The sequence below is a fragment of the Carassius gibelio genome, chromosome B11, assembly GCF_023724105.1.
Source record: "Carassius gibelio isolate Cgi1373 ecotype wild population from Czech Republic chromosome B11, carGib1.2-hapl.c, whole genome shotgun sequence".
NCBI lineage: Eukaryota > Metazoa > Chordata > Actinopteri > Cypriniformes > Cyprinidae > Carassius > Carassius gibelio.
In genome coordinates, this window is record NC_068406.1 from 1824993 (window position 1) to 2106863 (window position 281871).

The 281871-nt window shown below is 37.9% G+C and overlaps 1 protein-coding gene and 4 long non-coding RNA genes across 6 annotated transcripts in view; 2 read left to right on the top strand and 3 right to left on the bottom strand.

The window, feature by feature from the left end:
* Positions 1 to 85002: 85002 nt before the first annotated feature.
* On the bottom strand, positions 85003 to 199745 carry LOC127968395 (uncharacterized). The gene is made up of 3 exons (XR_008155968.1): positions 199544 to 199745; positions 94518 to 96563; positions 85003 to 85126 (listed from the first exon to the last, which is right to left on the bottom strand). It is a non-coding gene; the product is annotated as an uncharacterized LOC127968395 (long non-coding RNA).
* Positions 166271 to 188788, bottom strand: LOC127968393 (uncharacterized). The gene is made up of 3 exons (XR_008155965.1): positions 188517 to 188788; positions 170656 to 173809; positions 166271 to 166397 (listed from the first exon to the last, which is right to left on the bottom strand). It is a non-coding gene; the product is annotated as an uncharacterized LOC127968393 (long non-coding RNA).
* A 69558-nt stretch (positions 199746 to 269303) lies between the features above and the next one.
* Positions 269304 to 270027, top strand: LOC127967880 (uncharacterized). The gene is made up of 4 exons (XR_008155849.1): positions 269304 to 269395; positions 269501 to 269658; positions 269784 to 269852; positions 269954 to 270027. It is a non-coding gene; the product is annotated as an uncharacterized LOC127967880 (long non-coding RNA).
* A 2060-nt stretch (positions 270028 to 272087) lies between these two features.
* The window catches only part of LOC127968106 (uncharacterized), a 75211-nt gene continuing 65427 nt past the window's right edge, over positions 272088 to 281871 (top strand). Inside the window, exon 1 of the long non-coding RNA XR_008155895.1 lies at positions 272088 to 272232. This is a non-coding gene — a long non-coding RNA (uncharacterized LOC127968106). The remainder of the gene's footprint in view (positions 272233 to 281871) is intronic.
* The window catches only part of LOC127968099 (GTP-binding protein Di-Ras1-like), an 8179-nt gene continuing 3231 nt past the window's right edge, over positions 276924 to 281871 (bottom strand). For both annotated transcript variants that reach the window (XM_052568996.1, XM_052568995.1), the window contains exon 2: positions 276924 to 279191. In XM_052568996.1, the coding sequence (XP_052424956.1) occupies positions 278549 to 279136 (588 nt within the window). In that variant the 5' untranslated portion in view covers positions 279137 to 279191 and the 3' untranslated portion in view covers positions 276924 to 278548. The remainder of the gene's footprint in view (positions 279192 to 281871) is intronic.

The window sequence follows — 281871 nt, forward strand, 5'->3', positions numbered from 1 at the left end:
TCGGCCATTTTGGGCGTCGGCCATTTTGGATTTAGTTGTAAATTGCTGTATCTTAAGAATGAAGTTCCGTATCGTTTCGCAAATAATTACAAAAATGTCCGGCTCCATGCCCTGAATGTACACAAAAAAATTGGGGGCAGCGCCACCTTGTGGTCAATAGTTATAACGATTTTTTCGAAAAATGCTAACAACTTTTGCATACATTAGCCTATTGTAACAAAGCTGATGTTGATAGATTCCTTGGGTCATGCCGAGAACACCGATACCCCATTTGTCAATTTTGGCAAAATTTCCTGTCCGCCATTTTGATTCATGTTGAAAACCTACTTTTTCGAACTCCTCCTAGACCGTTGCTCAGATTTTCACCAAATTTGATTTGGATCATCTTCAGACCATGCTGGCAAAAAGTTATGGAATTTGTGTCGATACACGTAACCGTTTTCAATTAGCGTACCAGCGAATTTGCTGGAAAGATGCCAAACTGCATCTGAGGCTGTATCTCTGCAAAGGTTGGAGATATTTACACAAAACTTAATATGTGACATTGTCACATCACATTGACCACGCCACATCATTTTGGTCACAGCGCCACCTATTGGTCAAGAGTAATAAACCAATCAATAACCGCTAATTATTACATTTCCAATAATGCTAATAACTTTTGATTGCATTAGCCTATTATCATGAAACATGTCTCAAAATGTTCCTTGGGAAATGCCGACAACATACATACCAATTATGTCATATTAAGCAAAACTTCCTGTCCGCCATTTTGATTCATGTTGAAAACCTTTTTTTTTAAACTCATCCTCAACCGTTTGTCTGATTTTCACCAAAATTGAATCAGATCATCTTCAGACCGTGCTGACAAAAAATTATGGATTTCGTGTCAATAGACGAAACCGTTTTTGTACAGCGCTGCTTCAGATGTCAGGCATCTTCACAAAATGAGTCTGAGGCTATATCTCTGCAAAGCTTTGTTGTAATTAAGCCAAACTTGTGTGTGCCATTGTCTAACATGGAGAATAGGCTCACAGACACTCACACACAGAAATGAAATGGTTCAACTATTATATGAATAATCAATAAGCACGATTACACACACACACACACACACACACACACACACACACACACAGAGAAGTACATGCCCACACATTTTGTTGTATGTAGATATTTGAAATAAATTATAGGTGACACACAACTCACAGAAAGACTTCTTTTCTTACATTTCTATTTCAGGTTTCATTGCATTCATATTCTGACATAATAGTAAACATTTGATATACATGTATGAATAAATTGTTGAACTTTCACTCAATGTGATCTTAAATGCTTGAACAGTAATATTAAATAATAGTAATATATATTTTTCTAGATGAATCAATCATCGAGACAATGAACTGTAATGTTTTAGTCTTTAGTGAGCCCATTAGTGGTCTTCCAGTGACATCTAGTGGTCGTAAATGCAATTTATCATACAAAACTGTCTCTTTAACCTTTATAACTGTTATATGTTGTCTTAATTTCATTCCAAAGAAGCATACGCAATTTATGTATAATTTCACAGTCTAGATAATAGTACTGCACTGATTTTAAATAACCTAGATATGGCTGACAGTAAAAGAATAGAACAGAATTACAGACACACACAAACATGAAATGTTTAAACTAGTATATTAATACTCAATAAGCATGCTTAAACCCACACACAGATGCACACATTTTGTTATATATATAGATAATTAAAATAAATGATGGGTGATAAAACCTATTGCAAGTCTTCTGTTTTTATGGGCTTCTATGTCATTTTTCAGGTTTCATTGCAATCATAATCTGGCATAATTATAAACATTAGATATATCTGTATGAATAAATTGGTAAACTTTGACTCAATGTGATCTGAAATGCTTGAACAGTAATATTAAATAATAGTAATATACATTTTTTCTAGATGAATCCCTCAACAAGCCCATAAACTGTAATGTTTTAGTCTTTAGTGAGCTCATTAGTGGTCTTCCGGTGACATCTAGTGGTTATAATTGCAATTTTTTATTCAACACTGGGTTTTGAAGCTTTATAAATATTACAGTGTTCTTTTTTACCTAATCTATGTTAAATTTTGCATGATTGTTTAGAAAAAATACAGATCTAATGCATGTGTGATTATATTACCCCTTTTTTTTTGCAGTTTAATGCCATTCACGACAGAAATCTTTTGTTTTTTAGGCCATTTTAACTGTTATAGCACCAGCTATTTTCTGATCTTAATGAAACTTTGCATCTTTCACATGTTATAACCAAGTTTCATAAAGTTTTGAGTTTTTGTTTCAGTTTTATAGGCTTTAGGTTACATGTGGCCACGGCCCTTTCCTAAATGACCTCTTATAGCTAACCAAAGGACAAAATGCAACATATTTTTGAAAATTATTGATCTAGAGAGTCCAGAGAATATTATTGCAGTGGTTTGATCAAGACTGAACAAAAAACCAGGTGACCCAAAACATTCAAATTCGTGGACCAATTTTACGAAAAAGGCTATAACTCGGGAACAAAATGAGATATCTTAACCAAACTCAGAACTCATATGCATGAACAAAAACTTTAGTCAAATTATTATTTTTTTTCCATATCTGCCACTTGGTGGCGTTACAGGATGAAAAAAAATCAAATGGCTATAACTAAGCAACCGTTGATCCAATCAACTTGAAAATTGATATGGCCCAATGTGGCACAAGTGCTCTATGAGGAATTTCACTTATCTTAAAAAACATGGCCGCCATTGGCCAAACAACTTTAAGCACCTATTTGACAAGGTTAATGGAAGTCGATCGGAACGAAACTCGGTGGGCATGTTCGACTCATTGCCCTAAAGGTCTGTAAGTATTTTGAAAGAAATTGCCCACAACATTGTCACCTCCCACAGAACACAACAAAGCGATTTGATTACAGCGCCAACTATTTTCCAAAAATGATAATGCATCATTTTACTGGAGTTTTACTGGCCGTTTCAATTACACTCTTCCAATAATTGCTTTTCTTACTCGTTGCATTTGGTCTGATGCTCCATGCCATGCTTAGCTCCTCGCTGTGGAACTTTTATTAACGATTTTCAGCCATTTCAATTACAGTCATGCAATTATTAATTTCATTATTCATTGTTGCATTTGGTCTGATGCTACATATGCTTAGCTCCTGATGTTGCCGCTGGAATGCTTGGCCCCGTGATTGCTGCTTGCAGCTATATTTAGGGGCCAAGCACCGAAGGTGCGAAGGCACCTATTGTGTTTGTTGGCGTTATTATTAGGGGCCAAGCACCGAAGGTGCGAAGGCACCTATTGTGTTTGTTGGCGTTATTATTCTTCTTCTTCTTCCACCCCAAGTCTATGGTAGCCCATAGAACCGATTGCGGGAAAGTTGTATAATTTGGCACACTAATAGAGGACTGTCTGAACATTAACCGTAGCAAATTTGAAGTCTCTAACTCAAACTCTCTAGCGCCACCAATTGTCTAAACTTTCAAAAACTTGATGCTAATAACTCTTGAACCGTAAGCCACAAATTTAAAATTCTTTTTTCCTGTGATTCCTTGGCTCATGCCGAGTCGAATGGACACCGAAATTCAAAAATCGCAAGGCTTAGTTTTTTCGCTAACGTCAATTGTTCGTAAAACCTACTTTTTCGAACTCGTCCTAGGCCGTTGCACCGATTGTCACGAAAATTGAATCAGATAATCTTCAGACCATGCTGGCAAAAAGTTATGGAATTCAAGTTGATTTCTCAAACCGTTTCCGAATAGCTCATGAACGAATTCTTCGAAAAGCACGCAAACGTGAACGTGAGGCTATATCTCCGCAACGGTTTGGCCTATTGAGACCAATCTTGGTGGGTCTTATAACAACCATTCCCTGGGACTACCTGCAGTGTTTCGACGCTGTGCCCCCTAGTGGTCAGGAGATATGAAAAATGCATGTTTTTGCTCATAACTTCTGAACGGTTTTGCCAAAAATCACAAAACTGGTGTCTTTAGATTCAGTGCATCATTCCGAGTCGAATGATACCGAATTTTCCCAATTCGGCCATTTTGGGCGTCGGCCATTTTGAATTTAGTTGTAAATTGCTGTATCTTAAGAATGAAGTTCCGTATCGTTTCGCAAATAATTACAAAAATGTCCGGCTCCATGCCCTGAATGTACACAAAAAAACTGGGGGCAGCGCCACCTTGTGGTCAATAGTTATAACGATTTTTCGAAAAATGCTAATAACTTTTGCATACATTAGCCTATTGTAACAAAACTGATGTTGATAGATTCCTTGGGTCATGCCGAGAAGACCGATACCCCATTTGTCAATTTTGGCAAAATTTCCTGTCCGCCATTTTGATTCATGTTGAAAACCTACTTTTTCGAACTCCTCCTAGACCGTTGCTCAGATTTTCACCAAATTTGATTTGGATCATCTTCAGACCATGCTGGCAAAAAGTTATGGAATTTGTGTCGATACACGTAACCGTTTTCAATTAGCGTACCAACGAATTTGCTGGAAAGATGCCAAACTGCATCTGAGGCTGTATCTCTGCAAAGGTTGGAGATATTTACACAAAACTTAATATGTGACATTGTCACATCACATTGACCACGCCACATCATTTTGGTCACAGCGCCACCTATTGGTCAAGAGTAATAAACCAATCAATAACCGCTAATTATTACATTTCCAATAATGCTAATAACTTTTGATTGCATTAGCCTATTATCATGAAACATGTCTCAAAATGTTCCTTGGCACATGCCGACAACATACATACCAATTATGTCATATTAAGCAAAACTTCCTGTCCGCCATTTTGATTCATGTTGAAAACCTTTTTTTTTAAACTCATCCTCAACCGTTTGTCTGATTTTCACCAAAATTGAATCAGATCATCTTCAGACCGTGCTGACAAAAATTTATGGATTTCGTGTCAATAGACGAAACCGTTTTTGTACAGCGCTGCTTCAGATGTCAGGCATCTTCACAAAATGAGTCTGAGGCTATATCTCTGCAAAGCTTTGTTGTAATTAAGCCAAACTTGTGTGTGCCATTGTCTAACATGGAGAATAGGCTCACAGACACTCACACACAGAAATGAAATGGTTCAACTATTATATGAATAATCAATAAGCATGATTACACACACACACACACAGAGAAGTACATGCCCACACATGTTGTTGTATGTAGATATTTGAAATAAATTATAGGTGACACACAACTCACAGAAAGACTTCTTTTCTTACATTTCTATGTCAGGTTTCATTGCATTCATATTCTGACATAATAGTAAACATTTGATATACATGTATGAATAAATTGTTGAACTTTCACTCAATGTGATCTTAAATGCTTGAACAGTAATATTAATAATTAATAATTAATTTATATTTTTCTAGATGAATCAATCATCGAGACAATGAACTGTAATGTTTTAGTCTTTAGTGAGCCCATTAGTGGTCTTCCAGTGACATCTAGTGGTCGTAAATGCAATTTATCATACAACACTGTCTCTTTAACCTTTATAACTGTTATATGTTGTCTTAATTTCATTCCAAAGAAGCATACGCAATTTATGTATAATTTCACAGTCTAGATAATAGTACTGCACTGATTTTAAATAACCTAGATATGGCTGACAGTAAAAGAATAGAACAGAATTACAGACACACACAAACATGAAATGTTTAAACTAGTATATTAATACTCAATAAGCATGCTTAAACCCACACACAGATGCACACATTTTGTTATATATATAGATAATTAAAATAAATGATGGGTGATAAAACCTATTGCAAGTCTTCTGTTTTTATGTGCTTCTATGTCATTTTTCAGGTTTCATTGCAATCATAATATGGCATAATTATAAACATTAGATATATCTGTATGAATAAATTGGTAAACTTTGACTCAATGTGATCTGAAATGCTTGAACAGTAATATTAAATAATAGTAATATACATTTTTTCTAGATGAATCCCTCAACAAGCCCATAAACTGTAATGTTTTAGTCTTTAGTGAGCTCATTAGTGGTCTTCCGGTGACATCTAGTGGTTATAATTGCAATTTTTTATTCAACACTGGGTTTTGAAGCTTTATAAATATTACAGTGTTCTTTTTTACCTAATCTCTGTTAAATTTTGCATGATTGTTTAGAAAAAATACAGATCTAATGCATGTGTGATTATATTACCCCTTTTTTTTGCAGTTTAATGCCATTCACAACAGAAATCTTTTGTTTTTTAGGCCATTTTAACTGTTATAGCACCAGCTATTTTCTGATCTTAATGAAACTTTGCATGCTTGGTGGGTCATCTTTCACATGTTATAACCAAGTTTCATAAAGTTTTGAGTTTTTGTTTCAGTTTTATAGGCTTTAGGTTACATGTGGCCACGGCCCTTTCCTAAATGACCTCTAATAGCTAAGCAAAGGACAAAATGCAACATATTTTTGAAAATTATTGATCTAGAGAGTCCAGAGAATATTATTGCAGTGGTTTGATCAAGACTGAACAAAAAACCAGGTGACCCAAAACATTCAAATTCGTGGACCAATTTTACGAAAAAGGCTATAACTCGGGAACAAAATGAGATATCTTCACCAAACTCAGAACAAAATATGCATGAACAAAAACTTTAGTCAAATTATTATTTTTTTTCCATATCTGCCACTTGGTGGCGCTACAGGATGAACAAAAAAATCAAATGGCTATAACTAAGCAACCGTTGATCCAATCAACTTGAAAATTGATACGGCCCAATGTGGCACAAGTGCTCTATGAGGAATTTCACTTATCTTAAAAAACATGGCCGCCATTGGCCAAACAACTTTAAGCACCTATTTGACAAGGTTAATGGAAGTCGATCGGAACGAAACTCGGTGGGCATGTTCGACTCATTGCCCTAAAGGTCTGTAAGTATTTTGAAAGAAATTGCCCACAACATTGTCACCTCCCACAGAACACAACAAAGCGATTTGATTACAGCGCCACCTATTTTCCAAAAATGATAATGCATCATTTTACTGGAGTTTTACTGGCTGTTTCAATTACACTCTTCCAATAATTGCTTTTCTTACTCGTTGCATTTGGTCTGATGCTCCATGCCATGCTTAGCTCCTCGCTGTGGAACTTTTATTAACGATTTTCAGCCATTTCAATTACAATCATGCAATTATTAATTTCATTATTCATTGTTGCATTTGGTCTGATGCTACATATGCTTAGCTCCTGATGTTGCCGCTGGAATGCTTGGCCCCGTGATTGCTGCTTGCAGCTATATTTAGGGGCCAAGCACCGAAGGTGCGTAGGACCCTCTTGTTTTTGTTGGCGTTCTTATTATTATTAGGGGCCAAGCACCGAAGGTGCGTAGGCACCTATTGTTTCCGTTGGCGTTATTATTAGGGGCCAAGCACCGAAGGTGCGAAGGCACCTATTGTGTTCGTTGGCGTTATTATTATTAGGGGCCAAGCACCGAAGGTGCGAAGGCACCTATTGTGTTTGTTGGCGTTATTAGGGGCCAAGCACCGAAGGTGCGTAGGCACCTATTGTTTTCGTTGGCGTTATTATTATTCTTCTTCTTCTTCTTCTTCTTCTTCTTCTTCTTCTTCCGCCGCAAGTCTATGGCAGCCCATAGAACCGTTTGCGGGAAAGTTGTATAATTTGGCACACTGATAGAGGACAGTCCCAACATTAACTATAGCAAATTTGAAGCCTCTAACTCCTACTCTCTAGCGCCACCACTTGTCCAAACTTTCAATGTTTGTATGCTAATAACTTTTGAACCGTAAGCCAGAAAATGGAAATTCTTTTTTCCTCTGAATCCTTGGCTCAGGCCAAGTCGAATGAACCCTAAAATTCAAAAATCGCAAGGTTTAGTTTTTTCGCTATTTTCAATTATTCGAAAAACCTACTTTTTCGAACTCGTCCTAGACGGTTAGTCCGATTGCCACGAAAATTGGCTCAGATCATCTTCAGACCATGCTGGCAAAAAGTTATGGAATTCAAGTTGATTCGTCCAACTGTTGTCGAATGACACGTAAACAAATTTGACGAAAAGCACGCAAACATGCACGTGAGGCTATATCCCGGCAACGGTTTGTCATATTGAGACCAAACTTGGCGTGTGTTATAACAAGCATGAACTGAGACTACCTGCTGTGTTTCGACACAGCGCCACCTAGTGGTCAGGAGATATGAAAAATGCATGTTTTGGCTTATAACTACTGAATGGTTTGGCCAAAAATCACACAACTGGTCTCTTTAGATTCAGTGAGTCATGTCGAGTCGAATGATATCCAATTTTCCTGTGTCGGCCATTTTAGGCGTCGGCCATTTTGAATTATGTTTCAAAATGCTGTATTTTTTGAACGCAGCATCGTATCGTTTCGCAAATAATTACAAAAATATTCGGCTCCATGCCCTGAAGGTACTCAAAAAGTTTGGTGGCAGCGCCACCTTGTGGCCAGTAGTTATAATGAAATATCACATAAACGCTAATAACTTTTGAATAAATTAGTCTATTAAAATTAAAATGGTCTCGCTATATTCTGTGGGTCATGCCGAGAGTATTGATACCAATAATGTGAAAATTGGCCTTACTTCCTGTCCGCCATTTTGCTTAATGTTGAAAACCTACTTTTTCGAACTCCTCCTAGACCGTTAGCCCAATTTTCACCAAATTTGACGTGCATCATCTTCAGACCATGCTGGCAAAAAGTTATGGATTTTGTGTCGATATACGTAACGGTTCTCATTTAGCTCATCAACGAATTTGCTGGAAGGGTGCCAAAATGCATTTGAGGCTGTATCTCTGCAACACTTTGACATATTTGCACCAAACTTTGTATGTGTCATCGCCACCTCACACTGACCATGCCACATAAATTTGGTAACAGCGCCACCTATTGGTCAAGAGTAATAAACCATTCATTAACCATGAGTAATTACACTTTTTAAAATGCTAATAACTTTTTAATGCATTAGCCTATTTGAAGGAAACTGGGCTCAAAATATTCCCTGGCTTATGCCGATAACATAGATACCAAATATACCACGGTAAGCTGAACTTCCGGTCCGCCATTTTGATTTATGTTGAAAACATACTTTTTCGAACTCCTGATCAACCTTATGTCCGATTTTCACCAAATTCGAATCAAATGATCTTCAGGCTATACTGATTCAAAGTTATGGATTTTGAGTCGATAGACAAAACCGTTTTCGCATACCACATCGACGAATTTGAGGCACAATGAGAAAATGACACTTGAGGCTGTATCCCTGGAATGCTTTGGCATATTGACACCAAACTTTGTGTGTGTCATTGAAAAGACACACAGAGTACACCAAATTGATTTTATAACAGTGTCACCTATTGGTCAAGCTTGATAAACCAAGTAATCATGCTACTAGAGGTGGTATTGGTGTTTTTTTTTTTTTGCCATTTCAAATACAATAATTCCAAAATTGCTGTTATTGCTCATTAATGTATTTGGTGTGATGCTTTATGCGATGCTTAGCTACTACATTTGCCGTTGGAGTGCTTGGCCCCGTGATTGCTGCTTGCAGCTATATTTATTATTCTTCTTCTTCCGCCGCAAGTCTATGGCAGCCCATAGAACCGATTGCGGGAAAGTTGTATAATTTGGCACACTGATAGAGGACAGTCCCAACATTAACTATAGCAAATTTGAAGTCTCTATCTCCTACTCTCTAGCGCCACCACTTGTCCAAACTTTCAATGTTTGTATGCTAATAACTTTTGAACCGTAAGCCAGAAAATGGAAATTCTTTTTTCCTCTGAATCCTTGGCTCATGCCAAGTCGAATGAACCCCAAAATTCAAAAATCGCAAGGTTTAGTTTTTTCGCTATTTTCAATTATTCGAAAAACCTACTTTTTCGAACTCGTCCTAGACGGTTAGTCCGATTGCCACGAAAATTGGCTCAGATCATCTTCAGACCATGCTGGCAAAAAGTTATGGAATTCAAGTTAATTCGTCCAACTGTTGTCGAATGACACGTAAACAAATTTGACGAAAAGCACGCAAACATGCACGTGAGGCTATATCCCGGCAACGGTTTGTCATATTGAGACCAAACTTGGCGTGTGTTATAACAAGCATGAACTGAGACTACCTGCTGTGTTTCGACACAGCGCCACCTAGTGGTCAGGAGATATGAAAAATGCATATTTTGGCTTATAACTACTGAATGGTTTGGCCAAAAATCACACAACTGGTCTCTTTAGATTCAGTGAGTCATGTCGAGTCGAATGATATCCAATTTTCCTGTGTCAGCCATTTTAGGCGTCGGCCATTTTGAATTATGTTTCAAAATGCTGTATTTTTTGAACGCAGCATCGTATCGTTTCGCAAATAATTACAAAAATATTCGGCTCCATGCCCTGAAGGTACTCAAAAAGTTTGGTGGCAGCGCCACCTTGTGGCCAATAGTTATAATGAAATATCACATAAATGCTAATAACTTTTGAATAAATTAGTCTATTAAAATTAAAATGGTCTCGCTATATTCTGTGGGTCATGCCGAGAGTATTGATACCAATAATGTGAAAATTGGCCTTACTTCTTGTCCGCCATTTTGCTTAATGTTGAAAACCTACTTTTTCGAACTCCTCCTAGACCGTTAGCCCAATTTTCACCAAATTTGACATGAATCATCTTCAGACCATGCTGGCAAAAAGTTATGGATTTTGTGTCGATATACGTAACGGTTCTCATTTAGCGCATCAACGAATTTGCTGGAAGGGTGCCAAAATGCATTTGAGGCTGTATCTCTGCAACACTTTGACATATTTGCACCAAACTTTGTATGTGTCATCGCCACCTCACACTGACCATGCCACATAAATTTGGTAACAGCGCCACCTATTGGTCAAGAGTAATAAACCATTCATTAACCATGAGTAATTACACTTTTTAAAATGCTAATAACTTTTTATTGCATTAGCCTATTTGAAGGAAACTGGGCTCAAAATATTCCCTGGCTTATGCCGATAACATAGATACCAAATATACCACAGTAAGCTGAACTTCCGGTCCGCCATTTTGATTTATGTTGAAAACATACTTTTTCGAACTCCTGATCAACCGTATGTCCGATTTTCACCAAATTCGAATCAAATGATCTTCAGACTATACTGATTCAAAGTTATGGATTTTGAGTGGCACCTATTGTGTTTGTTGGCGTTATTATTATTCTTCTTCTTCCACCCCAAGTCTATGGTAGCCCATAGAACCGATTGCGGGAAAGTTGTATAATTTGGCACACTAATAGAGGACTGTCTGAACATTAACCGTAGCAAATTTGAAGTCTCTAACTCAAACTCTCTAGCGCCACCAATTGTCTAAACTTTCAAAAACTTGATGCTAATAACTCTTGAACCGTAAGCCACAAAATGAAAATTCTTTTTTCCTGTGATTCCTTGGCTCATGCCGAGTCGAATGGACACCGAAATTCAAAAATCGCAAGGTTTAGTTTTTTCGCTATCGTCAATTGTTCGTAAAACCTACTTTTTCGAACTCGTCCTAGGCCGTTGCACCGATTGTCACGAAAATTGAATCAGATAATCTTCAGACCATGCTGGCAAAAAGTTATGGAATTCAAGTTGATTTCTCAAACCGTTTCCGAATAGCTCATGAACGAATTCTTCGAAAAGCACGCAAACGTGAACGTGAGGCTATATCTCCGCAACGGTTTGGCCTATTGAGACCAATCTTGGTGGGTCTTATAACAACCATTCCCTGGGACTACCTGCAGTGTTTCGGCGCTGTGCCCCCTAGTGGTCAGGAGATATGAAAAATGCATGTTTTTGCTCATAACTTCTGAACGGTTTTGCCAAAAATCACAAAAGTGGTGTTTTTAGATTCAGTGCATCATTCCGAGTCGAATGATACCGAATTTTCCCAATTCGGCCATTTTGGGCGTCGGCCATTTTGAATTAAGTTGTAAATTGCTGTATCTTAAGAATGAAGTTCCGTATCGTTTCGCAAATAATTACAAAAATGTCCGGCTCCATGCCCGGAATGTACACAAAAAAATTGGGGGCAGCGCCACCTTGTGGTCAATAGTTATAACGATTTTTCGAAAAATGCTAATAACTTTTGCATACATTAGCCTATTGTAACAAATCTGATGTTGATAGATTCCTTGGGTCATGCCGAGAACACAGATACCCCATTTGTCAATTTTGGCAAAATTTCCTGTCCGCCATTTTGATTCATGTTGAAAACCTACTTTTTCGAACTCCTCCTAGACCGTTGCTCAGATTTTCACCAAATTTGATTTGGATCATCTTCAGACCATCTTCAGACCACACGTGATAAGCCAATAAATCCTATTACTAGTTGTTGTGTTTATTGTTTTCAAGCCATTTTGCCTAAAATAATCTTAAAACTGTCTTAATTACTCATTCCTGCCGTTCGTCTGAAGCTTGCTTCTGTAGTGCTTGGCCCCGTTATTGCTGCTTGCAGCTATATTTATTATTAGGGGCCAAGCACCGAAGGTGCGAGGCACCTATTGTTTTTGTTCCGGTTCTTATTATTATTATTAGGGGCCAAGCACCGAAGGTGCGTAGGCACCTATTGTAATCGTTGGCGTTATTAGGGGCCAAGCACCGAAGGTGCGTAGGCACCTATTGTAATCGTTGGCGTTATTATTATTCTGCTTCTTCTTCTTCTTCTTCTTCTTCTTCCGCCGCAAGTCTATGGCAGCCCATAGAACCGATTGCGGGAAAGTTGTATAATTTGGCACACTGATAGAGGACAGTCCCAACATTAACTATAGCTAATTTGAAGTCTCTAACTCCTACTCTCTAGCGCCACCACTTGTCCAAACTTTCAATGTTTGTATGCTAATAACTTTTGAACCGTAAGCCACAAAATGAAAATTATTTTTTCCTGTGATTCCTTGGCTCATGCCGAGTCGAATGGACACCGGAATTCAAAAATCGCAAGGCTTAGTTTTTTCGCTATCGTCAATTGTTCGTAAAACCTACTTTTTCGAACTCGTCCTAGGCCGTTGCACCGATTGTCACGAAAATTGAATCAGATAATCTTCAGACCATGCTGGCAAAAAGTTATGGAATTCAAGTTGATTTCTCAAACCGTTTCCGAATAGCTCATGAACGAATTCTTCGAAAAGCACGCAAACGTGAACGTGAGGCTATATCTCCGCAACGGTTTGGCCTATTGAGACCAATCTTGGTGGGTCTTATAACAACCATTTCCTGGGACTACCTGCAGTGTTTCGGCGCTGTGCCCCCTAGTGGTCAGGAGATATGAAAAATGCATGTTTTTGCTCATAACTTCTGAACGGTTTTGCCAAAAATCACAAAAGTGGTGTCTTTAGATTCAGTGCATCATTTCGAGTCGAATGATACCGAATTTTCCCAATTCGGCCATTTTGGGCGTCGGCCATTTTGGATTTAGTTGTAAATTGCTGTATCTTAAGAATGAAGTTCCGTATCGTTTCGCAAATAATTACAAAAATGTCCGGCTCCATGCCCTGAATGTACACAAAAAAATTGGGGGCAGCGCCACCTTGTGGTCAATAGTTATAACGATTTTTTCGAAAAATGCTAACAACTTTTGCATACATTAGCCTATTGTAACAAAGCTGATGTTGATAGATTCCTTGGGTCATGCCGAGAACACCGATACCCCATTTGTCAATTTTGGCAAAATTTCCTGTCCGCCATTTTGATTCATGTTGAAAACCTACTTTTTCGAACTCCTCCTAGACCGTTGCTCAGATTTTCACCAAATTTGATTTGGATCATCTTCAGACCATGCTGGCAAAAAGTTATGGAATTTGTGTCGATACACGTAACCGTTTTCAATTAGCGTACCAGCGAATTTGCTGGAAAGATGCCAAACTGCATCTGAGGCTGTATCTCTGCAAAGGTTGGAGATATTTACACAAAACTTAATATGTGACATTGTCACATCACATTGACCACGCCACATCATTTTGGTCACAGCGCCACCTATTGGTCAAGAGTAATAAACCAATCAATAACCGCTAATTATTACATTTCCAATAATGCTAATAACTTTTGATTGCATTAGCCTATTATCATGAAACATGTCTCAAAATGTTCCTTGGGAAATGCCGACAACATACATACCAATTATGTCATATTAAGCAAAACTTCCTGTCCGCCATTTTGATTCATGTTGAAAACCTTTTTTTTTAAACTCATCCTCAACCGTTTGTCTGATTTTCACCAAAATTGAATCAGATCATCTTCAGACCGTGCTGACAAAAAATTATGGATTTCGTGTCAATAGACGAAACCGTTTTTGTACAGCGCTGCTTCAGATGTCAGGCATCTTCACAAAATGAGTCTGAGGCTATATCTCTGCAAAGCTTTGTTGTAATTAAGCCAAACTTGTGTGTGCCATTGTCTAACATGGAGAATAGGCTCACAGACACTCACACACAGAAATGAAATGGTTCAACTATTATATGAATAATCAATAAGCACGATTACACACACACACACACACACACACACACACACACACACACAGAGAAGTACATGCCCACACATTTTGTTGTATGTAGATATTTGAAATAAATTATAGGTGACACACAACTCACAGAAAGACTTCTTTTCTTACATTTCTATTTCAGGTTTCATTGCATTCATATTCTGACATAATAGTAAACATTTGATATACATGTATGAATAAATTGTTGAACTTTCACTCAATGTGATCTTAAATGCTTGAACAGTAATATTAAATAATAGTAATATATATTTTTCTAGATGAATCAATCATCGAGACAATGAACTGTAATGTTTTAGTCTTTAGTGAGCCCATTAGTGGTCTTCCAGTGACATCTAGTGGTCGTAAATGCAATTTATCATACAAAACTGTCTCTTTAACCTTTATAACTGTTATATGTTGTCTTAATTTCATTCCAAAGAAGCATACGCAATTTATGTATAATTTCACAGTCTAGATAATAGTACTGCACTGATTTTAAATAACCTAGATATGGCTGACAGTAAAAGAATAGAACAGAATTACAGACACACACAAACATGAAATGTTTAAACTAGTATATTAATACTCAATAAGCATGCTTAAACCCACACACAGATGCACACATTTTGTTATATATATAGATAATTAAAATAAATGATGGGTGATAAAACCTATTGCAAGTCTTCTGTTTTTATGGGCTTCTATGTCATTTTTCAGGTTTCATTGCAATCATAATCTGGCATAATTATAAACATTAGATATATCTGTATGAATAAATTGGTAAACTTTGACTCAATGTGATCTGAAATGCTTGAACAGTAATATTAAATAATAGTAATATACATTTTTTCTAGATGAATCCCTCAACAAGCCCATAAACTGTAATGTTTTAGTCTTTAGTGAGCTCATTAGTGGTCTTCCGGTGACATCTAGTGGTTATAATTGCAATTTTTTATTCAACACTGGGTTTTGAAGCTTTATAAATATTACAGTGTTCTTTTTTACCTAATCTATGTTAAATTTTGCATGATTGTTTAGAAAAAATACAGATCTAATGCATGTGTGATTATATTACCCCTTTTTTTTTGCAGTTTAATGCCATTCACGACAGAAATCTTTTGTTTTTTAGGCCATTTTAACTGTTATAGCACCAGCTATTTTCTGATCTTAATGAAACTTTGCATCTTTCACATGTTATAACCAAGTTTCATAAAGTTTTGAGTTTTTGTTTCAGTTTTATAGGCTTTAGGTTACATGTGGCCACGGCCCTTTCCTAAATGACCTCTTATAGCTAACCAAAGGACAAAATGCAACATATTTTTGAAAATTATTGATCTAGAGAGTCCAGAGAATATTATTGCAGTGGTTTGATCAAGACTGAACAAAAAACCAGGTGACCCAAAACATTCAAATTCGTGGACCAATTTTACGAAAAAGGCTATAACTCGGGAACAAAATGAGATATCTTAACCAAACTCAGAACTCATATGCATGAACAAAAACTTTAGTCAAATTATTATTTTTTTTCCATATCTGCCACTTGGTGGCGTTACAGGATGAAAAAAAATCAAATGGCTATAACTAAGCAACCGTTGATCCAATCAACTTGAAAATTGATATGGCCCAATGTGGCACAAGTGCTCTATGAGGAATTTCACTTATCTTAAAAAACATGGCCGCCATTGGCCAAACAACTTTAAGCACCTATTTGACAAGGTTAATGGAAGTCGATCGGAACGAAACTCGGTGGGCATGTTCGACTCATTGCCCTAAAGGTCTGTAAGTATTTTGAAAGAAATTGCCCACAACATTGTCACCTCCCACAGAACACAACAAAGCGATTTGATTACAGCGCCAACTATTTTCCAAAAATGATAATGCATCATTTTACTGGAGTTTTACTGGCCGTTTCAATTACACTCTTCCAATAATTGCTTTTCTTACTCGTTGCATTTGGTCTGATGCTCCATGCCATGCTTAGCTCCTCGCTGTGGAACTTTTATTAACGATTTTCAGCCATTTCAATTACAGTCATGCAATTATTAATTTCATTATTCATTGTTGCATTTGGTCTGATGCTACATATGCTTAGCTCCTGATGTTGCCGCTGGAATGCTTGGCCCCGTGATTGCTGCTTGCAGCTATATTTAGGGGCCAAGCACCGAAGGTGCGAAGGCACCTATTGTGTTTGTTGGCGTTATTATTAGGGGCCAAGCACCGAAGGTGCGAAGGCACCTATTGTGTTTGTTGGCGTTATTATTCTTCTTCTTCTTCCACCCCAAGTCTATGGTAGCCCATAGAACCGATTGCGGGAAAGTTGTATAATTTGGCACACTAATAGAGGACTGTCTGAACATTAACCGTAGCAAATTTGAAGTCTCTAACTCAAACTCTCTAGCGCCACCAATTGTCTAAACTTTCAAAAACTTGATGCTAATAACTCTTGAACCGTAAGCCACAAATTTAAAATTCTTTTTTCCTGTGATTCCTTGGCTCATGCCGAGTCGAATGGACACCGAAATTCAAAAATCGCAAGGCTTAGTTTTTTCGCTAACGTCAATTGTTCGTAAAACCTACTTTTTCGAACTCGTCCTAGGCCGTTGCACCGATTGTCACGAAAATTGAATCAGATAATCTTCAGACCATGCTGGCAAAAAGTTATGGAATTCAAGTTGATTTCTCAAACCGTTTCCGAATAGCTCATGAACGAATTCTTCGAAAAGCACGCAAACGTGAACGTGAGGCTATATCTCCGCAACGGTTTGGCCTATTGAGACCAATCTTGGTGGGTCTTATAACAACCATTCCCTGGGACTACCTGCAGTGTTTCGACGCTGTGCCCCCTAGTGGTCAGGAGATATGAAAAATGCATGTTTTTGCTCATAACTTCTGAACGGTTTTGCCAAAAATCACAAAACTGGTGTCTTTAGATTCAGTGCATCATTCCGAGTCGAATGATACCGAATTTTCCCAATTCGGCCATTTTGGGCGTCGGCCATTTTGAATTTAGTTGTAAATTGCTGTATCTTAAGAATGAAGTTCCGTATCGTTTCGCAAATAATTACAAAAATGTCCGGCTCCATGCCCTGAATGTACACAAAAAAACTGGGGGCAGCGCCACCTTGTGGTCAATAGTTATAACGATTTTTCGAAAAATGCTAATAACTTTTGCATACATTAGCCTATTGTAACAAAACTGATGTTGATAGATTCCTTGGGTCATGCCGAGAAGACCGATACCCCATTTGTCAATTTTGGCAAAATTTCCTGTCCGCCATTTTGATTCATGTTGAAAACCTACTTTTTCGAACTCCTCCTAGACCGTTGCTCAGATTTTCACCAAATTTGATTTGGATCATCTTCAGACCATGCTGGCAAAAAGTTATGGAATTTGTGTCGATACACGTAACCGTTTTCAATTAGCGTACCAACGAATTTGCTGGAAAGATGCCAAACTGCATCTGAGGCTGTATCTCTGCAAAGGTTGGAGATATTTACACAAAACTTAATATGTGACATTGTCACATCACATTGACCACGCCACATCATTTTGGTCACAGCGCCACCTATTGGTCAAGAGTAATAAACCAATCAATAACCGCTAATTATTACATTTCCAATAATGCTAATAACTTTTGATTGCATTAGCCTATTATCATGAAACATGTCTCAAAATGTTCCTTGGCACATGCCGACAACATACATACCAATTATGTCATATTAAGCAAAACTTCCTGTCCGCCATTTTGATTCATGTTGAAAACCTTTTTTTTTAAACTCATCCTCAACCGTTTGTCTGATTTTCACCAAAATTGAATCAGATCATCTTCAGACCGTGCTGACAAAAATTTATGGATTTCGTGTCAATAGACGAAACCGTTTTTGTACAGCGCTGCTTCAGATGTCAGGCATCTTCACAAAATGAGTCTGAGGCTATATCTCTGCAAAGCTTTGTTGTAATTAAGCCAAACTTGTGTGTGCCATTGTCTAACATGGAGAATAGGCTCACAGACACTCACACACAGAAATGAAATGGTTCAACTATTATATGAATAATCAATAAGCATGATTACACACACACACACACAGAGAAGTACATGCCCACACATGTTGTTGTATGTAGATATTTGAAATAAATTATAGGTGACACACAACTCACAGAAAGACTTCTTTTCTTACATTTCTATGTCAGGTTTCATTGCATTCATATTCTGACATAATAGTAAACATTTGATATACATGTATGAATAAATTGTTGAACTTTCACTCAATGTGATCTTAAATGCTTGAACAGTAATATTAATAATTAATAATTAATTTATATTTTTCTAGATGAATCAATCATCGAGACAATGAACTGTAATGTTTTAGTCTTTAGTGAGCCCATTAGTGGTCTTCCAGTGACATCTAGTGGTCGTAAATGCAATTTATCATACAACACTGTCTCTTTAACCTTTATAACTGTTATATGTTGTCTTAATTTCATTCCAAAGAAGCATACGCAATTTATGTATAATTTCACAGTCTAGATAATAGTACTGCACTGATTTTAAATAACCTAGATATGGCTGACAGTAAAAGAATAGAACAGAATTACAGACACACACAAACATGAAATGTTTAAACTAGTATATTAATACTCAATAAGCATGCTTAAACCCACACACAGATGCACACATTTTGTTATATATATAGATAATTAAAATAAATGATGGGTGATAAAACCTATTGCAAGTCTTCTGTTTTTATGTGCTTCTATGTCATTTTTCAGGTTTCATTGCAATCATAATATGGCATAATTATAAACATTAGATATATCTGTATGAATAAATTGGTAAACTTTGACTCAATGTGATCTGAAATGCTTGAACAGTAATATTAAATAATAGTAATATACATTTTTTCTAGATGAATCCCTCAACAAGCCCATAAACTGTAATGTTTTAGTCTTTAGTGAGCTCATTAGTGGTCTTCCGGTGACATCTAGTGGTTATAATTGCAATTTTTTATTCAACACTGGGTTTTGAAGCTTTATAAATATTACAGTGTTCTTTTTTACCTAATCTCTGTTAAATTTTGCATGATTGTTTAGAAAAAATACAGATCTAATGCATGTGTGATTATATTACCCCTTTTTTTTGCAGTTTAATGCCATTCACAACAGAAATCTTTTGTTTTTTAGGCCATTTTAACTGTTATAGCACCAGCTATTTTCTGATCTTAATGAAACTTTGCATGCTTGGTGGGTCATCTTTCACATGTTATAACCAAGTTTCATAAAGTTTTGAGTTTTTGTTTCAGTTTTATAGGCTTTAGGTTACATGTGGCCACGGCCCTTTCCTAAATGACCTCTAATAGCTAAGCAAAGGACAAAATGCAACATATTTTTGAAAATTATTGATCTAGAGAGTCCAGAGAATATTATTGCAGTGGTTTGATCAAGACTGAACAAAAAACCAGGTGACCCAAAACATTCAAATTCGTGGACCAATTTTACGAAAAAGGCTATAACTCGGGAACAAAATGAGATATCTTCACCAAACTCAGAACAAAATATGCATGAACAAAAACTTTAGTCAAATTATTATTTTTTTTCCATATCTGCCACTTGGTGGCGCTACAGGATGAACAAAAAAATCAAATGGCTATAACTAAGCAACCGTTGATCCAATCAACTTGAAAATTGATACGGCCCAATGTGGCACAAGTGCTCTATGAGGAATTTCACTTATCTTAAAAAACATGGCCGCCATTGGCCAAACAACTTTAAGCACCTATTTGACAAGGTTAATGGAAGTCGATCGGAACGATGCATCATTTTACTGGAGTTTTACTGGCTGTTTCAATTACACTCTTCCAATAATTGCTTTTCTTACTCGTTGCATTTGGTCTGATGCTCCATGCCATGCTTAGCTCCTCGCTGTGGAACTTTTATTAACGATTTTCAGCCATTTCAATTACAATCATGCAATTATTAATTTCATTATTCATTGTTGCATTTGGTCTGATGCTACATATGCTTAGCTCCTGATGTTGCCGCTGGAATGCTTGGCCCCGTGATTGCTGCTTGCAGCTATATTTAGGGGCCAAGCACCGAAGGTGCGTAGGACCCTCTTGTTTTTGTTGGCGTTCTTATTATTATTAGGGGCCAAGCACCGAAGGTGCGTAGGCACCTATTGTTTCCGTTGGCGTTATTATTAGGGGCCAAGCACCGAAGGTGCGAAGGCACCTATTGTGTTCGTTGGCGTTATTATTATTAGGGGCCAAGCACCGAAGGTGCGAAGGCACCTATTGTGTTTGTTGGCGTTATTAGGGGCCAAGCACCGAAGGTGCGTAGGCACCTATTGTTTTCGTTGGCGTTATTATTATTCTTCTTCTTCTTCTTCTTCTTCTTCTTCTTCTTCTTCCGCCGCAAGTCTATGGCAGCCCATAGAACCGTTTGCGGGAAAGTTGTATAATTTGGCACACTGATAGAGGACAGTCCCAACATTAACTATAGCAAATTTGAAGCCTCTAACTCCTACTCTCTAGCGCCACCACTTGTCCAAACTTTCAATGTTTGTATGCTAATAACTTTTGAACCGTAAGCCAGAAAATGGAAATTCTTTTTTCCTCTGAATCCTTGGCTCAGGCCAAGTCGAATGAACCCTAAAATTCAAAAATCGCAAGGTTTAGTTTTTTCGCTATTTTCAATTATTCGAAAAACCTACTTTTTCGAACTCGTCCTAGACGGTTAGTCCGATTGCCACGAAAATTGGCTCAGATCATCTTCAGACCATGCTGGCAAAAAGTTATGGAATTCAAGTTGATTCGTCCAACTGTTGTCGAATGACACGTAAACAAATTTGACGAAAAGCACGCAAACATGCACGTGAGGCTATATCCCGGCAACGGTTTGTCATATTGAGACCAAACTTGGCGTGTGTTATAACAAGCATGAACTGAGACTACCTGCTGTGTTTCGACACAGCGCCACCTAGTGGTCAGGAGATATGAAAAATGCATGTTTTGGCTTATAACTACTGAATGGTTTGGCCAAAAATCACACAACTGGTCTCTTTAGATTCAGTGAGTCATGTCGAGTCGAATGATATCCAATTTTCCTGTGTCGGCCATTTTAGGCGTCGGCCATTTTGAATTATGTTTCAAAATGCTGTATTTTTTGAACGCAGCATCGTATCGTTTCGCAAATAATTACAAAAATATTCGGCTCCATGCCCTGAAGGTACTCAAAAAGTTTGGTGGCAGCGCCACCTTGTGGCCAGTAGTTATAATGAAATATCACATAAACGCTAATAACTTTTGAATAAATTAGTCTATTAAAATTAAAATGGTCTCGCTATATTCTGTGGGTCATGCCGAGAGTATTGATACCAATAATGTGAAAATTGGCCTTACTTCCTGTCCGCCATTTTGCTTAATGTTGAAAACCTACTTTTTCGAACTCCTCCTAGACCGTTAGCCCAATTTTCACCAAATTTGACGTGCATCATCTTCAGACCATGCTGGCAAAAAGTTATGGATTTTGTGTCGATATACGTAACGGTTCTCATTTAGCTCATCAACGAATTTGCTGGAAGGGTGCCAAAATGCATTTGAGGCTGTATCTCTGCAACACTTTGACATATTTGCACCAAACTTTGTATGTGTCATCGCCACCTCACACTGACCATGCCACATAAATTTGGTAACAGCGCCACCTATTGGTCAAGAGTAATAAACCATTCATTAACCATGAGTAATTACACTTTTTAAAATGCTAATAACTTTTTAATGCATTAGCCTATTTGAAGGAAACTGGGCTCAAAATATTCCCTGGCTTATGCCGATAACATAGATACCAAATATACCACGGTAAGCTGAACTTCCGGTCCGCCATTTTGATTTATGTTGAAAACATACTTTTTCGAACTCCTGATCAACCTTATGTCCGATTTTCACCAAATTCGAATCAAATGATCTTCAGGCTATACTGATTCAAAGTTATGGATTTTGAGTCGATAGACAAAACCGTTTTCGCATACCACATCGACGAATTTGAGGCACAATGAGAAAATGACACTTGAGGCTGTATCCCTGGAATGCTTTGGCATATTGACACCAAACTTTGTGTGTGTCATTGAAAAGACACACAGAGTACACCAAATTGATTTTATAACAGTGTCACCTATTGGTCAAGCTTGATAAACCAAGTAATCATGCTACTAGAGGTGGTATTGGTGTTTTTTTTTTTTTGCCATTTCAAATACAATAATTCCAAAATTGCTGTTATTGCTCATTAATGTATTTGGTGTGATGCTTTATGCGATGCTTAGCTACTACATTTGCCGTTGGAGTGCTTGGCCCCGTGATTGCTGCTTGCAGCTATATTTATTATTCTTCTTCTTCCGCCGCAAGTCTATGGCAGCCCATAGAACCGATTGCGGGAAAGTTGTATAATTTGGCACACTGATAGAGGACAGTCCCAACATTAACTATAGCAAATTTGAAGTCTCTATCTCCTACTCTCTAGCGCCACCACTTGTCCAAACTTTCAATGTTTGTATGCTAATAACTTTTGAACCGTAAGCCAGAAAATGGAAATTCTTTTTTCCTCTGAATCCTTGGCTCATGCCAAGTCGAATGAACCCCAAAATTCAAAAATCGCAAGGTTTAGTTTTTTCGCTATTTTCAATTATTCGAAAAACCTACTTTTTCGAACTCGTCCTAGACGGTTAGTCCGATTGCCACGAAAATTGGCTCAGATCATCTTCAGACCATGCTGGCAAAAAGTTATGGAATTCAAGTTAATTCGTCCAACTGTTGTCGAATGACACGTAAACAAATTTGACGAAAAGCACGCAAACATGCACGTGAGGCTATATCCCGGCAACGGTTTGTCATATTGAGACCAAACTTGGCGTGTGTTATAACAAGCATGAACTGAGACTACCTGCTGTGTTTCGACACAGCGCCACCTAGTGGTCAGGAGATATGAAAAATGCATATTTTGGCTTATAACTACTGAATGGTTTGGCCAAAAATCACACAACTGGTCTCTTTAGATTCAGTGAGTCATGTCGAGTCGAATGATATCCAATTTTCCTGTGTCAGCCATTTTAGGCGTCGGCCATTTTGAATTATGTTTCAAAATGCTGTATTTTTTGAACGCAGCATCGTATCGTTTCGCAAATAATTACAAAAATATTCGGCTCCATGCCCTGAAGGTACTCAAAAAGTTTGGTGGCAGCGCCACCTTGTGGCCAATAGTTATAATGAAATATCACATAAATGCTAATAACTTTTGAATAAATTAGTCTATTAAAATTAAAATGGTCTCGCTATATTCTGTGGGTCATGCCGAGAGTATTGATACCAATAATGTGAAAATTGGCCTTACTTCTTGTCCGCCATTTTGCTTAATGTTGAAAACCTACTTTTTCGAACTCCTCCTAGACCGTTAGCCCAATTTTCACCAAATTTGACATGAATCATCTTCAGACCATGCTGGCAAAAAGTTATGGATTTTGTGTCGATATACGTAACGGTTCTCATTTAGCGCATCAACGAATTTGCTGGAAGGGTGCCAAAATGCATTTGAGGCTGTATCTCTGCAACACTTTGACATATTTGCACCAAACTTTGTATGTGTCATCGCCACCTCACACTGACCATGCCACATAAATTTGGTAACAGCGCCACCTATTGGTCAAGAGTAATAAACCATTCATTAACCATGAGTAATTACACTTTTTAAAATGCTAATAACTTTTTATTGCATTAGCCTATTTGAAGGAAACTGGGCTCAAAATATTCCCTGGCTTATGCCGATAACATAGATACCAAATATACCACAGTAAGCTGAACTTCCGGTCCGCCATTTTGATTTATGTTGAAAACATACTTTTTCGAACTCCTGATCAACCGTATGTCCGATTTTCACCAAATTCGAATCAAATGATCTTCAGACTATACTGATTCAAAGTTATGGATTTTGAGTGGCACCTATTGTGTTTGTTGGCGTTATTATTATTCTTCTTCTTCCACCCCAAGTCTATGGTAGCCCATAGAACCGATTGCGGGAAAGTTGTATAATTTGGCACACTAATAGAGGACTGTCTGAACATTAACCGTAGCAAATTTGAAGTCTCTAACTCAAACTCTCTAGCGCCACCAATTGTCTAAACTTTCAAAAACTTGATGCTAATAACTCTTGAACCGTAAGCCACAAAATGAAAATTCTTTTTTCCTGTGATTCCTTGGCTCATGCCGAGTCGAATGGACACCGAAATTCAAAAATCGCAAGGTTTAGTTTTTTCGCTATCGTCAATTGTTCGTAAAACCTACTTTTTCGAACTCGTCCTAGGCCGTTGCACCGATTGTCACGAAAATTGAATCAGATAATCTTCAGACCATGCTGGCAAAAAGTTATGGAATTCAAGTTGATTTCTCAAACCGTTTCCGAATAGCTCATGAACGAATTCTTCGAAAAGCACGCAAACGTGAACGTGAGGCTATATCTCCGCAACGGTTTGGCCTATTGAGACCAATCTTGGTGGGTCTTATAACAACCATTCCCTGGGACTACCTGCAGTGTTTCGGCGCTGTGCCCCCTAGTGGTCAGGAGATATGAAAAATGCATGTTTTTGCTCATAACTTCTGAACGGTTTTGCCAAAAATCACAAAAGTGGTGTTTTTAGATTCAGTGCATCATTCCGAGTCGAATGATACCGAATTTTCCCAATTCGGCCATTTTGGGCGTCGGCCATTTTGAATTAAGTTGTAAATTGCTGTATCTTAAGAATGAAGTTCCGTATCGTTTCGCAAATAATTACAAAAATGTCCGGCTCCATGCCCGGAATGTACACAAAAAAATTGGGGGCAGCGCCACCTTGTGGTCAATAGTTATAACGATTTTTCGAAAAATGCTAATAACTTTTGCATACATTAGCCTATTGTAACAAATCTGATGTTGATAGATTCCTTGGGTCATGCCGAGAACACAGATACCCCATTTGTCAATTTTGGCAAAATTTCCTGTCCGCCATTTTGATTCATGTTGAAAACCTACTTTTTCGAACTCCTCCTAGACCGTTGCTCAGATTTTCACCAAATTTGATTTGGATCATCTTCAGACCATCTTCAGACCACACGTGATAAGCCAATAAATCCTATTACTAGTTGTTGTGTTTATTGTTTTCAAGCCATTTTGCCTAAAATAATCTTAAAACTGTCTTAATTACTCATTCCTGCCGTTCGTCTGAAGCTTGCTTCTGTAGTGCTTGGCCCCGTTATTGCTGCTTGCAGCTATATTTATTATTAGGGGCCAAGCACCGAAGGTGCGAGGCACCTATTGTTTTTGTTCCGGTTCTTATTATTATTATTAGGGGCCAAGCACCGAAGGTGCGTAGGCACCTATTGTAATCGTTGGCGTTATTAGGGGCCAAGCACCGAAGGTGCGTAGGCACCTATTGTAATCGTTGGCGTTATTATTATTCTGCTTCTTCTTCTTCTTCTTCTTCTTCTTCCGCCGCAAGTCTATGGCAGCCCATAGAACCGATTGCGGGAAAGTTGTATAATTTGGCACACTGATAGAGGACAGTCCCAACATTAACTATAGCTAATTTGAAGTCTCTAACTCCTACTCTCTAGCGCCACCACTTGTCCAAACTTTCAATGTTTGTATGCTAATAACTTTTGAACCGTAAGCCAGAAAATGGAAATTCTTTTTTCCTCTGAATCCTTGGCTCATGCCAAGTCGAATGAACCCCAAAATTCAAAAATCGCAAGGTTTAGTTTTTTCGCTATTTTCAATTTTTCGAAAAACCTACTTTTTCGAACTCGTGCTAGACGGTTAGTCCGATTGCCAGGAAAATTGGCTCAGATCATCTTCAGACCATGCTGGCAAAAAGTTATGGAATTCAAGTTGATTCGTCCAACCATTGTCGAATGACACGTAAACAAATTTGACGAAAAGCACGCAAAAATGCACTTGAGGCTATATCTCAGCAACGGTTTGGCATATTGAGACCAAACTTGGTGTGTGTTATAATAAGCATGACCTGAGACTACCTGCAGTGTTTCGACACAGCGCCACCTAGTGGTCAGGAGATATGAAAAATGCATATTTTGGCTTATATCTTCTGAATGGTTTGGCCAAAAATCACACAACTGGTCTCTTTAGATTCAGTGAGTCATGTCGAGTCGTATGATATGCAAATTTCCCGTGTCAGCCATTTTAGGCGTCGGCCATTTTGAATTATGTTTTAAAATGCTGTATTTTTTCAACGCAGCATCGTATCGTTTCGCAAATAATTACAAAAATATTCGGCTCCATGCCCTGAATGTACTCAAAAAGCTTGGTGGCAGCGCCACCTTGTGGTCAAGAGTTATAATGAATTATCACAAAAATGCTAATAACTTTTGAGTAAATTAGACAATTGAAATGCAAATGGTCTCCCCGTATTCTTTGGGTCATGCCGAGAACATATATACCAATTATGCCAAAATTGGCCATACTTCCTGTCCGCCATTTTGATTAATGTTGAAAACCTACTTTTTCGAACTCCTCCTAGACCGTTAGTCCGATTTTCACCAAATTTGACGTGAATCATCTTCAGACCATGCTGGCAAAAAGTTATGGATTTCGTGTCGATATACAAAACGGTTCTGATTTAGCGCATCAACGAATTTGCTGGAAGGGTGCCAAAATGCATTTGAGGCTGTATCTCTGCAACGCTTTGACATTTTTGCACCAAACTTTGTATGTGTCATCGCCACCTGACACTGACCATGCCACATAAATTTGGTAACAGCGCCACCTATTGGTCAAGAGTAATGAACCATTCATTAACTATGAATAATTACACTTATAAAAATGCTAGTAACTTTTTAATGCATTAGCCTATTGTAATGAAACTGGCCTCAAAATATTCCCTGGCTTATGCCGACAACATAGATACCATATATGCCAGAGTAAGCCGAACTTCCTGTCCGCCATTTTGATTTATGTTGAAAACCTACTTTTTCGAACTCCTCATCAAACGTTAGTCCGATTTTCACCAAAATTGACTCAGATGATCTGTAGACTGTACTGACAAAATGTTATGGATTTTGTATCGATAGACAAAACCGTTTTCGCATACCACAGCGACGAATTTGAGGCACAATGCCAAAATGACACTTGAGGCTGTATCTCTGCAATGCTTTGGCATATTGACACCAAACTTTGTTTGTGTCATTGAAAAGTCACACAGAGTACACCAAATTGACTCGATAACAGCACCACCTATTGGTCAATTTTGATAAGCCAGTAAATCATGCTACTAGAGGTTGTATTTATGATTTTTTAGCCATTTCAATTACAATCATCCTAAAATTGCTGTTATTGCTCATTAATGCATTTGGTGTGATGCTCCATGCCATGCTTAGCTCCTACATTTGCCGTTGGAGTGCTTGGCCCCGTAATTGCTGCTTGCAGCTATATTTAGGGGCCAAGCACCGAAGGTGCGTAGGCACCTATTGTAATCGTTGGCGTTATTATTATTCTGCTTCTTCTTCTTCTTCTTCTTCTTCCGCCGCAAGTCTATGGCAGCCCATAGAACCGATTGCGGGAAAGTTGTATAATTTGGCACACTGATAGAGGACAGTCCCACCATTAACTATAGCAAATTTGAAGTCTCTAACTCCAACTCTCTAGCGCCACCACTTGTCCAAACTTTCAATGTTTATATGCTAATAACTTTTGAACCGTAAGCCAGAAAATGGAAATTCTTTTTTCCTCTGAATCCTTGGCTCAAGCCAAGTCGAATGAATCCCGAAATTCAAAAATCGCAAGGTTCAGTTTTTTCGCTATTTTCAATTTTTCGAAAAACCTACTTTTTCGAACTCGTCCTAGACGGTTAGTCCGATTTTCACGAAAATTGGCTCCGATCATCTTCAGACCATACTGGCAAAAAGTTATGGAATTCAAGTTGATTCGTCCAACCGTTGTCGAATGACACGTGTACAAATTTTACGAAAAGCACGCAAAAATGCATGTAAGGCTATATCTCGGCAACGGTTTGGCATATTGAGACCAAACTTGGTGTGTGTTATAACAAGCATGAACTGAGACTACCTGCAGTGTTTCGACACAGCGCCACCTAGTGGTCAGGAGATATGAAAAATGCACATTTTGGCTTATAACCTCTGAATGGTTTGGCCAAAAATCACACAATTGGTCTCTTTAGATTCAGTGAGTCATGTCGAGTCGAATGATATCAAATTTTCCCGTGTCGGCCATTTTAGGCGTCGGACATTTTGAATTATGATTCAAAATGCTGTATTTTTTGAACGCAGCATCGTATCGTTTCGCAAATAATTACAAAAATATTCGGCTCCATGCCCTGAAGGTACTCAAAAAGTTTGGTGGCAGCGCCACCTTGTGGCCAATAGTTATAATGAAATATCACATAAACGCTAATAACCTTTGAATAAATTAGACAATTAAAATTTAAATGATCTCACTATATTCTGTGGGTCATGCCGAGAGCATTGATACCAATTATGTGAAAATTGGCCTTACTTCCTGTCCGCCATTTTGCTTAATGTTGAAAACCTACTTTTTCGAACTCCTCCTAGACCGTTAGTCCAATTTTCACAAAATTTGAGGTGAATCATTTTCAGACCATGCTGGCAAAAAGTTATGGATTTCGTGTCGATATACGAAACGGTTCTCATTTAGCGCATCAACGAATTTGCTGGAAGGGTGCCAAAATGCATTTGAGGCTGTATCTCTGCAACACTTTGACATATTTGCACCAAACTTTGTATGTGTCATCATCACCTCACACTGACCATGCCACATAAATTTGGTAACAGCGCCACCTATTGGTCAAGAGTAATAAACCATTCATTAACCATGAGTAATTACACTTTTTAAAAAGCTAATAACTTTTTATTGCATTAGCCTATTTGAATGAAACTGGGCTCAAAATATTCCCTGGCTTATGCCGATAACATAGATACCAAATACGCCATAGTAAGCTGAACTTCCGGTCCACCATTTTGATTTATGTTGAAAACATACTTTTTCGAACTCCTCATCAACCGTATGTCCGATTTTCACCAAATTCGAATCAAATGATCTTCAGTCTATGCTGACTCAAAGTTATGGATTTTGAGTCGATAGACAAAACCGTTTTTGCATACCACATCGATGAATTTGAGGCACAATGAGAAAATGACACTTGATGCTGTATCCCTGGAATGCTGTGGCATATTGACACCAAACTTTGTGTGTGTCATTGAAAAGTCACACAGAGTACACCAAATTGATTTTAAGTGCCACCTATTGGTCAAGCTTTATAAGCCAAGTAATCATGCTACTAGAGGTGTTATTATGATTTTTTTTAGCCATTTCAATTACAATAATTCCAAATTTGCTGTTATTGCTCATTAATGTATTTGGTGTGATGCTTCATGCGATGCTTAGCTCCTTCATTTGCCGTTGGAGTGCTTGGCCCCGTAATTGCTGCTTGCAGCTATATTTATTATTATTCTGCTTCTTCTTCTTCTTCTTCTTCCGCCGCAAGTCTATGGCAGCCCATAGAACCGATTGCGGGAAAGTTGTATAATTTGGCACACTGATATAGGACAGTCCCAGCATTAACTATAGCAAATTTGAAGTCTCTAACTCCAACTCTCTAGCGCCACCACTTGTCCAAACTTTCAATGTTTCTATGCTAATAACTTTTGAACCGTAAGCCAGAAAATGAAAATTCTTTTTTCTTCTGAATCCTTGGCTCATGCCAAGTCAAATGAACCCCAAAATTCAAAAATCGCAAGGTTTAGTTTTTTCGCTATTTTCAATTATTCGACAAACCTACTTTTTCAAACTCGTCCTAGACGGTTAGTCTGATTGCCACGAAAATTGTCTCAGATCATCTTCAGACCAGGCCGGCAAAAAGTTATGGAATTCAAGTTGATTCGTCCAACCGTTGTCGAATGACACGTAAACTAATTTGACGAAATGCACGCAAAAATGCACGTGAGGCTATATCTCGGCAACAGTTTGTCATATTGAGACCAAACTTGGTGTGTGTTTTAACAAGCATGAACTGAGACTACCTGCAGTGTTTCGACACAGCGCCACCTAGTGGTCAGGAGATATGAAAAATGCATATTTTGGCTTATAACTTCTGAATGGTTTGGCCAAAAATCACACAACTGGTCTCTTTAGATTCAGTGAGTCATCTCGAGTCGAACGATATCCAATTTTCCCGTGTCGGCCATTTTAGGCGTCGGCCATTTTGAATTATGTGTTAAAATGCTGTATTTTTTGAACGCAGCATCGTATCGTTTCGCAAATAATTACAAAAATATTCGGCTCCATGCCCTGAAGGTACTCAAAAAGTTTGGTGGCAGCGCCACCTTGTGGCCAATAGTTATAATGAAATATCACATAAATGCTAATAACTTTTGAATAATTTAGACTATTAAAATTAAAATGGTCTCGCTATATTCTGTGGGTTATGCCGAGAGCATTGATACCAATTATGTGAAAATTGGCCATACTTCCTGTCCGCCATTTTGCTTAATGTTGAAAACCTACTTTTTCGAACTCCTCCTAGACCGTTAGTCCAATTTTCACCAAATTTGACGTGAATCATCTTCAGACCATGCTGGCAAAAAGTTATGGATTTCATGTCGATATACGAAACAGTTCTCATTTAGCGCATCAACGAATTTGCTGGAAGGGTGCCAAAATGCATTTGAGGCTGTATCTCTGCAACGCTTTGACATATTTGCACCAAATTTTGTATGTGTCATCGACACCTCACACTGACCATGCCACAGAAATTTGGTGACAGCGCCACCTATTGGTCAAGAGTAATAAACCATTCATTAACCATGAATAATTACACTTGTAAAAATGCTAATAACTTTTTATTGCATTAGCCCATTCGAATGGAACTGGGCTCAAAATATTCCCTGGTTTATGCCGATAACATAGATACCAAATATACCATAGTAAGCTGAACTTCCGGTCCGCCATTTTGATTTATGTTGAAAACCTACTTTGTCGAACTCCTCATCAACCGTATGTCCGATTTTCACCAAATTCGAATCAAATGATCTTCAGACTATGCTGACTCAAAGTTATGGCTTTTGAGTCGATAGACAAAACCATTTTCGCATACCACATCGACGAATTTGAGGCACAATGAGAAAATGACACTTGAGGCTGTATCCCTGGAATGCTTTGGCATATTGACACCAAACTTTGTGTGTGTCATTGAAAAGTCACACAGAGTACACCAAATTGATTTCATAACAGTGCCACCTATTGGTCAAGCTTGATAAGCCAAGTAATCATGCTACTAGAGGTGGTATTATGATTTTTTTTTGCCATTTCAATTACAATAATTCCAAAATTGCTGTTATTGCTCATTAATGAATTTGGTGTGATGCTTCATGCGATGCTTAGCTCCTACATTTGCCGTTGGAGTGCTTGGCCCCGTAATTGCTGCTTGCAGCTATATTTAGGGGCCAAGCACCGAAGGTGCGTAGGCACCTATTGTTTTCGTTGGCGTTATTATTATTATTCTTCTTCTTCTTCTTCTTCTTCTTCCGCCGCAAGTCTATGGCAGCCCATAGAACCGTTTGCGGGAAAGTTGTATAATTTGGCACACTGATAGAGGACAGTCCCACCATTAACTATAGCAAATTTGAAGCCTCTAACTCCTACTCTCTAGCGCCACCACTTGTCCAAACTTTCAATGTTTGTATGCTAATAACTTTTGAACCGTAAGCCAGAAAATGGAAATTCTTTTTTCCTCTGAATCCTTGGCTCAATCCAAGTCGAATGAACCCTAAAATTCAAAAATCGCAAGGTTTAGTTTTTTCGCTATTTTCAACTTTTCGAAAAACTTACTTTTTCGAACTCGTCCTAGACGGTTTGTCCGATTTTCACGAAAATTGGCTCAGATCATCAACAGACCATGCTGGCAAAAAGTTATGGAATTCAAGTTGATTCGTCCAACCGTTCTCGAATGACACGTGAAAAAATATGACGAAAAGCACGCAAAAATACACGTGAGGCTATATCTCCACAACAGTTTGGCGTATTGAGACCAAACTTGGTGTGTGTTATAATAAGCATGACCTGAGACAACCTGCAGTGTTTCGACACAGCGCCACCTAGTGGTCAGGAGATATGAAAAATGCATATTTTGGCTTATAACTTCTGAATGGTTTGGCCAAAAATTACAAAACTGGTCTCTGTAGATTCAGTGCGTCATGTCGAGTCGATTGATATCCAATTTTCCCGTGTCGGCCATTTTAGGCGTCGGCCATTTTGAATTATGTTTCAAAATGCTGTATTTTTTGAACGCATCATCGTATCGTTTCGCAAATAATTACAAAAATATTTGGCTCCATGCCCTGAAGATACTCAAAAAGTTTGGTGGCAGCGCCACCTTGTGGCCAATAGTTATAATGAAATATCCCATAAATGCTAATAACTTTTGAATAAATTAGACTATTAAAATTAAAATGGCCTCCCTATATTCTGTGGGTAAAGCCGAGAGCATTGATACCAATTATGCGAATATTGGCCATACTTCCTGTCCGCCATTTTGATTAATGTTGAAAACCTACTTTTTCGAACTCCTCCTAGACCGTTAGTCCGATTTTCACCAAATTTGACGTGTATCATCTTCAGACCATGCTGGCAAAAAGTTATGGATTTCGTGTCGATATATGAAACGGTTCTCATTAAGCGCATCAACGAATTTGTTGGAAGGGTGCCAAAATGCATTTGAGGCTGTATCTCTGCAACGCTTTGACATATTTACACCAAACTTTGTACGTGTCATCGCTACCTCACACTGACCATGCCACATAAATTTGGTAACAGCGCCACCTATTGGTCAAGAGTAATAAACCATTCATTACCCATGAATAATTACACTTATAAAAATGCTAATAACTTTTTAATGCATTAGCCTATTGCAACGAAACTGGTCTCAAAATATTCCCTGGTTTATGCCGAAAACATAGATACCAAATATGCCAGATTAAGCTGAACTTCCGGTCCGCCATTTTGATTTATGTTGAAAACCTACTTTTTGAACTCCTCATCAGCCGTTAGTCCAATTTTCACCAAAATTTAATCAGATGATCTTCAGACTGTGCTGACAAAAAGTTATGAATTTTGTGTCGATAGACAAAACCGTTTTTGCATACCACAGCGACGAACTTGAGGCACAATGACAAAATGACACTTGAGGCTGTATCTCTGCAATGCTTTGGCATATTGACACCAAACTTTGTTTGTGTCATTGAAAAGTCACACAGAGTACACCAAATTGACTTGATAACAGCACCACCTATTGGTCAATTTTGATAAGCCAGTAAATCATGCTACTAGAGGTTGTATTTATGATTTTTTTAGCCATTTCAATTACAATAATCCTAAAATTGCTGTTATTGCTCATTAATGCATTTGGTGTGATGCTCCATGCCATGCTTAGCTCCTACATTTGCCGTTGGAGTGCTTGGCCCCGTAATTGCTGCTTGCAGCTATATTTAGGGGCCAAGCACCGAAGGTGCGAGGCACCTATTGTTTCCGTTGGCGTTATTATTATTCTGCTTCTTCTTCTTCTTCTTCTTCTTCCGCCGCAAGTCTATGGCAGCCCATAGAACCGATTGCGGGAAAGTTGTATAATTTGGCACACTGATAGAGGACAGTCCCAACATTAACTATAGCAAATTTGAAGTCTCTATCTCCTACTCTCTAGCGCCACCACTTGTCCAAACTTTCAATGTTTGTATGCTAATAACTTTTGAACCGTAAGCCAGAAAATGGAAATTCTTTTTTCCTCTGAATCCTTGGCTCATGCCAAGTCGAATGAACCCCAAAATTCAAAAATCGCAAGGTTTAGTTTTTTCGCTATTTTCAATTATTCGAAAAACCTACTTTTTCGAACTCGTCCTAGACGGTTAGTCCGATTGCCACGAAAATTGGCTCAGATCATCTTCAGACCATGCTGGCAAAAAGTTATGGAATTCAAGTTGATTCGTCCAACTGTTGTCGAATGACACGTAAACAAATTTGACGAAAAGCACGCAAACATGCACGTGAGGCTATATCCCGGCAACGGTTTGTCATATTGAGACCAAACATGGCGTGTGTTATAACAAGCATGAACTGAGACTACCTGTAGTGTTTCGACACAGTGCCACCTAGTGGTCAGGAGATATGAAAAATGCATATTTTGGCTTATAACTACTGAATGGTTTGGCCAAAAATCACACAACTGGTCTCTTTAGATTCAGTGAGTCATGTCGAGTCAAATGATATCCAATTTTCCTGTGTCGGCCATTTTAGGCGTCGGCCATTTTGAATTATGATTCAAAATGCTGTATTTTTTGAACGCAGCATCGTATCGTTTCGCAAATAATTACAAAAATATTCGGCTCCATGCCCTGAAGGTACTCAAAAAGTTTGGTGGCAGCGCCACCTTGTGGCCAATAGTTATAATGAAATATCACATAAATGCTAATAACTTTTGAATAAATTAGTCTATTAAAATTAAAATGGTCTCGCTATATTCTGTGGGTCATGCCGAGAGTATTGATACCAATAATGTGAAAATTGGCCTTACTTCCTGTCCGCCATTTTGCTTAATGTTGAAAACCTACTTTTTCGAACTCCTCCTAGACCGTTAGCCCAATTTTCACCAAATTTGACGTGAATCATCTTCAGACCATGCTGGCAAAAAGTTATGGATTTTGTGTCGATATACGTAACGGTTCTCATTTAGCGCATCAACGAATTTGCTGGAAGGGTGCCAAAATGCATTTGAGGCTGTATCTCTGCAACACTTTGACATATTTGCACCAAACTTTGTATGTGTCATCGCCACCTCACACTGACCATGCCACATAAATTTGGTAACAGCGCCACCTATTGGTCAAGAGTAATAAACCATTCATTAACCATGAGTAATTACACTTTTTAAAATGCTAATAACTTTTTAATGCATTAGCCTATTTGAAGGAAACTGGGCTCAAAATATTCCCTGGCTTATGCCGATAACATAGATACCAAATATACCACGGTAAGCTGAACTTCCGGTCCGCCATTTTGATTTATGTTGAAAACATAATTTTTCGAACTCCTGATCAACCGTATGTCCGATTTTCACCAAATTCGAATCAAATGATCTTCAGGCTATACTGATTCAAAGTTATGGATTTTGAGTCGATAGACAAAACCGTTTTCGCATACCACATCGACGAATTTGAGGCACAATGAGAAAATGCCACTTGAGGCTGTATCCCTGGAATGCTTTGGCATATTGACACCAAACTTTGTGTGTGTCATTGAAAAGTCACACAGAGTACACCAAATTGATTTTATAACAGTGTCACCTATTGGTCAAGCTTGATAAACCAAGTAATCATGCTACTAGAGGTGGTATTGGTGTTTGTTTTTTTTTGCCATTTCAAATACAATAATTCCAAAATTGCTGTTATTGCTCATTAATGTATTTGGTGTGATGCTTTATGCGATGCTTAGCTACTACATTTGCCGTTGGAGTGCTTGGCCCCGTAATTGCTGCTTGCAGCTATATTTATTATTATTCTGCTTCTTCTTCTTCTTCTTCTTCCGCCGCAAGTCTATGGCAGCCCATAGAACCGATTGCGGGAAAGTTGTATAATTTGGCACACTGATAGAGGACAGTCCCTGCATTAACTATAGCAAATTTGAAGTCTCTAACTCCAACTCTCTAGCGCCACCACTTGTCCAAACTTTCAATGTTTCTATGCTAATAACTTTTGAACCGTAAGCCAGAAAATGAAAATTCTTTTTTCTTCTGAATCCTTGGCTCATGCCAAGTCGAATGAACCCCAAAATTCAAAAATCGCAAGGTTTAGTTTTTTCGCTATTTTCAATTATTCGAAAAACCTACTTTTTCGAACTCGTCCTAGACGGTTAGTCCGATTGCCACGAAAATTGGCTCAGATCATCTTCAGACCATGCTGGCAAAAAGTTATGGAATTCAAGTTGATTCGTCCAACTGTTGTCGAATGACACGTAAACAAATTTGACGAAAAGCACGCAAACATGCACGTGAGGCTATATCCCGGCAACGGTTTGTCATATTGAGACCAAACTTGCCGTGTGTTATAACAAGCATGAACTGAGACTACCTGCAGTGTTTCGAAACAGCGCCACCTAGTGGTCAGGAGATATGAAAAATGCATATTTTGGCTTATAACTACTGAATGGTTTGGCCAAAAATCACACAACTGGTCTCTTTAGATTCAGTGAGTCATGTCGAGTCAAATGATATCCAATTTTCCCGTGTCGGCCATTTTAGGCGTCGGCCATTTTGAATTATGATTTAAAATGCTGTATTTTTTGAACGCAGCATCGTATCGTTTCGCAAATAATTACAAAAATATTCGGCTCCATGCCCTGAAGGTACTCAAAAAGTTTGGTGGCAGCGCCACCTTGTGGCCAATAGTTATAATGAAATATCACATAAACGCTAATAACTTTTGAATAAATTAGACTATTAAAATTAAAATGGCCTCCCTATATTCTGTGGGTAAAGCCGAGAGCATTGATACCAATTATGCGAATATTGGCCATACTTCCTGTCCGCCATTTTGCTTAATGTTGAAAACCTACTTTTTCGAACTCCTCCTAGACCGTTAGCCCAATTCTCACCAAATTTGACGTGAATCATCTTCAGACCATGCTGGCAAAAAGTTATGGATTTCGTGTCGATATACGTAACGGTTCTCATTTAGCGCATCAACGAATTTGCTGGAAGGGTGCCAAAATGCATTTGAGGCTGTATCTCTGCAACACTTTGACATATTTGCACCAAACTTTGTATGTGTCATCGCCACCTCACACTGACCATGCCACATAAATTTGGTAACTGCGCCACCTATTGGTCGAGATTAATAAACCATTCATTAACCATGAGTAATTACACTTTTTAAAATGCTAATAACTTTTTAATGCATTAGCCTATTTGAAGGAAACTGGGCTCAAAATATTCCCTGGCTTATGCCGATAACAAAGATACCAAATATACCACGGTAAGCTGAACTTCCGGTCCGCCATTTTGATTTATGTTGAAAACATACTTTTTCGAACTCCTGATCAACCGTTTGTCCGATTTTCACCAAATTCGAATCAAATGATCTTCAGGCTATACTGATTCAAAATTATGGATTTTGAGTCGATAGACAAAACCGTTTTCGCATACCACATCGACGAATTTGAGGCACAATGAGAAAATGACACTTGAGGCTGTATCCCTGGAATGCTTTGGCATATTGACACCAAACTTTGTGTGTGTCATTGAAAAGTCACACAGAGTACACCAAATTGATTTTATAACAGTGTCACCTATTGGTCAAGCTTGATAAACCAAGTAATCATGCTACTAGAGGTGGTATTGGTGTTTTTTTTTTTTTTTTGCCATTTCAAATACAATAATTCCAAAATTGCTGTTATTGCTCATTAATGTATTTGGTGTGATGCTTTATGCGATGCTTAGCTACTACATTTGCCGTTGGAGTGCTTGGCCCCGTAATTGCTGCTTGCAGCTATATTTATTATTATTATTATTCTTCTTCTTCCACCCCAAGTCTATGGTAGCCCATAGAACCGATTGCGGGAAAGTTGTATAATTTGGCACACTAATAGAGGACTGTCTGAACATTAACCGTAGCAAATTTGAAGTCTCTAACTCAAACTCTCTAGCGCCACCAATTGTCTAAACTTTCAAAAACTTGATGCTAATAACTCTTGAACCGTAAGCCACAAAATGAAAATTCTTTTTTCCTGTGATTCCTTGGCTCATGCCGAGTCGAATGGACACCGAAATTCAAAAATCGCAAGGCTTAGTTTTTTCGCTATTGTCAATTGTTCGTAAAACCTACTTTTTCGAACTCGTCCTAGGCCGTTGCACCGATTGTCACGAAAATTGAATCAGATAATCTTCAGACCATGCTGGCAAAAAGTTATGGAATTCAAGTTGATTTCTCAAACCGTTTCCGAATAGCTCATGAACGAATTCTTCGAAAAGCACGCAAACGTGAACGTGAGGCTATATCTCCGCAACGGTTTGGCCTATTGAGACCAATCTTGGTGGGTCTTATAACAACCATTCCCTGGGACTACCTGCAGTGTTTCGGCGCTGTGCCCCCTAGTGGTCAGGAGATATGAAAAATGCATGTTTTTGCTCATAACTTCTGAACGATTTTGCCAAAAATCACAAAAGTGGTGTCTTTAGATTCAGTGCATCATTCTGAGTCGAATGATACCGAATTTTCCCAACTCGGCCATTTTGGGCGTCGGCCATTTTGAATTTAGTTGTAAATTGCTGTATCTTAAGAATGAAGTTCCGTATCGTTTCGCAAATAATTACAAAAATGTCCGGCTCCATGCCCTGAATGTACACAAAAAAATTGGGGGCAGCGCCACCTTGTGGTCAATAGTTATAACGATTTTTTCGAAAAATGCTAATAACTTTTGCATACATTAGCCTATTGTAACAAAGCTGATGTTGATAGATTCCTTGGGTCATGCCGAGAACACCGATACCCCATTTGTCAATTTTGGCAAAATTTCCTGTCCGCCATTTTGATTCATGTTGAAAACCTACTTTTTCGAACTCCTCCTAGACCGTTGCTCAGATTGTCACCAAATTTGATTTGGATCATCTTCAGACCATGCTGGCAAAAAGTTATGGAATTTGTGTCGATACACATAACCGTTTTCAATTAGCGTACCAACGAATTTGCTGGAAAGATGCCAAACTGCATCTGAGGCTGTATCTCTGCAAAGGTCGGAGATATTTACACAAAACTTAATATGTGACATTGTCACATCACATTGACCACGCCACATCATTTTGGTCACAGCGCCACCTATTGGTCAAGAGTAATAAACCAATCAATAACCGCTAATTATTACATTTCCAATAATGCTAATAACTTTTGATTGCATTAGCCTATTATCATGAAACATGTCTCAAAATGTTCCTTGGGACATGCCGACAACATACATACCAATTATGTCATATTAAGCAAAACTTCCTGTCCGCCATTTTGATTCATGTTGAAAACCTTTTTTTTTAAACTCATCCTCAACCGTTTGTCTGATTTTCACCAAAATTGAATCAGATCATCTTCAGACCGTGCTGACAAAAAGTTATGGATTTCGTGTCAATAGACGAAACCGTTTTTGTACAGCGCTGCTTCAGATGTCAGGCATCTTCACAAAATGAGTCTGAGGCTATATCTCTGCAAAGCTTTGTTGTAATTAAGCCAAACTTGTGTGTGCCATTGTCTAACATGGAGAATAGGCTCACAGACACTCACACACAGAAATGCAATGGTTCAACTATTATATGAATAATCAATAAGCATGATTACACACACACACACACACACACAGAGAGAAGTACATGCCCACACATTTTGTTGTATGTAGATATTTGAAATAAATTATAGGTGACACACAACTCACAGAAAGACTTCTTTTCTTACATTTCTATGTCAGGTTTCATTGCATTCATATTCTGACATAATAGTAAACATTTGATATACATGTATGAATAAATTGTTGAACTTTCACTCAATGTGATCTTAAATGCTTGAACAGTAATATTAAATAATAGTAATATATATTTTTCTAGATGAATCAATCATCCATACAATGAACTGTAATGTTTTAGTCTTTAGTGAGCCCATTAGTGGTCTTCCAGTGACATCTAGTGGTCGTAAATGCAATTTATCATACAACACTGTCTCTTTAACCTTTATAACTGTTATATGTTGTCTTAATTTCATTCCAAAGAAGCATACGCAATTTATGTATAATTTCTCAGTCTAGATAATAGTACTGCACTGATTTTAAATAACCTAGATATGGCTGACAGTAAAAGAATAGAACAGAATTACAGACACACACAAACATGAAATGTTTAAACTACTATATTAATACTCAATAAGCATGCTTAAACCCACACACAGATGCACACATTTTGTTATATATATAGATAATTAAAATAAATGATGGGTGATAAAACCTATTGCAAGTCTTCTGTTTTTATGGGCTTCTATGTCATTTTTCAGGTTTCATTGCAATCATAATCTGGCATAATTATAAACATTAGATATATCTGTATGAATAAATTGGTAAACTTTGACTCAATGTGATCTGAAATGCTTGAACAGTAATATTAAATAATAGTAATATACATTTTTTCTAGATGAATCCCTCAACAAGCCCATAAACTGTAATGTTTTAGTCTTTAGTGAGCTCATTAGTGGTCTTCCGGTGACATCTAGTGGTTATAATTGCAATTTTTTATTCAACACTGGGTTTTGAAGCTTTATAAATATTACAGTGTTCTTTTTTACCTAATCTCTGTTAAATTTTGCATGATTGTTTAGAAAAAATACAGATCTAATGCATGTGTGATTATATTACCCCTTCTTTTTTTTGCAGTTTAATGCCATTCACAACAGAAATCTTTTGTTTTTTAGGCCATTTTAACTGTTATAGCACCAGCTATTTTCTGATCTTAGTGAAACTTTGCATGCTTGGTGGGTCATCTTTCACATGTTATAACCAAGTTTCATAAAGTTTTGAGTTTTTGTTTCAGTTTTATAGGCTTTAGGTTACATGTGGCCACGGCCCTTTCCTAAATGACCTCTTATAGCTAACCAAAGGACAAAATGCAACATATTTTTGAAAGTTATTGATCTAGAGAGTCCAGAGAATATTATTGCAGTGGTTTGATCAAGACTGAACAAAAAACCAGGTGACCCAAAACATTCAAATTCGTGGACCAATTTTACGAAAAAGGCTATAACTCGGGAACAAAATGAGATATCTTCACCAAACTCAGAACTCATATGCATGAACAAAAACTTTAGTCAAATTATTATTTTTTTTCCATATCTGCCTCTTGGTGGCGCTACAGGATGAAAAAAAAATCAAAAGGCTATAACTAAGCAACCGTTGATCCAATCAACTTGAAAATTGATATGGCCCAATGTGGCACAAGTGCTCTATGAGGAATTTCACTTATCTTAAAAAACATGGCCGCCATTGGCCAAACAACTTTAAGCACCTATTTGACAAGGTTAATGGAAGTCGATCGGAACGAAACTCGGTGGGCATGTTCGACTCATTGCCCTAAAGGTCTGTAAGTATTTTGAAAGAAATTGCCGACAACATTGTCACCTCCCACAGAACACAACAAAGCGATTTGATTACAGCGCCACCTATTTTCCAAAAATGATAATGCATCATTTTACTGGAGTTTTACTGGCTGTTTCAATTACACTCTTCCAATAATTGCTTTTCTTACTCGTTGCATTTGGTCTGATGCTCCATGCCATGCTTAGCTCCTCGCTGTGGAACTTTTATTAACGATTTTCAGCCATTTCAATTACAATCATGCAATTATTAATTTCATTATTCATTGTTGCATTTGGTCTGATGCTACATATGCTTAGCTCCTGATGTTGCCGCTGGAATGCTTGGCCCCGTGATTGCTGCTTGCAGCTATATTTATTATTATTATTCTTCTTCTTCCACCCCAAGTCTATGGTAGCCCATAGAACCGATTGCGGGAAAGTTGTATAATTTGGCACACTAATAGAGGACTGTCTGACCATTAACCGTAGCAAATTTGAAGTCTCTAACTCAAACTCTCTAGCGCCACCAATTGTCTAAACTTTCAAAAACTTGATGCTAATAACTCTTGAACCGTAAGCCACAAAATGAAAATTCTTTTTTCCTGTGATTCCTTGGCTCATGCCGAGTCGAATGGACACCGAAATTCAAAAATCGCAAGGCTTAGTTTTTTCGCTATCGTCAATTGTTCGTAAAACCTACTTTTTCGAACTCGTCCTAGGCCGTTGCACCGATTGTCACGAAAATTGAATCAGATAATCTTCAGACCATGCTGGCAAAAAGTTATGGAACTCAAGTTGATTTCTCAAACCGTTTCCGAATAGCTCATGAACGAATTCTTCGAAAAGCACGCAAACGTGAACGTGAGGCTATATCTCCGCAACGGTTTGGCCTATTGAGACCAATCTTGGTGGGTCTTATAACAACCATTCCCTGGGACTACCTGCAGTGTTTCGGCGCTGTGCCCCCTAGTGGTCAGGAGATACGAAAAATGCATGTTTTTGCTCATAACTTCTGAACGGTTTTGCCAAAAATCACAAAAGTGGTGTCTTTAGATTCAGTGCATCATTCCGAGTCGAATGATACCGAATTTTCCCAATTCGGCCATTTTGGGCGTCGGCCATTTTGGATTTAGTTGTAAATTGCTGTATCTTAAGAATGAAGTTCCGTATCATTTCGCAAATAATTACAAAAATGTCCGGCTCCATGCCCTGAATGTACACAAAAAAATTGGGGGCAGCGCCACCTTGTGGTCAATAGTTATAACGATTTTTTCGAAAAATGCTAATAACTTTTGCATACATTAGCCTATTGTAACAAAGCTGATGTTGATAGATTCCTTGGGTCATGCCGAGAACACCGATACCCCATTTGTCAATTTTGGCAAAATTTCCTGTCCGCCATTTTGATTCATGTTGAAAACCTACTTTTTCGAACTCCTCCTAGACCGTTGCTCAGATTTTCACCAAATTTGATTTGGATCATCTTCAGACCATGCTGGCAAAAAGTTATGGAATTTGTGTCGATACACATAACCGTTTTCAATTAGCGTACCAACTAATTTGCTGGAAAGATGCCAAACTGCATCTGAGGCTGTATCTCTACAAAGGTTGGAGATATTTACACAAAACTTAATATGTGACATTGTCACATCACATTGACCACGCCACATCATTTTGGTCACAGCGCCACCTATTGGTCAAGAGTAATAAACCAATCAATAACCGCTAATTATTACATTTCCAATAATGCTAATAACTTTTGATTGCATTAGCCTATTATCATGAAACATGTCTCAAAATGTTCCTTGGGACATGCCGACAACATGCATACCAATTATGTCATATTAAGCAAAACTTCCTATCCGCCATTTTGATTCATGTTGAAAACCTTTTTTTTTAAACTCATCCTCAACCGTTTGTCCGATTTTCACCAAAATTGAATCAGATCATCTTCAGACCGTGCTGACAAAAAGTTGTGGATTTCGTGTCAATAGACGAAACCGTTTTTGTACAGCGCTGCTTCAGATGTCAGGCATCTTCACAAAATGAGTCTGAGGCTATATCTCTGCAAAGCCCATTAGTGGTCTTCCAGTGACATCTAGTGGTCGTAAATGCAATTTATCATACAAGACTGTCTCTTTAACCTTTATAACTGTTATATGTTGTCTTAATTTCATTCCAAAGAAGCATACGCAATTTATGTATAATTTCACAGTCTAGATAATAGTACTGCACTGATTTTAAATAACCTAGATATGGCTGACAGTAAAAGAATAGAACAGAATTACAGACACACACAAACATGAAATGTTTAAACTACTATATTAATACTCAATAAGCATGCTTAAACCCACACACAGATGCACACATTTTGTTATATATATAGATAATTAAAATAAATGATGGGTGATAAAACCTATTGCAAGTCTTCTGTTTTTATGGGCTTCTATGTCATTTTTCAGGTTTCATTGCAATCATAATCTGGCATAATTATAAACATTAGATATATCTGTATGAATAAATTGGTAAACTTTGACTCAATGTGATCTGAAATGCTTGAACAGTAATATTAAATAATAGTAATATACATTTTTCTAGATGAATCCCTCAACAAGCCCATAAACTGTAATGTTTTAGTCTTTAGTGAGCTCATTAGTGGTCTTCCGGTGACATCTAGTGGTTATAATTGCAATTTTTTATTCAACACTGGGTTTTGAAGCTTTATAAATATTACAGTGTTCTTTTTTACCTAATCTCTGTTAAATTTTGCATGATTGTTTAGAAAAAATACAGATCTAATGCATGTGTGATTATATTACCCCCTTTTTTTTTTGCAGTTTAATGCCATTCACAACAGAAATCTTTTGTTTTTTAGGCCTGTTTAAATGTTATCTAACCAAAGGACAAAATACAACATATTTTTTCAAAGTTATTGATCTAGAGAGTCCTGAGAATATTACTGCAGTGGTTTGATCAACACTGAACAAAAAACCAGGTGACCCAAAACATTCAAATTCGCGGACCAATTTTATGAAAAAGGCTATAACTCGGGAACAAAATGATATATCTTCACCAAACTCAGAACTCATATGCATGAACAAAAACTTTAGTAAAATTATTATTTTTTCCATATCTGCCACTTGGTGGCGCTACAGGATGAAAAAAAACTAAAATGGCTATAACTAAGCAACCGCTGATCCAATCAACTTGAAAATTGGTATGGCCCAATGTGGCATAAGTGCTCTATGAGGAATTTCACTTATCTTAAAAAACATGGCCGCCATTGGCCAAACAACTTTAAGCATCTATTTGACAAGGTTAATGGAAGTCGATCGGAACGAAACTCGGTGGGCATGTTCGACTCATTGCCCTAAAGGTCTGTAAGTATTTTGAAAGAAATTGCCCACAACATTGTCACCTCCCACAGAACACAACAAAGCGATTTGATTACAGCGCCAACTATTTTCCAAAAATGATAATGCATCATTTTACTGGAGTTTTACTGGCTGTTTCAATTACACTCTTCCAATAATTGCTTTTCTTACTCGTTGCATTTGGTCTGATGCTCCATGCCATGCTTAGCTCCTCGCTGTGGAACTTTTATTAACGATTTTCAGCCATTTCAATTACAATCATGCAATTATTAATTTCATTATTCATTGTTGCATTTGGTCTGATGCTACATATGCTTAGCTCCTGATGTTGCCGCTGGAATGCTTGGCCCCGTGATTGCTGCTTGCAGCTATATTTAGGGGCCAAGCACCGAAGGTGCGTAGGCACCTATTGTTTTCGTTGGCGTTATTATTATTCTTCTTCTTCTTCCGCCGCAAGTCTATGGCAGCCCATAGAACCGTTTGCGGGAAAGTTGTATAATTTGGCACACTGATAGAGGACAGTCCCAACATTAACTATAGCAAATTTGAAGCCTCTAACTCCTACTCTCTAGCGCCACCACTTGTCCAAACTTTCAATGTTTGTATGCTAATAACTTTTGAACCGTAAGCCAGAAAATGGAAATTCTTTTTTCCTCTGAATCCTTGGCTCAAGCCAAGTCGAATGAACCCCAAAATTCAAAAATCGCAAGGTTTAGTTTTTTCGCTATTTTCAACTTTTCGAAAAACTTACTTTTTCGAACTCGTCCTAGACGGTTTGTCCGATTTTCACGAAAATTGGCTCAGATCATCAACAGACCATGCTGGCAAAAAGTTATGGAATTCAAGTTGATTCGTCCAACCGTTCTCGAATGACACGTGAAAAAATATAACGAAAAGCACGCAAAAATACACGTGAGGCTATATCTCCGCAACGGTTTGGCGTATTGAGACCAAACTTGGTGTGTGTTATAATAAGCATGACCTGAGACTACCTGCAGTGTTTTGACACAGCGCCACCTAGTGGTCAGGAGATATGGAAAATGCATATTTTGGCTTATAACTTCTGAATGGTTTGGCCAAAAATTACAAAACTGGTCTCTGTAGATTCAGTGCGTCATGTCGAGTCGATTGATATCCAATTTTCCCGTGTCGGCCATTTTAGGCGTCGGCCATTTTGAATTATGTTTCAAAATGCTGTATTTTTTGAACGCATCATCGTATCGTTTCGCAAATAATTACAAAAATATTCGGCTCCATGCCCTGAAGATACTCAAAAAGTTTGGTGGCAGCGCCACCTTGTGGCCAATAGTTATAATGAAATATCACATAAATGCTAATAACTTTTGAATAAATTAGACTATTAAAATTAAAATGGCCTCCCTATATTCTGTGGGTAAAGCCGAGAGCATTGATACCAATTATGCGAATATTGGCCATACTTCCTGTCCGCCATTTTGATTAATGTTGAAAACCTACTTTTTCGAACTCCTCCTAGACCGTTAGTCCGATTTTCACCAAATTTGACGTGTATCATCTTCAGACCATGCTGGCAAAAAGTTATGGATTTCGTGTCGATATATGAAACGGTTCTCATTAAGCGCATCAACGAATTTGTTGGAAGGGTGCCAAAATGCATTTGAGGCTGTATCTCTGCAACGCTTTGACATATTTACACCAAACTTTGTATGTGTCATCGCCACCTCAGACTGACAATGCCACATAAATTTGGTAACAGCGCCACCTATTGGTCAAGAGTAATAAACCATTCATTAACAATGAATATTTACACTTTTAAAAATGCTAATAACTTTTTAGTCCATTAGCCTATTGCAACGATTCTGGGCTCAAAATATTCCCTGGCTTATGCCGATAACATAGATACCAAATATGCCAGTGTTTACTGAAGTTCCGGTCCACCATTTTGATTTATGTGGAAAACCTACTTTTTCGAACTCCTCATGAACCGTAGGTCCAATTTTCACCAAATTCGAATCAGATGATCTTCAGACTATATTGACACAAAGTTATGGATTTTGTGTCGATAGACAAAACCGTTTTCGCATACCAAAGCGACGAAGTTGAAACACAATGACAAAATGACACTTGAGGCTGCATCTCTGGAATGCTGTGGCATATTAACACCAAACTTTGTGTGTGTCATTGAAAAGTCAAACAGAGTACACCAAATTGATTTCATAACAGTGCCACCTATTGGTCAAACTTTATAAGCCAAGTAATCATGCTACTAGAGGTGGTATTATGATTTTTTTTTTGCCATTTCAATTACAATAATTCCAAAATTACTGTTATTGCTCATTAATGTATTTGGTGTGATGCTTCATGCCATGCTTAGCTCCTACATTTGCCGTTGGAGTGCTTGGCCCCGTAATTGCTGCTTGCAGCTATATTTATTATTCTGCTTCTTCTTCTTCTTCCGCCGCAAGTCTATGGCAGCCCATAGAACCGATTGCGGGAAAGTTGTATAATTTGGCACACTGATAGAGGACAGTCCCAGCATTAACTATAGCAAATTTCAAGTCTCTAACTCCTACTCTCTAGCGCCACCACTTGTCCAAACTTTCAATGTTTGTATGCTAATAACTTTTGAACCGTAAGCCAGAAAATGGAAATTCTTTTTTCCTCTGAATCCTTGGCTCATGCCAAGTCGAATGAACCCCAAAATTCAAAAATCGCAAGGTTTAGTTTTTTCGCTATTTTCAATTATTCGAAAAACCTACTTTTTCGAACTCGTCCTAGACGGTTAGTCTGATTGCCACGAAAATTGTCTCAGATCATCTTCAGACCAGGCCGGCAAAAAGTTATGGAATTCAAGTTGATTCGTCCAACCGTTGTCGAATGACACGTAAACTAATTTGACGAAATGCACGCAAAAATGCACGTGAGGCTATATCTCGGTAACAGTTTGTCATATTGAGACCAAACTTGGTGGGTGTTTTAACAAGCATGAACTGAGACTACCTGCAGTGTTTCGACACAGCGCCACCTAGTGGTCAGGAGATATGAAAAATGCATATTTTGGCTTATAACTTCTGAATGGTTTGGCCAAAAATCACACAACTGGTCTCTTTAGATTCAGTGAGTCATCTCGAGTCGAATGATATCCAATTTTCCCGTGTCGGCCATTTTAGGCGTCGGCCATTTTGAATTATGTGTTAAAATGCTGTATTTTTTGAACGCAGCATCGTATCGTTTCGCAAATAATTACAAAAATATTCGGCTCCATGCCCTGAAGGTACTCAAAAAGTTTGGTGGCAGCGCCACCTTGTGGCCAATAGTTATAATGAAATATCACATAAATGCTAATAAGTTTTGAATAATTTAGACTATTAAAATTAAAATGGTCTCGCTATATTCTGTGGGTCATGCCGAGAGCATTGATACCAATTATGTGAAAATTGGCCATACTTCCTGTCCGCCATTTTGCTTAATGTTGAAAACCTACTTTTTCGAACTCCTCCTAGACCGTTAGTCCAATTTTCACCAAATTTGACGTGAATCATCTTCAGACCATGCTGGCAAAAAGTTATGGATTTCGTGTCGATATACGAAACAGTTCTCATTTAGCGCATCAACGAATTTGCTGGAAGGGTGCCAAAATGCATTTGAGGCTGTATCTCTGCAACGCTTTGACATATTTGCACCAAATTTTGTATGTGTCATCGCCACCTCACACTGACCATGCCACAGAAATTTGGTGACAGCGCCACCTATTGGTCAAGAGTAATAAACCATTCATTAACCATGAATAATTACACTTGTAAAAATGCTAATAACTTTTTATTGCATTAGCCCATTCGAATGGAACTGGGCTCAAAATATTACCTGGTTTATGCCGATAACATAGATACCAAATATACCATAGTAAGCTGAACTTCCGGTCCGCCATTTTGATTTATGTTGAAAACCTACTTTGTCGAACTCCTCATCAACCGTAGGTCCGATTTTCACCAAATTCGAATCAAATGATCTTCAGACTATGCTGACTCAAAGTTATGGCTTTTGAGTCGATAGACAAAACCGTTTTCGCATACCACATCGACGAATTTGAGGCACAATGAGAAAATGACACTTGAGGCTGTATCCCTGGAATGCTTTGGCATATTGACACCAAACTTTGTGTGTGTCATTGAAAAGTCACACAGAGTACACCAAATTGATTTTATAACAGTGCCACCTATTGGTCAAGCTTGATAAGCCAAGTAATCATGCTACTAGAGGTGGTATTATGATTTTTTTTTGCCATTTCAATTACAATAATTCCAAAATTGCTGTTATTGCTCATTAATGAATTTGGTGTGATGCTTCATGCGATGCTTAGCTCCTACATTTGCCGTTGGAGTGCTTGGCCCCGTAATTGCTGCTTGCAGCTATATTTAGGGGCCAAGCACCGAAGGTGCGAGGCACCTATTGTTTTTGTTCCGGTTCTTATTATTATTATTATTAGGGGCCAAGCACCGAAGGTGCGAAGGCACCTATTGTGTTTGTTGGCGTTATTATTAGGGGCCAAGCACCGAAGGTGCGTAGGCACCTATTGTTTCCGTTGGCGTTATTATTATTATTCTGCTTCTTCTTCTTCTTCTTCTTCCGCCGCAAGTCTATGGCAGCCCATAGAACCAATTGCGGGAAAGTTGTATAATTTGGCACACTGATAGAGGACAGTCCCAGCATTAACTATAGCAAATTTGAAGTCTCTAACTCCAACTCTCTAGCGCCACCACTTGTCCAAACTTTCAATGTTTCTATGCTAATAACTTTTGAACCGTAAGCCAGAAAATGAAAATTCTTTTTTCTTCTGAATCCTTGGCTCATGCCAAGTCGAATGAACCCCAAAATTCAAAAATCGCAAGGTTTAGTTTTTTCGCTATTTTCAATTATTCGACAAACCTACTTTTTCGAACTCGTCTTAGACGGTTAGTCTGATTGCCACGAAAATTGTCTCAGATCATCTTCAGACCAGGCCGGCAAAAAGTTATGGAATTCAAGTTGATTCGTCCAACCGTTGTCGAATGACACGTAAACTAATTTGACGAAATGCACGCAAAAATGCACGTGAGGCTATATCTCGGCAACAGTTTGTCATATTGAGACCAAACTTGGTGTGTGTTTTAACAAGCATGAACTGAGACTACCTGCAGTGTTTCGACACAGCGCCACCTAGTGGTCAGGAGATATGAAAAATGCATATTGTGGCTTATAACTTCTGAATGGTTTGGCCAAAAATCACACAACTGGTCTCTTTAGATTCAGTGAGTCATCTCGAGTCGAATGATATCCAATTTTCCCGTGTCGGCCATTTTAGGCGTCGGCCATTTTGAATTATGTGTTAAAATGCTGTATTTTTTGAACGCAGCATCGTATCGTTTCGCAAATAATTACAAAAATATTCGGCTCCATGCCCTGAAGGTACTCAAAAAGTTTGGTGGCAGCGCCACCTTGTGGCCAATAGTTATAATGAAATATCACATAAATGCTAATAACTTTTGAATAATTTAGACTATTAAAATTAAAATGGTCTCGCTATATTCTGTGGGTCATGCCGAGAGCATTGATACCAATTATGTGAAAATTGGCCATACTTCCTGTCCGCCATTTTGCTTAATGTTGAAAACCTACTTTTTCGAACTCCTCCTAGACCGTTAGTCCAATTTTCACCAAATTTGACGTGAATCATCTTCAGACCATGCTGGCAAAAAGTTATGGATTTCGTGTCGATATACGAAACAGTTCTCATTTAGCGCATCAACGAATTTGCTGGAAGGGTGCCAAAATGCATTTGAGGCTGTATCTCTGCAACGCTTTGACATATTTGCACCAAATTTTGTATGTGTCATCGCCACCTCACACTGACCATGCCACAGAAATTTGGTGACAGCGCCACCTATTGGTCAAGAGTAATAAACCATTCATTAACCATGAATAATTACACTTGTAAAAATGCTAATAACTTTTTATTGCATTAGCCCATTCGAATGGAACTGGGCTCAAAATATTCCCTGGTTTATGCCGATAACATAGATACCAAATATACCATAGTAAGCTGAACTTCCGGTCCGCCATTTTGATTTATGTTGAAAACCTACTTTGTCGAACTCCTCATCAACCGTAGGTCCGATTTTCACCAAATTCGAATCAAATGATCTTCAGACTATGCTGACTCAAAGTTATGGCTTTTGAGTCGATAGACAAAACCGTTTTCGCATACCACATCGACGAATTTGAGGCACAATGAGAAAATGACACTTGAGGCTGTATCCCTGGAATGCTTTGGCATATTGACACCAAACTTTGTGTGTGTCATTGAAAAGTCACACAGAGTACACCAAATTGATTTTATAACAGTGCCACCTATTGGTCAAGCTTGATAAGCCAAGTAATCATGCTACTAGAGGTGGTATTATGATTTTTTTTTTGCCATTTCAATTACAATAATTCCAAAATTGCTGTTATTGCTCATTAATGAATTTGGTGTGATGCTTCATGCGATGCTTAGCTCCTACATTTGCCGTTGGAGTGCTTGGCCCCGTAATTGCTGCTTGCAGCTATATTTAGGGGCCAAGCACCGAAGGTGCGTAGGCACCTATTGTTTCCGTTGGCGTTATTATTATTATTCTGCTTCTTCTTCTTCTTCTTCTTCCGCCGCAAGTCTATGGCAGCCCATAGAACCGATTGCGGGAAAGTTGTATAATTTGGCACACTGATAGAGGACAGTCCCAGCATTAACTATAGCAAATTTGAAGTCTCTAACTCCAACTCTCTAGCGCCACCACTTGTCCAAACTTTCAATGTTTCTATGCTAATAACTTTTGAACCGTAAGCCAGAAAATGAAAATTCTTTTTTCTTCTGAATCCTTGGCTCATGCCAAGTCGAATGAACCCCAAAATTCAAAAATCGCAAGGTTTAGTTTTTTCGCTATTTTCAATTATTCGAAAAACCTACTTTTTCGAACTCGTCCTAGACGGTTAGTCCGATTGCCACGAAAATTGGCTCAGATCATCTTCAGACCATGCTGGCAAAAAGTTATGGAATTCAAGTTGATTCGTCCAACTGTTGTCGAATGACACGTAAACAAATTTGACGAAAAGCACGCAAACATGCACGTGAGGCTATATCCCGGCAACGGTTTGTCATATTGAGACCAAACTTGCCGTGTATTATAACAAGCATGAACTGAGACTACCTGCAGTGTTTCGAAACAGCGCCACCTAGTGGTCAGGAGATATGAAAAATGCATATTTTGACTTATAACTACTGAATGGTTTGGCCAAAAATCACACAACTGGTCTCTTTAGATTCAGTGAGTCATGTCGAGTCAAATGATATCCAATTTTCCTGTGTCGGCCATTTTAGGCGTCGGCCATTTTGAATTATGATTTAAAATGCTGTATTTTTTGAACGCAGCATCGTATCGTTTCGCAAATAATTACAAAAATATTCAGCTCCATGCCCTGAAGGTACTCAAAAAGTTTGGTGGCAGCGCCACCTTGTGGCCAATAGTTATAATGAAATATCACATAAATGCTAATAACTTTTGAATAAATTAGTCTATTAAAATTAAAATGGTCTCGCTATATTCTGTGGGTCATGCCGAGAGTATTGATACCAATAATGTGAAAATTGGCCTTACTTCCTGTCCGCCATTTTGCTTAATGTTGAAAACCTACTTTTTCGAACTCCTCCTAGACCGTTAGCCCAATTTTCACCAAATTTGACGTGAATCATCTTCAGACCATGCTGGCAAAAAGTTATGGATTTTGTGTCGATATACGTAACGGTTCTCATTTAGCGCATCAACGAATTTGCTGGAAGGGTGCCAAAATGCATTTGAGGCTGTATCTCTGCAACACTTTGACATATTTGCACCAAACTTTGTATGTGTCATCGCCACCTCACACTGACCATGCCACATAAATTTGGTAACAGCGCCACCTATTGGTCAAGAGTAATAAACCATTCATTAACCATGAGTAATTACACTTTTTAAAATGCTAATAACTTTTTAATGCATTAGCCTATTTGAAGGAAACTGGGCTCAAAATATTCCCTGGCTTATGCCGATAACATAGATACCAAATATACCACGGTAAGCTGAACTTCCGGTCCGCCATTTTGATTTATGTTGAAAACATACTTTTTCGAACTCCTCATCAACCGTATGTCCGATTTTCACCAAATTCGAATCAAATGATCTTCAGGCTATACTGATTCAAAGTTATGGATTTTGAGTCGATAGACAAAACCGTTTTCGCATACCACATCGACGAATTTGAGGCACAATGAGAAAATGACACTTGAGGCTGTATCCCTGGAATGCTTTGGCATATTGACACCAAACTTTGTGTGTGTCATTGAAAAGTCACACAGAGTACACCAAATTGATTTTATAACAGTGTCACCTATTGGTCAAGCTTGATAAACCAAGTAATCATGCTACTAGAGGTGGTATTGGTGGGTTTTTTTTTTTGCCATTTCAAATACAATAATTCCAAAATTGCTGTTATTGCTCATTAATGTATTTGGTGTGATGCTTTATGCGATGCTTAGCTACTACATTTGCCGTTGGAGTGCTTGGCCCCGTAATTGCTGCTTGCAGCTATATTTAGGGGCCAAGCACCGAAGGTGCGTAGGCACCTATTGTTTTCGTTGGCGTTATTATTATTCTTCTTCTTCTTCTTCCGCCGCAAGTCTATGGCAGCCCATAGAACCGTTTGCGGGAAAGTTGTATAATTTGGCACACTGATAGAGGACAGTCCCAACATTAACTATAGCAAATTTGAAGCCTCTAACTCCTACTCTCTAGCGCCACCACTTGTCCAAACTTTCAATGTTTGTATGCTAATAACTTTTGAACCGTAAGCCAGAAAATGGAAATTCTTTTTTCCTCTGAATCCTTGGCTCAGGCCAAGTCGAATGAACCCTAAAATTCAAAAATCGCAAGGTTTAGTTTTTTCGCTATTTTCAATTATTCGAAAAACCTACTTTTTCGAACTCGTCCTAGACGGTTAGTCCGATTGCCACGAAAATTGGCTCAGATCATCTTCAGACCATGCTGGCAAAAAGTTATGGAATTCAAGTTGATTCGTCCAACTGTTGTCGAATGACACGTAAACAAATTTGACGAAAAGCACGCAAACATGCACGTGAGGCTATATCCCGGCAACGGTTTGTCATATTGAGACCAAACTTGGCGTGTGTTATAACAAGCATGAACTGAGACTACCTGCTGTGTTTCGACACAGCGCCACCTAGTGGTCAGGAGATATGAAAAATGCATATTTTGGCTTATAACTACTGAATGGTTTGGCCAAAAATCACACAACTGGTCTCTTTAGATTCAGTGAGTCATGTCGAGTCGAATGATATCCAATTTTCCTGTGTCGGCCATTTTAGGCGTCGGCCATTTTGAATTATGTTTCAAAATGCTGTATTTTTTGAACGCAGCATCTTATCGTTTCGCAAGTAATTACAAAAATATTCGGCTCCATGCCCTGAAGGTACTCAAAAAGTTTGGTGGCAGCGCCACCTTGTGGCCAATAGTTATAATGAAATATCACATAAACGCTAATAACTTTTGAATAAATTAGTCTATTAAAATTAAAATGGTCTCGCTATATTCTGTGGGTCATGCCGAGAGTATTGATACCAATAATGTGAAAATTGGCCTTACTTCCTGTCCGCCATTTTGCTTAATGTTGAAAACCTACTTTTTCGAACTCCTCCTAGACCGTTAGCCCAATTTTCACCAAATTTGACGTGAATCATCTTCAGACCATGCTGGCAAAAAGTTATGGATTTTGTGTCGATATACGTAACGGTTCTCATTTAGCGCATCAACGAATTTGCTGGAAGGGTGCCAAAATGCATTTGAGGCTGTATCTCTGCAACACTTTGACATATTTGCACCAAACTTTGTATGTGTCATCGCCACCTCACACTGACCATGCCACATAAATTTGGTAACAGCGCCACCTATTGGTCAAGAGTAATAAACCATTCATTAACCATGAGTAATTACACTTTTTAAAATGATAATAACTTTTTATTGCATTAGCCTATTTGAAGGAAACTGGGCTCAAAATATTCCCTGGCTAATGCCGATAACATAGATACCAAATATACCACAGTAAGCTAAACTTCCGGTCCGCCATTTTGATTTATGTTGAAAACATACTTTTTCGAACTCCTCATCAACCGTGTGTCCGATTTTCACCAAATTCGAATCAAATGATCTTCAGACTATACTGATTCAAAGTTATGGATTTTGAGTCGATAGACAAAACCGTTTTCGCATACCACATCGACGAAATTGAGGCACAATGAGAAAATGACACTTGAGGCTGTATCCCTGGAATGCTTTGGCATATTGACACCAAACTTTGTGTGTGTCATTGAAAAGTCACATAGAGTACACCAAATTGATTTTATAACAGTGCCACCTATTGGTCAAGCTTGATAAGCCAAGTAATCATGCTACTAGAGGTGGTATTGTTTTTTTTTTTTTTTTTTTTGCCATTTCAAATACAATAATTCCAAAATTGCAGTTATTGCTCATTAATGTATTTGGTGTGATGCTTCATGCGATGCTTAGGTCCTACATTTGCCGTTGGAGTGCTTGGCCCCGTAATTGCTGCTTGCAGCTATATTTAGGGGCCAAGCACCGAAGGTGCGTAGGCACCTATTGTTTTCGTTGGCGTTATTATTATTATTCTTCTTCTTCTTCTTCTTCTTCTTCCGCCGCAAGTCTATGGCAGCCCATAGAACCGATTGCGGGAAAGTTGTATAATTTGGCACACTGATAGAGGACAGTCCCAACATTAACTATAGCAAATTTGAAGTCTCTATCTCCTACTCTCTAGCGCCACCACTTGTCCAAACTTTCAATGTTTGTATGCTAATAACTTTTGAACCGTAAGCCAGAAAATGGAAATTCTTTTTTCCTCTGAATCCTTGGCTCATGGCGAGTCGAATGGACACCAAAATTCAAAAATCGCAAGGTTTAGTTTTTTCGCTATTTTCAATTATTCGAAAAACCTACTTTTTCGAACTCGTCCTAGACGGTTAGTCCGATTGCCACGAAAATTGGCTCAGATCATCTTTAGACCATGCTGGCAAAAAGTTATGGAATTCAAGTTGATTCGTCCAACTGTTGTCGAATGACACGTAAACAAATTTGACGAAAAGCACGCAAACATGCACGTGAGGCTATATCCCGGCAACGGTTTGTCATATTGAGACCAAACTTGGCGTGTGTTATAACAAGCATGAACTGAGACTACCTGCAGTGTTTCGACACAGCGCCACCTAGTGGTCAGGAGATATGAAAAATGCATATTTTGGCTTATAACTACTGAATGGTTTGGCCAAAAATCACACAACTGGTCTCTTTAGATTCAGTGAGTCATGTCGAGTCAAATGATATCCAATTTTCCTGTGTCGGCCATTTTAGGCGTCGTCCATTTTGAATTATGATTTAAAATGCTGTATTTTTTGAACGCAGCATCGTATCGTTTCGCAAATAATTACAAAAATATTCGGCTCCATGCCCTGAAGGTACTCAAAAAGTTTGGTGGCAGCGCCACCTTGTGGCCAATAGTTATAATGAAATATCACATAAATGCTAATAACTTTTGAATAAATTAGTCTATTAAAATTAAAATGGTCTCGCTATATTCTGTGGGTCATGCCGAGAGTATTGATACCAATAATGTGAAAATTGGCCTTACTTCCTGTCCGCCATTTTGCTTAATGTTGAAAACCTACTTTTTTTAACTCCTCCTAGACCGTTAGCCCAATTTTCACCAAATTTGACGTGCATCATCTTCAGACCATGCTGGCAAAAAGTTATGGATTTTGTGTCGATATACGCAACGGTTCTCATTTAGCGCATCAACGAATTTGCTGGAAGGGTGCCAAAATGCATTTGAGGCTGTATCTCTGCAACACTTTGACATATTTGCACCAAACTTTGTATGTGTCATCGCCACCTCACACTGACCATGCCACATACATTTGGTAACAGCGCCACCTATTGGTCAAGAGTAATAAACCATTCATTAACCATGAGTAATTACACTTTTTAAAATGCTAATAACTTTTTAATGCATTAGCCTATTTGAAGGAAACTGGGCTCAAAATATTCCCTGGCTTATGCCGATAACATAGATACCAAATATACCACGGTAAGCTGAACTTCCGGTCCGCCATTTTGATTTATGTTGAAAACATACTTTTTCGAACTCCTCATCAACCGTATGTCCGATTTTCACCAAATTCGAATCAAATGATCTTCAGGCTATACTGATTCAAAGTTATGGATTTTGAGTCGATAGACAAAACCGTTTTCGCATACCACATCGACGAATTTGAGGCACAATGAGAAAATTACACTTGAGGCTGTATCCCTGGAATGCTTTGGCATATTGACACCAAACTTTGTGTGTGTCATTGAAAAGTCACACAGAGTACACCAAATTGATTTTATAACAGTGTCACCTATTGGTCAAGCTTGATAAACCAAGTAATCATGCTACTAGAGGTGGTATTGGTGTTTTTTTGCCATTTCAAATACAATAATTCCAAAATTGCTGTTATTGCTCATTAATGTATTTGGTGTGATGCTTTATGCGATGCTTAGCTACTACATTTGCCGTTGGAGTGCTTGGCCCCGTAATTGCTGCTTGCAGCTATATTTAGGGGCCAAGCACCGAAGGTGCGAAGGCACCTATTGTGTTTGTTGGCGTTATTATTAGGGGCCAAGCACCGAAGGTGCGTAGGCACCTATTGTAATCGTTGGCGTTATTATTATTCTTCTTCTTCCGCCGCAAGTCTATGGCAGCCCATAGAACCGATTGCGGGAAAGTTGTATAATTTGGCACACTGATAGAGGACAGTCCCAACATTAACTATAGCAAATTTGAAGTCTCTATCTTCTACTCTCTAGCGCCACCACTTGTCCAAACTTTCAATGTTTGTATGCTAATAACTTTTGAACCGTAAGCCAGAAAATGGAAATTCTTTTTTCCTCTGAATTCTTGGCTCATGCCAAGTCGAATGAACCCCAAAATTCAAAAATCGCAAGGTTTAGTTTTTTCGCTATTTTCAATTATTCGAAAAACCTACTTTTTCGAACTCGTCCTAGACGGTTAGTCCGATTGCCACGAAAATTGGCTCAGATCATCTTCAGACCATGCTGGCAAAAAGTTATGGAATTCAAGTTGATTCGTCCAACTGTTGTCGAATGACACGTAAACAAATTTGACGAAAAGCACGCAAACATGCACGTGAGGCTATATCCCGGCAACGGTTTGTCATATTGAGACCAAACTTGGCGTGTGTTATAACAAGCATGAACTGAGACTACCTGCAGTGTTTCGACACAGCGCCACCTAGTGGTCAGGAGATATGAAAAATGCATATTTTGGCTTATAACTACTGAATGGTTTGGCCAAAAATCACACAACTGGTCTCTTTAGATTCAGTGAGTCATGTCGAGTCAAATGATATCCAATTTTCCTGTGTCGGCCATTTTAGGCGTCGGCCATTTTGAATTATGATTTAAAATGCTGTATTTTTTGAACGCAGCATCGTATCGTTTCGCAAATAATTACAAAAATATTCGGCTCCATGCCCTGAAGGTACTCAAAAAGTTTGGTGGCAGCGCCACCTTGTGGCCAATAGTTATAATGAAATATCACATAAATGCTAATAACTTTTGAATAAATTAGTCTATTAAAATTAAAATGGTCTCGCTATATTCTGTGGGTCATGCCGAGAGTATTGATACCAATAATGTGAAAATTGGCCTTACTTCCTGTCCGCCATTTTGCTTAATGTTGAAAACCTACTTTTTCGAACTCCTCCTAGACCGTTAGCCCAATTTTCACCAAATTTGACGTGAATCATCTTCAGACCATGCTGGCAAAAAGTTATGGATTTTGTGTCGATATACGTAACGGTTCTCATTTAGCGCATCAACGAATTTGCTGGAAGGGTGCCTTCCAGGCGTGTAATAAACCATTCATTAACCATGAGTAATTACACTTTTTAAAATGCTAATAACTTTTTAATGCATTAGCCAATTTGAAGGAAACTGGGCTCAAAATATTCCCTGGCTTATGCCGATAACATAGATACCAAATATACCACGGTAAGCTGAACTTCCGGTCCGCCATTTTGATTTATGTTGAAAACATACTTTTTCGAACTCCTGATCAACCGTATGTCCGATTTTCACCAAATTCGAATCAAATGATCTTCAGACTATACTGATTCAAAGTTATGGATTTTGAGTCGATAGACAAAACCGTTTTCACATACCACATCGACGAATTTGAGGCACAATGAGAAAATGACACTTGAGGCTGTATCCCTGGAATGCTTTGGCATATTGACACCAAACTTTGTGTGTGTCATTGAAATGTCACACAGAGTACACCAAATTGATTTTATAACAGTGTCACCTATTGGTCAAGCTTGATAAACCAAGTAATCATGCTACTAGAGGTGGTATTGGTGTTTTTTTTTTTTTTTGCCATTTCAAATACAATAATTCCAAAATTGCTGTTATTGCTCATTAATGTATTTGGTGTGATGCTTTATGCGATGCTTAGCTACTACATTTGCCGTTGGAGTGCTTGGCCCCGTGATTGCTGCTTGCAGCTATATTTATTATTATTATTCTTCTTCTTCCACCCCAAGTCTATGGTAGCCCATAGAACCGATTCCGGGAAAGTTGTATAATTTGGCACACTAATAGAGGACTGTCTGAACATTAACCGTAGCAAATTTGAAGTCTCTAACTCAAACTCTCTAGCGCCACCAATTGTCTAAACTTTCAAAAACTTGATGCTAATAACTCTTGAACCGTAAGCCACAAAATGAAAATTCTTTTTTCCTGTGATTCCATGGCTCATGCCGAGTCGAATGGACACCGAAATTCAAAAATCGCAAGGCTTAGTTTTTTCGCTATCGTCAATTGTTCGTAAAACCTACTTTTTCGAACTCGTCCTAGGCCATTGCACCGATTGTCACGAAAATTGAATCAGATAATCTTCAGACCATGCTGGCAAAAAGTTATGGAATTCAAGTTGATTTCTCAAACCATTTCCGAATAGCTCATGAACGAATTCTTCAAAAAGCACGCAAACGTGAACGTGAGGCTATATCTCCGCAACGGTTTGGCCTATTGAGACCAATCTTGGTGGGTCTTATAACAACCATTCCCTGGGACTACCTGCAGTGTTTCGGCGCTGTGCCCCCTAGTGGTCAGGAGATATGAAAAATGCATGTTTTTGCTCATAACTTCTGAACGGTTTTGCCAAAAAACACAAAAGTGGTGTCTTTAGATTCAGTGCATCATTCCGAGTCGAATGATACCGAATTTTCCCAATTCGGCCATTTTGGGCGTCGGCCATTTTGGATTTAGTTGTAAATTGCTGTATCTTAAGAATGAAGTTCCGTATCGTTTCGCAAATAATTACAAAAATGTCCGGCTCCATGCCCTGAATGTACACAAAAAAATTGGGGGCAGCGCCACCTTGTGGTCAATAGTTATAACGATTTTTTCGAAAAAAGCTAATAACTTTTGCATACATTAGCCTATTGTAACAAAGCTGATGTTGATAGATTCCTTGGGTCATGCCGAGAACACCGATACCCCATTTGTCAATTTTGGCAAAATTTCCTGTCCGCCATTTTGATTCATGTTGAAAACCTACTTTTTCGAACTCCTCCTAGACCGTTGCTCAGATTTTCACCAAATTTGATTTGGATCATCTTCAGACCATGCTGGCAAAAAGTTATGGAATTTGTGTCGATACACGTAACCGTTTTCAATTAGCGTACCAACAAATTTGCTGGAAAGATGCCAAACTGCATCTGAGGCTGTATCTCTGCAAAGGTTGGAGATATTTACACAAAACTTAATATGTGACATTGTCACATCACATTGACCACGCCACATCATTTTGGTCACAGCGCCACCTATTGGTCAAGAGTAATAAACCAATCAATAACCGCTAATTATTACATTTCCAATAATGCTAATAACTTTTGATTGCATTAGCCTATTATCATGAAACATGTCTCAAAATGTTCCTTGGGACATGCCGACAACATACATACCAATTATGTCATATTAAGCAAAACTTCCTGTCCGCCATTTTGATTCATGTTGAAAACCTTTTTTTTTAAACTCATCCTCAACCGTTTGTCTGATTTTCACCAAAATTGAATCAGATCATCTTCAGACCGTGCTGACAAAAAGTTATGGATTTCGTGTCAATAGACGAAACCGTTTTTGTACAGCGCTGCTTCAGATGTCAGGCATCTTCACAAAATGAGTCTGAGGCTCTATCTCTGCATATACACACACACACACACAGAGAGAGAAGTACATGCCCACACATTTTGTTGTATGTAGATATTTGAAATAAATTATAGGTGACACACAACTCACAGAAAGACTTCTTTTCTTACATTTCTATGTCAGGTTTCATTGCATTCATATTCTGACATAATAGTAAACATTTGATATACATGTATGAATAAATTGTTGAACTTTCACTCAATGTTATCTTAAATGCTTGAACAGTAATATTAAATAATAGTAATATATATTTTTCTAGATTAATCAATCATCGAGACAATGAACTGTAATGTTTTAGTCTTTAGTGAGCCCATTAGTGGTCTTCCAGTGACATCTAGTGGTCGTAAATGCAATTTATCATACAACACTGTCTCTTTAACCTTTATAACTGTTATATGTTGTCTTAATTTCATTCCAAAGAAGCATACGCAATTTATGTATAATTTCACAGTCTAGATAATAGTACTGTACTGATTTTAAATAACCTAGATATGGCTGACAGTAAAAGAATAGAACAGAATTACAGACACACACAAACATGAAATGTTTAAACTACTATATTAATACTCAATAAGCATGCTTAAACCCACACACAGATGCACACATTTTGTTATATATATAGATAATTAAAATAAATGATGGGTGATAAAACCTATTGCAAGTCTTCTGTTTTTATGGGCTTCTATGTCATTTTTCAGGTTTCATTGCAATCATAATCTGGCATAATTATAAACATTAGATATATCTGTATGAATAAATTGGTAAACTTTGACTCAATGTGATCTGAAATGCTTGAACAGTAATATTAAATAATAGTAATATACATTTTTTCTAGATGAATCCCTCAACAAGCCCATAAACTGTTATGTTTTAGTCTTTAGTGAGCTCATTAGTGGTCTTCCGGTGACATCTAGTGGTTATAATTGCAATTTCTTATTTAACACTGGGTTTTGAAGCTTTATAAATATTACAGTGTTCTTTTTTACCTAATCTCTGTTAAATTTTGCATGATTGTTTAGAAAAAATACAGATCTAATGCATGTGTGATTATATTACCCCTTTTTTGTGCAGTTTAATGCCATTCACAACAGAAATCTTTTGTTTTTTAGGCCTGTTTAACTGTTATAGCACCAGCTATTTTTGATCTTAATGAAACTTTGCATGCTTGGTGGGTCATCTTTCACATGTTATAACCAAGTTTCATAAAGTTTTGAGTTTTTGTTTCAGTTTTATAGGCTTTAGGTTACATGTGGCCACGGCCCTTTCCTAAATGACCTCTTATAGCTAACCAAAGGACAAAATGCAACATATTTTTGAAAATTATTGATCTAGAGAGTCCAGAGAATATTATTGCAGTGGTTTGATCAAGACTGAACAAAAAACCAGGTGACCCAAAACATTCAAATTCGTGGACCAATTTTACGAAAAAGGCTATAACTCGGGAACAAAATGAGATATCTTCACCAAACTCAGAACTCATATGCATGAACAAAAACTTTAGTCAAATTATTATTATTTTTTTCCATATCTGCCACTTGGTGGCGCTACAGGATGAAAAAAAATCTAATGGCTATAACTAAGCAACCGTTGATCCAATCAACTTGAAAATTGATATGGCCCAATGTGGCACAAGTGCTCTATGAGGAATTTCACTTATCTTAAAAAACATGGCCGCCATTGGCCAAACAACTTTAAGCACCTATTTGACAAGGTTAATGGAAGTCGATCGGAACGAAACTCGGTGGGCATGTTCGACTCATTGCCCTAAAGGTCTGTAAGTATTTTGAAAGAAATTGCCCACAACATTGTCACCTCCCACAGAACACAACAAAGCGATTTGATTACAGCGCCACCTATTTTCCAAAAATGATAATGCATCATTTTACTGGAGTTTTACTGGCTGTTTCAATTACACTCTTCCAATAATTGCTTTTCTTACTCGTTGCATTTGGTCTGATGCTCCATGCCATGCTTAGCTCCTCGCTGTGGAACGATTTTCAGCCATTTCAATTACAATCATGCAATTATTAATTTCATTATTCATTGTTGCATTTGGTCTGTTTAGCTCCTGATGTTGCCGCTGGAATGCTTGGCCCCGTGATTGCTGCTTGCAGCTATATTTATTATTATTATTCTTCCGACTGGGAGTCTATGGCAGCCCATAGAACCGAATGCGGGAAAGTTGTTTTGGTTTGACATTCTGATAGAGGACAGTGCCAACATTTAGTACACCAATTTTGGTGTGTCTAAGACATTCCCTCTAGCGCCACCAACTGTCCGAAATTTCACTTTAATTTTGTTAATAACTTTTTAACCGTAAGTCCAATCAACAAAATTCTTTTTTCCTCTGATTTCTGAGCTCATGCCGATTCGATTGCACCATATGCCGTCATTTTCCGTCATAGAAATTTGGCCGCCATTTTGAATTCTTTGAAAAACCTACTTTTTCGAACTCGTCCTAGACGGTTTGTCCGATTCACACGAAAATTGAACCAGATCATCTTCAGGCAGTGCTGACTAAAAGTTATGCAAATCAAATTGATTCGTCAAACCGTTTTCGAAAAACGCTCAAACAAATTTTACGAAACGCTTAGAAAAACAGTCGTAAGGCTGTATCTCTGCAACGATTTATCGTATTCAGACCAAACCTGGTACATGTCATAACAAGCATGACCTGAGGCTACTTGCTGCGTTTCGGCGCAGCGCCACCTACTGGTCCGGAGATATGAAAAATTGCTATTTTTGCTTATAACTTCTAAACAGTTTGTCCAAAAATCATAACATTGGTCTTGTTAGATTCAGGGCAACATGCCGAGTCGACTGATATCAAATTTTACCATTTTGGCCATTTTGTCTGTCGGCCATTTTGAATTTTGTGCTAAAATGCTGTATTTTCAGAACGCATCAACGGATTGTTACGAAACATGGTATGGGTCATCAGCACAATGTCCTGAAGGAGTGTGAGAAGTTTCGAAACAGCGCCACCTAATGGTGATCATCCTTTTTTAAATGCTTATAACCTTGGGTGTGGTCGACTTATTTTCTCGAGACTCACCAAATTAGACTCCTGAAACCTTACAGAGTCCTACGATACCAAACATGCTAGGTTTCGCCTTACGGTTTGTGTAGCGTTGTGATTTAGCGCTTAAAAAACATCTGGCTATATCTTCGAAACCACTTGTCTGATCGAGACGAAACCACCGTCAGAAGTTCGGAAACATAGGTCGATAGCTATACGCCAATGCCCAAATGCCAAAATATTGATGGTAAGGTGTAGTAATATTCAATCAAAGTCAAGAGTCAGTCATTTTTTACGTGCTTTTTCATATAAATGTCTATAACTCTGAAGTGAATTGAGATATTTTCACCAAAATTGACACACATATGTATGGGCTCACTCTGAGCACACATAAAAAGAAATGGTGGGACTGAGCCTCTTGGTGGCGCTATAATAGAACAAAATATGAAATTATCATTGACTTCAATACAGTTTTGTGAAATAAAATGCAATACTAAACAAATGCATTGATGTAATATTACGAAACTCAGAATGTGCCAACAACACCATCCCCTGAAGGTACTCAAAATATTTTGAAACACCGCCACCTAGTGGTCAACAGTTATAACTCAATTTAAATAAAGGCTAATAACTTTTGAATAAATCTGGCTATTGACATGACGCTGGTCTTTTTAGATTCCTTGGGTCAAGTCGAGAACATAGATACAAAGTTTTCCTTATTTGGCTGAACTTCCTGTCCGCCATTTTGATTAATGTTGAAAACTTACTTTTTCGAACTCCTCCTAGACCGTTAGTCAGATTTTCACCAAATTTGACGTGGATCATCTTCAGACCATGCTGGCAAAATGTTATGGATTTCGTTTCGATATACGAAACTGTTCTCATTTAGCGCATCAACGAAGCTGCTGGAAGGGTTCCAAAATGCATTTGAGGGTGTATCTCAGCAAAGCTTTGACATATTTGCACCAAACTTTGTATGTGTCATCGTCACCTCACACTGACCATTCCAAACTAATTTGGTAACAGCGCCACCTATTGGTTACACGTGATAAGCAAATAAATCCTATTACTAGTTGTTGTGTTTATTGTTTTCAAGCCATTTTGCCTAAAATAATCTTAAAACTTTCTTAATTACTCATTCCTGCCGTTCGTCTGAAGCTTGCTTCTGTAGTGCTTGGCCCCGTTATTGCTGCTTGCAGCTATATTTATTATTATTATTCTTCCGACTGGGGGTCTATGGCAGCCCATAGAACCGAATGCGGGAAAGTTGTAATGGTTTGACATTCTTATAGAGGACAGTGCCAACATTAAGTACACCAATTTTGGTGTGTCTAAGACATTCCCTCTAGCGCCACCAACTGTCCAAAATTTCACTTTAATTTTGTTAATAACTTTTTGACCGTAAGGCCAATCATCAAAATTCTTTTTTCATCTGATTTCTGAGCTCATGCCGATTCGATTGCACCATAGCAAATCATTTTCCGTCATAGAAATGTGGCCGCCATTTTGAATTTTTTTAAAAACCTACTTTTTCGAACTCGTCCTAGACGGTTTGTCCGATTCACACGAAAATTGAACCAGATCATCTTCAGTCAGTGCTGACCAAAAGTTATGCAAATCAAATTGATTCGTCAAACCGTTTTCGATAAACGCTCAAACAAATTTTACGTAACGCTTGCAAAAACAGTCGTAAGGCTGTATCTATGCAACGGTTTATTCTATTCTGACCAAACTTGGTACATGTCATAACAAGCATGACCTGAGGCTACATGCTGTGTTTCGGCGCAGCGCCACCTACTGGTCCAGAGATATGAAAAATTGCTATTTTTGCTTATAACTTTTGAACAGTTTGTCCAAAAATCATAACATTTGTCTTGTTAGATTCAGGGCTACATGCCAAGTCGACTGATATCCAATTTTACCATTTTGGCCATTTTGACTGTCGGCCATTTTGAATTTTGTGCTAAAATGCTGTATTTTAAGAACACATCAACGGATTGTTACGAAACTTGGTATGGGTCATCAGCACAATGTCCTGAAGGAGCATGAGAAGTTTCGAAACAGCGCCACCTAGTGGTGATCTTCTTTTTTTAAATGCTTATAACTTTGGGTGTGGTCGACTTATTTTCACCAGACTCATTAAATTGGACTCCTGAAACCTTACCGAGTCCTACGATACCAAACATGCTAGGTTTCGCCTTACGGTTTGTGTAGCGTTGTGATTTAGCGCTTAAAAAACATTTGGCTATATCTTTGAAACCGCTTGTCTGATCGAGACGAAACCACCATCAGACGTTCGGAAACATAGGTCGATAGCTATACGCCAATGCCCAAATGCCAAAATATTGATAGTAAGGGGTAGTAATATTCAATCAAAGTCAAGAGTCAGTCATTTTTTACATGCTTTTTCATGTAAATGTCTATAACTCTGAAGTGAATTGAGATATTTTCACCAAAATTGAAACACATATGTATGGGCTCACTCTGAGGACACATAAAACAAATGGTTGGACTGAGCCTCTTGGTGGCGCTATAATAGAACAAAACATGAAATTCCCATTGACTTCAATACAGTTTTGTGAAATAAAATGCTATACTAAACAAATGCATTTGTGTAATATTACGAAACTCAGAATGTGCCAACAACAACATCCCCTGAAGGTACTCAAAATATTTTGAAACACCTAGTGGTCAAGTTATAACTCAATTTACATAAAGGCTAATAACTTTTGAAAAGATCTGGCTATTGACATGACGCTGATCTTAATAGATTCCTTGGGTCAGGCCGAGAACATAGATACCAAGTTTTCCTTATTTGGCTGAACTTCCTGTCCGCCATTTTGATTAATGTTGAAAACCTACTTTTTCGAACTCCTCCTAGACCGTTAGTCCGATTTTCACCAAATTTGACATGGATCATCTTCAGACCATTCTGGCAAAATGTTATGGATTTCGTGTCAATATACGAAACGGTTCTCATTTAGCGCATCAACGAATCAGCTGGAAGGGTTCCAAAATGCATTTGAGGCTGTATCTCTGCAAAGCTTTGACATATTTGCAAAAAACTTTGTATGTGTCATCGTCACCTCACACTGACCATTTCAAACTAATTTGGTAACAGCGCCACCTATTGGTTACACGTGATAAGCCAATAAATCCTATTACTAGTTGTTGTGTTTATTGTTTTCAAGCCATTTTGCCTAAAATAATCTTAAAACTGTCTTAATTACTCATTCCTGCCGTTCGTCTGAAGCTTGCTTCTGTAGTGCTTGGCCCCGTTATTGCTGCTTGCAGCTATATTTAGGGGCCAAGCACCGAAGGTGCGAAGGCACCTATTGTGTTTGTTGGCGTTATTATTCTTCCTCTTCTTCTTCCACCCCAAGTCTATGGTAGCCCATAGAACCGATTGCGGGAAAGTTGTATAATTTGGCACACTAATAGAGGACTGTCTGAACATTCACCGTAGCAAATTTGAAGTCTCTAACTCAAACTCTCTAGCGCCACCAATTGTCTAAACTTTCAAAAACTTGATGCTAATAACTCTTGAACCGTAAGCCACAAAATGAAAATTCTTTTTTCCTGTGATTCCTTGGCTCATGCCCAGTCGAATGGACACTAAAATTCAAAAATCGCAAGGTTTAGTTTTTTCGCTATCGTCAATTGTTCGTAAAACCTACTTTTTCGAACTCGTCCTAGGCCGTAGCACCGATTGTCACGAAAATTGAATCAGATAATCTTCAGACGATGCTGGCAAAAAGTTATGGAATTCAAGTTGATTTCTCAAACCGTTTCCGAATAGCTCATGAACGAATTCTTTGAAAAGCACGCAAACGTGAACGTGAGGCTATATCTCCGCAACGGTTTGGCCTATTGAGACCAATCTTGGTGGGTCTTATAACAACCATTCCCTGGGACTACCTGCAGTGTTTCGGCACTGTGCCCCCTAGTGGTCAGGAGATATGAAAAATGCATGTTTTTGCTCATAACTTCTGAACGGTTTTGCCAAAAATCACAAAAGTGGTGTCTTTAGATTCAGTGCATCATTCCGAGTCGAATGATACCGAATTTTCCCAATTCGGCCATTTTGGGCGTCGGCCATTTTGAATTTAGTTGTAAATTGCTGTATCTTAAGAATGAAGTTCCGTATCGTTTCGCAAATAATTACAAAAATGTCTGGCTCCATGCCCTGAATGTACACAAAAAAATTGGGGGCAGCGCCACCTTGTGGTCAATAGTTATAACGATTTTTCGAAAAATGCTAATAACTTTTGCATACATTAGCCCATTGTAACAAAACTGATGTTGATAGATTCCTTGGGTCATGCCGAGAACACCGATACCCCATTTGTCAATTTTGGCAAAATTTCCTGTCCGCCATTTTGATTCATGTTGAAAACCTACTTTTTCGAACTCCTCCTAGACCGTTGCTCAGATTGTCACCAAATTTGATTTGGATCATCTTCAGACCATGCTGGCAAAAAGTTATGGAATTTGTGTCGATACACATAACCGTTTTCAATTAGCGTACCAACGAATTTGCTGGAAAGATGCCAAACTGCATCTGAGGCTGTATCTCTGCAAAGGTCGGAGATATTTACACAAAACTTAATATGTGACATTGTCACATCACATTGACCACGCCACATCATTTTGGTCACAGCGCCACCTATTGGTCAAGAGTAATAAACCAATCAATAACCGCTAATTATTACATTTCCAATAATGCTAATAACTTTTGATTGCATTAGCCTATTATCATGAAACATGTCTCAAAATGTTCCTTGGGACATGCCGACAACATACATACCAATTATGTCATATTAAGCAAAACTTCCTGTCCGCCATTTTGATTCATGTTGAAAACCTTTTTTTTTAAACTCATCCTCAACCGTTTGTCTGATTTTCACCAAAATTGAATCAGATCATCTTCAGACCGTGCTGACAAAAAGTTATGGATTTCGTGTCAATAGACGAAACCGTTTTTGTACAGCGCTGCTTCAGATGTCAGGCATCTTCACAAAATGAGTCTGAGGCTATATCTCTGCAAAGCTTTGTTGTAATTAAGCCAAACTTGTGTGTGCCATTGTCTAACATGGAGAATAGGCTCACAGACACTCACACACAGAAATGCAATGGTTCAACTATTATATGAATAATCAATAAGCATGATTACACACACACACACACACACACAGAGAGAAGTACATGCCCACACATTTTGTTGTATGTAGATATTTGAAATAAATTATAGGTGACACACAACTCACAGAAAGACTTCTTTTCTTACATTTCTATGTCAGGTTTCATTGCATTCATATTCTGACATAATAGTAAACATTTGATATACATGTATGAATAAATTGTTGAACTTTCACTCAATGTGATCTTAAATGCTTGAACAGTAATATTAAATAATAGTAATATATATTTTTCTAGATGAATCAATCATCCATACAATGAACTGTAATGTTTTAGTCTTTAGTGAGCCCATTAGTGGTCTTCCAGTGACATCTAGTGGTCGTAAATGCAATTTATCATACAACACTGTCTCTTTAACCTTTATAACTGTTATATGTTGTCTTAATTTCATTCCAAAGAAGCATACGCAATTTATGTATAATTTCTCAGTCTAGATAATAGTACTGCACTGATTTTAAATAACCTAGATATGGCTGACAGTAAAAGAATAGAACAGAATTACAGACACACACAAACATGAAATGTTTAAACTACTATATTAATACTCAATAAGCATGCTTAAACCCACACACAGATGCACACATTTTGTTATATATATAGATAATTAAAATAAATGATGGGTGATAAAACCTATTGCAAGTCTTCTGTTTTTATGGGCTTCTATGTCATTTTTCAGGTTTCATTGCAATCATAATCTGGCATAATTATAAACATTAGATATATCTGTATGAATAAATTGGTAAACTTTGACTCAATGTGATCTGAAATGCTTGAACAGTAATATTAAATAATAGTAATATACATTTTTTCTAGATGAATCCCTCAACAAGCCCATAAACTGTAATGTTTTAGTCTTTAGTGAGCTCATTAGTGGTCTTCCGGTGACATCTAGTGGTTATAATTGCAATTTTTTATTCAACACTGGGTTTTGAAGCTTTATAAATATTACAGTGTTCTTTTTTACCTAATCTCTGTTAAATTTTGCATGATTGTTTAGAAAAAATACAGATCTAATGCATGTGTGATTATATTACCCCTTCTTTTTTTTGCAGTTTAATGCCATTCACAACAGAAATCTTTTGTTTTTTAGGCCATTTTAACTGTTATAGCACCAGCTATTTTCTGATCTTAGTGAAACTTTGCATGCTTGGTGGGTCATCTTTCACATGTTATAACCAAGTTTCATAAAGTTTTGAGTTTTTGTTTCAGTTTTATAGGCTTTAGGTTACATGTGGCCACGGCCCTTTCCTAAATGACCTCTTATAGCTAACCAAAGGACAAAATGCAACATATTTTTGAAAGTTATTGATCTAGAGAGTCCAGAGAATATTATTGCAGTGGTTTGATCAAGACTGAACAAAAAACCAGGTGACCCAAAACATTCAAATTCGTGGACCAATTTTACGAAAAAGGCTATAACTCGGGAACAAAATGAGATATCTTCACCAAACTCAGAACTCATATGCATGAACAAAAACTTTAGTCAAATTATTATTTTTTTTCCATATCTGCCTCTTGGTGGCGCTACAGGATGAAAAAAAAATCAAAAGGCTATAACTAAGCAACCGTTGATCCAATCAACTTGAAAATTGATATGGCCCAATGTGGCACAAGTGCTCTATGAGGAATTTCACTTATCTTAAAAAACATGGCCGCCATTGGCCAAACAACTTTAAGCACCTATTTGACAAGGTTAATGGAAGTCGATCGGAACGAAACTCGGTGGGCATGTTCGACTCATTGCCCTAAAGGTCTGTAAGTATTTTGAAAGAAATTGCCGACAACATTGTCACCTCCCACAGAACACAACAAAGCGATTTGATTACAGCGCCACCTATTTTCCAAAAATGATAATGCATCATTTTACTGGAGTTTTACTGGCTGTTTCAATTACACTCTTCCAATAATTGCTTTTCTTACTCGTTGCATTTGGTCTGATGCTCCATGCCATGCTTAGCTCCTCGCTGTGGAACTTTTATTAACGATTTTCAGCCATTTCAATTACAATCATGCAATTATTAATTTCATTATTCATTGTTGCATTTGGTCTGATGCTACATATGCTTAGCTCCTGATGTTGCCGCTGGAATGCTTGGCCCCGTGATTGCTGCTTGCAGCTATATTTATTATTCTTCTTCTTCCGCCGCAAGTCTATGGCAGCCCATAGAACCGATTGCGGGAAAGTTGTATAATTTGGCACACTGATAGAGGACAGTACCACCATTAACTATAGCTAATTTGAAGTCTCTAACTCCTACTCTCTAGCGCCACCACTTGTCCAAACTTTCAATGTTTGTATGCTAATAACTTTTGAACCGTAAGCCAGAAAATGGAAATTCTTTTTTCCTCTGAATCCTTGGCTCATGCCAAGTCGAATGAACCCCAAAATCCAAAAATCGCAAGGTTTAGTTTTTTCGCTATTTTAAATTTTTCGAAAAACCTACTTTTTCGAACTCGTCCTAGACGGTTAGTCCGATTGCCACGAAAATTGGCTCAGATCATCTTCAGACCATGCTGGCAAAAAGTTATGGAATTCAAGTTGATTCGTCCAACCGTTGTCGAATGACACGTAAACAAATTTGACGAAAAGCACGCAAAAATGCACTTGAGGCTATATCTCAGCAACGGTTTGGCATATTGAGACCAAACTTGGTGTGTGTTATAATAAGCATGACCTGAGACTATGTGCAGTGTTTCGACACAGCGCCACCTAGTGGTCAGGAGATATGAAAAATGCATATTTTGGCTTATATCTTCTGAATGGTTTGGCCAAAAATCACACAACTGGTCTCTTTAGATTCAGTGAGTCATGTCGAGTCGTATGATATGCAAATTTCCCGTGTCAGCCATTTTAGGCGTCGGCCATTTTGAATTACGTTTTAAAATGCTGTATTTTTTCAACGCAGCATCGTATCGTTTCGCAAATAATTACAAAAATATTCGGCTCCATGCCCTGAAGGTACTCAAAAAGTTTGGTGGCAGCGCCACCTTGTGGTCAAGAGTTATAATGAGTTATCACAAAAATGCTAATAACTTTTGAGTAAATTAGACAATTGTAATGCAAATGGTCTCCCCGTATTCTATGGGTCATGTCGAGAACATAGATACCGATTATGCCAAAATTGGCCATACTTCCTGTCCGCCATATTGATTAATGATGAAAACCTACTTTTTCGAACTCCTCCTAGACCGTTAGTCCGATTTTCACCAAATTTGACGTGAATCATCTTCAGACCATGCTGGCAAAAAGTTATGGATTTCGTGTCGATATACAAAACGGTTCTGATTTAGCGCATCAACGAATTTGCTGGAAGGGTGCCAAAATGCATTTAAGGCTGTATCTCTGCAACGCTTTGACATTTTTGCACCAAACTTTGAATGTGTCATCGCCACCTCACACTGACCATGCCACATAAATTTGGTAACAGCGCCACCTATTGGTCAAGAGTAATGAACCATTCATTAACTATGAATAATTACACTTTTAAAAAGGCTAGTAACTTTTTAATGCATTAGCCTATTGTAATGAAACTGGCCTCAATATATTCCCTGGCTTATGCCGACAACATAGATACCATATATGCCAGAGTAAGCCAAACTTCCTGTCCGCCATTTTGATTTATGTTGAAAACCTACTTTTTCGAACTCCTCATCAACCGTTAGTCCGATTTTCACCAAACTTGACTCAGATGATCTGTAGACTGTGCTGACAAAATGTTATGGATTTTGTATCGATAGACAAAACCGTTTTTGCATACCACAGCGACGAATTTGAGGCACAATGCCAAAATGACACTTGAGGCTGTATCTCTGCAATGCTTTGGCATATTGACACCAAACTTTGTTTGTGTCATTGAAAAGTCACACAGAGTACACCAAATTGACTTGATAACAGCACCACCTATTGGTCAATTTTGATAAGCCAGTAGATCATGCTACTAGAGGTTGTATTTATGATTTTTTTAGCCATTTCAATTACAATAATCCTAAAATTGCTGTTATTGCTCATTAATGCATTTGGTGTGATGCTCCATGCCATGCTTAGCTCCTACATTTGCCGTTGGAGTGCTTGGCCCCGTAATTGCTGCTTGCAGCTATATTTATTAGGGGCCAAGCACCGAAGGTGCGAAGGCACCTATTGTGTTTGTTGGCGTTATTAGGGGCCAAGCACCGAAGGTGCGTAGGACCCTCTTGTTTTTGTTGGCGTTCTTATTATTAGGGGCCAAGCACCGAAGGTGCGTAGGCACCTATTGTAATCGTTGGCGTTATTATTATTCTGCTTCTTCTTCTTCTTCTTCTTCTTCCGCCGCAAGTCTATGGCAGCCCATAGAACCGATTGCGGGAAAGTTGTATAATTTGGCACACTGATAGAGGACAGTCCCAACATTAACTATAGCAAATTTTAAGTCTCTAACTCCAACTCTCTAGCGCCACCACTTGTCCAAACTTTCAATGTTTGTATGCTAATAACTTTTGAACCGTAAGCCAGAAAATGGAAATTCTTTTTTCCTTTGAATCCTTGGCTCAAGCCAAGTCGAATGAATCCCGAAATTCAAAAATCGCAAGGTTTAGTTTTTTCGCTATTTTCAATTTTTCGAAAAACCTACTTTTTCGAACTCGTCCTAGACGGTTTGTCCGATTTTCACGAAAATTGGCTCAGATCATCGTCAGACCATGCTGGCTAAAAGTTATGGAATTCAAGTTGATTCGTCCAACCGTTGTCGAATGACATGTGAACAAATTTGACGAAAAGCACGCAAAAATGCATGTGAGGCTATATCTCGGCAACGGTTTGGCATATTGAGACCAAACTTGGTGTGTGTTATAATAACCATGACCTGAGACGACCTGCAGTGTTTCGACACAGCGCCACCTAGTGGTCAGGAGATATGAAAAATGCATATTTTGGCTTATAACTTCTGAATGGTTTGGCCAAAAATCACACAACTGGTCTCTTTAGATTCAGTGCGTCATGTCGAGTCTAATGATATCCAATTTTCCTGTGTCGGCCATTTTAGGCGTCGGCCATTTTGAATTATATTTTAAAATGCTGTATTTTTTGAACGCAGCATCGTATCGTTTCGCAAATAATTACAAAAATATTCGGCTCCATGCCCTGAAGGTACTCAAAAAGTTTGGTGGCAGCGCCACCTTGTGGCCAATAGTTATAATGAAATATCACATAAATGCTAATAACTTTTGAATAAATTAGTCTATTAAAATTAAAATGGTCTCACTATATTCTGTGGGTCATGCCGAGAGTATTGATACCAATAATGTGAAAATTGGCCATACTTCCTGTCCGCCATTTTGCTTAATGTTGAAAACCTACTTTTTCGAACTCCTCCTAGACCGTTAGCCCAATTTTCACCAAATTTGACGTGAATCATCTTCAAACCATGCTGGCAAAAAGTTATGGATTTCGTGTCGATATACGTAACAGTTCTCATTTAGCGCATCAACGAATTTGCTGGAAGGGTGCCAAAATGCATTTGAGGCTGTATCTCTGCAACACTTTGACATATTTGCACCAAACTTTGTATGTGTCATCGCCACCTCACACTGACCATGCCACATAAATTTGGTAACAGCGCCACCTATTGGTCAAGAGTAATAAACCATTCATTAACCATGAGTAATTACACTTTTTAAAATGCTAATAACTTTTTATTGCATTAGCCTATTTGAAGGAAACTGGGCTCAAAATATTCCCTGGCTTATGCCGATAACATAGATACCAAATATACCACAGTAAGCTGAACTTCCGGTCCGCCATTTTGATTTATGTTTAAAACATACTTTTTCGAACTCCTCATCAACCGTATGTCCGATTTTCACCAAATTCGAATCAAATGATCTTCAGACTATACTGATTCAAAGTTATGGATTTTGAGTCGATAGACAAAACCGTTTTCGCATACCACATCGACGAATTTGAGGCACAATGAGAAAATGACACTTGAGGCTGTATCCCTGGAATGCTTTGGCATATTGACACCAAACTTTGTGTGTGTCATTGAAAAGTCACACAGAGTACACCAAATTGATTTTATAACAGTGCCACCTATTGGTCAAGCTTGATAAGCCAAGTAATCATGCTACTAGAGGTGGTATTGTTTTTTTTTTTTTTTTTGCCATTTCAAATACAAAAATTCCAAAATTGCAGTTATTGCTCATTAATGTATTTGGTGTGATGCTTCATGCGATGCTTAGCTCCTACATTTGCCGTTGGAGTGCTTGGCCCCGTAATTGCTGCTTGCAGCTATATTTAGGGGCCAAGCACCGAAGGTGCGTAGGACCCTCTTGTTTTTGTTGGCGTTCTTATTATTATTAGGGGCCAAGCACCGAAGGTGCGTAGGCACCTATTGTAATCGTTGGCGTTATTATTATTCTGCTTCTTCTTCTTCTTCTTCTTCTTCTTCCGCCGCAAGTCTATGGCAGCCCATAGAACCGATTGCGGGAAAGTTGTATAATTTGGCACACTGATAGAGGACAGTCCCAACATTAACTATAGCTAATTTGAAGTCTCTAACTCCTACTCTCTAGCGCCACCACTTGTCCAAACTTTCAATGTTTGTATGCTAATAACTTTTGAACCGTAAGCCAGAAAATGGAAATTCTTTTTTCCTCTGAATCCTTGGCTCATGCCAAGTCGAATGAACCCCAAAATTCAAAAATCGCAAGGTTTAGTTTTTTCGCTATTTTCAATTTTTCGAAAAACCTACTTTTTCGAACTCGTGCTAGACGGTTAGTCCGATTGCCACGAAAATTGGCTCAGATCATCTTCAGACCATGCTGGCAAAAAGTTATGGAATTCAAGTTGATTCGTCCAACCATTGTCGAATGACACGTAAACAAATTTGACGAAAAGCACGCAAAAATGCACTTGAGGCTATATCTCAGCAACGGTTTGGCATATTGAGACCAATCTTGGTGTGTGTTATAATAAGCATGACCTGAGACTACCTGCAGTGTTTCGACACAGCGCCACCTAGTGGTCAGGAGATATGAAAAATGCATATTTTGGCTTATATCTTCTGAATGGTTTGGCCAAAAATCACACAACTGGTCTCTTTAGATTCAGTGAGTCATGTCGAGTCGTATGATATGCAAATTTCCTGTGTCAGCCATTTTAGGCGTCGGCCATTTTGAATTATGTTTTAAAATGCTGTATTTTTTCAACGCAGCATCGTATCGTTTCGCAAATAATTACAAAAATATTCGGCTCCATGCCCTGAATGTACTCAAAAAGCTTGGTGGCAGCGCCACCTTGTGGTCAAGAGTTATAATGAATTATCACAAAAATGCTAATAACTTTTGAGTAAATTAGACAATTGAAATGCAAATGGTCTCCCCGTATTCTTTGGTTCATGCCGAGAACATAGATACCAATTATGCCAAAATTGGCCATACTTCCTGTCCGCCATTTTGCTTAATGTTGAAAACCTACTTTTTCGAACTCCTCCTAGACCGTTAGTCCGATTTTCACCAAATTTGACGTGAATCATCTTCAGACCATGCTGGCAAAAAGTTATGGATTTCGTGTCGATATACAAAACGGTTCTGATTTAGCGCATCAACGAATTTGCTGGAAGGGTGCCAAAATGCATTTGAGGCTGTATCTCTGCAACGCTTTGACATTTTTGCACCAAACTTTGTATGTGTCATCGCCACCTGACACTGACCATGCCACATAAATTTGGTAACAGCGCCACCTATTGGTCAAGAGTAATGAACCATTCATTAACTATGAATAATTACACTTATAAAAATGCTAGTAACTTTTTAATGCATTAGCCTATTGTAATGAAACTGGCCTCAAAATATTCCCTGGCTTATGCCGACAACATAGATACCATATATGCCAGAGTAAGCCGAACTTCCTGTCCGCCATTTTGATTTATGTTGAAAACCTACTTTTTCGAACTCCTCATCAACCGTTAGTCCGATTTTCACCAAAATTGACTCAGATGATCTGTAGACTGTCCTGACAAAATGTTATGGATTTTGTATCGATAGACAAAACCGTTTTCGCATACCACAGCGACGAATTTGAGGCACAATGCCAAAATGACACTTGAGGCTGTATCTCTGCAATGCTTTGGCATATTGACACCAAACTTTGTTTGTGTCATTGAAAAGTCACACAGAGTACACCAAATTGACTTGATAACAGCACCACCTATTGGTCAATTTTGATAAGCCAGTAAATCATGCTACTAGAGGTTGTATTTATGATTTTTTTTAGCCATTTCAATTACAATCATCCTAAAATTGCTGTTATTGCTCATTAATGCATTTGGTGTGATGCTCCATGCCATGCTTAGCTCCTACATTTGCCGTTGGAGTGCTTGGCCCCGTAATTGCTGCTTGCAGCTATATTTAGGGGCCAAGCACCGAAGGTGCGTAGGCACCTATTGTTTCCGTTGGCGTTATTAGGGGCCAAGCACCGAAGGTGCGTAGGCACCTATTGTTTTCGTTGGCGTTATTATTATTCTTCTTCTTCTTCCGCCGCAAGTCTATGGCAGCCCATAGAACCGATTGCGGGAAAGTTGTATAATTTGGCACACTGATAGAGGACAGTCCCACCATTAACTATAGCTAATTTGACGTCTCTAACTCCTACTCTCTAGCGCCACCACTTGTCCAAACTTTCAATGTTTGTATGCTAATAACTTTTGAACCGTAAGCCAGAAAATGGAAATTCTTTTTTGCTCTGAATCCTTGGCTCATGCCAAGTCGAATGAACCCCAAAATTCAAAAATCGCAAGGTTTAGTTTTTTCGCTATTTTCAATTTTTCCAAAAACCTACTTTTTCGAACTCGTCCTAGACGGTTAGTCCAATTGCCACAAAAATTGGCTCAGATCATCTTCAGACCATGTTGGCAAAAAGTTATGGAATTTAAGTTGATTCGTCCAACCGTTGTCGAATGACACGTAAACAAATTTGACGAAAAGCACGCAAAAATGCACTTGAGGCTATATCTCAGCAACGGTTTGGCATATTGAGACCAAACTTGGTGTGTGTTATAATAAGCATGACCTGAGACTACCTGCAGTGTTTCGACACAGCGCCACCTAGTGGTCAGGAGATATGAAAAATGCATATTTTGGCTTATATCTTCTGAATGGTTTGGCCAAAAATCACACAACTGGTCTCTTTAGATTCAGTGAGTCATTTCGAGTCGTATGATATGCAAATTTCCCGTGTCAGCCATTTTAGGCGTCGGTCATTTTGAATTATGTTTTAAAATGCTGTATTTTTTCAACGCAGCATCGTATCGTTTCGCAAATAATTACAAAAATATTCGGCTCCATGCCCTGAAGGTACTCAAAAAGTTTGGTTGCAGCGCCACCTTGTGGTCAAGAGTTATAATGAATTATCACAAAAATGCTAATAACTTTTGAGTAAATTAGACAATTGAAATGCAAATGGTCTCGCTGTATTCTATGGGTCATGCCGAGAACATAGATACCTATTATGCCAAAATTGGCCTTACTTCCTGTCCGCCATTTTGATTAATGATGAAAACCTACTTTTTCGAACTCCTCCTAGACCGTTTGTCCGATTTTCACCAAATTTGACGTGAATCATCTTCAGACCATGCTGGCAAAAAGTTATGGATTTTGTGTCGATATACGTAACGGTTCTCATTTAGCGCATCAACGAATTTGCTGGAAGGGTGCCAAAATGCATTTGAGGCTGTATCTCTGCAACACTTTGACATTTTTGCACCAAACTTTGTATGTGTCATCACCACCTCACACTGACCATGCCACATAAATTTGGTAAGAGCGCCACCTATTGGTCAAGAGTAATAAACCATTCATTAACCATGAGTAATTACACTTTTTAAAATGCTAATAACTTTTTAATGCATTAGCCTATTTGAAGGAAACTGGGCTCAAAATATTCCCTGGCTTATGCCGATAACATAGATACCAAATATACCACGGTAAGCTGAACTTCCGGTCCGCCATTTTGATTTATGTTGAAAACATACTTTTTCGAACTCCTGATCAACCGTATGTCCGATTTTCACCAAATTCGAATCAAATGATCTTCAGGCTATACTGATTCAAAGTTATGGATTTTGAGTCGATAGACAAAACCGTTTTCGCATACCACATCGACGAATTTGAGGCACAATGAGAAAATGACACTTGAGGCTGTATCCCTGGAATGCTTTGGCATATTGACACCAAACTTTGTGTGTGTCATTGAAAAGACACACAGAGTACACCAAATTGATTTTATAACAGTGTCACCTATTGGTCAAGCTTGATAAACCAAGTAATCATGCTACTAGAGGTGGTATTGGTGTTTTTTTTTTTGCCATTTCAAATACAATAATTCCAAAATTGCTGTTATTGCTCATTAATGTATTTGGTGTGATGCTTTATGCGATGCTTAGCTACTACATTTGCCGTTGGAGTGCTTGGCCCCGTAATTGCTGCTTGCAGCTATATTTATTATTATTCTGCTTCTTCTTCTTCTTCTTCTTCCGCCGCAAGTCTATGGCAGCCCATAGAACCGATTGCGGGAAAGTTGTATAATTTGGCACACTGATAGAGGACAGTCCCAGCATTAACTATAGCAAATTTGAAGTCTCTAACTCCAACTCTCTAGCGCCACCACTTGTCCAAACTTTCAATGTTTCTATGCTAATAACTTTTGAACCGTAAGCCAGAAAATGAAAATTCTTTTTTCTTCTGAATCCTTGGCTCATGCCAAGTCGAATGAACCCCAAAATTCAAAAATCGCAAGGTTTAGTTTTTTCGCTATTTTCAATTATTCGACAAACCTACTTTTTCGAACTCGTCCTAGACGGTTAGTCTGATTGCCACGAAAATTGTCTCAGATCATCTTCAGAACAGGCCGGCAAAAAGTTATGGAATTCAAGTTGATTCGTCCAACCGTTGTCGAATGACACGTAAACTAATTTGACGAAATGCACGCAAAAATGCACGTGAGGCTATATCTCGGCAACAGTTTGTCATATTGAGACCAAACTTGGTGTGTGTTTAAACAAGCATGAACTGAGACTACCTGCAGTGTTTCGACACAGCGCCACCTAGTGGTCAGGAGATATGAAAAATGCATATTTTGGCTTATAACTTCTGAATGGTTTGGCCAAAAATCACACAACTGGTCTCTTTAGATTCAGTGAGTCATCTCGAGTCGAATGATATCCAATTTTCCCGTGTCAGCCATTTTAGGCGTCGGCCATTTTGAATTATGTGTTAAAATGCTGTATTTTTTGAACGCAGCATCGTATCGTTTCGCAAATAATTACAAAAATATTCGGCTCCATGCCCTGAAGGTACTCAAAAAGTTTGGTGGCAGCGCCACCTTGTGGCCAATAGTTATAATGAAATATCACATAAATGCTAATAACTTTTGAATAATTTAGACTATTAAAATTAAAATGGTCTCGCTATATTCTGTGGGTCATGCCGAGAGCATTGATACCAATTATGTGAAAATTGGCCATACTTCCTGTCCGCCATTTTGCTTAATGTTGAAAACCTACTTTTTCGAACTCCTCCTAGACCGTTAGTCCAATTTTCACCAAATTTGACGTGAATCATCTTCAGACCATGCTGGCAAAAAGTTATGGATTTCGTGTCGATATACGAAACAGTTCTCATTTAGCGCATCAACGAATTTGCTGGAAGGGTGCCAAAATGCATTTGAGGCTGTATCTCTGCAACGCTTTGACATATTTGCACCAAATTTTGTATGTGTCATCGCCACCTCACACTGACCATGCCACAGAAATTTGGTGACAGCGCCACCTATTGGTCAAGAGTAATAAACCATTCATTAACCATGAATAATTACACTTGTAAAAATGCTAATAACTTTTTATTGCATTAGCCCATTCGAATGGAACTGGGCTCAAAATATTCCCTGGTTTATGCCGATAACATAGATACCAAATATACCATAGTAAGCTGAACTTCCGGTCCGCCATTTTGATTTATGTTGAAAACCTACTTTGTCGAACTCCTCATCAACCGTAGGTCCGATTTTCACCAAATTCGAATCAAATGATCTTCAGACTATGCTGACTCAAAGTTATGGCTTTTGAGTCGATAGACAAAACCATTTTCGCATACCACATCGACGAATTTGAGGCACAATGAGAAAATGACACTTGAGGCTGTATCCCTGGAATGCTTTGGCATATTGACACCAAACTTTGTGTGTGCCATTGAAAAGTCACACAGAGTACACCAAATTGATTTTATAACAGTGCCACCTATTGGTCAAGCTTGATAAGCCAAGTAATCATGCTACTAGAGGTGGTATTATGATTTTTTTTTTGCCATTTCAATTACAATAATTCCAAAATTGCTGTTATTGCTCATTAATGAATTTGGTGTGATGCTTCATGCGATGCTTAGCTCCTACATTTGCCGTTGGAGTGCTTGGCCCCGTAATTGCTGCTTGCAGCTATATTTATTCTTCTTCTTCTTCCACCCCAAGTCTATGGTAGCCCATAGAACCGATTGCGGGAAAGTTGTATAATTTGGCACACTAATAGAGGACTGTCTGAACATTAACCATAGCAAATTTGAAGTCTCTAACTCAAACTCTCTAGCGCCACCAATTGTCTAAACTTTCAAAAACTTGATGCTAATAACTCTTGAACCGTAAGCCACAAAATGAAAATTCTTTTTTCCTGTGATTCCTTGGCTCATGCCGAGTCGAATGGACACCGAAATTCAAAAATCGCAAGGCTTAGTTTTTTCGCTATCGTCAATTGTTCGTAAAACCTACTTTTTCGAACTCGTCCTAGGCCGTTGCACCGATTGTCACGAAAATTGAATCAGATAATCTTGAGACCATGCTGGCAAAAAGTTATGGAATTCAAGTTGATTTCTCAAACCGTTTCCGAATAGCTCATGAACGAATTCTTCGAAAAGCACGCAAACGTGAACGTGAGGCTATATCTCCGCAACGGTTTGGCCTATTGAGACCAATCTTGGTGGGTCTTATAACAACCATTCCCTGGGACTACCTGCAGTGTTTCGGCGCTGTGCCCCCTAGTGGTCAGGAGATATGAAAAATGCATGTTTTTGCTCATAACTTCTGAACGGTTTTGCCAAAAATCACAAAAGTGGTGTCTTTAGATTCAGTGCATCATTCCGAGTCGAATGATACCAAATTTTCCCAATTCGGCCATTTTGGGCGTCGGCCATTTTGGATTTAGTTGTAAATTGCTGTATCTTAAGAATGAAGTTCCGTATCGTTTCGCAAATAATTACAAAAATGTCCGGCTCCATGCCCTGAATGTACACAAAAAAATTGGGGGCAGCGCCACCTTGTGGTCAATAGTTATAACGATTTTTTCGAAAAATGCTAATAACTTTTGCATACATTAGCCTATTGTAACAAAGCTGATGTTGATAGATTCCTTGGGTCATGCCGAGAACACCGATACCCCATTTGTCAATTTTGGCAAAATTTCCTGTCCGCCATTTTGATTCATGTTGAAAACCTACTTTTTCGAACTCCTCCTAGACCGTTGCTCAGATTTTCACCAAATTTGATTTGGATCATCTTCAGACCATGCTGGCAAAAAGTTATGGAATTTGTGTCGATACACGTAACCGTTTTCAATTAGCGTACCAACGAATTTGCTGGAAAGATGCCAAACTGCATCTGAGGCTGTATCTCTGCAAAGGTTGGAGATATTTACACAAAACTTAATATGTGACATTGTCACATCACATTGACCACGCCACATCATTTTGGTCACAGCGCCACCTATTGGTCAAGAGTAATAAACCAATCAATAACCGCTAATTATTACATTTCCAATAATGCTAATAACTTTTGATTGCATTAGCCTATTATCATGAAACATGTCTCAAAATGTTCCTTGGGACATGCCGACAACATACATACCAATTATGTCATATTAAGCAAAACTTCCTGTCCGCCATTTTGATTCATGTTGAAAACCTTTTTTTTTAAACTCATCCTCAACCGTTTGTCTGATTTTCACCAAAATTGAATCAGATCATCTTCAGACCGTGCTGACAAAAAGTTATGGATTTCGTGTCAATAGACGAAACCGTTTTTGTACAGCGCTGCTTCAGATGTCAGGCATCTTCACAAAATGAGTCTGAGGCTATATCTCTGCAAAGCCCATTAGTGGTCTTCCAGTGACATCTAGTGGTCGTAAATGCAATTTATCATACAACACTGTCTCTTTAACCTTTATAACTGTTATATGTTGTCTTAATTTCATTCCAAAGAAGCATACGCAATTTATGTATAATTTCACAGTCTAGATAATAGTACTGCACTGATTTTAAATAACCTAGATATGGCTGACAGTAAAAGAATAGAACAGAATTACAGACACACACTAACATGAAATGTTTAAACTACTATATTAATACTCAATAAGCATGCTTAAACCCACACTCAGATGCACACATTTTGTTATATATATAGATAATTAAAATAAATGATGGGTGATAAAACCTATTGCAAGTCTTCTGTTTTTATGGGCTTCTATGTCATTTTTCAGGTTTCATTGCAATCATAATCTGGCATAATTATAAACATTAGATATATCTGTATGAATAAATTGGTAAACTTTGACTCAATGTGATCTGAAATGCTTGAACAGTAATATTAAATAATAGTAATATACATTTTTTCTAGATGAATCCCTCAACAAGCCCATAAACTGTAATGTTTTAGTCTTTAGTGAGCTCATTAGTGGTCTTCCGGTGACATCTAGTGGTTATAATTGCAATTTTTTATTCAACACTGGGTTTTGAAGCTTTATAAATATTACAGTGTTCTTTTTTACCTAATCTCTGTTAAATTTTGCACGATTGTTTAGAAAAAATACAGATCTAATGCATGTGTGATTATATTACCCCTTTTTTTTTTGCAGTTTAATGCCATTCACAACAGAAATCTTTTGTTTTTTAGGCCTGTTTAAATGTTATCTAACCAAAGGACAAAATACAACATATTTTTTCAAAGTTATTGATCTAGAGAGTCCTGAGAATATTACTGAAGTGGTTTGATCAAGACTGAACAAAAAACCAGGTGACCCAAAACATTCAAATTCGTGGACCAATTTTATGAAAAAGGCTATAACTCGGGAACAAATTGAGATATCTTCACCAAACTCAGAACTCATATGCATGAACAAAAACTTTAGTCAAATTATTTTTTTTTTCCATATCTGCCACTTGGTGGCGCTACAGGATGAAAAAAAAAAACTAAAATTGCTATAACTAAGCAACCGCTGATCCAATCAACTTGAAAATTGGTATGGCCCAATGTGGCATAAGTGCTCTATGAGGAATTTCACTTATCTTAAAAAACATGGCCGCCATTGGCCAAACAACTTTAAGCACCTATTTGACAAGGTTAATGGAAGTCGATCGGATCGAAACTCGGTGGGCATGTTCGACTCATTGCCCTAAAGGTCTGTAAGTATTTTGAAAGAAATTGCCCACAACATTGTCACCTCCCACAGAACACAACAAAGCGATTTGATTACAGCGCCAACTATTTTCCAAAAATGATAATGCATCATTTTACTGGAGTTTTACTGGCTGTTTCAATTACACTCTTCCAATAATTGCTTTTCTTACTCGTTGCATTTGGTCTGATGCTACATATGCTTAGCTCCTGATGTTGCCGCTGGAATGCTTGGCCCCGTGATTGCTGCTTGCAGCTATATTTCTTCTTCTTCTTCTTCTTCTTCTTCCGCCGCAAGTCTATGGCAGCCCATAGAACCGATTGCGGGAAAGTTGTATAATTTGGCACACTGATAGAGGACAGTCCCAACATTAACTATAGCAAATTTGAAGCCTCTAACTCCTACTCTCTAGCGCCACCACTTGTCCAAACTTTCAATGTTTGTATGCTAATAACTTTTGAACCGTAAGCCAGAAAATGGAAATTCTTTTTTCCTCTGAATCCTTGGCTCAGGCCAAGTCGAATGAACCCTAAAATTCAAAAATCGCAAGGTTTAGTTTTTTCGCTATTTTCAATTATTCGAAAAACCTACTTTTTCGAACTCGTCCTAGACGGTTAGTCCGATTGCCACGAAAATTGGCTCAGATCATCTTCAGACCATGCTGGCAAAAAGTTATGGAATTCAAGTTGATTCGTCTAACTGTTGTCGAATGACACGTAAACAAATTTGACGAAAAGCACGCAAACATGCACGTGAGGCTATATCCCGGCAACGGTTTGTCATATTGAGACCAAACTTGGCGTGTGTTATAACAAGCATGAACTGAGACTACCTGCTGTGTTTCGACACAGCGCCACCTAGTGGTCAGGAGATATGAAAAATGCATATTTTGGCTTATAACTACTGAATGGTTTGGCCAAAAATCACACAACTGGTCTCTTTAGATTCAGTGAGTCATGTCGAGTCAAATGATATCCAATTTTCCTGTGTCGGCCATTTTAGGCGTCGGCCATTTTGAATTATGTTTCAAAATGCTGTATTTTTTGAACGCAGCATCGTATCGTTTCGCAAATAATTACAAAAATATTCGGCTCCATGCCCTGAAGGTACTCAAAAAGTTTGGTGGCAGCGCCACCTTGTGGCCAATAGTTATAATGAAATATCACATAAACGCTAATAACTTTTGAATAAATTAGTCTATTAAAATTAAAATGGTCTCGCTATATTCTGTGGGTCATGCCGAGAGTATTGATACCAATAATGTGAAAATTGGCCTTACTTCCTGTCCGCCATTTTGCTTAATGTTGAAAACCTACTTTTTCGAACTCCTCCTAGACCGTTGCTCAGATTTTCACCAAATTTGACGTGAATCATCTTCAGACCATGCTGGCAAAAAGTTATGGATTTTGTGTCGATATACGTAACGGTTCTCATTTAGCGCATCAACGAATTTGCTGGAAGGGTGCCAAAATGCATTTGAGGCTGTATCTCTGCAACACTTTGACATATTTGCACCAAACTTTGTATGTGTCATCGCCACCTCACACTGACCATGCCACATAAATTTGGTAACAGCGCCACCTATTGGTCAAGAGTAATAAACCATTCATTATCCATGAGTAATTACACTTTTTAAAATGCTAATAACTTTTTAGTCCATTAGCCTATTGCAACGAAACTGGGCTCAAAATATTCCCTGGCTTATGCCGATAACATAGATACCAAATATGCCAGTGTTTACTGAAGTTCCGGTCCACCATTTTGATTTATGTGGAAAACCTACTTTTTCGAACTCCTCATGAACCGTATGTCCAATTTTCACCAAATTCGAATCAGATGATCTTCAGACTATGTTGACACAAAGTTATGGATTTTGTATCGATAGACAAAACCGTTTTTGCATACCACAGCGACGAATTTGAGGCACAATGCCAAAATGACACTTGAGGCTGTATCTCTGCAATGCTTTGGCATATTGACACCAAACTTTGTTTGTGTCATTGAAAAGTCACACAGAGTACACCAAATTGACTTGATAACAGCACCACCTATTGGTCAATTTTGATAAGCCAGTAGATCATGCTACTAGAGGTTGTATTTATGATTTTTTTAGCCATTTCAATTACAATAATCCTAAAATTGCTGTTATTGCTCATTAATGCATTTGGTGTGATGCTCCATGCCATGCTTAGCTCCTACATTTGCCGTTGGAGTGCTTGGCCCCGTAATTGCTGCTTGCAGCTATATTTATTAGGGGCCAAGCACCGAAGGTGCGAAGGCACCTATTGTGTTTGTTGGCGTTATTATTCTTCTTCTTCTTCCACCCCAAGTCTATGGTAGCCCATAGAACCGATTGCGGGAAAGTTGTATAATTTGGCACACTAATAGAGGACTGTCTGAACATTAACCGTAGCAAATTTGAAGTCTCTAACTCAAACTCTCTAGCGCCACCAATTGTCTAAACTTTCGAAAACTTGATGCTAATAACTCTTGAACCGTAAGCCACAAAATGAAAATTCTTTTTTCCTGTGATTCCTTGGCTCATGCCGAGTCGAATGGACACCGAAATTCAAAAATCGCAAGGCTTAGTTTTTTCGCTATCGTCAATTGTTCGTAAAACCTACTTTTTCGAACTCGTCCTAGGCCGTTGCACCGATTGTCACGAAAATTGAATCAGATAATCTTCAGACCATGCTGGCAAAAAGTTATGGAATTCAAGTTGATTTCTCAAACCGTTTCCGAATAGCTCATGAACGAATTCTTCGAAAAGCACGCAAACGTGAACGTGAGGCTATATCTCCGCAACGGTTTGGCCTATTGAGACCAATCTTGGTGGGTCTTATATCAACCATTCCCTGGGACTACCTGCAGTGTTTCGGCGCTGTGCCCCCTAGTGGTCAGGAGATATGAAAAATGCATGTTTTTGCTCATAACTTCTGAACGGTTTTGCCAAAAATCACAAAAGTGGTGTCTTTAGATTCAGTGCATCATTCCGAGTCGAATGATACCGGATTTTCCCAATTCGGCCATTTTGGGCGTCGGCCATTTTGAATTTAGTTGTAAATTGCTGTATCTTAAGAATGAAGTTCCGTATCGTTTCGCAAATAATTACAAAAATGTCCGGCTCCATGCCCTGAATGTACACAAAAAAATTGGGGGCAGCGCCACCTTGTGGTCAATAGTTATAACGATTTTTTCGAAAAATGCTAATAACTTTTGCATACATTAGCCTATTGTAACAAAACTGATGTTGATAGATTCCTTGGGTCATGCCGAGAACACCGATACCCCATTTGTCAATTTTGGCAAAATTTCCTGTCCGCCATTTTGATTCATGTTGAAAACCTACTTTTTCGAACTCCTCCTAGACCGTTGCTCAGATTTTCACCAAATTTGATTTGGATCATCTTCAGACCATGCTGGCAAAAAGTTATGGAATTTGTGTCGATACACGTAACCGTTTTCAATTAGCGTACCAACGAATTTGCTGGAAAGATGCCAAACTGCATCTGAGGCTGTATCTCTGCAAAGGTTGGAGATATTTACACAAAACTTAATATGTGACATTGTCACATCACATAGACCACGCCACATCATTTTGGTCACCGCGCCACCTATTGGACAAGAGTAATAAACCAATCAATAACCGCTAATTATTACATTTCCAATAATGCTAATAACTTTTGATTGCATTAGCCTATTATCATGAAACATGTCTCAAAATGTTCCTTGGGACATGCCGACAACATACATACCAATTATGTCATATTAAGCAAAACTTCCTGTCCGCCATTTTGATTCATGTTGAAAACCTTTTTTTTTAAACTCATCCTCAACCGTTTGTCTGATTTTCACCAAAATTGAATCAGATCATCTTCAGACCGTGCTGACAAAAATTTATGGATTTCGTGTCAATAGACGAAACCGTTTTTGTACAGCGCTGCTTCAGATGTCAGGCATCTTCACAAAATGAGTCTGAGGCTATATCTCTGCAAAGCTTTGTTGTAATTAAACTATTATATGAATAATCAATAAGCATGATCACACACACACACACAGAGAGAAGTACATGCCCACACATTTTGTTGTATGTAGATATTTGAAATAAATTATAGGTGACACACAACTCACAGAAAGACTTATTTTCTTACATTTCTATGTCAGGTTTCATTGCATTCATATTCTGACATAATAGTAAACATTTGATATACATGTATGAATAAATTGTTGAACTTTCACTCAATGTGATCTTAAATGCTTGAACAGTAATATTAAATAATAGTAATATATATTTTTCTAGATGAATCAATCATCGAGACAATGAACTGTAATGTTTTAGTCTTTAGTGAGCCCATTAGTGGTCTTCCAGTGACATCTAGTGGTCGTAAATGCAATTTATCATACAACACTGTCTCTTTAACCTTTATAACTGTTATGTGTTGTCTTAATTTCATTCCAAAGAAGCATACGCAATTTATGTATAATTTCACAGTCTAGATAATAGTACTGCACTGATTTTAAATAACCTAGATATGGCTGACAGTAAAAGAATAGAACAGAATTACAGACACACACAAACATGAAATGTTTAAACTACTATATTAATACTCAATAAGCATGCTTAAACCCACACACAGATGCACACATTTTGTTATATATATAGATAATTAAAATAAATGATGGGTGATAAAACCTATTGCAAGTCTTCTGTTTTTATGGGCTTTTATGTCATTTTTCAGGTTTCATTGCAATCATAATCTGGCATAATTATAAATATTAGATATATCTGTATGAATAAATTGGTAAACTTTGACTCAATGTGATCTGAAATGCTTGAACAGTAATATTAAATAATATTAATATACATTTTTTCTAGATGAATCCCTCAACAAGCCCATAAACTGTAATGTTTTAGTCTTTAGTGAGCTCATTAGTGGTCTTCCGGTGACATCTAGTGGTTATAATTGCAATTTTTTATTCAACACTGGGTTTTGAAGCTTTATAAATATTACAGTGTTCTTTTTTTTACCTAATCTCTGTTAAATTTTGCATGATTGTTTAGAAAAAATACAGATCTAATGCATGTGTGGTTATGTTACCCCTTTTTTTTTGCAGTTTAATGCCATTCACAACAGAAATCTTTTGTTTTTTAGGCCTGTTTAACTGTTATAGCACCAGCTATTTGCTGATCTTAATGAAACTTTGCATGCTTGGTGGGTCATCTTTCACATGTTATAACCAAGTTTCATAAAGTTTTGAGTTTTTGTTTCAGTTTTATAGGCTTTAGGTTAAATGTGGCCACGGCCCTTTCCTAAATGACCTCTTATAGCTAACCAAAGGACAAAATGCAACATATTTTTGAAAATTATTGATCTAGAGAGTCCAGAGAATATTATTGCAGTGGTTTGATCAAGACTGAACAAAAAACCAGGTGACCCAAAACATTCAAATTCGTGGACCAATTTTATGAAAAAGGCTATAACTCGGGAACAAAATGAGATATCTTCACCAAACTCAGAACTCATATGCATGAACAAAAACTTTAGTCAAATTATTTTTTTTTCCATATCTGCCACTTGGTGGCGCTACAGGATGAAAAAAAAAACTAAAATGGCTATAACTAAGCAACCGCTGATCCAATCAACTTGAAAATTGATATGGCCCAATGTGGCACAAGTGCTCTATGAGGAATTTCACTTATCTTAAAAAACATGGCCGCCATTGGCCAAACAACTTTAAGCACCTATTTGACAAGGTTAATAGAAGTCGATCGGAACGAAACTCGGTGGGCATGTTCGACTCATTGCCCTAAAGGTCTGTAAGTATTTTGAAAGAAATTGCCCACAACATTGTCACCTCCCACAGAACACAACAAAGCAATTTGATTACAGCGCCAACTATTTTCCAAAAATGATAATGCATCATTTTACTGGAGTTTTACTGGCTGTTTCAATTACACTCTTCCAATAATTGCTTTTCTTACTCGTTGCATTTGGTCTGATGCTCCATGCCATGCTTAGCTCCTCGCTGTGGAACTTTTATTAACGATTTTCAGCCATTTCAATTACAATCATGCAATTATTAATTTCATTATTCATTGTTGCATTTGGTCTGATGCTACATATGCTTAGCTCCTGATGTTGCCGCTGGAATGCTTGGCCCCGTGATTGCTGCTTGCAGCTATATTTAGGGGCCAAGCACCGAAGGTGCGAAGGCACCTATTGTGTTTGTTGGCGTTATTATTATTCTTCTTCTTCCACCCCAAGTCTATGGTAGCCCATAGAACCGATTGCGGGAAAGTTGTATAATTTGGCACACTAATAGAGGACTGTCTGAACATTAACCGTAGCAAATTTGAAGTCTCTAACTCAAACTCTCTAGCGCCACCAATTGTCTAAACTTTCAAAAACTTGATGCTAATAACTCTTGAACCGTAAGCCACAAAATGAAAATTCTTTTTTCCTGTGATTCCTTGGCTCATGCCGAGTCGAATGGACACCGAAATTCAAAAATCGCAAGGCTTAGTTTTTTCGCTATCGTCAATTGTTCGTAAAACCTACTTTTTCGAACTCGTCCTAGGCCGTTGCACCGATTGTCACGAAAATTGAATCAGATAATCTTCAGACCATGCTGGCAAAAAGTTATGGAATTCAAGTTGATTTCTCAAACCGTTTCCGAATAGCTCATGAACGAATTCTTCGAAAAGCACGCAAACGTGAACGTGAGGCTATATCTCCGCAACGGTTTGGCCTATTGAGACCAATCTTGGTGGGTCTTATAACAACCATTCCCTGGGACTACCTGCAGTGTTTCGGCGCTGTGCCCCCTAGTGGTCAGGAGATATGAAAAATGCATGTTTTTGCTCATAACTTCTGAACGGTTTTGCCAAAAATCACAAAAGTGGTGTCTTTAGATTCAGTGCATCATTCCGAGTCGAATGATACCGAATTTTCCCAATTCGGCCATTTTGGGCGTCGGCCATTTTGGATTAAGTTGTAAATTGCTGTATCTTAAGAATGGAGTTCCGTATCGTTTCGCAAATAATTACAAAAATGTCCGGCTCCATGCCCTGAATGTACACAAAAAAATTGGGGGCAGCGCCACCTTGTGGTCAATAGTTATAACGATTTTTTCGAAAAATGCTAATAACTTTTGCATACATTAGCCTATTGTAACAAAGCTGATGTTGATAGATTCCTTGGGTCATGCCGAGAACACCGATACCCCATTTGTCAATTTTGGCAAAATTTCCTGTCCGCCATTTTGATTCATGTTGAAAACATACTTTTTCGAACTCCTCCTAGACCGTTGCTCAGATTTTCACCAAATTTGATTTGGATCATCTTCAGACCATGCTGGCAAAAAGTTATGGAATTTGTGTCGATACACGTAACCATTTTCAATTAGCGTACCAACGAATTTGCTGGAAAGATGCCAAACTGCATCTGAGGCTGTATCTCTTCAAAGGTTGGAGATATTTACACAAAACTTAATATGTGACATTGTCACATCACATTGACCACGCCACATCATTTTGGTCACAGCGCCACCTATTGGTCAAGAGTAATAAACCAATCAATAACCGCTAATTATTACATTTCCAATAATGCTAATAACTTTTGATTGCATTAGCCTATTATCATGAAACATGTCTCAAAATGTTCCTTGGGATATGCCGACAACATACATACCAATTATGTCATATTAAGCAAAACTTCCTGTCCGCCATTTTGATTCATGTTGAAAACCTTTTTTTTTAAACTCATCCTCAACCGTTTGTCTGATTTTCACCAAAATTGAATCAGATCATCTTCAGACCGTGCTGACAAAAAGTTATGGATTTCGTGTCAATAGACGAAACCGTTTTTGTACAGCGCTGCTTCAGATGTCAGGCATCTTCACAAAATGAGTCTGAGGCTATATCTCTGCAAAGCCCATTAGTGGTCTTCCAGTGACATCTAGTGGTCGTAAATGCAATTTATCATACAACACTGTCTCTTTAACCTTTATAACTGTTATATGTTGTCTTAATTTCATTCCAAAGAAGCATACGCAATTTATGTATAATTTCACAGTCTAGATAATAGTACTGCACTGATTTTAAATAACCTAGATATGGCTGACAGTAAAAGAATAGAACAGAATTACAGACACACACAAACATGAAATGTTTAAACTAGTATATTAATACTCAATAAGCATGCTTAAACCCACACACAGATGCACACATTTTGTTATATATATAGATAATTAAAATAAATGATGGGTGATAAAACCTATTGCAAGCCTTCTGTTTTTATGGGCTTCTATGTTATTTTTCAGGTTTCATTGCAATCATAATCTGGCATAATTATAAACATTAGATATATCTGTATGAATAAATTGGTAAACTTTGACTCAATGTGATCTGAAATGCTTGAACAGTAATATTAAATAATAGTAATATACATTTTTTCTAGATGAATCCCTCAACAAGCCCATAAACTGTAATGTTTTAGTCTTTAGTGAGCTCATTAGTGGTCTTCCGGTGACATCTAGTGGTTATAATTGCAATTTTTTATTCAACACTGGGTTTTGAAGCTTTATAAATATTACAGTGTTCTTTTGTACCTAATCTCTGTTAAATTTTGCATGATTGTTTAGAAAAAAATACAGATCTAATGCATGTGTGATTATATTACCCTTTTTTTTTGCAGTTTAATGCCATTCACAACAGAAATCTTTTGTTTTTTAGGCCATTTTAACTGTTATAGCACCAGCTATTTTCTGATCTTAATGAAACTTTGCATGCTTGGTGGGTCATCTTTCACATGTTATAACCAAGTTTCATAAAGTTTTGAGTTTTTGTTTCAGTTTTATAGGCTTTAGGTTACATGTGGCCACGGCCCTTTCCTAAATGACCTCTTATAGCTAACCAAAGGACAAAATGCAACATATTTTTGAAAATTATTGATCTAGAGAGTCCAGAGAATATTATTGCAGTGGTTTGATCAAGACTGAGCAAAAAACCAGGTGACCCAAAACATTCAAATTCGTGGACCAATTTTATGAAAAAGGCTATAACTCGGGAACAAAATGAGATATCTTCACCAAACTCAGAACTCATATGCATGAACGAAAACTTTAGTCAAATTATTATTTTTTTTCCATATCTGCCACTTGGTGGCGCTACAGGATGAAAAAAAATCAAATGGCTATAACTAAGCAACCGTTGATCCAATCAACTTGAAAATTGATATGGCCCAATGTGGCACAAGTGCTCTATGAGGAATTTCACTTATCTTAAAAAACATGGCCGCCATTGGCCAAACAACTTTAAGCACCTATTTGACAAGGTTAATGGAAGTCGATCGGAACGAAACTCGGTGGGCATGTTCGACTCATTGCCCTAAAGGTCTGTAAGTATTTTGAAAGAAATTGCCCACAACATTGTCACCTCCCACAGAACACAACAAAGCGATTTGATTACAGCGCCACCTATTTTCCAAAAATGATAATGCATCATTTTACTGGAGTTTTACTGGCTGTTTCAATTACACTCTTCCAATAATTGCTTTTCTTACTCGTTGCATTTGGTCTGATGCACCATGCCATGCTTAGCTCCTCGCTGTGGAACTTTTATTAACGATTTTCAGCCATTTCAATTACAATCATGCAATTATTAATTTCATTATTCATTGTTGCATTTGGTCTGATGCTACATATGCTTAGCTCCTGATGTTGCCGCTGGAATGCTTGGCCCCGTGATTGCTGCTTGCAGCTATATTTAGGGGCCAAGCACCGAAGGTGCGTAGGCACCTATTGTTTCCGTTGGCGTTATTAGGGGCCAAGCACCGAAGGTGCGTAGGACCCTCTTGTTTTTGTTGGCGTTCTTATTATTATTATTATTATTATTATTCTTCCGACTGGGGGTCTATGGCAGCCCATAGAACCGAATGCGGGAAAGTTGTAATGGTTTGACATTCTTATAGAGGACAGTGCCAACATTAAGTACACCAATTTTGGTGTGTCTAAGACATTCCCTCTAGCGCCACCAACTGTCCAAAATTTCACTTTAATTTTGTTAATAACTTTTTGACCGTAAGGCCAATCATCAAAATTCTTTTTTCATCTGATTTCTGAGCTCATGCCGATTCGATTGCACCATAGCAAATCATTTTCCGTCATAGAAATGTGGCCGCCATTTTGAATTTCTTTAAAAACCTACTTTTTCGAACTCGTCCTAGACGGTTTGTCCGATTCACACGAAAATTGAACCAGATCATCTTCAGTCAGTGCTGACCAAAAGTTATGCAAATCAAATTGATTTGTCAAACCGTTTTCGATAAACGCTCAAACAAATTTTACGTAACGCTTGCAAAAACAGTCGTAAGGCTGTATCTATGCAACGATTTATTCTATTCTGACCAAACTTGGTACATGTCATAACAAGCATGACCTGAGGCTACATGCTGTGTTTCGGCGCAGCGCCACCTACTGGTCCAGAGATATGAAAAATTGCTATTTTTGCTTATAACTTTTGAACAGTTTGTCCAAAAATCATAACATTTGTCTTGTTAGATTCAGGGCTACATGCCAAGTCGACTGATATCCAATATTACCATTTTGGCCATTTTGACTGTCGGCCATTTTGAATTTTGTGCTAAAATGCTGTATTTTAAGAACACATCAACGGATTGTTACGAAACTTGGTATGGGTCATCAGCACAATGTCCTGAAGGAGCGTGAGAAGTTTCGAAACAGCGCCACCTAGTGGTGATCTTCTTTTTTAAAATGCTTATAACTTTGGGTGTGGTCGACTTATTTTCACCAGACTCATTAAATTGGACTCCTGAAACCTTTCCGAGTCCTACGATACCAAACATGCTAGGTTTCGCCTTACGGTTTGTGTAGCGTTATGATTTAGCGCTTAAAAAACATTTGGCTATATCTTCGAAACCGCTTGTCTGATCGAGACGAAACCACCATCAGAAGTTCGGAAACATAGGTCGATAGCTATAAGCCAATGCCCAAATGCCAAAATATTGATAGTAAGGGGTAGTAATATTCAATCAAAGTCAAGAGTCAGTCATTTTTTACGTGCTTTTTCATATAAATGTCTATAACTCTGAAGTGAATTGAGATATTTTCACCAAAATTGACACACATATGTATGGGCTCACTCTGAGCAAACATAAAAAAAATGGTGGGACTGAGCCTCTTGGTGGCGCTATAATAGAACAAAACATGAAATTCTCATTGACTTCAATATAGTTTTGTGAAATAAAATGCTATACTAAACAAATGCATTGGTGTAATGTTACGAAACTCAGAATGTGCCAACAACACCATCCCCTGAAGGTACTCAAAATATTTTGAAACAGCGCCACCTAGTGGACAAAAGTTATAACTTAATTTACATAAAGGCTAATAACTTTTGAATAAATCTGGCTATTGACATCATGCTGGTCTTCATAGATTCCTTGGGTCACGCCGAGAACATAGATATAAAGTTTTTCTTATTTGGCTGAACTTCCTGTCCGCCATTTTGATGAATGTTGAAAACCTACTTTTTCGAACTCCTCCTAGACCGTTTGTCTGATTTTCACCAAATTTGACGTGGATCATTTTCAGACCATCCTGGCAAAATGTTATGGATATCGTATCGATATACGAAGCGGTTCTCATTTAGCGCATCAACGAATTTGCTGGAAGGGTGCCAAAATGCATTTGAGGCTGTATCGCTGCAAAGCTTTGACATATTTGCACCAAACTTTGTATTTGTCATCGTCACCTCACACTGACCTTTCCAAACTAATTTGGTAACAGCGCCACCTATTGATTACACGTGATAAGCAAATAAATCCTATTACTAGTTGTTGTGTTTATTGTTTTCAAGCCATTTTGCCTAAAATAATCTTAAAACTGTCTTAATTACTCATTCCTGCCATTCGTCTGAAGCTTTCTTCTGTAGTGCTTGGCCCCGTTATTGCTGCTTGCAGCTATATTTATTATTATTATTCTTCCGACTGGGGGTCTATGGCAGCCCATAGAACCGAATGCGGGAAAGTTGTAATGGTTTGACATTCTGATAGAGGACAGTGCCAACATTAAGTACACCAATTTTGGTGTGTCTAAGTCAATCCCTCTAGCGCCACCAACTGTCCAAAATTTCACTTTTATTTTGTTAATAACTTTTTAACCGTAAGGCCAATCAACAAAATTATTTTTTCCTCTGATTTCTGAGCTCATGCCAATTCGATTGCACCCTATCCAGTCATTTTTCGTCATAGAAATATGGCCGCCATTTTGAATTTTTTAAAAACCTACTTTTTCGAACTCGTCCTAGACGGTTTGTCCGATTCACACGAAAATTGAACCATATCATCCTCAGGCAGTGCTGACCAAAAGTTATGCAAATCAAATTGATTCGTCAAACCGTTTTCGATAAACGCTCTAACAAATTTTACATAGTGCTTACAAAAACAGTCGTAAGGCTGTATCTCGGCAACGACTTATCCTATTCAGACCAAACTTGGTACATGTCATAACAAGCATGACCTGAGGCAACATGCTGTGTTTGGACACAGCGCCACCTACTGGTCCGGAGATATGAAAAACTGCTCTTTTTGCTTATAACTTCTGAACAGTTTGTCCAAAAATCATAACATTGGTCTTGTTAGATTCAGGGCAACATGCCGAGTCGACTGATATCCAATTTTACCAATTCGGCCATTTTGACTGTCGGCCATTTTGAATTTTGTGCTAAAATGCTGTATTTTCAGAACGCATCAACGGATTGTTACAACACTTGGTATGGGTCATCAACACAATGTCCTGAAGGAGCGTGAGAAGTTTCGAAACAGCGCCACCTAGTGGTGATCTTCTTTTTTTAAATGCTTATAACTTTGGGTGTGGTCGATTTATTTTTACCAGACTCATCAAATAGGACTCCTGAAACCTTACCGAGTCCTACGATACCAAACATGCTAGGTTTCGCCTTACGGTTTGTGTAGCGTTGTGATTTAGCGCTTAAAAAACATTTGGCTATATCTTCGAAACCGCTTGTCTGATCGAGACGAAACCACCGTCAGAAGTTCGGAAACATAGGTCGATAGCTATACGACAATGCCCAAATGCCAAAATATTGATAGTAAGGGGTAGTAATATTCAATCAAAGTCAAGAGTCAGTCATTTTTTACATGCTTTTTCATATAAATGTCTATAACTCTGAAGTGAATTGAGATATTTTCACCAAAATTGACACACATATGTATGGGCTCACTCTGAGGACACATACAAAAAATGGTGGGACTGAGCCTCTTGGTGGCGCTATAATAGAACAAAACATGAAATTCCCATTGACTTCAATACAGTTTTTTGAAATAAAATGCTATACTAAACAAATGCATTGGTGTAATATTACGAAACTCAGAATGTGCCAACAACACCATCCCCTGAAGGTACTCAAAATATTTTGAAACAGTGCCACCTAGTGGTCAAAAGTTATAAATCAATTTACATAAAGGCTAATAACTTTTGAAAAGATCTGGCTATTGACATGACGCTGATCTTAATAGATTCCTTGGGACAGGCCGAGAACATAGATACCAAGTTTTCCTTATTTGGCTGAACTTCCTGTCCGCCATTTTGATTAATGTTGAAAACCTACTTTTTCGAACTCCTCCTAGACCGTTAGTCAGACTTTCACCAAATTTGACGTGGATCATCTTCAGATCAAGCTGGCAAAATGTTATGGATTTCGTGTCGATATACGAAACGGTTCTCATTTAGCGCATCAACGAATCTGCTGGAAGGGTTCCAAAATGCATTTGAGGCTGTATCTCTGCAAAGCTTTGACATATTTGCACCAAACTTTGTATGTGTCATCGTCACCTCACACTGACCATTCCAAACTAATTTGGTAACAGCGCCACCTATTGGTTACAACGTGATAAGCCAATAAATCCTATTACTAGTTGTTGTGTTTATTGTTTTCAAGCCATTTTGCCTAAAATAATCTTAAAACTGTCTTGATTACTCATTCCTGCCGTTCGTCTGAAGCTTGCTTCTGTAGTGCTTGGCCCCGTTATTGCTGCTTGCAGCTATATTTATTCTTCTTCTTCTTCCACCCCAAGTCTATGGTAGCCCATAGAACCGATTGCGGGAAAGTTGTATAATTTGGCACACTAATAGAGGACTGTCTGAACATTAACCGTAGCAAATTTGAAGTCTCTAACTCAAACTCTCTAGCGCCACCAATTGTCTAAACTTTCGAAAACTTGATGCTAATAACTCTTGAACCGTAAGCCACAAAATGAAAATTCTTTTTTCCTGTGATTCCTTGGCTCATGCCGAGTCGAATGGACACCGAAATTCAAAAATCGCAAGGCTTAGTTTTTTCGCTATCGTCAATTGTTCGTAAAACCTACTTTTTCGAACTCGTCCTAGGCCGTTGCACCGATTGTCACGAAAATTGAATCAGATAATCTTCAGACCATGCTGGCAAAAAGTTATGGAATTCAAGTTGATTTCTCAAACCGTTTCCGAATAGCTCATGAACGAATTCTTCGAAAAGCACGCAAACGTGAACGTGAGGCTATATCTCCGCAACGGTTTGGCCTATTGAGACCAATCTTGGTGGGTCTTATATCAACCATTCCCTGGGACTACCTGCAGTGTTTCGGCGCTGTGCCCCCTAGTGGTCAGGAGATATGAAAAATGCATGTTTTTGCTCATAACTTCTGAACGGTTTTGCCAAAAATCACAAAAGTGGTGTCTTTAGATTCAGTGCATCATTCCGAGTCGAATGATACCGGATTTTCCCAATTCGGCCATTTTGGGCGTCGGCCATTTTGAATTTAGTTGTAAATTGCTGTATCTTAAGAATGAAGTTCCGTATCGTTTCGCAAATAATTACAAAAATGTCCGGCTCCATGCCCTGAATGTACACAAAAAAATTGGGGGCAGCGCCACCTTGTGGTCAATAGTTATAACGATTTTTTCGAAAAATGCTAATAACTTTTGCATACATTAGCCTATTGTAACAAAACTGATGTTGATAGATTCCTTGGGTCATGCCGAGAACACCGATACCCCATTTGTCAATTTTGGCAAAATTTCCTGTCCGCCATTTTGATTCATGTTGAAAACCTACTTTTTCGAACTCCTCCTAGACCGTTGCTCAGATTTTCACCAAATTTGATTTGGATCATCTTCAGACCATGCTGGCAAAAAGTTATGGAATTTGTGTCGATACACGTAACCGTTTTCAATTAGCGTACCAACGAATTTGCTGGAAAGATGCCAAACTGCATCTGAGGCTGTATCTCTGCAAAGGTTGGAGATATTTACACAAAACTTAATATGTGACATTGTCACATCACATAGACCACGCCACATCATTTTGGTCACCGCGCCACCTATTGGACAAGAGTAATAAACCAATCAATAACCGCTAATTATTACATTTCCAATAATGCTAATAACTTTTGATTGCATTAGCCTATTATAATGAAACATGTCTCAAAATGTTCCTTGGGACATGCCGACAACATACATACCAATTATGTCATATTAAGCAAAACTTCCTGTCCGCCATTTTGATTCATGTTGAAAACCTTTTTTTTTAAACTCATCCTCAACCGTTTGTCTGATTTTCACCAAAATTGAATCAGATCATCTTCAGACCGTGCTGACAAAAATTTATGGATTTCGTGTCAATAGACGAAACCGTTTTTGTACAGCGCTGCTTCAGATGTCAGGCATCTTCACAAAATGAGTCTGAGGCTATATCTCTGCAAAGCTTTGTTGTAATTAAACTATTATATGAATAATCAATAAGCATGATCACACACACACACACAGAGAGAAGTACATGCCCACACATTTTGTTGTATGTAGATATTTGAAATAAATTATAGGTGACACACAACTCACAGAAAGACTTATTTTCTTACATTTCTATGTCAGGTTTCATTGCATTCATATTCTGACATAATAGTAAACATTTGATATACATGTATGAATAAATTGTTGAACTTTCACTCAATGTGATCTTAAATGCTTGAACAGTAATATTAAATAATAGTAATATATATTTTTCTAGATGAATCAATCATCGAGACAATGAACTGTAATGTTTTAGTCTTTAGTGAGCCCATTAGTGGTCTTCCAGTGACATCTAGTGGTCGTAAATGCAATTTATCATACAACACTGTCTCTTTAACCTTTATAACTGTTATGTGTTGTCTTAATTTCATTCCAAAGAAGCATACGCAATTTATGTATAATTTCACAGTCTAGATAATAGTACTGCACTGATTTTAAATAACCTAGATATGGCTGACAGTAAAAGAATAGAACAGAATTACAGACACACACAAACATGAAATGTTTAAACTACTATATTAATACTCAATAAGCATGCTTAAACCCACACACAGATGCACACATTTTGTTATATATATAGATAATTAAAATAAATGATGGGTGATAAAACCTATTGCAAGTCTTCTGTTTTTATGGGCTTTTATGTCATTTTTCAGGTTTCATTGCAATCATAATCTGGCATAATTATAAATATTAGATATATCTGTATGAATAAATTGGTAAACTTTGACTCAATGTGATCTGAAATGCTTGAACAGTAATATTAAATAATATTAATATACATTTTTTCTAGATGAATCCCTCAACAAGCCCATAAACTGTAATGTTTTAGTCTTTAGTGAGCTCATTAGTGGTCTTCCGGTGACATCTAGTGGTTATAATTGCAATTTTTTATTCAACACTGGGTTTTGAAGCTTTATAAATATTACAGTGTTCTTTTTTTTACCTAATCTCTGTTAAATTTTGCATGATTGTTTAGAAAAAATACAGATCTAATGCATGTGTGGTTATGTTACCCCTTTTTTTTTGCAGTTTAATGCCATTCACAACAGAAATCTTTTGTTTTTTAGGCCTGTTTAACTGTTATAGCACCAGCTATTTGCTGATCTTAACCTCTTGAGACCCTGTGGCCTCATATGAGGACATTATATTTTTGTGAATTTCTCTGAGTCTGTTCATGCTACAGTTTTAGATCTGGATGTCCTGTACAGAGCACATTCAGGGCTTTTCAGAGATACCAAATGATTGGATGTTTCACATGACCACTCCCTCTCCTTGGTCATCAAAATGTCTGAAATTAATTTAGTGACACTCTTATAGAAATATGATAATATTTCTATAATATATTGTAGTTATCATTTAAATCTGTCTAATTTTTAAATTCTGTGTCATAAATCAACATCTCAGAAATATGTTATGGGGTTTCAAATCAAAATACGACTTTCCGTTACTAAACAGGACATTGATTTCATACATGTCCTCAGATGAGGACACCGGGACTAAACGCATGCTTATGACGCATTTTTGGAGACATAACAAATGAATAGAGAAAGAAATTATATTTCAATATTCTATGAAATATTATATATTATTATGAAAATCTTGACAATTATTACTCACATTATTACACTTCTTTTTTCATTACATGTTGCCCCAAAAACACATTTATATGCAAATTAGATTTAGTTTATAGATACATTGTATATAATTAGAAAACCCATTAATGGTAATTTTACACACATTTTGCAGAAAGAAAAATGTTATACTGAATTATTCTGTTATACCATAGTTGAGAATCATCTTTATACAAAGTTTGGTAAAAAAAAAAAAAAAAAATCTTGAACATTAAAAATTTATTGGTGATTTAAAAAAATCTATTGTTTTTGCCTATGCATTTTCATTCATGTCTTTTCATTTTTTTTTTAGAAATTGAGTCCCGATGTCCTCTGCCGAGGACATAACATAACTTTATAAATGAAATGCATGAATGCAGAGCACAAGGCTGCACTGGGAAATCCTGTGTGCGATGCATGACATGCAATGTGCATCTGTGCTTGCAAAGTGAATGAAACTGCTTTGCAGCATTTCACATCATGATAGACCCACTGTCCTCACATGAGGACATCTTTTTTCTGGGAAAACTACTTCCTGTACAAAAACAAATTTTAGGTATTATACTTATTAGGTCCCACATATCCCAAATAGCAAGAAAAATTATAAAATGCACAACAGGCAATCTCTCGGGTTTCAGGAGGTTAATGAAACTTTGCATGCTTGGTGGGTCATCTTTCACATGTTATAACCAAGTTTCATAAAGTTTTGAGTTTTTGTTTCAGTTTTATAGGCTTTAGGTTAAATGTGGCCACGGCCCTTTCCTAAATGACCTCTTATAGCTAACCAAAGGACAAAATGCAACATATTTTTGAAAATTATTGATCTAGAGAGTCCAGAGAATATTATTGCAGTGGTTTGATCAAGACTGAACAAAAAACCAGGTGACCCAAAACATTCAAATTCGTGGACCAATTTTATGAAAAAGGCTATAACTCGGGAACAAAATGAGATATCTTCACCAAACTCAGAACTCATATGCATGAACAAAAACTTTAGTCAAATTATTTTTTTTTCCATATCTGCCACTTGGTGGCGCTACAGGATGAAAAAAAAAACTAAAATGGCTATAACTAAGCAACCGCTGATCCAATCAACTTGAAAATTGATATGGCCCAATGTGGCACAAGTGCTCTATGAGGAATTTCACTTATCTTAAAAAACATGGCCGCCATTGGCCAAACAACTTTAAGCACCTATTTGACAAGGTTAATAGAAGTCGATCGGAACGAAACTCGGTGGGCATGTTCGACTCATTGCCCTAAAGGTCTGTAAGTATTTTGAAAGAAATTGCCCACAACATTGTCACCTCCCACAGAACACAACAAAGCAATTTGATTACAGCGCCAACTATTTTCCAAAAATGATAATGCATCATTTTACTGGAGTTTTACTGGCTGTTTCAATTACACTCTTCCAATAATTGCTTTTCTTACTCGTTGCATTTGGTCTGATGCTCCATGCCATGCTTAGCTCCTCGCTGTGGAACTTTTATTAACGATTTTCAGCCATTTCAATTACAATCATGCAATTATTAATTTCATTATTCATTGTTGCATTTGGTCTGATGCTACATATGCTTAGCTCCTGATGTTGCCGCTGGAATGCTTGGCCCCGTGATTGCTGCTTGCAGCTATATTTAGGGGCCAAGCACCGAAGGTGCGAAGGCACCTATTGTGTTCGTTGGCGTTATTATTATTAGGGGCCAAGCACCGAAGGTGCGTAGGCACCTATTGTTTTCGTTGGCGTTATTATTATTCTTCTTCTTCTTCCGCCGCAAGTCTATGGCAGCCCATAGAACCGTTTGCGGGAAAGTTGTATAATTTGGCACACTGATAGAGGACAGTCCCAACATTAACTATAGCAAATTTGAAGCCTCTAACTCCTACTCTCTAGCGCCACCACTTGTCCAAACTTTCAATGTTTGTATGCTAATAACTTTTGAACCGTAAGCCAGAAAATGGAAATTCTTTTTTCCTCTGAATCCTTGGCTCAGGCCAAGTCGACTGAACCCTAAAATTCAAAAATCGCAAGGTTTAGTTTTTTCGCTATTTTCAATTATTCGAAAAACCTACTTTTTCGAACTCGTCCTAGACGGTTAGTCCGATTGCCACGAAAATTGGCTCATATCATCTTCAGACCATGCTGGCAAAAAGTTATGGAACTCAAGTTGATTCGTCCAACTGTTGTCGAATGACACGTAAACAAATTTGACGAAAAGCACGCAAACATGCACGTGAGGCTATATCCCGGCAACGGTTTGTCATATTGAGACCAAACCTGGCGTGTGTTATAACAAGCATGAACTGAGACTACCTGCTGTGTTTCGACACAGCGCCACCTAGTGGTCAGGAGATATGAAAAATGCATATTTTGGCTTATAACTACTGAATGGTTTGGCCAAAAATCACACAACTGGTCTCTTTAGATTCAGTGAGTCATGTCGAGTCGAATGATATCCAATTTTCCTGTGTCGGCCATTTTAGGCGTCGGCCATTTTGAATTATGTTTCAAAATGCTGTATTTTTTGAACGCAGCATCGTATCGTTTCGCAAATAATTACAAAAATATTCGGCTCCATGCCCTGAAGGTACTCAAAAAGTTTGGTGGCAGCGCCACCTTGTGGCCAATAGTTATAATGAAATATCACATAAACGCTAATAACTTTTGAATAAATTAGTCTATTAAAATTAAAATGGTCTCGCTATATTCTGTGGGTCATGCCGAGAGTATTGATACCAATAATGTGAAAATTGGCCTTACTTCCTGTCCGCCATTTTGCTTAATGTTGAAAACCTACTTTTTCGAACTCCTCCTAGACCGTTAGCCCAATTTTCACCAAATTTGACGTGCATCATCTTCAGACCATGCTGGCAAAAAGTTATGGATTTTGTGTCGATATACGTAACGGTTCTCATTTAGCGCATCAACGAATTTGCTGGAAGGGTGCCAAAATGCATTTGAGGCTGTATCTCTGCAACACTTTGACATATTTGCACCAAACTTTGTATGTGTCATCGCCACCTCACACTGACCATGCCACATAAATTTGGTAACAGCGCCACCTATTGGTCAAGAGTAATAAACCATTAATTAACCATGAGTAATTACACTTTTTAAAATGCTAATAACTTTTTAATGCATTAGCCTATTTGAAGGAAACTGGGCTCAAAATATTCCCTGGCTTATGCCGATAACATAGATACCAAATATACCACGGTAAGCTGAACTTCCGGTCCGCCATTTTGATTTATGTTGAAAACATACTTTTTCGAACTCCTGATCAACCGTATGTCCGATTTTCACCAAATTCGAATCAAATGATCTTCAGGCTATACTGATTCAAAGTTATGGATTTTGAGTCGATAGACAAAACAGTTTTCGCATACCACATCGAAGAATTTGAGGCACAATGAGAAAATGACACTTGAGGCTGTATCCCTGGAATGCTTTGGCATATTGACACCAAACTTTGTGTGTGTCATTGAAAAGACACACAGAGTACACCAAATTGATTTTATAACAGTGTCACCTATTGGTCAAGCTTGATAAACCAAGTAATCATGCTACTAGAGGTGGTATTGGTGTTTTTTTTTTTTTTTGCCATTTCAAATACAATAATTCCAAAATTGCTGTTATTGCTCATTAATGTATTTGGTGTGATGCTTTATGCGATGCTTAGCTACTACATTTGCCGTTGGAGTGCTTGGCCCCGTAATTGCTGCTTGCAGCTATATTTATTATTATTATTATTCTTCTTCCACCCCAAGTCTATGGTAGCCCATAGAACCGATTGCGGGAAAGTTGTATAATTTGGCACACTAATAGAGGACTGTCTGACCATTAACCGTAGCAAATTTGAAGTCTCTAACTCAAACTCTCTAGCGCCACCAATTGTCTAAACTTTCAAAAACTTGATGCTAATAACTCTTGAACCGTAAGCCACAAAATGAAAATTCTTTTTTCCTGTGATTCCTTGGCTCATGCCGAGTCGAATGGACACCGAAATTCAAAAATCGCAAGGCTTAGTTTTTTCGCTATCGTCAATTGTTCGTAAAACCTACTTTTTCGAACTCGTCCTAGGCCGTTGCACCGATTGTCACGAAAATTGAATCAGATAATCTTCAGACCATGCTGGCAAAAAGTTATGGAACTCAAGTTGATTTCTCAAACCGTTTCCGAATAGCTCATGAACGAATTCTTCGAAAAGCACGCAAACGTGAACGTGAGGCTATATCTCCGCAACGGTTTGGCCTATTGAGACCAATCTTGGTGGGTCTTATAACAACCATTCCCTGGGACTACCTGCAGTGTTTCGGCGCTGTGCCCCCTAGTGGTCAGGAGATACGAAAAATGCATGTTTTTGCTCATAACTTCTGAACGGTTTTGCCAAAAATCACAAAAGTGGTGTCTTTAGATTCAGTGCATCATTCCGAGTCGAATGATACCGAATTTTCCCAATTCGGCCATTTTGGGCGTCGGCCATTTTGGATTTAGTTGTAAATTGCTGTATCTTAAGAATGAAGTTCCGTATCATTTCGCAAATAATTACAAAAATGTCCGGCTCCATGCCCTGAATGTACACAAAAAAATTGGGGGCAGCGCCACCTTGTGGTCAATAGTTATAACGATTTTTTCGAAAAATGCTAATAACTTTTGCATACATTAGCCTATTGTAACAAAGCTGATGTTGATAGATTCCTTGGGTCATGCCGAGAACACCGATACCCCATTTGTCAATTTTGGCAAAATTTCCTGTCCGCCATTTTGATTCATGTTGAAAACCTACTTTTTCGAACTCCTCCTAGACCGTTGCTCAGATTTTCACCAAATTTGATTTGGATCATCTTCAGACCATGCTGGCAAAAAGTTATGGAATTTGTGTCGATACACATAACCGTTTTCAATTAGCGTACCAACTAATTTGCTGGAAAGATGCCAAACTGCATCTGAGGCTGTATCTCTACAAAGGTTGGAGATATTTACACAAAACTTAATATGTGACATTGTCACATCACATTGACCACGCCACATCATTTTGGTCACAGCGCCACCTATTGGTCAAGAGTAATAAACCAATCAATAACCGCTAATTATTACATTTCCAATAATGCTAATAACTTTTGATTGCATTAGCCTATTATCATGAAACATGTCTCAAAATGTTCCTTGGGACATGCCGACAACATGCATACCAATTATGTCATATTAAGCAAAACTTCCTATCCGCCATTTTGATTCATGTTGAAAACCTTTTTTTTTTAACTCATCCTCAACCGTTTGTCCGATTTTCACCAAAATTGAATCAGATCATCTTCAGACCGTGCTGACAAAAAGTTGTGGATTTCGTGTCAATAGACGAAACCGTTTTTGTACAGCGCTGCTTCAGATGTCAGGCATCTTCACAAAATGAGTCTGAGGCTATATCTCTGCAAAGCCCATTAGTGGTCTTCCAGTGACATCTAGTGGTCGTAAATGCAATTTATCATACAAGACTGTCTCTTTAACCTTTATAACTGTTATATGTTGTCTTAATTTCATTCCAAAGAAGCATACGCAATTTATGTATAATTTCACAGTCTAGATAATAGTACTGCACTGATTTTAAATAACCTAGATATGGCTGACAGTAAAAGAATAGAACAGAATTACAGACACACACAAACATGAAATGTTTAAACTACTATATTAATACTCAATAAGCATGCTTAAACCCACACACAGATGCACACATTTTGTTATATATATAGATAATTAAAATAAATGATGGGTGATAAAACCTATTGCAAGTCTTCTGTTTTTATGGGCTTCTATGTCATTTTTCAGGTTTCATTGCAATCATAATCTGGCATAATTATAAACATTAGATATATCTGTATGAATAAATTGGTAAACTTTGACTCAATGTGATCTGAAATGCTTGAACAGTAATATTAAATAATAGTAATATACATTTTTCTAGATGAATCCCTCAACAAGCCCATAAACTGTAATGTTTTAGTCTTTAGTGAGCTCATTAGTGGTCTTCCGGTGACATCTAGTGGTTATAATTGCAATTTTTTATTCAACACTGGGTTTTGAAGCTTTATAAATATTACAGTGTTCTTTTTTACCTAATCTCTGTTAAATTTTGCATGATTGTTTAGAAAAAATACAGATCTAATGCATGTGTGATTATATTACCCCCTTTTTTTTTTGCAGTTTAATGCCATTCACAACAGAAATCTTTTGTTTTTTAGGCCTGTTTAAATGTTATCTAACCAAAGGACAAAATACAACATATTTTTTCAAAGTTATTGATCTAGAGAGTCCTGAGAATATTACTGCAGTGGTTTGATCAACACTGAACAAAAAACCAGGTGACCCAAAACATTCAAATTCGCGGACCAATTTTATGAAAAAGGCTATAACTCGGGAACAAAATGATATATCTTCACCAAACTCAGAACTCATATGCATGAACAAAAACTTTAGTAAAATTATTATTTTTTCCATATCTGCCACTTGGTGGCGCTACAGGATGAAAAAAAACTAAAATGGCTATAACTAAGCAACCGCTGATCCAATCAACTTGAAAATTGGTATGGCCCAATGTGGCATAAGTGCTCTATGAGGAATTTCACTTATCTTAAAAAACATGGCCGCCATTGGCCAAACAACTTTAAGCATCTATTTGACAAGGTTAATGGAAGTCGATCGGAACGAAACTCGGTGGGCATGTTCGACTCATTGCCCTAAAGGTCTGTAAGTATTTTGAAAGAAATTGCCCACAACATTGTCACCTCCCACAGAACACAACAAAGCGATTTGATTACAGCGCCAACTATTTTCCAAAAATGATAATGCATCATTTTACTGGAGTTTTACTGGCTGTTTCAATTACACTCTTCCAATAATTGCTTTTCTTACTCGTTGCATTTGGTCTGATGCTCCATGCCATGCTTAGCTCCTCGCTGTGGAACTTTTATTAACGATTTTCAGCCATTTCAATTACAATCATGCAATTATTAATTTCATTATTCATTGTTGCATTTGGTCTGATGCTACATATGCTTAGCTCCTGATGTTGCCGCTGGAATGCTTGGCCCCGTGATTGCTGCTTGCAGCTATATTTAGGGGCCAAGCACCGAAGGTGCGAAGGCACCTATTGTGTTTGTTGGCGTTATTATTCTTCTTCTTCTTCCACCCCAAGTCTATGGTAGCCCATAGAACCGATTGCGGGAAAGTTGTATAATTTGGCACACTAATAGAGGACTGTCTGAACATTAACCATAGCAAATTTGAAGTCTCTAACTCAAACTCTCTAGCGCCACCAATTGTCTAAACTTTCAAAAACTTGATGCTAATAACTCTTGAACCGTAAGCCACAAAATGAAAATTCTTTTTTCCTGTGATTCCTTGGCTCATGCCGAGTCGAATGGACACCGAAATTCAAAAATCGCAAGGCTTAGTTTTTTCGCTATCGTCAATTGTTCGTAAAACCTACTTTTTCGAACTCGTCCTAGGCCGTTGCACCGATTGTCACGAAAATTGAATCAGATAATCTTGAGACCATGCTGGCAAAAAGTTGTGGAATTCAAGTTGATTTCTCAAACCGTTTCCGAATAGCTCATGAACGAATTCTTCGAAAAGCACGCAAACGTGAATGTGAGGCTATATCTCCGCAACGGTTTGGCCTATTGAGACCAATCTTGGTGGGTCTTATAACAACCATTCCCTGGGACTACCTGCAGTGTTTCGGCGCTGTGCCCCCTAGTGGTCAGGAGATATGAAAAATGCATGTTTTTGCTCATAACTTCTGAACGGTTTTGCCAAAAATCACAAAAGTGGTGTCTTTAGATTCAGTGCATCATTCCGAGTCGAATGATACCAAATTTTCCCAATTCGGCCATTTTGGGCGTCGGCCATTTTGGATTTAGTTGTAAATTGCTGTATCTTAAGAATGAAGTTCCGTATCGTTTCGCAAATAATTACAAAAATGTCCGGCTCCATGCCCTGAATGTACACAAAAAAATTGGGGGCAGCGCCACCTTGTGGTCAATAGTTATAACGATTTTTTCGAAAAATGCTAATAACTTTTGCATACATTAGCCTATTGTAACAAAGCTGATGTTGATAGATTCCTTGGGTCATGCCGAGAACACCGATACCCCATTTGTCAATTTTGGCAAAATTTCCTGTCCGCCATTTTGATTCATGTTGAAAACCTACTTTTTCGAACTCCTCCTAGACCGTTGCTCAGATTTTCACCAAATTTGATTTGGATCATCTTCAGACCATGCTGGCAAAAAGTTATGGAATTTGTGTCGATACACGTAACCGTTTTCAATTAGCGTACCAACGAATTTGCTGGAAAGATGCCAAACTGCATCTGAGGCTGTATCTCTGCAAAGGTTGGAGATATTTACACAAAACTTAATATGTGACATTGTCACATCACATTGACCACGCCACATCATTTTGGTCACAGCGCCACCTATTGGTCAAGAGTAATAAACCAATCAATAACCGCTAATTATTACATTTCCAATAATGCTAATAACTTTTGATTGCATTAGCCTATTATCATGAAACATGTCTCAAAATGTTCCTTGGGACATGCCGACAACATACATACCAATTATGTCATATTAAGCAAAACTTCCTGTCCGCCATTTTGATTCATGTTGAAAACCTTTTTTTTTAAACTCATCCTCAACCGTTTGTCTGATTTTCACCAAAATTGAATCAGATCATCTTCAGACCGTGCTGACAAAAAGTTATGGATTTCGTGTCAATAGACGAAACCGTTTTTGTACAGCGCTGCTTCAGATGTCAGGCATCTTCACAAAATGAGTCTGAGGCTATATCTCTGCAAAGCCCATTAGTGGTCTTCCAGTGACATCTAGTGGTCGTAAATGCAATTTATCATACAACACTGTCTCTTTAACCTTTATAACTGTTATATGTTGTCTTAATTTCATTCCAAAGAAGCATACGCAATTTATGTATAATTTCACAGTCTAGATAATAGTACTGCACTGATTTTAAATAACCTAGATATGGCTGACAGTAAAAGAATAGAACAGAATTACAGACACACACTAACATGAAATGTTTAAACTACTATATTAATACTCAATAAGCATGCTTAAACCCACACTCAGATGCACACATTTTGTTATATATATAGATAATTAAAATAAATGATGGGTGATAAAACCTATTGCAAGTCTTCTGTTTTTATGGGCTTCTATGTCATTTTTCAGGTTTCATTGCAATCATAATCTGGCATAATTATAAACATTAGATATATCTGTATGAATAAATTGGTAAACTTTGACTCAATGTGATCTGAAATGCTTGAACAGTAATATTAAATAATAGTAATATACATTTTTTCTAGATGAATCCCTCAACAAGCCCATAAACTGTAATGTTTTAGTCTTTAGTGAGCTCATTAGTGGTCTTCCGGTGACATCTAGTGGTTATAATTGCAATTTTTTATTCAACACTGGGTTTTGAAGCTTTATAAATATTACAGTGTTCTTTTTTACCTAATCTCTGTTAAATTTTGCACGATTGTTTAGAAAAAATACAGATCTAATGCATGTGTGATTATATTACCCCTTTTTTTTTTGCAGTTTAATGCCATTCACAACAGAAATCTTTTGTTTTTTAGGCCTGTTTAAATGTTATCTAACCAAAGGACAAAATACAACATATTTTTTCAAAGTTATTGATCTAGAGAGTCCTGAGAATATTACTGAAGTGGTTTGATCAAGACTGAACAAAAAACCAGGTGACCCAAAACATTCAAATTCGTGGACCAATTTTATGAAAAAGGCTATAACTCGGGAACAAATTGAGATATCTTCACCAAACTCAGAACTCATATGCATGAACAAAAACTTTAGTCAAATTATTTTTTTTTTCCATATCTGCCACTTGGTGGCGCTACAGGATGAAAAAAAAAAAACTAAAATGGCTATAACTAAGCAACCGCTGATCCAATCAACTTGAAAATTGGTATGGCCCAATGTGGCATAAGTGCTCTATGAGGAATTTCACTTATCTTAAAAAACATGGCCGCCATTGGCCAAACAACTTTAAGCACCTATTTGACAAGGTTAATGGAAGTCGATCGGATCGAAACTCGGTGGGCATGTTCGACTCATTGCCCTAAAGGTCTGTAAGTATTTTGAAAGAAATTGCCCACAACATTGTCACCTCCCACAGAACACAACAAAGCGATTTGATTACAGCGCCAACTATTTTCCAAAAATGATAATGCATCATTTTACTGGAGTTTTACTGGCTGTTTCAATTACACTCTTCCAATAATTGCTTTTCTTACTCGTTGCATTTGGTCTGATGCTACATATGCTTAGCTCCTGATGTTGCCGCTGGAATGCTTGGCCCCGTGATTGCTGCTTGCAGCTATATTTCTTCTTCTTCTTCTTCTTCTTCTTCCGCCGCAAGTCTATGGCAGCCCATAGAACCGATTGCGGGAAAGTTGTATAATTTGGCACACTGATAGAGGACAGTCCCAACATTAACTATAGCAAATTTGAAGCCTCTAACTCCTACTCTCTAGCGCCACCACTTGTCCAAACTTTCAATGTTTGTATGCTAATAACTTTTGAACCGTAAGCCAGAAAATGGAAATTCTTTTTTCCTCTGAATCCTTGGCTCAGGCCAAGTCGAATGAACCCTAAAATTCAAAAATCGCAAGGTTTAGTTTTTTCGCTATTTTCAATTATTCGAAAAACCTACTTTTTCGAACTCGTCCTAGACGGTTAGTCCGATTGCCACGAAAATTGGCTCAGATCATCTTCAGACCATGCTGGCAAAAAGTTATGGAATTCAAGTTGATTCGTCTAACTGTTGTCGAATGACACGTAAACAAATTTGACGAAAAGCACGCAAACATGCACGTGAGGCTATATCCCGGCAACGGTTTGTCATATTGAGACCAAACTTGGCGTGTGTTATAACAAGCATGAACTGAGACTACCTGCTGTGTTTCGACACAGCGCCACCTAGTGGTCAGGAGATATGAAAAATGCATATTTTGGCTTATAACTACTGAATGGTTTGGCCAAAAATCACACAACTGGTCTCTTTAGATTCAGTGAGTCATGTCGAGTCAAATGATATCCAATTTTCCTGTGTCGGCCATTTTAGGCGTCGGCCATTTTGAATTATGTTTCAAAATGCTGTATTTTTTGAACGCAGCATCGTATCGTTTCGCAAATAATTACAAAAATATTCGGCTCCATGCCCTGAAGGTACTCAAAAAGTTTGGTGGCAGCGCCACCTTGTGGCCAATAGTTATAATGAAATATCACATAAACGCTAATAACTTTTGAATAAATTAGTCTATTAAAATTAAAATGGTCTCGCTATATTCTGTGGGTCATGCCGAGAGTATTGATACCAATAATGTGAAAATTGGCCTTACTTCCTGTCCGCCATTTTGCTTAATGTTGAAAACCTACTTTTTCGAACTCCTCCTAGACCGTTGCTCAGATTTTCACCAAATTTGACGTGAATCATCTTCAGACCATGCTGGCAAAAAGTTATGGATTTTGTGTCGATATACGTAACGGTTCTCATTTAGCGCATCAACGAATTTGCTGGAAGGGTGCCAAAATGCATTTGAGGCTGTATCTCTGCAACACTTTGACATATTTGCACCAAACTTTGTATGTGTCATCGCCACCTCACACTGACCATGCCACATAAATTTGGTAACAGCGCCACCTATTGGTCAAGAGTAATAAACCATTCATTATCCATGAGTAATTACACTTTTTAAAATGCTAATAACTTTTTAGTCCATTAGCCTATTGCAACGAAACTGGGCTCAAAATATTCCCTGGCTTATGCCGATAACATAGATACCAAATATGCCAGTGTTTACTGAAGTTCCGGTCCACCATTTTGATTTATGTGGAAAACCTACTTTTTCGAACTCCTCATGAACCGTATGTCCAATTTTCACCAAATTCGAATCAGATGATCTTCAGACTATGTTGACACAAAGTTATGGATTTTGTATCGATAGACAAAACCGTTTTTGCATACCACAGCGACGAATTTGAGGCACAATGCCAAAATGACACTTGAGGCTGTATCTCTGCAATGCTTTGGCATATTGACACCAAACTTTGTTTGTGTCATTGAAAAGTCACACAGAGTACACCAAATTGACTTGATAACAGCACCACCTATTGGTCAATTTTGATAAGCCAGTAGATCATGCTACTAGAGGTTGTATTTATGATTTTTTTAGCCATTTCAATTACAATAATCCTAAAATTGCTGTTATTGCTCATTAATGCATTTGGTGTGATGCTCCATGCCATGCTTAGCTCCTACATTTGCCGTTGGAGTGCTTGGCCCCGTAATTGCTGCTTGCAGCTATATTTATTAGGGGCCAAGCACCGAAGGTGCGAAGGCACCTATTGTGTTTGTTGGCGTTATTAGGGGCCAAGCACCGAAGGTGCGTAGGCACCTATTGTTTCCGTTGGCGTTATTATTATTATTCTGCTTCTTCTTCTTCTTCTTCTTCTTCTTCCGCCGCAAGTCTATGGCAGCCCATAGAACCGATTGCGGGAAAGTTGTATAATTTGGCACACTGATAGAGGACAGTCCCAACATTAACTCTAGCAAATTTGAAGTCTCTATCTCCTACTCTCTAGCGCCACCACTTGTCCAAACTTTCAATGTTTGTATGCTAATAACTTTTGAACCCTAAGCCAGAAAATGGAAATTCTTTTTTCCTCTGAATGCTTGGCTCATGCCAAGTCGAACGAACCCCAAAATTCAAAAATCGCAAGGTTTAGTTTTTTCGCTATTTTCAATTATTCGAAAAACCTACTTTTTCGAACTCGTCCTAGACGGTTAGTCCGATTGCCACGAAAATTGGCTCAGATCATCTTCAGAGCATGCTGGCAAAAAGTTATGGAATTCAAGTTGATTCGTCCAACTGTTGTCGAATGACACGTAAACAAATTTGACGAAAAGCACGCAAACATGCACGTGAGGCTATATCCCGGCAACGGTTTGTCATATTGAGACCAAACTTGGCGTGTGTTATAACAAGCATGAACTGAGACTACCTGCTGTGTTTCGACACAGCGCCACCTAGTGGTCAGGAGATATGAAAAATGCATATTTTGGCTTATAACTCCTGAATGGTTTGGCCAAAAATCACACAACTGGTCTCTTTAGATTCAGTGAGTCATGGCGAGTCGAATGATATCCAATTTTCCTGTGTCGGCCATTTTAGGCGTCGGCCATTTTGAATTATGTTTCAAAATGCTGTATTTTTTGAACGCAGCATCGTATCGTTTCGCAAATAATTACAAAAATATTCGGCTCCATGCCCTGAAGGTACTCAAAAAGTTTGGTGGCAGCGCCACCTTGTGGCCAATAGTTATAATGAAATATCACACAAATGCTAATAACTTTTGAATAAATTAGTCTATTAAAATTAAAATGGTCTCGCTATATTCTGTGGGTCATGCCGAGAGTATTGATACCAATAATGTGAAAATTAGCCTTACTTCCTGTCCGCCATTGTGCTTAATGTTGAAAACCTACTTTTTCGAACTCCTCCTAGACCGTTTGCCCAATTTTCACCAAATTTGACGTGAATCATCTTCAGACCATGCTGGCAAAAAGTTATGGATTTTGTGTCGATATACGTAACGGTTCTCATTTAGCGCACCAACGAATTTGCTGGAAGGGTGCCAAAATGCATTTGAGGCTGTATCTCTGCAACACTTTGACATATTTGCACCAAACTTTGTATGTGTCATCGCCACCTCACACTGACCATGCCACATAAATTTGGTAACAGCGCCACCTATTGGTCAAGAGTAATAAACCAGTCATTAACCATGAGTAAATACACTTTTTTAAATGCTAATAACTTTTTAGTCCATTAGCCTATTGCAACGAAACTGGGCTCAAAATATTCCCTGGCTTATGCCGATAACATAGATACCAAATATGCCAGTGTTTACTGAAGTTCCGGTCCACCATTTTGATTTATGTGGAAAACCTACTTTTTCGAACTCCTCATGAACCGTATGTCCAATTTTCACCAAATTCGAATCAGATGATCTTCAGAATATGTTGACACAAAGTTATGGATTTTGTGTCGATAGACAAAACCGTTTTCGCATACCAAAGCGACGAATTTGAAACACAATGACAAAATGACACTTGAGGCTGCATCTCTGGAATGCTGTGGCATATTAACACCAAACTTTGTGTGTGTCATTGAAAAGTCAAACAGAGTACACCAAATTGATTTCATAACAGTTCCACCTATTGGTCAAACTTTATAAGCCAAGTAATCATGCTACTAGAGGTGGTATTATGATTTTTTTTTTTGCCATTTCAATTACAATAATTCCAAAATTACTGTTATTGCTCATTAATGTATTTGGTGTGATGCTTCATGCCATGCTTAGCTCCTACATTTGCCGTTGGAGTGCTTGGCCCCGTAATTGCTGCTTGCAGCTATATTTATTCTTCTTCTTCTTCCACCCCAAGTCTATGGTAGCCCATAGAACCGATTGCGGGAAAGTTGTATAATTTGGCACACTAATAGAGGACTGTCTGAACATTAACCGTAGCAAATTTGAAGTCTCTAACTCAAACTCTCTAGCGCCACCAATTGTCTAAACTTTCGAAAACTTGATGCTAATAACTCTTGAACCGTAAGCCACAAAATGAAAATTCTTTTTTCCTGTGATTCCTTGGCTCATGCCGAGTCGAATGGACACCGAAATTCAAAAATCGCAAGGCTTAGTTTTTTCGCTATCGTCAATTGTTCGTAAAACCTACTTTTTCGAACTCGTCCTAGGCCGTTGCACCGATTGTCACGAAAATTGAATCAGATAATCTTCAGACCATGCTGGCAAAAAGTTATGGAATTCAAGTTGATTTCTCAAACCGTTTCCGAATAGCTCATGAACGAATTCTTCGAAAAGCACGCAAACGTGAACGTGAGGCTATATCTCCGCAACGGTTTGGCCTATTGAGACCAATCTTGGTGGGTCTTATATCAACCATTCCCTGGGACTACCTGCAGTGTTTCGGCGCTGTGCCCCCTAGTGGTCAGGAGATATGAAAAATGCATGTTTTTGCTCATAACTTCTGAACGGTTTTGCCAAAAATCACAAAAGTGGTGTCTTTAGATTCAGTGCATCATTCCGAGTCGAATGATACCGGATTTTCCCAATTCGGCCATTTTGGGCGTCGGCCATTTTGAATTTAGTTGTAAATTGCTGTATCTTAAGAATGAAGTTCCGTATCGTTTCGCAAATAATTACAAAAATGTCCGGCTCCATGCCCTGAATGTACACAAAAAAATTGGGGGCAGCGCCACCTTGTGGTCAATAGTTATAACGATTTTTTCGAAAAATGCTAATAACTTTTGCATACATTAGCCTATTGTAACAAAACTGATGTTGATAGATTCCTTGGGTCATGCCGAGAACACCGATACCCCATTTGTCAATTTTGGCAAAATTTCCTGTCCGCCATTTTGATTCATGTTGAAAACCTACTTTTTCGAACTCCTCCTAGACCGTTGCTCAGATTTTCACCAAATTTGATTTGGATCATCTTCAGACCATGCTGGCAAAAAGTTATGGAATTTGTGTCGATACACGTAACCGTTTTCAATTAGCGTACCAACGAATTTGCTGGAAAGATGCCAAACTGCATCTGAGGCTGTATCTCTGCAAAGGTTGGAGATATTTACACAAAACTTAATATGTGACATTGTCACATCACATAGACCACGCCACATCATTTTGGTCACCGCGCCACCTATTGGACAAGAGTAATAAACCAATCAATAACCGCTAATTATTACATTTCCAATAATGCTAATAACTTTTGATTGCATTAGCCTATTATCATGAAACATGTCTCAAAATGTTCCTTGGGACATGCCGACAACATACATACCAATTATGTCATATTAAGCAAAACTTCCTGTCCGCCATTTTGATTCATGTTGAAAACCTTTTTTTTTAAACTCATCCTCAACCGTTTGTCTGATTTTCACCAAAATTGAATCAGATCATCTTCAGACCGTGCTGACAAAAATTTATGGATTTCGTGTCAATAGACGAAACCGTTTTTGTACAGCGCTGCTTCAGATGTCAGGCATCTTCACAAAATGAGTCTGAGGCTATATCTCTGCAAAGCTTTGTTGTAATTAAACTATTATATGAATAATCAATAAGCATGATCACACACACACACACAGAGAGAAGTACATGCCCACACATTTTGTTGTATGTAGATATTTGAAATAAATTATAGGTGACACACAACTCACAGAAAGACTTATTTTCTTACATTTCTATGTCAGGTTTCATTGCATTCATATTCTGACATAATAGTAAACATTTGATATACATGTATGAATAAATTGTTGAACTTTCACTCAATGTGATCTTAAATGCTTGAACAGTAATATTAAATAATAGTAATATATATTTTTCTAGATGAATCAATCATCGAGACAATGAACTGTAATGTTTTAGTCTTTAGTGAGCCCATTAGTGGTCTTCCAGTGACATCTAGTGGTCGTAAATGCAATTTATCATACAACACTGTCTCTTTAACCTTTATAACTGTTATGTGTTGTCTTAATTTCATTCCAAAGAAGCATACGCAATTTATGTATAATTTCACAGTCTAGATAATAGTACTGCACTGATTTTAAATAACCTAGATATGGCTGACAGTAAAAGAATAGAACAGAATTACAGACACACACAAACATGAAATGTTTAAACTACTATATTAATACTCAATAAGCATGCTTAAACCCACACACAGATGCACACATTTTGTTATATATATAGATAATTAAAATAAATGATGGGTGATAAAACCTATTGCAAGTCTTCTGTTTTTATGGGCTTTTATGTCATTTTTCAGGTTTCATTGCAATCATAATCTGGCATAATTATAAATATTAGATATATCTGTATGAATAAATTGGTAAACTTTGACTCAATGTGATCTGAAATGCTTGAACAGTAATATTAAATAATATTAATATACATTTTTTCTAGATGAATCCCTCAACAAGCCCATAAACTGTAATGTTTTAGTCTTTAGTGAGCTCATTAGTGGTCTTCCGGTGACATCTAGTGGTTATAATTGCAATTTTTTATTCAACACTGGGTTTTGAAGCTTTATAAATATTACAGTGTTCTTTTTTTTACCTAATCTCTGTTAAATTTTGCATGATTGTTTAGAAAAAATACAGATCTAATGCATGTGTGGTTATGTTACCCCTTTTTTTTTGCAGTTTAATGCCATTCACAACAGAAATCTTTTGTTTTTTAGGCCTGTTTAACTGTTATAGCACCAGCTATTTGCTGATCTTAATGAAACTTTGCATGCTTGGTGGGTCATCTTTCACATGTTATAACCAAGTTTCATAAAGTTTTGAGTTTTTGTTTCAGTTTTATAGGCTTTAGGTTAAATGTGGCCACGGCCCTTTCCTAAATGACCTCTTATAGCTAACCAAAGGACAAAATGCAACATATTTTTGAAAATTATTGATCTAGAGAGTCCAGAGAATATTATTGCAGTGGTTTGATCAAGACTGAACAAAAAACCAGGTGACCCAAAACATTCAAATTCGTGGACCAATTTTATGAAAAAGGCTATAACTCGGGAACAAAATGAGATATCTTCACCAAACTCAGAACTCATATGCATGAACAAAAACTTTAGTCAAATTATTTTTTTTTCCATATCTGCCACTTGGTGGCGCTACAGGATGAAAAAAAAAACTAAAATGGCTATAACTAAGCAACCGCTGATCCAATCAACTTGAAAATTGATATGGCCCAATGTGGCACAAGTGCTCTATGAGGAATTTCACTTATCTTAAAAAACATGGCCGCCATTGGCCAAACAACTTTAAGCACCTATTTGACAAGGTTAATAGAAGTCGATCGGAACGAAACTCGGTGGGCATGTTCGACTCATTGCCCTAAAGGTCTGTAAGTATTTTGAAAGAAATTGCCCACAACATTGTCACCTCCCACAGAACACAACAAAGCAATTTGATTACAGCGCCAACTATTTTCCAAAAATGATAATGCATCATTTTACTGGAGTTTTACTGGCTGTTTCAATTACACTCTTCCAATAATTGCTTTTCTTACTCGTTGCATTTGGTCTGATGCTCCATGCCATGCTTAGCTCCTCGCTGTGGAACTTTTATTAACGATTTTCAGCCATTTCAATTACAATCATGCAATTATTAATTTCATTATTCATTGTTGCATTTGGTCTGATGCTACATATGCTTAGCTCCTGATGTTGCCGCTGGAATGCTTGGCCCCGTGATTGCTGCTTGCAGCTATATTTAGGGGCCAAGCACCGAAGGTGCGAAGGCACCTATTGTGTTCGTTGGCGTTATTAGGGGCCAAGCACCGAAGGTGCGAGGCACCTATTGTTTTTGTTCCGGTTCTTATTATTAGGGGCCAAGCACCGAAGGTGCGTAGGCACCTATTGTTTTCGTTGGCGTTATTATTATTCTTCTTCTTCTTCTTCTTCTTCTTCTTCCGCCGCAAGTCTATGGCAGCCCATAGAACCGATTGCGGGAAAGTTGTATAATTTGGCACACTGATAGAGGACAGTCCCAACATTAACTATAGCAAATTTGAATTCTCTATCTCCTACTCTCTAGCGCCACCACTTGTCCAAACTTTCAATGTTTGTATGCTAATAACTTTTGAACCGTAAGCCAGAAAATGGAAATTCTTTTTTACTCTGAATCCTTGGCTCATGCCAAGTCGAATGAACCCCAAAATTCAAAAATCGCAAGGTTTAGTTTTTTCGCTATTTTCAATTATTCGAAAAACCTACTTTTTCGAACTCGTCCTAGACGGTTAGTCCGATTGCCACGAAAATTGGCTCAGATCATCTTCAGACCATGCTGGCAAAAAGTTATGGAATTCAAGTTGATTCGTCCAACTGTTGTCGAATGACACGTAAACAAATTTGACGAAAAGCACGCAAACATGCACATGAGGCTATATCCCGGCAACGGTTTGTCATATTGAGACCAAACTTGGCGTGTGTTATAACAAGCATGAACTGAGACTACCTGCAGTGTTTCGACACAGCGCCACCTAGTGGTCAGGAGATATGAAAAATGCATATTTTGGCTTATAACTACTGAATGGTTTGGCCAAAAATCACACAACTGGTCTCTTTAGATTCAGTGAGTCATGTCGAGTCAAATGATATCCAATTTTCCTGTGTCGGCCATTTTAGGCGTCGGCCATTTTGAATTATGATTTAAAATGCTGTATTTTTTGAACGCAGCATCGTATCGTTTCGCAAATAATTACAAAAATATTCGGCTCCATGCCCTGAATGTACTCAAAAAGTTTGGTGGCAGCGCCACCTTGTGGCCAATAGTTATAATGAAATATCACATAAATGCTAATAACTTTTGAATAAATTAGTCTATTAAAATTAAAATGGTCTCGCTATATTCTGTGGGTCATGCCGAGAGTATTGATACCAATAATGTGAAAATTGGCCTTACTTCCTGTCCGCCATTTTGCTTAATGTTGAAAACCTACTTTTTCGAACTCCTCCTAGACCGTTAGCCCAATTTTCACCAAATTTGACATGAATCATCTTCAGACCATGCTGGCAAAAAGTTATGGATTTTGTGTCGATATACGTAACGGTTCTCATTTAGCGCATCAACGAATTTGCTGGAAGGGTGCCAAAATGCATTTGAGACTGTATCTCTGCAACACTTTGACATATTTGCACCAAACTTTGTATGTGTCATCGCCACCTCACACTGACCATGCCACATAAATTTGGTAACAGCGCCACCTATTGGTCAAGAGTAATAAACCATTCATTAACCATGAGTAATTACACTTTTTAAAATGCTAATAACTTTTTAATGCATTAGCCTATTTGAAGGAAACTGGGCTCAAAATATTCCCTGGCTTATGCCGATAACATAGATACCAAATATACCACGGTAAGCTGAACTTCCGGTCCGCCATTTTGATTTATGTTGAAAACATACTTTTTCGAACTCCTGATCAACCGTATGTCCGATTTTCACCAAATTCGAATCAAATGATCTTCAGGCTATACTGATTCAAAGTTATGGATTTTGAGTCGATAGACAAAACCGTTTTCGCATACCACATCGACGAATTTGAGGCACAATGAGAAAATGACACTTGAGGCTGTATCCCTGGAATGCTTTGACATATTGACACCAAACTTTGTGTGTGTCATTGAAAAGTCACACAGAGTACACCAAATTGATTTTATAACAGTGTCACCTATTGGTCAAGCTTGATAAACCAAGTAATCATGCTACTAGAGGTGGTATTGGTATTGCCATTTCAAATACAATAATTCCAAAATTGCTGTTATTGCTCATTAATGTATTTGGTGTGATGCTTTATGCGATGCTTAGCTACTACATTTGCCGTTGGAGTGCTTGGCCCCGTAATTGCTGCTTGCAGCTATATTTAGGGGCCAAGCACCGAAGGTGCGTAGGCACCTATTGTTTCCGTTGGCGTTATTATTATTCTTCTTCTTCTTCTTCCGCCGCAAGTCTATGGCAGCCCATAGAACCGATTGCGGGAAAGTTGTATAATTTGGCACACTGATAGAGGACAGTCCCAGCATTAACTATAGCAAATTTGAAGTCTCTAACTCCAACTCTCTAGCGCCACCACTTGTCCAAACTTTCAATGTTTCTATGCTAATAACTTTTGAACCGTAAGCCAGAAAATGAAAATTCTTTTTTCTTCTGAATCCTTGGCTCATGCCAAGTCGAATGAACCCCAAAATTCAAAAATCGCAAGGTTTAGTTTTTTCGCTATTTTCAATTATTCGACAAACCTACTTTTTCGAACTCGTCCTAGACGGTTAGTCTGATTGCCACGAAAATTGTCTCAGATCATCTTCAGACCAGGCCGGCAAAAAGTTATGGAATTCAAGTTGATTCGTCCAACCGTTGTCGAATGACACGTAAACTAATTTGACGAAATGCACGCAAAAATGCACGTGAGGCTATATCTCGGCAACAGTTTGTCATATTGAGACCAAACTTGGTGTGTGTTTTAACAAGCATGAACTGAGACTACCTGCAGTGTTTCGACACAGCGCCACCTAGTGGTCAGGAGATATGAAAAATGCATATTTTGGCTTATAACTTCTGAATGGTTTGGCCAAAAATCACACAACTGGTCTCTTTAGATTCAGTGAGTCATCTCGAGTCGAATGATATCCAATTTTCCTGTGTCGGCCATTTTAGGCGTCGGCCATTTTGAATTATGTGTTAAAATGCTGTATTTTTTGAACGCAGCATCGTATCGTTTCGCAAATAATTACAAAAATATTCGGCTCCATGCCCTGAAGGTACTCAAAAAGTTTGGTGGCAGCGCCACCTTGTGGCCAATAGTTATAATGAAATATCACATAAATGCTAATAACTTTTGAATAATTTAGACTATTAAAATTAAAATGGTCTCGCTATATTCTGTGGGTCATGCCGAGAGCATTGATACCAATTATGTGAAAATTGGCCATACTTCCTGTCCGCCATTTTGCTTAATGTTGAAAACCTACTTTTTCAAACTCCTCCTAGACCGTTAGTCCAATTTTCACCAAATTTGACGTGAATCATCTTCAGACCATGCTGGCAAAAAGTTATGGATTTCGTGTCGATATACGAAACAGTTCTCATTTAGCGCATCAACGAATTTGCTGGAAGGGTGCCAAAATGCATTTGAGGCTGTATCTCTGCAACGCTTTGACATATTTGCACCACATTTTGTATGTGTCATCGCCACCTCACACTGACCATGCCACAGAAATTTGGTGACAGCGCCACCTATTGGTCAAGAGTAATAAACCATTCATTAACCATGAATAATTACACTTGTAAAAATGCTAATAACTTTTTATTGCATTAGCCCATTCGAATGGAACTGGGCTCAAAATATTCCCTGGTTTATGCCGATAACATAGATACCAAATATACCATAGTAAGCTGAACTTCCGGTCCGCCATTTTGATTTATGTTGAAAACCTACTTTGTCGAACTCCTCATCAACCGTAGGTCCGATTTTCACCAAATTCGAATCAAATGATCTTCAGACTATGCTGACTCAAAGTTATGGCTTTTGAGTCGATAGACAAAACCGTTTTCGCATACCACATCGACGAATTTGAGGCACAATGAGAAAATGACACTTGAGGCTGCATCTCTGGAATGCTGTGGCATATTAACACCAAACTTTGTGTGTGTCATTGAAAAGTCAAACAGAGTACACCAAATTGATTTCATAACAGTGCCACCTATTGGTCAAACTTTATAAGCCAAGTAATCATGCTACTAGAGGTGGTATTATGATTTTTTTTTTTGCCATTTCAATTACAATAATTCCAAAATTACTGTTATTGCTCATTAATGTATTTGGTGTGATGCTTCATGCCATGCTTAGCTCCTACATTTGCCGTTGGAGTGCTTGGCCCCGTAATTGCTGCTTGCAGCTATATTTATTATTATTATTCTTCTTCTTCCACCCCAAGTCTATGGTAGCCCATAGAACCGATTGCGGGAAAGTTGTATAATTTGGCACACTAATAGAGGACTGTCTGAACATTAACCGTAGCAAATTTGAAGTCTCTAACTCAAACTCTCTAGCGCCACCAATTGTCTAAACTTTCAAAAACTTGATGCTAATAACTCTTGAACCGTAAGCCACAAAATGAAAATTCTTTTTTCCTGTGATTCCTTGGCTCATGCCGAGTCGAATGGACACCGAAATTCAAAAATCGCAAGGCTTAGTTTTTTCGCTATCGTCAATTGTTCGTAAAACCTACTTTTTCGAACTCGTCCTAGGCCGTTGCACCGATTGTCACGAAAATTGAATCAGATAATCTTCAGACCATGCTGGCAAAAAGTTATGGAATTCAAGTTGATTTCTCAAACCGTTTCCGAATAGCTCATGAACGAATTCTTCGAAAAGCACGCAAACGTGAACGTGAGGCTATATCTCCGCAACGGTTTGGCCTATTGAGACCAATCTTGGTGGGTCTTATAACAACCATTCCCTGGGACTACCTGCAGTGTTTCGGCGCTGTGCCCCCTAGTGGTCAGGAGATATGAAAAATGCATGTTTTTGCTCATAACTTCTGAACGGTTTTGCCAAAAATCACAAAAGTGGTGTCTTTAGATTCAGTGCATCATTCCGAGTCGAATGATACCGAATTTTCCCAATTCGGCCATTTTGGGCGTCGGCCATTTTGAATTTAGTTGTAAATTGCTGTATCTTAAGAATGAAGTTCCGTATCGTTTCGCAAATAATTACAAAAATGTCCGGCTCCATGCCCTGAATGTACACAAAAAAATTGGGGGCAGCGCCACCTTGTGGTCAATAGTTATAACGATTTTTCGAAAAATGCTAATAACTTTTGCATACATTAGCCTATTGTAACGAAACTGATGTTGATAGATTCCTTGGGTCATGCCGAGAACACCGATACCCCATTTGTCAATTTTGGCAAAATTTCCTGTCCGCCATTTTGATTCATGTTGAAAACCTACTTTTTCGAACTCCTCCTAGACCGTTGCTCAGATTTTCACCAAATTTGATTTGGATCATCTTCAGACCATGCTGGCAAAAAGTTATGGAATTTGTGTCGATACACGTAACCGTTTTCAATTAGCGTACCAACGAATTTGCTGGAAAGATGCCAAACTGCATCTGAGGCTGTATCTCTGCAAAGGTTGGAGATATTTACACAAAACTTAATATGTGACATTGTCACATCACATTGACCACGCCACATCATTTTGGTCACAGCGCCACCTATTGGTCAAGAGTAATAAACCAATCAATAACCGCTAATTATTACATTTCCAATAATGCTAATAACTTTTGATTGCATTAGCCTATTATCATGAAACATGTCTCAAAATGTTCCTTGGGACATGCCGACAACATGCATACCAATTATGTCATATTAAGCAAAACTTCCTGTCCGCCATTTTGATTCATGTTGAAAACCTTTTTTTTTTAACTCATCCTCAACCGTTTGTCTGATTTTCACCAAAATTGAATCAGATCATCTTCAGACCGTGCTGACAAAAAGTTATGGATTTCGTGTCAATAGACGAAACTGTTTTTGTACAGCGCTGCTTCAGATGTCAGGCATCTTCACAAAATGAGTCTGAGGCTATATCTCTGCAAAGCCCATTAGTGGTCTTCCAGTGACATCTAGTGGTCGTAAATGCAATTTATCATACAACACTGTCTCTTTAACCTTTATAACTGTTATATGTTGTCTTAATTTCATTCCAAAGAAGCATACGCAATTTATGTATAATTTCACAGTCTAGATAATAGTACTGCACTGATTTTAAATAACCTAGATATGGCTGACAGTAAAAGAATAGAACATAATTACAGACACACACAAACATGAAATGTTTAAACTAGTATATTAATACTCAATAAGCATGCTTAAACCCACACACAGATGCACACATTTTGTTATATATATAGATAATTAAAAAAAATTATGGGTGATAAAACCTATTGCAAGTCTTCTGTTTTTATGGGCTTCTATGTCATTTTTCAGGTTTCATTGCAATCATAATCTGGCATAATTATAAACATTAGATATATCTGTATGAATAAATTGGTAAACTTTGACTCAAATGTGATCTGAAATGCTTGAACAGTAATATTAAATAATAGTAATATACATTTTTTCTAGATGAATCCCTCAACAAGCCCATAAACTGTAATGTTTTAGTCTTTAGTGAGCTCATTAGTGGTCTTCCGGTGACATCTAGTGGTTATAATTGCAATTATTTATTCAACACTGGGTTTTGAAGCTTTATAAATATTACAGTGTTCTTTTTTACCTAATCTCTGTTAAATTTTGCATGATTGTTTAGAAAAAATACAGATCTAATGCATGTGTGATTATATTACCCCTTTTTTTTGCAGTTTAATGCCATTCACAACAGAAATCTTTTGTTTTTTAGGCCATTTTAACTGTTATCTAACCAAAGGACAAAATACAACATATTTTTTCAAAGTTATTGATCTAGAGAGTCCTGAGAATATTACTGCAGTGGTTTGATCAAGACTGAACAAAAAACCAGGTGACCCAAAACATTCAAATTCGTGGACCAATTTTATGAAAAAGGCTATAACTCGGGAACAAAATGAGATATCTTCACCAAACTCAGAACTCATATGCATGAACAAAAACTTTAGTCAAATTATTTTTTTTTCCATGTTCTGCCACTTGGTGGCGCTACAGGATGAAAAAAAAAACTAAAATGGCTATAACTAAGCAACCGCTGATCCAATCAACTTGAAAATTGGTATGGCCCAATGTGGCATAAGTGTCTATGAGGAATTTCACTTATCTTAAAAACCATGGCCGCCATTGGCCAAACAACTTTAAGCACCTATTTGACAAGGTTAATGGAAGTTGATCGGAACGAAACTCGGTGGGCATGTTCGACTCATTGCCCTAAAGGTCTGTAAGTATTTTGAAAGAAATTGCCCACAACATGGTCACCTCCCACAGAACACAACAAAGCGATTTGATTACAGCGCCACCTATTTTCCAAAAATGATAATGCATAATTTTACTGGAGTTTTACTGGCTGTTTCAATTACACTCTTCCAATAATTGCTTTTCTTACTCGTTGCATTTGGTCTGATGCTCCATGCCATGCTTAGCTCCTCGCTGTGGAACTTTTATTAACGATTTTCAGCCATTTCAATTACAATCATGCAATTATTAATTTCATTATTCATTGTTGCATTTGGTCTGCTTAGCTCCTGATGTTGCCGCTGGAATGCTTGGCCCCGTGATTGCTGCTTGCAGCTATATTTATTATTATTATTATTCTTCCGACTGGGAGTCTATGGCAGCCCATAGAACCGAATGCGGGAAAGTTGTTTTGGTTTGACATTCTGATAGAGGACAGTGCCAACATTAAGTACACCAATTTTGGTGTGTCTAAGACATTCCCTCTAGCGCCACCAACTGTCCGAAATTTCACTTTAATTTTGTTAATAACTTTTTAACCGTAAGGCCAATCAACAAAATTCTTTTTTCCTCTGATTTCTGAGCTCAAGCCAATTCGATTGCACCCTATACCGTCATTTGCCGTCATAGAAATATGGCCACCATTTAGAATTTTTTTAAAAACATACTTTTTCGAACTCGTCCTAGACGGTTTGTCCGATTCACACGAAAATTGAACCAGATCATCTTCAAGCAGTGCTGACCAAAAGTTATGCAAATCAAATTGATTCGTCAAACCATTTTTGATAAACGCTCGAACAAGTTTTACGTAACGCTTACAAAAAGAGTCGTAAGGCTGTATCTCTGCAACGATTTATCGTATTCAGACCAAACCTGGTACATGTCATAACAAGCATGACTTTAGGCTACTTGCTGCGTTTCGGCGCAGCGCCACCTACTGGTCCGGAGATATGGAAAACTGCTATTTTTGCTTATAACTTCTAAACAGTTTGTCCAAAAATCATAACATTGGTCTTGTTAGATTCAGGGCAACATGCCGAGTCGACTGATATCCAATTTTACCATCTCGGCCATTTTGACTGTCGGCCATTTTGAATTTTGTGCTAAAATGCTGTATTTTCAGAACGCATCAATGGATTGTTACGAAACATGGTATGGGTCATCAGTACAATGTCCTGAAGGAGCGTGAGAAGTTTCGAAACAGCGCCACCTAGTGGTGATCATCCTTATTTAAATGCTTATAACCTTGGGTGTGGTCGACTTATTTTCTCGAGGCTCACCAAATTGGACTCCTGAAACCTTACCGAGTCCAACGATACCAAACATTCTAGGTTTCGCCTTACGGTTTGTGTAGCATTGTGATTTAGCGCTTAAAAAACATCTGGCTATATCTTTGAAACCGCTTGTCTGATCGAGACGAAACCACCGTCAGAAGTTCGGAAACATAGGTCGATAGCTATACGCCAATGCCCAAATGCCAAAATATTGATAGTAAGGGGTAGTAATATTCAATCAAAGTCAAGAGTCAGTCAATTTTTACATGCTTTTTCATATAAATGCCCATAACTCTGAAGTGAATTGAGATATTTTCACCAAAATTGACACACATATGTATGGGCTCACTCTGAGCAAACATAAAAAAAATGGTGGGACTGAGCCTCTTGGTGGCGCTATAATAGAACAAAACATGAAATTCTCATTGACTTCAATACAGTTTTGTGAAATAAAATGCTATACTAAACAAATGCATTGGTGTAATATTACGAAACTCAGAATGTGTCAACAACACCATCCCCTGAAGGTACTCAAAATATTTTGAAACAGCGCCACCTAGTGGTCAAAAGTTATAACTCAATTTACATAAAGGCTAATAACTTTTGAATAAATCTGGGTATTGACATGATGCTGGTCTTCATAGACTCCTTGGGTCACGCCGAGAAAATAGATGTAAAGTTTTTTTTATTTGGCTGAACTTCCTGTCCGCCATTTTGATTAATGTTGAAAACCTACCTTTTCGAACTCCTCCTAGACCGTTTGTCTGATTTTCACCAAATTTGACGTGGATCATCTTCAGACCATCCTGGCAAAATGTTATAGATTTCGTATCGATATACGAAGCGGTTCTCATTTAGCGCATCAACGAAACTGCTGGAAGGGTGCCAAAATGCATTTGAGGCTGTATCTCTGCAAAGCTTTGACATATTTGCACCAAACTTTGTATGTGTCATCGTCACCTCACACTGACCTTTCCAAACTAATTTGGTAACAGCGCCACCTATTGGTTACACGTGATAAGCAAATAAATCCTATTACTAGTTGTTGTGTTTATTGTTTTCAAGCCATTTTGCCTAAAATAATCTTAAAACTGTCTTAATTACTCATTCCTGCCGTTCGTCTGAAGCTTGCTTCTGTAGTGCTTGGCCCCGTTATTGCTGCTTGCAGCTATATTTATTATTATTAGGGGCCAAGCACCGAAGGTGCGTAGGCACCTATTGTTTCCGTTGGCGTTATTATTATTCTGCTTCTTCTTCTTCTTCTTCTTCTTCCGCCGCAAGTCTAGGGCAGCCCATAGAACCGATTGCGGGAAAGTTGTATAATTTGGCACACTGATAGAGGACAGTCCCACCATTAACTATAGCAAATTTGAAGTCTCTGACTCCTACTCTCTAGCGCCACCACTTGTTCAAACTTTCAATGTTTATATGCTAATAACTTTTGAACCGTAAGCCAGAAAATGGAAATTCTTTTTTCCTCTGAATCCTTGGCTCATGCCAAGTCGAATGAACCCCAAAATTCAAAAATCGCAAGGTTTAGTTTTTTCGCTATTTTCAATTATTCGAAAAACCTACTTTTTCGAACTCGTCCTAGACGGTTAGTCCGATTGCCACGAAAATTGGCTCAGATCATCTTCAGACCATGCTGGCAAAAAGTTATGGAATTCAAGTTGATTCGTCCAACTGTTGTCGAATGACACGTAAACAAATTTGACGAAAAGCACGCAAACATGCACGTGAGGCTATATCCCGGCAACGGTTTGTCATATTGAGACCAAACTTGGCGTGTGCTATAACAAGCATGAACTGAGACTACCTGCAGTGTTTCGACACAGCGCCACCTAGTGGTCCGGAGATATGAAAAATGCATATTTTGGCTTATAACTACTGAATGGTTTGGCCAAAAATCACACAACTGGTCTCTTTAGATTCAGTGAGTCATGTCGAGTCAAATGATATCCAATTTTCCTGTGTCGGCCATTTTAGGCGTCGGCCATTTTGAATTATATTTTAAAATGCTGTATTTTTTGAACGCAGCATCGTATCGTTTCGCAAATAATTACAAAAATATTCGGCTCCATGCCCTGAAGGTACTCAAAAAGTTTGGTGGCAGCGCCACCTTGTGGCCAATAGTTATAATGAAATATCACATAAATGCTAATAACTTTTGAATAAATTAGTCTATTAAAATTAAAATGGTCTCACTATATTCTGTGGGTCATGCCGAGAGTATTGATACCAATAATGTGAAAATTGGCCATACTTCCTGTCCGCCATTTTGCTTAATGTTGAAAACCTACTTTTTCGAACTCCTCCTAGACCGTTCGCCCAATTTTCACCAAATTTGACGTGAATCATCTTCAAACCATGCTGGCAAAAAGTTATGGATTTCGTGTCGATATACGTAACGGTTCTCATTTAGCGCATCAACGAATTTGCTGGAAGGGTGCCAAAATGCATTTGAGGCTGTATCTCTGCAACACTTTGACATATTTGCACCAAACTTTGTATGTGTCATCGCCACCTCACACTGACCATGCCACATAAATTTGGTAACAGCGCCACCTATTGGTCAAGAGTAATAAACCATTCATTAACCATGAGTAATTACACTTTTTAAAATGCTAATAACTTTTTATTGCATTAGCCTATTTGAAGGAAACTGGGCTCAAAATATTCCCTGGCTAATGCCGATAACATAGATACCAAATATACCACAGTAAGCTGAACTTCCGGTCCGCCATTTTGATTTATGTTGAAAACATACTTTTTCGAACTCCTCATCAACCGTATGTCCGATTTTCACCAAATTCGAATCAAATGATCTTCAGACTATACTGATTCAAAGTTATGGATTTTGAGTCGATAGACAAAACCGTTTTCGCATACCACATCGACGAATTTGAGGCACAATGAGAAAATGACACTTGAGGCTGTATCCCTGGAATGCTTTGGCATATTGACACCAAACTTTGTGTGTGTCATTGAAAAGTCACACAGAGTACACCAAATTGATTTTATAACAGTAACACCTATTGGTCAAGCTTGATAAGCCAAGTAATCATGCTACTAGAGGTGGTATTGTTTTTTTTTTTTTTTTTTGCCATTTCAAATACAATAATTCCAAAATTGCAGTTATTGCTCATTAATGTATTTGGTGTGATGCTTCATGCGATGCTTAGCTCCTACATTTGCCGTTGGAGTGCTTGGCCCCGTAATTGCTGCTTGCAGCTATATTTATTATTATTATTCTTCTTCCACCCCAAGTCTATGGTAGCCCATAGAACCGATTGCGGGAAAGTTGTATAATTTGGCACACTAATAGAGGACTGTCTGACCATTAACCGTAGCAAATTTGAAGTCTCTAACTCAAACTCTCTAGCGCCACCAATTGTCTAAACTTTCAAAAACTTGATGCTAATAACTCTTGAACCGTAAGCCACAAAATGAAAATTCTTTTTTCCTGTGATTCCTTGGCTCATGCCGAGTCGAATGGACACCGAAATTCAAAAATCGCAAGGCTTAGTTTTTTCGCTATCGTCAATTGTTCGTAAAACCTACTTTTTCGAACTCGTCCTAGGCCGTTGCACCGATTGTCACGAAAATTGAATCAGATAATCTTCAGACCATGCTGGCAAAAAGTTATGGAACTCAAGTTGATTTCTCAAACCGTTTCCGAATAGCTCATGAACGAATTCTTCGAAAAGCACGCAAACGTGAACGTGAGGCTATATCTCCGCAACGGTTTGGCCTATTGAGACCAATCTTGGTGGGTCTTATAACAACCATTCCCTGGGACTACCTGCAGTGTTTCGGCGCTGTGCCCCCTAGTGGTCAGGAGATACGAAAAATGCATGTTTTTGCTCATAACTTCTGAACGGTTTTGCCAAAAATCACAAAAGTGGTGTCTTTAGATTCAGTGCATCATTCCGAGTCGAATGATACCGAATTTTCCCAATTCGGCCATTTTGGGCGTCGGCCATTTTGGATTTAGTTGTAAATTGCTGTATCTTAAGAATGAAGTTCCGTATCATTTCGCAAATAATTACAAAAATGTCCGGCTCCATGCCCTGAATGTACACAAAAAAATTGGGGGCAGCGCCACCTTGTGGTCAATAGTTATAACGATTTTTTCGAAAAATGCTAATAACTTTTGCATACATTAGCCTATTGTAACAAAGCTGATGTTGATAGATTCCTTGGGTCATGCCGAGAACACCGATACCCCATTTGTCAATTTTGGCAAAATTTCCTGTCCGCCATTTTGATTCATGTTGAAAACCTACTTTTTCGAACTCCTCCTAGACCGTTGCTCAGATTTTCACCAAATTTGATTTGGATCATCTTCAGACCATGCTGGCAAAAAGTTATGGAATTTGTGTCGATACACATAACCGTTTTCAATTAGCGTACCAACTAATTTGCTGGAAAGATGCCAAACTGCATCTGAGGCTGTATCTCTACAAAGGTTGGAGATATTTACACAAAACTTAATATGTGACATTGTCACATCACATTGACCACGCCACATCATTTTGGTCACAGCGCCACCTATTGGTCAAGAGTAATAAACCAATCAATAACCGCTAATTATTACATTTCCAATAATGCTAATAACTTTTGATTGCATTAGCCTATTATCATGAAACATGTCTCAAAATGTTCCTTGGGACATGCCGACAACATGCATACCAATTATGTCATATTAAGCAAAACTTCCTATCCGCCATTTTGATTCATGTTGAAAACCTTTTTTTTTAAACTCATCCTCAACCGTTTGTCCGATTTTCACCAAAATTGAATCAGATCATCTTCAGACCGTGCTGACAAAAAGTTGTGGATTTCGTGTCAATAGACGAAACCGTTTTTGTACAGCGCTGCTTCAGATGTCAGGCATCTTCACAAAATGAGTCTGAGGCTATATCTCTGCAAAGCCCATTAGTGGTCTTCCAGTGACATCTAGTGGTCGTAAATGCAATTTATCATACAAGACTGTCTCTTTAACCTTTATAACTGTTATATGTTGTCTTAATTTCATTCCAAAGAAGCATACGCAATTTATGTATAATTTCACAGTCTAGATAATAGTACTGCACTGATTTTAAATAACCTAGATATGGCTGACAGTAAAAGAATAGAACAGAATTACAGACACACACAAACATGAAATGTTTAAACTACTATATTAATACTCAATAAGCATGCTTAAACCCACACACAGATGCACACATTTTGTTATATATATAGATAATTAAAATAAATGATGGGTGATAAAACCTATTGCAAGTCTTCTGTTTTTATGGGCTTCTATGTCATTTTTCAGGTTTCATTGCAATCATAATCTGGCATAATTATAAACATTAGATATATCTGTATGAATAAATTGGTAAACTTTGACTCAATGTGATCTGAAATGCTTGAACAGTAATATTAAATAATAGTAATATACATTTTTCTAGATGAATCCCTCAACAAGCCCATAAACTGTAATGTTTTAGTCTTTAGTGAGCTCATTAGTGGTCTTCCGGTGACATCTAGTGGTTATAATTGCAATTTTTTATTCAACACTGGGTTTTGAAGCTTTATAAATATTACAGTGTTCTTTTTTACCTAATCTCTGTTAAATTTTGCATGATTGTTTAGAAAAAATACAGATCTAATGCATGTGTGATTATATTACCCCCTTTTTTTTTTGCAGTTTAATGCCATTCACAACAGAAATCTTTTGTTTTTTAGGCCTGTTTAAATGTTATCTAACCAAAGGACAAAATACAACATATTTTTTCAAAGTTATTGATCTAGAGAGTCCTGAGAATATTACTGCAGTGGTTTGATCAACACTGAACAAAAAACCAGGTGACCCAAAACATTCAAATTCGCGGACCAATTTTATGAAAAAGGCTATAACTCGGGAACAAAATGATATATCTTCACCAAACTCAGAACTCATATGCATGAACAAAAACTTTAGTAAAATTATTATTTTTTCCATATCTGCCACTTGGTGGCGCTACAGGATGAAAAAAAACTAAAATGGCTATAACTAAGCAACCGCTGATCCAATCAACTTGAAAATTGGTATGGCCCAATGTGGCATAAGTGCTCTATGAGGAATTTCACTTATCTTAAAAAACATGGCCGCCATTGGCCAAACAACTTTAAGCATCTATTTGACAAGGTTAATGGAAGTCGATCGGAACGAAACTCGGTGGGCATGTTCGACTCATTGCCCTAAAGGTCTGTAAGTATTTTGAAAGAAATTGCCCACAACATTGTCACCTCCCACAGAACACAACAAAGCGATTTGATTACAGCGCCAACTATTTTCCAAAAATGATAATGCATCATTTTACTGGAGTTTTACTGGCTGTTTCAATTACACTCTTCCAATAATTGCTTTTCTTACTCGTTGCATTTGGTCTGATGCTCCATGCCATGCTTAGCTCCTCGCTGTGGAACTTTTATTAACGATTTTCAGCCATTTCAATTACAATCATGCAATTATTAATTTCATTATTCATTGTTGCATTTGGTCTGATGCTACATATGCTTAGCTCCTGATGTTGCCGCTGGAATGCTTGGCCCCGTGATTGCTGCTTGCAGCTATATTTAGGGGCCAAGCACCGAAGGTGCGAAGGCACCTATTGTGTTTGTTGGCGTTATTATTCTTCTTCTTCTTCCACCCCAAGTCTATGGTAGCCCATAGAACCGATTGCGGGAAAGTTGTATAATTTGGCACACTAATAGAGGACTGTCTGAACATTAACCATAGCAAATTTGAAGTCTCTAACTCAAACTCTCTAGCGCCACCAATTGTCTAAACTTTCAAAAACTTGATGCTAATAACTCTTGAACCGTAAGCCACAAAATGAAAATTCTTTTTTCCTGTGATTCCTTGGCTCATGCCGAGTCGAATGGACACCGAAATTCAAAAATCGCAAGGCTTAGTTTTTTCGCTATCGTCAATTGTTCGTAAAACCTACTTTTTCGAACTCGTCCTAGGCCGTTGCACCGATTGTCACGAAAATTGAATCAGATAATCTTGAGACCATGCTGGCAAAAAGTTATGGAATTCAAGTTGATTTCTCAAACCGTTTCCGAATAGCTCATGAACGAATTCTTCGAAAAGCACGCAAACGTGAACGTGAGGCTATATCTCCGCAACGGTTTGGCCTATTGAGACCAATCTTGGTGGGTCTTATAACAACCATTCCCTGGGACTACCTGCAGTGTTTCGGCGCTGTGCCCCCTAGTGGTCAGGAGATATGAAAAATGCATGTTTTTGCTCATAACTTCTGAACGGTTTTGCCAAAAATCACAAAAGTGGTGTCTTTAGATTCAGTGCATCATTCCGAGTCGAATGATACCAAATTTTCCCAATTCGGCCATTTTGGGCGTCGGCCATTTTGGATTTAGTTGTAAATTGCTGTATCTTAAGAATGAAGTTCCGTATCGTTTTGCAAATAATTACAAAAATGTCCGGCTCCATGCCCTGAATGTACACAAAAAAATTGGGGGCAGCGCCACCTTGTGGTCAATAGTTATAACGATTTTTTCGAAAAATGCTAATAACTTTTGCATACATTAGCCTATTGTAACAAAGCTGATGTTGATAGATTCCTTGGGTCATGCCGAGAACACCGATACCCCATTTGTCAATTTTGGCAAAATTTCCTGTCCGCCATTTTGATTCATGTTGAAAACCTACTTTTTCGAACTCCTCCTAGACCGTTGCTCAGATTTTCACCAAATTTGATTTGGATCATCTTCAGACCATGCTGGCAAAAAGTTATGGAATTTGTGTCGATACACGTAACCGTTTTCAATTAGCGTACCAACGAATTTGCTGGAAAGATGCCAAACTGCATCTGAGGCTGTATCTCTGCAAAGGTTGGAGATATTTACACAAAACTTAATATGTGACATTGTCACATCACATTGACCACGCCACATCATTTTGGTCACAGCGCCACCTATTGGTCAAGAGTAATAAACCAATCAATAACCGCTAATTATTACATTTCCAATAATGCTAATAACTTTTGATTGCATTAGCCTATTATCATGAAACATGTCTCAAAATGTTCCTTGGGACATGCCGACAACATACATACCAATTATGTCATATTAAGCAAAACTTCCTGTCCGCCATTTTGATTCATGTTGAAAACCTTTTTTTTTAAACTCATCCTCAACCGTTTGTCTGATTTTCACCAAAATTGAATCAGATCATCTTCAGACCGTGCTGACAAAAAGTTATGGATTTCGTGTCAATAGACGAAACCGTTTTTGTACAGCGCTGCTTCAGATGTCAGGCATCTTCACAAAATGAGTCTGAGGCTATATCTCTGCAAAGCCCATTAGTGGTCTTTCAGTGACATCTAGTGGTCGTAAATGCAATTTATCATACAACACTGTCTCTTTAACCTTTATAACTGTTATATGTTGTCTTAATTTCATTCCAAAGAAGCATACGCAATTTATGTATAATTTCACAGTCTAGATAATAGTACTGCACTGATTTTAAATAACCTAGATATGGCTGACAGTAAAAGAATAGAACAGAATTACAGACACACACTAACATGAAATGTTTAAACTACTATATTAATACTCAATAAGCATGCTTAAACCCACACTCAGATGCACACATTTTGTTATATATATAGATAATTAAAATAAATGATGGGTGATAAAACCTATTGCAAGTCTTCTGTTTTTATGGGCTTCTATGTCATTTTTCAGGTTTCATTGCAATCATAATCTGGCATAATTATAAACATTAGATATATCTGTATGAATAAATTGGTAAACTTTGACTCAATGTGATCTGAAATGCTTGAACAGTAATATTAAATAATAGTAATATACATTTTTTCTAGATGAATCCCTCAACAAGCCCATAAACTGTAATGTTTTAGTCTTTAGTGAGCTCATTAGTGGTCTTCCGGTGACATCTAGTGGTTATAATTGCAATTTTTTATTCAACACTGGGTTTTGAAGCTTTATAAATATTACAGTGTTCTTTTTTACCTAATCTCTGTTAAATTTTGCACGATTGTTTAGAAAAAATACAGATCTAATGCATGTGTGATTATATTACCCCTTTTTTTTTGCAGTTTAATGCCATTCACAACAGAAATCTTTTGTTTTTTAGGCCTGTTTAAATGTTATCTAACCAAAGGACAAAATACAACATATTTTTTCAAAGTTATTGATCTAGAGAGTCCTGAGAATATTACTGAAGTGGTTTGATCAAGACTGAACAAAAAACCAGGTGACCCAAAACATTCAAATTCGTGGACCAATTTTATGAAAAAGGCTATAACTCGGGAACAAATTGAGATATCTTCACCAAACTCAGAACTCATATGCATGAACAAAAACTTTAGTCAAATTATTTTTTTTTTCCATATCTGCCACTTGGTGGCGCTACAGGATGAAAAAAAAAAACTAAAATGGCTATAACTAAGCAACCGCTGATCCAATCAACTTGAAAATTGGTATGGCCCAATGTGGCATAAGTGCTCTATGAGGAATTTCACTTATCTTAAAAAACATGGCCGCCATTGGCCAAACAACTTTAAGCACCTATTTGACAAGGTTAATGGAAGTCGATCGGATCGAAACTCGGTGGGCATGTTCGACTCATTGCCCTAAAGGTCTGTAAGTATTTTGAAAGAAATTGCCCACAACATTGTCACCTCCCACAGAACACAACAAAGCGATTTGATTACAGCGCCAACTATTTTCCAAAAATGATAATGCATCATTTTACTGGAGTTTTACTGGCTGTTTCAATTACACTCTTCCAATAATTGCTTTTCTTACTCGTTGCATTTGGTCTGATGCTACATATGCTTAGCTCCTGATGTTGCCGCTGGAATGCTTGGCCCCGTGATTGCTGCTTGCAGCTATATTTCTTCTTCTTCTTCTTCTTCTTCTTCCGCCGCAAGTCTATGGCAGCCCATAGAACCGATTGCGGGAAAGTTGTATAATTTGGCACACTGATAGAGGACAGTCCCAACATTAACTATAGCAAATTTGAAGCCTCTAACTCCTACTCTCTAGCGCCACCACTTGTCCAAACTTTCAATGTTTGTATGCTAATAACTTTTGAACCGTAAGCCAGAAAATGGAAATTCTTTTTTCCTCTGAATCCTTGGCTCAGGCCAAGTCGAATGAACCCTAAAATTCAAAAATCGCAAGGTTTAGTTTTTTCGCTATTTTCAATTATTCGAAAAACCTACTTTTTCGAACTCGTCCTAGACGGTTAGTCCGATTGCCACGAAAATTGGCTCAGATCATCTTCAGACCATGCTGGCAAAAAGTTATGGAATTCAAGTTGATTCGTCTAACTGTTGTCGAATGACACGTAAACAAATTTGACGAAAAGCACGCAAACATGCACGTGAGGCTATATCCCGGCAACGGTTTGTCATATTGAGACCAAACTTGGCGTGTGTTATAACAAGCATGAACTGAGACTACCTGCTGTGTTTCGACACAGCGCCACCTAGTGGTCAGGAGATATGAAAAATGCATATTTTGGCTTATAACTACTGAATGGTTTGGCCAAAAATCACACAACTGGTCTCTTTAGATTCAGTGAGTCATGTCGAGTCAAATGATATCCAATTTTCCTGTGTCGGCCATTTTAGGCGTCGGCCATTTTGAATTATGTTTCAAAATGCTGTATTTTTTGAACGCAGCATCGTATCGTTTCGCAAATAATTACAAAAATATTCGGCTCCATGCCCTGAAGGTACTCAAAAAGTTTGGTGGCAGCGCCACCTTGTGGCCAATAGTTATAATGAAATATCACATAAACGCTAATAACTTTTGAATAAATTAGTCTATTAAAATTAAAATGGTCTCGCTATATTCTGTGGGTCATGCCGAGAGTATTGATACCAATAATGTGAAAATTGGCCTTACTTCCTGTCCGCCATTTTGCTTAATGTTGAAAACCTACTTTTTCGAACTCCTCCTAGACCGTTGCTCAGATTTTCACCAAATTTGACGTGAATCATCTTCAGACCATGCTGGCAAAAAGTTATGGATTTTGTGTCGATATACGTAACGGTTCTCATTTAGCGCATCAACGAATTTGCTGGAAGGGTGCCAAAATGCATTTGAGGCTGTATCTCTGCAACACTTTGACATATTTGCACCAAACTTTGTATGTGTCATCGCCACCTCACACTGACCATGCCACATAAATTTGGTAACAGCGCCACCTATTGGTCAAGAGTAATAAACCATTCATTATCCATGAGTAATTACACTTTTTAAAATGCTAATAACTTTTTAGTCCATTAGCCTATTGCAACGAAACTGGGCTCAAAATATTCCCTGGCTTATGCCGATAACATAGATACCAAATATGCCAGTGTTTACTGAAGTTCCGGTCCACCATTTTGATTTATGTGGAAAACCTACTTTTTCGAACTCCTCATGAACCGTATGTCCAATTTTCACCAAATTCGAATCAGATGATCTTCAGACTATGTTGACACAAAGTTATGGATTTTGTATCGATAGACAAAACCGTTTTTGCATACCACAGCGACGAATTTGAGGCACAATGCCAAAATGACACTTGAGGCTGTATCTCTGCAATGCTTTGGCATATTGACACCAAACTTTGTTTGTGTCATTGAAAAGTCACACAGAGTACACCAAATTGACTTGATAACAGCACCACCTATTGGTCAATTTTGATAAGCCAGTAGATCATGCTACTAGAGGTTGTATTTATGATTTTTTTAGCCATTTCAATTACAATAATCCTAAAATTGCTGTTATTGCTCATTAATGCATTTGGTGTGATGCTCCATGCCATGCTTAGCTCCTACATTTGCCGTTGGAGTGCTTGGCCCCGTAATTGCTGCTTGCAGCTATATTTATTAGGGGCCAAGCACCGAAGGTGCGAAGGCACCTATTGTGTTTGTTGGCGTTATTATTCTTCTTCTTCTTCCACCCCAAGTCTATGGTAGCCCATAGAACCGATTGCGGGAAAGTTGTATAATTTGGCACACTAATAGAGGACTGTCTGAACATTAACCGTAGCAAATTTGAAGTCTCTAACTCAAACTCTCTAGCGCCACCAATTGTCTAAACTTTCGAAAACTTGATGCTAATAACTCTTGAACCGTAAGCCACAAAATGAAAATTCTTTTTTCCTGTGATTCCTTGGCTCATGCCGAGTCGAATGGACACCGAAATTCAAAAATCGCAAGGCTTAGTTTTTTCGCTATCGTCAATTGTTCGTAAAACCTACTTTTTCGAACTCGTCCTAGGCCGTTGCACCGATTGTCACGAAAATTGAATCAGATAATCTTCAGACCATGCTGGCAAAAAGTTATGGAATTCAAGTTGATTTCTCAAACCGTTTCCGAATAGCTCATGAACGAATTCTTCGAAAAGCACGCAAACGTGAACGTGAGGCTATATCTCCGCAACGGTTTGGCCTATTGAGACCAATCTTGGTGGGTCTTATATCAACCATTCCCTGGGACTACCTGCAGTGTTTCGGCGCTGTGCCCCCTAGTGGTCAGGAGATATGAAAAATGCATGTTTTTGCTCATAACTTCTGAACGGTTTTGCCAAAAATCACAAAAGTGGTGTCTTTAGATTCAGTGCATCATTCCGAGTCGAATGATACCGGATTTTCCCAATTCGGCCATTTTGGGCGTCGGCCATTTTGAATTTAGTTGTAAATTGCTGTATCTTAAGAATGAAGTTCCGTATCGTTTCGCAAATAATTACAAAAATGTCCGGCTCCATGCCCTGAATGTACACAAAAAAATTGGGGGCAGCGCCACCTTGTGGTCAATAGTTATAACGATTTTTTCGAAAAATGCTAATAACTTTTGCATACATTAGCCTATTGTAACAAAACTGATGTTGATAGATTCCTTGGGTCATGCCGAGAACACCGATACCCCATTTGTCAATTTTGGCAAAATTTCCTGTCCGCCATTTTGATTCATGTTGAAAACCTACTTTTTCGAACTCCTCCTAGACCGTTGCTCAGATTTTCACCAAATTTGATTTGGATCATCTTCAGACCATGCTGGCAAAAAGTTATGGAATTTGTGTCGATACACGTAACCGTTTTCAATTAGCGTACCAACGAATTTGCTGGAAAGATGCCAAACTGCATCTGAGGCTGTATCTCTGCAAAGGTTGGAGATATTTACACAAAACTTAATATGTGACATTGTCACATCACATAGACCACGCCACATCATTTTGGTCACCGCGCCACCTATTGGACAAGAGTAATAAACCAATCAATAACCGCTAATTATTACATTTCCAATAATGCTAATAACTTTTGATTGCATTAGCCTATTATCATGAAACATGTCTCAAAATGTTCCTTGGGACATGCCGACAACATACATACCAATTATGTCATATTAAGCAAAACTTCCTGTCCGCCATTTTGATTCATGTTGAAAACCTTTTTTTTTAAACTCATCCTCAACCGTTTGTCTGATTTTCACCAAAATTGAATCAGATCATCTTCAGACCGTGCTGACAAAAATTTATGGATTTCGTGTCAATAGACGAAACCGTTTTTGTACAGCGCTGCTTCAGATGTCAGGCATCTTCACAAAATGAGTCTGAGGCTATATCTCTGCAAAGCTTTGTTGTAATTAAACTATTATATGAATAATCAATAAGCATGATCACACACACACACACAGAGAGAAGTACATGCCCACACATTTTGTTGTATGTAGATATTTGAAATAAATTATAGGTGACACACAACTCACAGAAAGACTTATTTTCTTACATTTCTATGTCAGGTTTCATTGCATTCATATTCTGACATAATAGTAAACATTTGATATACATGTATGAATAAATTGTTGAACTTTCACTCAATGTGATCTTAAATGCTTGAACAGTAATATTAAATAATAGTAATATATATTTTTCTAGATGAATCAATCATCGAGACAATGAACTGTAATGTTTTAGTCTTTAGTGAGCCCATTAGTGGTCTTCCAGTGACATCTAGTGGTCGTAAATGCAATTTATCATACAACACTGTCTCTTTAACCTTTATAACTGTTATGTGTTGTCTTAATTTCATTCCAAAGAAGCATACGCAATTTATGTATAATTTCACAGTCTAGATAATAGTACTGCACTGATTTTAAATAACCTAGATATGGCTGACAGTAAAAGAATAGAACAGAATTACAGACACACACAAACATGAAATGTTTAAACTACTATATTAATACTCAATAAGCATGCTTAAACCCACACACAGATGCACACATTTTGTTATATATATAGATAATTAAAATAAATGATGGGTGATAAAACCTATTGCAAGTCTTCTGTTTTTATGGGCTTTTATGTCATTTTTCAGGTTTCATTGCAATCATAATCTGGCATAATTATAAATATTAGATATATCTGTATGAATAAATTGGTAAACTTTGACTCAATGTGATCTGAAATGCTTGAACAGTAATATTAAATAATATTAATATACATTTTTTCTAGATGAATCCCTCAACAAGCCCATAAACTGTAATGTTTTAGTCTTTAGTGAGCTCATTAGTGGTCTTCCGGTGACATCTAGTGGTTATAATTGCAATTTTTTATTCAACACTGGGTTTTGAAGCTTTATAAATATTACAGTGTTCTTTTTTTTACCTAATCTCTGTTAAATTTTGCATGATTGTTTAGAAAAAATACAGATCTAATGCATGTGTGGTTATGTTACCCCTTTTTTTTTGCAGTTTAATGCCATTCACAACAGAAATCTTTTGTTTTTTAGGCCTGTTTAACTGTTATAGCACCAGCTATTTGCTAATCTTAATGAAACTTTGCATGCTTGGTGGGTCATCTTTCACATGTTATAACCAAGTTTCATAAAGTTTTGAGTTTTTGTTTCAGTTTTATAGGCTTTAGGTTAAATGTGGCCACGGCCCTTTCCTAAATGACCTCTTATAGCTAACCAAAGGACAAAATGCAACATATTTTTGAAAATTATTGATCTAGAGAGTCCAGAGAATATTATTGCAGTGGTTTGATCAAGACTGAACAAAAAACCAGGTGACCCAAAACATTCAAATTCGTGGACCAATTTTATGAAAAAGGCTATAACTCGGGAACAAAATGAGATATCTTCACCAAACTCAGAACTCATATGCATGAACAAAAACTTTAGTCAAATTATTTTTTTTTCCATATCTGCCACTTGGTGGCGCTACAGGATTAAAAAAAAAACTAAAATGGCTATAACTAAGCAACCGCTGATCCAATCAACTTGAAAATTGATATGGCCCAATGTGGCACAAGTGCTCTATGAGGAATTTCACTTATCTTAAAAAACATGGCCGCCATTGGCCAAACAACTTTAAGCACCTATTTGACAAGGTTAATAGAAGTCGATCGGAACGAAACTCGGTGGGCATGTTCGACTCATTGCCCTAAAGGTCTGTAAGTATTTTGAAAGAAATTGCCCACAACATTGTCACCTCCCACAGAACACAACAAAGCAATTTGATTACAGCGCCAACTATTTTCCAAAAATGATAATGCATCATTTTACTGGAGTTTTACTGGCTGTTTCAATTACACTCTTCCAATAATTGCTTTTCTTACTCGTTGCATTTGGTCTGATGCTCCATGCCATGCTTAGCTCCTCGCTGTGGAACTTTTATTAACGATTTTCAGCCATTTCAATTACAATCATGCAATTATTAATTTCATTATTCATTGTTGCATTTGGTCTGATGCTACATATGCTTAGCTCCTGATGTTGCCGCTGGAATGCTTGGCCCCGTGATTGCTGCTTGCAGCTATATTTAGGGGCCAAGCACCGAAGGTGCGAAGGCACCTATTGTGTTCGTTGGCGTTATTATTATTATTAGGGGCCAAGCACCGAAGGTGCGTAGGCACCTATTGTTTTCGTTGGCGTTATTAGGGGCCAAGCACCGAAGGTGCGTAGGACCCTCTTGTTTTTGTTGGCGTTCTTATTATTATTATTATTATTATTATTCTTCCGACTGGGCGTCTATGGCAGCCCATAGAACCGAATGCGGGAAAGTTGTAATGGTTTGACATTCTGATAGAGGACAGTGTCAACATTAAGTACACCAATTTTGGTGTGTCTAAGTCAATCCCTGTAGCGCCACCAACTGTCCAAAATTTCACTTTAATTTTGTTAATAACTTTTTAACCCTAAGGCCAATCAACGAAATTCTTTTTTCCTCTGATTTCTGAGCTCATGCCGATTCGATTGCACCCTACGAAGTCATTTCCGTCATAGAAATATGACCGCCATTTTGAATTTCTTTAAAAACCTACTTTTTCGAACTCGTCCTAGACGGTTTGTCCGATTCACACGAAAATTAAACCATATCATCCTCAGGCAGTGCTGACCAAAAGTTATGCAAATCAAATTGATTCGTCAAACCGTTTTCGATAAACGCTCTAACAAATTTTATGTAGTGCTTACAAAAACAGTCGTAAGGCTGTATCTCGGCAACGACTTATCCTATTCAGACCAAACTTGGTACATGTCATAACAAGCATGACCTGAGGCAACATGCTGTGATTGGGCGCAGCGCCACCTACTGATCCGGAGATATGAAAAACTGCTATTTTTGCTTATAACTTCTGAACAGTTTGTCCAAAAATCATAACATTGGTCTTGTTAGATTCAGGGCAACATGCCGAGTCGACTGATATCCAATTTGACCATTTCGGCCATTTTGACTGTCGGCCATTTTGAATTTTGTGCTAAAATGCTGTATTTTCTGAACACATCAACGGATTGTTACGAAACATGGTATGGGTCATCAGCACAATGTCCTGAAGGAGTATGAGAAGTTTCGAAACATCGCCACCTAGTGGTGATCTTCTATTTTTAAATGCTTATAACTTTGGGTGTGGTCGACGTATTTTCACCAGACTCATCAAATTGGACTCCTGAAACCTTACAGAGTCCTACAATACCAAACATGCTAGGTTTTGCCTTACGGTTTGTGTAGCGTTGTGATTTAGCGCTTAAAAAACATTTGGCTATATCTTCGAAACCGCTTGTCTGATCGAGACGAAACCACCGTCAGAAGTTCGGAAACATAGGTCGATAGCTATACGCCAATGCCCAAATGCAAAAATATTGATAGTAAGGGGTAGTGATATTCAATCAAAGTCAAGAGTCAGTCAATTTTTACGTGTTTTTTCATGTAAATGTCTATAACTCTGAAGTGAATTGAGATATTTTCACCAAAATTGACACGTATATGTATGGGCTCACTCTGATGACACATAAAAGAAATGGTGGGACTGAGCCTCTTGGTGGCGCTATAATAGAACAAAACATGAAATTCCCATTGACTTCAATACAGTTTTGTGAAATAAAAGGCTATACTAAACAAATGCATTGGTGTTATATTCCACAACTCAGAATGTGCCAACAACATCATCCCCTGAAGGTACTCAAAATATTTTGAAACAGAGCCACCTAGTGGTCAAAAGTTATAACTCAATTTACATAAAGGCTAATAACTTTTAAAAAGATCTGGCTATTGACATGACGCTGATCTTAATAGATTCCTTGGGTCAAGCCGAGAACATAGATATCAAGTTTTCCTTATTTGGCTGAACTTCCTGTCCGCCATTTTGATTAATGTTGAAAACCTACTTTTTCGAACTCCTCCTAGACCGTTAATCAGATTTTCACCAAATTGGACGTGGATCATCTTCAGACCATGCTGGCAAAATGTTATGGATTTCATGTCGATATACGAAACGGTTCTCATTTAGCGCATCAACGAATTTGCTGGAATGATGCCAACATTCATTTGAGGCTGTATCTCTGCAAAGCTTTGACATATTTGCACCAAACTTTGTATGTGTCATCGTCACCTCACACTGACCATTCCAAACTAATTTGGTAACAGCGCCACCTATTGGTTACATGTGATAAGCCAATAAATCCTATTACTAGTTGTTGTGTTCATTGTTTTTAAGCCATTTTGCCTAAAATAATCTTAAAACTGTCTTAATTACTCATTCCTGCCATTCGTCTGAAGCTTGCTTCTGTAGTGCTTGGCCCCGTTATTGCTGCTTGCAGCTATATTTATTATTATTCTTCTTCTTCTTCCGCCGCAAGTCTATGGCAGCCCATAGAACCGTTTGCGGGAAAGTTGTATAATTTGGCACACTGATAGAGGACAGTCCCAACATTAACTATAGCAAATTTGAAGCCTCTAACTCCTACTCTCTAGCGCCACCACTTGTCCAAACTTTCAATGTTTGTATGCTAATAACTTTTGAACCGTAAGCCAGAAAATGGAAATTCTTTTTTCCTCTGAATCCTTGGCTCAGGCCAAGTCGAATGAACCCTAAAATTCAAAAATCGCAAGGTTTAGTTTTTTCGCTATTTTCAATTATTCGAAAAACCTACTTTTTCGAACTCGTCCTAGACGGTTAGTCCGATTGCCACGAAAATTGGCTCAGATCATCTTCAGACCATGCTGGCAAAAAGTTATGGAATTCAAGTTGATTCGTCCAACTGTTGTCGAATGACACGTAAACAAATTTGACGAAAAGCACGCAAACATGCACGTGAGGCTATATCCCGGCAACGGTTTGTCATATTGAGACCAAACTTGGCGTGTGTTATAACAAGCATGAACTGAGACTACCTGCTGTGTTTCGACACAGCGCCACCTAGTGGTCAGGAGATATGAAAAATGCATATTTTGGCTTATAACTACTGAATGGTTTGGCCAAAAATCACACAACTGGTCTCTTTAGATTCAGTGAGTCATGTCGAGTCGAATGATATCCAATTTTCCTGTGTCGGCCATTTTAGGCGTCGGCCATTTTGAATTATGTTTCAAAATGCTGTATTTTTTGAACGCAGCATCGTATCGTTTCGCAAATAATTACAAAAATATTCGGCTCCATGCCCTGAAGGTACTCAAAAAGTTTGGTGGCAGCGCCACCTTGTGGCCAATAGTTATAATGAAATATCACATCAACGCTAATAACTTTTGAATAAATTAGTCTATTAAAATTAAAATGGTCTCGCTATATTCTGTGGGTCATGCCGAGAGTATTGATACCAATAATGTGAAAATTGGCCTTACTTCCTGTCCGCCATTTTGCTTAATGTTGAAAACCTACTTTTTCGAACTCCTCCTAGACCGTTAGCCCAATTTTCACCAAATTTGACGTGAATCATCTTCAGACCATGCTGGCAAAAAGTTATGGATTTTGTGTCGATATACGTAACGGTTCTCATTTAGCGCATCAACGAATTTGCTGGAAGGGTGCCAAAATGCATTTGAGGCTGTATCTCTGCAACACTTTGACATATTTGCACCAAACTTTGTATGTGTCATCGCCACCTCACACTGACCATGCCACATAAATTTGGTAACAGCGCCACCTATTGGTCAAGAGTAATAAACCATTCATTAACCATGAGTAATTACACTTTTTAAAATGCTAATAACTTTTTAGTCCATTAGCCTATTGCAACGAAACTGGGCTCAAAATATTCCCTGGCTTATGCCGATAACATAGATACCAAATATGCCAGTGTTTACTGAAGTTCCGGTCCACCATTTTGATTTATGTGGAAAACCTACTTTTTCGAACTCCTCATGAACCGTATGTCCAATTTTCACCAAATTCGAATCAGATGATCTTCAGACTATGTTGACACAAAGTTATGGATTTTGTGTCGATAGACAAAACCGTTTTCGCATACCAAAGCGACGAAGTTGAAACACAATGACAAAATGACACTTGAGGCTGCATCTCTGGAATGCTGTGGCATATTAACACCAAACTTTGTGTGTGTCATTGAAAAGTCAAACAGAGTACACCAAATTGATTTCATAACAGTGCCACCTATTGGTCAAACTTTATAAGCCAAGTAATCATGCTACTAGAGGTGGCATTATGATTTTTTTTTTTGCCATTTCAATTACAATAATTCCAAAATTACTGTTATTGCTCATTAATGTATTTGGTGTGATGCTTCATGCCATGCTTAGCTCCTACATTTGCCGTTGGAGTGCTTGGCCCCGTAATTGCTGCTTGCAGCTATATTTATTATTCTTCTTCTTCCACCCCAAGTCTATGGTAGCCCATAGAACCGATTGCGGGAAAGTTGTATAATTTGGCACACTAATAGAGGACTGTCTCAACATTAACCGTAGCAAATTTGAAGTCTCTAACTCAAACTCTCTAGCGCCACCAATTGTCTAAACTTTCAAAAACTTGATGCTAATAACTCTTGAACCGTAAGCCACAAAATGAAAATTCTTTTTTCCTGTGATTCCTTGGCTCATGCCGAGTCGAATGGACACCGAAATTCAAAAATCGCAAGGTTTAGTTTTTTCGCTATCGTCAATTGTTCGTAAAACCTACTTTTTCGAACTCGTCCTAGGCCGTTGCACCGATTGTCACGAAAATTGAATCAGATAATCTTCAGACCATGCTGGCAAAAAGTTATGGAATTCAAGTTGATTTCTCAAACCGTTTCCGAATAGCTCATGAACGAATTCTTCGAAAATAATTCGTGAACGTGAACGTGAACGTGAGGCTATATCTCCGCAACGGTTTGGCCTATTGAGACCAATCTTGGTGGGTCTTATAACAACCATTCCCTGGGACTACCTGCAGTGTTTCGGCGCTGTGCCCCCTAGTGGTCAGGAGATATGAAAAATGCATGTTTTTGCTCATAACTTCTGAACGGTTTTGCCAAAAATCACAAAAGTGGTGTTTTTAGATTCAGTGCATCATTCCGAGTCGAATGATACCGAATTTTCCCAATTCGGCCATTTTGGGCGTCGGCCATTTTGAATTAAGTTGTAAATTGCTGTATCTTAAGAATGAAGTTCCGTATCGTTTCGCAAATAATTACAAAAATGTCCGGCTCCATGCCCGGAATGTACACAAAAAAATTGGGGGCAGCGCCACCTTGTGGTCAATAGTTATAACGATTTTTCGAAAAATGCTAATAACTTTTGCATACATTAGCCTATTGTAACAAATCTGATGTTGATAGATTCCTTGGGTCATGCCGAGAACACCGATACCCCATTTGTCAATTTTGGCAAAATTTCCTGTCCGCCATTTTGATTCATGTTGAAAACCTACTTTTTCGAACTCCTCCTAGACCGTTGCTCAGATTTTCACCAAATTTGATTTGGATCATCTTCAGACCATGCTGGCTAAAAGTTATGGAATTTGTGTCGATACACGTAACCGTTTTCAATTAGCGTACCAACGAATTTGCTGGAAAGATGCCAAACTGCATCTGAGGCTGTATCTCTGCAAAGGTTGGAAATATTTACACAAAACTTAATATGTGACATTGTCACATCACGTTGACCACGCCACATCATTTTGGTCACAGCGCCACCTATTGGTCAAGAGTAATAAACCAATCAATAACCGCTAATTATTACATTTCCAATAATGCTAATAACTTTTGATTGCATTCGCCTATTATCATGAAACATGTCTCAAAATGTTCCTTGGGACATGCCGACTACATACATACCAATTATGTCATATTAAGCAAAACTTCCTGTCCGCCATTTTGATTCATGTTGAAAACCTTTTTTTTTAAACTCATCCTCAACCGTTTGTCTGATTTTCACCAAAATTGAATCAGATCATCTTCAGGCCGTGCTGACAAAAAGTTATGGATTTCGTGTCAATAGACGAAACCGTTTTTGTACAGCGCTGCTTCAGATGTCAGGCATCTTCACAAAATGAGTCTGAGGCTATATCTCTGCAAAGCTTTGTTGTAATTAAGCCAAACTTGTGTGTGCCATTGTCTAACATGGAGAATAGGCTCACAGACACTCACACACAGAAATGAAATGGTTCAACTATTATATGAATAATCAATAAGCATGATTACACACACACACACACACACACACACACACAGAGAGAAGTACATGCCCACACATTTTGTTGTATGTAGATATTTGAAATAAATTATAGGTGACACACAACTCACAGAAAGACTTCTTTTCTTACATTTCTATGTCAGGTTTCATTGCATTCATATTCTGACATAATAGTAAACATTTGATATACATGTATGAATAAATGGTTGAACTTTCACTCCATGTGATCTTAAATGCTTGAACAGTAATATTAAATAATAGTAATATATATTTTTCTAGATGAATCAATCATCGAGACAATGAACTGTAATGTTTTAGTCTTTAGTGAGCCCATTAGTGGTCTTCCAGTGACATCTAGTGGTCGTAAATGCAATTTATCATACAACACTGTCTCTTTAACCTTTATAACTGTTATATGTTGTCTTAATTTCATTCCAAAGAAGCATACGCAATTTATGTATAATTTCACAGTCTAGATAATAGTACTGCACTGATTTTAAATAACCTAGATATGGCTGACAGTAAAAGAATAGAACAGAATTACAGACACACACAAACATGAAATGTTTAAACTACTATATTAATACTCAATAAGCATGCTTAAACCCACACACAGATGCACACATTTTGTTATATATATAGATAATTAAAATAAATGATGGGTGATAAAACCTATTGCAAGTCTTCTGTTTTTATGGGCTTCTATGTCATTTTTCAGGTTTCATTGCAATCATAATCTGGCATAATTATAAACATTAGATATATCTGTATGAATAAATTGGTAAACTTTGACTCAATGTGATCTGAAATGCTTGAACAGTAATATTAAATAATAGTAATATACATTTTTTCTAGATGAATCCCTCAACAAACCCATAAACTGTAATGTTTTAGTCTTTAGTGAGCTCATTAGTGGCCTTCCGGTGACATCTAGTGGTTATAATTGCAATTTTTTATTCAACACTGGGTTTTGAAGCTTTATAAATATTACAGTGTTCTTTTTTACCTAATCTCTGTTAAATTTTGCATGATTGTTTAGAAAAAATACAGATCTAATGCATGTGTGATTATATTACCCCTTTTTTTTTTTGCAGTTTAATGCCATTCACAACAGAAATCTTTTGTTTTTTAGGCCATTTTAACTGTTATAGCACCAGCTATTTTCTGATCTTAATGAAACTTTGCATGCTTGGTGGGTCATCTTTCACATGTTATAACCAAGTTTCATAAAGTTTTGAGTTTTTGTTTCAGTTTTATAGGCTTTAGGTTACATGTGGCCACGGCCCTTTCCTAAATGACCTCTTATGGCTAACCAAAGGACAAAATGCAACATATTTTTGAAAATTATTGATCTAGAGAGTCCAGAGAATATTATTGCAGTGGTTTGATCAAGACTGAACAAAAAACCAGGTGACCCAAAACATTCAAATTCGTGGACCAATTTTACGAAAAAGGCTATAACTCGGGAACAAAATGAGATATCTTCACCAAACTCAGAACTCATATGCATGAACAAAAACTTTAGTCAAATTATTATTTTTTTTCCATATCTGCCACTTGGTGGCGCTACAGGATGAAAAAAAAATCAAATGGCTATAACTAAGCAACCGTTGATCCAATCAACTTGAAAATTGGTATGGCCCAATGTGGCACAAGTGCTCTATGAGGAATTTCACTTATCTTAAAAAACATGGCCGCCATTGGCCAAACAACTTTAAGCACCTATTTGACAAGGTTAATGGAAGTCGATCGGAACGAAACTCGGTGGGCATGTTCGACTCATTGCCCTAAAGGTCTGTAAGTATTTTGAAAGAAATTGCCCACAACATTGTCACCTCCCACAGAACACAACAAAGCGATTTGATTACAGCGCCAACTATTTTCCAAAAATGATAATGCATCATTTTACTGGAGTTTTACTGGCTGTTTCAATTACACTCTTCCAATAATTGCTTTTCTTACTCGTTGCATTTGGTCTGATGCTCCATGCCATGCTTAGCTCCTCGCTGTGGAACTTTTATTAACGATTTTCAGCCATTTCAATTACAATCATGCAATTATTAATTTCATTATTCATTGTTGCATTTGGTCTGATGCTACATATGCTTAGCTCCTGATGTTGCCGCTGGAATGCTTGGCCCCGTGATTGCTGCTTGCAGCTATATTTATTATTCTTCTTCTTCCACCCCAAGTCTATGGTAGCCCATAGAACCGATTGCGGGAAAGTTGTATAATTTGGCACACTAATAGAGGACTGTCTGAACATTAACCGTAGCAAATTTGAAGTCTCTAACTCAAACTCTCTAGCGCCACCAATTGTCTAAACTTTCAAAAACTTGATGCTAATAACTCTTGAACCGTAAGCCACAAAATGAAAATTCTTTTTTCCTGTGATTCCTTGGCTCATGCTGAGTCGAATGGACACCGAAATTCAAAAATCGCAAGGCTTAGTTTTTTCGCTATCGTCAATTGTTCGTAAAACCTACTTTTTCGAACTCTTCCTAGGCCGTTGCACCGATTGTCACGAAAATTGAATCAGATAATCTTCAGACCATGCTGACAAAAAGTTATGGAATTCAAGTTGATTTCTCAAACCGTTTCCGAATAGCTCATGAACGAATTCTTCGAAAAGCACGCAAACGTGAACGTGAGGCTATATCTCCGCAACGGTTTGGCCTATTGAGACCAATCTTGGTGGGTCTTATAACAACCATTCCCTGGGACTACCTGCAGTGTTTCGGCGCTGTGCCCCCTAGTGGTCAGGAGATATGAAAAATGCATGTTTTTGCTCATAACTTCTGAACGGTTTTGCCAAAAATCACAAAAGTGGTGTCTTTAGATTCAGTGCATCATTTCGAGTCGAATGATACCGAATTTTCCCAATTCGGCCATTTTGGGCGTCGGCCATTTTGAATTTAGTTGTAAATTGCTGTATCTTAAGAATGAAGTTCCGTATCGTTTCGCAAATAATTACAAAAATGTCCGGCTCCATGCCCTGAATGTACACAAAAAAATTGGGGGCAGCGCCACCTTGTGGTCAATAGTTATAACGATTTTTCGAAAAATGCTAATAACTTTTGCATACATTAGCCTATTGTAACAAAACTGATGTTGATAGATTCCTTGGGTCATGCCGAGAACACCGATACCCCATTTGTCAATTTTGGCAAAATTTCCTGTCCGCCATTTTGATTCATGTTGAAAACCTACTTTTTCGAACTCCTCCTAGACCGTTGCTCAGATTTTCACCAAATTTGATTTGGATCATCTTCAGACCATGCTGGCAAAAAGTTATGGAATTTGTGTCGATACACGTAACCGTTTTCAATTAGCGTACCAACGAATTTGCTGGAAAGATGCCAAACTGCATCTGAGGCTGTATCTCTGCAAAGGTTGGAGATATTTACACAAAACTTAATATGTGACATCGTCACATCACATTGACCACGCCACATCATTTTGGTCACAGCGCCACCTATTGGTCAAGAGTAATAAACCAATCAATAACCGCTAATTATTACATTTCCAATAATGCTAATAACTTTTGATTGCATTAGCCTATTATCATGAAACATGTCTCAAAATGTTCCTTGGGACATGCCGACAACATACATACCAATTATGTCATATTAAGCAAAACTTCCTGTCCGCCATTTTGATTCATGTTGAAAACCTTTTTTTTTAAACTCATCCTCAACCGTTTGTCTGATTTTCACCAAAATTGAATCAGATCATCTTCAGACCGTGCTGACAAAAAGTTATGGATTTCGTGTCAATAGACGAAACCGTTTTTGTACAGCGCTGCTTCAGATGTCAGGCATCTTCACAAAATGAGTCTGAGGCTATATCTCTGCAAAGCCCATTAGTGGTCTTCCAGTGACATCTAGTGGTCGTAAATGCAATTTATCATACAACACTGTCTCTTTAACCTTCATAACTGTTATATGTTGTCTTAATTTCATTCCAAAGAAGCATACGCAATTTATGTATAATTTCACAGTCTAGATAATAGTACTGCACTGATTTTAAATAACATAGGTATGGCTGACAGTAAAAGAATAGAACAGAATTACAGACACACACAAACATGAAATGTTTAAACTAGTATATTAATACTCAATAAGCATGCTTAAACCCACACACAGATGCACACATTTTGTTATATATATAGATAATTAAAATAAATGATGGGTGATAAAACCTATTGCAAGTCTTCTGTTTTTATGGGCTTCTATGTCATTTTTCAGGTTTCATTGCAATCATAATCTGGCATAATTATAAACATTAGATATATCTGTATGAATAAATTGGTAAACTTTGGCTCAATGTGATCTGAAATGCTTGAACAGTAATATTAAATAATAGTAATATACATTTTTTCTAGATGAATCCCTCAACAAGCCCATAAACTGTAATGTTTTAGTCTTTACTGAGCTCATTAGTGGTCTTCCGGTGACATCTAGTGGTTATAATTGCAATTTTTTATTCAACACTGGGTTTTGAAGCTTTATAAATATTACAGTGTTCTTTTTTACCTAATATCTGTTAAATTTTGCATGATTGTTTAGAAAAAATACAGATCTAATGCATGTGTGATTATATTACCCCTTTTTTTTTTGCAGTTTAATGCCATTCACAACAGAAATCTTTTGTTTTTTAGGCTTGTTTAAATGTTATCTAACCAAAGGACAAAATACAACATTTTTTCAAAGTTATTGATCTAGAGAGTCCTGAGAATATTACTGCAGTGGTTTGATCAAGACTGAACAAAAAACCAGGTGACCCAAAACATTCAAATTCATGGACCAATTTTATGAAAAAGGCTATAACTCGGGAACAAAATGAGATATCTTCACCAAACTCAGAACTCATATGCATGAACAAAAACTTTAGTCAAATTATTATTATTTTTCCATATCTGCCACTTGGTGGCGCTACAGGATGAAAAAAAATCAAATAGCTATAACTAAGCAACAGTTGATCCAATCAACTTGAAAATTGATATGGCCCAATGTGGCACAAGTGCTCTATGAGGAATTTCACTTATCTTAAAAAACATGGCCGCCATTGGCCAAACAACTTTAAGAACCTATTTGACAAGGTTAATAGAAGTCGATCGGAACGAAACTCGGTGGGCATGTTCGACTCATTGCCCTAAAGGTCTGTAAGTATTTTGAAAGAAATTGCCCACAACATTGTCACCTCCCACAGAACACAACAAAGCGATTTGATTACAGCGCCACCTATTTTCCAAAAATGATAATGCATCATTTTACTGGAGTTTTACTGGCTGTTTCAATTACACTCTTCCAATAATTGCTTTTCTTACTCGTTGCATTTGGTCTGATGCTCCATGCCATGCTTAGCTCCTCGCTGTGGAACTTTTATTAACGATTTTCAGCCATTTCAATTACAATCATGCAATTATTAATTTCATTATTCATTGTTGCATTTGGTCTGATGCTACATATGCTTAGCTCCTGATGTGGCCGCTGGAATGCTTGGCCCCGTGATTGCTGCTTGCAGCTATATTTAGGGGCCAAGCACCGAAGGTGCGAGGCACCTATTGTTTTTGTTGGCGTTCTTATTATTATTAGGGGCCAAGCACCGAAGGTGCGTAGGCACCTATTGTTTCCGTTGGCGTTATTATTATTATTCTGCTTCTTCTTCTTCTTCTTCTTCCGCCGCAAGTCTATGGCAGCCCATAGAACCGATTGCGGGAAAGTTGTATAATTTGGCACACTGATAGAGGACAGTCCCAGCATTAACTATAGCAAATTTGAAGTCTCTAACTCCAACTCTCTAGCGCCACCACTTGTCCAAACTTTCAATGTTTCTATGCTAATAACTTTTGAACCGTAAGCCAGAAAATGAAAATTCTTTTTTCTTCTGAATCCTTGGCTCATGCCAAGTCGAATGAACCCCAAAATTCAAAAATCGCAAGGTTTAGTTTTTTCGCTATTTTCAATTATTCGAAAAACCTACTTTTTCGAACTCGTCCTAGACGGTTAGTCCGATTGCCACGAAAATTGGCTCAGATCATCTTCAGACCATGCTGGCAAAAAGTTATGGAATTCAAGTTGATTCGTCCAACTGTTGTCGAATGACACGTAAACAAATTTGACGAAAAGCACGCAAACATGCACGTGAGGCTATATCCCGGCAACGGTTTGTCATATTGAGACCAAACTTGCCGTGTATTATAACAAGCATGAACTGAGACTACCTGCAGTGTTTCGAAACAGCGCCACCTAGTGGTCAGGAGATATGAAAAATGCATATTTTGACTTATAACTACTGAATGGTTTGGCCAAAAATCACACAACTGGTCTCTTTAGATTCAGTGAGTCATGTCGAGTCAAATGATATCCAATTTTCCTGTGTCGGCCATTTTAGGCGTCGGCCATTTTGAATTATGATTTAAAATGCTGTATTTTTTGAACGCAGCATCGTATCGTTTCGCAAATAATTACAAAAATATTCAGCTCCATGCCCTGAAGGTACTCAAAAAGTTTGGTGGCAGCGCCACCTTGTGGCCAATAGTTATAATGAAATATCACATAAATGCTAATAACTTTTGAATAAATTAGTCTATTAAAATTAAAATGGTCTCGCTATATTCTGTGGGTCATGCCGAGAGTATTGATACCAATAATGTGAAAATTGGCCTTACTTCCTGTCCGCCATTTTGCTTAATGTTGAAAACCTACTTTTTCGAACTCCTCCTAGACCGTTAGCCCAATTTTCACCAAATTTGACGTGAATCATCTTCAGACCATGCTGGCAAAAAGTTATGGATTTTGTGTCGATATACGTAACGGTTCTCATTTAGCGCATCAACGAATTTGCTGGAAGGGTGCCAAAATGCATTTGAGGCTGTATCTCTGCAACACTTTGACATATTTGCACCAAACTTTGTATGTGTCATCGCCACCTCACACTGACCATGCCACATAAATTTGGTAACAGCGCCACCTATTGGTCAAGAGTAATAAACCATTCATTAACCATGAGTAATTACACTTTTTAAAATGCTAATAACTTTTTAATGCATTAGCCTATTTGAAGGAAACTGGGCTCAAAATATTCCCTGGCTTATGCCGATAACATAGATACCAAATATACCACGGTAAGCTGAACTTCCGGTCCGCCATTTTGATTTATGTTGAAAACATACTTTTTCGAACTCCTCATCAACCGTATGTCCGATTTTCACCAAATTCGAATCAAATGATCTTCAGGCTATACTGATTCAAAGTTATGGATTTTGAGTCGATAGACAAAACCGTTTTCGCATACCACATCGACGAATTTGAGGCACAATGAGAAAATGACACTTGAGGCTGTATCCCTGGAATGCTTTGGCATATTGACACCAAACTTTGTGTGTGTCATTGAAAAGTCACACAGAGTACACCAAATTGATTTTATAACAGTGTCACCTATTGGTCAAGCTTGATAAACCAAGTAATCATGCTACTAGAGGTGGTATTGGTGGGTTTTTTTTTTTGCCATTTCAAATACAATAATTCCAAAATTGCTGTTATTGCTCATTAATGTATTTGGTGTGATGCTTTATGCGATGCTTAGCTACTACATTTGCCGTTGGAGTGCTTGGCCCCGTAATTGCTGCTTGCAGCTATATTTATTATTATTATTCTTCTTCTTCCACCCCAAGTCTATGGTAGCCCATAGAACCGATTCCGGGAAAGTTGTATAATTTGGCACACTAATAGAGGACTGTCTGAACATTAACCGTAGCAAATTTGAAGTCTCTAACTCAAACTCTCTAGCGCCACCAATTGTCTAAACTTTCAAAAACTTGATGCTAATAACTCTTGAACCGTAAGCCACAAAATGAAAATTCTTTTTTCCTGTGATTCCATGGCTCATGCCGAGTCGAATGGACACCGAAATTCAAAAATCGCAAGGCTTAGTTTTTTCGCTATCGTCAATTGTTCGTAAAACCTACTTTTTCGAACTCGTCCTAGGCCATTGCACCGATTGTCACGAAAATTGAATCAGATAATCTTCAGACCATGCTGGCAAAAAGTTATGGAATTCAAGTTGATTTCTCAAACCATTTCCGAATAGCTCATGAACGAATTCTTCAAAAAGCACGCAAACGTGAACGTGAGGCTATATCTCCGCAACGGTTTGGCCTATTGAGACCAATCTTGGTGGGTCTTATAACAACCATTCCCTGGGACTACCTGCAGTGTTTCGGCGCTGTGCCCCCTAGTGGTCAGGAGATATGAAAAATGCATGTTTTTGCTCATAACTTCTGAACGGTTTTGCCAAAAAACACAAAAGTGGTGTCTTTAGATTCAGTGCATCATTCCGAGTCGAATGATACCGAATTTTCCCAATTCGGCCATTTTGGGCGTCGGCCATTTTGGATTTAGTTGTAAATTGCTGTATCTTAAGAATGAAGTTCCGTATCGTTTCGCAAATAATTACAAAAATGTCCGGCTCCATGCCCTGAATGTACACAAAAAAATTGGGGGCAGCGCCACCTTGTGGTCAATAGTTATAACGATTTTTTCGAAAAAAGCTAATAACTTTTGCATACATTAGCCTATTGTAACAAAGCTGATGTTGATAGATTCCTTGGGTCATGCCGAGAACACCGATACCCCATTTGTCAATTTTGGCAAAATTTCCTGTCCGCCATTTTGATTCATGTTGAAAACCTACTTTTTCGAACTCCTCCTAGACCGTTGCTCAGATTTTCACCAAATTTGATTTGGATCATCTTCAGACCATGCTGGCAAAAAGTTATGGAATTTGTGTCGATACACGTAACCGTTTTCAATTAGCGTACCAACAAATTTGCTGGAAAGATGCCAAACTGCATCTGAGGCTGTATCTCTGCAAAGGTTGGAGATATTTACACAAAACTTAATATGTGACATTGTCACATCACATTGACCACGCCACATCATTTTGGTCACAGCGCCACCTATTGGTCAAGAGTAATAAACCAATCAATAACCGCTAATTATTACATTTCCAATAATGCTAATAACTTTTGATTGCATTAGCCTATTATCATGAAACATGTCTCAAAATGTTCCTTGGGACATGCCGACAACATACATACCAATTATGTCATATTAAGCAAAACTTCCTGTCCGCCATTTTGATTCATGTTGAAAACCTTTTTTTTTAAACTCATCCTCAACCGTTTGTCTGATTTTCACCAAAATTGAATCAGATCATCTTCAGACCGTGCTGACAAAAAGTTATGGATTTCGTGTCAATAGACGAAACCGTTTTTGTACAGCGCTGCTTCAGATGTCAGGCATCTTCACAAAATGAGTCTGAGGCTCTATCTCTGCATATACACACACACACACACAGAGAGAGAAGTACATGCCCACACATTTTGTTGTATGTAGATATTTGAAATAAATTATAGGTGACACACAACTCACAGAAAGACTTCTTTTCTTACATTTCTATGTCAGGTTTCATTGCATTCATATTCTGACATAATAGTAAACATTTGATATACATGTATGAATAAATTGTTGAACTTTCACTCAATGTTATCTTAAATGCTTGAACAGTAATATTAAATAATAGTAATATATATTTTTCTAGATTAATCAATCATCGAGACAATGAACTGTAATGTTTTAGTCTTTAGTGAGCCCATTAGTGGTCTTCCAGTGACATCTAGTGGTCGTAAATGCAATTTATCATACAACACTGTCTCTTTAACCTTTATAACTGTTATATGTTGTCTTAATTTCATTCCAAAGAAGCATACGCAATTTATGTATAATTTCACAGTCTAGATAATAGTACTGTACTGATTTTAAATAACCTAGATATGGCTGACAGTAAAAGAATAGAACAGAATTACAGACACACACAAACATGAAATGTTTAAACTACTATATTAATACTCAATAAGCATGCTTAAACCCACACACAGATGCACACATTTTGTTATATATATAGATAATTAAAATAAATGATGGGTGATAAAACCTATTGCAAGTCTTCTGTTTTTATGGGCTTCTATGTCATTTTTCAGGTTTCATTGCAATCATAATCTGGCATAATTATAAACATTAGATATATCTGTATGAATAAATTGGTAAACTTTGACTCAATGTGATCTGAAATGCTTGAACAGTAATATTAAATAATAGTAATATACATTTTTTCTAGATGAATCCCTCAACAAGCCCATAAACTGTTATGTTTTAGTCTTTAGTGAGCTCATTAGTGGTCTTCCGGTGACATCTAGTGGTTATAATTGCAATTTCTTATTTAACACTGGGTTTTGAAGCTTTATAAATATTACAGTGTTCTTTTTTACCTAATCTCTGTTAAATTTTGCATGATTGTTTAGAAAAAATACAGATCTAATGCATGTGTGATTATATTACCCCTTTTTTGTGCAGTTTAATGCCATTCACAACAGAAATCTTTTGTTTTTTAGGCCTGTTTAACTGTTATAGCACCAGCTATTTTTGATCTTAATGAAACTTTGCATGCTTGGTGGGTCATCTTTCACATGTTATAACCAAGTTTCATAAAGTTTTGAGTTTTTGTTTCAGTTTTATAGGCTTTAGGTTACATGTGGCCACGGCCCTTTCCTAAATGACCTCTTATAGCTAACCAAAGGACAAAATGCAACATATTTTTGAAAATTATTGATCTAGAGAGTCCAGAGAATATTATTGCAGTGGTTTGATCAAGACTGAACAAAAAACCAGGTGACCCAAAACATTCAAATTCGTGGACCAATTTTACGAAAAAGGCTATAACTCGGGAACAAAATGAGATATCTTCACCAAACTCAGAACTCATATGCATGAACAAAAACTTTAGTCAAATTATTATTATTTTTTTCCATATCTGCCACTTGGTGGCGCTACAGGATGAAAAAAAATCTAATGGCTATAACTAAGCAACCGTTGATCCAATCAACTTGAAAATTGATATGGCCCAATGTGGCACAAGTGCTCTATGAGGAATTTCACTTATCTTAAAAAACATGGCCGCCATTGGCCAAACAACTTTAAGCACCTATTTGACAAGGTTAATGGAAGTCGATCGGAACGAAACTCGGTGGGCATGTTCGACTCATTGCCCTAAAGGTCTGTAAGTATTTTGAAAGAAATTGCCCACAACATTGTCACCTCCCACAGAACACAACAAAGCGATTTGATTACAGCGCCACCTATTTTCCAAAAATGATAATGCATCATTTTACTGGAGTTTTACTGGCTGTTTCAATTACACTCTTCCAATAATTGCTTTTCTTACTCGTTGCATTTGGTCTGATGCTCCATGCCATGCTTAGCTCCTCGCTGTGGAACGATTTTCAGCCATTTCAATTACAATCATGCAATTATTAATTTCATTATTCATTGTTGCATTTGGTCTGTTTAGCTCCTGATGTTGCCGCTGGAATGCTTGGCCCCGTGATTGCTGCTTGCAGCTATATTTATTATTATTATTCTTCCGACTGGGAGTCTATGGCAGCCCATAGAACCGAATGCGGGAAAGTTGTTTTGGTTTGACATTCTGATAGAGGACAGTGCCAACATTAAGTACACCAATTTTGGTGTGTCTAAGACATTCCCTCTAGCGCCACCAACTGTCCGAAATTTCACTTTAATATTGTTAATAACTTTTTAACCGTAAGCCCAATCAACAAAATAATTTTTTCCTCTGATTTCTGAGCTCATGCCAATTCGATTGCACCCTATGAAGTCATTTTCTGTCATAGAAATATGGCCGCCATTTAGATTTTTTTCAAAAACCTACTTTTTCGAACTCGTCCTAGACGGTTTGTCCGATTCACACAAAAATTGAACCAGATCATCTTCAGGCAGTGTTGACCAAAAGTTATGCAAATCAAATTGATTCGTCAAACCGTTTTCGATAAACGCTCGAACAAATTTTACGTAACGCTTACAAAAAGAGTCGTGAGGCTGTATCTCTGCAACGATTTATCGTATTGAGACCAAACCTGGTACATGTCATAACAAGCATGACTTGAGGCTACTTGCTGCGTTTCGGCGCAGCGCCACCTACTGGTCCGGAGATATGAAAAATTGCTATTTTTGCTTATAACTTCTAAACAGTTTGTCCAAAAATCATAACATTGGTCTTGTTAGATTCAGGGCAACATGCCGAGTCGACTGATATCCAATTTTACCATCTCGGCCATTTTGACTGTCGGCCATTTTGAATTTTGTGCTAAAATGCTGTATTTTCAGAACGCATCAACGGATTGTTACGAAACATGGTATGGGTCATCAGTACAATGTCCTGAAGGAGCGTGAGAAGTTTCGAAACAGCGCCACCTAGTGGTGATCATCCTTATTTAAATGCTTATAACCTTGGGTGTGGTCGACTTATTTTCTCGAGACTCACCAAATTGGACTCCTGAAACCTTACCGAGTCCAACGATACCAAACATTCTAGGTTTCGCCTTACGGTTTGTGTAGCGTTGTGATTTAGCGCTTAAAAAACATCTGGCTATATCTTTGAAACCGCTTGTCTGATCGAGACGAAACCACCGTCAGAAGTTCGGAAACATAGGTCGATAGCTATACGCCAATGCCCAAATGCCAAAATATTGATAGTAAGGGGTAGTAATATTCAATCAAAGTCAAGAGTCAGTCAATTTTTACATGCTTTTTCATATAAATGCCCATAACTCTGAAGTGAATTGAGATATTTTCACCAAAATTGACACACATATGTATGGGCTCACTCTGAGCAAACATAAAAAAAATGGTGGGACTGAGCCTCTTGGTGGCGCTATAATAGAACAAAACATGAAATTCTTATTGACTTCAATACAGTTTTGTGAAATAAAATGCTATACTAAACAAATGCATTGGTGTAATATTACGAAACTCAGAATGTGTCAACAACACCATCCCCTGAAGGTACTCAAAATATTTTGAAACAGCGCCACCTAGTGGTCAAAAGTTATAACTCAATTTACATAAAGGCTAATAACTTTTGAATAAATCTGGGTATTGACATGATGCTGGTCTTCATAGACTCCTTGGGTCACGACGGGAAAATAGATATAAAGTTTTTTTTATTTGGCTGAACTTCCTGTCCGCCATTTTGATGAATGTTGAAAACCTACTTTTTCGAACTCCTCCTAGACCGTTTGTCTGATTTTCACCAAATTTGACGTGGATCATCGTCAGACCATTTTGGCAAAATGTTATAGATTTCGTATCGATATACGAAGCGGTTCTCATTTAGCGCATCAACGAAACTGCTGGAAGGGTGCCAAAATGCATTTGAGGCTGTATCTCTGCACAGCTTTGACATATTTGCACCAAACTTTGTATGTGTCATCGTCACCTCACACTGACCTTTCCAAACTAATTTGGTAAAAGCGCCACCTATTGGTTACACGTGATAAGCAAATAAATCCTATTACTAGTTGTTGTGTTTATTGTTTTCAAGCCATTTTGCCTAAAATAATCTTAAAACTGTCTTAAATACTCATTCCTGCCATTCGTCTGAAGCTTGCTTCTGTAGTGCTTGGCCCCGTTATTGCTGCTTGCAGCTATATTTAGGGGCCAAGCACCGAAGGTGCGTAGGCACCTATTGTTTTCGTTGGCGTTATTATTATTATTCTTCTTCTTCTTCTTCCGCCGCAAGTCTATGGCAGCCCATAGAACCGATTGCGGGAAAGTTGTATAATTTGGCACACTGATAGAGGACAGTCCCAACATTAACTATAGCTAATTTGAAGTCTCTAACTCCTACTCTCTAGCGCCACCACTTGTCCAAACTTTCAATGTTTGTATGCTAATAACTTTTGAACCGTAAGCCAGAAAATGGAAATTCTTTTTTCCTCTGAATCCTTGGCTCATGCCAAGTCGAATGAACCCCAAAATTAAAAAATCGCAAGGTTTAGTTTTTTCGCTATTTTCAATTTTTCGAAAAACCTACTTTTTCGAACTCGTGCTAGACGGTTAGTCCGATTGCCACGAAAATTGGCTCAGATCATCTTCAGACCATGCTGGCAAAAAGTTATGGAATTCAAGTTGATTCGTCCAACCATTGTCGAATGACACGTAAACAAATTTGACGAAAAGCACGCAAAAATGCACTTGAGGCTATATCTCAGCAACGGTTTGGCATATTGAGACCAAACTTGGTGAGTGTGTTAATAAGCATGACCTGAGACTACCTGCAGTGTTTCGACACAGCGCCACCTAGTGGTCAGGAGATATGAAAAATGCATATTTTGGCTTATATCTTCTGAATGGTTTGGCCAAAAATCACACAACTGGTCTCTTTAGATTCAGTGAGTCATGTCGAGTCGTATGATATGCAAATTTCCCGTGTCAGCCATTTTAGGCGTCGGCCATTTTGAATTATGTTTTAAAATGCTGTATTTTTTCAACGCAGCATCGTATCGTTTCGCAAATAATTACAAAAATATTCGGCTCCATGCCCTGAATGTACTCAAAAAGCTTGGTGGCAGCGCCACCTTGTGGTCAAGAGTTATAATGAATTATCACAAAAATGCTAATAACTTTTGAGTAAATTAGACAATTGAAATGCAAATGGTCTCCCCGTATTCTTTGGGTCATGCCGAGAACATAGATACCAATTATGCCAAAATTGGCCATACTTCCTGTCCGCCATTTTGATTAATGTTGAAAACCTACTTTTTCGAACTCCTCCTAGACCGTTAGTCCGATTTTCACCAAATTTGACGTGAATCATCTTCAGACCATGCTGGCAAAAAGTTATGGATTTCGTGTCGATATACAAAACGGTTCTGATTTAGCGCATCAACGAATTTGCTGGAAGGGTGCCAAAATGCATTTGAGGCTGTATCTCTGCAACGCTTTGACATTTTTGCACCAAACTTTGTATGTGTCATCGCCACCTGACACTGACCATGCCACATAAATTTGGTAACAGCGCCACCTATTGGTCAAGAGTAATGAACCATTCATTAACTATGAATAATTACACTTATAAAAATGCTAGTAACTTTTTAATGCATTAGCCTATTGTAATGAAACTGGCCTCAAAATATTCCCTGGCTTATGCCGACAACATAGATACCATATATGCCAGAGTAAGCCGAACTTCCTGTCCGCCATTTTGATTTATGTTGAAAACCTACTTTTTCGAACTCCTCATCAACCGTTAGTCCGATTTTCACCAAAATTGACTCAGATGATCTGTAGACTGTACTGACAAAATGTTATGGATTTTGTATCGATAGACAAAACCGTTTTCGCATACCACAGCGACGAATTTGAGGCACAATGCCAAAATGACACTTGAGGCTGTATCTCTGCAATGCTTTGGCATATTGACACCAAACTTTGTTTGTGTCATTGAAAAGTCACACAGAGTACACCAAATTGACTTGATAACAGCACCACCTATTGGTCAATTTTGATAAGCCAGTAAATCATGCTACTAGAGGTTGTATTTATGATTTTTTTTAGCCATTTCAATTACAATCATCCTAAAATTGCTGTTATTGCTCATTAATGCATTTGGTGTGATGCTCCATGCCATGCTTAGCTCCTACATTTGCCGTTGGAGTGCTTGGCCCCGTAATTGCTGCTTGCAGCTATATTTATTATTATTATTATTATTATTCTTCCGACTGGGAGTCTATGGCAGCCCATAGAACCGAATGCGGGAAAGTTGTTTTGGTTTGACATTCTGATAGAGGACAGTGCCAACATTTAGTACACCAATTTTGGTGTGTCTAAGACATTCCCTCTAGCGCCACCAACTGTCCGAAATTTCACTTTAATTTTGTTAATAACTTTTTAACCGTAAGTCCAATCAACAAAATTCTTTTTTCCTCTGATTTCTGAGCTCATGCCGATTCGATTGCACCATATGCCGTCATTTTCCGTCATAGAAATTTGGCCGCCATTTTGAATTCTTTGAAAAACCTACTTTTTCGAACTCGTCCTAGACGGTTTGTCCGATTCACACGAAAATTGAACCAGATCATCTTCAGGCAGTGCTGACCAAAAGTTATGCAAATCAAATTGATTCGTCAAACCGTTTTCGAAAAACGCTCAAACAAATTTTACGAAACGCTTAGAAAAACAGTCGTAAGGCTGTATCTCTGCAACGATTTATCGTATTCAGACCAAACCTGGTACATGTCATAACAAGCATGACCAGAGGCTACTTGCTGCGTTTCGGCGCAGCGCCACCTACTGGTCCGGAGATATGAAAAATTGCTATTTTTGCTTATAACTTCTAAACAGTTTGTCCAAAAATCATAACATTGGTCTTGTAAGATTCAGGGCAACATGCCGAGTCGACTGATATCAAATTTTACCATTTCGGCCATTTTGTCTGTCGGCCATTTTGAATTTTGTGCTAAAATGCTGTATTTTCAGAACGCATCAACGGATTGTTACGAAACATGGTATGGGTCATCAGCACAATGTCCTGAAGGAGTGTGAGAAGTTTCGAAACAGCGCCACCTAGTGGTGATCATCCTTTTTTAAATGCTTATAACCTTGGGTGTGGTCGACTTATTTTCTCGAGACTCACCAAATTAGACTCCTGAAACCTTACAGAGTCCTACGATACCAAACATGCTAGGTTTCGCCTTACGGTTTGTGTAGCGTTGTGATTTAGCGCTTAAAAAACATCTGGCTATATCTTCGAAACCACTTGTCTGATCGAGACGAAACCACCGTCAGAAGTTCGGAAACATAGGTCGATAGCTACACGCCAATGCCCAAATGCCAAAATATTGATGGTAAGGTGTAGTAATATTCAATCAAAGTCAAGAGTCAGTCATTTTTTACGTGCTTTTTCATATAAATGTTTATAACTCTGAAGTAAATTGAGATATTTTCACCAAAATTGACACACATATGTATGGGCTCACTCTGAGCACACATAAAAAGAAATGGTGGGACTGAGCCTCTTGGTGGCGCTATAATAGAACAAAATATGAAATTATCATTGACTTCAATACAGTTTTGTGAAATAAAATGCAATACTAAACAAATGCATTGATGTAATATTACGAAACTCAGAATGTGCCAACAACACCATCCCCTGAAGGTACTCAAAATATTTTGAAACACCGCCACCTAGTGGTCAACAGTTATAACTCAATTTACATAAAGGCTAATAACTTTTGAATAAATCTGGCTATTGACATGACGCTGGCCTTTTTAGATTCCTTGGGTCAAGTCGAGAACATAGATACAAAGTTTTCCTTATTTGGCTGAACTTCCTGTCCGCCATTTTGATTAATGTTGAAAACTTACTTTTTCGAACTCCTCCTAGACCGTTAGTCAGATTTTCACCAAATTTGACGTGGATCATCTTCAGACCATGCTGGCAAAATGTTATGGATTTCGTTTCGATATACGAAACTGTTCTCATTTAGCGCATCAACGAAGCTGCTGGAAGGGTTCCAAAATGCATTTGAGGGTGTATCTCAGCAAAGCTTTGACATATTTGCACCAAACTTTGTATGTGTCATCGTCACCTCACACTGACCATTCCAAACTAATTTGGTAACAGCGCCACCTATTGGTTACACGTGATAAGCAAATAAATCCTATTACTAGTTGTTGTGTTTATTGTTTTCAAGCCATTTTGCCTAAAATAATCTTAAAACTTTCTTAATTACTCATTCCTGCCGTTCGTCTGAAGCTTGCTTCTGTAGTGCTTGGCCCCGTTATTGCTGCTTGCAGCTATATTTAGGGGCCAAGCACCGAAGGTGCGAAGGCACCTTTTGTGTTCGTTGGCGTTATTAGGGGCCAAGCACCGAAGGTGCGAGGCACCTATTGTTTTTGTTCCGGTTCTTATTAGGGGCCAAGCACCGAAGGTGCGTAGGCACCTATTGTTTTCGTTGGCGTTATTATTATTATTCTTCTTCTTCTTCCGCCGCAAGTCTATGGCAGCCCATAGAACCGTTTGCGGGAAAGTTGTATAATTTGGCACACTGATAGAGGACAGTCCCAACATTAACTATAGCAAATTTGAAGCCTCTAACTCCTACTCTCTAGCGCCACCACTTGTCCAAACTTTCAATATTTGTATGCTAATAACTTTTGAACCGTAAGCCAGAAAATGGAAATTCTTTTTTCCTCTGAATCCTTGGCTCAGGCCAAGTCGAATGAACCCTAAAATTCAAAAATCGCAAGGTTTAGTTTTTTCGCTATTTTCAATTATTCGAAAAACCTACTTTTTCGAACTCGTCCTAGACGGTTAGTCCGATTGCCACGAAAATTGGCTCAGATCATCTTCAGACCATGCTGGCAAAAAGTTATGGAATTCAAGTTGATTCGTCCAACTGTTGTCGAATGACACGTAAACAAATTTGACGAAAAGCACGCAAACATGCACGTGAGGCTATATCCCGGCAACGGTTTGTCATATTGAGACCAAACTTGGCGTGTGTTATAACAAGCATGAACTGAGACTACCTGCTGTGTTTCGACACAGCGCCACCTAGTGGTCAGGAGATATGAAAAATGCATATTTTGGCTTATAACTACTGAATGGTTTGGCCAAAAATCACACAACTGGTCTCTTTAGATTCAGTGAGTCATGTCGAGTCGAATGATATCCAATTTTCCTGTGTCGGCCATTTTAGGCGTCGGCCATTTTGAATTATGATTTAAAATGCTGTATTTTTTGAACGCAGCATCGTATCGTTTCGCAAATAATTACAAAAATATTCGGCTCCATGCCCTGAAGGTACTCAAAAAGTTTGGTGGCAGCGCCACCTTGTGGCCAATAGTTATAATGAAATATCACATAAACGCTAATAACTTTTGAATAAATTAGTCTATTAAAATTAAAATGGTCTCGCTATATTCTGTGGGTCATGCCGAGAGTATTGATACCAATAATGTGAAAATTGGCCTTACTTCCTGTCCGCCATTTTGCTTAATGTTGAAAACCTACTTTTTCGAACTCCTCCTAGACCGTTAGCCCAATTTTCACCAAATTTGACGTGAATCATCTTCAGACCATGCTGGCAAAAAGTTATGGATTTTGTGTCGATATACGTAACGGTTCTCATTTAGCGCATCAACGAATTTGCTGGAAGGGTGCCAAAATGCATTTGAGGCTGTATCTCTGCAACACTTTGACATATTTGCACCAAACTTTGTATGTGTCATCGCCACCTCACACTGACCATGCCACATAAATTTGGTAACAGCGCCACCTATTGGTCAAGAGTAATAAACCATTCATTAACCATGAGTAATTACACTTTTTAAAATGCTAATAACTTTTTAGTCCATTAGCCTATTGCAACGAAACTGGGCTCAAAATATTCCCTGGCTTATGCCGATAACATAGATACCAAATATGCCAGTGTTTACTGAAGTTCCGGTCCACCATTTTGATTTATGTGGAAAACCTACTTTTTCGAACTCCTCATGAACCGTATGTCCAATTTTCACCAAATTCGAATCAGATGATCTTCAGACTATGTTGACACAAAGTTATGGATTTTGTGTCGATAGACAAAACCGTTTTCGCATACCAAAGCGACGAAGTTGAAACACAATGACAAAATGACACTTGAGGCTGCATCTCTGGAATGCTGTGGCATATTAACACCAAACTTTGTGTGTGTCATTGAAAAGTCAAACAGAGTACACCAAATTGATTTCATAACAGTGCCACCTATTGGTCAAACTTTATAAGCCAAGTAATCATGCTACTAGAGGTGGTATTATGATTTTTTTTTTGCCATTTCAATTACAATAATTCCAAAATTACTGTTATTGCTCATTAATGTATTTGGTGTGATGCTTCATGCCATGCTTAGCTCCTACATTTGCCGTTGGAGTGCTTGGCCCCGTAATTGCTGCTTGCAGCTATATTTATTATTATTATTCTTCTTCCACCCCAAGTCTATGGTAGCCCATAGAACCGATTGCGGGAAAGTTGTATAATTTGGCACACTAATAGAGGACTGTCTGACCATTAACCGTAGCAAATTTGAAGTCTCTAACTCAAACTCTCTAGCGCCACCAATTGTCTAAACTTTCAAAAACTTGATGCTAATAACTCTTGAACCGTAAGCCACAAAATGAAAATTCTTTTTTCCTGTGATTCCTTGGCTCATGCCGAGTCGAATGGACACCGAAATTCAAAAATCGCAAGGCTTAGTTTTTTCGCTATCGTCAATTGTTCGTAAAACCTACTTTTTCGAACTCGTCCTAGGCCGTTGCACCGATTGTCACGAAAATTGAATCAGATAATCTTCAGACCATGCTGGCAAAAAGTTATGGAACTCAAGTTGATTTCTCAAACCGTTTCCGAATAGCTCATGAACGAATTCTTCGAAAAGCACGCAAACGTGAACGTGAGGCTATATCTCCGCAACGGTTTGGCCTATTGAGACCAATCTTGGTGGGTCTTATAACAACCATTCCCTGGGACTACCTGCAGTGTTTCGGCGCTGTGCCCCCTAGTGGTCAGGAGATACGAAAAATGCATGTTTTTGCTCATAACTTCTGAACGGTTTTGCCAAAAATCACAAAAGTGGTGTCTTTAGATTCAGTGCATCATTCCGAGTCGAATGATACCGAATTTTCCCAATTCGGCCATTTTGGGCGTCGGCCATTTTGGATTTAGTTGTAAATTGCTGTATCTTAAGAATGAAGTTCCGTATCATTTCGCAAATAATTACAAAAATGTCCGGCTCCATGCCCTGAATGTACACAAAAAAATTGGGGGCAGCGCCACCTTGTGGTCAATAGTTATAACGATTTTTTCGAAAAATGCTAATAACTTTTGCATACATTAGCCTATTGTAACAAAGCTGATGTTGATAGATTCCTTGGGTCATGCCGAGAACACCGATACCCCATTTGTCAATTTTGGCAAAATTTCCTGTCCGCCATTTTGATTCATGTTGAAAACCTACTTTTTCGAACTCCTCCTAGACCGTTGCTCAGATTTTCACCAAATTTGATTTGGATCATCTTCAGACCATGCTGGCAAAAAGTTATGGAATTTGTGTCGATACACATAACCGTTTTCAATTAGCGTACCAACTAATTTGCTGGAAAGATGCCAAACTGCATCTGAGGCTGTATCTCTACAAAGGTTGGAGATATTTACACAAAACTTAATATGTGACATTGTCACATCACATTGACCACGCCACATCATTTTGGTCACAGCGCCACCTATTGGTCAAGAGTAATAAACCAATCAATAACCGCTAATTATTACATTTCCAATAATGCTAATAACTTTTGATTGCATTAGCCTATTATCATGAAACATGTCTCAAAATGTTCCTTGGGACATGCCGACAACATGCATACCAATTATGTCATATTAAGCAAAACTTCCTATCCGCCATTTTGATTCATGTTGAAAACCTTTTTTTTTAAACTCATCCTCAACCGTTTGTCCGATTTTCACCAAAATTGAATCAGATCATCTTCAGACCGTGCTGACAAAAAGTTGTGGATTTCGTGTCAATAGACGAAACCGTTTTTGTACAGCGCTGCTTCAGATGTCAGGCATCTTCACAAAATGAGTCTGAGGCTATATCTCTGCAAAGCCCATTAGTGGTCTTCCAGTGACATCTAGTGGTCGTAAATGCAATTTATCATACAAGACTGTCTCTTTAACCTTTATAACTGTTATATGTTGTCTTAATTTCATTCCAAAGAAGCATACGCAATTTATGTATAATTTCACAGTCTAGATAATAGTACTGCACTGATTTTAAATAACCTAGATATGGCTGACAGTAAAAGAATAGAACAGAATTACAGACACACACAAACATGAAATGTTTAAACTACTATATTAATACTCAATAAGCATGCTTAAACCCACACACAGATGCACACATTTTGTTATATATATAGATAATTAAAATAAATGATGGGTGATAAAACCTATTGCAAGTCTTCTGTTTTTATGGGCTTCTATGTCATTTTTCAGGTTTCATTGCAATCATAATCTGGCATAATTATAAACATTAGATATATCTGTATGAATAAATTGGTAAACTTTGACTCAATGTGATCTGAAATGCTTGAACAGTAATATTAAATAATAGTAATATACATTTTTCTAGATGAATCCCTCAACAAGCCCATAAACTGTAATGTTTTAGTCTTTAGTGAGCTCATTAGTGGTCTTCCGGTGACATCTAGTGGTTATAATTGCAATTTTTTATTCAACACTGGGTTTTGAAGCTTTATAAATATTACAGTGTTCTTTTTTACCTAATCTCTGTTAAATTTTGCATGATTGTTTAGAAAAAATACAGATCTAATGCATGTGTGATTATATTACCCCCTTTTTTTTTTGCAGTTTAATGCCATTCACAACAGAAATCTTTTGTTTTTTAGGCCTGTTTAAATGTTATCTAACCAAAGGACAAAATACAACATATTTTTTCAAAGTTATTGATCTAGAGAGTCCTGAGAATATTACTGCAGTGGTTTGATCAACACTGAACAAAAAACCAGGTGACCCAAAACATTCAAATTCGCGGACCAATTTTATGAAAAAGGCTATAACTCGGGAACAAAATGATATATCTTCACCAAACTCAGAACTCATATGCATGAACAAAAACTTTAGTAAAATTATTATTTTTTCCATATCTGCCACTTGGTGGCGCTACAGGATGAAAAAAAACTAAAATGGCTATAACTAAGCAACCGCTGATCCAATCAACTTGAAAATTGGTATGGCCCAATGTGGCATAAGTGCTCTATGAGGAATTTCACTTATCTTAAAAAACATGGCCGCCATTGGCCAAACAACTTTAAGCATCTATTTGACAAGGTTAATGGAAGTCGATCGGAACGAAACTCGGTGGGCATGTTCGACTCATTGCCCTAAAGGTCTGTAAGTATTTTGAAAGAAATTGCCCACAACATTGTCACCTCCCACAGAACACAACAAAGCGATTTGATTACAGCGCCAACTATTTTCCAAAAATGATAATGCATCATTTTACTGGAGTTTTACTGGCTGTTTCAATTACACTCTTCCAATAATTGCTTTTCTTACTCGTTGCATTTGGTCTGATGCTCCATGCCATGCTTAGCTCCTCGCTGTGGAACTTTTATTAACGATTTTCAGCCATTTCAATTACAATCATGCAATTATTAATTTCATTATTCATTGTTGCATTTGGTCTGATGCTACATATGCTTAGCTCCTGATGTTGCCGCTGGAATGCTTGGCCCCGTGATTGCTGCTTGCAGCTATATTTAGGGGCCAAGCACCGAAGGTGCGAAGGCACCTATTGTGTTTGTTGGCGTTATTAGGGGCCAAGCACCGAAGGTGCGTAGGCACCTATTGTTTCCGTTGGCGTTATTATTATTATTCTGCTTCTTCTTCTTCTTCTTCTTCCGCCGCAAGTCTATGGCAGCCCATAGAACCGATTGCGGGAAAGTTGTATAATTTGGCACACTGATAGAGGACAGTCCCAGCATTAACTATAGCAAATTTGAAGTCTCTAACTCCAACTCTCTAGCGCCACCACTTGTCCAAACTTTCAATGTTTCTATGCTAATAACTTTTGAACCGTAAGCCAGAAAATGAAAATTCTTTTTTCTTCTGAATCCTTGGCTCATGCCAAGTCGAATGAACCCCAAAATTCAAAAATCGCAAGGTTTAGTTTTTTCGCTATTTTCAATTATTCGACAAACCTACTTTTTCGAACTCGTCCTAGACGGTTAGTCTGATTGCCACGAAAATTGTCTCAGATCATCTTCAGAACAGGCCGGCAAAAAGTTATGGAATTCAAGTTGATTCGTCCAACCGTTGTCGAATGACACGTAAACTAATTTGACGAAATGCACGCAAAAATGCACGTGAGGCTATATCTCGGCAACAGTTTGTCATATTGAGACCAAACTTGGTGTGTGTTTAAACAAGCATGAACTGAGACTACCTGCAGTGTTTCGACACAGCGCCACCTAGTGGTCAGGAGATATGAAAAATGCATATTTTGGCTTATAACTTCTGAATGGTTTGGCCAAAAATCACACAACTGGTCTCTTTAGATTCAGTGAGTCATCTCGAGTCGAATGATATCCAATTTTCCCGTGTCAGCCATTTTAGGCGTCGGCCATTTTGAATTATGTGTTAAAATGCTGTATTTTTTGAACGCAGCATCGTATCGTTTCGCAAATAATTACAAAAATATTCGGCTCCATGCCCTGAAGGTACTCAAAAAGTTTGGTGGCAGCGCCACCTTGTGGCCAATAGTTATAATGAAATATCACATAAATGCTAATAACTTTTGAATAATTTAGACTATTAAAATTAAAATGGTCTCGCTATATTCTGTGGGTCATGCCGAGAGCATTGATACCAATTATGTGAAAATTGGCCATACTTCCTGTCCGCCATTTTGCTTAATGTTGAAAACCTACTTTTTCGAACTCCTCCTAGACCGTTAGTCCAATTTTCACCAAATTTGACGTGAATCATCTTCAGACCATGCTGGCAAAAAGTTATGGATTTCGTGTCGATATACGAAACAGTTCTCATTTAGCGCATCAACGAATTTGCTGGAAGGGTGCCAAAATGCATTTGAGGCTGTATCTCTGCAACGCTTTGACATATTTGCACCAAATTTTGTATGTGTCATCGCCACCTCACACTGACCATGCCACAGAAATTTGGTGACAGCGCCACCTATTGGTCAAGAGTAATAAACCATTCATTAACCATGAATAATTACACTTGTAAAAATGCTAATAACTTTTTATTGCATTAGCCCATTCGAATGGAACTGGGCTCAAAATATTCCCTGGTTTATGCCGATAACATAGATACCAAATATACCATAGTAAGCTGAACTTCCGGTCCGCCATTTTGATTTATGTTGAAAACCTACTTTGTCGAACTCCTCATCAACCGTAGGTCCGATTTTCACCAAATTCGAATCAAATGATCTTCAGACTATGCTGACTCAAAGTTATGGCTTTTGAGTCGATAGACAAAACCATTTTCGCATACCACATCGACGAATTTGAGGCACAATGAGAAAATGACACTTGAGGCTGTATCCCTGGAATGCTTTGGCATATTGACACCAAACTTTGTGTGTGCCATTGAAAAGTCACACAGAGTACACCAAATTGATTTTATAACAGTGCCACCTATTGGTCAAGCTTGATAAGCCAAGTAATCATGCTACTAGAGGTGGTATTATGATTTTTTTTTTGCCATTTCAATTACAATAATTCCAAAATTGCTGTTATTGCTCATTAATGAATTTGGTGTGATGCTTCATGCGATGCTTAGCTCCTACATTTGCCGTTGGAGTGCTTGGCCCCGTAATTGCTGCTTGCAGCTATATTTATTCTTCTTCTTCTTCCACCCCAAGTCTATGGTAGCCCATAGAACCGATTGCGGGAAAGTTGTATAATTTGGCACACTAATAGAGGACTGTCTGAACATTAACCATAGCAAATTTGAAGTCTCTAACTCAAACTCTCTAGCGCCACCAATTGTCTAAACTTTCAAAAACTTGATGCTAATAACTCTTGAACCGTAAGCCACAAAATGAAAATTCTTTTTTCCTGTGATTCCTTGGCTCATGCCGAGTCGAATGGACACCGAAATTCAAAAATCGCAAGGCTTAGTTTTTTCGCTATCGTCAATTGTTCGTAAAACCTACTTTTTCGAACTCGTCCTAGGCCGTTGCACCGATTGTCACGAAAATTGAATCAGATAATCTTGAGACCATGCTGGCAAAAAGTTATGGAATTCAAGTTGATTTCTCAAACCGTTTCCGAATAGCTCATGAACGAATTCTTCGAAAAGCACGCAAACGTGAACGTGAGGCTATATCTCCGCAACGGTTTGGCCTATTGAGACCAATCTTGGTGGGTCTTATAACAACCATTCCCTGGGACTACCTGCAGTGTTTCGGCGCTGTGCCCCCTAGTGGTCAGGAGATATGAAAAATGCATGTTTTTGCTCATAACTTCTGAACGGTTTTGCCAAAAATCACAAAAGTGGTGTCTTTAGATTCAGTGCATCATTCCGAGTCGAATGATACCAAATTTTCCCAATTCGGCCATTTTGGGCGTCGGCCATTTTGGATTTAGTTGTAAATTGCTGTATCTTAAGAATGAAGTTCCGTATCGTTTCGCAAATAATTACAAAAATGTCCGGCTCCATGCCCTGAATGTACACAAAAAAATTGGGGGCAGCGCCACCTTGTGGTCAATAGTTATAACGATTTTTTCGAAAAATGCTAATAACTTTTGCATACATTAGCCTATTGTAACAAAGCTGATGTTGATAGATTCCTTGGGTCATGCCGAGAACACCGATACCCCATTTGTCAATTTTGGCAAAATTTCCTGTCCGCCATTTTGATTCATGTTGAAAACCTACTTTTTCGAACTCCTCCTAGACCGTTGCTCAGATTTTCACCAAATTTGATTTGGATCATCTTCAGACCATGCTGGCAAAAAGTTATGGAATTTGTGTCGATACACGTAACCGTTTTCAATTAGCGTACCAACGAATTTGCTGGAAAGATGCCAAACTGCATCTGAGGCTGTATCTCTGCAAAGGTTGGAGATATTTACACAAAACTTAATATGTGACATTGTCACATCACATTGACCACGCCACATCATTTTGGTCACAGCGCCACCTATTGGTCAAGAGTAATAAACCAATCAATAACCGCTAATTATTACATTTCCAATAATGCTAATAACTTTTGATTGCATTAGCCTATTATCATGAAACATGTCTCAAAATGTTCCTTGGGACATGCCGACAACATACATACCAATTATGTCATATTAAGCAAAACTTCCTGTCCGCCATTTTGATTCATGTTGAAAACCTTTTTTTTTAAACTCATCCTCAACCGTTTGTCTGATTTTCACCAAAATTGAATCAGATCATCTTCAGACCGTGCTGACAAAAAGTTATGGATTTCGTGTCAATAGACGAAACCGTTTTTGTACAGCGCTGCTTCAGATGTCAGGCATCTTCACAAAATGAGTCTGAGGCTATATCTCTGCAAAGCCCATTAGTGGTCTTCCAGTGACATCTAGTGGTCGTAAATGCAATTTATCATACAACACTGTCTCTTTAACCTTTATAACTGTTATATGTTGTCTTAATTTCATTCCAAAGAAGCATACGCAATTTATGTATAATTTCACAGTCTAGATAATAGTACTGCACTGATTTTAAATAACCTAGATATGGCTGACAGTAAAAGAATAGAACAGAATTACAGACACACACTAACATGAAATGTTTAAACTACTATATTAATACTCAATAAGCATGCTTAAACCCACACTCAGATGCACACATTTTGTTATATATATAGATAATTAAAATAAATGATGGGTGATAAAACCTATTGCAAGTCTTCTGTTTTTATGGGCTTCTATGTCATTTTTCAGGTTTCATTGCAATCATAATCTGGCATAATTATAAACATTAGATATATCTGTATGAATAAATTGGTAAACTTTGACTCAATGTGATCTGAAATGCTTGAACAGTAATATTAAATAATAGTAATATACATTTTTTCTAGATGAATCCCTCAACAAGCCCATAAACTGTAATGTTTTAGTCTTTAGTGAGCTCATTAGTGGTCTTCCGGTGACATCTAGTGGTTATAATTGCAATTTTTTATTCAACACTGGGTTTTGAAGCTTTATAAATATTACAGTGTTCTTTTTTACCTAATCTCTGTTAAATTTTGCACGATTGTTTAGAAAAAATACAGATCTAATGCATGTGTGATTATATTACCCCTTTTTTTTTTGCAGTTTAATGCCATTCACAACAGAAATCTTTTGTTTTTTAGGCCTGTTTAAATGTTATCTAACCAAAGGACAAAATACAACATATTTTTTCAAAGTTATTGATCTAGAGAGTCCTGAGAATATTACTGAAGTGGTTTGATCAAGACTGAACAAAAAACCAGGTGACCCAAAACATTCAAATTCGTGGACCAATTTTATGAAAAAGGCTATAACTCGGGAACAAATTGAGATATCTTCACCAAACTCAGAACTCATATGCATGAACAAAAACTTTAGTCAAATTATTTTTTTTTTCCATATCTGCCACTTGGTGGCGCTACAGGATGAAAAAAAAAAACTAAAATTGCTATAACTAAGCAACCGCTGATCCAATCAACTTGAAAATTGGTATGGCCCAATGTGGCATAAGTGCTCTATGAGGAATTTCACTTATCTTAAAAAACATGGCCGCCATTGGCCAAACAACTTTAAGCACCTATTTGACAAGGTTAATGGAAGTCGATCGGATCGAAACTCGGTGGGCATGTTCGACTCATTGCCCTAAAGGTCTGTAAGTATTTTGAAAGAAATTGCCCACAACATTGTCACCTCCCACAGAACACAACAAAGCGATTTGATTACAGCGCCAACTATTTTCCAAAAATGATAATGCATCATTTTACTGGAGTTTTACTGGCTGTTTCAATTACACTCTTCCAATAATTGCTTTTCTTACTCGTTGCATTTGGTCTGATGCTACATATGCTTAGCTCCTGATGTTGCCGCTGGAATGCTTGGCCCCGTGATTGCTGCTTGCAGCTATATTTCTTCTTCTTCTTCTTCTTCTTCTTCCGCCGCAAGTCTATGGCAGCCCATAGAACCGATTGCGGGAAAGTTGTATAATTTGGCACACTGATAGAGGACAGTCCCAACATTAACTATAGCAAATTTGAAGCCTCTAACTCCTACTCTCTAGCGCCACCACTTGTCCAAACTTTCAATGTTTGTATGCTAATAACTTTTGAACCGTAAGCCAGAAAATGGAAATTCTTTTTTCCTCTGAATCCTTGGCTCAGGCCAAGTCGAATGAACCCTAAAATTCAAAAATCGCAAGGTTTAGTTTTTTCGCTATTTTCAATTATTCGAAAAACCTACTTTTTCGAACTCGTCCTAGACGGTTAGTCCGATTGCCACGAAAATTGGCTCAGATCATCTTCAGACCATGCTGGCAAAAAGTTATGGAATTCAAGTTGATTCGTCTAACTGTTGTCGAATGACACGTAAACAAATTTGACGAAAAGCACGCAAACATGCACGTGAGGCTATATCCCGGCAACGGTTTGTCATATTGAGACCAAACTTGGCGTGTGTTATAACAAGCATGAACTGAGACTACCTGCTGTGTTTCGACACAGCGCCACCTAGTGGTCAGGAGATATGAAAAATGCATATTTTGGCTTATAACTACTGAATGGTTTGGCCAAAAATCACACAACTGGTCTCTTTAGATTCAGTGAGTCATGTCGAGTCAAATGATATCCAATTTTCCTGTGTCGGCCATTTTAGGCGTCGGCCATTTTGAATTATGTTTCAAAATGCTGTATTTTTTGAACGCAGCATCGTATCGTTTCGCAAATAATTACAAAAATATTCGGCTCCATGCCCTGAAGGTACTCAAAAAGTTTGGTGGCAGCGCCACCTTGTGGCCAATAGTTATAATGAAATATCACATAAACGCTAATAACTTTTGAATAAATTAGTCTATTAAAATTAAAATGGTCTCGCTATATTCTGTGGGTCATGCCGAGAGTATTGATACCAATAATGTGAAAATTGGCCTTACTTCCTGTCCGCCATTTTGCTTAATGTTGAAAACCTACTTTTTCGAACTCCTCCTAGACCGTTGCTCAGATTTTCACCAAATTTGACGTGAATCATCTTCAGACCATGCTGGCAAAAAGTTATGGATTTTGTGTCGATATACGTAACGGTTCTCATTTAGCGCATCAACGAATTTGCTGGAAGGGTGCCAAAATGCATTTGAGGCTGTATCTCTGCAACACTTTGACATATTTGCACCAAACTTTGTATGTGTCATCGCCACCTCACACTGACCATGCCACATAAATTTGGTAACAGCGCCACCTATTGGTCAAGAGTAATAAACCATTCATTATCCATGAGTAATTACACTTTTTAAAATGCTAATAACTTTTTAGTCCATTAGCCTATTGCAACGAAACTGGGCTCAAAATATTCCCTGGCTTATGCCGATAACATAGATACCAAATATGCCAGTGTTTACTGAAGTTCCGGTCCACCATTTTGATTTATGTGGAAAACCTACTTTTTCGAACTCCTCATGAACCGTATGTCCAATTTTCACCAAATTCGAATCAGATGATCTTCAGACTATGTTGACACAAAGTTATGGATTTTGTATCGATAGACAAAACCGTTTTTGCATACCACAGCGACGAATTTGAGGCACAATGCCAAAATGACACTTGAGGCTGTATCTCTGCAATGCTTTGGCATATTGACACCAAACTTTGTTTGTGTCATTGAAAAGTCACACAGAGTACACCAAATTGACTTGATAACAGCACCACCTATTGGTCAATTTTGATAAGCCAGTAGATCATGCTACTAGAGGTTGTATTTATGATTTTTTTAGCCATTTCAATTACAATAATCCTAAAATTGCTGTTATTGCTCATTAATGCATTTGGTGTGATGCTCCATGCCATGCTTAGCTCCTACATTTGCCGTTGGAGTGCTTGGCCCCGTAATTGCTGCTTGCAGCTATATTTATTAGGGGCCAAGCACCGAAGGTGCGAAGGCACCTATTGTGTTTGTTGGCGTTATTATTCTTCTTCTTCTTCCACCCCAAGTCTATGGTAGCCCATAGAACCGATTGCGGGAAAGTTGTATAATTTGGCACACTAATAGAGGACTGTCTGAACATTAACCGTAGCAAATTTGAAGTCTCTAACTCAAACTCTCTAGCGCCACCAATTGTCTAAACTTTCGAAAACTTGATGCTAATAACTCTTGAACCGTAAGCCACAAAATGAAAATTCTTTTTTCCTGTGATTCCTTGGCTCATGCCGAGTCGAATGGACACCGAAATTCAAAAATCGCAAGGCTTAGTTTTTTCGCTATCGTCAATTGTTCGTAAAACCTACTTTTTCGAACTCGTCCTAGGCCGTTGCACCGATTGTCACGAAAATTGAATCAGATAATCTTCAGACCATGCTGGCAAAAAGTTATGGAATTCAAGTTGATTTCTCAAACCGTTTCCGAATAGCTCATGAACGAATTCTTCGAAAAGCACGCAAACGTGAACGTGAGGCTATATCTCCGCAACGGTTTGGCCTATTGAGACCAATCTTGGTGGGTCTTATATCAACCATTCCCTGGGACTACCTGCAGTGTTTCGGCGCTGTGCCCCCTAGTGGTCAGGAGATATGAAAAATGCATGTTTTTGCTCATAACTTCTGAACGGTTTTGCCAAAAATCACAAAAGTGGTGTCTTTAGATTCAGTGCATCATTCCGAGTCGAATGATACCGGATTTTCCCAATTCGGCCATTTTGGGCGTCGGCCATTTTGAATTTAGTTGTAAATTGCTGTATCTTAAGAATGAAGTTCCGTATCGTTTCGCAAATAATTACAAAAATGTCCGGCTCCATGCCCTGAATGTACACAAAAAAATTGGGGGCAGCGCCACCTTGTGGTCAATAGTTATAACGATTTTTTCGAAAAATGCTAATAACTTTTGCATACATTAGCCTATTGTAACAAAACTGATGTTGATAGATTCCTTGGGTCATGCCGAGAACACCGATACCCCATTTGTCAATTTTGGCAAAATTTCCTGTCCGCCATTTTGATTCATGTTGAAAACCTACTTTTTCGAACTCCTCCTAGACCGTTGCTCAGATTTTCACCAAATTTGATTTGGATCATCTTCAGACCATGCTGGCAAAAAGTTATGGAATTTGTGTCGATACACGTAACCGTTTTCAATTAGCGTACCAACGAATTTGCTGGAAAGATGCCAAACTGCATCTGAGGCTGTATCTCTGCAAAGGTTGGAGATATTTACACAAAACTTAATATGTGACATTGTCACATCACATAGACCACGCCACATCATTTTGGTCACCGCGCCACCTATTGGACAAGAGTAATAAACCAATCAATAACCGCTAATTATTACATTTCCAATAATGCTAATAACTTTTGATTGCATTAGCCTATTATCATGAAACATGTCTCAAAATGTTCCTTGGGACATGCCGACAACATACATACCAATTATGTCATATTAAGCAAAACTTCCTGTCCGCCATTTTGATTCATGTTGAAAACCTTTTTTTTTAAACTCATCCTCAACCGTTTGTCTGATTTTCACCAAAATTGAATCAGATCATCTTCAGACCGTGCTGACAAAAATTTATGGATTTCGTGTCAATAGACGAAACCGTTTTTGTACAGCGCTGCTTCAGATGTCAGGCATCTTCACAAAATGAGTCTGAGGCTATATCTCTGCAAAGCTTTGTTGTAATTAAACTATTATATGAATAATCAATAAGCATGATCACACACACACACACAGAGAGAAGTACATGCCCACACATTTTGTTGTATGTAGATATTTGAAATAAATTATAGGTGACACACAACTCACAGAAAGACTTATTTTCTTACATTTCTATGTCAGGTTTCATTGCATTCATATTCTGACATAATAGTAAACATTTGATATACATGTATGAATAAATTGTTGAACTTTCACTCAATGTGATCTTAAATGCTTGAACAGTAATATTAAATAATAGTAATATATATTTTTCTAGATGAATCAATCATCGAGACAATGAACTGTAATGTTTTAGTCTTTAGTGAGCCCATTAGTGGTCTTCCAGTGACATCTAGTGGTCGTAAATGCAATTTATCATACAACACTGTCTCTTTAACCTTTATAACTGTTATGTGTTGTCTTAATTTCATTCCAAAGAAGCATACGCAATTTATGTATAATTTCACAGTCTAGATAATAGTACTGCACTGATTTTAAATAACCTAGATATGGCTGACAGTAAAAGAATAGAACAGAATTACAGACACACACAAACATGAAATGTTTAAACTACTATATTAATACTCAATAAGCATGCTTAAACCCACACACAGATGCACACATTTTGTTATATATATAGATAATTAAAATAAATGATGGGTGATAAAACCTATTGCAAGTCTTCTGTTTTTATGGGCTTTTATGTCATTTTTCAGGTTTCATTGCAATCATAATCTGGCATAATTATAAATATTAGATATATCTGTATGAATAAATTGGTAAACTTTGACTCAATGTGATCTGAAATGCTTGAACAGTAATATTAAATAATATTAATATACATTTTTTCTAGATGAATCCCTCAACAAGCCCATAAACTGTAATGTTTTAGTCTTTAGTGAGCTCATTAGTGGTCTTCCGGTGACATCTAGTGGTTATAATTGCAATTTTTTATTCAACACTGGGTTTTGAAGCTTTATAAATATTACAGTGTTCTTTTTTTTACCTAATCTCTGTTAAATTTTGCATGATTGTTTAGAAAAAATACAGATCTAATGCATGTGTGGTTATGTTACCCCTTTTTTTTTGCAGTTTAATGCCATTCACAACAGAAATCTTTTGTTTTTTAGGCCTGTTTAACTGTTATAGCACCAGCTATTTGCTGATCTTAATGAAACTTTGCATGCTTGGTGGGTCATCTTTCACATGTTATAACCAAGTTTCATAAAGTTTTGAGTTTTTGTTTCAGTTTTATAGGCTTTAGGTTAAATGTGGCCACGGCCCTTTCCTAAATGACCTCTTATAGCTAACCAAAGGACAAAATGCAACATATTTTTGAAAATTATTGATCTAGAGAGTCCAGAGAATATTATTGCAGTGGTTTGATCAAGACTGAACAAAAAACCAGGTGACCCAAAACATTCAAATTCGTGGACCAATTTTATGAAAAAGGCTATAACTCGGGAACAAAATGAGATATCTTCACCAAACTCAGAACTCATATGCATGAACAAAAACTTTAGTCAAATTATTTTTTTTTCCATATCTGCCACTTGGTGGCGCTACAGGATGAAAAAAAAAACTAAAATGGCTATAACTAAGCAACCGCTGATCCAATCAACTTGAAAATTGATATGGCCCAATGTGGCACAAGTGCTCTATGAGGAATTTCACTTATCTTAAAAAACATGGCCGCCATTGGCCAAACAACTTTAAGCACCTATTTGACAAGGTTAATAGAAGTCGATCGGAACGAAACTCGGTGGGCATGTTCGACTCATTGCCCTAAAGGTCTGTAAGTATTTTGAAAGAAATTGCCCACAACATTGTCACCTCCCACAGAACACAACAAAGCAATTTGATTACAGCGCCAACTATTTTCCAAAAATGATAATGCATCATTTTACTGGAGTTTTACTGGCTGTTTCAATTACACTCTTCCAATAATTGCTTTTCTTACTCGTTGCATTTGGTCTGATGCTCCATGCCATGCTTAGCTCCTCGCTGTGGAACTTTTATTAACGATTTTCAGCCATTTCAATTACAATCATGCAATTATTAATTTCATTATTCATTGTTGCATTTGGTCTGATGCTACATATGCTTAGCTCCTGATGTTGCCGCTGGAATGCTTGGCCCCGTGATTGCTGCTTGCAGCTATATTTAGGGGCCAAGCACCGAAGGTGCGAAGGCACCTATTGTGTTTGTTGGCGTTATTATTATTCTTCTTCTTCCACCCCAAGTCTATGGTAGCCCATAGAACCGATTGCGGGAAAGTTGTATAATTTGGCACACTAATAGAGGACTGTCTGAACATTAACCGTAGCAAATTTGAAGTCTCTAACTCAAACTCTCTAGCGCCACCAATTGTCTAAACTTTCAAAAACTTGATGCTAATAACTCTTGAACCGTAAGCCACAAAATGAAAATTCTTTTTTCCTGTGATTCCTTGGCTCATGCCGAGTCGAATGGACACCGAAATTCAAAAATCGCAAGGCTTAGTTTTTTCGCTATCGTCAATTGTTCGTAAAACCTACTTTTTCGAACTCGTCCTAGGCCGTTGCACCGATTGTCACGAAAATTGAATCAGATAATCTTCAGACCATGCTGGCAAAAAGTTATGGAATTCAAGTTGATTTCTCAAACCGTTTCCGAATAGCTCATGAACGAATTCTTCGAAAAGCACGCAAACGTGAACGTGAGGCTATATCTCCGCAACGGTTTGGCCTATTGAGACCAATCTTGGTGGGTCTTATAACAACCATTCCCTGGGACTACCTGCAGTGTTTCGGCGCTGTGCCCCCTAGTGGTCAGGAGATATGAAAAATGCATGTTTTTGCTCATAACTTCTGAACGGTTTTGCCAAAAATCACAAAAGTGGTGTCTTTAGATTCAGTGCATCATTCCGAGTCGAATGATACCGAATTTTCCCAATTCGGCCATTTTGGGCGTCGGCCATTTTGGATTAAGTTGTAAATTGCTGTATCTTAAGAATGGAGTTCCGTATCGTTTCGCAAATAATTACAAAAATGTCCGGCTCCATGCCCTGAATGTACACAAAAAAATTGGGGGCAGCGCCACCTTGTGGTCAATAGTTATAACGATTTTTTCGAAAAATGCTAATAACTTTTGCATACATTAGCCTATTGTAACAAAGCTGATGTTGATAGATTCCTTGGGTCATGCCGAGAACACCGATACCCCATTTGTCAATTTTGGCAAAATTTCCTGTCCGCCATTTTGATTCATGTTGAAAACATACTTTTTCGAACTCCTCCTAGACCGTTGCTCAGATTTTCACCAAATTTGATTTGGATCATCTTCAGACCATGCTGGCAAAAAGTTATGGAATTTGTGTCGATACACGTAACCATTTTCAATTAGCGTACCAACGAATTTGCTGGAAAGATGCCAAACTGCATCTGAGGCTGTATCTCTTCAAAGGTTGGAGATATTTACACAAAACTTAATATGTGACATTGTCACATCACATTGACCACGCCACATCATTTTGGTCACAGCGCCACCTATTGGTCAAGAGTAATAAACCAATCAATAACCGCTAATTATTACATTTCCAATAATGCTAATAACTTTTGATTGCATTAGCCTATTATCATGAAACATGTCTCAAAATGTTCCTTGGGATATGCCGACAACATACATACCAATTATGTCATATTAAGCAAAACTTCCTGTCCGCCATTTTGATTCATGTTGAAAACCTTTTTTTTTAAACTCATCCTCAACCGTTTGTCTGATTTTCACCAAAATTGAATCAGATCATCTTCAGACCGTGCTGACAAAAAGTTATGGATTTCGTGTCAATAGACGAAACCGTTTTTGTACAGCGCTGCTTCAGATGTCAGGCATCTTCACAAAATGAGTCTGAGGCTATATCTCTGCAAAGCCCATTAGTGGTCTTCCAGTGACATCTAGTGGTCGTAAATGCAATTTATCATACAACACTGTCTCTTTAACCTTTATAACTGTTATATGTTGTCTTAATTTCATTCCAAAGAAGCATACGCAATTTATGTATAATTTCACAGTCTAGATAATAGTACTGCACTGATTTTAAATAACCTAGATATGGCTGACAGTAAAAGAATAGAACAGAATTACAGACACACACAAACATGAAATGTTTAAACTAGTATATTAATACTCAATAAGCATGCTTAAACCCACACACAGATGCACACATTTTGTTATATATATAGATAATTAAAATAAATGATGGGTGATAAAACCTATTGCAAGCCTTCTGTTTTTATGGGCTTCTATGTTATTTTTCAGGTTTCATTGCAATCATAATCTGGCATAATTATAAACATTAGATATATCTGTATGAATAAATTGGTAAACTTTGACTCAATGTGATCTGAAATGCTTGAACAGTAATATTAAATAATAGTAATATACATTTTTTCTAGATGAATCCCTCAACAAGCCCATTAACTGTAATGTTTTAGTCTTTAGTGAGCTCATTAGTGGTCTTCCGGTGACATCTAGTGGTTATAATTGCAATTTTTTATTCAACACTGGGTTTTGAAGCTTTATAAATATTACAGTGTTCTTTTGTACCTAATCTCTGTTAAATTTTGCATGATTGTTTAGAAAAAAATACAGATCTAATGCATGTGTGATTATATTACCCTTTTTTTTTGCAGTTTAATGCCATTCACAACAGAAATCTTTTGTTTTTTAGGCCATTTTAACTGTTATAGCACCAGCTATTTTCTGATCTTAATGAAACTTTGCATGCTTGGTGGGTCATCTTTCACATGTTATAACCAAGTTTCATAAAGTTTTGAGTTTTTGTTTCAGTTTTATAGGCTTTAGGTTACATGTGGCCACGGCCCTTTCCTAAATGACCTCTTATAGCTAACCAAAGGACAAAATGCAACATATTTTTGAAAATTATTGATCTAGAGAGTCCAGAGAATATTATTGCAGTGGTTTGATCAAGACTGAGCAAAAAACCAGGTGACCCAAAACATTCAAATTCGTGGACCAATTTTATGAAAAAGGCTATAACTCGGGAACAAAATGAGATATCTTCACCAAACTCAGAACTCATATGCATGAACGAAAACTTTAGTCAAATTATTATTTTTTTTCCATATCTGCCACTTGGTGGCGCTACAGGATGAAAAAAAATCAAATGGCTATAACTAAGCAACCGTTGATCCAATCAACTTGAAAATTGATATGGCCCAATGTGGCACAAGTGCTCTATGAGGAATTTCACTTATCTTAAAAAACATGGCCGCCATTGGCCAAACAACTTTAAGCACCTATTTGACAAGGTTAATGGAAGTCGATCGGAACGAAACTCGGTGGGCATGTTCGACTCATTGCCCTAAAGGTCTGTAAGTATTTTGAAAGAAATTGCCCACAACATTGTCACCTCCCACAGAACACAACAAAGCGATTTGATTACAGCGCCACCTATTTTCCAAAAATGATAATGCATCATTTTACTGGAGTTTTACTGGCTGTTTCAATTACACTCTTCCAATAATTGCTTTTCTTACTCGTTGCATTTGGTCTGATGCACCATGCCATGCTTAGCTCCTCGCTGTGGAACTTTTATTAACGATTTTCAGCCATTTCAATTACAATCATGCAATTATTAATTTCATTATTCATTGTTGCATTTGGTCTGATGCTACATATGCTTAGCTCCTGATGTTGCCGCTGGAATGCTTGGCCCCGTGATTGCTGCTTGCAGCTATATTTAGGGGCCAAGCACCGAAGGTGCGTAGGCACCTATTGTTTCCGTTGGCGTTATTAGGGGCCAAGCACCGAAGGTGCGTAGGACCCTCTTGTTTTTGTTGGCGTTCTTATTATTATTATTATTATTATTATTCTTCCGACTGGGGGTCTATGGCAGCCCATAGAACCGAATGCGGGAAAGTTGTAATGGTTTGACATTCTTATAGAGGACAGTGCCAACATTAAGTACACCAATTTTGGTGTGTCTAAGACATTCCCTCTAGCGCCACCAACTGTCCAAAATTTCACTTTAATTTTGTTAATAACTTTTTGACCGTAAGGCCAATCATCAAAATTCTTTTTTCATCTGATTTCTGAGCTCATGCCGATTCGATTGCACCATAGCAAATCATTTTCCGTCATAGAAATGTGGCCGCCATTTTGAATTTCTTTAAAAACCTACTTTTTCGAACTCGTCCTAGACGGTTTGTCCGATTCACACGAAAATTGAACCAGATCATCTTCAGTCAGTGCTGACCAAAAGTTATGCAAATCAAATTGATTCGTCAAACCGTTTTCGATAAACGCTCAAACAAATTTTACGTAACGCTTGCAAAAACAGTCGTAAGGCTGTATCTATGCAACGATTTATTCTATTCTGACCAAACTTGGTACATGTCATAACAAGCATGACCTGAGGCTACATGCTGTGTTTCGGCGCAGCGCCACCTACTGGTCCAGAGATATGAAAAATTGCTATTTTTGCTTATAACTTTTGAACAGTTTGTCCAAAAATCATAACATTTGTCTTGTTAGATTCAGGGCTACATGCCAAGTCGACTGATATCCAATATTACCATTTTGGCCATTTTGACTGTCGGCCATTTTGAATTTTGTGCTAAAATGCTGTATTTTAAGAACACATCAACGGATTGTTACGAAACTTGGTATGGGTCATCAGCACAATGTCCTGAAGGAGCGTGAGAAGTTTCGAAACAGCGCCACCTAGTGGTGATCTTCTTTTTTAAAATGCTTATAACTTTGGGTGTGGTCGACTTATTTTCACCAGACTCATTAAATTGGACTCCTGAAACCTTTCCGAGTCCTACGATACCAAACATGCTAGGTTTCGCCTTACGGTTTGTGTAGCGTTATGATTTAGCGCTTAAAAAACATTTGGCTATATCTTCGAAACCGCTTGTCTGATCGAGACGAAACCACCATCAGAAGTTCGGAAACATAGGTCGATAGCTATAAGCCAATGCCCAAATGCCAAAATATTGATAGTAAGGGGTAGTAATATTCAATCAAAGTCAAGAGTCAGTCATTTTTTACGTGCTTTTTCATATAAATGTCTATAACTCTGAAGTGAATTGAGATATTTTCACCAAAATTGACACACATATGTATGGGCTCACTCTGAGCAAACATAAAAAAAATGGTGGGACTGAGCCTCTTGGTGGCGCTATAATAGAACAAAACATGAAATTCTCATTGACTTCAATATAGTTTTGTGAAATAAAATGCTATACTAAACAAATGCATTGGTGTAATGTTACGAAACTCAGAATGTGCCAACAACACCATCCCCTGAAGGTACTCAAAATATTTTGAAACAGCGCCACCTAGTGGACAAAAGTTATAACTTAATTTACATAAAGGCTAATAACTTTTGAATAAATCTGGCTATTGACATCATGCTGGTCTTCATAGATTCCTTGGGTCACGCCGAGAACATAGATATAAAGTTTTTCTTATTTGGCTGAACTTCCTGTCCGCCATTTTGATGAATGTTGAAAACCTACTTTTTCGAACTCCTCCTAGACCGTTTGTCTGATTTTCACCAAATTTGACGTGGATCATTTTCAGACCATCCTGGCAAAATGTTATGGATATCGTATCGATATACGAAGCGGTTCTCATTTAGCGCATCAACGAATTTGCTGGAAGGGTGCCAAAATGCATTTGAGGCTGTATCGCTGCAAAGCTTTGACATATTTGCACCAAACTTTGTATTTGTCATCGTCACCTCACACTGACCTTTCCAAACTAATTTGGTAACAGCGCCACCTATTGATTACACGTGATAAGCAAATAAATCCTATTACTAGTTGTTGTGTTTATTGTTTTCAAGCCATTTTGCCTAAAATAATCTTAAAACTGTCTTAATTACTCATTCCTGCCATTCGTCTGAAGCTTTCTTCTGTAGTGCTTGGCCCCGTTATTGCTGCTTGCAGCTATATTTATTATTCTTCTTCTTCTTCTTCTTCTTCCGCCGCAAGTCTATGGCAGCCCATAGAACCGATTGCGGGAAAGTTGTATAATTTGGCACACTGATAGAGGACAGTCCCAGCATTAACTATAGCAAATTTGAAGTCTCTAACTCCAACTCTCTAGCGCCACCACTTGTCCAAACTTTCAATGTTTCTATGCTAATAACTTTTGAACCGTAAGCCAGAAAATGAAAATTATTTTTTCTTCTGAATCCTTGGCTCATGCCAAGTCGAATGAACCCCAAAATTCAAAAATCGCAAGGTTTAGTTTTTTGGCTATTTTCAATTATTCGACAAACCTACTTTTTCGAACTCGTCCTAGACGGTTAGTCTGATTGCCACGAAAATTGTCTCAGATCATCTTCAGACCAGGCCGGCAAAAAGTTATGGAATTCAAGTTGATTCGTCCAACCGTTGTCGAATGACACGTAAACTAATTTGACGAAATGCACGCAAAAATGCACGTGAGGCTATATCTCGGCAACAGTTTGTCATATTGAGACCAAACTTGGTGTGTGTTTTAACAAGCATGAACTGAGACTACCTGCAGTGTTTCGACACAGCGCCACCTAGTGGTCAGGAGATATGAAAAATGCATATTTTGGCTTATAACTTCTGAATGGTTTGGCCAAAAATCACACAACTGGTCTCTTTAGATTCAGTGAGTCATCTCGAGTCGAATGATATCCAATTTTCCCGTGTCGGCCATTTTAGGCGTCGGCCATTTTGAATTATGTGTTAAAATGCTGTATTTTTTGAACGCAGCATCGTATCGTTTCGCAAATAATTACAAAAATATTCGGCTCCATGCCCTGAAGGTACTCAAAAAGTTTGGTGGCAGCGCCACCTTGTGGCCAATAGTTATAATGAAATATCACATAAATGCTAATAACTTTTGAATAATTTAGACTATTAAAATTAAAATGGTCTCGCTATATTCTGTGGGTCATGCCGAGAGCATTGATACCAATTATGTGAAAATTGGCCATACTTCCTGTCCGCCATTTTGCTTAATGTTGAAAACCTACTTTTTCGAACTCCTCCTAGACCGTTAGTCCAATTTTCACCAAATTTGACGTGAATCATCTTCAGACCATGCTGGCAAAAAGTTATGGATTTCGTGTCGATATACGAAACAGTTCTCATTTAGCGCATCAACGAATTTGCTGGAAGGGTGCCAAAATGCATTTGAGGCTGTATCTCTGCAACGCTTTGACATATTTGCACCAAATTTTGTATGTGTCATCGCCACCTCACACTGACCATGCCACAGAAATTTGGTGACAGCGCCACCTATTGGTCAAGAGTAATAAACCATTCATTAACCATGAATAATTACACTTGTAAAAATGCTAATAACTTTTTATTGCATTAGCCCATTCGAATGGAACTGGGCTCAAAATATTCCCTGGTTTATGCCGATAACATAGATACCAAATATACCATAGTAAGCTGAACTTCCGGTCCGCCATTTTGATTTATGTTGAAAACCTACTTTGTCGAACTCCTCATCAACCGTAGGTCCGATTTTCACCAAATTCGAATCAAATGATCTTCAGACTATGCTGACTCAAAGTTATGGCTTTTGAGTCGATAGACAAAACCGTTTTCGCATACCACATCGACGAATTTGAGGCACAATGAGAAAATGACACTTGAGGCTGTATCCCTGGAATGCTTTGGCATATTGACACCAAACTTTGTGTGTGTCATTGAAAAGTCACACAGAGTACACCAAATTGATTTAATAACAGTGCCACCTATTGGTCAAGCTTGATAAGCCAAGTAATCATGCTACTAGAGGTGGTATTATAATTTTTTTTTGCCATTTCAATTACAATAATTCCAAAATTGCTGTTATTGCTCATTAATGAATTTGGTGTGATGCTTCATGCGATGCTTAGCTCCTACATTTGCCGTTGGAGTGCTTGGCCCCGTAATTGCTGCTTGCAGCTATATTTAGGGGCCAAGCACCGAAGGTGCGAAGGCACCTATTGTGTTTGTTGGCGTTATTATTATTCTTCCTCTTCTTCTTCCACCCCAAGTCTATGGTAGCCCATAGAACCGATTGCGGGAAAGTTGTATAATTTGGCACACTAATAGAGGACTGTCTGAACATTAACCGTAGCAAATTTGAAGTCTCTAACTCAAACTCTCTAGCGCCACCAATTGTCTAAACTTTCAAAAACTTGATGCTAATAACTCTTGAACCGTAAGCCACAAAATGAAAATTCTTTTTTCCTGTGATTCCTTGGCTCATGCCGAGTCGAATGGACACCGAAATTCAAAAATCGCAAGGTTTAGTTTTTTCGCTATCGTCAATTGTTCGTAAAACCTACTTTTTCGAACTCGTCCTAGGCCGTTGCACCGATTGTCACGAAAATTGAATCAGATAATCTTCAGACCATGCTGGCAAAAAGTTATGGAATTCAAGTTGATTTCTCAAACCGTTTCCGAATAGCTCATGAACGAATTCTTCGAAAAGCACGCAAACGTGAACGTGAGGCTATATCTCCGCAACGGTTTGGCCTATTGAGACCAATCTTGGTGGGTCTTATAACAACCATTCCCTGGGACTACCTGCAGTGTTTCGGCGCTGTGCCCCCTAGTGGTCAGGAGATATGAAAAATGCATGTTTTTGATCATAACTTCTGAACGGTTTTGCCAAAAATCACAAAAGTGGTGTCTTTAGATTCAGTGCATCATTCCGAGTCGAATGATACCGAATTTTCCCAATTCGGCCATTTTGGGCGTCGGCCATTTTGGATTTAGTTGTAAATTGCTGTATCTTAAGAATGAAGTTCCGTATCGTTTCGCAAATAATTACAAAAATGTCCGGCTCCATGCCCTGAATGTACACAAAAAAATTGGGGGCAGCGCCACCTTGTGGTCAATAGTTATAACGATTTTTTCGAAAAATGCTAATAACTTTTGCATACATTAGCCTATTGTAACAAAGCTGATGTTGATAGATTCCTTGGGTCATGCCGAGAACACCGATACCCCATTTGTCAATTTTGGCAAAATTTCCTGTCCGCCATTTTGATTCATGTTGAAAACCTACTTTTTCGAACTCCTCCTAGACCGTTGCTCAGATTTTCACCAAATTTGATTTGGATCATCTTCAGACCATGCTGGCAAAAAGTTATGGAATTTGTGTCGATACACGTAACCGTTTTCAATTAGCGTACCAACGAATTTGCTGGAAAGATGCCAAACTGCATCTGAGGCTGTATCTCTGCAAAGGTTGGAGATATTTACACAAAACTTAATATGTGACATTGTCACATCACATTGACCACGCCACATCATTTTGGTCACAGCGCCACCTATTGGTCAAGAGTAATAAACCAATCAATAACCGCTAATTATTACATTTCCAATAATGCTAATAACTTTTGATTGCATTAGCCTATTATCATGAAACATGTCTCAAAATGTTCCTTGGGACATGCCGACAACATACATACCAATTATGTCATATTAAGCAAAACTTCCTGTCCGCCATTTTGATTCATGTTGAAAACCTTTTTTTTTTAAACTCATCCTCAACCGTTTGTCTGATTTTCACCAAAATTGAATCAGATCATCTTCAGACCCTGCTGACAAAAAGTTATGGATTTCGTGTGAATAGACGAAACCGTTTTTGTACAGCGCTGCTTCAGATGTCAGGCATCTTCACAAAATGAGTCTGAGGCTATATCTCTGCAAAGCTTTGTTGTAATTAAGCCAAACTTGTGTGTGCCATTGTGTAACATGGAGAATAGGCTCACAGACACTTACACACAGAAATGAAATGGTTCAACTATTATATGAATAATCAATAAGCATGATTACACACACACACACACACACACAGAGAGAAGTACATGCCCACACATTTTGTTGTATGTAGATATTTGAAATAAATTATAGGTGACACACAACTCACAGAAAGACTTCTTTTCTTACATTTCTATGTCAGGTTTCATTGCATTCATATTCTGACATAATAGTAAACATTTGATATACATGTATGAATAAATTGTTGAACTTTCACTCAATGTGATCTTAAATGCTTGAACAGTAATATTAAATAATAGTAATATATATTTTTCTACATGAATCAATCATCGAGACAATGAACTGTAATGTTTTAGTCTTTAGTGAGCCCATTAGTGGTCTTCCAGTGACATCTAGTGGTCGTAAATGCAATTTATCATACAACACTGTCTCTTTAACCTTTATAACTGTTATATGTTGTCTTAATTTCATTCCAAAGAAGCATACGCAATTTATGTATAATTTCACAGTCTAGATAATATTACTGCACTGATTTTAAATAACCTAGATATGGCTGACAGTAAAAGAATAGAACAGAATTACAGACACACACAAACATGAAATGTTTAAACTAGTATATTAATACTCAATAAGCATGCTTAAACCCACACACAGATGCACACATTTTGTTATATATATAGATAATTAAAATAAATGATGGGTGATAAAACCTATTGCAAGTCTTCTGTTTTTATGGGCTTCTATGTCATTTTTCAGGTTTCATTGCAATCATAATCTGGCATAATTATAAACATTAGATATATCTGTATGAATAAATTGGTAAACTTTGACTTAATGTGATCTGAAATGCTTGAACAGTAATATTAAATAATAGTAATATACATTTTTTTTAGATGAATCCTTCAACAAGCCCATAAACTGTAATGTTTTAGTCTTTACTGAGCTCATTAGTGGTCTTCCGGTGACATCTAGTGGTTATAATTGCAATTTTTTATTCAACACTGGGTTTTGAAGCTTTATAAATATTACAGTGTTCTTTTTTACCTAATCTCTGTTAAATTTTGCATGATTGTTTAGAAAAAATACAGATCTAATGCATGTGTGATTATATTACCCCTTTTTTTGCAGTTTAATGCCATTCACAACAGAAATCTTTTTTTTTTTTGGCCATTTTAACTGTTATAGCACCAGCTATTTTCTGATCTTAATGAAACTTTGCATGCTTGGTGGGTCATCTTTCACATGTTATAACCAAGTTTCATAAAGTTTTGAGTTTTTGTTTCAGTTTTATAGGCTTTAGGTTACATGTGGCCACGGCCCTTTCCTAAATGACCTCTTATAGCTAACCAAAGGACAAAATGCAACATATTTTTGAAAATTATTGATCTAGAGAGTCCAGAGAATTTTATTGCAGTGGTTTGATCAAGACTGAACAAAAAACCAGGTGACCCAAAACATTCAAATTCGTGGACCAATTTTATGAAAAAGGCTATAACTCGGGAACAAAATGAGATATCTTCACCAAACTCAGAACTCATATGCATGAACAAAAACTTTAGTCAAATTATTATTATTTTTTCCATATCTGCCACTTGGTGGCGCTACAGGATGAAAAAAAATCAAATGGCTATAACTAAGCAACCGTTGATCCAATCAACTTGAAAATTGATATGGCCCAATGTGGCACAAGTGCTCTATGAGGAATTTCACTTATCTTAAAAAACATGGCCGCCATTGGCCAAACAACTTTAAGCACCTATTTGACAAGGTTAATGGAAGTCGATCGGAACGAAACTCGGTGGGCATGTTCGACTCATTGCCCTAAAGGTCTGTAAGTATTTTGAAAGAAATTGCCCACAACATTGTCACCTCCCACAGAACACAACAAAGCGATTTGATTACAGCGCCACCTATTTTCCAAAAATGATAATGCATCATTTTACTGGAATTTTCCTGGCTGTTTCAATTACACTCTTCCAATAATTGCTTTTCTTACTCGTTGCATTTGGTCTGATGCTCCATGCCATGCTTAGCTCCTCGCTGTGGAACTTTTATTAACGATTTTCAGCCATTTCAATTACAATCATGCAATTATTAATTTCATTATTCATTGTTGCATTTGGTCTGATGCTACATATGCTTAGCTCTTGATGTTGCCGCTGGAATGCTTGGCCCCGTGATTGCTGCTTGCAGCTATATTTAGGGGCCAAGCACCGAAGGTGCGAAGGCACCTATTGTGTTTGTTGGCGTTATTAGGGGCCAAGCACCGAAGGTGCGAAGGCACCTATTGTGTTCGTTGGCGTTATTATTAGGGGCCAAGCACCGAAGGTGCGTAGGCACCTATTGTAATCGTTGGCGTTATTAGGGGCCAAGCACCGAAGGTGCGTAGGACCCTCTTGTTTTTGTTGGCGTTCTTATTATTATTATTATTATTATTCTTCCGACTGGGCGTCTATGGCAGCCCATAGAACCGAATGCGGGAAAGTTGTAATGGTTTGACATTCTGATAGAGGACAGTGCCAACATTAAGTACACCAATTTTGGTGTGTCTAAGTCAATCCCTCTAGCGCCACCAACTGTCCAAAATTTCACTTTAATTTTGTTAATAACTTTTTAACCCTAAGGCCAATCAACGAAATTCTTTTTTCCTCTGATTTCTGAGCTCATGCCGATTCGATTGCACCCTACGAAGTCATTTCCGTCATAGAAATATGACCGCCATTTTGAATTTCTTTAAAAACCTACTTTTTCGAACTCGTCCTAGACGGTTTGTCCGATTCACACGAAAATTAAACCATATCATCCTCAGGCAGTGCTGACCAAAAGTTATGCAAATCAAATTGATTCGTCAAACCGTTTTCGATAAACGCTCTAACAAATTTTATGTAGTGCTTACAAAAACAGTCGTAAGGCTGTATCTCGGCAACGACTTATCCTATTCAGACCAAACTTGGTACATGTCATAACAAGCATGACCTGAGGCAACATGCTGTGATTGGGCGCAGCGCCACCTACTGATCCGGAGATATGAAAAACTGCTATTTTTGCTTATAACTTCTGAACAGTTTGTCCAAAAATCATAACATTGGTCTTGTTAGATTCAGGGCAACATGCCGAGTCGACTGATATCCAATTTGACCATTTCGGCCATTTTGACTGTCGGCCATTTTGAATTTTGTGCTAAAATGCTGTATTTTCTGAACACATCAACGGATTGTTACGAAACATGGTATGGGTCATCAGCACAATGTCCTGAAGGAGTATGAGAAGTTTCGAAACAGCGCCACCTAGTGGTGATCTTCTATTTTTAAATGCTTATAACTTTGGGTGTGGTCGACGTATTTTCACCAGACTCATCAAATTGGACTCCTGAAACCTTACAGAGTCCTACAATACCAAACATGCTAGGTTTTGCCTTACGGTTTGTGTAGCGTTGTGATTTAGCGCTTAAAAAAACATTTGGCTATATCTTCGAAACCGCTTGTCTGATCGAGACGAAACCACCGTCAGAAGTTCGGAAACATAGGTCGATAGCCATACGCCAATGCCCAAATGCAAAAATATTGATAGTAAGGGGTAGTAATATTCAATCAAAGTCAAGAGTCAGTCAATTTTTACGTGTTTTTTCATGTAAATGTCTATAACTCTGAAGTGAATTGAGATATTTTCACCAAAATTGACACGCATATGTATGGGCTCACTCTGATGACACATAAAAGAAATGGTGGGACTGAGCCTCTTGGTGGCGCTATAATAGAACAAAACATGAAATTCCCATTGACTTCAATACAGTTTTGTGAAATAAAAGGCTATACTAAACAAATGCATTGGTGTTATATTCCACAACTCAGAATGTGCCAACAACATCATCCCCTGAAGGTACTCAAAATATTTTGAAACAGAGCCACCTAGTGGTCAAAAGTTATAACTCAATTTACATAAAGGCTAATAACTTTTGAAAAGATCTGGCTATTGACATGACGCTGATCTTAATAGATTCCTTGGGTCAAGCCGAGAACATAGATATCAAGTTTTCCTTATTTGGCTGAACTTCCTGTCCGCCATTTTGATTAATGTTGAAAACCTACTTTTTCGAACTCCTCCTAGACCGTTAATCAGATTTTCACCAAATTGGACGTGGATCATCTTCAGACCATGCTGGCAAAATGTTATGGATTTCATGTCGATATACGAAACGGTTCTCATTTAGCGCATCAACAAATTTGCTGGAATGATGCCAACATTCATTTGAGGCTGTATCTCTGCAAAGCTTTGACATATTTGCACCAAACTTTGTATGTGTCATCGTCACCTCACACTGACCATTCCAAACTAATTTGGTAACAGCGCCACCTATTGGTTACATGTGATAAGCCAATAAATCCTATTACTAGTTGTTGTGTTCATTGTTTTTAAGCCATTTTGCCTAAAATAATCGTAAAACTGTCTTAATTACTCATTCCTGCCATTCGTCTGAAGCTTGCTTCTGTAGTGCTTGGCCCCGTTATTGCTGCTTGCAGCTATATTTATTATTATTCTTCTTCTTCTTCTTCTTCCGCCGCAAGTCTATGGCAGCCCATAGAACCGATTGCGGGAAAGTTGTATAATTTGGCACACTGATAGAGGACAGTCCCAACATTAACTATAGCAAATTTGAAGTCTCTATCTCCTACTCTCTAGCGCCACCACTTGTCCAAACTTTCAATGTTTGTATGCTAATAACTTTTGAACCGTAAGCCAGAAAATGGAAATTCTTTTTTCCTCTGAATCCTTGGCTCAGGCCAAGTCGAATGAACCCCAAAATTCAAAAATCGCAAGGTTTAGTTTTTTCGCTATTTTCAATTATTCGAAAAACCTACTTTTTCGAACTCGTCCTAGACGGTTAGTCCGATTTTCACGAAAATTGGCTCAGATCATCTTCAGACCATGCTGGCAAAAAGTTATGGAATTCAAGTTGATTCGTCCAACTGTTGTCCAATGACACGTAAACAAATTTGACGAAAAGCACGCAAACATGCACGTGAGGCTATATCCCGGCAACGGTTTGTCATATTGAGACCAAACTTGGCGTGTGTTATAATAAGCATGAACTGAGACTACCTGCAGTGTTTCGACACAGCGCCACCTAGTGGTCAGGAGATATGAAAAATGCATATTTTGGCTTATAACTACTGAATGGTTTGGCCAAAAATCACACAACTGGTCTCTTTAGATTCAGTGAGTCATGTCGAGTCAAATGATATCCAATTTTCCTGTGTCGGCCATTTTAGGCGTCGGCCATTTTGAATTATGATTTAAAATGCTGTATTTTTTGAACGCAGCATCGTATCGTTTCGCAAATAATTACAAAAATATTCGGCTCCATGCCCTGAAGGTACTCAAAAAGTTTGGTGGCAGCGCCACCTTGTGGCCAATAGTTATAATGAAATATCACATAAATGCTAATAACTTTTGAATAAATTAGTCTATTAAAATTAAAATGGTCTCGCTATATTCTGTGGGTCATGCCGAGAGTATTGATACCAATAATGTGAACATTGGCCTTACTTCCTGTCCGCCATTTTGCTTAATGTTGAAAACCTACTTTTTCAAACTCCTCCTAGACCGTTAGCCCAATTTTCACCAAATTTGACGTGCATCATCTTCAGACCATGCTGGCAAAAAGTTATGGATTTTGTGTCGATATACGTAACGGTTCTCATTTAGCGCATCAACGAATTTGCTGGAAGGGTGCCAAAATGCATTTGAGGCTGTATCTCTGCAACACTTTGACATATTTGCACCAAACTTTGTATGTGTCATCGCCACCTCACACTGACCATGCCACATAAATTTGGTAACAGCGCCACCTATTGGTCAAGAGTAATAAACCATTCATTAACCATGAGTAATTACACTTTTTAAAATGCTAATAACTTTTTAATGCATTAGCCTATTTGAAGGAAACTGGGCTCAAAATATTCCCTGGCTTATGCCGATAACATAGATACCAAATATACCACGGTAAGCTGAACTTCCGGTCCGCCATTTTGATTTATGTTGAAAACCTACTTTGTCGAACTCCTCATCAACCGTAGGTCCGATTTTCACCAAATTCGAATCAAATGATCTTCAGACTATGCTGACTCAAAGTTATGGCTTTTGAGTCGATAGACAAAACCGTTTTCGCATACCACATCGACGAATTTGAGGCACAATGAGAAAATGACACTTGAGGCTGTATCCCTGGAATGCTTTGGCATATTGACACCAAACTTTGTATGTGTTATTAAAAAGTCACACAGAGTACACCAAATTGATTTTATAACAGTGCCACCTATTGGTCAAGCTTGATAAGCCAAGTAATCATGCTACTAGAGGTGGTATTATAATTTTTTTTTGCCATTTCAATTACAATAATTCCAAAATTGCTGTTATTGCTCATTAATGAATTTGGTGTGATGCTTCATGCGATGCTTAGCTCCTACATTTGCCGTTGGAGTGCTTGGCCCCGTAATTGCTGCTTGCAGCTATATTTAGGGGCCAAGCACCGAAGGTGCGTAGGCACCTATTGTAATCGTTGGCGTTATTATTATTCTTCTTCTTCCGCCGCAAGTCTATGGCAGCCCATAGAACCGATTGCGGGAAAGTTGTATAATTTGGCACACTGATAGAGGACAGTCCCAACATTAACTATAGCAAATTTGAAGTCTCTATCTCCTACTCTCTAGCGCCACCACTTGTCCAAACTTTCAATGTTTTTATGCTAATAACTTTTGAACCGTAAGCCAGAAAATGGAAATTCTTTTTTCCTCTGAATCCTTGGCTCATGCCAAGTCGAATGAACCCCAAAATTCAAAAATCGCAAGGTTTAGTTTTTTCGCTATTTTCAATTATTCGAAAAACCTACTTTTTCGAACTCGTCCTAGACGGTTAGTCCGATTGCCACGAAAATTGGCTCAGATCATCTTCAGACCATGCTGACAAAAAGTTATGGAATTCAAGTTGATTCGTCCAACTGTTGTCGAATGACACGTAAACAAATTTGACGAAAAGCACGCAAACATGCACGTGAGGCTATATCCCGGCAACGGTTTGTCATATTGAGACCAAACTTGGCGTGTGTTATAACAAGCATGAACTGAGACTACCTGCAGTGTTTCGACACAGCGCCACCTAGTGGTCAGGAGATATGAAAAATGCATATTTTGGCTTATAACTACTGTATGGTTTGGCCAAAAATCACACAACTGGTCTCTTTAGATTCAGTGAGTCATGTCGAGTCAAATGATATCCAATTTTCCTGTGTCGGCCATTTTAGGCGTCGGCCATTTTGAATTATGATTTAAAATGCTGTATTTTTTGAACGCAGCATCGTATCGTTTCGCAAATAATTACAAAAATATTCGGCTCCATGCCCTGAAGGTACTCAAAAAGTTTGGTGGCAGCGCCACCTTGTGGCCAATAGTTATAATGAAATATCACATAAATGCTAATAACTTTTGAATAAATTAGTCTATTAAAATTAAAATGGTCTCGCTATATTCTGTGGGTCATGCCGAGAGTATTGATACCAATAATGTGAAAATTGGCCTTACTTCCTGTCCGCCATTTTGCTTAATGTTGAAAACCTACTTTTTCGAACTCCTCCTAGACCGTTAGCCCAATTTTCACCAAATTTGACGTGCATCATCTTCAGACCATGCTGGCAAAAAGTTATGGATTTTGTGTCGATATACGTAACGGTTCTCATTTAGCGCATCAACGAATTTGCTGGAAGGGTGCCAAAATGCATTTGAGGCTGTATCTCTGCAACACTTTGACATATTTGCACCAAACTTTGTATGTGTCATCGCCATCTCACACTGACCATGCCACATAAATTTGGTAACAGCGCCACCTATTGGTCAAGAGTAATAAACCATTCATTAACCATGAGTAATTACACTTTTTAAAATGCTAATAACTTTTTAATGCATTAGCCTATTTGAAGGAAACTGGGCTCAAAATATTCCCTGGCTTATGCCGATAACATAGATACCAAATATACCACGGTAAGCTGAACTTCCGGTCCGCCATTTTGATTTATGTTGAAAACATACTTTTTCGAACTCCTCATCAACCGTATGTCCGATTTTCACCAAATTCGAATCAAATGATCTTCAGGCTATACTGATTCAAAGTTATGGATTTTGAGTCGATAGACAAAACCGTTTTCGCATACCACATCGACGAATTTGAGGCACAATGAGAAAATGACACTTGAGGCTGTATCCCTGGAATGCTTTGGCATATTGACACCAAACTTTGTGTGTGTCATTGAAAAGTCACACAGAGTACACCAAATTGATTTTATAACAGTGTCACCTATTGGTCAAGCTTGATAAACCAAGTAATCATGTTACTAGAGGTGGTATTGGTGTTTTTTTTTTTTTTGCCATTTCAAATACAATAATTCCAAAATTGCTGTTATTGCTCATTAATGTATTTGGTCTGATGCTTTATGCAATGCTTAGCTACTACATTTGCCGTTGGAGTGCTTGGCCCCGTAATTGCTGCTTGCAGCTATATTTATTATTATTATTCTTCTTCTTCCACCCCAAGTCTATGGTAGCCCATAGAACCGATTGCGGGAAAGTTGTATAATTTGGCACACTAATAGAGGACTGTCTGAACATTAACCGTAGCAAATTTGAAGTCTCTAACTCAAACTCTCTAGCGCCACCAATTGTCTAAACTTTCAAAAACTTGATGCTAATAACTCTTGAACCGTAAGCCACAAAATGAAAATTCTTTTTTCCTGTGATTCCTTGGCTCATGCCGAGTCGAATGGACACCGAAATTCAAAAATCGCAAGGCTTAGTTTTTTCGCTATCGTCAATTGTTCGTAAAACCTACTTTTTCGAACTCGTCCTAGGCCGTTGCACCGATTGTCACGAAAATTGAATCAGATAATCTTCAGACCATGCTGGCAAAAAGTTATGGAATTCAAGTTGATTTCTCAAACCGTTTCCGAATAGCTCATGAACGAATTCTTCGAAAAGCACGCAAACGTGAACGTGAGGCTATATCTCCGCAACGGTTTGGCCTATTGAGACCAATCTTGGTGGGTCTTATAACAACCATTCCCTGGGACTACCTGCAGTGTTTCGGCGCTGTGCCCCCTAGTGGTCAGGAGATATGAAAAATGCATGTTTTTGCTCATAACTTCTGAACGGTTTTGCCAAAAATCACAAAAGTGGTGTCTTTAGATTCAGTGCATCATTCCGAGTCGAATGATACCGAATTTTCCCAATTCGGCCATTTTGGGCGTCGGCCATTTTGAATTTAGTTGTAAATTGCTGTATCTTAAGAATGAAGTTCCGTATCGTTTCGCAAATAATTACAAAAATGTCCGGCTCCATGCCCTGAATGTACACAAAAAAATTGGGGGCAGCGCCACCTTGTGGTCAATAGTTATAACGATTTTTCGAAAAACGCTAATAACTTTTGCATACATTAGCCTATTGTAACAAAACTGATGTTGATAGATTCCTTGGGTCATGCCGAGAACACCGATACCCCATTTGTCAATTTTGGCAAAATTTCCTGTCCGCCATTTTGATTCATGTTGAAAACCTACTTTTTCGAACTCCTCCTAGACCGTTGCTCAGATTTTCACCAAATTTGATTTGGATCATCTTCAGACCATGCTGGCAAAAAGTTATGGAATTTGTGTCGATACACGTAACCGTTTTCAATTAGCGTACCAACGAATTTGCTGGAAAGATGCCAAACTGCATCTGAGGCTGTATCTCTGCAAAGGTTGGAGATATTTACACAAAACTTAATATGTGACATTGTCACATCACATTGACCACGCCACATCATTTTGGTCACAGCGCCACCTATTGGTCAAGAGTAATAAACCAATCAATAACCGCTAATTATTACATTTCCAATAATGCTAATAACTTTTGATTGCATTAGCCTATTATCATGAAACATGTCTCAAAATGTTCCTTGGGACATGCCGACAACATACATACCAATTATGTCATATTAAGCAAAACTTCCTGTCCGCCATTTTGATTCATGTTGAAAACCTTTTTTTTTAAACTCATCCTCAACCGTTTGTCTGATTTTCACCAAAATTGAATCAGATCATCTTCAGACCGTGCTGACAAAAAGTTATGGATTTCGTGTCAATAGACGAAACCGTTTTTGTACAGCGCTGCTTCAGATGTCAGGCATCTTCACAAAATGAGTCTGAGGCTATATCTCTGCAAAGCTTTGTTGTAATTAAGCCAAACTTGTGTGTGCCATTGTCTAACATGGAGAATAGGCTCACAGACACTCACACACAGAAATGAAATGGTTCAACTATTATATGAATAATCAATAAGCATGATTACACACACACACACACACACACAGAGAAGTACATGCCCACACATTTTGTTGTATGTAGATATTTGAAATAAATTATAGGTGACACACAACTCACAGAAAGACTTCTTTTCTTACATTTCTATGTCAGGTTTCATTGCATTCATATTCTGACATAATAGTAAACATTTGATATACATGTATGAATAAATTGTTGAACTTTCACTCAATGTGATCTTAAATGCTTGAACAGTAATATTAAATAATAGTAATATATATTTTTCTAGATGAATCAATCATCGAGACAATGAACTGTAATGTTTTAGTCTTTAGTGAGCCCATTAGTGGTCTTCCAGTGACATCTAGTGGTCGTAAATGCAATTTATCATACAACACTGTCTCTTTAACCTTTATAACTGTTATATGTTGTCTTAATTTCATTCCAAAGAAGCATACGCAATTTATGTATAATTTCACAGTCTAGATAATAGTACTGCACTGATTTTAAATAACCTAGATATGGCTGACAGTAAAAGAATAGAACAGAATTACAGACACACACAAACATGAAATGTTTAAACTACTATATTAATACTCAATAAGCATGCTTAAACCCACACACAGATGCACACATTTTGTTATATATATAGATAATTAAAATAAATGATGGGTGATAAAACCTATTGCAAGTCTTCTGTTTTATGGGCTTCTATGTCATTTTTCAGGTTTCATTGCAATCATAATCTGGCATAATTATAAACATTAGATATATCTGTATGAATAAATTGGTAAACTTTGACTCAATGTGATCTGAAATGCTTGAACAGTAATATTAAATAATAGTAATATACATTTTTTCTAGATGAATCCCTCAACAAGCCCATAAACTGTAATGTTTTAGTCTTTAGTGAGCTCATTAGTTGTCTTCCGGTGACATCTAGTGGTTATAATTGCAATTTTTTATTCAACACTGGGTTTTGAAGCTTTATAAATATTACAGTGTTCTTTTTTACCTAATCTCTGTTAAATTTTGCATGATTGTTTAGAAAAAATACAGATCTAATGCATGTGTGATTATATTACCCCTTTTTTTTTTGCAGTTTAATGCCATTCACAACAGAAATCTTTTGTTTTTTAGGCCATTTTAACTGTTATAGCACCAGCTATTTTCTGATCTTAATGAAACTTTGCATGCTTGGTGGGTCATCTTTCACATGTTATAACCAAGTTTCATAAAGTTTTGAGTTTTTGTTTCAGTTTTATAGGCTTTAGGTTACATGTGGCCACGGCCCTTTCCTAAATGACCTCTTATAGCTAACCAAAGGACAAAATGCAACATATTTTTGAAAATTATTGATCTAGAGAGTCCAGAGAATATTATTGCAGTGGTTTGATCAAGACTGAACAAAAAACCAGGTGACCCAAAACATTCAAATTCGTGGACCAATTTTACGAAAAACGCTATAACTCGGGAACAAAATGAGATATCTTCACCAAACTCAGAACTCATATGCATGAACAAAAACTTTAGTCAAATTATTATTTTTTTTCCATATCTGCCACTTGGTGGCGCTACAGGATGAAAAAAAATCAAATGGCTATAACTAAGCAACCGTTGATCCAATCAACTTGAAAATTGATATGGCCCAATGTGGCACAAGTGCTCTATGAGGAATTTCACTTATCTTAAAAAACATGGCCGCCATTGGCCAAACAACTTTAAGCACCTATTTGACAAGGTTAATGGAAGTCGATCGGAACGAAACTCGGTGGGCATGTTCGACTCATTGCCCTAAAGGTCTGTAAGTATTTTGAAAGAAATTGCCCACAACATTGTCACCTCCCACAGAACACAACAAAGCGATTTGATTACAGCGCCACCTATTTTCCAAAAATGATAATGCATCATTTTACTGGAGTTTTACTGGCTGTTTGAATTACACTCTTCCAATAATTGCTTTTCTTACTCGTTGCATTTGGTCTGATGCTCCATGCCATGCTTAGCTCCTCGCTGTGGAACTTTTATTAACGATTTTCAGCCATTTCAATTACAATCATGCAATTATTAATTTCATTATTCATTGTTGCATTTGGTCTGCTTAGCTCCTGATGTTGCCGCTGGAATGCTTGGCCCCGTGATTGCTGCTTGCAGCTATATTTATTATTCTTCTTCTTCCACCCCAAGTCTATGGTAGCCCATAGAACCGATTGCGGGAAAGTTGTATAATTTGGCACACTAATAGAGGACTGTCTGAACATTAACCGTAGCAAATTTGAAGTCTCTAACTCAAACTCTCTAGCGCCACCAATTGTCTAAACTTTCAAAAACTTGATGCTAATAACTCTTGAACCGTAAGCCACAAAATGAAAATTCTTTTTTCCTGTGATTCCTTGGTTCATGCCGAGTCGAATGGACACCGAAATTCAAAAATCGCAAGGCTTAGTTTTTTCGCTATCGTCAATTGTTCGTAAAACCTACTTTTTCGAACTCGTCCTAGGCCGTTGCACCGATTGTCACGAAAATTGAATCAGATAATCTTCAGACCATGCTGGCAAAAAGTTATGGAATTCAAGTTGATTTCTCAAACCGTTTCCGAATAGCTCATGAACGAATTCTTCGAAAAGCACGCAAACGTGAACGTGAGGCTATATCTCCGCAACGGTTTGGCCTATTGAGACCAATCTTGGTGGGTCTTATAACAACCATTCCCTGGGACTACCTGCAGTGTTTCGGCGCTGTGCCCCCTAGTGGTCAGGAGATATGAAAAATGCATGTTTTTGCTCATAACTTCTGAACGGTTTTGCCAAAAATCACAAAAGTGGTGTTTTTAGATTCAGTGCATCATTCCGAGTCGAATGATACCGAATTTTCCCAATTCGGCCATTTTGGGCGTCGGCCATTTTGGATTTAGTTGTAAATTGCTGTATCTTAAGAATGAAGTTCCGTATCGTTTCGCAAATAATTACAAAAATGTCCGGCTCCATGCCCTGAATGTACACAAAAAAATTGGGGGCAGCGCCACCTTGTGGTCAATAGTTATAACGATTTTTTCGAAAAATGCTAATAACTTTTGCATACATTAGCCTATTGTAACAAAGCTGATGTTGATAGATTCCTTGGGTCATGCCGAGAACACCGATACCCCATTTGTCAATTTTGGCAACATTTCCCTTCCGCCATTTTGATTCATGTCGAAAACCTACTTTTTCGAACTCCTCCTAGACCGTTGCTCAGATTTTCACCAAATTTGATTTGGATCATCGTCAGACCATGCTGGCAAAAAGTTATGGAATTTGTGTCGATACACGTAACCGTTTTCAATTAGCGTACCAACGAATTTGCTGGAAAGATGCCAAACTGCATCTGAGGCTGTATCTCTGCAAAGGTTGGAGATATTTACACAAAACTTAATATGTGACATTGTCACATCACATTGACCACGCCACATCATTTTGGTCACAGCGCCACCTATTGGTCAAGAGTAATAAACCAATCAATAACCGCTAATTATTACATTTCCAATAATGCTAATAACTTTTGATTGCATTAGCCTATTATCATGAAACATGTCTCAAAATGTTCCTTGGGACATGCCGACAACATACATACCAATTATGTCATATTAAGCAAAACTTCCTGTCCGCCATTTTGATTCATGTTGAAAACCTTTTTTTTAAAACTCATCCTCAACCGTTTGTCTGATTTTCACCAAAATTGAATCAGATCATCTTCAGACCGTGCTGACAAAAAGTTATGGATTTCGTGTCAATAGACGAAACCGTTTTTGTACAGCGCTGCTTCAGATGTCAGGCATCTTCACAAAATGAGTCTGAGGCTATATCTCTGCAAAGCTTTGTCGTAATTAAGCCAAACTTGTGTGTGCCATTGTCTAACATGGAGAATAGGCTCACAGACACTCACACACAGAAATGAAATGGTTCAACTATTATATGAATAATCAATAAGCATGATTACACACACACACACACACACACACAGAGAAGTACATGCCCACACATTTTGTTGTATGTAGATATTTGAAATAAATTATAGGTGACACACAACTCACAGAAAGACTTCTTTTCTTACATTTCTATGTCAGGTTTCATTGCATTCATATTCTGACATAATAGTAAACATTTGATATACATGTATGAATAAATTGTTGAACTTTCACTCAATGTGATCTTAAATGCTTGAACAGTAATATTAAATAATAGTAATATATATTTTTCTAGATGAATCAATCATCGAGACAATGAACTGTAATGTTTTAGTCTTTAGTGAGCCCATTAGTGGTCTTCCAGTGACATCTAGTGGTCGTAAATGCAATTTATCATACAACACTGTCTCTTTAACCTTTATAACTGTTATATGTTGTCTTAATTTCATTCCAAAGAAGCATACGCAATTTATGTATAATTTCACAGTCTAGATAATAGTACTGCACTGATTTTAAATAACCTAGATATGGCTGACAGTAAAAGAACAGAACAGAATTACAGACACACACAAACATGAAATGTTTAAACTACTATATTAATACTCAATAAGCATGCTTAAACCCACACACAGATGCACACATTTTGTTATATATATAGATAATTAAAATAAATGATGGGTGATAAAACCTATTGCAAGTCTTCTGTTTTTATGGGCTTCTATGTCATTTTTCAGGTTTCATTGCAATCATAATCTGGCATAATTATAAACATTAGATATATCTGTATGAATAAATTGGTAAACTTTGACTCAATGTGATCTGAAATGCTTGAACAGTAATATTAAATAATAGTAATATACATTTTTTCTAGATGAATCCCTCAACAAGCCCATAAACTGTAATGTTTTAGTCTTTACTGAGCTCATTAGTGGTCTTCCGGTGACATCTAGTGGTTATAATTGCAATTTTTTATTCAACACTGGGTTTTGAAGCTTTATAAATATTACAGTGTTCTTTTTTACCTAATCTCTGTTAAATTTTGCATGATTGTTTAGAAAAAATACAGATCTAATGCATGTGTGATTATATTACCCCCTTTTTTTTTTTTGCAGTTTAATGCCATTCACAACAGAAATCTTTTGTTTTTTAGGCCATTTTAACTGTTATAGCACCAGCTATTTTCTGATCTTAATGAAACTTTGCATGCTTGGTGGGTCATCTTTCACATGTTATAACCAAGTTTCATAAAGTTTTGAGTTTTTGTTTCAGTTTTATAGGCTTTAGGTTACATGTGGCCACGGCCCTTTCCTAAATGACCTCTTATAGCTAACCAAAGGACAAAATGCAACATATTTTTGAAAATTATTGATCTAGAGAGTCCAGAGAATATTATTGCAGTGGTTTGATCAAGACTGAACAAAAAACCAGGTGACCCAAAACATTCAAATTCGTGGACCAATTTTACGAAAAAGGCTATAACTCGGGAACAAAATGAGATATCTTCACCAAACTCAGAACTCATATGCATGAACAAAAACTTTAGTCAAATTATTATTTTTTTTTCCATATCTGCCACTTGGTGGCGCTACAGGATGAAAAAAAATCAAATGGCTATAACTAAGCAACCGTTGATCCAATCAACTTGAAAATTGAAATGGCCCAATGTGGCACAAGTGCTCTATGAGGAATTTCACTTATCTTAAAAAACATGGCCGCCATTGGCCAAACAACTTTAAGCACCTATTTGACAAGGTTAATGGAAGTCGATCGGAACGAAACTCGGTGGGCATGTTCGACTCATTGCCCTAAAGGTCTGTAAGTATTTTGAAAGAAATTGCCCACAACATTGTCGCCTCCCACAGAACACAACAAAGCGATTTGGTTACAGCGCCACCTATTTTCCAAAAATGATAATGCATCATTTTACTGGAGTTTTACTGGCTGTTTCAATTACACTCTTCCAATAATTGCTTTTCTTACTCGTTGCATTTGGTCTGATGCTCCGTGCCATGCTTAGCTCCTCGCTGTGGAACTTTTATTAACGATTTTCAGCCATTTCAATAACAATCATGCAATTATTAATTTCATTATTCATTGTTGCATTTGGTCTGATGCTACATATGCTTAGCTCCTGATGTTGCCGCTGGAATGCTTGGCCCCGTGATTGCTGCTTGCAGCTATATTATTCTTCCTCTTCTTCTTCCACCCCAAGTCTATGGTAGCCCATAGAACCGATTGCGGGAAAGTTGTATAATTTGGCACACTAATAGAGGACTGTCTGAACATTAACCGTAGCAAATTTGAAGTCTCTAACTCAAACTCTCTAGCGCCACCAATTGTCTAAACTTTCAAAAACTTGATGCTAATAACTCTTGAACCGTAAGCCACAAAATGAAAATTCTTTTTTCCTGTGATTCCTTGGCTCATGCCGAGTCGAATGGACACCGAAATTCAAAAATCGCAAGGCTTAGTTTTTTCGCTATCGTCAATTGTTCGTAAAACCTACTTTTTCGAACTCGTCCTAGGTCGTTGCACCGATTGTCACGAAAATTGAATCAGATAATCTTCAGACCATGCTGGCAAAAAGTTATGGAATTCAAGTTGATTTCTCAAACCGTTTCCGAATAGCTCATGAACGAATTCTTCGAAAAGCACGCAAACGTGAACGTGAGGCTATATCTCCGCAACGGTTTGGCCTATTGAGACCAATCTTGGTGGGTCTTATAACAACCATTCCCTGGGACTACCTGCAATGTTTCGGCGCTGTGCCCCCTAGTGGTCAGGAGATATGAAAAATGCATGTTTTTGCTCATAACTTCTGAACGGTTTTGCCAAAAATCACAAAAGTGGTGTCTTTAGATTCAGTGCATCATTCCGAGTCGAATGATACCGAATTTTCCCAATTCGGCCATTTTGGGCGTCGGCCATTTTGAATTTAGTTGTAAATTGCTGTATCTTAAGAATGAAGTTCCGTATCGTTTCGCAAATAATTACAAAAATGTCCGGCTCCATGCCCTGAATGTACACAAAAAAATTGGGGGCAGCGCCACCTTGTGGTCAATAGTTATAACGATTTTTCGAAAAATGCTAATAACTTTTGCATACATTAGCCTATTGTAACAAAACTGATGTTGATAGATTCCTTGGGTTATGCCGAGAACACCGATACCCCATTTGTCAATTTTGGCAAAATTGATTCATGTTGAAAACCTACTTTTTCGAACTCCTCCTAGACCGTTGCTCAGATTTTCACCAAATTTGATTTGGATCATCTTCAGACCATGCTGGCAAAAAGTTATGGAATTTGTGTCGATACACGTAACCGTTTTCAATTAGCGTACCAACGAATTTGCTGGAAAGATGCCAAACTGCATCCGAGGCTGTATCTCTGCAAAGGTTGGAGATATTTACACAAAACTTAATATGTGACATTGTCACATCACATTGACCACGCCACATAATTTTGGTCACAGCGCCACCTATTGGTCAAGAGTAATAAACCAATCAATAACCGCTAATTATTACATTTCCAATAATGATAATAACTTTTGATTGCATTAGCCTATTATCATGAAACATGTCTCAAAATGTTCCTTGGGACATGCCGACAACATACATACCAATTATGTCATATTAAGCAAAACTTCCTGTCCGCCATTTTGATTCATGTTGAAAACCTTTTTTTTTAAACTCATCCTCAACCGTTTGTCTGATTTTCACCAAAATTGAATCAGATCATCTTCAGACCGTGCTGACAAAAAGTTATGGATTTCGTGTCAATAGACGAAACCGTTTTTGTACAGCGCTGCTTCAGATGTCAGGCATCTTCACAAAATGAGTCTGAGGCTATATCTCTGCAAAGCTTTGTTGTAATTAAGCCAAACTTGTGTGTGCCATTGTCTAACAGGGAGAATAGGCTCACAGACACTCACACACAGAAATGAAATGGTTCAACTATTATATGAATAATCAATAAGCATGATTACACACACACACACACAGATAGAGAAGTACATGCCCACACATTTTGTTGTATGTAGATATTTGAAATAAATTATAGGTGACACACAACTCACAGAAAGACTTCTTTTCTTACATTTCTATGTCAGGTTTCATTGCATTCATATTCTGACATAATAGTAAACATTTGATATACATGTATGAATAAATTGTTGAACTTTCACTCAATGTGATCTTAAATGCTTGAACAGTAATATTAAATAATAGTAATATATATTTTTCTAGATGAATCATTAATCGAGACAATGAACTGTAATGTTTTAGTCTTTAGTGAGCCCATTAGTGGTCTTCCAGTGACCAATTGTCTAAACTTTCAAAAACTTGATGCTAATAACTCTTGAACCGTAAGCCACAAAATGAAAATTCTTTTTTCCTGTGATTCCTTGGCTCATGCCGAGTCGAATGGACACCGAAATTCAAAAATCGCAAGGTTTAGTTTTTTCGCTATCGTCAATTGTTCGTAAAACCTACTTTTTCGAACTCGTCCTAGGCCGTTGCACCGATTGTCACGAAAATTGAATCAGATAATCTTCAGACCATGCTGGCAAAAAGTTATGGAATTCAAGTTGATTTCTCAAACCGTTTCCGAATAGCTCATGAACGAATTCTTCGAAAAGCACGCAAACGTGAACGTGAGGCTATATCTCCGCAACGGTTTGGCCTATTGAGACCAATCTTGGTGGGTCTTATAACAACCATTCCCTGGGACTACCTGCAGTGTTTCGGCGCTGTGCCCCCTAGTGGTCAGGAGATATGAAAAATGCATGTTTTTGCTCATAACTTCTGAACGGTTTTGCCAAAAATCACAAAAGTGGTGTCTTTAGATTCAGTGCATCATTCCGAGTCGAATGATACCGAATTTTCCCAATTCGGCCATTTTGGGCGTCGGCCATTTTGGATTTAGTTGTAAATTGCTGTATCTTAAGAATGAAGTTCCGTATCGTTTCGCAAATAATTACAAAAATGTCCGGCTCCATGCCCTGAATGTACACAAAAAAATTGGGGGCAGCGCCACCTTGTGGTCAATAGTTATAACGATTTTTTCGAAAAATGCTAATAACTTTTGCATACATTAGCCTATTGTAACAAAGCTGATGTTGATAGATTCCTTGGGTCATGCCGAGAACACCGATACCCCATTTGTCAATTTTGGCAAAATTTCCTGTCCGCCATTTTGATTCATGTTGAAAACCTACTTTTTCGAACTCCTCCTAGACCGTTGCTCAGATTTTCACCAAATTTGATTTGGATCATCTTCAGACCATGCTGGCAAAAAGTTATGGAATTTGTGTCGATACACGTAACCGTTTTCAATTAGCGTACCAACGAATTTGCTGGAAAGATGCCAAACTGCATCTGAGGCTGTATCTCTGCAAAGGTTGGAGATATTTACACAAAACTTAATATGTGACATTGTCACATCACATTGACCACGCCACATCATTTTGGTCACAGCGCCACCTATTGGTCAAGAGTAATAAACCAATCAATAACCGCTAATTATTACATTTCCAATAATGCTAATAACTTTTGATTGCATTAGCCTATTATCATGAAACATGTCTCAAAATGTTCCTTGGGACATGCCGACAACATACATACCAATTATGTCATATTAAGCAAAACTTCCTGTCCGCCATTTTGATTCATGTTGAAAACCTTTTTTTTTAAACTCATCCTCAACCGTTTGTCTGATTTTCACCAAAATTGAATCAGATCATCTTCAGACCGTGCTGACAAAAAGTTATGGATTTCGTGTGAATAGACGAAACCGTTTTTGTACAGCGCTGCTTCAGATGTCAGGCATCTTCACAAAATGAGTCTGAGGCTATATCTCTGCAAAGCCCATTAGTGGTCTTCCAGTGACATCTAGTGGTCGTAAATGCAATTTATCATACAACACTGTCTCTTTAACCTTTATAACTGTTATATGTTGTCTTAATTACATTCCAAAGAAGCATACGCAATTCATGTATAATTTCACAGTCTAGATAATAGTACTGCACTGATTTTAAATAACCTAGATATGGCTGACAGTAAAATAATAGAACAGAATTACAGACACACACAAACATGAAATGTTTAAACTAGTATATTAATACTCAATAAGCATGCTTAAACCCACACACAGATGCACACATTTTGTTATATATATAGATAATTAAAATAAATGATGGGTGATAAAACCTATTGCAAGTCTTCTGTTTTTATGGGCTTCTATGTCTTTTTCCAGGTTTCATTGCAATCATAATCTGGCATAATTATAAACATTAGATATATCTGTATGAATAAATTGGTAAACTTTGACTCAATGTGATCTGAAATGCTTGAACAGTAATATTAAATAATAGTAATATACATTTTTTCTAGATGAATCCCTCAACAAGCCCATAAACTGTAATGTTTTAGTCTTTAGTGAGCTCATTAGTGGTCTTCCGGTGACATCTAGTGGTTATAATTGCAATTTTTTATTCAACACTGGGTTTTGAAGCTTTATAAATATTACAGTGTTCTTTTTTACCTAATCTCTGTTAAATTTTGCATGATTGTTTAGAAAAAATACAGATCTAATGCATGTGTGATTATATTACCCCTTTTTTTTGCAGTTTAATGCCATTCACAACAGAAATCTTTTGTTTTTTAGGCCATTTTAACTGTTATAGCACCAGCTATTTTCTGATCTTAATGAAACTTTGCATGCTTGGTGGGTCATCTTTCACATGTTATAACCAAGTTTCATAAAGTTTTGAGTTTTTGTTTCAGTTTTATAGGCTTTAGGTTACATGTGGCCACGGCCCTTTCCTAAATGACCTCTTATAGCTAACCAAAGGACAAAATGCAACATATTTTTGAAAATTATTGATCTAGAGAGTCCAGAGAATATTATTGCAGTGGTTTGATCAAGACTGAACAAAAAACCAGGTGACCCAAAATATTCAAATTCGTGGACCAATTTTACGAAAAAGGCTATAACTCGGGAACAAAATGAGATATCTTCACCAAACTCAGAACTCATATGCATGAACAAAAACTTTAGTCAAATTATTATTTTTTTCCATATCTGCCACTTGGTGGCGCTACAGGATGAAAAAAAAAATCAAATGGCTATAACTAAGCAACCGTTGATCCAATCAACTTGAAAATTGATATGGCCCAATGTGGCACAAGTGCTCTATGAGGAATTTCACTTATCTTAAAAAACATGGCCGCCATTGGCCAAACAACTTTAAGCACCTATTTGACAAGGTTAATGGAAGTCGATCGAAACGAAACTCGGTGGGCATGTTCGACTCATTGCCCTAAAGGTCTGTAAGTATTTTGAAAGAAATTGCCCACAACATTGTCACCTCCCACAGAACACAACAAAGCGATTTGATTACAGCGCCACCTATTTTCCAAAAATGATAATGCATCATTTTACTGGAGTTTTACTGGCTGTTTCAATTACACTCTTCCAATAATTGCTTTTCTTACTCGTTGCATTTGGTCTGATGCTCCATGCCATGCTTAGCTCCTCGCTGTGGAACTTTTATTAACGATTTTCAGCCATTTCAATTACAATCATGCAATTATTAATTTCATTATTCATTGTTGCATTTGGTCTGCTTAGCTCCTGATGTTGCCGCTGGAATGCTTGGCCCCGTGATTGCTGCTTGCAGCTATATTTCTGCTTCTTCTTCTTCTTCTTCTTCCGCCGCAAGTCTATGGCAGCCCATAGAACCGATTGCGGGAAAGTTGTATAATTTGGCACACTGATAGAGGACAGTCCCAACATTAACTATAGCTAATTTGAAGTCTCTAACTCCTACTCTCTAGCGCCACCACTTGTCCAAACTTTCAATGTTTGTATGCTAATAACTTTTGAACCGTAAGCCAGAAAATGGAAATTCTTTTTTCCTCTGAATCCTTGGCTCATGCCAAGTCGAATGAACCCCAAAATTCAAAAATCGCAAGGTTTAGTTTTTTCGCTATTTTCAATTTTTCGAAAAACCTACTTTTTCGAACTCGTTCTAGACGGTTAGTCCGATTGCCACGAAAATTGGCTCAGATCATCTTCAGACCATGCTGGCAAAAAGTTATGGAATTCAAGTTGATTCGTCCAACCATTGTCGAATGACACATAAACAAATTTGACGAAAAGCACGAAAAAATGCACTTGAGGCTATATCTCAGCAACGGTTTGGCATATTGAGACCAAACTTGGTGTGTGTTATAATAAGCATGACCTGAGACTACCTGCAGTGTTTCGACACAGCGCCACCTAGTGGTCAGGAGATATGAAAAATGCATATTTTGGCTTATATCTTCTGAATGGTTTGGCCAAAAATCACACAACTGGTCTCTTTAGATTCAGTGAGTCATGTCGAGTCGTATGATATGCAAATTTCCCGTATCAGCCATTTTAGTCGTCGGCCATTTTGAATTATGTTTTAAAATGCTGTATTTTTTCAACGCAGCATCGTATCGTTTCGCAAATAATTACAAAAATATTCGGCTCCATGCCCTGAAGGTACTCAAAAAGCTTGGTGGCAGCGCCACCTTGTGGTCAAGAGTTATAATGAATTATCACAAAAATGCTAATAACTTTTGAGTAAATTAGACAATTGAAATGCAAATGGTCTCCCCGTATTCTTTGGGTCATGCCGAGAACATAGATACCAATTATGCCAAAATTGGCTATACTTCCTGTCCGCCATTTTGATTAATGTTGAAAACCTACTTTTTCGAACTCCTCCTAGACCGTTAGTCCGATTTTCACCAAATTTGACGTGAATCATCTTCAGACCATGCTGGCAAAAAGTTATGGATTTCGTGTCGATATACAAAACGGTTCTGATTTAGCGCATCAACGAATTTGCTGGAAGGGTGCCAAAATGCATTTGAGGCTGTATCTCTGCAACGCTTTGACATTTTTGCACCAAACTTTGTATGTGTCATCGCCACCTGACACTGACCATGCCACATAAATTTGGTAACAGCGCCACCTATTGGTCAAGAGTAATGAACCATTCATTAACTATGAATAATTACACTTATAAAAATGCTAGTAACTTTTTAATGCATTAGCCTATTGTAATGAAACTGGCCTCAAAATATTCCCTGGCTTATGCCGACAACATAGATACCATATATACCAGAGTAAGCCGAACTTCCTGTCCGCCATTTTGATCTATGTTGAAAACCTACTTTTTCGAACTCCTCATCAACCGTTAGTCCGATTTTCACCAAAATTGACTCAGATGATCTGTAGACTGTACTGACAAAATGTTATGGATTTTGTATCGATAGACAAAACCGTTTTCGCATACCACAGCGACGAATTTGAGGCACATTGCCAAAATGACACTTGAGGCTGTACCTCTGCAATGCTTTGGCATATTGACACCAAACTTTGTTTGTGTCATTGAAAAGTCACACAGAGTACACCAAATTGACTTGATAACAGCACCACCTATTGGTCAATTTTGATAAGCCAGTAAATCATGCTACTAGAGGTTGTATTTATGATTTTTTTAGCCATTTCAATTACAATCATCCTAAAATTGCTGTTATTGCTCATTAATGCATTTGGTGTGATGCTCCATGCCATGCTTAGCTCCTACATTTGCCGTTGGAGTGCTTGGCCCCGTGATTGCTGCTTGCAGCTATATTTATTAGGGGCCAAGCACCGAAGGTGCGTAGGCACCTATTGTAATCGTTGGCGTTATTAGGGGCCAAGCACCGAAGGTGCGTAGGCACCTATTGTTTCCGTTGGCGTTATTAGGGGCCAAGCACCGAAGGTGCGAAGGCACCTATTGTGTTTGTTGGCGTTATTATTCTTCTTCTTCTTCCACCCCAAGTCTATGGTAGCCCATAGAACCGATTGCGGGAAAGTTGTATAATTTGGCACACTAATAGAGGACTGTCTGAACATTAACCATAGCAAATTTGAAGTCTCTAACTCAAACTCTCTAGCGCCACCAATTGTCTAAACTTTCAAAAACTTGATGCTAATAACTCTTGAACCGTAAGCCACAAAATGAAAATTCTTTTTTCCTGTGATTCCTTGGCTCATGCCGAGTCGAATGGACACCGAAATTCAAAAATCGCAAGGCTTAGTTTTTTCGCTATCGTCAATTGTTCGTAAAACCTACTTTTTCGAACTCGTCCTAGGCCGTTGCACCGATTGTCACGAAAATTGAATCAGATAATCTTGAGACCATGCTGGCAAAAAGTTATGGAATTCAAGTTGATTTCTCAAACCGTTTCCGAATAGCTCATGAACGAATTCTTCGAAAAGCACGCAAACGTGAACGTGAGGCTATATCTCCGCAACGGTTTGGCCTATTGAGACCAATCTTGGTGGGTCTTATAACAACCATTCCCTGGGACTACCTGCAGTGTTTCGGCGCTGTGCCCCCTAGTGGTCAGGAGATATGAAAAATGCATGTTTTTGCTCATAACTTCTGAACGGTTTTGCCAAAAATCACAAAAGTGGTGTCTTTAGATTCAGTGCATCATTCCGAGTCGAATGATACCAAATTTTCCCAATTCGGCCATTTTGGGCGTCGGCCATTTTGGATTTAGTTGTAAATTGCTGTATCTTAAGAATGAAGTTCCGTATCGTTTTGCAAATAATTACAAAAATGTCCGGCTCCATGCCCTGAATGTACACAAAAAAATTGGGGGCAGCGCCACCTTGTGGTCAATAGTTATAACGATTTTTTCGAAAAATGCTAATAACTTTTGCATACATTAGCCTATTGTAACAAAGCTGATGTTGATAGATTCCTTGGGTCATGCCGAGAACACCGATACCCCATTTGTCAATTTTGGCAAAATTTCCTGTCCGCCATTTTGATTCATGTTGAAAACCTACTTTTTCGAACTCCTCCTAGACCGTTGCTCAGATTTTCACCAAATTTGATTTGGATCATCTTCAGACCATGCTGGCAAAAAGTTATGGAATTTGTGTCGATACACGTAACCGTTTTCAATTAGCGTACCAACGAATTTGCTGGAAAGATGCCAAACTGCATCTGAGGCTGTATCTCTGCAAAGGTTGGAGATATTTACACAAAACTTAATATGTGACATTGTCACATCACATTGACCACGCCACATCATTTTGGTCACAGCGCCACCTATTGGTCAAGAGTAATAAACCAATCAATAACCGCTAATTATTACATTTCCAATAATGCTAATAACTTTTGATTGCATTAGCCTATTATCATGAAACATGTCTCAAAATGTTCCTTGGGACATGCCGACAACATACATACCAATTATGTCATATTAAGCAAAACTTCCTGTCCGCCATTTTGATTCATGTTGAAAACCTTTTTTTTTAAACTCATCCTCAACCGTTTGTCTGATTTTCACCAAAATTGAATCAGATCATCTTCAGACCGTGCTGACAAAAAGTTATGGATTTCGTGTCAATAGACGAAACCGTTTTTGTACAGCGCTGCTTCAGATGTCAGGCATCTTCACAAAATGAGTCTGAGGCTATATCTCTGCAAAGCCCATTAGTGGTCTTTCAGTGACATCTAGTGGTCGTAAATGCAATTTATCATACAACACTGTCTCTTTAACCTTTATAACTGTTATATGTTGTCTTAATTTCATTCCAAAGAAGCATACGCAATTTATGTATAATTTCACAGTCTAGATAATAGTACTGCACTGATTTTAAATAACCTAGATATGGCTGACAGTAAAAGAATAGAACAGAATTACAGACACACACTAACATGAAATGTTTAAACTACTATATTAATACTCAATAAGCATGCTTAAACCCACACTCAGATGCACACATTTTGTTATATATATAGATAATTAAAATAAATGATGGGTGATAAAACCTATTGCAAGTCTTCTGTTTTTATGGGCTTCTATGTCATTTTTCAGGTTTCATTGCAATCATAATCTGGCATAATTATAAACATTAGATATATCTGTATGAATAAATTGGTAAACTTTGACTCAATGTGATCTGAAATGCTTGAACAGTAATATTAAATAATAGTAATATACATTTTTTCTAGATGAATCCCTCAACAAGCCCATAAACTGTAATGTTTTAGTCTTTAGTGAGCTCATTAGTGGTCTTCCGGTGACATCTAGTGGTTATAATTGCAATTTTTTATTCAACACTGGGTTTTGAAGCTTTATAAATATTACAGTGTTCTTTTTTACCTAATCTCTGTTAAATTTTGCACGATTGTTTAGAAAAAATACAGATCTAATGCATGTGTGATTATATTACCCCTTTTTTTTTGCAGTTTAATGCCATTCACAACAGAAATCTTTTGTTTTTTAGGCCTGTTTAAATGTTATCTAACCAAAGGACAAAATACAACATATTTTTTCAAAGTTATTGATCTAGAGAGTCCTGAGAATATTACTGAAGTGGTTTGATCAAGACTGAACAAAAAACCAGGTGACCCAAAACATTCAAATTCGTGGACCAATTTTATGAAAAAGGCTATAACTCGGGAACAAATTGAGATATCTTCACCAAACTCAGAACTCATATGCATGAACAAAAACTTTAGTCAAATTATTTTTTTTTTCCATATCTGCCACTTGGTGGCGCTACAGGATGAAAAAAAAAAACTAAAATGGCTATAACTAAGCAACCGCTGATCCAATCAACTTGAAAATTGGTATGGCCCAATGTGGCATAAGTGCTCTATGAGGAATTTCACTTATCTTAAAAAACATGGCCGCCATTGGCCAAACAACTTTAAGCACCTATTTGACAAGGTTAATGGAAGTCGATCGGATCGAAACTCGGTGGGCATGTTCGACTCATTGCCCTAAAGGTCTGTAAGTATTTTGAAAGAAATTGCCCACAACATTGTCACCTCCCACAGAACACAACAAAGCGATTTGATTACAGCGCCAACTATTTTCCAAAAATGATAATGCATCATTTTACTGGAGTTTTACTGGCTGTTTCAATTACACTCTTCCAATAATTGCTTTTCTTACTCGTTGCATTTGGTCTGATGCTACATATGCTTAGCTCCTGATGTTGCCGCTGGAATGCTTGGCCCCGTGATTGCTGCTTGCAGCTATATTTATTATTATTCTGCTTCTTCTTCTTCTTCTTCTTCCGCCGCAAGTCTATGGCAGCCCATAGAACCGATTGCGGGAAAGTTGTATAATTTGGCACACTGATAGAGGACAGTCCCAACATTAACTATAGCAAATTTGAAGTCTCTATCTCCTACTCTCTAGCGCCACCACTTGTCCAAACTTTCAATGTTTGTATGCTAATAACTTTTGAACCGTAAGCCAGAAAATGGAAATTCTTTTTTCCTCTGAATCCTTGGCTCATGCCAAGTCGAATGAACCCCAAAATTCAAAAATCGCAAGGTTTAGTTTTTTCGCTATTTTCAATTATTCGAAAAACCTACTTTTTCGAACTCGTCCTAGACGGTTAGTCCGATTGCCACGAAAATTGGCTCAGATCATCTTCAGACCATGCTGGCAAAAATTTATGGAATTCAAGTTGATTCGTCCAACTGTTGTCGAATGACACGTAAACAAATTTGACGAAAAGCACGCAAACATGCACGTGAGGCTATATCCCGGCAACGGTTTGTCATATTGAGACCAAACTTGGCGTGTGTTATAACAAGCATGAACTGAGACTACCTGCAGTGTTTCGACACAGCGCCACCTAGTGGTCAGGAGATATGAAAAATGCATATTTTGGCTTATAACTACTGAATGGTTTGGCCAAAAATCACACAACTGGTCTCTTTAGATTCAGTGAGTCATGTCGAGTCAAATGATATCCAATTTTCCTGTGTCGGCCATTTTAGGCGTCGGCCATTTTGAATTATGATTTAAAATGCTGTATTTTTTGAACGCAGCATCGTATCGTTTCGCAAATAATTACAAAAATATTCGGCTCCATGCCCTGAAGGTACTCAAAAAGTTTGGTGGCAGCGCCACCTTGTGGCCAATAGTTATAATGAAATATCACATAAATGCTAATAACTTTTGAATAAATTAGTCTATTTAAATTAAAATGGTCTCGCTATATTCTGTGGGTCATGCCGAGAGTATTGATACCAATAATGTGAAAATTGGCCTTACTTCCTGTCCGCCATTTTGCTTAATGTTGAAAACCTACTTTTTCGAACTCCTCCTAGACCGTTAGCCCAATTTTCACCAAATTTAACGTGCATCATCTTCAGAACATGCTGGCAAAAAGTTATGGATTTTGTGTCGATATACGTAACGGTTCTCATTTAGCGCATCAATGAATTTGCTGGAAGGGTGCCAAAATGCATTTGAGGCTGTATCTCTGCAACACTTTGACATATTTGCACCAAACTTTGTATGTGTCATCGCCACCTCACACTGACCATGCCACATAAATTTGGTAACAGCGCCACCTATTGGTCAAGAGTAATAAACCATTCATTAACCATGAGTAATTACACTTTTTAAAATGCTAATAACTTTTTAATGCATTAGCCTATTTGAAGGAAACTGGGCTCAAAATATTCCCTGGCTTATGCCGATAACATAGATACCAAATATACCACAGTAAGCTGAACTTCCGGTCCGCCATTTTGATTTATGTTGAAAACATACTTTTTCGAACTCCTCATCAACCGTATGTCCGATTTTCACCAAATTCGAATCAAATGATCTTCAGGCTATACTGATTCAAAGTTATGGATTTTGAGTCGATAGACAAAACCGTTTTCGCATACCACATCAACGAATTTGAGGCACAATGAGAAAATGACACTTGAGGCTGTATCCCTGGAATGCTTTGGCATATTGACACCAAACTTTGTGTGTGTCATTGAAAAGTCACACAGAGTACACCAAATTGATTTTATAACAGTGTCACCTATTGGTCAAGCTTGATAAACCAAGTAATCATGCTACTAGAGGTGGTATTGGTGTTTTTTTTTTTTTTTTGCCATTTCAAATACAATAATTCCAAAATTGCTGTTATTGCTCATTAATGTATTTGGTGTGATGCTTTATGCAATGCTTAGCTACTACATTTGTCGTTGGAGTGCTTGGCCCCGTAATTGCTGCTTGCAGCTATATTTATTATTCTTCTTCTTCTTCTTCTTCTTCTTCCGCCGCAAGTCTATGGCAGCCCATAGAACCGATTGCGGGAAAGTTGTATAATTTGGCACACTGATAGAGGACAGTCCCAACATTAACTATAGCAAATTTGAAGTCTCTATCTCCTACTCTCTAGCGCCACCACTTGTCCAAACTTTCAATGTTTGTATGCTAATAACTTTTGAACCGTAAGCCAGAAAATGGAAATTCTTTTTTCCTCTGAATCGTTGGCTCATGCCAAGTCGAATGAACCCCAAAATTCAAAAATCGCAAGGTTTAGTTTTTTCGCTATTTTCAATTATTCGAAAAACCTACTTTTTCGAACTCGTCCTAGACGGTTAGTCCGATTGCCACGAAAATTGGCTCAGATCATCTTCAGACCATGCTGGCAAAAAGTTATGGAATTCAAGTTGATTCGTCCAACTGTTGTCGAATGACACGTAAACAAATTTGACGAAAAGCACGCAAACATGCACGTGAGGCTATATCCCGGCAACGGTTTGTCATATTGAGACCAAACTTGGCGTGTGTTATAACAAGCATGAACTGAGACTACCTGCAGTGTTTCGACACAGCGCCACCTAGTGGTCAGGAGATATGAAAAATGCATATTTTGGCTTATAACTACTGAATGGTTTGGCCAAAAATCACACAACTGGTCTCTTTAGATTCAGTGAGTCATGTCGAGTCAAATGATATCCAATTTTCCTGTGTCGGCCATTTTAGGCGTCGGCCATTTTGAATTATGGTTTAAAATGCTGTATTTTTTGAACGCAGCATCGTATCGTTTCGCAAATAATTACAAAAATATTCGGCTCCATGCCCTGAAGGTACTCAAAAAGTTTGGTGGCAGCGCCACCTTGTGGCCAATAGTTATAATGAAATATCACATAAATGCTAATAACTTTTGAATAAATTAGTCTATTAAAATTAAAATGGTCTCGCTATATTCTGTGGGTCATGCCGAGAGTATTGATACCAATAATGTGAAAATTGGCCTTACTTCCTGTCCGCCATTTTGCTTAATGTTGAAAACCTACTTTTTCGAACTCCTCCTAGACCGTTAGCCCAATTTTCACCAAATTTGACGTGCATCATCTTCAGACCATGCTGGCAAAAAGTTATGGATTTTGTGTCGATATACGTAACGGTTCTCATTTAGCGCATCAACGAATTTGCTGGAAGGGTGCCAAAATGCATTTGAGGCTGTATCTCTGCAACACTTTGACATATTTGCACCAAACTTTGTATGTGTCATCGCCACCTCACACTGACCATGCCACATAAATTTGGTAACAGCGCCACCTATTGGTCAAGAGTAATAAACCATTCATTAACCATGAGTAATTACACTTTTTAAAATGCTAATAACTTTTTAATGCATTAGCCTATTTGAAGGAAACTGGGCTCAAAATATTCCCTGGCTTATGCCGATAACATAGATACCAAATATACCACGGTAAGCTGAACTTCCGGTCCGCCATTTTGATTTATGTTGAAAACATACTTTTTCGAACTCCTGATCAACCGTATGTCCGATTTTCACCAAATTCGAATCAAATGATCTTCAGGCTATACTGATTCAAAGTTATGGATTTTGAGTCGATAGACAAAACCGTTTTCGCATACCACATCGACGAATTTGAGGCACAATGAGAAAATGACACTTGAGGCTGTATCCCTGGAATGCTTTGGCATATTGACACCAAACTTTGTTTGTGTCATTGAAAAGTCACACAGAGTACACCAAATTGATTTTATAACAGTGTCACCTATTGGTCAAGCTTGATAAACCAAGTAATCATGCTACTAGAGGTGGTATTGGTGTTTTGTTTTTTTTTTGCCATTTCAAATACAATAATTCCAAAATTGCTGTTATTGCTCATTAATGTATTTGGTGTGATGCTTTATGCGATGCTTAGCTACTACATTTGCCGTTGGAGTGCTTGGCCCCGTAATTGCTGCTTGCAGCTATATTTAGGGGCCAAGCACCGAAGGTGCGTAGGACCCTCTTGTTTTTGTTGGCGTTCTTATTAGGGGCCAAGCACCGAAGGTGCGTAGGCACCTATTGTTTTCGTTGGCGTTATTAGGGGCCAAGCACCGAAGGTGCGTAGGCACCTATTGTAATCGTTGGCGTTATTATTATTCTGCTTCTTCTTCTTCTTCTTCTTCTTCCGCCGCAAGTCTATGGCAGCCCATAGAACCGATTGCGGGAAAGTTGTATAATTTGGCACACTGATAGAGGACAGTCCCACCATTAACTATAGCAAATTTGAAGTCTCTAACTCCAACTCTCTAGCGCCACCACTTGTCCAAACTTTCAATGTTTATATGCTAATAACTTTTGAACCGTAAGCCAGAAAATGGAAATTCTTTTTTCCTCTGAATCCTTGGCTCAAGCCAAGTCGAATGAATCCCGAAATTCAAAAATCGCAAGGTTCAGTTTTTTCGCTATTTTCAATTTTTCGAAAAACCTACTTTTTCGAACTCGTCCTAGACGGTTAGTCCGATTTTCACGAAAATTGGCTCCGATCATCTTCAGACCATACTGGCAAAAAGTTATGGAATTCAAGTTGATTCGTCCAACCGTTGTCGAATGACACGTGTACAAATTTTACGAAAAGCACGCAAAAATGCATGTAAGGCTATATCTCGGCAACGGTTTGGCATATTGAGACCAAACTTGGTGTGTGTTATAACAAGCATGAACTGAGACTACCTGCAGTGTTTCGACACAGCGCCACCTAGTGGTCAGGAGATATGAAAAATGCACATTTTGGCTTATAACCTCTGAATGGTTTGGCCAAAAATCACACAATTGGTCTCTTTAGATTCAGTGAGTCATGTCGAGTCGAATGATATCAAATTTTCCCGTGTCGGCCATTTTAGGCGTCGGCCATTTTGAATTATGATTCAAAATGCTGTATTTTTTGAACGCAGCATCGTATCGTTTCGCAAATAATTACAAAAATATTCGGCTCCATGCCCTGAAGGTACTCAAAAAGTTTGGTGGCAGCGCCACCTTGTGGCCAATAGTTATAATGAAATATCACATAAACGCTAATAACTTTTGAATAAATTAGACAATTAAAATTTGAATGATCTCACTATATTCTGTGGGTCATGCCGAGAGCATTGATACCAATTATGTGAAAATTGGCCTTACTTCCTGTCCGCCATTTTGCTTAATGTTGAAAACCTACTTTTTCGAACTCCTCCTAGACCGTTAGTCCAATTTTCACAAAATTTGAGGTGAATCATTTTCAGACCATGCTGGCAAAAAGTTATGGATTTCGTGTCGATATACGAAACGGTTCTCATTTAGCGCATCAACGAATTTGCTGGAAGGGTGCCAAAATGCATTTGAGGCTGTATCTCTGCAACACTTTGACATATTTGCACCAAACTTTGTATGTGTCATCATCACCTCACACTGACCATGCCACATAAATTTGGTAACAGCGCCACCTATTGGTCAAGAGTAATAAACCATTCATTAACCATGAGTAATTACACTTTTTAAAAAGCTAATAACTTTTTATTGCATTAGCCTATTTGAATGAAACTGGGCTTAAAATATTCCCTGGCTTATGCCGATAACATAGATACCAAATACGCCATAGTAAGCTGAACTTCCGGTCCACCATTTTGATTTATGTTGAAAACATACTTTTTCGAACTCCTCATCAACCGTATGTCCGATTTTCACCAAATTCGAATCAAATGATCTTCAGTCTATGCTGACTCAAAGTTATGGATTTTGAGTCGATAGACAAAACCGTTTTTGCATACCACATCGATGAATTTGAGGCACAATGAGAAAATGACACTTGATGCTGTATCCCTGGAATGCTGTGGCATATTGACACCAAACTTTGTGTGTGTCATTGAAAAGTCACACAGAGTACACCAAATTGATTTTAAGTGCCACCTATTGGTCAAGCTTTATAAGCCAAGTAATCATGCTACTAGAGGTGTTATTATGATTTTTTTTAGCCATTTCAATTACAATAATTCCAAATTTGCTGTTATTGCTCATTAATGTATTTGGTGTGATGCTTCATGCGATGCTTAGCTCCTTCATTTGCCGTTGGAGTGCTTGGCCCCGTAATTGCTGCTTGCAGCTATATTTAGGGGCCAAGCACCGAAGGTGCGTAGGCACCTATTGTTTTCGTTGGCGTTATTATTATTATTCTTCTTCTTCTTCCGCCGCAAGTCTATGGCAGCCCATAGAACCGTTTGCGGGAAAGTTGTATAATTTGGCACACTGATAGAGGACAGTCCCAACATTAACTATAGCAAATTTGAAGCCTCTAACTCCTACTCTCTAGCGCCACCACTTGTCCAAACTTTCAATGTTTGTATGCTAATAACTTTTGAACCGTAAGCCAGAAAATGGAAATTCTTTTTTCCTCTGAATCCTTGGCTCAGGCCAAGTCGAATGAACCCTAAAATTCAAAAATCGCAAGGTTTAGTTTTTTCGCTATTTTCAATTATTCGAAAAACCTACTTTTTCGAACTCGTCCTAGACGGTTAGTCAGATTGCCACGAAAATTGGCTCAGATCATCTTCAGACCATGCTGGCAAAAAGTTATGGAATTCAAGTTGATTCGTCCAACTGTTGTCGAATGACACGTAAACAAATTTGACGAAAAGCACGCAAACATGCACGTGAGGCTATATCCCGGCAACGGTTTGTCATATTGAGACCAAACTTGGCGTGTGTTATAACAAGCATGAACTGAGACTACCTGCTGTGTTTCGACACAGCGCCACCTAGTGGTCAGGAGATATGAAAAATGCATATTTTGGCTTATAACTACTGAATGGTTTGGCCAAAAATCACACAACTGGTCTCTTTAGATTCAGTGAGTCATGTCGAGTCGAATGATATCCAATTTTCCTGTGTCGGCCATTTTAGGCGTCGGCCATTTTGAATTATGATTTAAAATGCTGTATTTTTTGAACGCAGCATCGTATCGTTTCGCAAATAATTACAAAAATATTCGGCTCCATACCCTGAAGGTACTCAAAAAGTTTGGTGGCAGCGCCACCTTGTGGCCAATAGTTATAATGAAATATCACATAAATGCTAATAACTTTTGAATAAATTAGTCTATTAAAATTAAAATGGTCTCGCTATATTCTGTGGGTCATGCCGAGAGTATTGATACCAATAATGTGAAAATTGGCCTTACTTCCTGTCCGCCATTTTGCTTAATGTTGAAAACCTACTTTTTCGAACTCCTCCTAGACCGTTAGCCCAATTTTCACCAAATTTGACGTGCATCATCTTCAGACCATGCTGGCAAAAAGTTATGGATTTTGTGTCGATATACGTAACGGTTCTCATTTAGCGCATCAACGAATTTGCTGGAAGGGTGCCAAAATGCATTTGAGGCTGTATCTCTGCAACACTTTGACATATTTGCACCAAACTTTGTATGTGTCATCGCCACCTCACACTGACCATGCCACATAAATTTGGTAACAGCGCCACCTATTGGTCAAGAGTAATAAACCATTCATTAACCATGAGTAATTACACTTTTTAAAATGCTAATAACTTTTTAATGCATTAGCCTATTTGAAGGAAACTGGGCTCAAAATATTCCCTGGCTTATGCCGATAACATAGATACCAAATATACCACGGTAAGCTGAACTTCCGGTCCGCCATTTTGATTTATGTTGAAAACATACTTTTTCGAACTCCTCATCAACCGTATGTCCGATTTTCACCAAATTCGAATCAAATGATCTTCAGGCTATACTGATTCAAAGTTATGGATTTTGAGTCGATAGACAAAACCGTTTTCGCATACCACATCGACGAATTTGAGGCACAATGAGAAAATGACACTTGAGGCTGTATCCCTGGAATGCTTTGGCATATTGACACCAAACTTTGTGTGACTTTTCAATGACACACACAGAGTACACCAAATTGATTTTATAACAGTGTCACCTATTGGTCAAGCTTGATAAACCAAGTAATCATGCTACTAGAGGTGGTATTGGTGTTTTTTTTTTTTTTTGCCATTTCAAATAAAATAATTCCAAAATTGCTGTTATTGCTCATTAATGTATTTGGTGTGATGCTTTATGCGATGCTTAGCTACTACATTTGCCGTTGGAGTGCTTGGCCCCGTAATTGCTGCTTGCAGCTATATTTATTATTATTATTCTTCCTCTTCTTCCACCCCAAGTCTATGGTAGCCCATAGAACCGATTGCGGGAAAGTTGTATAATTTGGCACACTAATAGAGGACTGTCTGAACATTAACCGTAGCAAATTTGAAGTCTCTAACTCAAACTCTCTAGCGCCACCAATTGTCTAAACTTTCAAAAACTTGATGCTAATAACTCTTGAACCGTAAGCCACAAAATGAAAATTATTTTTTCCTGTGATTCCTTGGCTCATGCCGAGTCGAATGGACACCGAAATTCAAAAATCGCAAGGCTTAGTTTTTTCGCTATCGTCAATTGTTCGTAAAACCTACTTTTTCGAACTCGTCCTAGGCCGTTGCACCGATTGTCACGAAAATTGAATCAGATAATCTTCAGACCATGCTGGCAAAAAGTTATGGAATTCAAGTTGATTTCTCCAACCGTTTCCGAATAGCTCATGAACGAATTCTTCGAAAAGCACGCAAACGTGAACGTGAGGCTATATCTCTGCAACGGTTTGGCCTATTGAGACCAATCTTGGTGGGTCTTATAACAACCATTCCCTGGGACTACCTGCAGTGTTTCGGCGCTGTGCCCCCTAGTGGTCAGGAGATATGAAAAATGCATGTTTTTGCTCATAACTTCTGAACGGTTTTGCCAAAAATCACAAAAGTGGTGTCTTTAGATTCACTGCATCATTCCGAGTCGAATGATACCGAATTTTCCCAATTCGGCCATTTTGGGCGTCGGCCATTTTGGATTTAGTTGTAAATTGCTGTATCTTAAGAATGAAGTTCCGTATCGTTTCGCAAATAATTACAAAAATGTCCGGCTCCATGCCCTGAATGTACACAAAAAAATTGGGGGCAGCGCCACCTTGTGGTCAATAGTTATAACGATTTTTCGAAAAATGCTAATATCTTTTGCATACATTAGCCTATTGTAACAAAACTGATGTTGATAGATTCCTTGGGTCATGCCGAGAACACCGATACCCCATTTGTCAATTTTGGCAAAATTTCCTGTCCGCCATTTTGATTCATGTTGAAAACCTACTTTTTCGAACTCCTCCTAGACCGTTGCTCAGATTTTCACCAAATTTGATTTGGATCATCTTCAGACCATGCTGGCAAAAAGTTATGGAATTTGTGTCGATACACGTAACCGTTTTCAATTAGCGTACCAACGAATTTGCTGGAAAGATGCCAAACTGCATCTGAGGCTGTATCTCTGCAAAGGTTGGAGATATTTACACAAAACTTAATATGTGACATTGTCACATCACATTGACCACGCCACATCATTTTGGTCACAGCGCCACCTATTGGTCAAGAGTAATAAACCAATCAATAACCGCTAATTATTACATTTCCAATAATGCTAATAACTTTTGATTGCATTAGCCTATTATCATGAAACATGTCTCAAAATGTTCCTTGGGACATGCCGACAACATACATACCAATTATGTCATATTAAGCAAAACTTTCTGTCCGCCATTTTGATTCATGTTGAAAACCTTTTTTTTTAAACTCATCCTCAACCGTTTGTCTGATTTTCACCAAAATTGAATCAGATCATCTTCAGACCGTGCTGACAAAAAGTTATGGATTTCGTGTCAATAGACGAAACCGTTTTTGTACAGCGCTGCTTCAGATGTCAGGCATCTTCACAAAATGAGTCTGAGGCTAAATCTCTGCAAAGCTTTGTTGTAATTAAGCCAAACTTGTGTGTGCCATTGTCTAACATGGAGAATAGGCTCACAGACACTCACACACAGAAATGAAATGGTTCAACTATTATATGAATAATCAATAAGCATGATTACACACACACACACACACACACACTGACATAATAGTAAACATTTGATATACATGTATGAATAAATGGTTGAACTTTCACTCAATGTGATCTTAAATGCTTGAACAGTAATATTAAATAATAGTAATATATATTTTTCTAGATGAATCAATCATCGAGACAATGAACTGTAATGTTTTAGTCTTTAGTGAGCCCATTAGTGGTCTTCCAGTGACATCTAGTGGTCATAAATGCAATTTATCATACAACACTGTCTCTTTAACCTTTATAACTGTTATATGTTGTCTTAATTTCATTCCAAAGAAGAATACGCAATTTATGTATAATTTCACAGTCTAGATAATAGTACTGCACTGATTTTAAATAACCTAGATATGGCTGACAGTAAAAGAATAGAACAGAATTACAGACACACACAAACATGAAATGTTTAAACTACTATATTAATACTCAATAAGCATGCTTAAACCCACACACAGATGCACACATTTTGTTATATATATAGATAATTAAAATAAATGATGGGTGATAAAACCTATTGCAAGTCTTCTGTTTTTATGGGCTTCTATGTCATTTTTCAGGTTTCATTGCAATCATAATCTGGCATAATTATAAACATTAGATATATCTGTATGAATAAATTGGTAAACTTTGACTCAATGTGATCTGAAATGCTTGAACAGTAATATTAAATAATAGTAATATACATTTTTTCTAGATGAATCCCTCAACAAGCCCATAAACTGTAATGTTTTAGTCTTTAGTGAGCTCATTAGTGGTCTTCCGGTGACATCTAGTGGTTATAATTGCAATTTTTTATTCAACACTGGGTTTTGAAGCTTTATAAATATTACAGTGTTCTTTTTTACCTAATCTCTGTTAAATTTTGCATGATTGTTTAGAAAAAATACAGATCTAATGCATGTGTGATTATATTACCCCTTTTTTTTTTTGCAGTTTAATGCCATCCACAACAGAAATCTTTTGTTTTTTAGGCCTGTTTAACTGTTATAGCACCAGCTATTTTCTGATCTTAATGAAACTTTGCATGCTTGGTGGGTCATCTTTCACATGTTATAACCAAGTTTCATAAAGTTTTGAGTTTTTGTTTCAGTTTTATAGGCTTTAGGTTACATGTGGCCACGGCCCTTTCCTAAATGACCTCTTATAGCTAACCAAAGGACAAAATGCAACATATTTTTGAAAATTATTGATCTAGAGAGTCCAGAGAATATTATTGCAGTGGTTTGATCAAGACTAAACAAAAAACCAGGTGACCCAAAACATTCAGATTCGTGGACCAATTTTACGAAAAAGGCTATAACTCGGGAACAAAATGAGATATCTTCACCAAACTCAGAACTCATATGCATGAACAAAAACTTTAGTCAAATTATTATATTTTTTTCCATATCTGCCACTTGGTGGCAAAAAAATCAAATGGCTATAACTAAGCAACCGTTGATCCAATCAACTTGAAAATTGATATGGCCCAATGTGGCACAAGTGCTCTATGAGGAATTTCACTTATCTTAAAAAACATGGCCGCCATTGGCCAAACAACTTTAAGCACCTATTTGACAAGGTTAATGGAAGTCGATCGGAACGAAACTCGGTGGGCATGTTCGACTCATTGCCCTAAAGGTCTGTAAGTATTTTGAAAGAAATTGCCCACAACATTGTCACCTCCCACAGAACACAACAAAGCGATTTGATTACAGCGCCACCTATTTTCCAAAAATGATAATGCATCATTTTACTGGAGTTTTACTGGCTGTTTCAATTACACTCTTCCAATAATTGCTTTTCTTACTCGTTGCATTTGGTCTGATGCTCCATGCCATGCTTAGCTCCTCGCTGTGGAAATTTTATTAACGATTTTCAGCCATTTCAATTACAATCATGCAATTATTAATTTCATTATTCATTGTTGCATTTGGTCTGATGCTACATATGCTTAGCTCCTGATGTTGCCGCTGGAATGCTTGGCCCCGTGATTGCTGCTTGCAGCTATATTTAGGGGCCAAGCACCGAAGGTGCGTAGGCACCTATTGTTTTCGTTGGCGTTATTATTATTCTTCTTCTTCTTCCGCCGCAAGTCTATGGCAGCCCATAGAACCGATTGCGGGAAAGTTGTATAATTTGGCACACTGATAGAGGACAGTCCCAACATTAACCATAGCAAATTTGAAGTCTCTATCTCCTACTCTCTAGCGCCACCACTTGTCCAAACTTTCAATGTTTGTATGCTAATAACTTTTGAACCGTAAGCCAGAAAATTGAAATTCTTTTTTCCTCTGAATCCTTGGCTCATGCCAAGTCGAATGAACTCCAAAATTCAAAAATCGCAAGGTTTAGTTTTTTCGCTATTTTCAATTATTCGAAAAACCTACTTTTTCGAACTCGTCCTAGACGGTTAGTCCGATTGTCACGAAAATTGTCCCAGATCATCTTCAGACCAGGCCGGCAAAAAGTTATGGAATTCAAGTTGATTCGTCCAAAGGTTGTCGAATGACACGTAAACAAATTTGACGAAAAGCACGCAAAAATGCACGTGAGGCTATATCTCAGCAACAGTTTGTCATATTGAGACCAAACTTGGTGTGTGTTATAACAAGCATGAACTGAGACTACCTGCAGTGTTTCGACACAGCGCCACCTAGTGGTCAGGAGATATGAAAAATGCATATTTTGGCTTATAAATTCTGAATGGTTTGGCCAAAAATCACACAACTGGTCTCTTTAGATTCAGTGAGTCATGTCGAGTCAAATGATATCCAATTATCCTGTGTCGGCCATTTTAGGTGTCGACCATTTTGAATTATGTTTTAAAATGCTGTATTTTTTGAACGCAGCATCGTATCGTTTCGCAAATAATTACAAAAATATTCGGCTCCATGCCCTGAAGGTACTCAAAAAGTTTGGTGACAGCGCCACCTTGTGGCCAATAGTTATAATGAAATATCACATAAATGCTAATAACTTTTGAATAAATTAGACTATTAAAATTAAAATGGTCTCGCTATATTCTGTGGGTCATGCCGAGAGCATTGATACCAATTATTTGAAAATTGGCCATACTTCCTGTCCGCCATTTTGCTTAATGTTGAAAACCTACTTTTTCGAACTCCTCCTAGACCGTTTGTCCAATTTTCACCAAATTTGACGTGAATCATCTTCAGACCATGGCAGCAAAAAGTTATGGATTTCGTGTCGATATACGAAACGGTTCTCATTTAGCGCATCAACGAATTTGCTGGAAGGGTGCCAAAATGCATTTGAGGCTGTATCTCTGCAACACTTTGACATATTTGCACCAAACTTGGAATGTATCATCGCCACCTCACACTGACTATGCCACATAAATTTGGTAACAGCGCCACCTATTGGTCAAGAGTAATAAACCATTCATTAACCATGAGTAATTACACTTTTTAAAATGCTAATAACTTTTTATTGCATTAGCCTATTTGAACGAAATTGGGATCAAAATATTCCCTGACTTATGCCGATAACATAGATACCAAATATGCCATAGTAAGCTGAACTTCCGGTCCGCCATTTTGATTTATGTTGAAAACATACTTTTTCGAATTCCTCATCAACCGTATGTCCGATTTTCACCAAATTCGAATCAAATGATCTTCAGACTATGCTGACTCAGAGTTATGGATTTTGAGTCGATAGACAAAACCGTTTTCGCATACCACATCGACGATTTTGAGGCACAATAAGAAAATGACACTTGAGGCTGTATCCCTGGAATGCTTTGGCATATTGACACCAAACTTTGTATGTGTCATTGAAAAGTCACACAGAGTACACCAAATTGATTTTATAACAGTGCCACCTATTGGTCAAGCTTGATAAGCCAAGTAATCATGCTACTAGAGGTGGTATTATGATTTTTTTTAGCCATTTCAATTACAATAATTCCAAAATTGCTGTTATTGCTCATTAATGTATTTGGTGTGATGCTTCATGCGATGCTTAGCTGCTACATTTGCCGTTGGAGTGCTTGGCCCCGTAATTGCTGCTTGCAGCTATATTTATTATTATTATTCTTCTTCTTCTTCCGCCGCAAGTCTATGGCAGCCCATAGAACCGTTTGCGGGAAAGTTGTATAATTTGGCACACTGATAGAGGACAGTCCCAACATTAACTATAGCAAATTTGAAGCCTCTAACTCCTACTCTCTAGCGCCACCACTTGTCCAAACTTTCAATGTTTGTATGCTAATAACTTTTGAACCGTAAGCCAGAAAATGGAAATTCTTTTTTCCTCTGAATCCTTGGCTCAGGCCAAGTCGAATGAACCCTAAAATTCAAAAATCGCAAGGTTTAGTTTTTTCGCTATTTTCAATTATTCGAAAAACCTACTTTTTCGAACTCGTCCTAGACGGTTAGTCCGATTGCCACGAAAATTGGCTCAGATCATCTTCAGACCATGATGGCAAAAAGTTATGGAATTCAAGTTGATTCGTCCAACTGTTGTCGAATGACACGTAAACAAATTTGACGAAAAGCACGCAAACATGCACGTGAGGCTATATCCCGGCAACGGTTTGTCATATTGAGACCAAACTTGGCGTGTGTTATAACAAGCATGAACTGAGACTACCTGCTGTGTTTCGACACAGCGCCACCTAGTGGTCAGGAGATATGAAAAATGCATATTTTGGCTTATAACTACTGAATGGTTTGGCCAAAAATCACACAACTGGTCTCTTTAGATTCAGTGAGTCATGTCGAGTCGAATGATATCCAATTTTCCTGTGTCGGCCATTTTAGGCGTCGGCCATTTTGAATTATGTTTCAAAATGCTGTATTTTTTGAACGCAGCATCGTATAGTTTCGCAAATAATTACAAAAATATTCGGCTCCATGCCCTGAAGGTACTCAAAAAGTTTGGTGGCAGCGCCACCTTGTGGCCAATAGTTATAATGAAATATCACATAAACGCTAATAACTTTTGAATAAATTAGTCTATTAAAATTAAAATGGTCTCACTATATTCTGTGGGTCATGCCGAGAGTATTGATACCAATAATGTGAAAATTGGCCTTACTTCCTGTCCGCCATTTTGCTTAATGTTGAAAACCTACTTTTTCGAACTCCTCCTAGACCGTTAGCCCAATTTTCACCAAATTTGACGTGAATCATCTTCAGACCATGCTGGCAAAAAGTTATGGATTTTGTGTCGATATACGTAACGGTTCTCATTTAGCGCATCAACGAATTTGCTGGAAGGGTGCCAAAATGCATTTGAGGCTGTATCTCTGCAACACTTTGACATATTTGCACCAAACTTTGTATGTGTCATCGCCACCTCACACTGACCATGCCACATAAATTTGGTAACAGCGCCACCTATTGGTCAAGAGTAATAAACCATTCATTAACCATGAATAATTACACTTTTTAAAATGCTAATAACTTTTTAGTCCATTAGCCTATTGCAACGACACTGGGCTCAAAATATTCCCTGGCTTATGCCGATAACATAGATACCAAATATGCCAGTGTTTACTGAAGTTCCGGTCCACCATTTTGATTTATGTGGAAAACCTACTTTTTCGAACTCCTCATGAACCGTAGGTCCAATTTTCACCAAATTCGAATCAGATGATCTTCAGACTATGTTGACACAAAGTTATGGATTTTGTGTCGATAGACAAAACCGTTTTCGCATACCAAAGCGACGAAGTTGAAACACAATGACAAAATGACACTTGAGGCTGCATCTCTGGAATGCTGTGGCATATTAACACCAAACTTTGTGTGTGTCATTGAAAAGTCAAACAGAGTACACCAAATTGATTTCATAACAGTGCCACCTATTGGTCAAACTTTATAAGCCAAGTAATCATGCTACTAGAGGTGGTATTATGATTTTTTTTGCCATTTCAATTACAATAATTCCAAAATTACTGTTATTGCTCATTAATGTATTTGGTGTGATGCTTCATGCCATGCTTAGCTCCTACATTTGCCGTTGGAGTGCTTGGCCCCGTGATTGCTGCTTGCAGCTATATTTATTATTATTATTATTCTTCCGACTGGGCGTCTATGGCAGCCCATAGAACCGAATGCGGGAAAGTTGTAATGGTTTGACATTCTGATAGAGGACAGTGCCAACATTAAGTACACCAATTTTGGTGTGTCTAAGTCAATCCCTCTAGCGCCACCAACTGTCCAAAATTTCACTTTAATTTTGTTAATAACTTTTTAACCCTAAGGCCAATCAACGAAATTCTTTTTTCTTCTGATTTCTGAGCTCATGCCGATTCGATTGCACCCTACGAAGTCATTTCCGTCATAGAAATATGACCGCCATTTTGAATTTCTTTAAAAACCTACTTTTTCGAACTCGTCCTAGACGGTTTGTCCGATTCACACGAAAATTAAACCATATCATCCTCAGGCAGTGCTGACCAAAAGTTATGCAAATCAAATTGATTCGTCAAACCGTTTTCGATAAACGCTCTAACAAATTTTATGTAGTGCTTACAAAAACAGTCGTAAGGCTGTATCTCGGCAACGACTTATCCTATTCAGACCAAACTTGGTACATGTCATAACAAGCATGACCTGAGGCAACATGCTGTGATTGGGCGCAGCGCCACCTACTGATCCGGAGATATGAAAAACTGCTATTTTTGCTTATAACTTCTGAACAGTTTGTCCAAAAATCATAACATTGGTCTTGTTAGATTCAGGGCAACATGCCGAGTCGACTGATATCCAATTTGACCATTTCGGCCATTTTGACTGTCGGCCATTTTGAATTTTGTGCTAAAATGCTGTATTTTCTGAACACATCAACGGATTGTTACGAAACATGGTATGGGTCATCAGCACAATGTCCTGAAGGAGTATGAGAAGTTTCGAAACAGCGCCACCTAGTGGTGATCTTCTATTTTTAAATGCTTATAACTTTGGGTGTGGTTGACTTATTTTCACGAGACTCATCAAATTGGACTCCTGAAACCTTACCGAGTCCTATGATACCAAACATGCTAGGTTTTGCCTTTCGGTTTGTGTAGCGTTGTGATTTAGCGCTTAAAAAACATTTGGCTATATCTTCGAAACCGCTTGTCTGATCGAGACGAAACCACCGTCAGAAGTTCGGAAACATAGGTCGATAGCTATACGCCAATGCCCAAATGCCAAAATATTGATAGTAAGGGGTAGTAATATTCAATCAAAGTCAAGAGTCAGTCATTTTTTATGTGCTTTTTCATATAAATGTCTATAACTCTGAAGTGAATTGAGATATTTTCACCAAAATTGACACACATATGTATGGGCTCACTCTGAGCACACATAAAAAGAAATGGTGGGACTGAGCCTCTTGGTGGCGCTATAATAGAACAAAATATGAAATTATCATTGACTTCAATACAGTTTTGTGAAATAAAATGCAATACTAAACAAATGCATTGATGTAATATTACGAAACTCAGAATGTGCCAACAACACCATCCCCTGAAGGTACTCAAAATATTTTGAAACACCGCCACCTAGTGGTCAACAGTTATAACTCAATTTAAATAAAGGCTAATAACTTTTGAATAAATCTGGCTATTGACATGACGCTGGTCTTTTTAGATTCCTTGGGTCAAGTCGAGAACATAGATACAAAGTTTTCCTTATTTGGCTGAACTTCCTGTCCGCCATTTTGATTAATGTTGAAAACTTACTTTTTCGAACTCCTCCTAGACCGTTAGTCAGATTTTCACCAAATTTGACGTGGATCATCTTCAGACCATGCTGGCAAAATGTTATGGATTTCGTTTCGATATACGAAACTGTTCTCATTTAGCGCATCAACGAAGCTGCTGGAAGGGTTCCAAAATGCATTTGAGGCTGTATCTCAGCAAAGCTTTGACATATTTGCACCAAACTTTGTATGTGTCATCGTCACCTCACACTGACCATTCCAAACTAATTTGGTAACAGCGCCACCTATTGGTTACACGTGATAAGCAAATAAATCCTATTACTAGTTGTTGTGTTTATTGTTTTCAAGCCATTTTGCCTAAAATAATCTTAAAACTTTCTTAATTACTCATTCCTGCCGTTCGTCTGAAGCTTGCTTCTGTAGTGCTTGGCCCCGTTATTGCTGCTTGCAGCTATATTTATTATTATTATTCTTCCGACTGGGAGTCTATGGCAGCCCATAGAACCGAATGCGGGAAAGTTGTTTTGGTTTGACATTCTGATAGAGGACAGTGCCAACATTTAGTACACCAATTTTGGTGTGTCTAAGACATTCCCTCTAGCGCCACCAACTGTCCGAAATTTCACTTTAATTTTGTTAATAACTTTTTAACCGTAAGTCCAATCAACAAAATTCTTTTTTCCTCTGATTTCTGAGCTCATGCCGATTCGATTGCACCCTATGCCGTCATTTTCCGTCATAGAAATATGGCCGCCATTTTGAATTCTTTGAAAAACCTACTTTTTCGAACTCGTCCTAGACGGTTTGTCCGATTCACACGAAAATTGAACCAGATCATCTTCAGGCAGTGCTGACCAAAAGTTATGCAAATCAAATTGATTCGTCAAACCGTTTTCGAAAAACGCTCAAACAAATTTTACGAAACGCTTAGAAAAACAGTCGTAAGGCTGTATCTCTGCAACGATTTATCGTATTCAGACCAAACCTGGTACATGTCATAACAAGCATGACCTGAGGCTACTTGCTGCGTTTCGGCGCAGCGCCACCTACTGGTCCGGAGATATGAAAAATTGCTATTTTTGCTTATAACTTCTAAACAGTTTGTCCAAAAATCAAAACATTGGTCTTGTTAGATTCAGGGCAACATGCCGAGTCGACTGATATCAAATTTTACCATTTCGGCCATTTTGTCTGTCGGCCATTTTGAATTTTGTGCTAAAATGCTGTATTTTCAGAACGCATCAACGGATTGTTACGAAACATGGTATGGGTCATCAGCACAATGTCCTGAAAGAGTGTGAGAAGTTTCGAAACAGCGCCACCTAGTGGTGATCATCCTTTTTTAAATGCTTATAACCTTGGGTGTGGTCGACTTATTTTCTCGAGACTCACCAAATTAGACTCCTGAAACCTTACAGAGTCCTACGATACCAAACATGCTAGGTTTCGCCTTACGGTTTGTGTAGCGTTGTGATTTAGCGCTTAAAAAACATCTGACTATATCTTCGAAACCACTTGTCTGATCGAGACGAAACCACCGTCAGAAGTTCGGAAACATAGGTCGATAGCTATACGCCAATGCCCAAATGCCAAAATATTGATGGTAAGGTGTAGTAATATTCAATCAAAGTCAAGAGTCAGTCATTTTTTACGTGCTTTTTCATATAAATGTCTATAACTCTGAAGTGAATTGAGATATTTTCACCAAAATTGACACACATATGTATGAGCTCACTCTGAGCACATATAAAAAGAAATGGTGGGACTGAGCCTCTTGGTGGCGCTATAATAGAACAAAATATGAAATTATCATTGACTTCAATACAGTTTTGTGAAATAAAATGCAATACTAAACAAATGCATAGATGTAATATTACGAAACTCAGAATGTGCCAACAACACCATCCCCTGAAGGTACTCAAAATATTTTGAAACACCGCCACCTAGTGGTCAACAGTTATAACTCAATTTAAATAAAGGCTAATAACTTTTGAATAAATCTGGCTATTGACATGACGCTGGTCTTTTTAGATTCCTTGGGTCAAGTCGAGAACATAGATACAAAGTTTTCCTTATTTGGCTGAACTTCCTGTCCGCCATTTTGATTAATGTTGAAAACTTACTTTTTCGAACTCCTCCTAGACCGTTGGTCAGATTTTCACCAAATTTGACGTGGATCATCTTCAGACCATGTTGGCAAAATGTTATGGATTTCGTTTCGATATACGAAACTGTTCTCATTTAGCGCATCAACGAAGCTGCTGGAAGGGTTCCAAAATGCATTTGAGGGTGTATCTCAGCAAAGCTTTGACATATTTGCACCAAACTTTGTATGTGTCATCGTCACCTCACACTGACCATTCCAAACTAATTTGGTAACAGCGCCACCTATTGGTTACACGTGATAAGCAAATAAATCCTATTACTAGTTGTTGTGTTTATTGTTTTCAAGCCATTTTGCCTAAAATAATCTTAAAACTTTCTTAATTACTCATTCCTGCCGTTCGTCTGAAGCTTGCTTCTGTAGTGCTTGGCCCCGTTATTGCTGCTTGCAGCTATATTTATTATTATTATTATTATTATTATTCTTCCGACTGGGAGTCTATGGCAGCCCATAGAACCGAATGCGGGAAAGTTGTTTTGGTTTGACATTCTGATAGAGGACAGTGCCAACATTTAGTACACCAATTTTGGTGTGTCTAAGACATTCCCTCTAGCGCCACCAACTGTCCGAAATTTCACTTTAATTTTGTTAATAACTTTTTAACCGTAAGTCCAATCAACAAAATTCTTTTTTCCTCTGATTTCTGAGCTCATGCCGATTCGATTGCACCCTATGCCGTCATTTTCCGTCATAGAAATATGGCCGCCATTTTGAATTCTTTGAAAAACCTACTTTTTCGAACTCGTCCTAGACGGTTTGTCCGATTCACACGAAAATTGAACCAGATCATCTTCAGGCAGTGCTGACCAAAAGTTATGCAAATCAAATTGATTCGTCAAACCGTTTTCGAAAAACGCTCAAACAAATTTTACGAAACGCTTAGAAAAACAGTCGTAAGGCTGTATCTCTGCAACGATTTATCGTATTCAGACCAAACCTGGTACATGTCATAACAAGCATGACCTGAGGCTACTTGCTGCGTTTCGGCGCAGCGCCACCTACTGGTCCGGAGATATGAAAAATTGCTATTTTTGCTTATAACTTCTAAACAGTTTGTCCAAAAATCATAACATTGGTCTTGTTAGATTCAGGGCAACATGCCGAGTCGACTGATATCAAATTTTACCATTTCGGCCATTTTGTCTGTCGGCCATTTTGAATTTTGTGCTAAAATGCTGTATTTTCAGAACGCATCAACGGATTGTTACGAAACATGGTATGGGTCATCAGCACAATGTCCTGAAGGAGTGTGAGAAGTTTCGAAACAGCGCCACCTAGTGGTGATCATCCTTTTTTAAATGCTTATAACCTTGGGTGTGGTCGACTTATTTTCTCGAGACTCACCAAATTAGACTCCTGAAACCTTACAGAGTCCTACGATACCAAACATGCTAGGTTTCGCCTTACGGTTTGTGTAGCGTTGTGATTTAGCGCTTAAAAAACATCTGGCTATATCTTCGAAACCACTTGTCTGATCGAGACGAAACCACCGTCAGAAGTTCGAAAACATAGGTCGATAGCTATACGCCAATGCCCAAATGCCAAAATATTGATGGTAAGGTGTAGTAATATTCAATCAAAGTCAAGAGTCAGTCATTTTTTACGTGCTTTTTCATATAAATGTCTATAACTCTGAAGTGAATTGAGATATTTTCACCAAAATTGACACACATATGTATGGGCTCACTCTGAGCACACATAAAAAGAAATGGTGGGACTGAGCCTCTTGGTGGCGCTATAATAGAACAAAATATGAAATTATCATTGACTTCAATACAGTTTTGTGAAATAAAATGCAATACTAAACAAATGCATTGATGTAATATTACGAAACTCAGAATGTGCCAACAACACCATCCCCTGAAGGTACTCAAAATATTTTGAAACACCGCCACCTAGTGGTCAACAGTTATAACTCAATTTAAATAAAGGCTAATAACTTTTGAATAAATCTGGCTATTGACATGACGCTGGTCTTTTTAGATTCCTTGGGTCAAGTCGAGAACATAGATACAAAGTTTTCCTTATTTGGCTGAACTTCCTGTCCGCCATTTTGATTAATGTTGAAAACTTACTTTTTCGAACTCCTCCTAGACCGTTAGTCAGATTTTCACCAAATTTGACGTGGATCATCTTCAGACCATGCTGGCAAAATGTTATGGATTTCGTTTCGATATACGAAACTGTTCTCATTTAGCGCATCAACGAAGCTGCTGGAAGGGTTCCAAAATGCATTTGAGGCTGTATCTCAGCAAAGCTTTGACATATTTGCACCAAACTTTGTATGTGTCATCGTCACCTCACACTGACCATTCCAAACTAATTTGGTAACAGCGCCACCTATTGGTTACACGTGATAAGCAAATAAATCCTATTACTAGTTGTTGTGTTTATTGTTTTCAAGCCATTTTGCCTAAAATAATCTTAAAACTTTCTTAATTACTCATTCCTGCCGTTCGTCTGAAGCTTGCTTCTGTAGTGCTTGGCCCCGTTATTGCTGCTTGCAGCTATATTTATTATTATTATTTTTTTTATTTTTTTTTAAACCTTCCGGGCATTTTTGGGGGCCTTAACATGCTCAAAAACTCTTGAAAATTGGCACACTCATTGGAATCTGCGGCCATCAGGACGCCACAGAGACTGGGACCCGGGCGTGGCACAGGGGCTCTACAGCGCCCCCTGGAACACAGTCAGACACCTTGAACCATAGCTCACACACACTTGCATGTATTTATATGAAACTCAGTACACTTATAGATCTCATTGAGCTGAACAACTTTCGCGCTCTATGTCATAGGCTCCGCCCAACAGGAAGTCAGCTATTCAGGGCTGTTTAAAAAAAGCATGCTCTGGAATTTGAAATACTCCTCTGAGGTTTTCAACCCGTTCGCCACGAAACTCGGTGAACATGATCTCAAGACATTGGGGATGAAAAATTGCGAGGGGATTTTTGATATCTCGAACGGTTTGCTCGTGGCGAGGCTTTGAAATTATGGCGAGAAATAAGAAACAGGAAATGTCTAATAACATCCACATACATTTCCTGAATTTGATCAAACTTCATTGGTTTGTTCGTTGTATGATACTGATCGTATATATGTGACTATTAAGAGTCAACATTATAGCGCCACCAACTGGCAGCAGGAAGTGTGTCATTTTCCAAATGCTTTGAATTCAGCATCTTATTTTTACTCTATTTACTTAAAACTTCATCAGAATAATGACAAAACACGGCCGATGTAAATCTGTTGTGGGGATATTGATATCTGATATAGTGTTGCCATGGCAACGTGTCAAACTTGAATGTTCTGTTATGGTGAGTTTGAGGCAGACAACAAGCTCAGATTTACATGAAACTCAAAACACATATCAGTATTAGTGATAGCTAGACAATGGCAAAAGCTTTTAAAAGGGCGTGAAGGAGGCACTCTATAGCGCCACCTTTTGTCAAAAGTGGGGGGGTTAGTTTTAGCTACAGACACCAAACTTGGTACATAAATTGTTCTTCTCAAGACGGACAACTTTCTAATTCGCAGTCATAAGCTACGACCAACAGGAAGTTGGCTATTTTGACTTGAATATGGATTTTTGGGAATTTTCTTTTGTGAATTAATGCATACTCCTCCCAGGGGAAGTACACTATACACACCAAACTTTGTCTACATTAAGAAAAACCATTGAGGAACTTAAATTGCGAACGGATTTTGGTTAGCTTGGACGGTTTTGTCGTGGTGAATTTTTGAAATGACAGTAAAAAGGGAAACATTAATTGTCTTGTATGTTTAAATTGCAGCTTCCAAACACTTCAAAGCATTTTTTCATACAAAGATCAAATCATTCTGAGGAAATATGCATAGTTTCACGACTTTACAACACTGTATGGATAAAAGAAAATTAAAAAACTGTCAGACTTCTCAACTGACATGATCTCACTCTGGCCACCCTGTCTGTGTGAGGGAAGGGAGGGGGAGAGGGAGGGGGAGTGTGAGGGGGTTGGTGACTGTGACAGTGTGTGTGGACTGTAGGGAGGGGCTGTCTGGCAGAGAGAGAGAGAGAGAGACCTAATCATCCCTTTAATAATCAGGAAAAAAAAAATCTATATTTTAAATTGTTATTGTTTTTGTTGTTGCTAATGGTGGTGTTTTTTCCTTTCATTACAGGTTAAGAAATCTCTTAGGCCTTATCCTTTTCTGACAGTTTTAGGGATTTAAAAACATCCTAAGAACCCTAATTTGTGCTGCAAATAATAATTTCAAACTCATTTGATACTGACCTATGACAACCTGTGAGGTGACATGACATTTATTAATCTCATGGATGTAACAGTAAAACTCTTCAACTGACAGATAAAGCTGCAATGCAAGCAAAACTATTTCACAAATGCTTATAGGTCATTAAAATCATTACAAAACACTAATACATTATTTAAGGATTTGGTAACACTGTAAAATAATGTCTAATTTGTTAACATTAGTATATGCAATGGTAACACTTTATAATAATTGCACTCATTAGCTAAGCATTAGTAAATAGTTCATGATTATAAAGCCTTTTCCCTTAATAATAGTCATTATTAAGCAGTAATACATCCATAAATAAATTGTTCTTGGTTTAAAAGCACATATATTACAAAGGAGATTAAAGTCTCAGTTGTCTTATAAAATAAATAAATAAACACAACCCAGTTTGATTCAGAATTCAGAAATATTTATTTCAAGATGCAATAAAAGGAAACTGTACACTTGAATAGCTTTTATGCGATTCTTGAAGGATTAGCATCACCTCCTCTTGTAAGATGGTTTGAGGAATATATCTTTGAGATTGTACCGCTGCTCCCTATATGCATAGTATGCAGTCTTCTTAGGGCACCAACTCCCAGAGGGGGCACCATCCCAGTTGCTCAAAAAAAACAAAAAAAAAACATGCGCCATTCTCCCATCCGCGCTCGCGACCGCTCACACCTCATGTTTGCGGCTGAATGTTCGTAATTGATGGATGGACATCTATGCCTGGGTATAGGACATCAGCAATCCGGAACAGAGAAAAGAAAACTAAAGAAAATAAAACAGGCATAAAGTTGTCTTGACATTGGAGTTTCTAGAGTCTCAAATTTAGGGCCGGTCTCTAAAGTTACATGTGCTATTGTTAAATAATTTTCTAACGTCAGTAGCATTTGAAGAGAATGACTTACAGTCATAAAAACAACTGTAATTGTTCATCTAGGTGACAGCTATAATGCACAATTAAATTGAATGTTTGATATTTATTACAACAAACTGTAAGTCATATGTAAATTATGCTACTTTTTCACATGGGCTCAAATGCAAATTTGAAGCTCAATAGCATTTGAGAAGAAAGACTTGCAGTCATAAAACAATTGTAATGTGTTCATATAGGTGTCAGCTACAATGCACACCTTATACATTTTTTATTAATATTAAAATAAAGTGTTACTAAAGTTATATATATTGTTCTGTGTATGTGATTTCAAAGTCTAGATTGGTCGGATTAACCCTTTAACTGCCGCATCCCTTAAAACTTGTTGTCAGAGGGTTACTGTAAATGCTTATGCCCGCTGGGCACAGTTATCCTGATGCCACCGGGGTGGCGTTGCACTGATGGCTTGAGCCCGACATCGCTGCTTGCAGCTATATTTATTATTATTATTCCGCTTCTCCAAAATGAATCGCATTTTTGAGGGCCTAAACATGCTCAAAAAGTCACCAAAGTTTGCACACGCCTCCGAACTGGCGAAAATTTACGTCTGATATGGGTTTCAGAAGTGGGCGTGGTAAAATGGCTCGACAGCGCCACCTATGCACGTTCAGCGGTGTGCGCCTCGAGTTACATTTCACGTACATGTATGAAAATCGGTACACACATGTAACACATCAATACCTACAAAAAAGACTCTTGGAGCAAAATTCTAAACCCAACAGGAAGTCAGTTATTTTTAATATTATGAGCAAATTTTGTGTCATTTTTGCCATTTCCATGCGTTGTATTTTAACGAACTCCTCCTAGAGATTTCTTCAAATCAACACCAAATTTGGTATGCTTAATCTAAAGGCCTTTGCAATGTTAAATTGCGAAGATTTTGAGTTCTCGTTGAAGGGCGTGTCCGTGGCGGTCTGGCGAATTTTGATGACTCGCCATGAAAAATGAAGTTGCTATAACTCAGACATACAATGTCCAATCTACCCCAAACTTCACATGGTTGATAAGACTCTGGAACAGAATAGATTGACATGCCCATATGCAGTTATAGTCATAGCGCCACCTATTGGCAACAGGAAGTGTCATATTTTATGCTGCGAAGAACTACTCCTAGAAATTTTATGACATCAATGTCTTTTTTGTGGTCAGTCTAATCTAAAGGCCTGTGCGATGTTAAGTTGTGAAGATCTTGAGTTTTCGTTAAAAGGCGTGTCCATGGCGCCGTCACGAAGTTCGATGTCTCGCCTTGGGAATAAAAGATGTTATAACTCAGGCATAAAATGTCCGATCTTCCCCAAACTTCACATGTTTGATAAGAGTCCTGGCCTGAACACATCTGAAGGCCAAAATTCCATCAGGTGTGGCAAAATGGCTCGATAGCGCCACCTATACACTTTCAACAGAGTGCGCCTCGAGCTTTGTTTCACGTACATGTACAAAAATCGGTATACACATGTAACACAGCAATACCTACAAAAAAGTCTCTTGGCACGAAATCCGAATCCCAACAGGAAGTCGGTTATTTAGAATTTTCTCTGCAAAATTGGCGTTGTTTTTGCCATTTTCAGGGGTTGTACTTTAACGAACTCCTCCTAGAGATTTATTCAGATCAACAACAAACTTGGTCAGTGTAATCTTAAGCCCTTTGCGATGTTAAATTGCGAAGATCTTTAGATTTCGTTAAAGGCCGTGTCCATGGCGGCCTGACAAATTTCGATGTTTCGCCATGAAAAAGGAAGTTGCTGTAACTCAGACATACAATGTCCAATCTGCCCCAAACTTCACATGTTAGATAAGACTTCTGCCCTTAACAGATCTACATGCCCACATTCAGTTATAGTCATAGCGACACCTATTGGCAACAGGAAGTGACATGTTTTACGCTGCGACAAACTACTCCTATAATTTTTTTGAGATTAACATATATTTTGTGGTCAGTCTAATCTAAAGGCCTGTGCAATGTTAACTTTTGGAGATCTTGAGTTTTTGTTAAAGGGCGTTTCCATGGCGCCATGACAAAATTTGATGTCTTGCCACAGCAAGAGAAGTTGTTGTAACTCAAGCATAAAATGTTCAACCTTCCCCAAACTTCACATGTTTGATAAGAGTCCTGGCCTGAACACATCTGAAGGCCAATATTCCATTATAATGATAGCGCCACCTGCTGGCAACGGTAAGATTGGCACATATATGGGATATACTTTGATATATTCCACTTATATTTATGACATTAAATGCATATTTCTCACCGTTCACCTTTTTACTAAAGCAACTCGCTGGTGGTGAGCCCGGGTGCGAGGGCCCGTTCATCGCTGCTTGCAGCTTTAATTATTATTATTAGGGCTCAAGCCCAAAGGGCGAGAGGCCTATTGTTTTCCTTAGGATTATTTTTTATTATTAGGGGCCAAGCACCGAAGGTGCGTAGGCACCTATTGTAATCGTTGGCGTTATTATTAGGGGCCAAGCACCGAAGGTGCGAAGGCACCTATTGTGTTTGTTGGCGTTATTATTATTAGGGGCCAAGCACCGAAGGTGCGAGGCACCTATTGTTTTTGTTCCGGTTCTTATTATTAGGGGCCAAGCACCGAAGGTGCGTAGGCACCTATTGTAATCGTTGGCGTTATTATTATTCTGCTTCTTCTTCTTCTTCTTCCGCCGCAAGTCTATGGCAGCCCATAGAACCGATTGCGGGAAAGTTGTATAATTTGGCACACTGATAGAGGACAGTCCCACCATTAACTATAGCAAATTTGAAGTCTCTAACTCCAACTCTCTAGCGCCACCACTTGTCCAAACTTTCAATGTTTATATGCTAATAACTTTTGAACCGTAAGCCAGAAAATGGAAATTCTTTTTTCCTCTGAATCCTTGGCTCAAGCCAAGTCGAATGAATCCCGAAATTCAAAAATCGCAAGGTTTAGTTTTTTCGCTATTTTCAATTTTTCGAAAAACCTACTTTTTCGAACTCGTCCTAGACGGTTAGTCCGATTTTCACGAAAATTGGCTCCGATCATCTTCAGACCACGATGGCAAAAAGTTATGGAATTCAAGTTGATTCGTCCAACCGTTGTCGAATGACACGTGTACAAATTTTACGAAAAGCATGCAAAAATACACGTGAGGCTATATCTCGGCAACGGTTTGTCATATTGAGACCAAACTTGGTGTGTGTTATAATGACCCTGACCTGAGACTACCTGCAGTGTTTCGACACAGCGCCACCTAGTGGTCAGGAGATATGAAAAATGCATATTTTGGCTTATAACTTCTGAATGGTTTGGCCAAAAATCACACAACTTGTCTCTTTAGATTCAGTGAGTCATGTCGAGTCGAATGATATCCAATTTTCCCGTGTCGGCCATTTTAGGCGTCGGCCATTTTGAATTATGAATTAAAATGCTGTATTTTTTGAACGCAGCATCGTATCGATTCGCAAATAATTACAAAAATATTCGGCTCCATGCCCTGAAGGTACTCAAAAAGTTTGGTGGCAGCGCCACCTTGTGGCCAATAGTTATAATGAAATATCACATAAATGCTAATAACTTTTGAATAAATTAGACTATTAAAATTAAAATGGTCTCGCTTTACTCTGTGGGTCATGCCGAGAGCATTGATACCAATAATGTGAAAATTGGCCTTACTTCCTGTCCGCCATTTTGCTTAATGTTGAAAACCTACTTTTTCGAACTCCTCCTAGACCGTTAGCCCAATTTTCACCAAATTTGACGTGAATCATCTTCAGACCATGCTGGCAAAAAGTTATGGATTTTGTGTCGATATACGTAACGGTTCTCATTTAGCGCATCAACGAATTTGCTGGAAGGGTGCCAAAATGCTTTTGAGGCTGTATCTCTGCAACACTTTGACATATTTGCACCAAACTTTGTATGTGTCATCGCCACCTCACACTGACCATGCCACATAAATTTGGTAACAGCGCCACCTATTGGTCAAGAGTAATAAACCATTCATTAACCATGAGTAATTACACTTTTTAAAATGCTAATAACTTTTTAATGCATTAGCCTATTTGAAGGAAACTGGGCTCAAAATATTCCCTGGCTTATGCCGATAACATAGATACCAAATATACCACGGTAAGCTGAACTTCCGGTCCGCCATTTTGATATATGTTGAAAACATACTTTTTCGAACTCCTCATCAACCGTATGTCCGATTTTCACCAAATTCGAATCAAATGATCTTCAGGCTATACTGATTCAAAGTTATGGATTTTGAGTCGATAGACAAAACCGTTGACGCATACCACATCGACGAATTTGAGGCACAATGAGAAAATGACACTTGAGGCTGTATCCCTGGAATGCTTTGGCATATTGACACCAAACTTTGTGTGTGTCATTGAAAAGTCACACAGAGTACACCAAATAGATTTTATAACAGTGTCACCTATTGGTCAAGCTTGATAAACCAAGTAATCATGCTACTAGAGGTGGTATTGGTGTTTTTTTTTTTTTGCCATTTCAAATACAATAATTCCAAAATTGCTGTTATTGCTCATTAATGTATTTGGTGTGATGCTTTATGCGATGCTTAGCTACTACATTTGCCGTTGGAGTGCTTGGCCCCGTAATTGCTGCTTGCAGCTATATTTAGGGGCCAAGCACCGAAGGTGCGAGGCACCTATTGTTTTTGTTGGCGTTCTTATTATTATTATTATTATTATTATTATTCTTCCGACTGGGAGTCTATGGCAGCCCATAGAACCAAATGCGGGAAAGTTGTAATGGTTTGACATTCTGATAGAGGACAGTGCCAACATTAAGTACACCAATTTTGGTGGGTCTAATACATTGCCTCTAGCGCCACCAACTGTCCAAAGTTTCACTTTTATTTTGTTAATAACTTTTTAACCCGAAGGCCAATCAACAAAAATCTTTTTTCCTCTGATTTCTGAGCTCATGACGATTCGATTGCATCCTATGACGTCATTTTCTGTCATAGAAATATGGCCGCCATTTTGAATTTTTAAAAAAACCTACTTTTTCGAACTCGTCCTAGACGGTTTGTCCGATTCACACGAAAATTGAACCAGATTATCTTCAGGCAGTGCTGACCAAAAGTTATGCAAATCAAATTGATTCGTCAAACTGTTGTCGATAAACGCTCAAACAAATTTTACGTAACGCTTACAAAAACAGTCGCAAGGCTGTATCTCTGCAACGATTTATCGTATTCAGACCAAACCTGGTACATGTCATAACAAGCATGACCTGAGGCTACTTGCTGCGTTTCGGCCCAGTGCCACCTACTGGTCCGGAGATATGAAAAATTGCTATTTTTGCTCATAACTTCTAAACAGTTTGTCCAAAAATCATAAAATTGGTCTTGTTAGATTCAGGGCAACATGCCGAGTCGACTGATATCCAATTTTACCATCTCGGCCATTTTGACTGTCAGCCATATTGAATTTTGTGCTAAAATGCTGTATTTTAAGAACGCAGCAACGGATTGTTACGAAACTTGGTATGGGTCATCAGCACAATGTCCTGAAGGAGTGTGAGAAGTTTCTAAACAGCGCCACCTAGTGGTGATCTTCTTTGTTTAAACGCTTATAACTCTGGGTGTGGTCGACTTATTTTCACGAGACTCATCAAATTAGACTCTTGAAACCTTACCGAGTCCTACGATACCAAACATGCTAGGTTTTGCCTTACGGTTTGTGTAGCGTTGTGATTTAGCGCTTAAAAAACATTTGGCTATATCTTCGAAACCGCTTGACTGATCGAGACGAAACCACCGTCAGAAGAAGGAAACATAGGTCGATAGCTATATACCAATGCCCTAATGCAAAAATATTGATAGTAAGGGGTAGTAATATTCAATCAAAGTCAAGAGTCAGTCAATTTTTATGTGTTTTTTCATGTAAATGTCTATAACTCTGAAGTGAATTGAGATATTTTCACCAAAATTGACACGCATATGTATGGGCGCACTCTGATGACACATAAAAAAAATGGTGGGACTGAGCCTCTTGGTGGCGCTATAATAGAACAAAACATGAAATTCCCATTGACTTCAATACACTTATGTGAAATAAAAGGCTATGCTAATCAAATGCATTGGTGTTATATTCCGAAACTCAGAATGTGCCAACAACACCATCCCCTGAAGGTACTCAAATTATTTTGAAACAGCGCCACCTAGTGGTCAAAAGTAATAACTCAATGTACATAAAGGCTAATAACTTTTTAATAAATCTGCCTATTGACATGATGCTGATCTTAATAGATTCCTTGGGTCAAGCCAAGAACATAGATACCAAGTTTTCCTTATTTGGCTGAACTTACTGTCCGCCATTTTGATTAATGTTGAAAACCTACTTTTTCGAACTCCTCCTAGACCGTTAGTCAGATTTTCACCAAATTTGACTTGGATCATCTTCAGACATTCAATGTTCCAACATGAAATCCAATGTTATGGATTTCATGTCGATATACGAAACGGTTCTCATTTAGCGCATCAACCAATTTGCTGGAATGATGCCAACATTCATTTGAGGCTGTATCTCTGCAAAGCTTTGACATATTTGCACCAAACTTTGTATGTGTCATCGTCACCTCACACTGACCATTCCAAACTAATTTGGTAACAGCGCCACCTATTGGTTACACGTGATAAGCCAATAAATCCTATTATTAGTTGTTGTGTTTATTGTTTTCAAGCCAATTTGGCTAAAATAATCTTAAAACTGTCTTAATTACTCATTCCTGCCGTTCGTCTGAAGCTTGCTTCTGTAGTGCTTGGCCCCGTTATTGCTGCTTGCAGCTATATTTATTATTAGGGGCCAAGCACCGAAGGTGCGAGGCACCTATTGTTTTTGTTGGCGTTCTTATTATTATTATTATTATTCTTCCGACTGGGAGTCTATGGCAGCCCATAGAACCAAATGCAGGAAAGTTGTAATGGTTTGACATTCTGATAGAGGACAGTGCCAACATTAAGCACACCAATTTTGGTGGGTCTAAGACATTGCCTCTAGCGCCACCAACTGTCCAAAATTTCACTTTTATTTTGTTAATAACTTTTTAACCCTAAGGCCAATCAACAAAAATCTTTTTTCCTCTGATTCCTGAGCTCATGCCGATTCGATTGCATCCTATGACGTCATTTTCTGTTATAGAAATATGGCCGCCATTTTGAATTTTTTAAAAAACCTACTTTTTCGAACTCGTCCTAGACGGTTTGTCTGATTCACACGAAAATTGAACCAGATTATCTTCAGGCAGTGCTGACCAAAAGTTATGCAAATCAAATTGATTCGTCAAACTGTTTTCGATAAACGCTCAAACAAATTTTACATAACGCTTACAAAAACAGTCGCAAGGCTGTATCTCTGCAACGATTTATCGTATTCAGACCAAACCTGGTACATGTCATAACAAGCATGACCTGAGGCTACTTGCTGCGTTTCGGCCCAGTGCCACCTACTGGTCCGGAGATATGAAAAATTGCTATTTTTGCTCATAACTTCTAAACAGTTTGTCCAAAAATCATAAAATTGGTCTTGTTAGATTCAGGGCAACATGCCGAGTCGACTGATATCCAATTTTACCATCTCGGCCATTTTGACTGTCGGCCATTTAGAATTTTGTGCTAAAATGCTGTATTTTAAGAACGCAGCAACGGATTGTTACGAAACTTGGTATGGGTCATCAGCACAATGTCCTGAAGGAGTGTGAGAAGTTTCGAAACAGCGCCACCTAGTGGTGATCTTCTTTGTTTAAACGCTTATAACTCTGGGTGTGGTCAACTTATTTTCACGAGACTCATCAAATTAGACTCTTGAAACCTTACCGAGTCCTACGATACCAAACATGCTAGGATTCACCTTACGGTTTGTGTAGCGTTGTGATTTAGTGCTTAAAAAACATTTGGCTATATCTTCGAAACCGCTTGTCTGATCGAGACGAAACCACCGTCAGAAGAAGGAAACATAGGTCGATAGCTATACGCCAATGCCCAAATGCAAAAATATTGATAGTAAGGGGTAGTAATTTTCAATCAAAGTCAAGAGTCAGTCAATTTTTATGTGTTTTTTCATGTAAATGTCTATAACTCTGAAGTGAATTGAGATATTTTCACCAAAATTGACACGCATATGTATGGGCGCACTCTGATGACACATAAAAAAAATGGTGGGACTGAGCCTCTTGGTGGCGCTATAATAGAACAAAACATGAAATTCCCATTGACTTCAATACACTTATGTGAAATAAAAGGCTATGCTAATCAAATGCATTAGTGTTATATTCCGAAACTCAGAATGTGCCAACAACACCATCCCCTGAAGGTACTCAAATTATTTTGAAACAGCGCCACCTAGTGGTCAAAAGTAATAACTCAATTTACATAAAGGCTAATAACTTTTGAATAAATCTGGCTATTGACATTACGGTGGTCTTTTTAGGTTCCTTGGGTCAAGCCAAGAACATAGATACAAAGTTTTCCTTATTTGGCTGAACTTCCTGTCCGCCATTTTGATTAATGTTGAAAACCTACTTTTTCGAACTCCTCCTAGACCGTTAGTCAGATTTTCACCAAATTTGACGTGGATCATCTTATGACCATGTTAGCAAAAATTAACGATTAAAAATTAAAGAAACGGTTCTCATTTAGCGCATCAACAAATCTGCTGGAAGGGTGCCAAAATTCATTTGAGGCTGTATCTCTTCAAAGCTTTAACATATTTGCACCAAACTTTGTATGTGTAATCGACACCTCACACTGACCATTCCAAACTAATTTGGTAACAGCGCCACCTATTGGTTACACGTGATAAGCCAATAAATCCTATTACTAGTTGTTGTGTTTATTGTTTTCAAGCCATTTTACCTAAAATAATCTTAAAACTGTCTTAATTACTCATTCCTGCCGTTCGTCTGAAGCTTGCTTCTGTAGTGCTTGGCCCCGTTATTGCTGCTTGCAGCTATATTTATTATTATTATTATTATTCTTCCGACTGGGAGTCTATGGCAGCCCATAGAACCGAATGCGGGAAAGTTGTTTTGGTTTGACATTCTGATAGAGGACAGTGCCAACATTAAGTACACCAATTTTGGTGTGTCTAAGACATTCCCTCTAGCGCCACCAACTGTCCGAAATTTCACTTTAATTTTGTTAATAACTTTTTAACCGTGAGGCCAATCAACAAAATTCTTTTTTCCTCTGATTTCTGAGCTCAAGCCAATTCGATTGCACTCTATACAGTCATTTTCCGTCATAGAAATATGGCCGCCATTTAGAATTTTTTTAAAAACATACTTTTTCGAACTCGTCCTAGACGGTTTGTCCGATTCACACGAAAATTGAACCAGGTCATCTTCAGGCAGTGCTGACCAAAAGTTATGCAAATCAAATTGATTCGTCAAACCGTTTTTGATAAACGCTCTAACAAATTTTACGTAACGCTTACAAAAACAGTCGTAAGGCTGTATCTCGGCAACGACTTATCCTATTCAGACCAAACCTGGTACATGTCATAACAAGCATGACTTGAGGCTACTTGCTGCGTTTCGGCGCAGCGCCACCTACTGGTCCGGAGATATGGAAAATTGCTATTTTTGCTTATAACTTCTAAACAGTTTGTCCAAAAATCATAACATTGGTCTTGTTAGATTCAGGGCAACATGCCGAGTCGACTGATATCCAATTTTACCATCTCGGCCATTTTGACTGTCGGCCATTTTGAATTTTGTGCTAAAATGCTGTATTTTCAGAACGCATCAACGGATTGTTACAAAAAATGGTATGGGTCATCAGTACAATGTCCTGAAGGAGCGTGAGAAGTTTCGAAACAGCGCCACCTAGTGGTGATCATCCTTATTTAAATGCTTATAACCTTGGGTGTGGTCGACTTATTTTCTCGAGACTCACCAAATTGGACTCCTGAAACCTTACCGAGTCCAACGATACCAAACATTCTAGGTTTCGCCTTACGGTTTGTGTAGCGTTGTGATTTAGCGCTTAAAAAACATCTGGCTATATCTTTGAAACCGCTTGTCTGATCGAGACGAAACCACCGTCAGAAGTTCGGAAACATAGGTCGATAGCTATACGCCAATGCCCAAATGCCAAAATATTGATAGTAAGGGGTAGTAATATTCAATCAAAGTCAAGAGTCAGTCAATTTTTACGTGCTTTTTCATATAAATGCCCATAACTCTGAAGTGAATTGAGATATTTTCACCAAAATTGACACACATATGTATGGGCTCACTCTGAGCAAACATAAAAAAAATGGTTGGACTGAGCCTCTTGGTGGCGCTATAATAGAACAAAACATGAAATTCTCATTGACTTCAATACAGTTTTGTGAAATAAAATGCTATACTAAACAAATGCATTGGTGTAATATTACAAAACTCAGAATGTGTCAACAACACCATCCCCTGAAGGTACTCAAAATATTTTGAAACAGCGCCACCTAGTGGTCAAAGGTTATAACTCAATTTACATAAAGGCTAATAACTTTTGAATTAATCTGGCTATTGACATCATGCTGGTCTTTTTAGATTCCTTGGGTCAAGTCGAGAACATAAAATACAAAGTTTACCTTATTTGGCTGAACTCCCTGTCCGCCATTTTGATTAATGTTGAAAACCTACATTTTCGAACTCCTCCTAGACCGTTAGTCCGATTTTCACCAAATTTGACGTGGATCATTTTCGGACCATTCTGGCAAAAAGTTATGGATTTTGTGTCCATATAAGAAACGGTTCTCATTTAGGGCATCAAAAAATCTGCTGGAAGGGTGCCAAAATGCGTTTGAGGCTGTATCTCTGCAATGCTTTGACATATTTGCACCAAACTTTGTATGTGTCATCGTCACCTCACACTGACCATTACAAACTAATTTGGTAACAGTGCCACCTATTGGTTACACGTGAAAAGCCAATAAATCCTATTACTAGTTGTTGTGTTTATAGTTTTCAAGCCATTTTGCCTAAAATAATCTTAAAACTGTCTTAATTACTCATTCCTGCCGTTCGTCTGAAGCTTGCTTCTGTAGTGCTTGGCCCCGTTATTGCTGCTTGCAGCTATATTTCTTCTTCTTCTTCTTCTTCTTCTTCTTCCGCCGCAAGTCTATGGCAGCCCATAGAACCGATTGCGGGAAAGTTGTATAATTTGGCACACTGATAGAGGACAGTCCCAACATTAACTATAGCAAATTTGAAGTCTCTATCTCCTACTCTCTAGCGCCACCACTTGTCCAAACTTTCAATGTTTGTATGCTAATAACTTTTGAACCGTAAGCCAGAAAATGGAAATTCTTTTTTCCTCTGAATCCTTGGCTCATGCCAAGTCGAATGAACCCCAAAATTCAAAAATCGCAAGGTTTAGTTTTTTCGCTATTTTCAATTATTCGAAAAACCTACTTTTTCGAACTCGTCCTAGACGGTTAGTCCGATTGCCACGAAAATTGGCTCAGATCATCTTCAGACCATGCTGGCAAAAAGTTATGGAATTCAAGTTGATTCGTCCAACTGTTGTCGAATGACATGTAAACAAATTTGACGAAAAGCACGCAAACATGCACGTGAGGCTATATCCCGGCAACGGTTTGTCATATTGAGACCAAACTTGGCGTTTGTTATAACAAGCATGAACTGAGACTACCTGCAGTGTTTCGACACAGCGCCACCTAGTGGTCAGGAGATATGAAAAATGCATATTTTGGCTTATAACTACTGAATGGTTTGGCCAAAAATCACACAACTGGTCTCTTTAGATTCAGTGAGTCATGTCGAGTCAAATGATATCCAATTTTCCTGTGTCGGCCATTTTAGGCGTCGGCCATTTTGAATTATGAATTAAAATGCTGTATTTTTTGAACGCAGCATCGTATCGTTTCGCAAATAATTACAAAAATATTCGGCTCCATGCCCTGAAGGTACTCAAAAAGTTTGGTGGCAGCGCCACCTTGTGGCCAATAGTTATAATGAAATATCACATAAATGCTAATAACTTTTGAATAAATTAGTCTATTAAAATTAAAATGGTCTCGCTATATTCTGTGGGTCATGCCGAGAGTATTGATACCAATAATGTGAAAATTGGCCATACTTCCTGTCCGCCATTTTGCTTAATGTTGAAAACCTACTTTTTCGAACTCCTCCTAGACCGTTAGCCCAATTTTCACCAAATTTGACGTGAATCATCTTCAGACCATGCTGGCAAAAAGTTATGGATTTTGTGTCGATATACGTAACGGTTCTCATTTAGCGCATCAACGAATTTGCTGGAAGGGTGCCAAAATGCATTTGAGGCTGTATCTCTGCAACACTTTGACATATTTGCACCAAACTTTGTATGTGTCATCGCCACCTCACACTGACCATGCCACATAAATTTGGTAACAGCGCCACCTATTGGTCAAGAGTAATAAACCATTCATTAACCATGAGTAATTACACTTTTTAAAATGCTAATAACTTTTTAATGCATTAGCCTATTTGAAGGAAACTGGGCTCAAAATATTCCCTGGCTTATGCCGATAACACAGATACCAAATATACCACGGTAAGCTGAACTTCCGGTCCGCCATTTTGATTTATGTTGAAAACATACTTTTTCGAACTCCTCATCAACCGTATGTCCGATTTTCACCAAATTCGAATCAAATGATCTTCAGGCTATACTGATTCAAAGTTATGGATTTTGAGTCGATAGACAAAACCGTTTTCGCATACCACATCGACGAATTTGAGGCACAATGAGAAAATGACACTTGAGGCTGTATCCCTGGAATGCTTTGGCATATTGACACCAAACTTTGTGTGTGTCATTGAAAAGTCACACAGAGTACACCAAATTGATTTTATAACAGTGTCACCTATTGGTCAAGCTTGATAAACCAAGTAATCATGCTACTAGAGGTGGTATTGGTGTTTTTTTTTTTGCCATTTCAAATACAATAATTCCAAAATTGCTGTTATTGCTCATTAATGTATTTGGTGTGATGCTTTATGCGATGCTTAGCTACTACATTTGCCGTTGGAGTGCTTGGCCCCGTAATTGCTGCTTGCAGCTATATTTATTATTATTTTTATTATTGTTATTTATTTGATAGGGACAATGCTCCTTGATCAATAGACAAATGAATCGCTGTAAACAAGCCAGAGTTAGCTGTACAAGTGCTAGTTTCCATCTGTTGTCCCTAGCCAGATCTTAACAGGCACCCTAAGAATGCAAGTCAATAACAATAGACTATAAATTTAATAAATACAATAACAATGTAATAAATACAGCAGAAATTTTAAAACAATATAAACATGCCCTCAAACAGAAAATATATTGCTCACCTCACCTAGCCCTCAACCTGGTTACAGTATAAGTCAATACAATATGAATAAAAATTACACATATTACTATATTACATATATTAATACACCACATATATCCCAATGTACTGCACATTTCATATTAAGTCCATATTCAGTTTTTAAGTAACTTAACATGATCTACAGAGTAACTAGGAATTGTTAGAGTAATAGAGTAATCTGGCAATTACTCAGTCATTTTATAAATTTCTCCGTGCTGTAGAATTTAGATGTCACAGTAAAAGCACTCTGTCTAAGTCTGCCAGCAAAACCTCTGGGATATGAAGATGTAGCCTAATCTGCCAACAGCCCTAAGAGACAACATTGAAATGAAAGTCTCTGAAGTTGGTGAAGAAGCAAACTGGAAAATATGTGCCAATGTTAATGTAGATAAGAGTCATTCATCAGGAAAGTAAAGGTCTTTTGAAATTTTTGGTATATGCTCATTTCCTTATTCATCTAAGATGTGTTTCGGAGTGTCAGACATATGATGTTTCTATGAGGGTGTCCAAAGCATGCCAGCAGTAATCTAAACCTTCGATATGCACCAAGATCAATTTAGGACCTCTGCCCTCAGTGTTCACAATCATTGTTCAAAAGTGAATTAATTTTGCTCTTGATTTTCCTGAAATACTAATATTCAGCATGAGATTACTACTTATATGACTTATATGATATGATTTATTTTTATCTCTCAAAATTCAAGAGTGCGTGCCTGGCATTTCTTATATAATGGGTTTCTACCAGAAATATGAGAAAACCCAGAATGCCAAGCAGCTGTCACTATTGTGGCATCCTCACCAGAGACCTTTAACATGAGAGTGAAAATTCCAGAGGTTGTTGTCTTATGAGCATATTTCATGTATTTTCAATTTCAAATATGTCTTATTGCTTTCCTGCTTCTTTAGGTTGATAAAATAAAAATAAAAAAGCACTTCTGGAAAGCCCAAACTGACAACAAAGACAAATGTATCATCAAATGTTCTTAACTGTTTGTATTCATAGATATTCAAGGATATATAATAAAATCAGTACTTTTTAATTATACTCTTATGAATAAAATGTGCATCAAGAAATCATTGTGATGTTCAGAAGGATATTCATATTCCAGCCTAGAGATGGTTAGATTTACATGTAGAGCAATTGCAACACCTCCTTCATATTCAGAATGTCAATGTCACATCAGTTAAATAAATAATATATAAATAAATGTTTTCGATCAGTTCTACCTAACTCTTCTCTGATAAATACCACAATAACAGACATCCCACCTCTCCAGGAAGGTCCAAGAGTCTCTCACATATTAGCAGCTCTATGGAGTCAATATAATGCCACATATATATGCAAAGAAATTAAGTTTAGCAAAAGAAAATAAAGTTTTGCAAACTCGTGGGGATCACCGGTGGATCTGGCTGACGAGTTTATTGAGGGACTTTCCCTTTCGTGCTCGTGGGCAGCAGACGAGAGAGAGCCTCTTGAGGATGATGTTATATCTTGAACACTTTCCGATACTGAGGTAAGTTCTTTGCTGGGTTCTACCCAGGAAGAGCAGTAGATGTTTGAGGATGGCGAAGAAGCTGAGCATTTAATAGTGTCTGTGCATTTATTTGCAATCAAGTCAACGATATCGCTGTAGATGAAGTAACACCAACTAAGCAAGCCAGAGGCGACAGTGGCAAGGAACCAAAACTCCATCGGAGTTTCCATGACAGAATGGAGAAAAAAACCTTGGGAGAAACCAGGCAAGTCTTTACAGGGGATCTGTATCTGGGGCTCTAGCTGTCCTGGTCTCCGCTGTCTTTCAGGGATGTAGAGGTCTTTTCTAGGTACTGATCCACCATCTGGTTTGGATACGTCCTGGATCCGGGTGACTGCAGTGACCCTCTGATCTGGATACAGACTGGATCTGGTGGCTACGGTGACCTCGGAATAAGAGAGAAACAGACTAATATTAGCATAGATGCCATTCTTCTAATTATGTAGCAAGTACATTGGGTGGTATGGGAAGTGTTCCTCGTTCTGGTTTACCTAATTAATGAGGAAACTGAATCCAATTGTGGATAAGGACAGCCTGCTGAGAGTTGGAGGACACATTCCTTTGGCTGAAATACCCTGGGCAGAGAAACATCCAATAATTGTCCACAGAAAGTACCAAGTAGCAACCTTATTGGTGAGACATTACCATGCAAAGTTCGCTCATCAGGGAAGACATCTGACAGAGGGTGCTGCTCGCTCTGCTGGATAGTGGCTGATTGGAGGCAAGAGACTGGTGTCAAGCATCATACATAAATGTGTGACCCGTGATAAGAGAACAGAGAACTTTACCTGCATTGTAAAAAGAGCTGTGCATATCAAAGTTCTCTAGTCTCTGTCCTCCTCAAGCTTTGTTAATTTATTTATGGAGATTCACAGCTGTCCATGTTCCTGTCCGCCTGTTTCATTCTGACCAGGGAACGAACTTCATTGGGGCATGCAAGGAACTTCAGATCAAATCTGATGATCAGGAAGTAAATGCTTACCTTCACAATCAAAGCTGCACCTGGACCTTTAATCCTCCCCACTATTCCCATATGGGTATGATAGGTATTGCCCGTAGAATACTGGATGCACTGTTGTTATAGACAGACACTGCCCACCTGTCTCATGAAGTTTTGGTCACACTCAAGGCTGAAGTCATGGCCATTATGAATGCTAGACCCCTTGTTCCTGTGTAATCCGACCTAGACATGCCCACAGTGTTCACACCTGCCATGCTGCTAACACATAAACTCAACCCAGTGCTGCCTCCAGCAGGAGAGTATGACCTTAAAAACCTATGCAGCAAGCCGTGAAAGCAAATACAAGCGTTGGGCGACTCATTCTGGAAACGCTGGCATCAAGTATACCTGGTGTTACTCCAACCAAGGAGAAAGTGGCACGTGGACACGCCAAACCTGAGCGAAGAAGATGTTGTGCTGCTCAAGGATGCTCAGATCAAGCGGAATGAATTGCCTGTCGGAGTGGTGGTGAACTCCATTCCCAGCAATGCTTCTAAAGTTCGCAAAGTGAATGTGAGGGTGGGCAGACAGGATACTCGGAGGGGGGAATTCTAGACCAGTCTCAGAAGTTATTCTACTTGTAAATAAGGAATAGTGTTATAATGCATTATAACAAGCGTTAATGTGTGTTCTGTTGTTTATCTGGGCAAAAGAGAGACCTCTTGTGGTGATTAATAACCTAGCATGTTGTTTACATTTTACTAGCAGTCTTGTGTCAGTTCAATGTCTCTCAGTGAATTAAGCTGTCTCATATTTTTTCTCTCTTGATTTAATTTGGTCAGAAAACACGTTTGCCTGTACAGTAAGTACGAAGTCATATGGTTATCTCTATATATTATATGGATAATATATAATTTCAATATTATCCATAAACAACTTCTGTAATTGAATGGAATACTGAAATGTATTGTTCTTTGCAGTTTTACAGTGTTTCCTGAGTAAAGTTTGGAAAGGATAAACAAGCTTTATTCTCTGTCTTGGGGAAACTGTTAACTATCTGCCGAGTTGATGTAACAGGCTAGGCCGCGCCATACACACAGAAGCGGGGGCAGAACAACAATAGTCCACCCTGCTGGGGATAAAGGCATGAACAAGTTTCTCCAAGTCTTGACTGGAAACAAAACATCTAATTCCTGCAATGTTTTTTAGATGATAGTATGCTGATTTAGTTACCTGCTTTGACATGACTACTGAATCTAAGGTCTGTCTCCAGAATCACACCAAGATTCCTGACTTGATTTTTAGTTGCTAGACCCCAAGATTTAAGGTATGCATTCACCTTGTAAACTTCATCTTTGTTTCAAAATGCAATGACTTGTTTAACTAAAGAAAGTTATGGAACATCCAACTATTAATTTCATCAATACATTGGCAGAGGGAGTCAGTGGGGCTGTAGTCATTTTGAGATAAGGCTAAGTAAATCTGGATATCATCAGCATAGCTGTGATAGGCAATTTGGTTCTTTCTCATCATTTGACTTAGTGGGAGCATATACAGGCTAAACAAGAGCTATGCAAGAATTGAGCCTTGTGTGACTCCGCATGTCATGGACGTCCACTTAGACTTATGCTCTCCTATACTCACATAATAAACTCTCCCTTCTAAGTATGACCTGAACCATTTGAGTACCATCCCAGAAAGCCCGACCCAGTTTTCCAGTCTCTCTAGTAGTATGTTATGATCGACAGTGTCAAACGCAGTACTGAGATCTAGCAGTACCAGTACTGATGTTTTGCCAGAGTCAGAATTTAAGTGAATATCATTTATTATCTTAATGAATGATTATCAATGATTATCTTAACACCGCTTCACTGACCTGTTTCAGGACACTTTATCCTCCAACCCATCGTGGCCATCTGAGATTCTCTGGAACGGCGAGATGAACAATGGCCACCTGAATAACCACCCGAGGCGACGGATCAAGAAACACAGCGGGAAACGTGCTGGGATTCGCAACAGACTGAGGAAAAGAGCACACAGCCCTCCTTTACCGAGCATTCTGCTCGCCAATGTCCAGTCTCTGGAGAATAAGATGGACGATCTTAGAGCCAGGATAAGTTCCCAACAGGACGTTAGGGACTGTAACATCCTTTGTTTGTCTGAAACGTGGCTCACGCCCCTGGTCCCGGATGCTGCTGTAACGCCATCTGAAAACTTCTCTGTTTCACGGATGGACAGGACAGCCGAGGCCGGCAAATCCAAAGGCGGAGGAGTGTGTTTCATGATTAACAAGAAATGGTGTGACCCCAGGAATATCTTTACTCTGTCACGCTCCTGCTCGCCTCATATGGAACTTTTATCCATTATTTGCCACCCATTCTATCTGCCTCGGGAGTTTTCATCGATCATCATAACTGCTGTTTACATCCCTCCACAAGCAGACACTGGCTTGGCTTTGTCTGAGCTTCACGATGCGCTCAGCGGCAATATCAACAAACATCCTGACGCTGCTATTATCATTGCTGGGGACTTTAACAAAGCCAAACTCAGGCAAGTTATGCCTCATTTTTATCAACATGTATCCTGTCCAACCAGAGGACCGAAAACACTGGATCATTTCTACACTCAGTTTAAGAATGCCTACAAAGCTCGCTCACTATCGGCTTTTGGCAAATCGGACCATGCCACCATTTTCCTCACACCGGAATATAAACAACGGCTCGTTAAAGATCCCCCGGTGCAGAGGGTGGTGACGCGATGGTCCGCCCAATCAGAAGCAACGTTACAGGCGGCTCTTGATGACGTAGACTGGGACATGTTTCGCGCAAGTTCATTTGACGTAAGTGAGTTCACGGATGTATCGTTAAGCTTTGTAAACAAGTTAGCCGAACAAGCTACGGATACAATAACTATAACGACATTCTCAAATCAGAAACCATGGGTGGACAGATCAATCCGTGCAGCAGTAAACAAACGCACTGCTGCTTACAACGCCGGCCTTCTGTCGGGAAACATGAGCGAGTACAAAGCATCGTGCTATGCTCTCCGGCGCGCAGTAAGAGCTGGCAAACACAGATACAGGGAACACATAGAGTCACATTTCCAGCTAAATGACTCCCGACGCATGTGGCAAGGACTAAGGACCATCTGTGACATTGGAAATAAATCCTCTGCAGAGGTGAGAGCAGATCCGTCACTGGCTGATGAGCTAAACACTTTCTAGGGCTGCTTTGAAAGCAATCTAAGCAGTGTGAGTCTGCCGATCAGCGCGTCAGGAAGCAGCAGTCAGAGCAGCAATCATCGTGCGATCGTGTCGGAGGTGTTTATAAACAGTGACCATCTGATCTGGATACAGACTTGATCTGGTGGCTACGTTGATCTCAGAATAAGAGAGAAACAGACTAATATTAGCGTAGATGCCATTCTTCTAATGATGTAGCAAATGCATCATGTGTTATGGGAACTGTTCCCAGTTCCGGTTTTCCTAATTAATGCAGGCTAAAAATCCTTTAACGTATTTGAATATTAGAAAAGTGTAAGATTGTTTTGTTTAAGCCAGGTTAAAGAGTTGGGTCTTTAATATAGATATAAACTTTTTTAATGTTCTGGATAACAGGGTTCCTTTGGATCAAGAAGGCTGAGTAACCACTGATATAGTTTAAATAAATTACCATTTATTCAGATTCACTATGTTTCAATTTCAATTTATGATTCTTGCTAAGATGGTTCTTGCTAGTTAAGCTTCACAAACGTGGCTTCCAAACTGCATTCAGGAGAACATGCTTCATCTGCCGGGCTACCAGCCTTTCAGAGCGGATCACATCATGGAGTTAACAGGGAAAACGAGAGGTGGTGGACTGTTTTTACATAAATGAAGGTTGGTGTTCAGACATAACTCTGAAGATGTTCTCTCCTAATTTAGAGGTGCTCTTCATAAACGGTAAACCATTCCATTCTCCCCTGGAGTTTTCTTCTTTCATTCTTTTGAATGTATACATGCCTCCGGATGTGTGTGTGTGAGCTCTGCGATGCAACAGCTGGCTGAACAAATAATGGGAATGAAACCGTACTCTGACACTTTTAATTAATTCTTGGATATTTTAACAAAGCAAATCTCTCCCGTGAACTGCCAAAATTCAGACAGCACATTACATGTCCCACCAGAGACAGTAACATAGGCTATTGGATCACCGTTCTGCTGAACCAAATTATTTAGGAAAACAGTGTGTCAATAATGCAAAATGACTGTTAAAAGCAGTTCATCATAGAATCATATTTGTCAACTTCAGTTCGGCCATCAATACCATCATGCCTGACCTTCTCTCAAACAAACTGACACAGCTCTCTGTGCTCCTCTACATCTGTCAGTGGATCAACAGCTTCCTGACAGACAGGCAGCAGCTAGTGAGGCTGGGCAAATCCACATCCAGCACAGGCACCCCTCAGGGCTGTGTTCTCTCCCCACAGCTCCTCTTCTTGTATACAAATGACTGCACTTCAAAGGAACCCTCTGTCAAGTTTGTGGACAACACTACATTCATCAGCATCATCAAGGACAAAGACAAGTCTGCTTACAGACAGGAGGTTTAGCAGCTGGCTGTGTGGTGCAGCGGAGACCATGACAACTAGAGCCCCAGATACAGATCCCCTGTAAAGACCTTGTCTCAGAGGACCACGGGAAACAGATGATTCTTCTGCACAATCTGACTTTGACTCAGAGAAGAACTGGCCCCCCAACTGAGCCTGGTTTCTCCCAAGGTTTTTTTCTCCATTCTGTCACCGATGGAGTTTCGGTTCCTTGCCGCTGTCACCTCTGGCTTGCTTAGTTGGGGTCACTTCATCTACAGAGATATCATTGACTTGATTGCAAATAAATGCACAGACACTATTTCAACTGAACAGAGATGACATAACTGAATTCAATGATGAACTGCCTTTAACTATCATTTTGCATTATTGAGACACTGTTTTCCAAATGAATGTTGTTCAGTGCTTTGACGCAATGTATTTTGTTTAAAGCACTATATAAATAAAGGTGATTGATTGATTGATTAAAGGGGTCATATGTCACGATTTCTATTTTTCCTTTCTCTTTGGAGTGTTAAAAGCTCTTGGTGCATAAATAAGATCTGTAAAGTTGCAAAGACCAAAGTCGCAAATTTAAATAAATATTCTTTATCAAAGTTAAGACTGCCACACCCCACATATCTATGTCACTATGTGGAAATATTTGTGTAACACTGCCAAATGTTCATGCAAGGAAAGTTACCACAATTAGTGTTGTAGCAGCCATGTCAAGGAGATGCTGTACATATCTAAAGCACTTTATTTGGCCGTCTGAAAGTTTTAGTTAAACATTCCTAATATTTCTTATTTCTTAATAGGCATGTGTTTTATATGCAGCCAATCACGCTGCATTTCCTGTCATTTCCTGCAAGGAGTCATCTGCAGATGTACTAAAATCTGCTAAGCCTGTAAGTGTCTCTTAGGCCAACATTACTGAACATCATTACATCTTTATTTTTTGGATGATGAAGAGCCATTATAAGTCTTATATTGTTATTTTGGTTTTTTGGCAGTGTTTACAGCTCTATGCGCCATTTGTTAAATGGCAGTTTATAAAGTCTTGTACAAGAGGAGACCTTGGCCACAGATTAATGCATCAAAATGCAGTAAAGACGCAAGCGCTCAAACCAGCACACACTCATGTTCCCTGGATCACCTTCAATGGGGCAAGGTTTTAACAAAGCAGAGCAATTGCACTAATCTACATCTATCATGCTGAAATAAGACACTCTTATTTCTGGTGAGTGAGTTCTCGAGATTTAAATGTGTGTTTGTTTGTTTTTTCCTTCTATTCAGGAATACACTAGTGAATGGGAAGATAAGGCTATGTCCACTCTCTTCAACCTTGTATGCAGTTTGTACAAAGTATGCACATGGGTTATCACTTTTGACATTTCTGATTGCTTAAATACTGCACTTGCTCATCAATAGAACTAAATTAAAAACCTTGTGTAATTTCCGTACAGGGAATCAAGCCACCAGTCTGTACTGGAGCTCTGAAAAAATTGGACAGAAGTTTTTCCTAGAGGAAGAGAGAAGTCAGAATCAGAATCAGAATGAGCTTTATTGCCAGGTATGTTTACACATACGAGGAATTTGTTTTCGTGACAGAAGCTCCGCAGTACAACAGAATGACAGCGACAGAACATAAAACACATAATAAAAGAATAAAAAATACAAATAAGTAGATAGTGAATGACAATATACAAATGACAATTTTAGGCAGGTATATTACAAAATGCAGTTATGTATGTACATATATATTATGTGCAAAATGTAAGTGTATACTAAGTATGTGTGTTAGATAAATAAAGTGTATGTGTATATAAATATAAAGTGTAATGTGTTCACAGTTATTATCAGCTGTGATTATCAAGTGTTGCACTATACAACTGTGATGTTTCAAGTTCTTTAAACTTTATCCTATGTTTTTGTGTGTGTTTGTGTGTGTTTGAGGTAAAATAAAAATAATAACATTTTAGAATGTAAAAAGTTTAAGCCTTTTGTACAGTCGAGATCAAAATTAGGGAATTTATGAAACCTTGGTGCAGTCTTCCAGTCTCTTTCAGTTTTGTGATTGCAGCGAGTTTCTTAGCCATAATTTTGTCACCAAGGATTTTCCAGAGATTGCGATTGGGTTTAGATCATGACTCTGTGCTGGCCATTTCATTATTTCAGTTTCAAATAACTGTTTTACCCATTTTGCTGTGTGACAAGTGCATTGTTTGAAAATTACAGGCTATTACAGGTATACCTTTCCCCTTTTGGTTGTGTTTATCTTAGTTTGATTTGCATATTAGTATCTGAATTTGCATTTGGTACAGATCATGCTACTTACAATTCATATCAATTGGATCATCTTTACGGTTTTATTTTCAATTTGCATTCATTTCATACCATGAGTGACTAGTTTGAGTGCACACTTTCTAGTTATTGATGGTATAATTTGTTAAAATTGTATTTCTTTAAAGTTTCCTACGAGTGCAGAGCAGAGCTTGGGCACTGTCTGGGTTCCACACATAGACTGTTTAAAACTGGTTCCACCCTGTTTTCCAGTTGTGGTACATGCTCAAACAGTGGCGTCAGTAACTTCATTTTGTTCCGCTGGATCAATCCATCCTGTAAAGTAGCTGGGGGGGTATTTCATAGTATATAGGGGTATAAAGTATATTTACTATACTTGTGTATATTAATTTGTTCGTTGTTTATGGTGTATTTCTTGATCTTAATTATCTGATTGTGTTTTGTGATGTTTGTATTATTCCGTGTGTGTGTGTGTTTGTGTGTGTGTGTTTGTGTAATGGACTAGTCCTTTGTTTATAAAAGTTTCCCTAATGTCGCTTTAAGGGGTCACATTTTCTTTGTCTGTTTTTTACCTTGTTTGATTATTAAATTTGGTTCTGTTTAATTAACCCTTTTTAATGGGCCCAAACCTGTCTTTATTTTCTTTATTTCCATTTAGTTTGTAAGTGATTTATTTTGTAACTTTGTTTGTATTGAAAAAAAAAACATAATTATTTATATTTATTTATATATATATATATATATATATATATATATATATATATATATATATATATATATATATATATATATATATATATGTATGTATGTATATATAATAATTATATATTATATAATTATATAATAACAATATATATATATATGTATATGTATATATATATATATATATATATATATATATATATATATATATATATATATATATATATATATATATATATAAATAAATATAAATAATTATGTTTTTTTTTTCAATACAAACAAAGTTACAAAATAAATCACTTATATATATCAATCACCTTTATTTATATAGTGCTTTAAACAAAATACATTGCGCCAAAGCACTGAACAACATTCATTTGGAAAACAGTGTCTCAATAATGCAAAATGATAGTTAAAGGCGGTTCCTCATTGACTTCAGTTATGTCATCTCTGTTCAGTTGAAATAGTGTCGGTTTTAATTTGCAATCAAGTCAATGATATCGCTGTAGATGAAGTGACCCCAACTAAGCAAGCCAGAGGCAACAGCGGCAAGGAACCGAAACTCCATCGGTGACAGAATGGAGAAAAAAACCTTGGGAGAAACCAGGCTCAGTTGGGGGGCCAGTTCTCCTCTGACCAGACGAAACCAGTAGTTCAATTCCAGGCTGCAGCAAAGTCAGATTGTGCAGAAGAATCATCTGTTTCCTGTGGTCTTGTTCTGGTGCTCCTCTGAGAAAAGGTCTTTACAGGGCATCTGTATCTGGGGCTATAGTTGTCCTGGTCTCCGCTGTCTTTCAGGGCAGTAGAGGTCCTTTCTAGGTGCTGATCCACCATCTGGTCTGGATACGTACTGGATCCGGGTGACTGCAGTGACCCTCTGATCTGGACACAGACTGGATCTGGTGGCCACGGTGACCTCGGAATAAGAGAGAAACAGACAAATATTAGCGTAGATGCCATTCTTCTAATTATGTAGAAATTACGGTGTTATGTGAAGTGTTCCGGTTCCAGTTTACCTAATTAATGCAGCCTAAAAATCCTTTAACGGATTTGGATATTAAAAGCATATTAGTATGTTATGTGTATGCCAGGTTAAAGAGATGGGTCTTTAATCTAGATTTAAACTGCAAGAGTGTGTCTGCCTCCCGAACAATGTTAGGTAGGTTATTCCAGAGTTTAGGCGCCAAATAGGAAAAGGATCTGCCGCCCGCAGTTGATTTTGATATTCTAGGTATTACCAAATTGCCTGAGTTTTGAGAACGTAGCGGACGTAGAGGAGTATAATGTAAAAGGAGCTCATTCAAATACTGAGGTGCTAAACCATTCAGGGCTTTATAAGTAATAAGCAATATTTTAAAATCTATACGATGTTTGATAGGGAGCCAGTGCAGTGTGGACAGGACCAGGCTAATATGGTCATACTTCCCGGTTCTAGTAAGAACTCTTGCTGCTGCATTTTGGACTAGCTGTAGTTTGTTTACCAAGTGTGCAGAACAACCACCCAATAAAGCATTACAATAGTCTAACCTTGAAGTCATAAATGCATGGATTAACATTTCTGCATTTGACATCGAGAGCATAGGCCGTAATTTAGATATATTTTTGAGATGGAAAAATGCAGTTTTACAAATGCTAGAAACGTGGCTTTCTAAGGAAAGATTGCGATCAAGTAGCACACCTAGGTTCCTAACTGATGACGAAGAATTGACAGAGCAACCATCAAGTCTTAGACAGTATTCTAGGTTATTACAAGTAGAGTTTTTAGGCCCTATGATTAACACCTCTGTTTTTTCTGAATTTAGCAGTAAGAAATTACTCATCCAATTTTTTATATCGACTATGCATTCCATTAGTTTTTCAAATTGGTGTGTTTCACCGGGCTGCGAGGAAATATAGAGCTGCGTATCATCAGCATAACAGTGAAAGCTAACACCATGTTTCCTGATGATATCTCCCAAGGGTAACATATAAAGCGTGAAGAGTAGCGGCCCTAGAACTGAGCCTTGAGGTACTCCATACTGCACTTGTGATCGATATGATACATCTTCATTCACTGCTACGAACTGATGGCGGTCATATAAGTACGATTTAAACCATGCTAATGCACTTCCACTGATGCCAACAAAGTGTTCAAGTCTATGCAAAAGAATGTTGTGGTCAATTGTGTCAAACGCAGCACTAAGATCCAATAAAACTAATAGAGAGATACACCCACGATCAGATGATAAGAGCAGATCATTTGTAACTCTAAGGAGAGTAGTTTCAGTACTACGATACGGTCTAAATCCTGACTGGAAATCCTCACATATACCATTTTTCTCTAAGAAGGAATATAATTGTGAGGATACCACCTTTTCTAGTATCTTGGACAGAAAAAGGAGATTCGAGATTGGTCTATAATTAACTAGTTCTCTGGGGTCAAGTTGTGGCTTTTTTATGAGAGGCTTAATAACAGCCAGTTTGAAGGTTTTGGGGACATATCCTAATGACAATGAGGAATTAATAATAGTCAGAAAAGGACCTATGACTTCTGGAAGCACCTCTATATATATATATATATATATATATATATATATATATATATATATATATATATATATATATATATATATATGTGTGTGTGTGTGTATGTGTGTGTGTGTGTATATATATATATATATATATATATATATATATATATATATATATATATATATATGTGTGTGTGTGTGTGTGTGTGTGTGTGTATATATATATATATATATATATATATATATATATATATATATATATATATATATATATATACATACTTTTTTATTATTATAATTTTTTTAAATCCTGCATTCCTTGCTTTTGACTGCTTCTTAGTTTTAAACGGAACAATCTCTGATGAAGCCCCCTATGTGTCACTATTGGAGAAGAACTCTCGTAGTCGTATTTATCTGATTATACATTTCTTATTCGGATCAGTACTAAATAAGGAATAACATTCATTTTGTATTATCCTTCTTATTTTGGTTATTTAACATTTGGATGATTCTAAAAGAGGGAATGTAAACTTTTGACCTATGTATGTATGCATGCTATGTATGCAACTCATGAAACTGTATGTATGCAACTCATGAAATATAGAGTTCACTTTTAAAAAGTTCACTTTTACTCCTGTTAGGATAACTTCAAATAGGATTAAGAGGTTACCTCGAAATTTAGGAAATTGCATTGTTCTCTAATTTTGATCTCCATGTGTACTTGTCTATACTTTGGGGACAAAAATCATTCTTAATGTAAACATAAGGGGTTATTATTATTATTATTATTTTTTTTTTTTGTAAATACATTATCAACTACAAATAAATAGTTTATTGTAAACCATACAAATCATGTGAGCAAATCAACAACATGGAGCATACACTGCCTCCTGTGGCAACCAATGACTCCTAATGACCTTTTTGCCTCAGTGGAAAATTTCCATTCAAAAATGTCCTAGGATGACTAATGGATTCTAATGGATTTTCAAATGCATGGAAAATCTGGAAGTATTAATAGACTAGTTCACAATGTCCACGTTTTTGTCATCAAAAAAAAAAAAAAAAAAAAAAAGCTTTGTCACTGGATCTGCCACTGGACTTGCACTGAAATCATTACAAGTTCCAAGAAACGGCTTATGACAATTAAAAAGACTTAGCCTACAACAATATCTCTTCATCCCTTTATGTTTTCATATTTTGGCAAAATATCTATATATTAATTTATCTTAATTGTTAAATATGCTGTATTGATGTCATGATATGAACGTGTTTATAAAGTAGCACCTTAAATCAAAAAGCACCATTACTTGTGGACCATTTTCTTCGTTTTCATTTACTGTAACATACCTCTTTTTACCACCGGATGGCAGTATCAGGGCTTTTTTTTTTTCTATCATTATCCGTGCCTTTAAAAACCTGTCAAAGCATTGCAACCACCATGCAGCCCTGTTCAATAATGCTTCATACATCTACTTACCAGCAAGGGCAGTGCCACAGAATGTCTCTCCAACAAAATATGCCATCAATGTCTGTCCAAGCCCAAGCCCAAAAGGAAGAAATATGTAAAGTGGACAATGGCTTTACACTTTTATTGCCCGACTTACACATTGCAAACCTACCAGATAAGTGCATTTTGAACATTTAACACATGTATTGTTAGTTGTCTGCAAATCGCATAACATTTCAGGCAACTTTTCTCAACAAATTGGATCTTTTTCAGTACGAAAATAGTGGCAGAGATTATCTACAAAAACAAGATCAGAGTTTATTCACTATTAAATAGATATCTGTAAATAGTCCAAATCTGCATTAAACTCACCTGTCAGGTGAACATATTTAAAATCGAATTATATAACCTATGTGACAAATGCAAAATTTATATCCACATTTATGTCGGCAACTTTTATTTTATAAAAATACTTGGAAAAACGGATGACTCATAGATTGTTTAGGTTAATTTCATGACCTAGGCTCGACTTTGCTTTTCTAAACCAGAAGAACATAATGGCGCCTAAAAATAAATAAATACATACAAATAATAATAAAACACTTGTTCCCATAATAATGAGTGCTATTGTTTGTTCATTGGTGTGCAACCTGAACATATCTGTTAACATCTCAAAAACTGTTTTACAGTTTCATTGTGCTTTACTTTTTCTTAAAAAGTACATAGTGAATGTGTACAGTAGGCCTACTGTACATCTCCCGGACTGCAAGCATGTTTGCTTGAAATCACAGACCAAGTGAATATCCAAGTGGATAGTTGGACATTTTAACGTTTCTAGTTGAGCAGAAAACTGCAAAGCACACAGACACAAATCTATGCATCTGCTAATGAATGCTTCGCTTTCAGTCGAATCTTCAGAGATACACCATGACTGACTGAGCAGATGTTCCACCAGATGCTCTTTCTGCATCTTCAGGTAAACTCATTCCCCTCAGTCTCTATCATTATCATCCATCGCTACTGCAGTTACGTAATAAGGGGAGAGAGTTCATATCACTGATATAAAATATTTTTTGGGGTACTGTAAGTACCTGCATCCTGCATACTCCAGAAAGTATCCAACATTTAATACACTTAAAAATGTATAAATGTCTTGTTTTAAACAAATTAAGTAATATCAAAGCAAGTGACCTTTTCCACAAGGAAAACACCACAAAAAGAAGTTTAAGCTGTAAAGGATAAATCTGTTCTATTCAATAAACTAACTTTATACCTCACATAAAAATCACTTTGAGTCCTGTTGGTTCATAAATGGCTAATAAAAGTGACTTTAATTCTGAGAAAAGCTCAAACATCACTGGTTTAATACTTTTTTTCTAAATGCAATGCAATTCAGATATTCTCATGCATAATTTTGGAGCCACGTTGTACTATATACAGATGTTCAAAACCACAAAAGAAAACAAGCAATGATTATTTCCCTTTTGTTTGTGCTTCTTTATTTTTCTGGTCCCTCACATAATATTTATTGAATAAACACTTTAGCTGCAGTAAAGTTGTAAATGCAGAGTGTTTGACAAGAACATCTTTTTTTTGTAAAGGTTAATGCTCTGTGTTTTGAATGTGCTCAAGATTCTAAAAGTGCTTTAATATCATGTATTGCTAAAGCAAATGGCATTAAATAATCTGAGGAAATATAGACACTGACAGAAAAACAGGGGCTGTACAGGGGCTTTCATTAGTGCTCATAATACACATAGATTTCACATACAGGATATATGTTTTTAGTTAGATGATGAAATGCATATATTAAGGTTTCCGAGTGCCATCAACACTTGAAAAACTAAACAGAGTAAAATAAAACATCAATCGACACCCGAACCCCACCCCATCACAAAAAAATAAAAACCTTTTATAAATGATCACATTTAGGACTTATTCACTGTGCTTTAATAAGGTATAGCTCTGTTTTTGATGAAAATATCTCAATCACATTTAATATGAAGGTAGTTTATATCGTCAGACATGCATTATGCACTTTACTCTGTTATACCAGGTTACATCACTGGCAAGCCGGTTAACTAAGAATGTCCTCCGTCCCGAATTGTTTTCCGATTTCTAACAGGCTTCTTTTGTGCTGCGATAATAGTACATGTGTAATTTGGAAGAGCGGATAGTGTCGCCTCTTCAGCTGTGCCCATGCCTTTTCTTCCTGTGGGTGAGGAACCCATAAGATGCAGAACCAGTTCAAGACATTTCTGTCTGCATTTCGAAACCGTGCCATTAAAGACACAGCCTGACATTAAAAATGGCCACATTGATGATTCGGTCCGTCTTGAATTCAATAAAAAGTTAACAGAAAGCAGCAGAGAGAGAGAGCATGTGTGAGAATCGTGGGACGTCCTCCCTGGGTCATGTGTCAGCTCTTATAGTCTTCTACACACAGTCACTACAGGAGCCAGAACATACAGGGGAAGGGAGATGGATGACGTTTGGATGCGCACTAAAGATTACCTAATTAAAACTGAGAGGGATGGAGAGTTAAAGGGAGAGTTCGCCCAAAAAGAAAGTTCTGTCATCATTTGCTCACTCTTGTGTCGCTTACTTCAGTTTAACACACAAAAAGAGGAAATAAAAGAATCATAAAGGTGCAAATGCACCATCAAAGTATCATAAAGGTGGTCCATATGAAGAGTGCTCTTTACAGTTTTAAATTTAAATTTACAGTTTTACATTCACCCTGGTTTAGTTTGGCATCTTTTCAAGGAGATTCAGTTCATAAAATTGGTCTGAATGAATCAGGATTCTGAAATTCAACACAGTTATCATATGATATCATATGATCTCCCTTATAAGACTTGGAAAATATCTCACAAGTAATATGGACAACTTTTTAAGGTTTTTAGTTGCATGGATAAGTGCAGCCAGTCCAATTGTGTTCCCTGGAAACAGTAAAGTCATATGGGTTAAGGTGGCAGGACAATAAGTAAATGATGACAGAAGTTTCTTTTTTAGCGCGTACTGTTCCTTTAAGGTGAGGGACTTATGTACACTTGGAGAAGTCAGTTACATGTTGAGTAATAGATGGATCCATCCTCCTACATCACACTACACTTGGCCTTCAGCTTGTCTGCACGTCTCTGCTTGCTGGAGCGCATGTTCAGACTCATATCACGCTTCTTATCCAGGTTCAGGAGCTCCTGAAAAAGCTCCTTCACGTTGGTGTTGGTCTTGGCTGATGTTTCCATGAACGCGCATTTCCAGATGTTTGCCTGAGCTTCGCCCTCCTTGGTCTCCACCTCGCGCTGGGTCTCGTCGCTCTTGTTGCCGACAAGCATGATGGGGATGTTCTCCACGTTACCTTTGATGGCCAGCACTTGCTGGTAGATGGGCTTCAGCTCCTCCAGCGACTGCCTGCTGGTGATGGAGTAGACCAGGATGAAGGCATGGCCTTTGGAGATGGACAGACGCTGCATCGCAGGGAACTGGTGGCTGCCAGTGGTGTCGGTGATCTCCAGAGTGCATACGCTCTTGTCGCAGCTGATGACCTGCCGGTACGTGTCCTCCACTGTCGGGATGTAGGTGTCCCTGAAGGTGCCTTTAACGAAGCGCAGAACCAAGGAGCTCTTGCCCACTCCCCCTGCTCCAAACACCACCACCCGGTAATCGTTACTCTGCTCTGGCATGCTGCTTGGGTTTGTCGAGTTACGTGGTGGTTAAGACTCAATTATTCCCTGAGATCTGAAAAAGGAAAAAAGTTTAATTTGGTACACATGCACATTACTTGTCTTCTGCGGTCCTCAAACGTGCAGTACAACTAGAACTCACATGAGATGGCGATTTTGTATGAATCTCTATGATATGAACTGTATGAAAATGTAAGATCATTAGAAAAAAGTTAACATGAAGGTCTACCCCTAACCCTACCCCGAAACATCCTGCATTCAGAAAATGCGATAACATCGTATAAGCCACAAATATGCCAAAACATCATTCTGAAAATGTAAATAATGAATAAATGAAAATGTAAAGCCAATCACTGCAAACTACTGCTAATCTTTATTACAAAATTTATGAAAATGTCTTGCAATTATTAAATAAAAAATTTAAATAACAAAAAAATTGCTATGCTTCATTATTACTTATGCACTTTTAAATATATTTATTTTTTATTATTTTCAAATGAAATTGGAAATGGGCATACAAATAAAATCAATTCAAGCTTTGTGATTTTAAAGGTAATTTTAGAATGCCATTATATGTGTGTGTGTGTGTGTGTGTGTGTGTGTGTGTGTGTGTGTGTGCTCTCTCAAGTTTTATACTCTGCTTATTACTGAGATGTATACTTTTACCATTCTCACTTTAAAACTAAAATAAAATAGAATAAAAATAAATTAATAAAAATAAAAAGTATCCAAGTAAAAATTATATATAGCCTATATATAAAAATATAAAAATGCTTAAATTTTTATTTATTAAAAAACTAAGAAAAATTTATTAAAACAAAGAACATTTTAGGGAAATGATCTTAAAAGTCAATTATGTTTGTTTCTTTTTTTTCTATTCCTGCTTAATATACAGAGATGGTGATAAGTAAGCATAGGTTTATTATTCCATCAAAAGTGTAAACACTGTGGCTCTGTGGCACTATCAAAACATTGATCTGTTTGTCTGAGCACCCTCAATGACCAGCTCAGTATAGCAACATCGGCCAGTAATGCAGATTTGAGGCGGGACTCTTTCATTTTCTGACCAATTAGAGATGGAGGGGTGTTTGGAATTATAGTTTGATGCTGCTACCTCAGAAATGAGACATATCATTTATAACAACAAAGTGTTAAAGCCAAATATAATTTCTGATTTCTCTCTTTTGATTTAGAGATTAACTATGAAACTATGAAACTATGAAACGGTTAATGTTCTTATGTGTGTGTAAATACATGAAACTGTATGCCTGTGTGCCTTTGTGAATTGAGTAGGATGTTCTCTCTGCTGCCATCAGCATCAAGGTCATCTATTAATGACAAATTTGTCTTGCTGTGAAGCAGCCATTGGACTCAGCCTCCTGTGGAAAGCAAGATCGCACCAGATATTTCTGGCACCTTATTGAATTCTTGCAGCATGTTTTTGAGACGGGCTACTTCCTGACTGCCTCGAGAGAGATTTATTCAAATGCATAATTTTCACATCACAGATCAATATACACGATACAGACCAATGCAGTCTGATTAACAGAGAACTTTGTCTGCATTTAAGTGCTCGAAAATGCTCACATCTACTCAGGCTCAGAGGGAAATTCAGTGGTTCTTCTGAATTAGCAGTAATGATTATCCCTCAGATGAACAGAGATCAGATGAGCCTCTTACTAAAGACCTCTTTGGTTTGCCAGCAGCATAAGACACAATCTCAGTGAAAAGCACATTTTGAATGGTAAGGATGTTTTGGCAACCCCTTATACCTCATATTTTCCATCTCTTTTTATTATTATTATTATTGTAGTAAAACTCTGACCAAATGTTTCGGTTTCGAGTTTGATTATGTTTGTGGGTCACTTAGACTGTAGTAACTACAACACCTTCTCTGTTCAAAAAGCATTAAATGTAGCCATTTATTTCTCATAAGCCCTTTGCAAGCAAAAAATATATTAAGGTGGATAGCATCGGTGTTAAAAGTGTGAATCACAGCTCAGGATATCCACTAGGGAAACATATATTTACAGTTTTGTGGTGCCAACAGCTAATCAGCATTGTCAATACATAATTGTATATACATTTATGGCCCAACTGTATGGAAGCCCACTTCTGCCTCATGAGAATAAAATATATAGACTTTGGTAAACCATATTAACACATAAAAATGCATAACTATATGAAAAAAATGATTACAATTATGAAATACTAAGTCATAACTAAAAGTCTTCTTTTTTACTTTTTGACATTCTCACAATGATATGGCATAAAACTTTTTATTTCATGATTATGAGTTTAAATGTTCAATTTCATCTTTTTCCCTCATAAAAAAACATACATATGTCATGATTACAGTTTTTTGAAACTGAAAGCCAAACTACCCGTTCACACCAAGAACATTGACTAAAGATAATAATGATAACTATACTAGCATATACATTAACACAACATATTTTTCTTTTTATTCTAAGCAGTTGCTGCAGTTATGCCACCTGCCACTTTAAATGCTATTTAAAGATTATGATTGGCTGTCAATGTCTTTTCATTCAACTGTGAATAAATCCTAAAAATGATTTCAACAAAACAAAATGATTCCTATCCTATCAACCATCCCAAGTGCCCTAGCAACCGCATCTATCTGTGTTGTTAATTTGCGTTTCAGACTTCTTCAAACACCTTCAAACGGCAAGCTTTTAAAACTACTTCTAATAATCACACTTTCACGAGCAACT